The sequence below is a fragment of the Salmo salar genome, chromosome 28 (genome assembly GCF_965601325.2).
Source record: "Salmo salar chromosome 28, fSalSal1, whole genome shotgun sequence".
Lineage (NCBI taxonomy): Eukaryota > Metazoa > Chordata > Actinopteri > Salmoniformes > Salmonidae > Salmo > Salmo salar.
In genome coordinates this window covers 15,660,440-15,948,797 of record NC_138318.1, presented here as the reverse complement: position 1 = coordinate 15,948,797, position 288,358 = coordinate 15,660,440, and the positions used below count along the sequence as shown (strand labels likewise).

At 44.2% G+C, this 288,358-nt stretch overlaps 7 protein-coding genes across 12 annotated transcripts in view; 5 read left to right on the top strand and 2 right to left on the bottom strand.

Annotated features, from left to right (window-relative positions):
- LOC106589519 (uncharacterized) overlaps positions 1-3,347 on the bottom strand; it is a 5,504-nt gene extending 2,157 nt beyond the window's left edge. Inside the window, exons 1-7 of the mRNA XM_014179604.3 lie at positions 3,022-3,347; positions 2,230-2,432; positions 2,012-2,113; positions 1,807-1,896; positions 1,490-1,600; positions 1,249-1,372; positions 1-1,136 (exon numbers count right to left, since the gene is read on the bottom strand). The exon at positions 1-1,136 is cut by the window's left edge and continues 2,157 nt beyond it. Coding sequence (XP_014035079.1) covers positions 1-1,136; positions 1,249-1,372; positions 1,490-1,600; positions 1,807-1,896; positions 2,012-2,113; positions 2,230-2,432; positions 3,022-3,049 — 1,794 coding nt within the window. The 5' untranslated portion in view covers positions 3,050-3,347. The remainder of the gene's footprint in view (positions 1,137-1,248; positions 1,373-1,489; positions 1,601-1,806; positions 1,897-2,011; positions 2,114-2,229; positions 2,433-3,021) is intronic.
- Positions 3,348-32,872: 29,525 nt separating this feature from the next.
- On the top strand, positions 32,873-41,070 carry LOC106589518 (ER lumen protein-retaining receptor 2). The gene is made up of 5 exons (XM_014179603.3): positions 32,873-33,192; positions 35,653-35,753; positions 36,130-36,288; positions 36,744-36,996; positions 39,766-41,070. The coding sequence occupies exons 1-5, from the start codon at positions 33,102-33,104 to the stop codon at positions 39,798-39,800; spliced, it is 639 nt and encodes a 212-aa protein (XP_014035078.1). The 5' UTR covers positions 32,873-33,101; the 3' UTR covers positions 39,801-41,070.
- A 33-nt stretch (positions 41,071-41,103) lies between these two features.
- Positions 41,104-56,536, bottom strand: LOC106589517 (uncharacterized). 3 transcript variants are annotated; one of them, XM_014179601.3, is made up of 7 exons: positions 56,350-56,536; positions 47,068-47,270; positions 46,856-46,957; positions 46,219-46,314; positions 45,973-46,083; positions 44,150-44,273; positions 41,104-44,030 (listed from the first exon to the last, which is right to left on the bottom strand). In XM_014179601.3, exons 1-7 carry the CDS (start codon positions 56,375-56,377, stop codon positions 41,311-41,313), a joined length of 3,384 nt encoding a protein of 1,127 aa, XP_014035076.3. In that variant the 5' UTR covers positions 56,378-56,536; the 3' UTR covers positions 41,104-41,310. The 3 variants fall into 3 exon arrangements, with proteins under 3 accessions (XP_014035076.3, XP_014035077.3, XP_082826620.1); XM_014179602.3 differs by lacking the exons at positions 47,068-47,270; positions 56,350-56,536 and having other exon boundaries at positions 46,215-46,314; positions 46,856-46,872; XM_082970494.1 differs by lacking the exons at positions 46,856-46,957; positions 47,068-47,270; positions 56,350-56,536 and having other exon boundaries at positions 44,150-46,083; positions 46,215-46,314.
- Positions 56,537-78,075: 21,539 nt separating this feature from the next.
- Positions 78,076-107,118, top strand: LOC106589515 (uncharacterized). The gene is made up of 7 exons (XM_014179598.3): positions 78,076-78,249; positions 99,813-100,015; positions 100,122-100,223; positions 100,382-100,477; positions 103,114-103,224; positions 103,330-103,453; positions 103,559-107,118. Exons 1-7 carry the CDS (start codon positions 78,222-78,224, stop codon positions 106,039-106,041), a joined length of 3,147 nt encoding a protein of 1,048 aa, XP_014035073.1. The 5' UTR covers positions 78,076-78,221; the 3' UTR covers positions 106,042-107,118.
- Positions 107,119-115,299: 8,181 nt separating this feature from the next.
- On the top strand, positions 115,300-128,553 carry LOC100286527 (diacylglycerol lipase-beta). The gene is made up of 15 exons (XM_014179600.3): positions 115,300-116,246; positions 116,737-116,888; positions 117,131-117,305; positions 124,348-124,615; positions 124,713-124,835; positions 124,935-125,062; positions 125,264-125,390; positions 125,500-125,583; positions 125,669-125,746; positions 125,853-125,933; positions 126,015-126,142; positions 126,257-126,325; positions 126,799-126,871; positions 126,990-127,237; positions 127,371-128,553. Exons 1-15 carry the CDS (start codon positions 116,152-116,154, stop codon positions 127,564-127,566), a joined length of 2,025 nt encoding a protein of 674 aa, XP_014035075.1. The 5' UTR covers positions 115,300-116,151; the 3' UTR covers positions 127,567-128,553.
- Positions 128,554-130,316: 1,763 nt separating this feature from the next.
- LOC106589513 (C-Jun-amino-terminal kinase-interacting protein 4-like) lies at positions 130,317-188,249 on the top strand. 4 transcript variants are annotated; one of them, XM_082970491.1, is made up of 29 exons: positions 130,317-130,930; positions 144,104-144,224; positions 152,617-152,687; positions 154,600-154,697; positions 165,384-165,528; positions 170,803-170,871; positions 171,656-172,187; positions 172,396-172,483; positions 172,743-172,879; positions 173,226-173,283; positions 173,499-173,651; positions 173,773-173,833; positions 175,479-175,609; positions 175,870-175,926; positions 177,528-177,707; positions 177,896-178,028; positions 178,138-178,233; positions 179,785-179,952; positions 180,105-180,276; positions 180,393-180,602; positions 183,189-183,357; positions 183,435-183,563; positions 183,647-183,795; positions 183,939-184,087; positions 184,207-184,378; positions 184,602-184,715; positions 184,896-185,069; positions 185,144-185,281; positions 185,570-188,249. In XM_082970491.1, exons 1-29 carry the CDS (start codon positions 130,631-130,633, stop codon positions 185,680-185,682), a joined length of 4,287 nt encoding a protein of 1,428 aa, XP_082826617.1. In that variant the 5' UTR covers positions 130,317-130,630; the 3' UTR covers positions 185,683-188,249. The 4 variants fall into 4 exon arrangements, with proteins under 4 accessions (XP_082826617.1, XP_082826616.1, XP_082826618.1 ...); XM_082970490.1 differs by having other exon boundaries at positions 172,393-172,483; XM_082970492.1 differs by lacking the exon at positions 170,803-170,871 and having other exon boundaries at positions 172,393-172,483.
- A 78,411-nt stretch (positions 188,250-266,660) lies between these two features.
- Positions 266,661-270,280, top strand: LOC106589512 (protein Tob1). The gene is made up of 2 exons (XM_014179588.3): positions 266,661-266,922; positions 268,173-270,280. The coding sequence occupies exon 2, from the start codon at positions 268,342-268,344 to the stop codon at positions 269,332-269,334; it is 993 nt and encodes a 330-aa protein (XP_014035063.1). The 5' UTR covers positions 266,661-266,922; positions 268,173-268,341; the 3' UTR covers positions 269,335-270,280.
- Positions 270,281-288,358: the final 18,078 nt, after the last annotated feature.

Below are 288,358 nucleotides of genomic sequence, written 5' to 3'. Positions count from 1 at the left end.
TGGGTCCTGGGGAGTACTGGTGCAGGATGAGTCACTGTCCTCAGGTGTTGCCACAAGAGGAACACCACTGGACGGCTCCGTGTCTCCTCCCTCAGGTTTCTGGACTGTGTCCTTCTCATCACTAGCTGGAGATCTGCTACGCCTTTTCTTGGAGTCTTTTTCACATTTTAGTCTCGGTTTCTCCAAGCTTTGCGGGTCCTTGTAACTCTTATCACACATATTCAACCTGCCTTTGAGCTGCTTGGATGTTTCACCTTTAGGTTCTGACACAACTACTTTACACACATTTTGCCGATGTCTCCTCAGATCAAAATGGTACAGGAAGCGTTTCTTACACTGGAGACACTGAAATGGGCGCTCACCTGTGTGGATTTTCTGGTGCCGCTTCATGTCTGCACCTCGACTGAAAGTCTTCCCACAAATTGGGCATTTTTTTAACGCATTTTCTTCTGAAAGTTCTGTTTTGGTTTGTTGCCGTTCTCGTGCTAGCAATGTCTTCATCTTACGCCCCCTGTTTTGTCTAACTGGTCTAGATGGCAATATCAGGTTAGTAGTGTCAATTCTTTGTAGCTCCACTGAAGGCTTGTGAAGCATGGAGGATATGATCTTATCAGATACGTCTATGCTTTTCATTTGCTCTCCATGACTTCCACTGTCTTTATGAGTCTTTATTTTGGGATTTCTGATGCTTAAATCTTCATAAGGCTGTGCCACCCCATCTTCCCCAATAACCATCACTGTTCCGTACCTGGGGTCCACTTCTTCAACAATACCTTCAGTCTCATCTTGTACTTGTCCAATCCCCAGAACATTCTCTTCTTCATTACCGTCATGAACCTCCATGTCCTCATGTTCCACAGGGTCAGCAAACTCTATAGATTGTTTGTTGTTTTTCTCACATTCCACCCTCTTCTCTCTTTTTATTACATCCATACTTGTCCCGGGTTCCATCTCTGTGTACTCTGTCAGTGTTGCTGAGTCCACCTCCAACTCTTTGGTGAATGTATCCATGAAGACATTCAAGGATAATGTCTGTGTTTCTGACTCTGTCTGTTCAGTTGCAATCACCACCCTTTCTACTGGAGGGAGACAGAGAGCTGAGAGAATGCAGTCCCCATCGGAAGAAGACAGAGTATCTAGAAAGGGAAGCGAGAAATTAAAAAGACAATGGTTAAATAGTGAATAAATGTCAACGTCCCCTACAGAAGATTGGCCAATATCTACATGGGTCCTGTGATAGATGTCTACCATGGTTGTCCAGCTGGCTGAGGTCTCTGTGGTACTGAAGCAGGGTTTTCAGCTGCTGAGGGTGAGACACAGACTGAACACATTCCTCCAAAACAGAGGGGACATCGCTGAGCAGGGACGCAGCCTGACACGGAAGGAAAATAGATACGATTTAGGGGTGATTCAAAATATACTCTGAATGAACCTTTGTGAATAGTGATCCTTCACTGAATTGATGAAGGTACTATTCTAATTTCAGTACCTGTTGAAAGTTTGATACTGGAAGTAGCTTCTCAAGTCTTGAAAGAAACTGACACATGAGTTTCTCTATTGCTGCATCATACTTGGGACCAAATTCCACAGGAAAAACATCCTGAGAATAAGAAATTAGTATAAAATAAATCATATCTGATATAAGAACATTTGGCACCTGCAACTCACATGGACACCTACAGCTGTAATCAGAATAAAAGGAGGCCTTAAAAAAAAAAGTCAACATTGTTTAGAAATATGAAGGATTGCGAGTGTGCACTTCTGGGTCGTAGTATACCTACATAGCTATTCCAAAGCCACACTGACCTGGAAGAAGTGTTCCATCTCATTTGGGTCATTCAGCACGGTTTGAATCAGGCCCAGAAAGTTAGATTCAGATAAATCTCCATCATCAGTCTGCAAGAAAGAAAACACTTTCGTTATAATGATCATTATCAAATCAGTTGTGTGGGACTGACTGACTGGCTGGCTGATGTAAACCTTTGCTGAGCCTCTGACCTTAAGAGCTCACCTGTGTCCCCCAGAGAGGTGTGAGGGTCTGTATCCTGTCCAAGTGTGGCTGAATGGTCTGGAGGTCAGCGATTGGCTTGGAGCGACACAACTCCAGGACCAGCTGAAATCAGAGCAAACCAGTCAGGAGACTTAGTTGAGACCATAAACATGACTAATTATGATCATCTCTCATATTTCCCCCCTTAATGATGAGCACTAGCTCCACCCCTCTCTCACCCGTGCTCGAAGACCCAGAATAAGTTGGGCCCTCTGTCTGAGGTTCAGAAGCTCTGGAACCATCTCTGTGACCATGGTAACAAACTCCTCCAGCATCCCATAATCCATCACGTGTCTCTGCTGGACCGTTTGCCAGATGGCTGCTGAGACCAGCCGCAGTGGTGGGACCATGAGGCGCAGAGAGGGGAGAGGAAGAGGGGGACCTGAAACAGAGAATTTGACTTAGGTTGTTCACAAATGAAGCACCCATTATTGCATGGCACATCAAACTTTAGCGTGTGGAACTACTATGTGTGTCATTGTCAAGATTCTTGTGTGAGTGATAAGACCTTGTCCTTGTCCATCCAGAAACAACCCCTAGCCCTTCCCTTGGAGTCACGGAGTCTTCCTTTTGATTAGCTTAGGGGAGTTGATCAAAGCGTGGATCTAAAATAATGGGGACAGGTCGTAGGGCTGTTTCTGGAAGGGCCTAGAGAAGCAGTGAAATGACTGCAAAGCAGCAAATAAATTAGCTTGTTAGCTAGCAAGCTAAAACGTCAAGGAAGTTTAATTATTCTACTACATTATTCAATAAAAGGACGGGCATGAAATCAGAGAGGTTTAGAAATGCTGCACAACTTCAATAATTCAAAATAAGAGACCCGCAAAACATATTATAGACGTTCTGGAACGAGTCCAGTTCCCGCACAAAACAGTAGGAAGTTAGCCATACTTAGCTAGCTAGCTAAGTATGGCTAACTATGCCCTATCTAGCTCTAGTATCTTATACATAGCTAGCTATACATATGTTACCTTTCCCCCCAGACATTTGTTTTTGCATGTCTCTCCACTGCAGTCACACTAGACACACGAAAATGCCAATCGTTTTCGCCAATGTGTGCCACCCAATGACTGCATATAAGAAGGCGTCACCAGCGAGGAAGAGGCGAAGCGAGAGGATTTACGCCGCCCAAAATCAGTCCACGAAAAAAAGGCCAGGAAGTGAGGCACTTTTGTACGGAGGTCAATTTGGATAACAAAATGTTGTATTGCTAATTTGATGCGTCAGGCTTATTTGATTGAATAGACGTTTCGTAATGGTTAGGTTGTTACGAATAAACCGATATAAGGCAACGCACGCGGCATTTCGGAAACTTTGATAACAATGACTTTATATCGGAGTAGTGTATGCTGTTCACACGCGTATCTGCCTTCTCATTGGCTAGAATGGTCCCGCCTGATCTCGCCTCCTCCCACCTGCCGTCCATTTTTGAGGATATGCAGTTCCACTGTTGGAGTGGTCACTTGATAATCTTGTCAATATAGGAAATAATCTTCGGTGCCACTGTGTGTGCGTACTGCGGGGACCTATTTAAATGTAACACATGAGGTGCCGGTAAACGTGTAAACGGGCTTGTTTGACATTGCAGCCGATTGACTGATCTACAAACCATCATAAATAACAACTCGTTATTATTTGTAGATCAGTCAGTCACCATTTACCCACAATGCATCATGGATTTCGAACACCACCATTTATAACTAAAGCACCTTCTGTGGGTGCAATCATTCCAAACACTTAAAAGACACACCCTATCCCCTCAACCCTCAAATTAAGTGGACACTTCTGATGACATGTAATGACGTCTGACGAGTATACACTTGCAGGGCAGGGGAGGAAGGATTTTTTAAACATTTTATTTACATTTTATTTATTTATTCTTTTTTTTTTTAGGGAAATTCACAGGACTTGTTTTATTGGAGAATTCCAGAACATCAGAGGACAGACAAGTCAGAGAACCGCTCCATCAAGATGGAGAGCTGCCACACACTACTGCTGTGGTCGCCTAGGGGAGACACGCATGTCACTGTTACAGGGTCGCCTAGGAGACAAGCATGTCACTGTTACAGGGTCGCCTAGGAGACAAGCATGTCACTGTTACAGGGTCACCTAGGAGACACGCATGTCACTGTTACAGGGTCGCCTAGGAGACACACGCATGTCACTCTGTCCAGAATGTTTCTCATGATCCTCTTTCTTATTGGACAACACACTTTCAACACGCTTAGAACATGTTTCATGTAAAAACAGGAACATTTAGACAAAGCAAGGGAACGTCATGGAGAACCGTTAATAAACCAGGACTAAGGTAGAACCCTAGGAGAACCAACTTTGGAGGAGGGGGGCACAGGAACACACAACTCACTATGCTTCCTACACAATCATGAAATGCTGTTTAATTAAAAAAGATTTTAGTGTGTTCATCTTGCCTGCAGACACTTTGTTGATATGACCACTGCAGATCTGCATCATATTACTCAGCTTTGCTTTGTGCTAAAAATCTGTACGGACAGTAGATAGTATACTTATAAAATCACTGATAAAAATATTCCTCTGGAGGGGGACCACGAACACTGGGGCAGGCTGGGGGGAAGGGTTGGGGTCAGAGGTTAGGGGTCAGGGGTCGGCAGTGTTGCTGCTCAGACTTGGCTTCCTTGTTCTCCGCCTCGGGAGCCTTCTCCATCTGGTTGGTCTTGGCGCCTCCGTTCTCAGAGTGGTTCTCCTCAGCGGCCTCTGCGTTCTCCTTCCCTGCTGCCTTCTTAGTTTTCTTCTCCTCCTTGTCATTCACAGCCTTCTCTTTCTTTGCTGGTTTCTCCTTCTTGGCCTTGGGTTCAGTCTTGGCTGGGGCTGGTTTCGCTGATAACCGGGCGGATCTCTTCTGGGGCTCCTCCTGTTGGATTCTTGCTGATTCTCTTTCAGATGGAACTATAAAGTGTTTAGCTAGCTAACTGTTGTGAATTGGGTGCATGTGAAGCCAAGTGTCTGCTGCTGCCTGGACCGTCGGAAGGAATTATTTTTAAATGGACAGCCTATGCCCGGAAATTTGTCAGTCGTTCATCCCGCGAGGTTTGTGTTTTCAGCCACCGGTAGCTTGTGGGTGTTTATATGTGCTACAGTCAATAATGATTGCATGTCTACTTATATTAACTATATAATTATTAATATACGCCTATTGTATGATAGCTAGCAAATGAATTAGCTAACTAATGTTAGCCTGTAGGCCGTCATTTTTTAATAAGAATTTGTTCTTAACTGACTTGCCTAGTTAAATAAAGGTTCAATAAAAAAATGAAGGAAAATGTTTTATTTCTACAATTTCCAAAAGCTAACCAAACAAAAACATAATTACTTTTACGAGACGTGTTTGTGCCGTCATGTGCATTAGTAGCACAATTTCTAACCTTTTTACATTAGTTTTTACTTACATTTGTTTGTTGACATATCCATATTGACGTTGAGGTTTTAAGTTTCGGCTGACTTTTCTTAGCGGATGTACAATCATCACGAATTGAATTATGGGGCGTTTCAGGCCCCGAAGTGAACAAAGTTGTACACCTACAAACTCGATCAAAAAACGAGGGCTGAGGGGCTTACGTTGCAAACTTCCCTTGTTTGGCTAATCGTTTGGACCGACGTCCAAGATGGGGATGGGGATTCCCCCAAGGGCATAAGGCAAGGATATGTGGACGAGGGTGTGTCTTTTATGAGTTTGAAACGCAGCCTTGGTGTTGTCGTAGAAATATTTGCTCAGATAATATTTCTCAGATACCGGAACTTGTGAATTCAAATAGACTTTATTACAAAGTAACAAGCTGAGCTGGTCCATGGATCAACTGACTTTCCAGCCTCGGCACACACTCTTTATTCAGTTGTCATCCTTATGTCACACACACTCTTTATGTTAATTATTCATCCCCTTGGGTATTTAGCCACCATTATCTTTTTTCCTTGCACTTATTTCTGCTTGGTTTACATTTTCTTATTAGCACAGACCTTAGGGCATAAATTCTATTGATGGCGTAACCATAGCGATGATACAAAAATAAACAGACATGCACACTCCTAATTACATTTACATTTAAGTCATTTAGCAGACGCTCTTATCCAGAGCGACTTACAAAATGGTGCATTCACCTTATGATATCCAGTGGAACAACCACTTTACAATAGTGCATCTAAATCTTTTAAGGGGGGGGGGGGTTAGAAGGATTACTTTATCCTATCCTAGGTATTCCTTAAAGAGGTGGGGTTTCAGGTGTCTCCGGAAGGTGGTGATTGACTCCGCTGTCCTGGCGTCGTGAGGGAGCTTGTTCCACCATTGGGGTGCCAGAGCAGCGAACAGTTTTGACTGGGCTGAGCGGGAACTGTGCTTCCTCAGAGGTAGGGGGGCCAGCAGGCCAGTGGTGGATGAACGCAGTGCCCTTGTTTGGGTGTAGGGCCTGATCAGAGCCTGAAGGTATGGAGGTGCCGTTCCCTTCACAGCTCCGTAGGCAATCACCATGGTCTTGTAGCGGATGCGAGCTTCAACTGGAAGCCAGTGGAGAGAGCGGAGGAGCGGGGTGACGTGAGAGAACTTGGGAAGGTTGAACACCAGACGGGCTGCGGCGTTCTGGATGAGTTGTAGGGGTTTAATGGCACAGGCAGGGAGCCCAGCCAACAGCGAGTTGCAGTAATCCAGACGGGAGATGACAAGTGCCTGGATTAGGACCTGCGCCGCTTCCTGTGTGAGGCAGGGTCGTACTCTGCGAATGTTGTAGAGCATGAACCTACAGGATCGGGTCACCGCCTTGATGTTAGTGGAGAACGACAGGGTGTTGTCCAGGATCACGCCAAGGTTCTTAGCACTCTGGGAGGAGGACACAAGGGAGTTGTCAACCGTGATGGCGAGATCATGGAACGGGCAGTCCTTCCCCGGGAGGAAGAGCAGCTCCGTCTTGCCGAGGTTCAGCTTGAGCTGGTGATCCGTCATCCACACTGATATGTCTGACAGACATGCAGAGATGCGATTCGCCGCCTGGTTATCAGAAGGGGGAAAGGAGAAGATTAATTGTGTGTCGTCTGCATAGCAATGATAGTAGAGACCATGTGAGGATATGACAGAGCCAAGTGACTTGGTGTATAGCGAGAATAGGAGAGGGCCTAGAACAGAGCCCTGGGGGACACCAGTGGTGAGAGCGCATGGTGCGGAGACAGATTCTCGCCACGCCACCTGGTAGGAGCGACCTGTCAGGTAGGACGCAATCCATCTAATGTAGGTGCATGTCTAATGGTGCTTTTAGTAATACAACCCTATGCTCCTAATGCACGTCCAATGAACCTCATGGGACTAGGTAATGGCTTCCCTTAACCTAACAACCTATTGATTAATGGTTTCCCTTAGCCTAATGACCCAGACACATATGGCTTCCCTTAACCTAATGACCTATTGATTAATGGTTTCCCTTAGCCTAATGACCCAGACACATATGGCTTTCCTTAACCTAATGACCTATTGATTAAGGGCTTCAGAGGGCACGTCTAATGGCCCAGACACATATGGCTTGTATTGATTCTGCTTACTACTCTAGATGTAATGTGCACATATGTACTGGAAAATTCCCCCAAAATCCCTCCTCTGGGACTTACTAAGTCCCAAATCTTAAAGTTTGTTCCAGTACAAGTGAGAAGGGAAGCACCTTCTATGTAGCTTTCACCTTATCAACCATTGCTTCACTTTCTCATTCATACTGGGGAGTCAGGACCAAACATCTCCTTTCACATATAGCTAGAAAAAAGTAAAAGATCCATCCTCAAGTCAATTGTCATTTAACATACAGTGTAAAAGCATGTGCAGGCATTTCTTTGCCTTGCCCGAGGTCATCTCAGTTATGTAGAATACAAGAAAAATGATTAAAACATTAAAAACAATAAACTAGAACCTTATAAATCCTTATAACATCATTCTCAATATGCCACCTAAACACATGGCCCTCCCTCACAGACACCTCTCTAACAATTGTTTTGTCATAAGTGAAAAACCTGTTAGATGATTAAGGGCATGGTGCGTGGACACTTGTAACCGGAACACCCTATGTTATGTCTAGGCGAACAAATATTCAGAAGGTCTAATATCATTTATCCTTTAGCAACTGTTATATTGAGTACATGGTTATATACTTTTAGCATTGATTACATGGTTATATACTTTTAACACTGTGTACATGATTATATTATTTTATACTATGTGTATCCTTTAAACACATTCCTTATCCCAACATAAGGGGCAGTCACCCCTTTGACACATAGCATAGAAAATTGGGTCAGCATGATGAAAATGTCCAAGTCTCTGATTATCTAGTTTACACTATTTGCACAACCCTCTTTTTGGGCATGGTTTGTGCACATGAGGAGGTACATCATCACCACCATAGTCCGGGACTGGGTATAGGTCAGGAAGATCCCTGTCCAGTCCATTTCCAAGCAACCTTTGTTGATCCTGATAGTCATGGCAAGCCCATCCCCCTCCTGGTCTTACTCCATATAGATATTCTGGGTTTCCAAAAGGACAGTCCAATGGTCCTCCTTTAGCATTGCATGGTTTTCCATATCTATCCGTATATTGTCCAGGAGCATCAGGCACAGGATTCACTACATAAACATCCGTTCCCACAGCTATTTGTTTTACTGCAGTTTATACCAGGAGAAACTTTATCAATGGTAAGACACAACAAAAAATGATTCCCATGACCACCAGTGCAACACCTATCATGATAGCAATTTTTGTAAACACTCTACAAACACTCTTCCCAAAGTTAAATCCAACCATTCCCAAGCGTGGGTATCAAATCCAGCATTGTCATTTACTTCTTGCCGTTATCCTTTCAGTTTGGTCATAGCTTCCCTAAATGATCCATCTGGGAACGTGTTGTTGGGAATGAAGGTGCAACGTTCTTCTCCGAACATTATACAAACTCCACCTTTCTCTGCTAAGAGCCAATTCAAAGCCTGCCTGTTCTGCCATGTCCTTTTGCTAGTGGCCTGTACTTGTTCTCCCGAAGCTGTCAATGCAGAGTCGGTATAGTTAATTAATCTTTGTTGGTTATAATAAATGTAAATCCATTCGAGGTTTTTGTTTGGTGATATCCAAAGAAATATTGATTAAAATCCTGACTTAACCTCATCTCTTGCTTTGTATTGGGGATTCCTCTAGGTTGTCCTATTGCATCTAAATAGACCTTGGGGACTTATATTCTGTCCTTACTCTGTTTTGTAGTTTGTTGCTTAGTATCACTAGGATTCCATTCAGTAAGTTATCTGTTGAATCAACCTAACTCTTGCACAAAGGCCTGGCCATCCTTTTGGTAATGTTGCCCTTAATCTTTTCCCTCCACATATCCAGAATAAATCTGCCACTACCACAGTCTGTTCTTCATATGGTGCAATTTATGTTAGTGCTAGAGTTTGATTTGGACAACTATCGTGAGTAATTACTTTTCCCACCCAACTCCCAGCTGCTTGATACGTAGCCCTTTTTGGTGTGTCTGCATTCCAATTGGTGTCATTAGTTAAGTGCCATGTGGTCTCACATGTGCCTCTAAACTTCCCCATCTCATGCTGTCCTTCTGTGCTGTTAAAACATTCATATGGGCCTTCTGGGTGGCGCAGTGGTCTAAGGCTAGCTGTGCCACTAGAGATTCTGGGTTCAAGTCCAGGCTCTGTCGCAGCTGACCACGACCAGGAGGCCCATGGGGCGGTGCACAATTGGTCCAGTGTCATCCGGGTTAGGGAGGGTTTGGCCAGCAGGGATATCCTTGTCTCATCGCGCACTAGCGACTCCTGTGGCAGGCCGGGGGCAGTGCACGCTGACCAGGTCGCCAGGTGTATGGTGTTTCCTCTGACACATTGGTGCGGCTGGCTTCCGGGTTGGATAGGCATTGTGTCAAGAAGCAGTGTGGCTTGGTTGAGTTGTGTTTTGGAGGATGCATGGCTCTCGACCTTCGCCTCTCCCGAGTCTGTACGTGAGTTGCAGCGATGAGACAAGACTTTAACTACTACCGTGAAATTGGGGAGAAAAAAGGGGTAAAAAAACATTCATATGGTTGGTTATAATCTATTAGATATTTATATGGGGTCTCTAACTTATGCTTCCACCCATACATCCAATTCATGACACCATTTTCCCCAGCCAGTTTGGTTGTAATATCTTTGATAGTGTGGATTATCCAAATATGACAAACATTCAGCTGGACAATAAGGCCTTTCTGATCTTCTCAAATAACAAACGTTTTTATTAAAGTCAGCACAGGCCCTATAATCATAAGGATTAGGTACCACCACTAATTATTTCAGTGGAAAGGGCACACACAATAAGCAATTTGTCAGTGTAAATTTGGATGCTGTATATTGAGCCCATTCATACCATTCATTTTTTTGCTGCTTTCTTCAAAGATATGTCCTTGTATAGTTCTGGGGTTGAATCACCAATTGGGGTTACAGTCTCCTTTTCTTGACTTAAACTACTGGAATTGGTTAGAAGGTTCCAAATGTTTTGGAGGAACCCAACTGATTCTGATGTTTCTGGCTTTTTTATAATGGCAGTGGACGGTAGCTGGGTTGTTACTGCTGTTGTTTTTTCTGCAGCCATTACTGCTGTTGTTTTTTCTGCAGCCATTACTGCTGTTGTTTTTTCTGCAGCCATTACTGGTGTTGTTTTTTCTGCAGCCATTACTGCTGTTGTTTTTTCTGTAGCTGTTACTGGTGTTGTTTTTTCTGCAGCCGTTACTGGTGTTGTTTTTTCTGCAGCCATTACTGCTGTTGTTTTTTCTGCAGCCGTTACTGGTGTTGTTTTTTCTGTAGCCGTTACTGCTGTTGTTTTTTCTGTAGCCATTACTGGTGTTGTTTTTTCTGCAGCCGTTACTGGTGTTGTTTTGTCTGCAGCCATTACTGCTGTTGTTTTTTCTGCAGCCGTTACTGGTGTTGTTTTTTCTGTAGCCGTTACTGCTGTTGTTTTTTCTGCAGCCATTACTGGTGTTGTTTTTTCTGCAGCCATTACTGGTGTTGTTTTTTCTGCAGCCATTACGGCTGTTGTTTTTTCTGCAGCCGTTACTGGTGTTGTTTTTTCTGTAGCCGTTACTGCTGTTGTTTTTTCTGTAGCCATTACTGGTGTTGTTTTTTCTGCAGCCGTTACTGCTGTTGTTTTTTCTGCAGTCTTTACTGCTGTTGTTTTTCTGCAGCCGTTACTGCTGTTGTTTTTTCTGCAGTCTTTACTGCTGTTGTTTTTCTGCAGCCGTTACTGCTGTTGTTTTTCTGCAGTCTTTACTGCTGTTGTTTTTTCTGCAGTCGTATCCCTTCTCTGTCTTGTCAGAGACTCTAGGGTGGGGTCAATCTGGATGATAATCACACTATTCCCTTCAGACCATTTAGTGCTATCTATTTTTATTATATATTCTTCACCTTCCTTTTGGTCACGCTTTTCCATGGTAATCAGCCAATTAGCTTCTCCTTTGTTTATTCTTAGGTTACATCCTTTTAAGTCCCAGATGGCTTCTCCCCTCGTCTGATGATGGGTCCATCCACAGAGTCGTATTTCTGGTAGAGGTCTGGTTCTCCTAATTGAGAGGGACCTCTGAACTTCTGCTTTCGTTATTGTTTGGGATGGAATGGGGATGCTAATCCTATTTTTTTCTAATGGAGATTTAGTAGAAACTTGTTTTCTTATCCTACTTTTGGCATACTTTATGGTTGTAAGTGGGTTTGTTACCATGTTTCCTAGGTTTGCTGCTGTTGCTGTCAAGGCCATTTCACCACTCTTCAGTTGTTTTGGTTTCCCCTGTCTGTCAGGGAGACCATGTGAGGGCAGAGAAGTCGATGGTAGGGAAGTCTCTTTCCCATTCTCCTGTCGTTGTTTCTCCGTCCCCTTGGACAGCGCCTCCGTCAGGGGTATCTGCCAGAGTAGGTATGTCATCAGGAGCAACAGGCATGTAACTCCTCCCCATCCCTGGACTCTCTGGATCTTCAGGCGAATGTATCTGTTGACTATTGGGGATTGCGCCTTAGTCCTCTTCTCCTTCTGTTTCCTCCAGGCTCATGCCGGGTGTATTAGCATCCTCTCCTTCCATTCCCTCCGGACTCCTGCCTGGAGTATCAGCATCCTCTCCTTCCATTCCCTCTGGGCTCAATGGTCGCTCGATCGCCGTCAGAGCTTTGGTGCAGTGGTTTAGATGGTACCACGTGGCGCTTCCTTCCACCTGGATGGCTGTTTGTGTCGCTCAGACCACCTCATAGGGACCCTCTCACCTTGGCTCGTTGCACTTCCTCCGGAACACTCGGATGTAGACCCGATCTCCTGGTATCACCGGGCGGGGAACCTCTGATCCTGGTTCAGGTTCTTGCCCTTTTTCCTGAAGATAGATAATTTTATGTATGGCAGTTAGTTGTCTCATATATGCTTTTAACTCCATTTCTAATTGTTCTAATGGGGGACCTTTATAGAGCCGTCTTAGATCTGGCACTGGCATGGGTTGACCCGTAAGCATTTCATGCGGTGTTAGATGCATATTTCTGTTAGTTTGCATGTGGTACCTCATTAGAGCAAGCGGTAGTGCATCCACCCAATTAAGCCTTGCATGAGCCAAAATTTTATTTAACTTAGTCTTAAGAGTTCCAATTATTCTTTCTACCATTCCTTGTGACTGGGGATGATAAATGCATCCTAGTCTTTGTTTAACCTGTTAGGGCTAGGGGGCAGTATTTACACCGCCGGATAAAAAACGTACCCAATTTAATCTGGTTACCACTCCTACCCAGTAACTAGAATATGCATATACTTATTACATATGGATAGAAAACACCCTAAAGTTTCTAAAACTGTTTGAATGGTGTCTGTGAGTATAACAGAACTCATTTGGCAGGCAAAAAACTGAGAAGGTTTCATGCAGGAAGTGGCCTGTCTGACAAGGTGTCGTTCTTCTTGTCTCTGTTTATTGAAGAGTGAGGAACTTAGCTGTCCCGTGACACTTCCTACGGCTGCCATAGGGTCTCAGAAGGTGGTAAAAAGCTGAATCGTGGCTTTGCAGGCTCTGGCTGAAAAAAAGTAGCGCGTTTGGGTAGTGGCTGGTTACAGTACTGTGAGACTCAGGCTCGTGCCCGCGTCGACCGAAAGCTTTGTTTACTTTCCTCTGTTTAGCTAAATGGACATTCCCGGTCGGAATATTATCACTTTTTTACGAGAAAAATGGCATAAGAATGGATTTTAAACAGCGGTTGACATGCTTCGAAGTACGGTAATGGAATATTTCGATTTTTTTTGTCACGAATTGCGCCATGCGCGCGACCCTGATTTACCATTTCAGATAGTGTCTGGGACGCACGAACAAAACGCCGCTATTCGGATATAACGATGGATTATTTTGGACCAAACCAATATTTGTTATTGAAGTAGCAGTCCTGGGAGTGCATTCTGATGAAGACAACAAAAGGTAATCAAACTTTTATAATAGTAAACCTGATATTGGTGAGTGCTAAACTTGCCGGGTGTCTAAATAGCTAGCCCGTGATGCCTGGGCTATGTACTTAGAATATTGCAAAATGTGCTTTCACCAAAAAGCTATTTTAAAATCGGACATATCGAGTGCATAGAGGAGTTCTGTATCTATAATTCTTAAAATAATTGTTATGCTTTTTGTGAACGTTTATTGTGAGTAATTTAGTAAATTGTTAGTGAATTCGCCGGAAGTTTGCGGGGGGTATGCTAGTTCTGAACGTCACATGCTAATGTGAAAAGCTGTTTTTTGATATAAATATGAACTTGATTGAACAAAACATGCATGTATTGTATAACATAATGTCCTAGGGTTGTCATCTGATGAAGATCATCAAAGGTTAGTGCTGCATTTAGCTGTCTTCTGGGTTTTTGTGACATTATATGCTAGCTTGAAAAATGGGTGTCTGATTATTTCTGGCTTGGTACTCTGCTGACATAATCTAATGTTTTGCTTTCGTTGTAAAGCCTTTTTGAAATCGGACAGTGTGGTTAGATTAACGAGAGTCTTGTCTTTAAATAGCTGTAAAATAGTCATATGTTTGAGAAATTGAAGTAATAGCATTTCAAAGGTTTTGAAAATCGCGCCACAGGATTCAACTGGCTGTTACGTAGGTGGGACGAATTCGTCCCGCCTAGCCCAGAGAGGTTAATCCTTAGCTGCTGTATTACCTGTTTTACTGTCTTTTGAATAAATGCTGATCCATTGTCTGAACTAATTTCTGTTGGTATTCCAAACCTAGGTATTACTTCTCTGTTTAAGAATTGTATCACTGTTCCCGATCCCTGATCTGCTGAGGGTACTGCTTCTACCCATCTGCTGAATCTGTCTATGATAACCAGCATGTATCTCTTGCCATTTACTGGTTTTATCATATCCACATAGTCCATAACTAGGTGTCGGAATGGTCCTTCTGGGACTGGTATGTGGCCTATGGGTGTGGTTATCCCTTTTCATACATTGTTTTGAGCACATATCTCACATTTTGCTAATGCCTCATCCACCATTGTCTGTAGGTATGGTGACCAGTAGCCTTGTTTTTTAATCTTTCTTATCACTTCCCCCCTAGCGCTATGGTCCAAACCATGGGCATCAGCAATAACCAAATTAAGTAATGTAGTAGGTGCCACTATGGTCCCTTCATGAGATCTCCAACATCCCCTATCATCTTTGGTTGCCCCCCTTTGGTGCCACATGGATTTCTCATAAGGTCTGGCTCGTTCCTGCATCCTAATGATATCATCTGGCTGAGGTATGGGTTCAAGGATAACCATTGGGGCTGTTAAAATTGGAATGGTGCATTTAGATGCCTTTTTTGATGCCTTATCAGCCGCATTGTTTCCTTTAACAACGAAGTAATATCCTTTAGTTCGTTAAATTTGGAGAGACCTACTTGGTGTCTCTATTGCTGAGGCAGGCTCTCGAAACGAATCACACAAACTTTAACTATAAGTAAGAACTTAGCTTACCTCTTTCGTAGGCAGCCACCTGTCTGTGCAATTCGTCCAGAAAGACCTGTCTGCAGTCACAGAGACTTCCACCATTTACTGGTCCATTGTAGCCACTCCTGGCAAGCTCGCCATTTATGTCGTGGAAATATTTGCTCAATAATATTTCTCAGATACCGGAACTTGTGAATTCAAATAGACTTTATTACAAAGTAACAAGCTGAGCTGGTCCATGGATCAACTGACTTTCCAGCAATGGCACACACTCTTTATTTAGTTGTCATCCTTATGTCACACACACTCTTTATGTTAATTATTCATCACCTTGGGTATTTAGCCACCATTATCTTTTTGCCTTGCACTTTTTTCTGCTTGGTTTACATTTTCTTATTGGCACAGACCTTAGGGCATAAATTCTATTGATGGCGTAACCATAGCGATGATACAAAAATAAACAGACACACACACTCCTAATGTAGGTGCATGTCTAATGGTGCTTTTAGTAATACAACCCTATGCTCCTAATGCACGTCCAATGAACCTCATGGGACTAGGTAATGGCTTCCCTTAGCCTAATGACCTATCAATTAATGGTTTCCCTTAGCCTAATGACCCAGACACATATGGCTTTCCTTAACCTAATGACCTATTGATTAATGGCTTCAGAGGGCGCGTCTAATGGCCCAGACACATATGGCTTGTATTGATTCTACTTACTACTCCAGATATATAATGTGCACATATGTACTGGAAAATTCCCAATAGTGTCTATCCACATATACAGTGGCAAGAAAAAGTATGTGAACCCTTTGGAATTATCTGGATTTCTGCATAAATTGGTCATCAAATTTGATCTGATCTTCATATAAGTCACAACAATAGACAAACATAGTGTGCTTAAACTAATAACACACAAATTATTGTATTTGTCTTGTCTATATTGAATACATAATTTGAACATTCACAGTGTAGGTTGGAAAAAGTATGTGAACCACTAGGTTAATGACTTCTCCTAAAGCTAACCTGGAGTCCAATCAATGAGATGAGATTGGAGATGCTGGTTAGAGCTGCCTTGCCCTATAAAAAACACTCACAAAATTTGAGTTTGCTATTCACAAGAAGATTTGCCTGATGTGAACCATGCATCAAACCAAAGAGATATCAGAGGCCTAAGATTAAGAATTGTTGACTTGCATAAAGCTGGAAAGGGTTACAAAAGTATCTCTAAAAGCCTTGATGTTCATCAGTCCACGGTAAGACAAATTGTCTTACCGTGGACGGCCACTCCCAAGGAGAAGAATGGTGTTCATGGGAGGACACCACGAAAGCCACTGCTGTCCAAAAAAAACATTGCTGCACATCTGAAGTTTGCAAAAGTGTGCCTGGATGTTCCACAGCGCTACTGGCAAATATTCTGTGGACAGATGAAACTACAGTTGAGCTGTTTGCAGCTGGACCTGTATCTGGGGACAGTCTACCCGGCTCCTTCGGGACGTGAGAGGGTGTCCGCCCTCGTCTCGTGCCTCTCGGGGAAAGCCCTGGAGTGGGCTAACGCCGTGTGGGTAGAAGGAGATGCGGCGCTGGACCACTTCGAGGAGTTCACCCGCCGCTTCCGGGCAGTCTTTGACCACCCACCCTGTGGGTAGAGTGGCGGGTGAACGTCTCTTCCACCTGAGGCAGGGGACGAGGAGCGCCCAGGAGTTCGCCCTGGACTTCCGGACCCTGGCCGCCGGAGCGGGATGGAAGGACAGGGCCCTGATCGACCACTATCGCTGCAGCTTGCGCGAGGATGTCCGTCGGGAGTTGGCCTGCAGCGACACCACCCTCACCTTTGACCAGCTGGTGGACCTGTCGATCCGGCTGGATAACCTACTGGTCACCCGCGGACGTTCAGATGCGGCTCTGTCGGTTCCATCTCCCAGCACCACCGCTCCGGTGCCTATGGAGCTGGGGGGGTGCTGCGTTCAGGGAGGCCGGAGGGGGGGCCTTCACGTGCACCATGTGTGGCCGCAGAGGTCACACTGCCGGTCGGTGTTGGGTTGGTTCCTCTGGGGGTCGAGGCAGCAGGCAGAGCGCTCTGGCGTCATCCCAGGTGAGCTTGCACCATTCTCACCCTCTGTTGCCCACCTGTTTTTGCAAGCCAACTTTCATGAGTTTTCCCCGCATTCCCAGCATAAGGCGCTCGTCGATTCAGGCGCGGCTGGGACTTTTATCGACAGAGCATTCGCCCATAGTTTAGGGATCCCCATTCATCCAGTGGTTAAGCCCTTTCCAGTTCACGCGTTGGACAGTCGTCCATTAGGGTCCGGCTTTATCAGGGAGGCCACCACTCCTTTGGTTATGGTGATGCAGGGGGGTCACAGGGAGAGAATCAGTCTCTTCCTCATTGACTCTCCTGCGTTTCCCGTGGTGCTAGAGTAAACCCCCACTGCCATCTATTCTATTGGCCAACGTGCAATCATTGGAAAATAAAATGGATGACCTATGATCAAGATTATACTACCAACGGGACATTAAAAACTGTAATATCTTATGTTTCACAGAGTCGTGGCTTCTTCATCTTCTTCTTTTCTTCTTCTATGAGGTTTAACGGCGGTTGGCATCCAATTTGTTGCATTACCGCCACCTACTAGACTGGAGTACAACTCCCTTATACTTTACTTGAAAAAGAAAAATGTACTACATAAATACACTACCATCTAACACTATACTCACTAATTTCAAAATGATATAAATTAAAATTAACATCCCCCCCTACTCCACTAATTAAATAGATTTATTCCTACCTCATGCCATCACCCTGAAGGATGGGACATCACCACCTAACACATCCTGTAACTCTTCTGCTGTCAAGTCTCGCACACCCAAATACCTCTCTGCAGCTGCCACCACAACCTCAATTTTCTGAGACTTCCGATCCATCCCTGCAGTACAATTAATAACCATTGCTATAAATACTAAAAATCCAATCTTACTGAACTTATTTCACTTTTTGGCCTTTCCCTCTGTACTGGTATATCTCCACTACTCTCACCACTCTTCCCCTTAACCCATCTTCCTCTATTTTCTTCACTGCCTCAGCATATGACAACTTCTGCTCTACTCTAACCCTGGAATCCATTACATTACATTACATTTAAGTCATTTAGCAGACGCTCTTATCCAGAGCGACTTACAAAATGGTGCATTCACCTTATGATATCCAGTGGAACAACCACTTTACAATAGTGCATCTAAATCTTTTAAGGGGGGGGGGTTAGAAGGATTACTTTATCCTATCCTAGGTATTCCTTAAAGAATCCTCAACCTGCATCTCTCGCACGGGACATTTCTGATCCCCAGCTCCATGGGCACCCCTACAATTAACATATTACACTACTTTCCCCAATACTACACATTCCTTTGTCTCATGCCCTTCTGCACATCTCTCACACCTTGGACCCTCCCTCCTACACACTGCTGCCACATGCCCATAAGCTTGACACCTGTAACAACGTAATGTATTTGGCACATACGCTCGTACAGGATAACTTATATATCCTAACTTCACTTTGTCAGGCAAAGACTCAACTTCAAAACTCAAAAGAACAGATAATGACTCTTCTGTTTCCCCACTCTCGCTACCCTGTCAGCGTCGCATCAAACGACGAGCATCACACACACCGGGAATCTTTGCCCTCAGCTGGTCAACGTTTATATCTACTGCTACCCCAGTTATCACTCCTTTCATTGGTGCCCTTTTCTTGAGAACGAAACAATTCACTTTTCCATTAGTTTTACTTCGAGCGCATTCTTCCTCTGCCCAACAGAAACACAAACAATTATCACTAGACCACTTCTAGTCACCCTCACCAATTCCACATGACCCAACTCTTTTTTCACCCACCGTGAAACCACAAATGGATCAGCCAAAAGGCAAGAGTCCACTTTTTCCATAAACTTCACTCCAACTGTCAGACTCTTCTTCATCCTGATCCTTGGTGCATACCTCGGTCTCTGATAACTTTACCACACCTACCACCTCCGATACTTCACCCTCATTCACTTCCATTTCTCCTCCTGTCTTCAGCTCCCTCTGCTTACACTTCCTACCATTCTTCTTTGACAAACCATCTCCCATTTTTCTACCATTTTTATCCGACTCAAGCTCACCCTCTTCTTCCCTCACTCTCTTAGACCTCTTCTCCATCTTTTTTTCCCTCCATTCCTTCTCCATTTTCCAGGTACACGTCTCCTTATGATAATACTGCCGCTCCATCCATGACACCCATCTTGTACTTGCTTTCTTTAGGGACTCCATTTTCCCCTTCCGGAGTTCTCCACCTTCCACTCATGTCCAACGACTAGATAGAGAAGCTAAGTCTGGTAAGACGAGGGGCGGGGGTGTGTGTCTATTTGCCAAAAACAGATGGTGCGCGATGTCTAATATTAAAGAAGTCTTGAGGTATTGCTCGCCTGAGGTAGAGTACCTTATGATAAGCTGTAGACCACACTATCTACCAAGAGAGTTCTCATCTATATTATTCGTAGCCGTCTATTTACCACCACATACCGATGATGGCACTAAAACCGCACTCAACCAGCTGTATAAGAAAATGCTCATCCAGAAGCGGTGCTGCTAGTGGCCGGGGACATTAATGCAGGCAAACTTAAATCCATTTGACCTAATTTCTACCATCATGTCACATGTGCAACCAGAGGGAAAGAAACTCTAGACCACCTTTACTCCACACACAGAGATGCATACATTTCTCCCCCACCCTCAATTGGTTAAATCTAACCATAATTCTATCCTCCTGATTCCTGTTTACAAGCAAAAACTAAAGCAGGAAGTACCAGTAACTAGCTGAATACGGAAGTTGTCAGATGACACGGATGCTACGCAACAGGACTGTTTTGCTAGCACAGACTGGAATATGTTCCAGGATTCATCAAATGGCATTGAGGAGTATACCACCTCAGTCATCAGCTTCATCAATAAGTGCATCGACAACGTCGTCCCCACAGTGACCGTACGTGCATATCCCAACCAGAAGCCAGGGATTACAGGCAACATCCGCAATGAGCTAAAGGCTAGAGCTGCCGCTTTCAAGGAGTGGGACACTAATCCGGACGCTTATAAGAAATCCCGCTAGGCCCTCAGACAAACCGTCAAACAAGCAAAAAGATTGAATCCTACAACACCGGCTCTGACGCTCGTCGGATGTGGCAGGGCTTGCAAACTATTACGGACCACAAAGGGAAACCCAGCCGCGAGCTACCCAGTGATGCGAGCCTAACAGATGACCTAAATGTTTTTATGCTTGCTTCGAGGCAAGCAACACTGAAGCATGCATGAGAACACCGGCTGTTCTGGATGACTGTGTGATAACGCTCCCAATAGCCAATGGGAGCAAGACCTTTAAAGAGGTCAACATTCACAAAGCTGTGGGGCCAGATGAATTACCAGGATGTGTACTCAAAGCATGCCCGGACCAACTGGCAAGTGTCTTCACTCACATTTTCAACCTCTCCCTGGCCGAGTCTGTAATACCTACAGTTGAAGTCAGAAGTTTACATACACTTAGGTTGGAGTCATTAAAACTTGTTTTTCAACCACTCCACAAATTTCTTGTTAAAAAACTATAGTTTTGGCAAGTCTAGAACAACAGCAAAGGACCTTGTGAAGATGCTGGAGGAAACAGGTACAAAAGTATCTATATCCACAGTAAAACGAGTCCTATATCGACATAACCTGAAAGGCCGCTCTGCAAGGAAGAAGCCACTGCTCTAAAACCGCCATAAAAAAGCCAGACTACGGTTTGCAACTGCACATGGGGACAAAGATCATACTTTTTGGAGAAATGTCCTCTGGTCTGATGAAACAAAAATAGAACTGTTTGGTCATAATGACCATCGCTATGTTTGGAGGAAAAAGGGGGAGGCTTGCAAGCCAAAGAACATCATACCAACCGTGAAGCACAGGGGTGGCAGCATCATGTTGTGGCACTGCTTTGCTGCAGGAGGGACTGGTGCACTTCACAAAATAAATGGAATCATGAAGGAAAATTACGTGGATATATTGAAGCAACATCTCCAGACAACAGTCAGGAAGTTAAAGCTTGGTCGCAAATGGGTCTTCCAAATGGACAATGACCCCAAGCATACTTCCAAAGTTGTGGCAAAATGGCTTAAGGACAACAAAGTCAAGGTATTGGAGTGGCCATCACAAAGCCCTGACCTCAATCCTATAGAAAATATGTGGGCAGAACTGAAAAAGTGTGTGTGAGCAAGGAGGCCTACAAACCTGACTCAGTTACACCAGCTCTGTCAGGAGGAATGGGCCAAAATTCACCCAATTTATTGTGGGAAGCTTGTGGAAGGCTACCCGAAACGTTTGATCCAAGTTAAACAATTTAAAGGCAATGTTACCAAATACTAATTGAGTGTATGCAAACTTCTGACCCACTGGGAATGTGATGAAAGAAATAAAGGCTGAAATAAATAATTCTCTCTACTATTATTCTGACATTTCACATTCTTAAAATAAAGTGGTGATCCTAACTGACCTAAGACAGGGAATTTTTACTAGGATTAAATGTCAGGAATTGTGAAAAACTGAGTTTAAATGTATTTGGCTAAGGTGTATGTAAACTTCTGACTTCAATTGTACATGTTTCAAACAGACCACAATAGTCCCTGTGCCCAAGGAAGCGAAGGTAACCTGCCTAAATGATTACCACTCACATCGGTAGCCATGAAGTGCTTTGAAAGGCTGGTCATGGCTCACATCAACAGCATCCTCCTGGATACCCTAGACCAGGGGTCTCCAACCCTGTTAATGGAGATTAACCATCCTGTACGTTTTCACTCCAACCCTATTCTAGCACACCTAATTCTAATAATTAGCTGGTTGATAAGCTGAACCAGGTTAGTTACAACTGTGGTTGGAGTGAAAACATACAGGAAGGTAGCTATCCAGGAACAGGGTTGTACACCCCTGCCCTAGACCCACTCAAATTCGCATACCGCCCCAACAGATCCACAGATGACGCAATCTCAATCACACTCAACACTTCCCTTTCCCACCTAGAGAAAAGGAACACCTATGTGAGAATGCTGTTCATTGACTACAGTTCAGCGTTCAACACCATAGTGCCCACAAAGCTCATCGCTATGCTAAGGACCCTGGGACTAAACACCTCCCTTTGCAACTGGATCCTGGACTTCCTGATGGGCCGCCCCCAGGTGGTAAGGGTAGGCAACAACACCTCTGCCATGCTGATCCTCAACACAGGGGCCCGTCAGGGGTGTGTGCTTAGTCCCCTCCTATACTCCCTGTTCAACCACGACTGCGTGGCCAAACAGAGATGGGAGTGGAAGAGGGGGACCTAAAACACAGAAGTTGACTTTGTTGAACAAAAAACTATTCATAAGCACCTACAATGGCATGGCTTATTAGACCAAAGGCCGGCAGATGGCGATATTGAGTCGTTTCATCTTGCTGGTTATTAAATTGTGATAGAAAGATTTAGCTAATATGTCTGAAGTTCATACTTCATGTTTGACTTCATGTCATACGGTCCTATCGTAATCTATGCATTACACTGCCGTACAATCAGACCGAGTCCAATGTACTACGAGCTACATGATGACAGTTGAGTTCCCTCACAATGCAGCAGGAAGTTAGGCATAGTCAGAGGCATATATATATATTCAGATATACACCAAGTTTATTAGGTACGCTACCCTGTTCACAAAAATTGATCGCTCCTACAGACAATGAGTCACGTGGCCATGGCTTTCTAAATAAAGCAGGCAGACAGGCATCCAGTTACTGTTTGACAGCTAATTGATGAGAGAGGTCGAAGGAGAATGGCAAGAATCGTGCAAGCTAACAGGTGGGCCACAAACAGACGAATAACGGTGTAGACCAACAGTGGTTTGCAGAATGGCATCTCGGAACGCACAACTCGTCATTCCTTGTCACCAATGGGCTATTGCAGCAGACGACCACACAGGGTTCTACTCCTATCAGCTAAAAACAAGAACAAGAAGCAGCTCCAGTGGGCATGCCATCACCAACACTGGACAATTGAGGAGTGGAAAAACATTGCCTGTTCCGACGAATCCCAGTTCTGTTGCGTCATGCTGATGGCAGAGTTAGGAGTTGGCGAAAGCAGCATGTGTCCATGGACCCATCCTGCCTGGTGTCAACGGTACAGGCTGGTGCCGGTGGTGTACTGGTGTGGGGAATGTTTTCCTGGTACACATTAGGTCCCTTGATACCAATTGAGCAACGATTGAACACCATGCCCCTAAAAATTCAGGCTGTTCTGGAGGCAGGGGGCTCCGACCCGGTAATAGATGGGTGTACCGTAAATTCCGGACTATAAGCCGCAACTTTTTTCCCACGCTTTGAACCCCGCGGCTTTCAATTTTTTCTCTCCAAAAAAACACATTCTGTGACATGCTCAGTTTTTTGGCGGCACGAAGCTTTCATTAGACCAATGAAACTGCCGAACGGGTTAAGGTCAAACAACTTTTTTGTTTACTGTTTAGATTACATTTTACATTTAGATTAAATCGAGCGCTCTCAAACTTCCCATCATTCTGATTACGGTAGTCATTTTGTCACCCTCATCATGGCAAAGACACAGAGAAATGCATATGATGCAGCTTTCAAGTTGAAGGCGATTGATCTGGCTGTTGGAAAAGGAAATAGAGCTGCTGCACGGGAGCTTGGTTTTAATGAGTCGATGATAAGACGTTGGAAACAGCAGCGTGAGGAATTGACTCAGTGCAAAAAGACAACTAAAGCTTACTGCAAATTTTTTATTTTTTGTTACAAGCCGTGTTTCGTTAAAGCCTATTTATTTTTGTTACAAGCCGTGTTTCGTTAAAGCCTATTTATTTTTGTTACAAGCCGTGTTTCGTTAAAGCCTGTGTAAAGTTCATTTGTTTCAATGTACCGGTAGGCATCTGCGGCTTATAGACATGTGCGGCTTATTTATGTTAAAAAAAAAAATAATAATAATAAATTCAGTGGGTGCGGCTTATATTCAGGTGCGCTTAATAGTCCGGAAATTACGGTACCTAATAAACGGAGTATATATTTGCACAACGGATTGAGATGTCGAATAAATAACATATGGACTCCAAAAGCTCACCACGCCCTTAGGTTGGTGTGAATGTTATGTTTGGACCTAAAGGTATTCACTTCGTGTGATATCACAATTGGAGACTCTCTGGCTAGCTGGATAGCTAATATTACATCTAAATATTACATCTGTTTAACAACTTGAATATCTAGTGGCCAGTCAATCAACAACCAGGCTGCCACAAGCACTTTATTATAGCTGCCAATTCTGTTGCGTTATTGTCGCTATGTGACATCTGCAGCTGAGCACATTGCTTTATGTGGCGTGGGTGTTGGGCTACATTGCCTTGCTGCTTCGTACTAGAAAGATGTGAACGGGGAAATACGTGCGCAGTCAACTTGCCCGTTCACTTTCATGAACATGGGTGAGCTAAAGCAAAGAAGCCGGACAAGAAACCCAGAAGGTAATTAGTTAGTTACAGAGTTACCTTTTAAATAAATAAAGAACTCTAGCTATTTACTGTCAGAGGATATCACACTTCTCACTGACATGATTTTTGCTGAAGTGAGTATTTAAAGGCAAGAGTGTGCAATCAGCAAGAACAAGAGACCGTATTCCCTTGGTTGCCAGGTGGAATAGAAGTCATAATTCGTTCTGACTCATATTCAATACATTTTAATTTGATGTCCTTGTTTATGAAGAGATTGATACAAAGAACCTGATAAACCAGTGTTGTCATCATTGTAACTCTCGCTCTCGATTCTCTCCCTCTTTCTCTCTAATCTCCCTTCCCCTCTCCCCATCTCTTGCGCTATCCTCTTTGCTCTCTCCCCCCCACTCACACACTCCCCCCTCGCTCAGACCCTCCCCCCATCAGTGGTATAGGTGCTCTGCAGACCTGTTAGAAAATCAAATAAAATGTTATTTGTCACATACACATGGTTAGCAGATGTTAATGCGAGGGTAGCGAAATGCTTGTGTTTCCAGTTCTGGCAGTGCAGTAATATCTAACAAGTAATCAAACAATCCCCAACAACTACCTAATATACACAAATCTAAAGGGGTGAATGAGAATATGTACATGTAAGTATATGGATGAGCGATGGCCGAGAGGCATAAGCAAGGTACAATAGATGGTATAAAATATAGTATATACATTAATCTTACTGGTAGGTGCTTTTAGCAATGCGGGTGTATTTACATACTTGCTTTCAATTGTATTGGGTTGCACAAAAACAGTCCGCAGGAAGCCAGAAGTTAAATACAATCCAATTTGAACATACTGTGCCGGGGGGCAAGATGGTTGGTCATTATGACGGAGACATTTTAGACAAAATATCTAAAGGATTATATTATTAAAAGTCTGATATTTTGTCTCAAATTCCTCCCGTCATAATGACCAACCGTCCTGTCTGCCAGTTGAAATGGAATCGTATTTAACTTCTGGCTTCCTGCAGACTGTTTTTGTGCAACCCAATATAATTGAAAGCAACTCTAATGTAAATACACCCGTGTTGCTAAAAGCACCTACCTGAATGGGTGCTGGATTTTTATTTAACTGGTGGAGCTGAAGCAAGATATTTTCTTAAACTGTAATTATCTTTTTATATCCTGGTTTGAAACTCGGGTAGCTCCACTGTTTACCAATCAGCATGTGTCATACCTCTACATTCTAAGCAAAGAAACACACAAAATGGATGTTTGCCATTGAATATAAAAACACGTAATAAATCTGTAAATGAGAGATAGGGAGGATGTCATATACTATTAGTATTTATTATGGATCCCCATTACCTGCTACTCTTCATGGGTTCCAGCAAAATTAAGTCTGTTATACAATTTTAAAACATTACAACACATTCACAATAGATTTCGCAACACACCAAGTGTGTGCCCTCAGGCACCCACTCCACTACCACATAACTACAACACAAAATCCATGTGTACGTGTGTGTGTATGGTGCATATGTTATCGTGTGTGTATGCATGTGTCTGTGCCTGTGTTTGTTCCTTCACAGTCCCTGCATTTCCATAAGGTGTATTTTTATCAGTTTTTTAAATCTAATTTTACTGGTTGCATGAGTTACTTGATGTGTAATAGAGTTCCATGTAGTCGTGGCTCTATGTAGTACTGTGCACCTTCCATAGTCTGTTCTGGACCTGGGGACTGTGAAGAGACTTCTGTTGGCATGTCTTGTGGGGTATGCATTGGTGTCCGAGCTGTGTGCCAGTAGTTCAAACAGACAGCTTGGTGCATTCAACATGTCAATAGGGCCCACAAATACAAGTAGTGATGAAGTCAATTTCTCCTCATTGATCCAGGAGAGATTGACATGCATATTATTAACATTAGCTCTCTGTGTACATCCAAAGGCCAGCTGTGCTGCCCTGTTCTGAACCAATTGCAATTCCCTCTTTGTGGCACCTGACCACACGACTGAACAGTAGTCCAGGTGCGACAAAACAAGGGCTTGTAAGACCTGCCTTGTTGATAGTGTGGCTAAAAAGGCAGAGCAATGCTTTATTATGAACAGATTTCTCCCCATCTTAACTACTGTTGTATCAATACGTTTTGACCATGACAGTTTATAATCCAGGGTTACTCCAAGCAGTTTAGTCACCTCAACTTGCTCAATTACCACATTATTCGTTACAAGATTTAGTTGAGGTTTAGTAAATGATTAGTCTTAAATACAATGCTTTTAGTTTATGAAATATTTAGGACTAATTTATTCCTTGCCACTCATTCTGAAACTCACTGCAGCTCTTTGTTAAGTGTTGCAGTCGTTTCAGTCACTGTAGTAGCTGACGTGTATAGTGTTGAGTCATCCGCATACATAGACACACTGGCTTTAAAGATTGAAAAAAGCTGCCCTGGGGAATTCCTGATTCTACCTGGATTATGTTGGAGAGGCTTCCATTAAAGAACAACCTCTTTGTTATGTTAGACAGGTAACTCTTTATCCACAATATAGCAGGTGGTGTAAAACCCTAAAACATACATTTGTTCTAGTAGCAGACTATGATCGATAATGTCAAAAGCCGCACTGAAGTCTAACAAAACAGCCCCCACAATATTTGTATCATCAATTTCTCTCAGCCAATCATCAGCCAATTATGTAAGCGCTGTGCTTGTTGTATGTCCTTCCCTATAAGCATGCTGAAAGTAGCATTGTATCTGTTCAACAAACAAAAAAATCCCCAAAGTTTACTAAGGATTGTAACAGGCTGATTGGTTGGCTATTTGAGCCAGTAAAGGGGCATTACTACTCTTAGGTAGAGGGATAACTTTTGCTTCCCTCCAAGCCTGAGGGCAGGCTTGGAGGCTTAAATTGTAGGCTTAAATTGAAGATACGGCAAATAGGAGTGGCAATATCGTCTGCTATTATCCTCAGTAATTTTCCATATCACTGTGCAAATTTGTCTGTGTCTGTTCTTTGTTGAAGTATATTGCTTTAAATGTATTGTCTTATTCTGGGTTGATACTTAATTTCTCCAGCAATAACACATTGTGAAACTGTACATATAAATAGTTGGATCTCCATTGATTCAGTCAAGCACTTTCTACCTGTTGTATTTTCAACTGGGCAGTATCGTTCTGTTACGACACTGGTATCTGGATTGATTATTGATAGCAATACGAGGCCTTATCAGTGAATACCTCCCATCTGAAGTGTTATGGGCAGCAAAACTTGTTAACTTTAAATAATGTAACACTCACTGTGTATTTTACTTGAAAAATAATATCCCCTCAACAACAAATACATGTTTTTTTTTTCTGCGACATGTCATTCTTGATCTTCATATTCAATAGTAAACTTTTGTATCTTTTAGAAAGCGCAATAGACGTTTGAGATGACGTGTAAATGCAGTATCATATTAGGATGTCATTTGAATGAAGGATATTTGATGTGCTGTCTTGTTTTGCACGCTTTGTACAAAATAATAAAATGCAGTACTACAGGATATTTATTAACGTAGCTCTTTATTAGCTACAACTTGCATGTTCACGCATCTCCAACCATGATCAACTGACCATGACCTAACCATCTGGGTGGTCTTAACCAATCATAGCACAGTATGATACGGCGGTAAAATGCATCCAATTAAAATTCAGTATGTTTACACATATGAATATTACATCCCCCTTCTTTTAAAACAAAATAAAAAACATTACATATTTTAAGCATTTCTTTTTAATACATGGTCTGTAGTTTGAACTCAATGTAAGTAACCATTTATATTGCATACTACACCAACTGAATCAACATAGACTCTGAAACAATGATCCAACATACTGTTACTTTTCGAACAAGGGATTCTCAGTAACTCAGCTTTCACTGTAGAAATTACATTTTAACATTTCAAACAAATACAATACCAAAGCATTTCAAGTGAACTTTCAATAACAAGTTTACAGTCTGGAACTCTTTTAGGGCAGCGATCCGCCTACACCCTTTGACATTTCACAGGTCTAGGACAACTCTGGGCTTGACCTCTCTTCCTGACCCTGTGCGATATGATGCTGAGCATGCTTCTGTGTCAGTCAACGGTTCTTGTGGTGTTGCAGGTAAGTGTGGTGTATGTTGTGCTGTGTGTGTGTTTAGTCCATCACGTTCTCTTTCAGGGGAATAGTTCATCTCATCAGTGTGTTGTTTTGTGTTCAGTAGGCGACGACGATTGCGGCGGTACACCGCTCCTTCTGCGGTGCGGACGTGATATGAGTGTTCAGTGTCAGCTGGCTGGATGACGACTGCTGGCTTCCAGAGGCCATGCTCCTGGATTCTAACTGACTCTCCGTCGATCAGTGGTGGCAGAGGTCTAGCTGACCTGTCGTAGTATCGCTTTTGTTGTTGTTGTCTCTGTGCACGTTTTTCATGCATTTCCTTGTAGCTGACGACCTCAGGTTGCAGCTGCTGGTTGGTGCTGGGAAGGATTAAGCGAAGTCGCGGGTCATCAACAGCTGGGCTGGTGATTTGAAGTTGTCAACTGGAGTGTTGCGGTATTCAAGGAGACTGAGGTAGGGGTCTCGTCTGCTTTTGCTTTGTCCATGAGTGATTTAGCAATCTGCACAGATTTTTCAGCAAGGCCATTACTTTGAGGGTAATGTGGGCTTGTGGTGACATGTGTAAACTCCCATGCTTTTGTGAAGGATTCAAACTCATTTGATTTGTAACAGGGCCCATTGTCAGATATGAAAGTATCTACAATGCCATGCCTGACAAAGGCTGCTTTCAGCTTGTGTATCACAGCTGCAGATGTGGTGCTGTGAAGCTTGTCGAGTTCGAAGTATCTGCTGTAGTAGTCCACTGTTATGATGTAGTCCACATTGTTCCAGGTGAACAGATCGGTTGCCATGACCTGCCAGGGTCGGTCTGGGATACAGTGAGGTAACATTGGCTCTTTGGTGTTTGAGGGGCGTCGTTCAAGACAGATGGCGCATTTACCAACAATGTCCTCTATTTGTTTGCACATTCCGGGCCAAAACAAAATGTCCCGTGCTCTGTTTGCACTTTTCCATGCCCATGTGTCCAGCATGGATCTTTGTCAAAATCTCTTCTCTGAGACTCGTAGGAATAATGATTTTCTCTCCTTTGAAAATTATTCTGTTGATCTGTAATAGTTCATCACGATGGTTCCAGAATTCTGAGACGCTCTGAGGGCCTTTTCTCCTCTCCTCAGGCCATCCGTTCTGTATGACTTTCCTCAGCTGTGTGAGTTGTGAGTCCTTGTCTGTTTCTGCTTGCATCTCCATCAGTTTTGTGTCACTAACTGGTAAGTGGCTGTACACAGTGTGCACTTGCATGTCCATGCCTTCACTGAGGCTGCTGTCCTTGTAGGTCAGAAACTTCCTGGAGAGTGTGTCTGCGACAGGGATGTCTTCGCCTGGACGATGAGTGATTGTGAAGTCGTATTTTTGTAGTTGAAGGATCATTCTCTGTAGCCTTGGCGGGGCTGCAGCTAGTGGTTTCCTCATGATTGACTCAAGGGGCTTGTGGTCGGATTCCACAATGACTTGTCGTCCATATACGTACTGATGGAAACGTTTACATCCGAACAAAATGGCATAGAGCTCCTTTTCGATTTGAGCGTAGTTGATTTCACTGTCTGTGAGAGATTTGGAAGCGTAGCCGATGGGCTTTCCTTCTTGCAGTAGCACTACACCTAGTCCATATTTCGACGCGTCCACTTGGGAGTCTGAGCTTTTTGTTGGGGTCGTAGTAGGCAAGGATTGGTCCTGGTTCTCTCATGATCAAGTCTTTCACATTCTGGAAAGCAATATCGTGTTGCTTGTCCCAGAGAGACTCACTGGACTGCTTTAGCAGTTGACGCAGGGGTGCATTAGCATTGGAGAGGCTGGGTGCGAACTTGGCTAAGTAGTTGACCATGCCAAGCACAGTTTCCAGCTCTGCACGGTTCTTTGGTGGCTCCATTTCTTTTATGGCTGAGATCTTCTGTGGATCTGGCTTGATTCCATTCGCTGTGAGAAGATGTCCGAAGTAGCTGACCTCTGAAGCGCCGACTGTGCTCTTGTCGGGGTTGAGCCGGACTCCTCTCTCGCGGGACCTTTGCAGCATCGCGCAGAGGTTTCGGTTGTGCTCCTCTTTGGTTCGACCATAAACAAGGATGTCGTCCACAATTGCCACAACTCCGTCGAGGCCTTCGTACACTTCGTCGATCTTTCGCTGAAACTCGTCTTGGGCTGAGATAATCCTAAAAGGCAGGCGACAGAACCTGTAGCGTCCAAACGGTGTGCTGAATGTTGTGAGCTTAGATGACTCTTCTGTGAGCTTGATAGCCCAGTAGCCTGATCTAGCGTCCATGACACTGAAGTAGTGTGCCCCCGCTAGCTTGTGTGTGATGCCATCTAGCGTCGGTAAAGGGTAATGGGGGCGTTTGATAGCCTTGTTCAAGTCTCTTGGGTCGAGACATACTCGGAGCTTGCCTGTGCGTGGTTTCTGTCGGGTCGCGTCAATTCGAATCTGGTATCAGAACAAAAATAGTCAGCACAGAGTAACTTCTGATTTCTTTGTACTTTAATTAATGCAAACACTTGAATGGTAAATATGATGTTCGTATATACGGTCCCGTATCACCACGCAGGGCAGACAAAGAAGAGAACGACACATCCTTTGTTCTTCCTTAAATACTCTGACAGAGATAGTTCCCGCTCACTGCTGGCCTGTCAGAGGGAGGATGAGCATGGTTTAAACTTACTCATCCTATCGTTGGCGTGCAGGCTGGTCCCAGCCTCGTGACGCACTTCCTGTTGCCGGGTGTAGTTATTGTCTTTAGCAGTTGACTTATCTATAGTTTATATACTTAATATTGTAGCATAGCTTCTCTGTTATATTATATAGGTTAAGCAAACAAATAGCCAGTTCAATGTCAGCAAAGACTTGTTCTGTCTCTGATATTTGACTTTTCTGTGTCACTGAATCAATAAACAGTTCATCGTTTGACATTTCATCTTCACTCACTGCGTGTAGTGTTTTTCCACGGTAAGCTCTGCACACTTTTGCAAAGTGATTCCATTTACCACATTTAGTACACCGTTTGCCTTTAGCTGGGCAATTTCCTTGTTCGCCATGCACTTTGTATCCACAATATCCACTTGTTTTGGGGCGTTCTGAGTCTGTGTCGCTCTGTTTTGGAGTTATGTCTCTCTCCGTTCTAAAATGCGCTCTCTGGGCACCGGAGGTGTGCTTTGATGTCTGCTTGTTCACGTGATGCCGCGCGAAATGGTTTTCATCTGAGCTAGCTCGTGAGATATGGCTATGTCGATAGCTTTGTCCAGCGTTAGCTCAGACCCAACATTCAAAAGTTTCTCTCTCACTCGCGGTGAGTGTATTCCAAATACAATACGGTCCCTGACCATATCATCCTTGTTTGCATAATCAGTCTTTCACAAGCAGACGCAGTTCAGTCACAAACTGTTCAAAAGACTCGCTAGCTCCCTGTACTTTCTCATGGAATTTGTACCTAGGGAAAATCGTATTGGTCTTCGGCACAACATATGCTTCAAAACGATCGTAGTATGTTTTCAGTACCTTTGATTCAGCCTCGGTAAGTGTCCATGTTTTGTAAATATCTCTCCCTTTTTCACCGATCCAGAGGAGCAGGTAGCTGCACTTTTCCTCTTCTCCTCTGTCCTTCAGAGGACCCGTGAACATTAGATCCACATGCTGTTTGTACTTACGCCATGCTTCGGGTAAGTTTTGTTTTGTTGATCATTGTTTTAGAGTCTGTTGTTTCAGTTGGTGTAGTATGCAATATAAATGTTTTACATATTCTAAGCGTTTCTTTTGAATACATGCTCTGTAGTTTGAACTCAAGGTAAGTAGCCATTTATATTGCATACTACACCAACTGAATCAACATATAATAAAATGCAGTACTACATGATATTTCATAACGTAGCTCTTTATTAGCTACAACTTCCATTTTCACGTATCTCCAACCATGATCAACTGACCATGACCTAACCATCTGGGTGGTCTTAACCAATCATAGCACGGCGGTAAAATGCATCCAATTATAATTCAGTATGTTAATACATGAATATTACATGTGTGTCATGTATTATGTGCATTTGACTGACTGGTGATTATTTCACTTTCATATGAATATCTTCTGCAAAGTTGTTGCTTATTCCACTGTCAAATTCTCAAATGAGTCTGGGTTAGTTTTTATAAATATAGTAATTGAAAATATAAAATACATTTCCGTGATCACGGGCGTGTCCAACCTCTCATTAGGCGAACGTCAATTTTTTCCCAGCTTGCATTGGGCGCGACTATCCTTGGCCACGTCTCCGGTCCACGTCGCGCATTACTCGCCATTTTCCCATTCAGACCGAGGAAAACGTCGATTTAGGTGCCTGACAGACCCTCTTGTAAGGTTTTAAACCTGCAAGTAACGGAGGCTTGAAGGTCGTATTTGATTTGACCCGCATAGGTTCGTTCTAGCGAAGGCACAGCCGCCTGCAGCACCCAGCAGAATCATGAACATTTTCAGACTCACTGGTGATCTCTCCCATTTAGCAGCCATCATCATCCTACTGCTAAAAATATGGAAAACCAGGTCCTGTGCCGGTGAGTAAGATTCCCATTTGGACTATTTGCAAACTGCATACATCTCCGATTGCCATCTCAATTCCAGTACAATGTACCTAACTATTAAACTAGCAACGTTTCCTTGCAGTGGATTATTGTTGACAAGCTAACTGCTACTAGGCAACTAACGTTAGTTTGAGGCTTCATCAAATCAGATTGTTAGCATTGATGCTAGCACGGCCTAGTAAACAGGACAATGTTGGAAAAGGACAAAGTCCAGCAAATCAAATAGACCCAAATGAAAAGCATGCAATGTCCGTTGCTAAGTAACGTTAGTTGACTTGTGTTGAGTACCCCACTCATTTATTAGCTAGCTAGCGATATCAGGTCAACATCTGCGCACGTCAGTTTACAGGGCCCACTAAACGCTTTTCAGTGTGTGGTATGTCATGCCTCATCATCCCTGTTGTAGTACAGAAACCTTTGAGCTTAGTCTGCTAATTCCCCCCCCCCCCCCCCGACGTCGCTACCCAGGTCTGTCCTTTGACGTGGTAGCGCTGTCACTTAACGCTGATAATATGGTTAAAACAATCTAATTGTTGTCAAATGCACAGCTCATACAGGACTTTGTTACTTTAACTTATACAGAATTAAAGTAGTCAATTTCCAATGTCCCCTGGGAATACAAGGCTTGTTGCAGTCTGTTGTGTAAGGCCATAAGACTTCTAAACAAGACTGCTAACAAGCTAATCAAATGACTACCTGCATTGACCTTTTTTTGCACTGACTCTTGCACTGGCTCTACCCACACACTGACATACTTACACTGACACCCCAACACACATGCATACAAACACACTTTCACACTCACCACATATGCTGCTGCTACTGTCTTATCTATCCTGTTGCCTAGTCACTTTACCCCTACATATATGTATCGTACCTCAATTAACTCGTACCCCTCCCTGCACATGAACTCGGTACTGGTACTCCCTGTATATAGCCATGTTATTTTTATTTGTTATTCACTTTGTATTTATTCCTTGTGTCATTACTTAAATGTATTAAATCTTTAACTCTGCATTGTTGGAAATAGACCTGTAAGTAAGCATTTCATTGTTAGTCTACACCTGTTGTCTATGAACCATGTGAAAACATTTTTTTGATTTCAAACTGGTTTGGGTTGAAGGTTAGGTTTAAGATGATCTGAGTTGTCAAAGGAGGCACTGATACCTGTCACGATCAACAACTTCAGTAGGCAGGTAGCTCCTCACACAAGAGATTGGATTTGTGACACATTTCAGTCAGGCAAAAATTAGTTTGTGCTCGGTTACTGGGCCAACATAATCACATCACTGCAAGCACTGAAGTTGAATTCAGTCTTTAATATACTCTAGTCTAGCAATGTTATTAATGTATTGTGAGCTTCTTGACTACAAGTGGGTGCTACCACTTGCCAGTGTTTGCAGGTTGGCCTTCTGAGGCGGAGCAGCTGTAAGTCTATCTATGCCTGTGTTTAGATCACCTGTAATAATAAAAACCTTTGGATTTTTATCACAGTTGTCACTACCTGGCCATGCTAGAGAGGAAAGAAGCTCTCAAAACATAACTGAGATTGTAGCCACTGACCGTAGCCATACAATATCTTTGTGTATTGTTCAGGCATAGGAAAGTTTGAGGGATGGATCTTCTTTCAGCACAATCTGAAAGAGTAGGTTTTTGCCATGGCAAGCCCAGGATTGTACATCAGGTGGTCTAAGCATTTGTATGTGATAATGCTGTACTAAGCCTACTTCATATCAGACACTCAGTTGGTTGTGTCTTTGCAATTCTCCTGTATGGAGTCCGACTAGCTTTTACCTCATCACAGATGCTAAGTGGATTTGATCTGTCAGGTTTTCATTCCTGCAGTTAGAATCAGAAATTAATGTACGCAAGCATTACAAAGGTCATCTTATATTAATTTTATGTTGCTGCTTGTGGAATAAGTCACAGCCATAATGCCGGTAATGTCAGGAATTGCCATAGCAGTACCTTGAAGTTGATGACATTGACAAGTGTAAGATGGAACACAAAACATTGTGTAGTTATGAGTCTGCAGGTCCTAACTGGGTTAGCCAGTGAAATGGGACAAAATTAGCTTTCCAGGTTTAGATTTCTACCAAGGGGCCACCAAAGTCCCTGTTCAAAAACACTTCTTTCCTTTCTGTCTCCCTGAGAAGTAACACTGATCTGACCTGACTGCATAGGTGAAAGCAAGGATTCAACTTCATAGCCTCACACCAACCCTGTCCAGTCAGATCAGTGGTTACTCTAAGGAAGGATGCAAGGCTAACATCTCAATTCTTTCACATTTCAGATGAAGGAAATGAGACCGAAGGAGAGGAAGCCACTTAGGGCTTTTGAGATGTACTCATGGTGGACTGTTGTGAGTTTGGAAGAGAAGAGCGACATCTCACGTCTCATACACCTGTTGTTTTTTTTTTGTCTCTCTGACAGGTATCTCTGGGAAGAGTCAGATCCTGTTCGCCTTGGTGTTCACCAGTCGCTACCTGGACCTGCTCACCTCCTTCATCTCCCTCTACAACACCACCATGAAGGTGAGACGCACACGCACAAACGATGGATCTCGTGAGGGTGACAGGCTAATCCTCTTAGAGATCTTTGTTCAAGCAACACACCCTGCCCATTCTCTATAGTAGAGAGATCTACTCACGAGTCAATATTGAAGTACTGTTAAGTTGACACACCCTTGTATACCCAAGGTTCATTTGTGTATGAGTGGGTGCATCAAGAGTGTGTACCTCTAATTATGGAAACTGCTAGTACGTTGAAAACACAAGCAGCTAATTTGCTCACTTTTCTCATCGGTTTCTGAGGTTGCCGTGGGCTTAACCTAATTGGACGTATACACACATCTTCCAAGTTACAGTGAAGGGATCAAGTTAGTGATTGGTGTATTGTATTATGTTTCAGGTAATCTACATTGGCTGTGCGTACGCCACCGTGTACCTGATCTACGCTAAGTTCAAGGCCACCTATGACGGTAACCATGACACCTTCAGAGTGGAGTTCCTGGTCGTCCCCGTAGGAGGGCTGGCGTTCCTCGTCAACCACGACTTCTCTCCCCTCGAGGTAAGGACACACACCTACTTGTCTCTCATTAAGATGAATGCATACTGCATCAGCGTATTATACAGCAACCGATATAGAGCCATTTTTTTGGTTTAAAAGCAAATGTCACATTCGAGTGATGCGTGCGCATTCTCGCAACAAAACGCCCTGTAGCAGATGGCATACACTGATGTCGGGACCTTCGAACTTAGCAGTGAGTGATGACTATGAAAACACACAGGACTGATGACTATAGCTATGCTCAACAAGTAAATTGTTCTTCTAGCTCCATTTGTGATATTTTACCTTGCTTCGCTGGCTTGCTAGGTAATCAATGCTCTGACATTTGTGATGTTGTCAAGACGATAAGTCGGATGTGATCGTATTTACTTTCATGTAAACAAACCGCTTTCGGATTCGGAACTGCGCACGACACAGCCACAGACTCCACCTCTCACTATCTCCTCTCCCTCTAGATCCTGTGGACGTTCTCAATCTACCTGGAGTCGGTGGCCATCTTGCCCCAGCTCTTCATGATCAGTAAGACGGGCGAGGCGGAGACCATCACCACCCACTACCTGTTCTTCCTGGGCCTGTACCGGGCGCTCTACCTCATCAACTGGATCTGGCGCTTCTACTTCGAGGGATTCTTCGACATGATCGCCATCGTGGCCGGTGTTGTTCAGACAATCCTCTATTGCGACTTCTTCTATCTGTATGTGACAAAAGGTGAGTCGAGCTGCAGTCTTCTGACTTATTTACTAAGTAAGTTTGGTGCAGCGTTTCCGCAGCAGTCATTTAACTGTTGCGCTGCGCCACGGCAAAATTGCCACCACTCCAAAAAAAACATATTTTGGTCGAGGCACATTTTGAAGATGTTAGAAAGGTCTCCATTTACTTTTCCTCTGCAAACAAAACAAGTAATGAATAGAAAAATCAGTCAACCTCGTAGTAGAATCTTTCTACCTAGTTGGCTTGTGTTCTATGCAAGATAAATATTCCTCTAGAGGCGCATTCAAGTTACGAGAGCCATAGGAAGGAAACATGTATTCTGACAAGCAGTCAATGCACAACAATTCTTGCAATCGCAAGGAAAACAGCAGCTTTAATGGCCTTTGTTAAGAGGGCGATCCCAGCTTTCCATTCCAACTTTATTTGTTTCTCAACTCACAAATGTGTGAACTTCACCATTTTTAAACCGAGTTTTTAGCAGGGTCATGGTTAAGCATGCTCTGCAATTCACTGATAGTGGGGCTAAATCTAACACTGGTCAATTGTAGGGTAACTAGGGGTAAAATGTCACCCTACACCATTTTTTTTGAGTGACTTAAAATAAGTTGCGTAAGAAGTGGCAACCAGGGAAAGTGTTGGGGGAATAGTGACATGAAGTGGTTTCTGTGGGAGGTACGGACATGGTCATGTTAAGCTGGGTGGCAGGTTACCCCTCTGCCAATAACGGCACATTTTCAGTTTTCCCCTCCCCACTGACCATAACCAGACAGTCAGAGCAAAATTCCTGCTTGAGAAATTGCCCTTCGTGAAGATATTTGTTTGTTTTTTTGACCATTTTAATTGAAAACAATCCCAGTAAGGTACTTGTTATCCCAAAATGGTTTAATATTGAGATAAAAATGGCTGCATTGGACCTTTTAAACTCCAGTATATACAGTTTCCTTGTTACTGTAAACACTCAAGAAAAAAGATGAAGGCGGCCAGTATGTTGCAATAAACTTTTAGTGAACTCTTTAACAGAAAATATTTACAAAATGGCTACATATAGGAGCAGATCATCATTGTACATGAGGATGCACAACTGCAACGCATTTTGAATTATTGTGCACGATGCTCATATGTATTCTTATGTCAGTATTTTCTGTTAACCTCTTGGGGCTAGGTGGGACGCTAGCGTGCCACCCGTGGTGCACTCCATCAACAGCAGGTGCATTTCAAGAGCGGCAAATTTGAATCCAAATAAATGTCAAAATTCAAATTTTTCAAAAATACAACTATGTTACACCATTTGAAAGATAAACATCTCCTTAATCTAACCACGTTTTACGATTTCAAAAAGGTTTTACGGCGAAAGCATAAATTTAGAGTATGTTAGGACAGTACATTTACAAGAGTTGTGTGTAATGTTTTGTCAAGTCAAAGACAGGGTCACCAAAACCATAAAACCAGCTAAAATGATGCACTAACCTTTTACAATCTCCATCAGATGACACTCCTAGGACATTATGTTAGACAATGCATGCATTTTTAGTTCTATCAAGTTGATATTTATATACAAAAACAGCGTTTTACTATGGCATTGATGTTGAGGAAATCGTTTCCCTCCAATAACCGGCAGTCAAGTCAGCGTCACAAATTAAATAATTAAAATTAGAAAACATTGGTAAAATATTATATTGTCATTTAAAGAATTATAGATTTACATCTTTTGAACGCAATCAACTTGCCAGATTTAAAAAGAACCTTACTGGGAAATCACACTTTGCAATAATCTGAGCACTGTGCCCAGAAAAATACGCGTTGCGATACAGACTAGACGTCATGTTGGGGAGATCTAAAATCGAAAATACTATGTAAATAATCCATTACCTTTGATTCTCTTCATCAGATGTCACTTCCAGGTATCACAGGTCCATAACGAATGTAGTTTTGTTCAAAAAAGCTCATCATTTATGTCCAAAAATCTCAGTCTCGTTAGCACATGATGTAAGCCAGCCGGACTTCTCGTCATGAACGAGGGGAAAAAATATATTTCCGTTCGTTCAAACATGTCAAACGTTGTATAGCATAAATCATTAGGGCCTTTTTTAACCAGAACATGAATAATATTCAAGGTGGACGAATGCATAGTCTTTTATAACGTATTGGAACGAGGGTACCCAACATGAAGTAGCGCGCCAGGTGTCTAATGGGACATCACCGTTCCATGGCTCTTGTTCGGTCAGATCTCCCTCCAGAAGACTCAAAACACTTTGTAAAGGCTGGTGACATCTAGTGGAAGCAATAGGAAGTGCCAAAATATTCCTAAACCCCTGTGTTTTTCAATGGGATAGGTTTAAAGTCAATACAACACATCAGGTATCCACTTCCTGTCAGAAAATGTCTCAGGGTTTTGCCTGCCAAATGAGTTCTGTTATACTCACAGACACCATTCAAACAGTTTTGGAAACTTTAGAGTGTTTTCTATCCATATATAATAAGTATATGCATATTCTAGTTACTGGGTAGGATTAGTAACCAGATTAAATCGGGTACATTTTTTTTATCCAGACGTGCAAATGCTGCCCCCTAGACCCAACAGGTTAATAGTTCACTAAAGTTTATTGCAACGTACTGGCCGCCTACTCGTCTTAAGTTCATTCTTGAATTACCTGCCCTCATCTTCACTGTAAACACTCACCAGGAACCTCTGGTATTTGTCACAAAATGTGCTAAGGTCATCTGTTAACAGGTGCGGTGAACCTAAAAATCTCTCCTCTGTTTCAGTACTGAAAGGAAAGAAGCTGAGTCTGCCAGCCTAAGTGCCAAAGATCACCGATTTGGCAGACTCGCTGGGGGGGTGGCACATGACACAGTTGCCCCCCCATCCCCCCCCCTCTACTCCCCCCGCCAGTGTAAGATGCCTGAGACAGAGAGCGAGCCGCTTAGTTTGTCCTGTTTTTTGACCACTATCAGCAACACCTGTTTAGGAGGGAGCAAATGTCAGAGCGCTCAGATAGAAATGTATTGTATAGAGCTAGGGAATTGTCAGCTCTATTAATTATATTTCTATCTGCAATGCTTTTAACTCCACCTTGCTGAATGCAACCCAGAACAAACCCGAAAAGGCCATCCTGAAGCCTTCGGACTTCTGTTTGATGCATCTTGCCTGACCTTTTTTTATTACTCTGTATAAAGGAAGAAAACAGTTTTCTAAATAAAAATGTGTACTCTGTATGATGATTCGACACATTAGTGAATGAGCTGAAAAGATACATTGCCTGGGATTTGGCACTGTAAAATATTGGAGCGGACTTCTTGTGGTGGGATAGTATTGACTAAAACCGTTTAAGAGTATTTGCAATCTCAAATGTACTTTTTTTTCTCTTCCTGAATCCAGAAAGAGGGGAAGTGTAATGGAGTGTTATCCCCTTGGCTTTGGCTGGCAAACCTTTTTTTGTTTCGCTTTCTGGCCCAGTGTACATTCCTGTATAAAGACAGCCAGTTACTGTTCATTCATGCCCTGGTCAATATTTAATATCCTCCAAAAAGATTAAACAAATCTAATCAATTTAAAGTTTGAATTGACCTGTAACTGTCACCAGCTATTTGAAATCTCACTTACACCCCCAAAGAAATACAATATTGATAAACTGCCTTATCTTCATTGCTGTAAATGGCTTTCTTCATATAAATTTACACCATCAAATGAGTATCACCTGTATCTATATTTTACTACCTGAGTGTCATTTCAAAATGAGTCTATTCAATGGCAATATACTGTAGGCTACCAACGCAGACATCAGCTCCTGAAACCAATCATGTTTTATGCAGATTCATATGTAGTGTTTCTTAATGTCCATAGATTAGTCTACATGATGTGCATATTGTTGAGCTCACTTTAGAAGAGATCTGTTGATCTTTGTGACACATGATTCTATGGGCATTGTTGAATTGGAACCAGATATTGTTTTCAGACATCTGCCTTTACTTATTTGGCCTCACATGCAGATCATTCCTTTTTTTTTTTTTATTTTTTAACTGAGTTCTTTTGCATGCTGTTGCCACCACAAATAAAGATTTTACGGAAAACACTTGACTCTGACTTGACTGAGAAGTAAGAGGTGGGTGTTGAAGGTACTTTAATCCCAGAAGGAGAAAGCCATTACAGCCATAGCAAAAAAGAAATATGCAAAACATGCATGGTAGGGTTGCTAGGGCATGGTGAGTTTAGGCTGTCATTTGTTACTGGCTACATAAGCAGTTAATTTACAATTGCAAAACACAATCAGCATTTATAGAACATTGAGAACAAAAGGATCTTAACTTCAACTAAAAAGATGGATGGCATTTATCTTGATGAGTCCGCAAACGGTCTCTACGATTGAAAGCTTTCCCGCAATCCGTACATTGGTAAGGCTTCTCCCCTGTGTGAGTTTTCATGTGTCTGCTCAACTGATGGGAGGTGCTGAAGGACTTGTTGCAGGTGAGACACGAATACGGTTTCTCCCCAGTATGACTTCGCCGGTGTATGGTAAGATAATGGGCTTGAACAAAACCCTTCCCACAGTCCTTGCACTTGAATGGCCGGTCTCCAGTATGGTATCTCATGTGTATCCTCAGTTCAGATGCAGATTTGAAAACTCTGGTACATTCCTTATATGTGCAGGAATAAGGATTCTCCCCTGTGTGAATCAATACGTGTCTCACCAATGGGGCAGGGCTATAGAATCCCTTACCACAGTAGGAGCACGGGTAACGCACCCCTTTGTGATATACATTCTCATGCATCTTCATTTGACCTTTGTCCCTGAAAGCTTTGTTACACTGGGAACAAGAGAAACGTTTCACCTGAGGAGTGTGAACACGATTCATGTGTGTTTTCAGAATCCCCTTGGATTGGAAGCTCTTTCCACACTCCCAGCAAAGGCACGGTTTCTCTCCTGTGTGCTTTCTCTGGTGTGTCACAAGAGCAGTTTCAAAATGGAACTTCTTGGGACAGTGGGAGCACTTATATGGAAGATCCCCGGTGTGTGTCCTCTCGTGTCGGATGAAGACAGATAACTCGGCATAGCTTCTCTCGCAGTAGGTGCAGCGGAACGGCCCGCTGAACTGATGGTCGTCCACGTAGTGTCTGGAGAGGTATCTTATCACATTGAAGCTCTTCTCACACATGGTGCATTGAACCGGTTTGTGCTCTACCTTGTGTATTGCAAGCGTTTCTTGGTCTGGGAACATCCTTCGGCAATAGGCGCAGCGGAGCGGGTTGTGGATGCGTTTGTGTGCCGTCAGTGTGGATTTTAGCCCAAATTCCTTCCCACATTCATTACACTTGTGGATTTTCTTTTCCCCTAATTCAACAGGTTCCCCCTTCCTCACCTTGCAGAACAGTCTCATGTGCCTCCTCAATACAAAGTCGAACTTGTATTTCGACCCACAACGAGGGCAAGCGTGTGGGTGCTCATCTGAGTGAGAGAGAATGTGATATCTCAGGTATCCCGATATAAACTTATGGCAAATAGGACACCTTGCACAGCGTTTGGATGATCCTATAGGTGCGTTTGGTTCCGGGGTGGAAGATGGCTGTTTGGTTGCATTGGTGGAGGACGACTCACTGTCCTCAGGTGTTTCCTCAATAGGAAAGACACATCTTTCAATATGTTCCTGGAAGCTTCTCAAGGTCTTGTAAATCTTCTTACAGGTGGGACATTGATAGGGCCAGTCACCAGTGTGGGTCACCATGTGTTTCCTCAGAACTGCAGGACGCTGTACAACCTTACCGCACACCTTGCATGTCCTACGCTCCAGGGACTTTTTTGCTCTCGCTGATGACCCCTCCACAGAATGCATGTAGGTGAAGGCAGAATTCTGTTTGCTCAGTGTTGCAGAGAGTTGTATGATTCCTGCTTCACATGTCATGCTCTGCTGGTGTGTACTGCCTGATGGCCCTGGGTCTGTCTGCCCCATAGCTGGAGGACCACAGCTCTCACCAAGCTCCCCTTGTTGACGACTCAGAAAAAGACAAGCCTCTTCATGAGCCTTCACACTGTAATCGTGCTTGAAGGTCCTCTCACAGTTACTACATTGGATTCCTTTCTTCGGATGGGACTCCATGTGGATCTTCAGCTCGGAAGAGTTAGGGAAGATGTGTTCGCACACTCTGCACTTTTTGGGCTCAGTGTGGATAACCTGATGCCGCTTCATGCTCGAACCTGTGGCAAAAGTCTTCCCACAAACAGGACATGTCTTGCAGACAATGCGTTTTAGTTCTTTTTCATTTTGTCCTGGCGGACGTGGTAAAGTTTTCTTCAACATCAGACCCTTGTATTGCATCACTGATATGGATGACTCACTGTCCTCAGGTGTTTCCTCAATAGGAAAGACACATCTTTCAGTATGTTCCTGGAAGCTTCCCAAGGCCTTGTAAATCTTCTTACAGGTAGGACATTGATAGGACCAGTCACCAGTGTGAGTCAACATGTGTTTCCTCAAGACTGCAGGACGCTGTACGACCTTACCGCACAACTTGCATGTTCTACGCTCCAAGGACCTTTTGGCTCTTGAGACCTGTTGATTTGATTTGGGGGTCTGTGTCATGTTAGCGATGACAATCCCTTGTAGGTCCACCGAGGGCTTTTGTATCATGGGGGATCTGATTTCTTTAGACATACCTATGCTTCTCTTTTGTCCAGGTTTGGACTTTTTTCTGAATTTTTCATAATGGGTTTCTTCTTGCTTTTTGATTAGTTTTAAAGGCTTCTCTGTACCATCTTCCCCTATACCCATCACTGTTCCGTACTCTGGTTCCACCTTATCTGTCCCTGGGTCAGCAAACTCTGCATCATCCTCTGCCTCCTCATCATCATCATCATCACTAACAGAGGATGTTTTGTTTTTCTCACATTCCCCTGATCTGCTATCCACCCCTTCTCTTTCTTTTACATCCATACGTGTTCCTTCTTTTTTCACCTCTGTTGTAATTACCACCCTTTCCACAGGAGGAAGACAGAGAGCTGAGAGAATGCAGTCCTCATCGGTGGAAGATGGAGAGTCTGAAAAAGAAGGAAAAAGGGAACCAAAACACAACACACAGATTTAAATTTGCAATGGGATGCCCAAAACAAATCCATGATATAGCATGAAAATGATGGGTCCTGTGGGAGATGCCTACCATGGTTGTCCAGCTGGCAGAGATCTCTGTGGTACTGAAGCAGGGTTTTCAGCTGCTGAGGGTGAGATATGGACTCAACACATTCCTCCAGAACAGAGGGAATGTCACTGAGCAGCAAGGCAGCCTGACACAATAAGGAATACAGAGTTAGAAGGAATATACAGTACCAGTCAAAGGTTTTGTAACACCTACACATTCAAGGGTTTTTCTTTATTTGTACTATTTTCTACATTGTAGAACAATAGTGAAGACATCAAAACTATGAAATAACACATATGGAATCATGTAGTAACCAAACAAATCTAAATATATTTTATATTTCAGATTATTCAAAGTAGCCACCCTTTGCCTTGACAGCTTCGCACACTCTTGGCATTCTCTCAACCAGCTTCATGAGGTTGTCACCTGGAATCCATTTCAATTAACTGTTGTGCCTTTTTAAAAGTTCATTTGTGGAATTTCTTTCCTTCTTAATGCATTTGAGCCAGTCTGTTGTGACAAGGTAGTGGTGGTATACAGAAGTCCAGATCCTCTCTGGCTGGGCCACTCAAGGACATTGAGACTTGTCCCGAAGCCACTCCTGCATAGTCTTTGATGTGTGCTTAGGGTTGTTGTCCTGTTGGAAGGTGAACCGTCACCCCAGTCTGAGGTCCTGAGTGCTCTGGAGCAGGTTTTCATCAATCGCTGTACTCTGCTCCGTTCATCCTTCCCTCGATCCTGACTTGTCTCCCAGTCCCTGCAGCTGTAAAACATCCCCACAGCATGATGCTGCCACCACCATGCTTCACCGTAGGGATGGTGCCAGGTTTCTTCCAGACGTGACACTTGGCATTCAGGCCAGAGTTCAATCTTGTTTCTCATGGTCAGAGTCTTTAGGTGCCTTTTGGCATTCTCCAAGCGGGCTATCATGTGCCTTTTACTGAGGAGTAGCTTCCGTCTGGCCGCGCTACCACAAAGGCCTGATTGGTGGAGTGCTGCAGAGATGGTTGTCCTTCTGGAAGGTTCTCCCATCTCGACAGACAAACTCTAGAGCTCTGTCAGACTGACCATCGGGTTCTTGGTGGCCAGCTCTAGGAAGAGTCTTGGTGGTTCCAAACTTCTTCCATTTAAGAATGATGGAGTTTTGGGGATTCTGCAGCATTGAAGGTTTTTGGGGACCTTCAATGCTGCAGAATCGTTTTGGTACCCTTCCTCAGATCTGTGCCTTGACACAATCCTGTCTCTGAGCTCTACAGACAATTCCTTCAACCTCATGGCTTGGTTTTTGCTCTGACAACTGTGGGACCTTATATAGACAGGTGTGTGCCTTTCCAAATCATGTCCAATCAATTGAATTTACCACAGGTGGACTCCAATCAAGTTGCGGGGGACCAAGTAGGGCAGCTGTGCTAGAGGCGTCACTACTGACCAGGGTTCAATCTTAACCAGCCGTGATCAGGAGTCCCATAGGACGTACAATTGGCCCAGAGTCGTCGAGGGTAGAGGAGGGTTTGGCCGGGGTAGGCCGTCATTGTAAATAAGAATTTGTTCTTAACTGACTTGCCTAGTTAGAGGTTGTAGAAACATCTCAAGGATGATCAATAGAAACAGGATGCACCTGAGCTCAATTTGAGTCTCATAGCAAAAAGGGTCTGAATACCTTTGTAAATAAGGTATCGTTTTTTTTTTTTTAATACATTTGCAAAAAAAAAATATCTAAAAACCTGTTTTTCGCTTTGTCATTATGGGGTATTGTGTGTAGATTACTAAGGAAAATATTGAAAAAGTCAAGGGGTCTGAATACTTTCCGAAGGTACTGTATTTAATTGTATTTCTACTAGTACCTGTTGGAAGTTTGACACAGGAAGTAGCTTCTCCAGTCTCGAAAGAAATTGCCACATGAGTTTCTGTATACCTACGTCATAACTGGGACCAAATTCTACAGGAAAAACATCCTAAAACAGAGTAAAGGAAAATAAGCTATGAAAACATCTTAGAAGAGAATTATTGAATTTCTGGAAATACACAGCAGTGGAAATACACATAATGGAAATGACCCACAACTTTTCCATAGCCAAATACTTACTGACCTGGAAGAAATGTTCCCTCTCGTCTGGGTCTTTCAGAAGGGTTTGAACCAGCCTAGGGAAATTGGATTCAGATAATCCTACCTCTGCATCAGTCACCTTAAACACAGAATATTATTATTTTTGGTTTTTAAACAACTAATTGACCAACCTCGGTTCAATTATTTGAATTAATTTTGTTCTCATGTACTTCGAAAAATAGTGATTTTGTCAGTCAGCAGCTCTATAGGGATGAAATGACTTGGAATGAAACAATAGTCATCAAATAAAACAAATGTAGCCTAATATACACAAAAACTGAGATATTTTATTGAAGTAAAGTAATGTGAATAAACTATGGTTAATAAGTGATAAGCGTTAATGGGCAATCACTACCATCATGGGACTTTATTAATTGTTTTATTCTGCGTTGTTACAGCATTCAACCCACATAATGTAAAAAAATATATATACTCAAAACTGAAAACCGTGATTATTTTGCAATAATCTAACAAACTACATAAAAACAGCAATCGCTCAGCACTACATTTAGTCTGCATATGTTTTTTTCCATAATATATCATTATCATATCAGAAATACATGAATGTTTATCACTGACCGATTTAGACATTAGCTGAGGCTCTGCCTTAAGGAGCTCACCTGTGTCCCCCAGAGAGGTGTAAGGGTCTGTATCCTGTCCAGGTGTGGCTGAATGGTCTGGAGGTCTGTGATCGGCTTCGAGCGACACAACTCCAGGACCAGCTGAAAGCAGAGCAAACCAGTCCAGGACATGTACGTGAGACAAACACTAAATATGATCATATCCCATCTTTCCCATCATAATGAGCACTAGCTCCACCCCTCTCTCTCACCCGTGCTCGAAGACCCAGAATAAGTTGGGCCCTCTGACTGTCATTCAGAAGCTCTGGAACCACATCTGTGACCATGGTAACAAACTCCTCCAGCATCCCATAATCCATCACGTGTCTCTGCTGGATCGTTTGCCAGATGGCTGCTGAGACCAGCCGCAGTGGTGGAATCATTAGCCGCAGAGAGGGGAGAGGAAGAGAGGGACCTGAAACACAGAAATTTACCAAACGATAAAACGGTAATAAAGAAGTTTGAATGATGAGCAACAAGTAGTGAATTAATGAGTACTGACTAGTGAGCAATGAGTTAAACACACACTACCAGTCAAAGGTTTTAGAACATCTACTCATTCAAGGGTTTTTCTTTATTTGTACTATTTTCTACATTGTAGAATAATAGTGAAGACATCAAAACTATGAAATAACACATATGGAATCATGTAGTAACCAAACAAATCAAAATATATTTTATATTTCAGATTCTTCAAATAGACATCCTTTATCTTGACAGCTTTGCACACTCTTGGCATTCTCTCAACCAACTTCATGAGGTAGTCACCTGGAATGTATTTCAATTAACAGGTGTGCCTTCTTAAAAGTTATTTTGTGGAATTTCTTTCCTTCTTAATGCGTTTGAGCCAATCAGTTGTGTTGTGACAAGGTAGGGGGGTATACAGAAGATAGCCCTATTTGGTAGAAGACCAAGTCCATATTATGGCAAGAACAGCTCAAATAAGCAAAGAGAAACGACAGTCCATCATTACTTTAAGAGATGAAGGTCAGTCAATACAAAAAATGTATAACTTTGAATGTTTCTTCAAGTGCAGTCGTAAAAACCATCAAGCTCTATGATGAAACTGGCTCTCATGAGCACTGCCACAGGGATGGAAGACCCAGAGTTACCTCTGCTGCAGAGGATAAGTTTATTAGAGAGTTACCAGCCTCAGAAATTGCAGCCCAAATAAATGCTTCAGAGTTCAGGTAACAGACATCTCAACTAGAGGTCGACCGATTATGATTTGTCAACGCCGATACCGATTATTGGAGGACCCAAAAAAAGCCGGTACCGATTAAATCGGCCGATTTAAAATAAAAAAAATGTATTTGTAATAATGACAATTACAACAATACTGAATGAACACTTAATTGACTTAATATAATACATCAATAAAATCTATTTAGCCTCAAATAAATAATGAAACATGTTCAATTTGGTTTAAATAATGCAAAAACAAAGTGTTGGAGAAGAAAGTAAAAGTGCAATATGTGCCATGTAAAAAAGCTAACGTTTAAGTTCCTTGCTCAGAACATGAGAACATATGAAAGCTGGTGGTTCCTTTTAACATGAGTCTTCAATATTCCCAGGTAAGAAGTTTTAGGTTGTAGTTATTATAGGAATTATAGGACTATTTCTCTCTATACCATTTGTATTTCATATACCTTTGACTATTGGATGTTCTTATAGGCACTTTAGTATTGCCAGTGTAACAGTATAGCTTCCGTCCCTCTCCTCGCCCCTACCTTGGCTCGAACCAGGAACACATCGACAACAGCCATCCTCGAAGCAGCATTACCCATCGCTCCACAAAAGCCGCGGCCCTTGCAGAGCAAGGGGAACAACTACTCCAAGTCTCAGAGCGAGTGACGTCACCGATTGAAACGCTATTAGCGCGCATCCCTCTAACTAGCTAGCCATTTCACTTCGGTTACACCAGCCTAATTTCGGGAGTTGATAGGCTTCAAGTCATAAACAGCTCAATGCTTGAAGTACAGCGAAGAGCTGCTGGCAAACGCACAAAGGTACTGTTTGAATGAATGCTTACGAGCCTGCTGCTGCCTACCACCGCTCAGTCAGACTGCTCTATCAAATCATAGACTTAATTATAACATAATAACACACAGAAATATGAGCCTTTGGTCATTAATATGGTCGAATCCGGAAACTATCATTTCGAAAACAAAACGTTTATTCTTTCAGTGAAATATGGAACCGTTCCGTATTTTATCTAACGGGTGGCATCCGTAAGTCTAAATATTGCTGTTACATTGTACAACCTTCAATGTTGTCATAATTATGTACAATTCTGGCAAATTAATTACGGTATTTGTTACGAATAAATGGACTTTACACATTATCAAACGCATTTGAGCCAGGCAGCCCAAACTGCTGCATATACCCTGACTGCTTGCACAGAACGCAAGAGAAGTGACACAATTTCCCTAATTATAAGAAATTCATGTTAGCAGGCAATATGAACTAAATATGCAGGTTTAAAAATATATACTTGTGTATTGATTTTAAAGAAAGCCATTGATATTTATGGTTAGGTACACATTGGTGCAACGACAGTGCTTTTTTTCGCAAATGCGCTTGTTAAATCATCACCCGTTTGGCGAAGTAGGCTGTGATTCGATTAGAAATTAACAGGCACCGCATCGATTATATGCAACGCAGGACACGCTAGATAAACTAGTAATATCATCAACCATGTGTAGTTAACTAGTGATTATGTTAAGATTGATTGTTTTTTTATAAAGATAAGTTTAACGCTAGCTAGCAACTTACCTTGGCTTCTTGCTGCCCTCGCATAACAGGTAGTCAGCCTGCCATGCAGGCTCCTCGTGGAGTGCAATGTAAGGCAGGTGGCTAGAGCATTGGACTAGTAACCGGAAGGTTGCAAAAACGAATCCTCGAGCTGACAAAGTCAAAATCTGTCATTCTGCCCCTGAACAAGGCCGTTAACCCACCCGTTCCTAGGCTGTCATTGAAAATAAGAATGTGTTCTTAACTGACTTGCGTTGTTAAATAAAGGTGTAAAAATAATAATAATAAAAAAATAAAACATAAATCTGCCACAATCGGTGTCCAAAAATAATGATTTCCGATTGTTATGAAAACTTGAAATCGGCCCTAATTAAATCGGCCATTCCGATTAATCGGTCGACCTCTAATCTCATCATCAACTGTTAAGAGGACACTGTGTGAATCAGGCCTTTATGGTTGAATTGCTGCAAAGAAACAACTACTAAAGGACACCAATAATAAGAAGAGGCTCGCTTGGGCCAAGAAACACAAGACATTAGACCGGTGGAAATTTGTCCCTTGGTCTGGAGTCCAAATTGTAGATTTTTGGTTCCAACCGCCGTGTCTTTGGGAGACGCTGTGTGGGTGAACGGATGATCTCCGCATGTGTATTTCCCACTGTAAAGCATGGAGGAGGAGGTGTTATGGTGTGGGGGTGCTTTGCTGGTAACACTGTGATTTATTTAGAATTCAAGGCAGACTTATACAGCATGGCTACCACAGCATTCTGCAGCAATACGCCATCCCATCTGGTTTAGGCTTAGTAGGACTATCATTTGTTTTTCAACAGGACAATGACCCAACACACCTCCAAGCTGAGTTAGGGCTATCATGGCAAAGAGTGGCTATTTGAAGAACCTCAAATATAATATATTTTGATTTGTTTAGCACTTTTTTGGTTACTACATGATTCCTTATGTGTTATTTAAAAGTTTAGATGTCTTCACTATTATTCTACAATGAAGAAAATAGTAAAAATAAAAGAAAAACCATTGAATGAGTAGGTGTTCTAAAACTTTTGACCATACATCAATTAGTTAAAAATCATGTAATCATATGGGCAATGATAACATCAAATAGGTTAAAAAACGCTAGTGAAAATTATATAAAGAGATATTAGCTTGCTAGCTAGCTAGGTCTAACAACGTTATCTGGAAAAAGAAAGAGGCCATTGTTGTTTAGTAATTACCTTATTGCTACAGAATTGGTCACGATCAGACTTCACTTTTTTTTTGTTATCATCGATTAGGGCGATTCCACGTCAGTGTGGCACGAAAATATACTGCTCAAAAAAATAAAGGGAACACTAAAATAAAACATCCTAGATCTGAATGAATGAAATAATCTCATTAAATACTTTTTTCTTTACATAGTTTAATGTGCTGACAACAAAATCACACAAAAATAATCAATGGAAATCCAATTTATCAACCCATGGAGGTCTGGATTTGGAGTCACACTCAAAATTAAAGTGGAAAACCACACTACAGGCTGATCCAACTTTGATGTAATGTCCTTAAAACGAGTCAAAATGAGGCTCAGTAGTGTGTGTGGCCTCCACGTGCCTGTATGACCTCCCTACAATGCCTGGGCATGCTCCTGATGAGGTGGCGGATGGTCTCCTGAGGGATCTCCTCCCAGACCTGGACTAAAGCATCCACCAACTCCTGGACAGTCTGTGGTGCAACGTGGCGTTGGTGGATGGAGTGAGACATGATGTCCCAGATCTGCTCAATTGGATTCAGGTCTGGGGAACGGGCGGGCCAGTCCATAGCATCAATGCCTTCCTCTTGCAGGAACTGCTGACACACTCCAGCCACATGAGGTCTAGCATTGTTTGCATTAGGAGGAACCCAGGGCCAACCGCACCAGCATATGGTCTCACAAGGGGTCTGAGGATCTCATCTCGGTACCTAATGGCAGTCAGGCTACCTCTGGCGAGCACATGGAGGGCTGTGCGGCCCCCCCAAAGAAATGCCACCCCACACCATGACTGACCCACCGCCAAACCAGTCATGCTGGAGGATGTTGCAGGCAGCAGAACGTTCTCCATGGCGTCTCCAGACTCTGTCACGTCTGTCACGTGCTCAGTGTGAACCTGCTTCATCTGTGAAGAGCACAGGGCGCCAGTGGCAAATTTGCCAATCTTGGAGTTCTCTGGCAAATGCCAAACGTCCTGCAGGGTGTTGGGCTGTAAGCACAACCCCCACCTGTGGACGTCGGGCCCTCATACCACCCTCATGGAGTCTGTTTCTGACCGTTTGAGCAGACACATGCACATTTGTGGCCTGCTGGAGGTCATTTTTCAGGGCTCTGGCAGTGCTCCTCCTGCTCCTCCTTGCACAAAGGCGGAGGTAGCGGTCCTGCTGCTGGATTGTTGCCCTCCTACGGCCTCCTCCATGTCTCCTGATGTACTGGCCTGTCTCCTGGTACCGCCTCCATGCTCTGGACACTACGCTGACAGACACAGCAAACCTTCTTGCCACAGCTCGCATTGATGTGCCATCCTGGATGAGCTGCACTACCTGAGCCACTTGTGTGGGTTGCAGACTCCGTCTCATGCTACCACTAGAGTGAAAGCACCGCCAGCATTCAAAAGTGACCAAAACATCAGCCAGGAAGCATAAGAAATGAGAAGTGGTCTGTGGTCACCACCTGCCAAACCACTCCTTTATTGGGGGTGTCTTGCTAATTGCCTATAATTTCCACCTGTTGTCTATTCCATTTGCACAACAGCATGTGAAATTTATTGTCAATTAGTGTTGCTTCCTAAGTGGACAGTTTGATTTCACAGAAGTGTGATTGACTTGGAGTTACATTGTGTTGTTTAAGTGTTCCCTTAATTTTTTTGAGCAGTATATTTTGGGTCTCTTACGATTGCCAAAACAATTCTCACATAGAAGCTTAAATTGGAAAGAATGTTTCATATGCTTGTTTCATATGCTTTTTACATTTGTATCACAAACATTTTTTTTGAAAAATCATGATGTAAGTGGCCATTTTAAGATCCTTTTAGTCCCGACACTGGGGTTAAAGCAACAAAAAAAATCCAATGACAAACTTACGTCGATCTCAGATCGTTAGTCTGGGGCCAAGTTAACCTCCCCTTTCATGTAAAAAAGTTTGACCAATTCCAGTCCCCTTGCTGAGGGGATCCGGGGAGAATTTTTATAGAATTTGTATGTTGGAGTGAGAGGCTCAGTTCTGGTGACTTTTAAAAGGACATTCTACTCCAAAATCAATGAAAAAGATTATGCTGACACCATCTCAAATAGAATTTCCACCTCTAAAAGGAGCCCAATAACATACTGGTAAAAATGTTCTACGTATTTTAACATACTGGATGATGCATATAATCTATGCGTGGTCTATATGATAAGATGTGCAATAAGTATTATTTATCACCTGTTGCCCAACTGATGAAGCATAATGCCTATAAAATTGAGATTTGTATTTATTAGGGATCCCCATTAGCTGCTGCCAAGGCAGCTGCTACTCTTCCTGGGGTCCAAACACATTAAGGCATTTACATCACACATAAAACAAAAGATAAAACAGTACATAATGTAACATTATTACACCACGACATACAGTTGAAGTCGGACGTTTACATACACTTAGGTTGGAGTCATTAAAACTCGTTTTTCAACCACTCCACAAATTTCTTGTTAACAAACTATAGTTTTGACATGTCGGTTAAGACATCTACTTTGTGCATGACACAAGTCATTTTTCCAACAATTGTTTTCAGACAGATTATTTCACTTATAATTCACTGTATCACAATTCCAGTGGGTCAGAGGTTTACATACACTAAGTTGACTGTGCCTTTAAACAGCTTGGAAAATTCCAGAAATTGATGTCATGGCTTTAGAAGCTTCTGATAAGGTAATTGGCATCATTTGAGTCAATTGGGGGTGTTCCTGTGGATGTATTTCAAGGCATACCTTCAAACTTAGTGCCGCTTTGCTTGACATCGGAAAATCAAAAGAAATCAGCCAAGACCTCAGAAACAAAATTGTAGACCTCCACAAGTCTGGTTCATCCTTGGAAGCAATTTCCAAACACCTGAAGGTACCACATTCATCTGTACAAATAATAGTACACAAGTATAAACACCATGGGACCACGCAGCCGTCATACCGCTCAGGAAGGAGATGTGTTCTGTCTCCTAGAGATGAGCGTACTGGTGCGAAAAGTGCAAATCAATCCCAGAATAACAGCAAAGGACCTTGTGAAGATGCTGGAGAAAACGTATCTATATCCACAGTAAATCGAGTCCTATATTGACATAACCTGAAAGGCCGCTTAGCAAGGAAGAAGCCACTGCTCCAAAACTGCCATAAAAAAACAGACTACAGTTTGCAACTGCACATGGGGACAAAGATCGTACTTTTTGGAGGGATGTCCTCTGGTCTGATGAAACAAAAATAGAACTGTTTGGCCATAATGACCATCGTTATGTTCGGAGGAAAAAGAGGGAGGCCTGCAAGCCAAAGAACACCATCCCAACCGTGAAGCAAGGGGGTGGCAGCATCATGTTGTGGGGGTGCTTTGCTGCAGGAGGGACTGGTCACTTCACAAAATAGATGGCATCATGAAAAGGAAAATTATGTGGATATATTGAAGCAACATCAGTCAGGAAGTTAAAGCTTGGTCGTAAATGGATCTTCCAAATCGACAATGACCCCAAGCATACTTCCAAAGTTGTGGCAAAATGGCTTAAGGACAACAAAGTCAACGTATTGGAGTGTCCATCACAAAGCCCTGACCTCAATCCTATAGAAAATTTGTGGGCAGAACTGAAAAAGCATGTGCGAGTAAGGAGGCCTACAAACCTGACTCAGTTACACCAGCTCTGTCAGGAGGAATGGGCCAAAATTCACCCAACTTATTGTGGGAAGCTTGTGGAAGGCTACCCAAAACATTTGACCCAAGTTAAACAATTTAAAGGCAATGCTACCAAATACTAATTGAGTGCATGTAAACTTCTGACACACTGGGAATGTGATGAAAGAAATAAAAGCTGAAAGAAATAATTCTCTCTACTATTATTTCACATTCTTAAAATAAAGTGGTAATCCTAACTGACCTAAAACAGGACATTTTTACTAGGATTAAATGTCAGGAATTGTGAAAAACTGAGTTTAAATGCATTTGGCTAACGTGTATGTAAACTATCGACTTCAACTACATTTGCCAAAACTGCTTTCAAACGTTTTTTCCCGCGATTGCACTAAGAATTTCTGTGCATTTGACGGCTTGTCAGAATACGTTTCCCTCCTATGGCTCTCGCAACTAGAATGCGCCTCGAGAGGAATATTTATCTCTCATAGAACACACAACAAGCCAACTAGGTAAAACTATTCCACTATGGGGTTGTCCGATTTTGTTTTAATAACAACATTACATGGCAAAAATCGCAGCACTGGAAAGTTACATCCTGAGTGAAAATATATTGGCTTTGAATTACTTTGCCAGCAGTTGAGCAGTGCATTATAGACTATTTATTTCCCTACATTTTAACATCAGCGTTTCATCAACAATCATGCATGTCAGTTCAGTGCACAGAGCAGTTATTTTTTGGGGAGAAAACATTTATTTGGGAATATATTTCGTAGAACAGACATGCTTCTGTCTGTATTAGGCTATGTAATCTCCAAACCAGCGCCCCTGGAGATTTTTATTGCGGATCTTCACGGATCACAAAAACGACCTCTCTAGAATCCATATGATGGAAATCCGTTGCAGTGACGGAGAACATTAGCCTCTGCCTATACATGCCACCTGTAAAACCCTACGATCTGTTAAACGTACATGATACAGACATCTTGCTGTCATTAAACTCCTTATAGTGTGCTCTAAAATATGTATGTCTACATTCTGAAATATACATTTGTGAAAATTTGTTCAACATACAAAATATCAAAAGTACCTTTTTGATTTGGTTCATTTTTAGACATACTGTTTAAAACACTACACTCTATAAGTAGATAACATTTCCAGAGTGAGCTCACTGCTACGTTTTATTAAGTAATGATCAATCAATTATATGTGCAACGCCAACACAGTGAATGGGGAAAATGGATTCAAGTATAAAGTGGGATTTAAGTATAAAATGGGTAATCTTTTCAAAAGTACCAGATAGCACACTTTGGAAATTTGACGAGTATGTTGTACTTTTGAGATATATTAATATGTTGAATAAGTTCTTAGTAAACAATTATTTCACAATCTAGACTCATAGTGTGGTCCCAAATATGGGGTGAGTATAATGATACCAAAATGTCTGTATCATGTAGCTACTGTTCACGGATCATAGGATCTTACAGGAGGCATGTATAGGTCTAAAATGGCCTATAATGTCCAATTTCTTAACAATTTGCAAGGACAAATTGTGTGCTACAAATGTAAAAATAATCTAAAACATTCTTCCACCCTATTGAAGTCTGTGACAACTGCCTGAACAATCTGAACAATATTTTCAAGCCACGATGGGGGGGAATCGTCTATTACAACATCTTCCTCGGAATAGAACCTACCTTGTGACAAAGTTGGTTTATAAGAATTTTTTGTTCATGTTCATCAACATTCGGTTTCAGGAAGTTAGCCACTTAGCTAGCTAGCTCGCCATGTTGCTGGTTACTACAGCGGTCTATTCACTATAGCTATATACCTTCCTTAGATAAGTATGTTTTTACCTTTTGCCCCACGGATGCGTCTTTCCATCTTGAGTGTTCCTTGCAGTTACATCCGAAAACGTTTGGTATGATAATGAGTTAATAATATCCAAGTTTGCAAAATACGAAATGTCTCGCTTTTACATCCGTGTGGAAGCTATTTCGACAGTGTAATAGTTCCGACACAAGTTCGCTGGAGCGGGTAATTTGAGCAGCGCAATCAATTCCATACGGAATAATTTTAGAGTAGGACTGCCGACCAGCACTTTCATTTCTAATAATACGGTTAGTGCTACCCGGAATCCTTGGGACGTCCCTACCCTTTTTTTTGTTCTTTTTTTTTCACCTTTATTTAAATAGGCCATGGTGGCAAAGTAATTACAATATAGCAATTAAACACTGGAATGGTAGGATATGCAGAAGATTAATGTGCAAGTTGAGATACTGGGGTGCATAGGAGCAAGATAAATAAATAAATAAATAAATAAATACAGTATGGGGAGGAGGTAGATTGGATGGGCTATTTACAGATGAGCTATGAACAGGTGCAGTGATCTGTGAGCTGCTCTGACAGCTGGTGCCTAAAGCTAGTGAGGGAGGTAAGATTCTCCAGCTTCAGAGATTTTTGCAGTTCGTTCCAGTCATTGGCAACAGAGTACTGGAAGGAGAGGCGGCCAAAGGAAGAATTGGCTTTGGGGGTGACCAGTGAGATATACCTGCTGGAGCGCGTGCTACGGGTGGGTGCTGCTATGGTGACCAGTGAGCTGAGATAAAGCGGGGCTTTACCTAGAAGAGACTTGTAGATGACCTGGAGCCAGTGGGTTTGGCGACGAGTATGAAGCGAGGGCCAGCCAACGAGATCATACAGGTCGCAGTGGTGGGTAGTATATGGGGCTTTGGTGACAAAACGGATGGCGTTGTGATAGACTGCATCCAATTTGTTGAGTAGAGTGTTGCAGGCTATTTTGTAAATGACATCGCCGAAGTCGAGGATCGGTAGGATCGTCAGGTTTACGAAGGTATATTTGGCAGCATGAGTGAAGGATGCTTTGTTGTGAAATAGGAAGCCGATTCTAGATTTAATTTTGGATTGGAGATGTTTAATGTGAGTCTGGAAGGAGAGTTTACAGTCTAACCAGACACCTAGGTATTTGTAGTTATCCACATCAGAACCGTCCAGAGTAGTGATGCTGGACGGGCGGGCAGGTGCGGGCAGCGATCGGTTGAAGAGCATGCATTTAGTTTTACTTGCATTTAAGAGCAGTTGGAGGCCACGGAAGGAGAGTTGTATGGCATTGAAGCTCATCTGGAGGTTAGTTAACACAGTGTCCAATGAAGGGCCAGAGGTATACAGAATGGTGTCGTCTGCGTAGAGGTGGATCAGAGAATCATCAGCAGCGAGAGCGACATCATTGATGTGTACAGAGAAGAGAGTCGGCCCGAGAATTGAACCCTGTGGCACCCCCATAGAGACTGCCAGAGGTCCGGACAACAGGGCCTCCGATTTGACTTACTGAACTCTATCAGAGAAGTAGTTGGTGAACCAAGCGAGGCAAACATTTGAGAAACCAAGGCTGTTGAGTCTGCCAATAAGAATGTTGTGATTGACAGAGTCGAAAGCCTTAGCCAGGTCGATGAATACGGCTGCACAGTAATGTCTTTTATCGATGGCGGTTATGATATCTTTTAGGACCTTGAGCGTGGCTGAGGTGCACCCATGACCAGCTCTGAAACCAGATTGCATAGCAGAGAAGGTATGGTGAGATTCGAAATGGTTGGTAATTTGTTTGTTAACTTGGCTTTCAAAGACCTTAGAAAGGCAGGGTAGAATAGATATAGGTCTGTAGCAGTTTGGGTCTAGAGTGTCGCCCCCTTTGAAGAGGGGGATGACCGCGGCAGCTTTCCAATCTATGGGAATCTCAGACGATATGAAAGAGAGGTTGAACAGGCTAGGAATAGGAGTTGCAATAATTTCGGCAGATAATTTTAGAAAGAGAGGGTCCAGATTGTCTAGCCCGGCTGATATGTAGGGGTCCAGATTTTGCAGCTCTTTCAGAACATCAGCTATCTGGATTTGGGTGAAGGAGAAGTGGGGGAGGTTTGGGCGAGTTGCTGTGGGGAGCGCAGGGCTGTTGACTGGGGTAGGGGTAGCCAGGTGGAAAGCATGGCCAGCCGTAGAAAAATGCTTATTGAAATTCTCAATTATTGTGGATTTATCGGTAGTGACAGTGTTTCCTAGCCTCAGTGCAGTGGGAAGCTGGGAGGAGGTGCTCTTATTCTCCATAGACTTTACAGTGTCCCAGAACTTTTTTGAGTTTGTACTACGGATGCAAATTTCTGTTTGAAAAAGCTAGCCTTAGCTTTCCTAACTGCCTGTGTATATTGGTTCCTAACTTCCCTAAAAAGTTGTATATCACGGGGGCTATTCGATGCTAATGCAGAACGCCACAGGATGTTTTTGTGCTGGTCAAGGGCAGACAGGTCTGGAGTGAACCAAGTGCTATATCTATTCCTAGTTCAATTTTTCTTTGAATGGAGCATGCTTATTTAAGATGGTGAGGAAGGCACTTTTAAAGAATAACCAGGCATCCTCTACTGACGGGATGAGGTCAATGTCATTCTAGGTTACCCTGACCAGGTCAATTACAAAGGCCTGTTCGCAGAAGTGTTTTAGGGAGCGTTTGACCGCAGACCCATTACGGATGCAGGCAATGAGGCAGTGATCGCTGAGATCTTGGTTGAAAACAGCAGAGGTGTATTTGGAGGGCGAGTTAGTTAGGACGATATCTATGAGGGTGCCCGTGTTTACGGATTTGGGGTTGTACCATGTAGGTTCCCTAAACCCTAACCTTAAAAGCCAATTTATGCTTGATATGAAAATGTGTTCGGAGGCTCCGTATGGATACAGATGCCAAATTGAGCTCCGTACCGCATCACTGTGCGTCTCACAAATGTTGTAGGAATGTGGAGGGCTCCGCATCGACATGATTGAATGACGATACTATCGTTGATAGGTGGCGGCGGGAGGTCCTGTATAAACACCAACTCACTTCCTTGAAAACAGCTCTGCTCAACAGCTCTGCGCTGCAGTGGTGACCTGTTTGGGAAGGGCCCCACATGTTCTGAGTCCCACCCATTTAGCTAAAAAAAATAAAAATAAAAAATGTGGCATTAATACGTGTCACATATCATGGGGCGGCAGGTAGCCTAGTGGTTAGAGCGTTGGGCCAGTAACCGAAAGGTTGCTAGATCGTATCCCCGAGCTGACAAGGTAAACATCTCACGTTCTGCCCCTGAACAAGGCAGTTAACCCACAAATTCAATAATTTGTTCTTAACTGACTTGTTTAGTTAAAAGAATAAATATCAGTTTGCAGACAATGTAAAAAAAAATATATATATAATTGAATTAATAAAGCCCCAAACATGTGCTCTTTCTTGAGTAAGGCAGCTCCAAAATGCAGGTGTTTCAGCCTAGCTCAGTGCTTTCTGTCGCAGCCAGCGGAAAATACGGAGCATAGGGGTTGCTAATGTTCTCTAGTGTCTCAGTGTTCTTTCACTCATTGGGACACTACATCACAGGGAGAGCTCGAAAATTCAAGCCATAGATTTCCATTAGAAGTGCCCATCAAGGTAATTTGCCACAGATAAAATGATGTCAAATTGCTTTGATTGGACTGATCGTGTCAACATTATACTTTCAAAATATTAGCTAGCAAGCAAGACAAGCAGTCATCCTCAGGAATCAAGTCGACAATCTACTGGCAAATCCTTGGACATAAATATTACGCAACAATTTGTACATCGCAAATTCAACAATGAGTGGTTTGGAAAGAATCATTGGCTAACTGCAAGCGTTGCAAAGCAAGTCAGTGGAGTGGGTGCGTGGTCCAAGTCTGGGTTTATGGATCTCTTTTCCAAGCTTAAAAGGATAAACATTCACATGCCATGGGCCAGAAAAGTTTGACAGCCATGCTGTCAATCCAGCATGACTTCTGCCGAGTTCAAAACAACTAGAAACTCTGAACTGGGAAACCTCAGACTAAAGTGAGTTCAAGACAACTGGGAACTCTGGGGAAAAAAAACTAGCTCTGACTGTTATAATACTGTTATAACATGTTTTGAACGATCATCCAACTCGGAATTCCAAGTCGGAAACTCTGGCCTCTTTCTAGAGCTCCAACCGGAGATCACTGACGTCATGAGGCAACCTTGTTTTTTTCTGAGTTCCCAGTTAATCAATAGAATGCCAGACTTTGATGAAAAAGTTTGCCCACAAATTTGCCCACAAGAAGGACCGCCGCGCCACCTTCCTGTTCAAGTGAGCACAGCACAAGAAGTATTGTATGCTGCTACATGCTACATAAATGATGTAATATGCCAGGGAGATATGTATAGTGTAGCTAAGAAAGTAACACTAACTGTATGTTGTGAGGTAAGCTGTTAGTAGCCCATGTGCCTCACCCTAATAATTTAGTCCCTTTCCCCCCTCATAACTTAGCATACTGTTCTGACTTGGTGGTGCACATGTAGCCTATAGCCTGTTTTAGAGAAATGCCATCATCGAATATTGTAAGAGCTTTGATTGTCTGCTTATATTCCCCCTTTATTTATCCTACGGTTCTGACTTGGTTTACAGGGAGAATACTGTAAGAACGGCCCATGTTCTGAATTCTGTCGCTGTACATTTCAAAAGTGCTGAACAAATAGTTATATTGACTAGCTCGCTCATTAATTTCTTAATCGAAATTACGGATTCCCTCTTATCCGCTCGCCGTTCCCTTATGCCATATTTTGTACATCTCAATTGTCAGTAGAAACCACATTTGTTTAAACAAGTCAGCCATATCAGCTATGTTTTTTTTAAAGACAGTAAATGAGGCTGAGTGAACTGTTTCGCTGCCAGACAAGGCTCCGCTGATAGCCAGGTGTAGCGGTGGTAACGATCCACTCCATGGCGCTGAAAAGAAAGCTCTGCTGTTGGGACAGCTTCATGTAGGTCCTAACAGTTTGTGGGCACCGTTTGGCACCGTTATAGTGCAATTAATGTATTGTTTAGTGTTGTGTTGTATAGTGGCTTTGCTGGCATGCATCCTCAAAATATGTTGGGAGTTTTCCTCACCAAGATTTACATGCTGAAATTGCCACTGCTGCAATGTTCCGCGAAGCAGAAGTATGAATGCCCTGACTTCTGCAGAGGCCGTATCACCATCAATGCTGCACAGCCAATGCAGAGGACAAAAGGTAATATTAATATATAGCTCAATGAGCGCTACCAGGGCGTTGGCTAGACGGGATACAGTTTATGTCAAAGTGACATCACACTCTCGCTCTGAACTCAGGGGTTTTCTCGCTTGGGCAAAAATCCATAATCTATTATCTCCCCTGGTTCTGACTAGGAGGAATACAGCTACGATCGAAAGTGACATTTTCGTAGTAGGTTAGGAGAACTTACTCAGCAGGTTAGGATAATTAATGTGACAGGTTATGAGACTTAGGTTAATGTTAGGAAAAGGGTTAGGGTTAGCTAAAATGCTCTCCTAATCTGCTACGAAAAGTCACTTCCCGTCATAGCTGTACTCCTCAGCTGTATTCCCTCAATCGTATGACTAAACTGAAAAAAAGAAGAACAGGACATTGAAAACTACCTGCTGAGGTTTGAGCGAATGGCCAAGACGTGGCGGTGGCCAGAGGTAGAGAGGGCCTGCAGGCTTGTCCCATTGCTCACGGGCAAGGCCTTAGAGGCTTACACAGCAATGGATGAGGGGTTGTCCAACATCTACAAGGACCTGAAGGAAACGCTGCTGGTGAAGTTCGACATCTCCCTGGAGACCTATCGTCAATGCTTCATAGCTGCATCGACACCATCGGGTGAGTCGCCGAAGGAGACGTACCACAGCCTCAGGGGCCTCTACCGACAATGGGTTTGACCGGAGGAGAAGACACTGGACGAGATTGGTGAGGTTGTCATCCTCGAGCGACTTCTACAAGTTCTCCCACTTGACACTCAAACCTTTGTCCGAGAGCACAAGCCCAAGGACGGGCTTATGGCGGACAAGCTGGCACTGCAGTACCTTAATGCATGTGAAGGGGGCCCACCATGAGCTGCAGCACCCGCTCCAAGGAGTTTCAGAGACACAAGGGACATCAGAGATGGTGGAGGTAACTCTGGGGGGTATGTGTCTGGGAGGAGGGAGGTAAGGGATCATGCAGTTTGCTCTGATGGGAGGGGCCTAACCTGTTTTTACTGTCAGCAGCAAGGGCACAAAGCTTCAATGTGTCTACTTTGTAAATCCAAACTCTCGGGTTACTGTTATGTGCCCAGAGAGGGGGATGTTGTTCAGGATAGGCAGAGTGGGGAAGGGTCGGTCTTGGTACCTGTAAAAGTTAATGGTAAAAGTCTTACTGCAATGATTGACACCGCAGTTCCCTGTCTTTGATCAGAAAATGCCATGTGTCTGGTAATGGCATTGATTACGGTCACCAGACACTGATCCAGTGTGTCCACGGTGACCAATCGCAGCAGCCCACAGCTGAGCTCATAGGGCCAGAAGTACCTCCTCAAAGTTGGGGTAATGGAGAAGCTACCCTTTGAGATGATTTTGGGGAGGGATGTGCCTGTATGGAAATATGGGGGGTCAGTTATATGAGCAGTCAGTTTGCCAGTCTGATGTTCATGTGTCATGCTCAGTTGTCTCTCGTGTCCAGGCCAAAGCTGGTTTACAACCTCTGCTTGACTTGTGTGATAGTCTGTGCGAGGGGGGAACCAAAGGGCCGAGAAAGTAACGCCGCCAGCGGCGTCTTGAGAAGTATGTGGGGACTCCTGTGCCTGTCAGTGATGTGTCTGGGTTAGAGGTGCAATGAAATGTTCCACAAAATTTTGCTACACTTCAGAAGTCTGATGCAACCTTAAAACGTTTGTTTGACAAGGCCTTAGCTGGGGACAGCCAATCTTCATGTGGGGGGGATTTACACAGTAGGCAACCACATACTCTACCTTGGATCAGAAGCAGATAGCAGGAGGTTAGTGGTGCCGTCTAGTTGCACATACAGTTCCATGGGCAGGCCATCTAAGGCAACAAAGACCTACTTCAGGCTCCCATTTCTTTTGACCTTCCATGTATACTGATGTGCAGACATACTGCAAAACATGCCCCACATGCCAGAAAACCAGTGCTGTCCGTAGGTCTGACCGGGCTCCTCTCTGTTCACTGCCAGTGATCTCCACCCCATTCAAGAGAATTGCAATGGACACTGTTGGACCCTTGGAGAAGAGTAGCGTAGGTTACATGTACATACTGATGATCTGTGACTATGCCACCCGGTTTCCGGAAGCCTTTCCACTCCGTTCCATAACCACTCCAAAAATAATCAGTGCTCTTGTTCAGCTCTTCTCTCATGTAGGATTCCCAGATGAAATCCTGACAGACCAGCAGACAAACTTCACCTCGTGACTGATGGTTCAACTCCACCCACAGCTGGGCATTAAAGGTTTGAGGAACACTCCCTACTATCCCCAAACGGATGGGATCGTAGAGAGATTCAATCAAACACTCAACAACATACTGAGGAAGTTTGTGGCCGACACGGGCAAAGACTGGGATAAGTGGTTACCCTTTCTGCTTTTTGCTTACAGGGAGGTGCCTCAGACGTTGACAGGTTTCTCGCCATTCTAACTCTTTTATGGGTGGCCAGTGCAGGGACCACTGGACCTGCTGAAGAAGTGCTGGAAGGGTTCCCCGGCAGCTACTTCGGGACAGGGGATTGTCCAGTATGTCCTCCAGATGTTTGACAGGCTGGAGAGGTACAGAGAGGAAGCCAGGGTGAACCTTCAGCAAGCCCAGAAGGCCCAGAAGAGAGGGTATGACCAGCACGCTCTCCACAGAGTGTTCGAGCCATGACAGAAAGTCATTCTCCTCCTTCCTTCATCTACCAGCAAGCTCCTCATGCAGTGGCAAGGGCCATACCTAATTGGAAGGAAGATGGGCCCATTGACATACAAGGTGCTGTACCCGGAGGTGAAGCAAACCTACCATGTGAACCTTCTCAAGGCCTGGGAAGAGAGGAAAGGAACTCTCCAAGGGGACGTCCTTCCTGGTCCGCAGAGTAGAAGAAGAGGATGATTCGGAGGGGGTAACAGAGGCATGCAAGGGCCGAGCAGAGGTCATACTGGCTCACCTGGAAAAAGGCAAACAAGATGAGCTGAAGCAGCTGTTTGGCGAGTATCCAGAGGCCAGGAAGAACCAAGGTCCTGGAACATGTCATCCGTTTGAAGCCTGACCAGAACCCTGTGCGCCAGCATCCTTACCGCAACACTTAACAAAGAGCTGCAGTCAGTTTCAGAATGGGTGGCAAGAAATAAGTTAGCCCTAAATATTAAAAAAACATTGTATTTGGGACCAATCATTCACAAAACCATAAACCTCAACTGAATCTTGTAATGTATAATTGTCACGACTTCCGTCGAAGTTGGTGCCTCTCCTTGTTCGGCGGCGGTCGGGGGGGGGTACTGTCATGACTTCCGCTGAAGTTGATGCTTTTCCTTGTTCGGGCGGCGTTCGGCGGTCGTCGTCACCGGCTTTCTAGCTGCCACCGATCCACGTTTCTTTTTCCATTTGTTATGTCTTGATTGTTCACACCTGGTTCCCATTATGTTATGATTATTTCCCTATTTAACCCTCTGGTTCTCATTATGTCTTGTGCGTGATTGTTTCTTGTTTTGTGTTAGTCAGTTGTGTTAGTGTTATTATCCCTGTGTGGAGTTTTGGTATATTCTTGTTTCAGAGTAAATTACATTATTTTTACTCAGTTCTGTGTCCTGCGCCTGACTCCATCCTCACCTCCACACAACTGACTTGTGACAGAATCACGCACCAATTTTTATGGAGTCAGCAGGTGCACCCAGTCCACCGCACGCGATGATGCTTCAACATCTTGGCACAGCCATGGATCGTGTGCTGCTCACTATGGAGCGATGGGAAAAAGGGGTTTTTCCCACCACTCCATCAACCTCACTCCAACCCACACTACAGCCCACACCGCTGTCCACCCCTCCGTCACCTGGACCCAGTGGGATTCGGCTCTTGCTCCCGAGGGCTTATGATGGGACGGCTGCCGGGTGCCAGGGGTTCCTGCTGCAGATGTAGCTCCACCTGGCAACCGTTCACCTGGCTCCGCCCTCATCTCCTGTCTGTCTGGGAAGGCGCTTGAGTAGGCCAACGCGAAATGGGGGAGTATTGACGCCACGTTGGTCCGCTATGAAGATTTCACCCGCCGCTTCCGGGCGGTCTTCGATCATCCACCTGAAGGGAGAGCAGCGGGGGAACGCTTGTTCCATCTCAGACAGGGGATGAGAAGCTAGGCTGCTAGAATCCTGACTAGAACCAAAAAATTTGATCATATTACTCCAGTGCTAGCCTCCCTACACTGGCTTCCTGTTAAGGCAAGGGCTGATTTCAAGGTTTTACTGCTAACCTACAAAGCATTACATGGGCTTGCTCCTACCTATCTTTCCGATTTGGTCCTGCCGTACATACCTACACGTACGCTACGGTCACAAGACGCAGGCCTCCTAATTGTCCCTAGAATTTCTAAGCAAACGGCTGGAGGTAGGGCTTTCTCCTATAGAGCTCCATTTTTATGGAATGGTCTGCCTACCAATGTGAGAGACACAGACTCAGTCTCAACCTTTAAGTCTTTACTGAAGACTTATCTCTTCAGTAGGTCCTATGATTAAGTATAGTCTGGCCCAGGACTGTCTCTGCCTTGCCGGTTCCCCTCTTTCCACTGGGATTCTCTGCCTCTAACCCTTTTACAGGGGCTGAGTCACAGGCTTACTGGTGTTCTTCCATGCCGTCCATGGGAGGGGTGCGTCACTTGACTGGGTTGAGTCACTGACGTGGTCTTCCTGTCTGGGTTGGCGCCCCCCCTTGGGTTGTGCCATGGCGGAGATCGTTGTGGGCTATACTCGGCCTTGTCTTAGAACGGTAAGTTGGTGGTTGGAGACATCCCTCTAGTGGTGTAGGGGCTGTGCTTTGGCAAAGTGGGTGGGGTTATATCCTGCCTGTTTGGCCCTGTCCGGGGGTATCATCGGATGGGGCCACAGTGTCGTCTGATCCCTCCTGTCTCAGCCTCCAGTATTTATGCTGCAGTAGTTTATGTCGGGGGGCTAGGGTCAGTCTGTTACATCTGGAGTATTTCTCTTGTCTTATCCGGTGTCCTGTGTGAATTTAAATATGCTCTCTCTAATTCTCTCTTTCTGTCTTTCTCTCGGAGGACCTGAGCCCTAGGACCATGCCTCAGGACTACCTGGTATGAGGACTCCTTGCTGTCCCCAGTCCACCTGGCCGTGCTGCTGCTCCAGTTTCAACTGTTCTGCCTGCGGCTATGGAACCCTGACCTGTTCACCGGACGTGCTTGTTGCACCCTCGACAACTACTATGATTATTATTATTTGACCATGCTGGTCATTTATGAACATTTTAACATCTTGACCATGTTCTGTTATAATATCCACCCTGCACAGCCAGAAGAGGACTGGCCACCCCTCATAGCCTGGTTCCTCTCTAGGTTTCTTCCTAGGTTTTTGGCCTTTCTAGGGAGTTTTTCCTAGGGAGTTTTTCCTAGCCACCGTGCTTCTTTCACATGCATTGCTTGCTGTTTGGGGTTTTAGGCTGGGTTTCTGTACAGCACTTTGAGATATCAGCTGATGTACGAAGGGCTATATAAATAAATTTGATTTGATTTGAATTCGCACTGGACTCCAGGACCCTGGCTGCCAGCGTGGGATGGAATGAGAGGGCCCTGATCGACCACTACCGATGTAGTCTATGCGAGGACGTCCATCAGGAGCTGGCATGCAGGGACACCACCCTTACCCTCGACCAGCTGGTGGATTTATCCATCTGGCTGGATAACCTGTTGGCCACCCGCAGACGTTCGGATCAGGGTCTGTCCATTCCGTTCCCCAGCACCTCCGATTCTACAGCTATGGAGGTCGGAGGTGCTGCTCTAAGGGTGACCGGAAGGGGGACTGTTTTTATTTTATTTATTTTATTTCACCTTTATTTAACCAGGTAGGCAAGTTGAGAACAAGTTGTCATTTACAATTGCGACCTGGCCAAGATAAAGCAAAGCAGTTCGACACATACAACAACACAGAGTTACACATGGAGTAAAACAAACATACGGTCAATAATACAGTAGAAAAATACGTTTATATACACTGCTCAAAAAAATAAAGGGAACACTTAAACAACACAATGTAACTCCAAGTCAATCACACTTTTGTGAAATCAAACTGTCCACTTAGGAAGCAACTCTGATTGACAATACATTTCACATGCTGTTGTGCAAATGGAATACACAACAGGTGGAAATTATAGGCAATTAGCAAGACACCCCCAATAAAGGAGTGGTTCTGCAGGTGTGGACCACAGACCACTTCTCAGTTCCTATGCTTCCTGGCTGATGTTTTGGTCACTTTTGAATGCTGGCGGTGCTTTCACTCTAGTGGTAGCATGAGACGGAGTCTACAACCCACACAAGTGGCTCAGGTAGTGCAGCTCATCCAGGATGGGACTTCAATGCGACCTGTGGCAAGAAGGTTTGCTGTGTCTGTCAGCGTAGTGTCCAGAGCATGGAGGCGCTACCAGGAGATAGGCCAGTACATCAGGAGACATGGAGGAGGCCGTAGGAGGGCAACAACCCAGCAGCAGGACCGCTACCTCCGCCTTTGTGCAAGGAGGAGCAGGAGGAGCACTGCCAGAGCCCTGCAAAATTACCTCCAGCAGGCCACAAATGTGCATGTGTCTGCTCAAACGGTCAGAAACAGACTCCATGAGGGTGGTATGAGGGCCCGACGTCCACAGGTGGGGGTTGTGCTCACAGCCCAACACCGTGCAGGACGTTTGGCATTTGCCAGAGAACACCAAGATTGGCAAATTCGCCACTGGCGCCCTGTGCTCTTCACAGATGAAAGCAGGTTCACACTGAGCACGTGACAGACGTGACAGAGTCTGGAGACGCCGTGGAGAACGTTCTGCTGCCTGCAACATCCTCCAGCATGACCGGTTTGGCGGTGGGTCAGTCATGGTGTAGGGTGGCATTTTTTGGGGGGCTGCACAGCCCTCCATGTGCTCGCCAGAGGTAGCCTGACTGCCATTAGGTACCGAGATGAGATCCTCAGACCCCTTGTGAGACCATATGCTGGTGCGGTTGGCCCTGGGTTCCTCCTAATGCAAGACAATGCTAGACCTCATGTGGCTGGAGTGTGTCAGCAGTTCCTGCAAGAGGAAGGCATTGATGCTATGGACTGGCCCGCCCGTTCCCCAGACCTGAATCCAATTGAGCACATCTGGGACATCATGTCTCGCTCCATCCACCAACACCACGTTGCACCACAGACTGTCCAGGAGTTGGCGGATGCTTTAGTCCAGGTCTGGGAGGAGATCCCTCAGGAGACCATCCGCCACCTCATCAGGAGCATGCCCAGGCGTTATAGGGAGGTCATACAGGCACGTGGAGGCCACACACACTACTGAGCCTCATTTTGACTTGTTTTAAGGACATTACATCAAAGTTGGATCAGCCTGTAGTGTGGTTTTCCACTTTAATTTTGAGTGTGACTCCAAATCCAGACCTCCATGGGTTGATAAATTGGATTTCCATTGATTATTTTTGTGTGATTTTGTTGTCAGCACATTCAACTATGTAAAGAAAAAAGTATTTAATAAGATTATTTCATTCATTCAGATCTAGGATGTGTTATTTTTGTGTTCCCTTTATTTTTTTGAGCAGTATACAATGTGAGCAAATGAGGTGAGATAAGGGAGGTAAAGGCAAAAAAGGCCATGGTGGCAAAGTAAATACAATATAGCAAGTAAAGCACTGGAATGGTAGATTTGCAGTGGAAGAAAGTGCAAAGTAGAAATAGAAATAATGGGATGCAAAGGAGCAAAATAAATAAATAAATACAGTAGGGGTACAGTACTGTTACCTGCACTACCTGTGGCCGCAGAGGACACACTGCTGGTCGGTGCTGGAGAGGTTCCCCAGGAAGTCGAGGCAACAGGCAGGGCACTGGTGGATCATCCCAGGTGAGTTTGCACCCAACTCACCCAGAGCTTCCTGTTGCGCACATGTGTATATATCTATAGCATTTCCTGAGTTTCCCCTGCATTCCCAGCATAAGGCGCTAGTAGATTCAGGCGCAGCTGGGAACTTTATTGATCGTTCGTTTGCTCGTAGATTAGGGATTCCTATTGTTCCTGTTAATGTGCCCTTCCCTGTACATTCCTTAGATAGTCGTCCTTTAGGGTCGGGTCTGATTAGGGAGGTCACAGCTCCACTATGTATGAGAACGCAGGAGGGTCATGAGGAGAGAATTAGTCTATTCCTGATAGATTCTCCTGCGTTTCCTGTGGTGTTGGGGTTTCCCTGGTTGGCCCATCATGACTCCACTATTTCGTGGCAACAGAGGGCTCTCAAGGGATGGTCACGTCAGTGTTCAGGGAGGTGTATAGGTGTTTCCATAGGTGCAACTACGGTGGAGAGTCCAAACCAGGTCTCCACCATGCACATCCCCTCTGAATATGCCGATTCTGTAAAAAGGTGACTCAACTACCACTCCATCGACGGGGGGATTGTGCGATAAATCTCCTGGTAGACGCAGCACTTCCCAGGAGTCACGTGTATCCTCTGTCACAGGAGGAGACGGCGGCTATGGAAACATATGTCACCGAATCTCTGGGACAGGGATACATTCGGCCTTCCACTTCACCTGCCTCCTCGAGTTTCTTTTTTGTGAAGAAGGATGGAGGTTTACGCCCGTGCATTGACTGTAGAGGTTTAAATCAGATCACAGTGAAGTATAGTTACCCTCTGCCTCTCATAGCCAGTGTGACTGAGTCATTGCATGGGGTGCGCTTTTTCACCAAATTGGATCTCAGGAGTGCTTAGAACTTGGTGCGTATTCGGGAGGGGGATGAATGGAAGACGGCATTTAGTACCACCTCTGGGCACTATGAGTACCTCGTCATGCCGTACGGGTTGATGAATGCTCCATCCGTCTTCCAATCCTTTGTTGATGAGATTTTCAGGGACCTGCATGGCAGGGTGTAGCGGTGTATATAGATGACATTCTAATCAACTCCGCTACACGCGCCGAGCATGTGTCTGGTGAGCAAGGTGCTTGGTCGACTGTTGGACCATGACCTATACGTTAAGGCTGAGAAATGTCTGTTCTTCCAACAGTCCGTCTCCTTCCTAGGGTATCACCTATCCGAGTCGGGTGGAGATGGAGAATAACCGCATTTTAGCCGTGCGTAATTGGCCGACTCCAACCACGGTTAAGGAGGTGCAGTGGTTTTTAGGGTTTGCCAACTACTACCGGAGCTTTATCCGGGGCTTTGGTCAGGTGGCGGCTCCCATTACCTCACTGCTGAAGGGGGGACCGGTTCGACTGCAGTGGTCAGCTGGGGTGGACAGGGCTTTTGATCACCTGAAGGCTCTGTTTACCTTGGCTCCTGTGTTGGCTCATCCTGATCCCTCCTTGGCGTTCATAGTAGAGGTGGACACGTCCGAGGCTGGGATTGGCGCTGTGCTGTCTCAGTGCTCCGGTACGCCACCTAAACTCCGCCCCTGTATGTTCTTTCCAAAGAAGCTCAGCCCGGTGGAGCGAAACTATTATGTGGGGGACCAGGAGTTGTTGGCTGTTGTCGGGGCTCTGAAGGTGTGGAGGCATTGGCTTGAGGGGGCTAAACACCCTTTTCTCATTTGGACTGACCACCGCAATCTGGAGTACATCCGGGCGGCTAGGAGAATGAATCCCCGCCAGGCAAGGTGGGCCATGTTTTTCACTTGTTTTGTGTTCACTCTATCCTACGACCAGGTTCCCACAACGCTAAGGCAGACGCACTGTCTCGAATGTATGACACAGAGGAGCGGTCCAAGGATCCTACTCCCATAATTCCGGCTTCTTGCCTGGTGGCACCAGTGGTATGGGAGGTTGACGCGGACATCGAGCGGGCGTTACGTACGGAGCCTACTCCCACCCAGTGTCCAGTTGGACGTAAGTATGTTCCGTCTGATGTTCATGATCGATTGATCTGTTGGGCTCATACGTCACCTTCCTCTGCTCATCCTGGTATCGGTCGGACAGTGCGCTGTCTTAGTGGGAAGTACTGGTGGCCCACTTTAGCTAAGGACGTGAGGGTGTATGTTTTCTCCTGCTCGGTGTGCGCCCAGTGCAAGGCACCTAGACACCTGCTGAGAGGGAAATTACAACCCCTACCCATTCCACAACGGCTGTGGTCACATCTATCGGTGGATTTCTTGACGGATCTTCCTCCTTCACAAGAAAATACCACAATTCTGGTTGTTGTGGATCGGTTTTCTAAGTCCTGCCGTCTCATTCCTTTGCCCTGTCTCCCACGGCCCTACCGACTGCGTAGGCCCTGTTTACACACGTCTTCCGGCACTACGGGGTGTCTGAGGATATAGTGTCTGACCAGGGTCCCCAGTTCATATCAAGGGTCTGGAGGGCGTTCATGGAGCGTCTGGGGGTCTCGGTCAGCCTGACCTCAGGGTTTCACCCCGAAAGTAATGGGCAGGTGGAAAGAGTTAACCAGGATGTGGGTAGGTTTCTGCGGTCTTATTGCCAGGACAGGCCGGGGAAGTGGTCGGCTTTCATCCCCTGGGCAGAGATGGGCCAAAATTCCCTCCGCCACTCCTCCACTTGCCTGACCCCGTTTCACTGTGTACTAGGTTATCAGCCGGTTCTGGCACCGTGGAATCAGAGCTAGATCGAGGCACCTGCGGTGGAGAAATAGTTTCGGCGCTCGGAGGAAACCTGGGACGCTGCCCATGTTCGCCTGCAACGGGCCATCAGGCGACAGAAGGCGAGTGCCGACCGCCACCGTAGTGAGGCCCCGGTATATGCACCGGGTGACCGGGTCTGGCTCTCGACCCGAAACTTGCTCCTTCGCCAGCCCTGCCAGAAGCTGGGTCCGTGGTTTGTGGGGCCATTTAAAGTCCTGAGGAGACTATGTTATAGGTTACAGCTTCCCCCTGATTATCGTATTAACCCCCCCCGTTCCATATGTCTCTCCTCAGGCCGGTGGTGGCTGGTCCGCTCCAGCAATCTGAGGTGCGGGAGGTTCCTCTGCCCCCTCTGGACATCGAGGGGGCCCCGGCGTGTACTGTGCGAGCCATCATGGACTCAAGGTGTCGGGCGAGGGGCCTTCAGTATCTCGTGGAGTAGGACGGGTACGGTCTGGAGGAGAGATGCTGGGTGCCGGTGGAGGACATACTGGACCCTTCCTGTTGCAGGAATTTCACCGTCTCCACCCAGATCGCCCTGCGCCTCGTCCTACGGGTCGTCCCCGAGGCCGGTGTCGTCGCGCTGCTGGAGCTGCGAGTCGGGGGGGGGTACTGTCATGACTTCCGCTGAAGTTGATGCTTTTTCTTGTTCGGGCGGCGTTCGGCGGTTGTCGTCACCGGCTTTCTAGCTGCCACCGATCCACGTTTCTTTTTCCATTTGTTATGTCTTGATTGTTCACACCTGGTTCCCATTATGTTATGATTATTTCCCTATTTAACCCTCTGGTTCTCATTATGTCTTGTGCGTGATTGTTTCTTGTTTTGTGTTAGTCGGTTGTGTTAGTGTTATTACCCCTGCGTGGATTTTTGGTATATTCTTGTTTCAGAGTAAATTACGTTATTTTTACTCAGTTCTGTGTCCTGCGCCTAACTCCATCCTCACCTCCACACAACTGACTTGTGACAATAATGTGGAAATTGAGCAAGTTGAGGAGACTAAACTGCTTGGAGTAACACTGTCTCACAGCCTGATCTGTTTCACCTGTCTTGTGCTTGTCTCCATCCCCCTCCAGGTGTCGCTCATTTTCCCCATTATCCCCTGTGCATCTATACCTGTGTTTTCTGTTTGTCTGTTGCCAGTTCGTCTTGTCTCATCAAGCCTACCAGCATGTTTTCCCGTTACTCCTGTTTCTCTCTAGCCCCGGTTTTGACCACTCTGCCTGCCCTGACCCTGAGCCTGCCTGCCATTCTGTACCTGTCAGACACTGCCCTGGATTACTGACCTCTGCCTGCCCTGACCCTGAGCCTGCCTGTCGTTCTGTACCTTTCTGACTCTGCTCTGGATTACTGACCTTTGCCTGCCCTTGAACTGTCGTCTGCCCGCCCCCTGTTTTGTTAATACACATCTGTGATTCGAACTGTCTGTATCTGGGTCTTATCCTGAGGTCTGATACCTTGGATTGTAAACTGTCATGTTTAAAACATATTGATGCAACAGTAGCTAACAGGGGGAGAGGTCTATCCATAGTAAAGCACTGCTCTGCATTCTTTTTTCACCTTTATTTAACCAGGTAGGCAAATTGAGAACAAGTTCTCATTCTTAACAACGCTATCAACAAAGCAGGTCCTACAGGCCCAAGTTTTGTTGCATCTGGACTACTGTCCAGTTGTGTGGTCAGGTGCCACAAAGAGGAACTTAGGAAAATTACAATTTGCCCAGAACAGGGCAGCATGGCTGGCCCTTAAATGTACACGAATAACTAACATTAAGCAGATGCTAAACTACTGGACTGCTTTATTAGCACAGACTGGAATATGTTCTGGGATTCTTCCGATGGCATTGTAGAGTACACCACATCAGTCACTGGCTTTATCAATAAGTGCATCGAGGACGTCGTCCCCACAGTGACTGTACGTACATACCCCAACAAGAAGCCATTGATTAAAGGCAAAATTTGCACTGAGCTAAAGGGAAGAGCTGCCGCTTTCAAGGAGTGGGACTCTAACCTGGAAGCTTATAAGAAATCCTGCTACACCCTCCGACGAACCATCAAACAGGTAAAGCATCAATACAGGACTAAGATCGAATCGTACTACACCGGCTCCGACACTCGTCAGATGTGGCATGGCTTGCAAACTATTACAGATTACAAAGGGAAGCACAGCCGGGAGCTGCCCAGTGACACGAGCCTACCAGACGGGCTAAATAACTTCTATGCTCGCTTCGAGGCAAGTAACACTGAAACATGCATGAGAGAATCAGCTGTTCCGAACGACTGTGTGATCACGCTCTCCGCAGCAGATGTGAGTAAGACCTTCAAACAGGTCAACATTCACAAGGCCGCAGGGCCAGACGGATTACCAGGACGTGTACTCCGAGCATGCGCTGACCAACTGGCAAGTGTCTTCACTGACATTTTCAACATCTTCCTGTCTGAGTCTGTAATACCAACATGTTTCAAGCAGACCACCATAATCCCTGTGCCCAAGAACACTAAGGTAACCTGCCTAAATGACTACCGACCCGTAGCACTCACGTCTGTAGCCATGAAATGCTTTGAAAGACTGGTCATGGCTCACATCAACACCATTATCCCAGAAACCCTAGACCCACTCAATTTGCATACCCTACCAACAGATCCACAGATGGTGCAATCTAAATTGCACTCCACACTGCCCTTTCACACCTGGACAAAAGGAACACCTATGTGAGAATGCTATTCATTGATTACAGCTCAGCGTTCAACACCATAGTGCCGTCAAAGCTCATCACTAAGCTAAGGACCCTGGGACTAAACACCTCCCTCTGCAACTGGATCCTGTACTTCCTGATGGGCCGCCCCCATGTGGTAAGGGTAGGTAACAACACATCTGCCATGCTGATCCTCAACACGGGGGCCCCTCAGGGGTGCGTGCTCAGCTCCCTACTGTACTCCCTGTTCACTCATGACTCTACAGACAGGCACGACTCCAACACCATCATTAAGTTTTCTGAACAGTGGTAGGCCTGATCACTGACAACGACGAGACAGCCTATAGGGAGGAGGTCAGAGACCTGACCGTGTGGTGCAAGGACAACAACCTCTCCCTCAACGTGATCAAGACAAAGGAGATGATTGGGGACTACAGGAAAAGGAGCACTGAGTACGCCCCCATTCTCATCAACGGGGCAATAGTGGAGCAGGTTGAGAGCCTCAAGTTCCTTGGCGTCCACATCACCAACAAACTAACATGGTCCAAGCACACCAAGACAGTCGTGAAGAGGGCACGACAACCTATTCCCCCTCAGGAGACTGAAAAGTTTTGGCATGGGTCCTCAGACCCTCAAAAGGTTTTACAGCTGCACCATCGAGAGCATCCTGACGGGTTTCATCACTGCCTGGTATGGCAACTGCTCGGCATCTGACCGCAAGGCAATACACAGGGTAGTGCGTACGGCCCAGTACATCACTGGGGCCAAGCTTCCTGCCATCTAGGACCTCTATACCAGGCGGTATCAGAGGAAGGCCCTAAAAATTGTCAAATACTCCAGCCACCCTAGTCATAGACTGTTCTCTCTGCTACCGCATGGCAAGCGGTACCGGAGTGGCAAGTCCAGGTCCAAGAGGCTCCTAAATAGCTTCTACCCCAGACTCTTGAACAGATAATCAAATGGCTACCCAGACTCTACCTACATGTACATATTACATCAATTACCTCGACACTGGTTCCCCCGCACATTGACAATGACTCTGTACCGGTACCTCCTGTATATAGCGCCGCAATTGTTATTTACTGCTGCTCTTTAATGATTTTTTATTCTAATCTCTTACTTTTTTTTTTTTTTAGGTATTTTCTTAAAACTGCATTGTTGGTTAAGGGCTTGTAAGTAAGCATTTCACTGTAAGGTCTACACCTGTTTTATTTGGTGCATGTGACAAATAAACTTTGATTTGATTTATGTAACATGCATGTCAATCTCTTCTGGCTCAAAGTAGAGGAGAGATTTCGAGGTGAGCAAGACTATTTTGAGATGAAGTTACATCAGGATGCAACCGGGCCGCAAGCAAAGTCGGGAGAAGAGGAGTATTGGGACAGGGACAAAGAAAGGTGGATTTCTGAGGAAGAATGGAAGGGAAAAGAGGTCGAATAGAATGAGGAAAGCAGAGGTTGGATTTGAATTTGAGGAAGATAGTGCTAAAAATGGAGATGGACTGTTGAAGAAAATTGGTGTCAAGTGCAAACAGAGTGAGCCGTGCACCAGACCGAGTTCTGGAGGTGAAATGGAAGTGAATGAAGGCGAGTTAAGTGAAGGTGTGGTGAAGAGCTCAGAACCTGAGCCTGGCATCAATGGCCATGATATAGAATAATTTGGTCCAGTAGGAGTGACATTTTTGGACAAAGCGTATCCTTGCCTTTTGGCAGATCCATTTGTGGTTTCAGGGTGAGTGGGAAAGGACTTGGGTGCAGTTGAATCAGTGAAGGTAACCTGTTGTGATACTGTATTTATTTTGTGTTTCTTCTGACCAGAGGGAGCAGGTGCTCTGTGTTACGCAACTTGGGTTAATATCTATTTCTTGCTTTGCTCTTAGTAACAGTGCGCCATTAAATTGAGTGATTTCTGGGGTAGTGTTATGTGTGGAGGTGGAGCAATTGAAGTTGAAGATTCCTGGTGTTTGTGATGCCTGCCGTTTGGTGCGACGCAGACCAGGCGTTGAGCGTGGTGAAACAGAGGAGTCACTAACAGTTCTTTTGAGTCAGTCTTTACCAGACAGTCATGTTAGGATATATCATCCTGTTAGAGCTTTTGTGCCGAATCCACTGTGCTGTTTCAGGTGCAACGTTTATGGCCATGCGGCAGCAGTTTGTAGGAGGGAGATTCCAAGATGTGGGAAGTCTTCTGAAGATGCATGGGATAGAGGATTGTGTAGTTTCAGTGGATAAAGTTGTGTGTGTCAACTCTAGGGGTGTCCATGTTGATGGGGATTGTGTGTCAGCACAGAGGGATAGGCCAACGAGTGATATATGCTTCAGTAAGGTTGGCTTCTTAGCATTCATAGCAATGGTTATCAACTGGTAGCAAGGCTACCCACTGTGGAGCCAGGCTCAGGCAATCAGAATGAGTTTTTCCCCACAAAAGGGTTTTATTACTGACAGAAATATACGCAGTCTGCGGTTGTGAGGCCAGTTGGACGTACTGCCAAATTCTCTAAAACGACGTTGGTGGCAGCTTATCGTAGAGAAATTAACATTCAATGATCTGGCAACAGCTCTGGTGGACAATCCTGCAGTCAGCATGCCAATTGCACACTCCCTCAAAACTTGAGACATCTTTATTTATTGATTTTATTTAACCTTTATTTCACTAGGCAAGTCAGTTAAGAACAAATTCTTATTTACAATGATGGCCTACCAAAAGGTAAAAGGCCTCCTGCGGGGATGGGGGCTGGGATTAAAAATACAAATAAATGAAATAAAAATATAGACAAAACATACAACAGTACATAATGAGAGACCTAAGACAACAACATAGCATGGTAGCAACACAAAACAGGGTACAAACATTATTGGGCACGGACATCTGTGGCATTGTGTTGCACATTTTTATAGTGGCCTTATATTGTCCCAAGCGCAAGGTGTACCTGTGTAATGATCATGCTGTTGAAATCAGCTTCTTGATTTCCCACACCTGTCAGGTGGATGGATTATTTTGGCAAAGGAGAAATGCTCACTAGCAGAGATGTAAACACATTTGTGCATAGAATTTGAGAGAAAATAAGCTTTTTGTGCATATGGAAAATGTCTGGGATATTCTATTTCGGCTCATGAAACCAACACTTTACATGTTACGTTTGTATTTTTTTTCAGGATAAGGAATTATTCTGAATATTTCGAAGTCCCAATTTTTGCAGGCAAGTTTCAAACTCTCGCGGGAATTTGACATCACGTCGACATAAATTGTATCCCTTCTAGCAATGACCCGCTTCCAGGAAGGAAGAGGAAAATATTTGGCGCTTCACATTCAAGAACTTTCATAAACCTTACAACGTCACCCCAGTTCTTAAGTATAGACGTGACTGCAGCTTGGATCGCACGATGAGAGGACACATTTCAGTAAAAAATGGTAAAATGCAGTACAATTTGTAATCATTCTGATCCTAGCTAGTTAGTACAGACAAGCTAGCTATAGTAGCTAACGTTATCAGTGAAGTTCCTTTTCTATTTGCTAAGTTTAGGGAATAGCTTTTTTTAATTTATTAGCTTATTCTCTTACCAAATAAATACAGCTACCTAGTCATGTATTGGCAATATTATACTATTGGCTGAACCAGACTGTTCCGACCTGATTTAGGCAGCAAATACATCTGAACCTCAGAGTTAGGCCGCGAACCTTTGCCCGGCGTTGCGGACGCATGCCAGATCGTACAACGCCCGTAATGGTATTTTACTTGTCAGCTAACCATTGTTAAAGCAATCTGTTGCCTGACTGCGCAGTTGATGATGTAGCATGCAACCATTGGTTGACGCATGTAATGCCTGAGCAGGGAAACGCACCTTTAATTGTATTTATTTAACTTTAAACCTGCGTTCATAACCAAGTGAAGTGGGAAGGAGGTATTTAATAACACAAACAGGGAAAAATCCACCTGAACGCCCCTCCAGCTGGTAATTACTACTAATTATCATTCCTGAGCTCTGACTTCTCCCACATGGTGACCTTTGACTTCACCTATTAAGGAAATTACCTGAACAGCATTTTCCGCAGTTAAATGCAACAACAAAACATTATTTTTAAAAATCTATGTATTAATATGGATTTTGAACACTAATTTGTTTACAGGAGTGATAGCTGTACTTTTAGTTTATGGTTGACGCAGCTTGTTGGCCATTAGCCAATCAGTGAGTTCCAAGCACTTGCATTTATTTAACTATGTAAGTCAGTAAAGGACAAATTCTTATTTTCAATGACTGCCTTCCCCGGCCAAACCCTCACCCGGACGACACTGGGCCAATTGTGCGCCACCCTATGGAACTCCCAATCGCTGCCTGTTGTGATACAGCCTGGAATTGAACCAGGGTCTGTAGTGAAGCCTCTCGCACTGAGATGCAGTGCCTTAGACCGCTGCGCCACTCGGGAGCCCTGTAACCGACTGGTATTTAGGACTTCCCACTTGGTTATGAACAGCAGTATTAATCTTTATTTTTTTAAAATGTATTTCCCTTTAGAAATGCATATAATAGGCCTCTGATTAGGTTTGCAGAACAATTTTCTGGAAATGTTTGGGCTTTAACGGTAGAAATAATGTGTGTTAAGAACCTGAAATTCTATTCTATGTTTTCCATCACATGTAAATGCTTTGGATCCATTTTCATGTGATTTTAACATGAAAATGGATCCAAAGCATTTACATGTGATGGAAAACATTAATGGTATTTAAATCTGAAATTAAGTCACATTTGGTCTGATAGCCAAATTGATCAACTTGACCAATCCCAATTTTTGTATTCAAGAATGTTTTTCAAATGAGAAACTAATGTGTATTTTGCAATCAAAAACATTTTTTGAAAGGATCAACTATTTTGTGAATTTTCTATGTATGGAGGACACCTATCTTACATCTAGTAATATTTGGGTTGTCTTTTCTGGCTTAATTTGGAGAGAACCTCCAATCTTACTACTTCACCATGAAAGTGGTGAAGTTAGGTTGTCAATGGCAGTACTCTGAGCTCATAAGCCACTCATTTTGTTTAAAAAAATATATACAAATGTTATTTTGATGTGTATGTAGTGGGGGCATCAATGTTGCTGTACGTTTTTGCTTGTCCACATTTGCAGAATTTGGAAGTGAAACAATCTAACCTGCCTATCCAATATATGAATGTGGCCCTGTCTGTTTTACATCCCTTTAATACCAATGTTGCCTTTTTGCAACACTTACAAAACTACCTCTAGCTCAATGTTTGTTCTTCAATTTATATTTTTCTATATAAATCATTACGTCTTCAAGAAGACAGGAAACATATTTAACATGTACATGGCATGGATTTTCTACAACCTATGCTTGTATAGGGGACCAGGGATGTCAGACGAGTGGTAGGGATTAGAGGTTGACCGATTAATCGGAATAGCCGATTTAATTAGGGCCGATTTCAAGTTTTCATAACAATCGGCATTTTTGGACACCGATCATGGCCGATTACATTGCACTCCACGAGGAGACTGCGTGGCAGGCTGACTACCTGTTTTGCGAGTGCAGCAAGGAGCCAAGGTAAGGTGCTAGCTAGAATTAAATGTATCTTATAAAAAACAATAAATCTTAACATAATCACTAGTTAACTACACATGGTTAATGATATTACTAGTTTATCTAGCTTGTCCTGCGTTGCATATAGTCGATGCGGTGCCTGTTAATTTATCATTGAATCAAAGCCTACTTCACCAAACGGGTGATTTAACAAAAGCGCATTTGCGAAATAAGCACAATCGTTGCACGAATGTACCTAACCATAAACATCAATGCTTTTCTTAAAATTAATACACAGAAGTATATTTTTTTAAACCTGCATATTTAGTTAAAAGAAATTCATGTTAGCAGGCAATATTAAACTAGGGAAAATGTGTCACTTCTCTTGCGTTCGTTGCACGCAGAGTCAGGGTATATGCAACAGTTTGGGCTGCCTGGCTCGTTGCGAACTAATTTGCCAGAATTTTACGTAATTATGACATAACATTGAAGGTTGCGGAACGGTTCCGTGTTTCACTGAAAGAATAAAAGTTTTGTTGTCGTAATGATAGTTTCCGGATTTGACCATATTAATGACCTAAGGCTCGTATTTCTGTGTGTTATTATATTATAATTAAGTCTATGATTTGATAGAGCAGTCTGACTGAGCGGTGGTAGGCAGCAGCAGGCTCGTAAGCATTCATTCAAACAGCACTTTACTTCGTTTGCCAGCAGCTCTTCGCAATGCTTCAAGCATTGCGCTGTTTATGACTTCTAGCCTATCAACTCCCGAGATTAGGCTGGCAATACTAAAGTACCTATTAGAACATCCAATAGTCAAAGGTATATGAAATACAAATGGTATAGAGAGAAATAATCCTATAATAACTACAACCTAAAACTTCTTAACTGGGAATATTGAAGACTCATGTTAAAAGGAACCACCAGCTTTCATATGTTCCCATGTTCTGAGCAAGGCACTTAAACGTTAGCTTTTTTACATGGCACATATTGCACTTTCACTTTCTTCTCCAACACTTTGTTTTTGCATTTTTTAAACCAAATTGAACATGTTTTATTATTTATTTGAGAATTAATTGTTTTTATTGATGTATTATATTAATTTAAAATAAGTGTTCATTGTTAATTCAGTTGGCTGTACTGCCAAATTCTGTAAAACAATGTCAGAGGCGTCTTATGGTAGAGAAATTTAACATTACATTTTCTGGCAATATCTCTGGTGGACATTCCTGCAGTCAGCATGCCAATTGCACACTCCCTCAAAACATAAGACATCTGTGGCATTGTGTTGTGTGACAAAACGGCACATTTTAGTGGCCTTTTATTGCCCCCCCAGCACAAGGTGCACCTGTGTAATGATCATGCTGTTTAATCAGCTTTATATGGCACATCTGTCAGGTGGATGGATTATCTTGGCAAAGGAGAAATGTTTACTAACAGGGATGTAAACAAATGTGTGCACTACATTTGAGAAATAACCTTTGTGCATGGAAAATGTCTGGGCTATTTTATTTCGGCTCATGAAACATGGGACCAATGCTTGGTACCATGCGTTTTTATATTTTTGTTCAGTGTACATTTTGACTGGAACAGGAGTGGAGTGTTCTTTCAGCATCTTGAGCGAATGCGAATTAGCAGTCGGCACCTCTACCGACGGTCCCTGTCTTTATCAGCGTCATAGAAGTTTAACTTAAATATTAAATATCAGCTTATCATATTATCAACTTAAATATTATCAGAAACATGATGGGTCATTTTCACAGATTTCTATTTCCTTACAACGGGTCAAACAGATGTCAATTTGGAAATGTTGCACAATTATTTTATTTAAAAACAAAATAAATATTGCGTTCTCACGTCAACTAGATTGACACATTCGTTCTATTGCTTTTAAGACATTATTCCTGGTGAGCAAGGATTCATTTAGTCTTCTAGGACAACCTGTAATGACAGAAGCGAAGCTGCATTTATCTAATTATAGACAGTTGACCAACATTGAGAGCTTGGAACAAAGGTTCTATCTGCAAAAAGATGATTGAGATAATTGGCTTTCATGTTCCGAACTCTGATTGGTTTCAGCAATTTGTCTTATTTTTTTTCAACGTATTAACATGAATTGGCGGTAGCCTTGTTTTGTTCAATGGTCTCTGTCAATAACTCAATTGTTGAAATTATAATCAGAAATGTATCTAAATTAGGTAAAAGAAAAATCACTGATCGTTCCATCTCTGACTGTAGCGTACAGCGCATTTTCTATATTTGTGGGTTAGGGTCTGGTGGGGGCCTCAGTTTTTCACTTACTTATATAGATGGGCTTTTAGCAATTGGGTGCGGGTTAACAAAAAGCTGATTAGTGCATCGAACCGCATCGAGTCGTTCTCTAACATTTGTTGCATGAACACATTCATTTTCCATTTATAGTTTTACAATCTGCTACTGCTGGAGCTCATGAGCTGGTCCTCTGAGCTGGATCTGTCTGACCTTGACTTTGTGTAGGGCTGGGTGATTTATATATATATATATATTTTTTTTAAATTAGATAACGATAATTATCATGATATTAATCAAATGTGTTAAAGGTAAACCCTTACAAGTCATGAGAAAGAAATAAAAATAGTGCAAGTCAATATGCATTAAAACTGTTAGCCTAATGGCACATCAGTTTGTTGGGGTAGTTGTTGTCTTACAAGCAAGAAAGACAAGTCTGTCTACTGTCTCTAGCTTTAATGATAATTTCACAATTTTAATCAAATGTTTAAAAGGGTAATTTCTGCTAAAGACGCCTGCCTCAACAAACCGAAGGCTTTCATGTTTCTTATTCATTGTCAGAAGTAGAACTCACAAATAACATTAACTCCACTTTTTTTTTTTAAAGCCATAAACCCTTACAAGTTATGAACAACAAATAATAAAAATAATAAAAAATAATAGTGCAAGTCAATATGTATTATAACTGTTAGACTAATGGCACATCACAGTTGAAGTTGGGGTAGTTGTCTTGCAAGGTACAAGCTTGAAAGACAAGTCTGTTTATGGTCTCTGGCTTTAAAGCTGCCCTATGGAAGGTCACTATGTTGCCACCTGTGATTAAAACCTGCTCTGAAGGGGGAGCTGGTCGCAGGAATGCACAGGTAGCACTTTGCCAGGTGGCTGACATAGGGAAAAGATTTTTTTGGAGAGACTTGCACCAGTCCAGTGGATTGGTTTCACTGTCAGCATCAGGAGACTGAAGGTAGCAGCTGAGTTCCTTTTCTACCAGCTGGATTTCAGTAAGACCTATGGTGGTGGAGCATGGCTTTTTGAAAAAGCTGCCCGGTGACTCTCTTTTTAGCTGGCAGTTGAGGTGAAGCAGCAGCAACGTCTCCCTTTGCTGGGTTTGGGTTTTCATGTCCCTCATTGACCATCTCTGACAGCATTTGCTTTAATGTGGCCCACCTTTGATGTAATGTGTTTTAAACCGAGGGTCGACCAACGAGGCTTTGTCCAGGAGGTCATCTGTGGCTAGGTCATCATATTTCTCATTCAGATAGTCCATCACCAACGTTTTGATGGGTTTGGGTGAGCTCTGTTTCACCATCAGGTTTGACTTAGTCCCCAGGAGGTGAGGGCGTCAATGAGCCCCTCTGCTATAGCTTCACCCGTGTGGTTGTCGGGAAAGTATGATGTTTGAAGGCATTTATTTCGAAGATTCCACTCTTTGTCAATATAGCGCATAGTGAGGCTAATATAAGGCTCTGACGTGCCACTAGACCACAGATCGGTAGTAGTAGCAAAATACGTAATCTGTCTTGTGCTGTTCCTCAACTTTTTCCCTACACTTGGCGTAGAGTTTAGGCAGTGTGAGAGGAATGTTTGCGGCCAGGGAGCACGTACCTGGGGTCAATTAAATTGATAAGCCTCTTGAAACCTTTGACTGCTAATTGGTAGCATGTCCTTAGCAATGCAATGTATAATAGCATTTGTGATGTCTTTTCGATGTTTGCTCGTAGGGCATAAACGCTGTCAGTGTTGACTGCTTCGGGCAAACATCCCTAGATTGGCTGGTGCTTGAGGGACGTTTATCAATACCGTGGTTCAAGCTTTCTGCATGTTCCAAAGAGTGATTTTGCTTCACACTTGGTAGCCACCTGTCTACGGCACAATTTGCACCGAACATTGCTCTGCTCTTTGTCGGACTTCAAAAAGCCAAACCGCTTCCAAATAACTGAAACAGTTTAACCCTTTTTTAAAATCAATTTCTTTGTTGGAAGCTGCTCCTTCTCCATGGCTCACTGCCACTGTTTTTGCCTACATCACACATTTTTCGGGCTTAAGTGGCGACTCCATCACTCGAGGTGCTAAGTGGTTTTTAAGTGGTCGTATACCTCTCCACGTGCATATTGTCACTTCTCCGCACGTTCCTGCTGCGTCAGAGGTGAAATGGACTGCTGTACATAATTATTCTATATCGACATCAAATTAATATTGTTTTTATATTGTTATTGAGGAAATAATTCCCTCTATTGATTTATCGCCCAGCCCTACTTCTGTGTGTAAATGGTGTACGCTCAGTGGCAAGTTTCCAAAAGTTTTTTAACATTTTTATTTTTTTTACCTTCTAGGTACACCTCCCCGTTCAAGAAAATGGTTAGTTCCGACAGACAGCGAGTCATTTATAAAGCAGACAGACAGAGGCATTCAGTTACTGTTTGGTGGAATGTTAGAATGGGCAAAATGAATGACCTAGGCGTATACTATGTAGGCACCTTATCAGAGCCGTAAGGGAGACTAGGCATCAACCACTGTCAGATTAGGGGGGGCAATGTAGACTTTTTTGTCCCCCTCACTTTGATTCTGAAATCACCATCACCCACTAATTAACTTGTCATTTTTGCAGCTATTTATCATTTACAAAATAGCTATGATATAGCTAATGAATATACAAACATTAGAGACACCATCCTAATATTGAGTTGCACCCCCTTTTGCCCACAGAACAGCCTCAATTGGGGGCTTCAGGTAGCTTAGTGGTTAGAGCGTTGGGCCAGTAACCGAAAGGTTGCTAGAACGAATCCCCAAGCTGACAAGGTAAAAATCTCTCGTTCTGCCCCTGTTCCTAGGCCGTCATTGTAAATAAGAATTTGTTCTTAACGGACTTGCCTAGTTAAATAAAATAAAAATTGTTGGCATGGACTCTACAAGGTGTCAAGTGTTACACAGGGATGCTAGTACCTGTTGTCTATATGCTTTCCACAGTTGTCAAGTTGGCTGGATGCCCTTTGGGTGGTGGACCGTACTTCATACCCAGGAAACTGTTGTGTGGAAAAACCCAGCAGCATTGCAGTTCTTGACGCACACAAACCGGTGCACCTGGCACCTACTAACATACTTTGTTTGAAGGCACTTAAATACTTTCAAGCGCATTCACCCTCTGAATGGCACACATGCACAATCCATGTCTCAATTGTCTTGAGGCTTAAAAATCTTTCTTTAACCTGTGTGCTCCCCTTCATATACACTGATTTGAAGTGGATCATAGCTTTCACCTGGTTAGTCTGCCATGGAAGGAGCGGACTGAACACAGCGGTGCAGATCGCTTCCAGATAAAAACGTAATATTCAAACTCTGACTAAATATTAGCACTTCACTCCACATACTCGTGTAATAACCTTCAATCTGGATAACAAATAAAGCTAGAGAATTGTATCTTCCAAAATAAACCAACCAAACATGACCGAGAAACATGGAGAACCAATCCCCAAAAGAACATGTGGCGACTCAACGGACACAGACAATTTATGCTTTTTCACCACCCGGAATGCTAAGGGTGGAAACCGATCTGATGATAAACTGGGCATAGTTGAATTAGTCAGTAAATCTATAAAGAAGTTGAAGGCGAGCCTCAAGATGAGTGACACAAAAGCTGCGACAATGAAGGAAACAAACAAGCTTAAAGGTACAGTCAATAAGATGGAAACATGTTAAGGAACTTCAAAAAGGAGAACCTCTTTCTGAGAGAAGCCTTACTTCACATACAGACAAGATCTATGAGACAGAATCTGATACTTACTGGTATCAAAGAAAAAGGCAAATCGTGGTGAAAGAATTCTTTCTTACAGTGCTGCAGATCCCAGACGATGTTATAGACAAAATCCAACTCTGAACGTGTACACCGTTTAGGACCAGGATATGAGCACCCAATCGTTGCCAAATGTGCATTCTTTAAAGATGAAAATAAATGGTTAAAAGCCTGGGTAAAAGACTCACTGGCATGAGGAGGCATGAATGATCAGTTCCTGAAAGAAGTTGCAGAACGGTGTAAAGTTCTGCATCCACTCTTCAAGGAGAATAGATTAATAGGGAAACGTTTAGCTCTCATAGTCGATAAACTGTATATTGATAACCAAATGTTCAGACACCCATACTACTCCATGTCTATTCTAAATATTAAAGTTCCCATGGAGTCGAACAATGGAACACCCAATACTATCCATGGAAGGGATTGTAATAAAAAAATATGGGGAAAACTAAACAATTGATAAAGAAATAAACTACAACTAGACTATACCATTCAAGGAATGTTGTAACATAAGTTGAATACTAATTATTTAGATGGATAATTAAGTAATATATCAAGTATAAGGAACTGGAACACAAAAGTACTCAATCAACATGGTAGGGATAAGAACACTGCAAACAGGACATAAAAAGCACAGTATGTGCAGGTGAATTGTGATGGAAGGTAGGGGGTGTGTTTTAGCATTTTAAGTGAGTGAAAATGGTTGCGAATACCAGAGCTTATGTGTCTGCGAGCAGGGCTTTTGAGAGCTCTTAACATTTTGTGCAGATATGGGATATACATTTTAAAATGTAGTTTAGTTATTGTCCTATCATGATGGAACGGTCCCCAACCCCTATACCCTAGACACCCACGTGAGCAACCCATACACTAAGGAGAAGTCCTTATCTGTTTTATGGTCCTACTGTAAGTAGCATATACAAAGCCAAAACAAAGAAATTCAGAGACCCACTAAAGCACTGCCCCGTCAAGATTGAGTCTGCCTGGCAGTGTTGGGCCTACAAAGCCAAAGGGTGTGAAACTCCCTTACGGACTCGGGAGAGGCGAAGGTCAAGAGCAATGCATCCTCTGAAACACAACCAAACTGCTTCTTGACACAATGCCCACTTAACCCGGAAGCCAGCCGCACCAATGTGTCAGAAGAAACACCAGCATGCACTGCGCCCGGCCCGCCACTAGAGTCGCTAGTGCGTGATGGTTAAAGGACATCCCTGCCGGCCAAACCCGGATGATGCTGGGCCATTTGTGCGCCGCACCATGGGTCTCCCAGTCGCGACCAGCTGCGACAGAGCCTGGACTCGAACCCAGAATCTCTAGTGGCACAGCTAGCACTACGATGCAGTGCCTTGCGCCACTCGAGAGGCCCGACCCCAATGCAATTCTAAAGTATAATACATCCTGTGTGATTTCAACAGATTTGTTAAATTAGCATTTGTCTTTTGTTGATTTTATGTAACATTCCAACCTAGTTTAGCATGATCTATTAAATGATGGCGTTCTACTATTTGTATTAATTTGCATCACTGTCAATGACATACTTATTTTGAAGGCTAACTGCAAAGTCCACCATTATGGTTAGCTTCACAGATGGGTCCGACCACCATTAATCAAATAAGAACTGTCTTATGAATTAGGGTTGTTTTAGATGACACCTAGCTATATAGTTAGCTAGCTAACTATAGCTACTGAAACGTGTCGTTTTGCTATGTTTTTGGGGAAGAACATTGTTTGCATCCATGAGCTAGCTAGCTTTTTTTTTATGACCAGCACTGTAGGTGCGTGCACAAGAACACTTTACCAGCATCATAGCATACGTATCAATGAATCGTTGTGACATATGAAATACGAGTGATTGTGTAATAACTACGTACATTTATGAACGCGTTCAATTGTGACATGCAGTCATTCAGGTCCTGATTGGGAAACAAGCTTATTTGACATGCAAAGACCCAAACAGCGTTCCATAGAAATCCTGATTTGAGAATGAAACGACTGAACAATTGAACAATGAAACAGCACAGCAAATAAGTGAAAGAAATAGGTTTTGATTATGTTTTACTGGTAATGGGGACATGCGTACAGTAAATGATAACAAAAAAACTTTTTGGTGTGTGTGCCCTTTATTTACAGTTGAAGTCGGAAGTTTACATACATTTATGTTGCAGTCATTAAAACTCGTTTTTCAACCACTCCACATTTCTTGTTAACTATAGTTTTGGCAAGTCGGTTAGGACATCTACTTTGTGCATGACACAAGTCATTTTTCCAGCAATTGTTTACAGACAGATTATTTCACTTATAATTCACTGTATCACAATTCCAGTGGGTCAGAAGTTTACATACACTAAATTGACTGTGCATTTAAACAGCTTGGAAAATTCCAGAAAATGATGTCATGGTGTTAGAAGCTTCTGATTAATTAATTAATTTGAGTCAATTGGAGGTGTACCTGTGGATGTATTTCAAGGCCTACCTTCAAACGCAGTGCCTCTGCTTGACATCATCGGAAAATCAAAAGAAATCAGCCAAGACCTCAGGAAAAGAATTGTTGACCTCCAAGTCTGGTTCATCCTTGGGAGCAATTTCCAAATGCCTGATGGTACCGCGTTCATCTGTACAAACAATAGTACGCAAGTATAAACACCATGGGACCACGCAGCCGTCATGCTGCTCAGGAAGGAGATGCATTCTGTCTCCTAGAGTTGAACGTACTTTGGTGCGAAAAGTGCAAATCAATCCCCGAACAACAGCAAAGGACCTTATGAAGTTGATGGAGGAAATGGGTACAAAAGTATCTATATCCACAGTAAAACAAGTCTTATATCGACAACTTGAAAGGCCGCTCAGCAAGGAAGAAGCCACTGATTCAAAACCGCCATAAAAAACCAGACTACAGTTTGCAACTGCACATGGAGACAAAGATCGTACTTTTTTGAGAAATGTCCTCTGGTCTGATGGAACTGTTTGTCCATAATGACCATCGTTATGTTTGGAGGAAAAAGGGGGATGCTTGCAAGCCGAAGAACACCATCCCAACCGTGAAGCACGGGGGTGGCAGCATCATGTTGTGGGGGTGCTTTGCTGCAGGAGGGACTGGTGCACTTCACAAAATAGATGGCATCATGAGGCAGAAAATTGTGGATATATTGAAGCAACATCTCAAGACATCAGTCAGGAAGTTAAAGCTTGGTTGCAAATGGGTCTTCCAAATGGACAATGACCCCAAGCATTCTTCCAAAGTTGTGGTAAAATGGCTTAAGGGCAACAAATTCAAGGTATTGGAGTGGCCGTCAAAGCCCTGACCTCAATCCCATGAATTTGTGGGCAGAACTGAAAAGGCGTGTGTGAGCAAGGAGGCCTACAAACCTGACTCAGTTACACCAGCTCTGTCAGGAGGAATGGACCAAAATTCACCGACCGTATTGTGGGAAGCTTGTGGAAGGCTACCCAAATGTTTGACCCTAGTTAAACAATTTAAAGGCAATGCTACCAAATACTAATTGAGTATGTAAACTTCTGACCCACTGGGAATGTGATGAAAGAAATAAAAGCTGAAATAAATCATTATCTCTACTATTATTCTGACATTTCACATTCTTCAAATAAATGATTCAATTTCAGGAATTGTGAGACTGAGTTTAAATGTATTTGGCTAAGGTGTATGTGAACTTATGACTTCAACTGTATCTTGGCAAGTCCGTTAAGAACGAATTCTTATTTACAATGATTGCCAAACCTGGACAACGCTGTGTCAATTGTGCTCCACCCTATGGGACTCCCAATCACGGCCGGATGTGATACAGCCTGGATTTGAACCAAGGACTGCAGTGATGCCTCTTGCACTGAGATGCAGTGCCTTAGACCGCTCTGTTGTGTGTGTGTGTGTGTGTGTGGGAACTACTTAACTGTACTAGAATGCTTAAATAGCTGCAATTTTTAATTTTTATCAGTATCGCTTTATTTGCAAGGAAAGTATCGGCCAAAAATCTATTATCGGTGCATCACTAATATATAATAGAAATTGCTGTGAGGGCGTTGGAAATGCTTTTGGCGGCACTGTGCTCTTTTCAAAGGATGTGTCCCGGTCTCTCGGGGGCCCTGGGATCCGGAGGGACACTGGAATGTCAACCTAACTTGGGTTTTTACCTCGCTAAAAGACAAGTAATATGTATGTTTACAGGAAACTCATTCAACAATTTTAGATGAAGTTGTGTGGGGAAAAGGACTGGGGGAGGTGCGAAATATACTTCTCCCATGGGCAAAAAAATTCTAAAGGAGTGACTTAATTAGCGATTTTGATCCGAGTGTGCAAATTGTCCAAACAGATCTGCAAGGTAGATGGATGATTTTAAGTATGTTATTGAACCATGAACAGATATGGCTCATTAATAGTGGACGATATTGCCACTCCTATTTGCCTTATGTTCAATCAACGCCTACAAGAAAGTGTGTGCCCTCAGGCCTGGGGGGAAGCTAAAGTCATTCCGCTACCCAAGAATAGTAAAGCCCCCTTTACTGACTCGAATAGCTGACCAATCAGCCTGTTACCAACCCTTAGTAAACTTTTCGAAAAAATGGTGTTTGACCAGATACAATGCTATTTCATAGTAAACAAATTAACAGACTTTCGGCACGCATATAGGGAAGGACACTCAACAAGCACAGCACTTACAAAAATGACTGATTGGCTGAGAGAAATTAATAAAATGATTGGGGGGGGGCTGTCTTGTTAGACTTCAGTGCCGCTTTTGACGTTATTGATCATAGTCTGCTGCTGAAAAAATGTATGTGTTATGGCTTTACACCCCCTGCTATAAAGAGTTACTTGTCTAACAGAACACAGAGGATGCTCTTTAATGGAGGCCTCTACAACATAATCCAGGTAGAATCAGGAATTCCCCAGGGTAGCTGTTTAGGCCCTTGCTTTTTTTTTAAATTTTTACTAACGACATGCCACTGGCAAGTGTGTCTATGTATGTGGATGACTCAACACTATACACGTCAGCTACTACACCGACTGAAATGACTGCAACACTTAACAAAGAGCTGCAGTTATTTTCGGAATTTGTTGCAAGGAATAACTTAGTCCTAAATATTTCCAAAACTAATAGCATTGTATTTGGGACAAATCATTCACTAAACCTCAACTACGTCTCGTAATGAATAATGTGGAAATTGAGCAAGTTGAGATGACTAAACTGCTTGGAGTGATCCTGGTTTGTGTCAATATATTTTGACCAGGAGTTTACAACAATAGCTAAAATGGGGAGAAGTCTGTCCATAATAAAGCTCTGCTATGCCTTCTTAACAACACTATCAACAAGGCAGGTCCTCCAGGCCCTGGTTTTGTTGCACCTAGACTACTGTTCAGTCGTGTGGTCAGGTGCCACAAAGAGGGACTTGGGAAAGTTGCAGTTGGCTCAGCACAGGGCAGCACAGCTGGCCCTTAAAAGTATACGGAGAGCTAACATTAAGGACATGCATGCCAATCTCTTAATGGCTCAAAGTGGAAAAGATTGACTTCATTACTTGTTTTCGTAAGAGGTGTTGACATGCTGAATATACCAAGCTGTCTGTTTTTTTTAAAGTACTGGCACACAGCTCGGACATCCATGCATACCCCACAAGACATGCCACCAGAGGTCTCTTTACAGTCCCCAAGTCCAGAACAGACTATGGGAGGCGCACAGTACAACAGAGCCATGACTACATGGAACTCTATTCCACATCAGATAACTGATGCAAGCAGTAGAATCAGATTTAAAAAGCAGGAAAAAATGCACCTTATGGAACAACGGGGACTGTGAAGAGACACGTTGTATGGTGGTGGTGTGAATATGTGGTGGTGTAGGGATGTTATATGATGTACTGTTATCTTTAGCTCATTCAGGACAAACACAGGTCACTGTGTTTTGTTTTATATGTAATGTGGGTGCTTGGGTGTGTTTGGACCCCTTGGCAGCAGCTAACGGGAACCCTAATAAATATATCTATACGGTCCAAATAATGATGAAAGGGAAAGGAGGATACCTAGTCAGTTGTACAACTGAAATCCATGCTTCTTTGAAAATATATATACTGCTCAACACATCCTAGATCTGAATGAAAGAAATAATCTTATTAAATAGTTTTTTCTTTACATAGTTGAATGTGCTTACAACAAAATCACACAAAAATAATCAATGGAAATCCAATTTATAAACCCATGGAGGTCTGGATTTGGAGTCGCACTCAAAATTAAAGTGGAAAACCACACTACAGGCTGATCCAACTTTGATGTAATGTCCTTAAAACAAGTCAAAATAAGGCTCAGTAGTGTGTGTGGGCCTCCACGTGCCTGTATGACCTCCCAACAACGCCTGGGCATGTTCCTGATGAGGTGGCGGATGGTCTCCTGAGGGATCTCCTCCCAGACCTGGACTAAAGCATCCGCCAACTCCTGGACAGTCTGTGGTGCAACGTGGCGTTGGTGGATGGAGCGAGACATGATGTCCCAGATGTGCTCAATTGGATTCAGGTCTGGGGAACGGGCGGGCCAGTCCATAGCATCAATGCCTTCCTCTTGCAGGAACTGCTGACACTCCAGCCACATGAGGTCTAGCATCGTCTTGCATTAGGAGGAACCCAGGGCCAACCGCACCAGCATATTGTCTCACAAGGGGTATGAGGATCTCATCTCGGTACCTAATGGCAGTCAGGCTACCTCTGGCGAGCACATGGAGGGCTGTGCGGCCCCCCAAAGAAATGCCACCCCACACCATGACTGACCCACTGCCAAACCGGTCATGCTGGAGGATGTTGCAGGCAGCAGAACGTTCTCCAAGGCGTCTCCAGACTCTGTCACGTCTGTCACGTGCTCAGTGTGAACCTGCTTTCATCTGTGAAGAGCACAGGGCGCCAGTGGCGAATTTGCCAATCTTGGTGTTCTCTGGCAAATGCCAAACGTCCTGCACGGTGTTGGGCTGTAAGCACAACCCACACCTGTGGACGTCGGGCCCTCATTCCACCCTCATGGAGTCCTGTTTCTGACCGTTTGAGCAGACACATGCACATTTGTGGCATGCTGGAGGTCATTTTGCAGGGCTCTGGCAGTGCTCCTCCTGCTCCTCCTTGCACAAAGGCGGAGGTAGCGGTCCTGCTGCTGGGTTGTTGCCCTCCTACGGCCTCCTCCACGTCTCCTGATGTACTGGCCTGTCTCCTGGTAGCGCCTCCATGCTCTGGACACTACGCTGACAGACACAGCAAACCTTCTTGCCACAGCTCGCATTGATGTGCCATCCTGGATGAGCTGCACTACCTGAGCCACTTGTGTGGGTTGTAGACTCCGTCTCATGCTACCACTAGAGTGAAAGCACCGCCAGCATTCAAAAGTGACCAAAACATCAGCCAGGAAGCATAGGAACTGAGAAGTGGTCTGTGGTCCCCACCTGCAGAACCACTCCTTTATTGGGGGTGTCTTGCTAATTGCCTATAATTTCCACCTGTTGTCTATTCCATTTGCACAACAGCATGTGACATTTATTGTCAATCAGTGCTGCTTCCTAAGTGGACAGTTTGATTTCACAGAAGTGTGATTGACTTGGAGTTACGTTGTTGTTTAAGTGTTACCTTTATTTTTTTGAGCAGTGTATCTCTCTCTCAAACCTACAATCAATACAAGACTATTATGGTGGGAGATTATAATACGGTTTTAAATGCCTCAATGGACCGTAAAGGAAATCACTCTACAAACTATCACCCTCATGCACTTAAGGAAATCACGAATGTCATGAATATATTGGAACTAGTAGATATATGGAGGCTTAAATATCCTGACCTAGTGAGATTGTGTGTGTATACATACATACATGCATGCATGCATGCATGGTAGAGGCTCAATCAAGCTAGTAATCTTGATTTACTTTGACATTCTCGCTGCCACCAAAAGTAAAAAGTGTTGATGGGGGACAGAATGTGGTCAGACCATCAAAAAATTGGCATATATATTACTCTTACAGAATTTCCACGTGGGCGAGGATATTGGAAATGTAATCATCAAAGCCTATTGGATGATTAAAAACAAGTTCATTAGGAAATAATTTATAACTGACTTTTTCAGACATGGGTACAGCAGATCACCTTATTGTATAGGACACTTTTTAAATGTCTTTGGAGGCTATGCAATTCAGTACTTATCTAAAACAAAAGCAATTCAGGTAGAAAAAGTCCATATTTTAAAAAGGAAATGGAAGGACTCATGGTACAGATAGCAATAAACTGTACCATAGAGGCACAGTAAGTTGGAGGAAAAATAAATGGAGACCTATTCAAGAAAGATCACGTGTTATTTATTTATTTATTTATATATATATATATATATATATATATAATCAAAATAAAGCAAACTCGATGGAATGTGGGGGAAAATGCATTAAATAATTTTTTCATCAACCTAGAAATACTACCAGAAAGAATTTACTGAAACTTGTTACAAATGGAGTCACCCATGGTTCACCAAATATATTTTGAGAGGCAAAGTACTTTTAAGCACATTTTTTGTATGTCCTTATCTCCACTAACTGAGGATAATTGTAAATATAAAGATCTAGTCCATTGAAAAAATTGGAGGCCTCTTACAAATTTGATCCTTCCCTATATGCGTGCCAATGTTTGTTGCTTCACAGTCACCTCAGTCATTTGTGTAAGTGCTGTGCTTGTTGAGTGTCCTTCCCTATAAGCATGCTGAAATTCTGTGGTCAATGTGTTGACTGAAAAATAGCATTGTATCTGGTCAAACACAATTCCCCCCCCCCCCCCCCCCCCAGAAGTTTACTACGGGTTGGTAACCGGTTGATTGGTTGGCTATTTGAGCCAGTAAAGGGGGCTTTACTATTCTTGGGTAGCGGAATGACTTTAGCTTCCCTCCAGGCCTGAGGGCACACACACTCTAGTAGGCATAAATTGAAGATGTGGCAAATAGGAGTGGCAATATCATCTGCTATTATCCTCAGTAATTTTCCATCTAGATTGTCATTCTTGATAGACAACAAATGTTTTCGCCTCTTCCACACTGACTTTACGGAATTCAAAAGTACAATTCTTGTCTTTCATAATTTGGTCTGATATACTTGGATGTGTAGTGTCAGCGTTTTGTTGCTGGCATGTCATCCCTATGTTTTCTTATCTTGCCAATGAAAAAGTCATTAAAGTAGTTTGCAATATCATTGGGCTTTGTGATGAATGAGCCATCTGATTCAATAAACTGGGGTGGAAGAAAAAGTAGGTGGGCGTGGGTTCCCCAGTAGCTTATGTAGGTTTGCTACTTGCTTGCTAAGAGTAGCTACTTCGCTCCTGTAGTCCACCGCAAGCAGTTGCTACATTGAAAGTCAACGCGGTCCACATTGTCTCGGAACAAAACAAAGTAAACGCAGCTCCTGCAACGTTGCCTTCTTTTAAATCCACAATTTGGATCCCTCCACAACTCTCTAATAGAGGATCTAGATACTTTTTACAACCAAATTATGATATTATGTATTGGACCACTAAAAAATAACATTTTTACATTACTGTGTAGTTAACTACATGAGTCAGACCATTTTATTGGTATTCTACATATCCCGAAAGAAATGATCTTACTACAATAAATGATCTTACGACAAAAATAGGTAAGATGAAAAGGAAAATACCTGTATTTGTGGAAAAATCACCCTGATTAACTCTATAGTCATATCCCAATTTACCTATTTGCTTATGGTCTTACCTACACATAGCGACTTGTTTTTAAAATTATTTTATGAGCAAAGAATATTCACTTATTTGGAACGGCAGGCCAGACAATTAAACGGGCCATTTTTATATAATTAATGTGAATTCGGGGGGTAGAAATGATGAAATATTAAAGCATTAGACCTCACTGACGGTTTCAGTCATACAAAAGTTATTCTTCAATCTAAACTGGTTCTCTAGCAAATTTAGTAAGAATGTCTCACCCCATGTTCAAGAATGGCCTTTTTCCCTTTATTCAGATTACAACCTCTCACTTTCAGTTATTTGAAAAGGAAATAATCTCCCAAAATATCTCTTTTTAAAACAAACCATAGAAAGTTGGTTACAAATTCAGTTTAATCCACCAGAAAAGACAGAACAAATAATACTACAACATATTGTGGTTAAACTCAAATATACAAATTTATATTAGGTTTTTCACAAAAAGAAGTGTAATCTTTGTAAGGGATATCATAAATAGGACTGGTGGCATTGTCACACATGCAGCTAACAAAAAATATATGGACATGTTTACCAAAATTACAACCAACTAATTGCAGCATTCCTGCAAAAATGGAAGCGGCAAGTAGAAGGGGGAGGAAGTAAAGAACTTGTCTGTCGGTCCTGCATTAAAGACCAAAACCGGTTTTAAAAAAAATTGTGATTTTATAAAGTATACCAGCTTCATTTAAGGACCAAAAAATTGACAGCTGTGCCATATGAATTCCAAAATAGGAAAGGAAGACCCAGAGTTACTTCTGCAGAGGATAAGTTCATTAGAGTTACCAGCCTCAGAAATTGCAGCCCAAATAAAATGCTTCAGTTCAATTAACAGGCATATTTCAACATCAACTGTTCAAAGGAGACTGTGTGAATCAGGCCTTCATGGTCGAATTGCTGCAAAGGAACCACTACTAAAGGACAAAAATAAGAAGAGACTTGCTTGGGCCAAGAAACATGAGCAATGGACTTAGGACCAGTGGAATTTTGTCCTTTTGGTCTGATGAGTCCAAATTTGAGATTTTTGGTTCCAACCACCATGTGTTTGTGTGACGCAGACTAGGTTAACGGATGATTTCTGCATGTGTGGTTCCCACCGTGAAGCATGGAGGAGGTGGTGTTATGGTGTGGGGACGCTTTGCCGGTGACGCTGTCTGTGATTTATTTAGATTTCAAGGCACACTTAACCAGCATGGCTACTACAGTATTCTGCAGCGATACGCCATCCCATCTGGTTTAGGCTTAGTGGGACTATCATTTGTTTTTCAATGGGACAATGACCCAAAACACACCTTCAGCTGTGTAAGGGCTATTTGACCAAGAAGTAGAGTGATGGAGTGCTGCATCAGATGACCTGGCCTCCACAATCACCCGACCTCAACCCAACTAAGATGGTTTGGGATAAGTTGGACCGAAGAGTGACGGAAAAGCAGCCAGCAAGTGCTCAGCATATGTGGGAACTCGTATGTGGAAACTGTTGGAAAAGCATTCCAGGTGAAGCTGGTTGAGAGAATGCCAAGAGTGGGCAAAGATGTCAAGGCAAAGGGTGGCTACTTTGAAGAATCTCAAATATAAGATTTTTATTTGTGTAACACTGTTTTGGTTACTACATGATTCCTTATGTGTTATCTCATAGTTTTGATGTCTTCACTATTTTTTTCTACAATGTAGAAAATTGTAATAAAAAAAAAAGGAAAACCCTAGAATGAGTAGGTGTGTCCAAACTTACGACTGGTATTGTGTGTGTATATTATAACAAAATATATTGGGGATTGGAAATGATGGAATTACATTGATGGAAGCTACAATCTATGTGTGCTATTAAAGTTGATCTACACCCCCCAAAATTTGTTTAGTACAACTTTGGATTTCACCTCCCCATCTTGAAATCAAATGGTTTTGACCGTTTGGAAGTTGAGTTTCTTTTCACCTCCCGCTTTGGCCATGCAGTGCACCTTGAAAAAGTGATTCCTCATCATGAAATTATCAACTTTACCCTGTTTAACTAAAAATGACCGTATACACTTTTGTATAAAGCAAAACTTGTCGATGGTGAACCTGAACAGTCGAAATCAAATCTATTGTAAGCTCCTTTTCAGCAGGTAGGCTATAGCCAGATGAGAATGGTCTCTGGTAGCTGACTTTTATTCTGGTAAAACACAATTTAACAGCACCAAGATAACAATTGCAGCGTTCAAAACAACTGGAACTCTGAAGGGAAAAATTGCTCCGACTGGGGAAAAATCGCCGGTCATTCGACTCGGAATTCCAAGTCAACTCTGGTATATTTCTAGAGATCAGACTTTCTGACCTGAAGATTACTAACATCATGATTTGACCTTGTATTTTTCCCCGAGTTCCCATTTGTCTTGAAAGCACCCCAAAATCTAGAAAATGACATAGGTCAGTCAACTAATAAAACCTAATATAATGCAAGCCATTGTAGCATTTGAGTGCTGAAGGTGCCATGCAGATGATCAGGCTGTCTGCATTTTGTTGGGCATAGTGCGCAGTTTGACTGTTACTGATATTCCCTAGGGTTGTTCGGCATGCAAAATGATATGTAGATCACTGACTATCAACACCGTTATATGTTTAGTTTGACACTGAAGGAAAGGGTGCATGAGTTGTCGCAAAATATGTAGTATTTTTGTAAGGTAGGTGGGAAACTTATGTCAGCAAAACCTTTTAGTGAATCGTAACGCTTGAATACATTTTTCTGACTGATGCATGCTAAATTTGGATCGGTTGTGGGGTCCGTGGACCGACGCAGTACTCTCAAACATTTGCATTGGGGACCGATGTGTATTGGCGAATCGTTACAGCTCTAACGAGTGGACATGTTTCTAATGTTTGAGGCTATTGATGCCACAAATATATTGACACATCAAATACTACTAATGGATACATCTGGGTCTAAGGAGCTGCACTATGTAATGTTTGACTTTTAGTTGTTGTTTTGTTTAGGACCTATACAGGATGCAATTTAGGAAACTTGTTTTTCCAATGTTGGGTCTCAGTTGGGTCTCAGGGTTAAGGTGGACAGTGCAGGGTGGGATATTGCTGGGAAAACTTACCTCAATCCAGAGATGGAAGATGTCGCTGTCCTCCTAATTATCCTAAATTGAAGATTGAAATACTGCTAGTTTGTAATTAAACTGCCTTTTTCATCCTCATGCTAGGTAGCAGAAGCCACATATAACGTGGTGCTGAACAACAAAGGAGCCTGATTGTCTGACTATCCTTTGTTGCTCAACGCAACGTGTCATTCCAAAATAGCTGCCGTGGCTTCTGTTTAAATAAAAACTAGCAGTATTTCAATCTTCTTGATATATCATTTTGGGTAATAGGATAATTAGGAGGTCAGCGACATCTTTCATCTCCGGATGAGGTACGTTTTCTCAGCCATATCCCGCGCCGGCTCCACACTTCCCTCATTTAGGCAGCCGAGCGTTCCGACCTGAAAGTTTGTATTTACTGCCTGAATCTCAGGTCAGAACGATCTGGCTAGTATTGGCTCAAATATATTTTCTTTTTACCACTAGCACCCATTTTTGCATTGTTCAACCCTGAACGTAACTGAATCAGTTGTAACAAAAGGCATTGCTGTCCTCATCAAAACCAAATTCTCTATTTCAGTTCCACCTCTTCCTCTCCCTGCTCTGCGCCTCATGGTCCCACCACTGCGGCTGGTCTCAGCAGCCATCTGGCAAACGATCCAGCAGAGACGCGTGATGGATTATGGGATGCTGGAGGAGTTTGTTACCATGGTCACAGATGTGGTTCCAGAGCTTCTGAATGACAGTCAGAGGGCCCAACTTATTCTGGGTCTTCGAGCACGGGTGAGAGGGAGGGACGGAACTAGTGCTCATGTGGGGAAAGATGAGATGAACAGTTTTAGTCATGTCTTCCCTTCTACATTTTCTGACTGGTTTGGTCTGCTTTCAGCTGGTCCTGGAGTTGTGTCTCTCGAAGCCGTTCACAGACCTCCAGACCATTCAGCCACACCTGGACAGGATACAGACCCTTACACCCCTCTGGGGGACACAAGTGAGCTCCTCACGGGCAGAGAATCTGCTAATGTCTGTCAGTCATAAATATTTCTAATATGACTGATCCATTATGTCAAAAACATATGCAGCCTAAATGAAAAGCTATCATTTAGGATGTCCTGATTTTAAGGCAACATTTTATATTCTGTGTTTAAGGCGACTGATGCAGAGGTGGGATTATCTGAATCCAACTTCCTGGGGCTGGTTCAAACCCTTCTGAAAGACCCAAATGAGAGGGAACATTTCTTCCAGGTCAGTGGGTATGGAATAGTTGTGGGTCATTTCCATGTGACTGCTGTGTTTCCACAAATGAAAAATCTCAGGAGATTATTTAATAGATAGCTCATATTCCTTTACTCATGAGTAAAGATATCATCCTGACCAACCTGCCCTCTAAATACACCTCTGCTGTCTTCAACCAGGATCTCAGCGATCACTGAGGGTCCGCAGTCAAACGACCTTCCCTCATCACTGTCAAACGCTCCCTAAAACACTTCAGCGAGAAGGCCTTTCTAATCGACCTGGCCCGGGTATCCTGGAAGGATATTGACCTCATTCCATCAGTAGAGGATGCCTGGTTATTCTTTAAAAGTGCTTTCCTCACCATCTTAAATAAGCATGCCCCATTCAAAAAATGTAGAACTAAGAACAGATATAGCCCTTGGTTCACTCCAGACTTGACTGCTCTTGACCAGCACAAAAACATCCTGTGGCGTACTGCATTAGCTTCGAATAGCCTCCGCGATATGTAACTTTTCAGGGAAGTTAGGAACCAATATACACAGTCAGTTAGGAAAGCAAAGGCTAGCTTTTTCAAATGGAAATTTGCATCCTGTAGCACAAACTCCAAAAAGTTCTCAGACACTGTAAAGTCCATTGAGAATAAGAGCACCTCCTCCCAGCTGCCCACTGCACTGAGGCTAGGAAACACAGCCACCACTGATAAATCTACGATAATCGAGAATTTCAATAAGCATTTTTCTACGGCTGGCCATGCTTTCCCCCTGCCTCCCCCATTTCACCTACACCCAAATCCAGAAAGCTGATGTTCTGAAAGAGCTGCAAAATCTGTACCCCTATAAATCAGCTGGGCTAGACAATCTGGACCTTCTCTTTCTAAAAGTATCCGCCGCAATTGTTGCAACCCCTATTACTAGCCTGTTCAACCTCTTTTGTATCATCGGAGATCCCTAAAGATTGGAAAGCTGCCGCGGTCATCCCCCCTCTTCAAAGGGGGAGACTCTCTAGACCCAAATTGTTAGACCTATATCCATCCTGCCCTGCATTAAGTCTTTGAAAGACAAGTTAACAAACAGATCACTGACCATTTCGAATCCCACCGTACCTTCGCCGCTATGCAATCTGGTTACCGAACTGGTCATGGGTGCACCTTAACCACACTCAAGTCCTAAACGATATCATAACCGCCATCGACAAAAGACAATACTGTGCAGCCGTATTCATCGACCTGACCAAGGCTTTCGACTCTGTCAATCACTGCATTCTTATCGGCAGACTCAACAGCCTTGGTTTCTCAAATGACTGCCTCGCCTGGTTCACCAACTACTTCTCAGAGTTCAGTGTGTCAAATTGGAGGGCCTGTTGTCCGGACCTCTTGCAGTCTCTATGGGGGTGCCACAGGGTTCAATTCTCGGGCCGACTCTTTTCTCTGTATACATCAGTGATGTCGCTCTTACTGCTGGTGATTCTCTGAACTACCTCTACGCAGACGACACCATTCTGTATACTTCTGGCCCTTCTTTGGACACTGTGTTAACAAACCTCCAGACGAGCTTGAATGCCATACAACGCTCCTTCTGTAGCTTCCAACTGCTTTTAAATGCAAGTAAAACTAAATGCATGCTCTTCAACCGATCGCTACTCGCCCGTCTAGCATCACTACTCTGGACGGTTCTGACTTAGAATATGTGGACAACTACAAATACCTAGGTGTCTGGTTAAACTGCAAACTCTCCTTCTAGACACATTAAGCATCTCCAATCCAAAATTAAATCTAGAATTGACTTCCTATATCGCAACAAAGCATCTTTCACTCATGCTGCCAAACATACCCTCATAAAACTGACTATCCTACCGATCCTTGACTTTGGTGACGTCATTTACAAAATAGCCTCCAACTCTCTACTCAGACTATCCAATTTTCTATCACAGTGCCATCCGTTTCGTCACCAAAGCCCCATATACTACCCACCACTGCGACTTGTATGCTCTCGTTGGCTGGCCCTCGCTTCATATTCGTCGCCAAACCCTCTGGCTCCAGGTTATCTATAAGTCTTTGCACGGTAAAGCCCTGCCTTATCTCAGCTCACTGGTCACCATAGCAGCACACGCTCCAGCAGGTTTATTTCACTGGTCATCCCCAAAGCCAACTCCTTTGGCCGCCTTTCTTTCCAGTTCTCTGCTGCCAATGACTGGAACGAATTGCAAAAATCTCTGACGCTGGAGACTCATATCTCCCTCACTAACTTTAAGCATCAGCTGTCAGAGCAGCTTACCGATCATTGCACCTGTACACAGCCCATCTGCAAATAGCCCACCCAACTACCTCATCCCCATGTTATTTATTTTTTGCTCCTTTGCACCCCATTATCTCTACTTGCACATCTATCACTCGTGTTTAATTGCTAAATTGTAATTATTTCGCCACTATGGCCTATTATTGCCATACCTCCCTAATCTTACTACATTTGCACACACTGTATATATACTTTTCTATTGTGTTATTGACTGTACGTTTGTTTATCCCATGTGTAACTCTGTTGTTTTTTGTCGCACTGCGTTGCTTTATCTTGACCAGGTCACAATTGTAAATGATGAGAACTTAAATAAAGGTGAAATAATACACATTTTTAAAAACTATTTTTTAGGATGTTTTTCCTGTGGAATTTGGTCCCAGTTATGATGCAGCCATACAGAAACTCATGTGGCAATTCCTTTCGAGACTGGAGAAGCTACTTCCTGTGTCAAACTTCCAACAGGTACTAGTAGAAATACAATTACATAGAGGAACCATGGACTTGACACTTACGCAATTGTGAATTCTACCTGTATTACTTCAAACTCTGTATTCCTCATTGTGTCAGGTTGCCTTGCTGCTCAGCGACTCCCCCTCTCTTCTTGAGGAATGTGTTGAGTCAGTGTCTCACCCTCAGCAGCTGAAAACCCTGCTTCAGTACCACAGAGACCTCGGCCAGCTGGACAACCATGGTAGGCAATTTCACAGGACCCGTGTATATGTTGGCTTTTCTTCTGTAGGGACAAAAACATTTTCACTATACAAAGTTTATTTCATTTATCCTCTTCCCTTTCTAGATACTCTGTCTTCTTCCGATGGGGACTGCATTCTCTCAGCTCTCTGTCTCCCTCCAGTAGAAAGGGTGGTGATTGCAACCGAACAGACAGATTCAGAAACGCACGTATCATCCTTGAATGTCTTTATTGATACATTCACCAAAGAGTTGGAGGTGGACTCTGCAACACTGGTAAAGTTCACAGAGATGGAACCCGGGACAAGTATGGATGTAATAGAAGAGGAGAGGGTGGAATGTAAGAGAAAGGAAAAAGCATCCTCAGTTATTAATGATGAGGAAGAGGATAATTCAGAGTTTGCTGAGACTGAAGAGTTAGAACCAGTGTATGAAACGGTGTTGGTTTTAGGGGAAGATGGGAAGATGGCGCCGTTAGTCAAAACCAATAAACTCAAAGGGCTCAAAAGAGACAGTAATGAGGCCAGTGGCATGCCTGATGGAGAAAAACACCGAACACCTAGCCCTCCACAAATGAAAAGCATAGACGTATCTGATACGATCATATCCTCCATGCTTCACAAGCCCTCAGTGGAGCTACAAAGGATTGACACCGCTAACCTGACATTGCCCTTAAAACCAGTGAGAAGAAACAGGGGGCGCAAGATGAAGACATTGCTAGCACGAGAATTGAAGCAAACCAAAACTGAATTTTCAGAACAGAAAAAACGTGCCTGCAAGAGAGTTAAAACACCCCAAAACCCCAATATGTGCACAGTGTGTGGACGTGTCTTATCCCGCTTTTCAGACATGAAAAAGCACATGCAAACCCATAAGAACGGTCGCACCTATCAGTGTCGCAATTGTCAGAAGACTTTCAAGCACTTGTACACTTTGCAAACTCACAGAAAGTCATGTCTGTTTGGAACTGGGCAACAAGAGGAGGTTCCCTGTGGAGAGGGCACTAGTGCTCCGTTTACTATGTGTGAGGCAGAATTCGCACAATCCTCAATAGACCGTAGAACGTGCAAGGTGTGCGGCAAGATTGTGCATCGCATTGGATACTTGAGTACCCACATGAAGATTCACTCTGCGAATCGTCACTATTCACTCGGAGAAGAGAAAGCAGTCCAGAAAGCGTCACCTGAGGGAGAAGACACAGAGCCGTCCAGTGGTGTTACTCTTGAGGCAACACTTGAGGACAGTGACTCATCCTCCACCGGTACTCCCCAGGACCCATCTTACGACCCAGAACTCAGCCAGATCAAAATACCAAAGTGCTCCAGCACAGCAAAGAAGTCAAACCGAAAAACCTTCCAAAAACCAAAACATATGTGCCGTATTTGTGGTAAATACGTGACTGCTGGAGCCTTTGAGTATCACATGAGAACTCACTCAGGTGAGCGCCCTTTCTCCTGCCCTCATCCTCAGTGTGGGATGAAGTTCATACACAGCGGAGGTTTGAGGGTCCATCTCAGACGCTATTGCAAGGTTCGGACAGTTGACGCTGCTGAGCTCGACAGCTTCAACATACGTTTTGAGTGTGACAAATGTGAGAAGACATTCACGATCCAATCAAAACTGAGGAAACACAAACTTATCCACGGCCCGCTCTACTGCACAGGGTGCAGGAAGGTATTGCCTGACTTAGAAACTTTAACCAGACACAAGCTTTGGCACAGGCCCGTTCAGTGCAGCATGTGTGAGGAGAGCTTCATGCTCACAAACCTCAGAACACACTATCTGGATGTCCATAAGTTCAGCGGACCGTTCGTCTGCACCCACTGTCCGAAAAGCTACAAGAAGTTCCATTCCCTCATCAAACACGAGATGGTTCATACCGGGAACCTCCCCTTACAGTGCTCCCAGTGTCCAAAGAGATTCATCTACAATTATGACCTAGTCGAACACGAGAAAAGGCACTCTGACGACAGGCCTTGTCTCTGCTGGGAGTGTGGCAAGGCCTTCTGTACCAACATTGACCTGAAACAACACATGCAGAATAGCCATGGTGAAAAATCCACAGAGTGTCGTTTCCCGTGTCGCCATTGTGGGAAACCCTTCAGGCTTAGTAATTCCCGTGCGAACCACGAGAAGACTAAGCATGGCGGGGTGCGTTACCCGTGTACGTACTGTGGCAAGCAGTTTGTTTGTGCAAATGCATTGAAAAGGCATGATCTGATTCACACGGGGGAGAGACCTTTTAAATGCAATCATAAGAGTTGTGATAAGGCTTTTAGGTCGAGAGCTGAACTGAGGATACACATGAGATACCATACTGGAGAGCGGCCGTTCAAGTGCAACGTCTGTGGAAAGGGCTTTGTTCAAGCCAATTATCTCACTACACACTACCGGACTCATACAGGGGAAAAGCCGTATTCATGTTCCCTCTGTGACAAAAGCTTTAACTACCATGACTCCCTGAAGAGACACATGTCTACACACTCAAACGAGAAGCCTTATAAATGCTTGGACTGTGGAAAAGCTTTCGAACGTAAAACTCTGTTGAATGTACATAAAAGATCATGTACATCATTATTGAAATGTTAATCCCTCTTGTGCTTTAATGTGATAAGATTGTGGCCTGAGTGCATTTCCCACTTTATTTTTGTAATTTTTTGTTGTGGCCAGTCAATAAAATGTTTCCCATTTTCATATAACTACAAATGAGAGAAAAGTATAAGTGAAACGTAGAATAAAATACTTGGTTATGGCTTTGTGTATGAATAACACTGTTCTTTCAGTCCCTCTCCTTGTCTCAACCTGGTTACCCATTTCACATCAGCTACTGTTGCCGAAAGGCTGGCAAATGGCGATTTTTGAGTTGTTTCATCTTACCGTCCAAAAGGAATCTATGCAGCCGGCTCTACACCTATCCCCACGGACTGGTTCGTATGTAAAACATTCTCCATTCTGGCTGCAAAGGTGTAGATTTCCTTAACTCGATTTAATGGTGAAAATATGGAGACTTTCTTGATTAAACACCATTTTCCAAGACCATGCTAGAGTGGCTAAATGCTAGTCCCAGATGTTGTGTATCACATTCAGCCAATCAGGTTGCAGCACTCTGTTTACACAATGTCAGGAAATGGCATTAGCAGGTGGGAAATTGAGTTTCGTAATGAAAGTAGGCCTATATTCTATTTTTTCACCTTCTCGCCATTAGATCGAGTAAATGAGGAAATCCATACCTTTGCAGCCTGAATGGAGAATGTTTTATGTACAAACCAGTCCACGGGATATGAGTGTACTGGTTGCATAAATTCCCTTTGGATGATAAGTCGCTATAAAAATCGCTATCTGCCAGCCTTTGGGCTATAGATTGTTTTTGTGACGATGTTAGCTAAACCATGTGGGTGCTTCCATGGGGCAGAAGTCAACGTGTTGTGATTCTGGATGGCTAGATTCCTAGCAAGAATGACAAACTGCCATGTGGGGTATTGTAAGTGACTCGTTTCATCTTGTTATTGATACCATGTCTTGTTTTGACTGATTTCATATCAATGCTAAAATTAGCTAGCTAGCTAATCAACAATTGTAGTGATATGAGAGAAGTGCTTATTGTGCAAATGCTTTCAATAAACATTGGAGATGTAATCTACATTTCATGTCAACATTCTAAGCCAACCCTGTCTGTTTTGCCCCATATTGCGCACATCCCTGTCTAGGTCTGTAGTAATCACATTTATGGTGTCAAATCCAATTCAAAAGTTGAACATGCACAAAATGGCGTGTGAGCAAGATGAAACATCATTGCCTGACCATCGACAGAGAATAAATATGATCAAGCGAGCAGAGGTGTCCTGCGAGTGCGCAAGCCAGCTGAGAGTGCAAATTAAACTTGAGAGCTTGCAAGTGTGACTGAGCGAGCAGAACATTGTCACAGATCAACAACAAAAAAATGTTAAATTCCACCTAAAACAATGACATGAGCACTGTCCCAATTAATCTCTGCTCAACTCCTCACTACTCGCATCTCCTCAAAACTCTTTGGAGGGGGTCTGAGGCGAGGAACCTAGGGTCGTCTCCAATGGGGTTTTAGAAGGAAACGCAATGGTCAGTCCTTGTATCCATAGCTCTCTATGAATTTGAGTGGTTACATTTCTCCAGCCCCATCCCTCAGATCCAGTGAAGATCTCCAGGTTCTTCAAGTGGGGCATCCACATAATCTATAGAGGGCAGAACAATACAGGAGATGGAATTAGATTTAATATGGAGTTGAAATCCAAATTTAAGAGTCCTTGTACAATCCATAGATATTGGTCAAAAGGTCAACAAAAGGAGGGCACTGGAGTTTGAGGAAGGTGGAGCAATACATACAGTATGTACTGAGTTGTGTAAGGCCTAAGATGAGTTGGTGACTCACTGGTCCAAACTTGGTGTTCTCTGCCTCATTGGTGTTTTGGTCCAGGGCGATGAAGTAGAAGCCTGACTCCACCTGGTCAAACATTGTTCTCTCAACACAATGACTGGTCTCCTGAAAACAACTGGAGTGAGCGGGATGAAAACAAGATGTCAGGAAATGTCACAGACACTTCAATTGGAGTTGACATGTTTTAACATCTTAATGTTGCATTCAAGGTAACAGTCCAAGACTGCTATGGCTGTATCAAGAGGCAACTATGGATAATAATTTAGCCAAATAAATGATAACACGTGGGACTGGATTTAGCCGAGCTGTAGGGCAATTCCACGATAACAGATGCTGAAGCTCAGATTTTTTTTTCTTTAAAATCTGTCAAACAACCCCCCCCCCCCCCTCACCACCCCACTCCCCTGTATCTCTCACAGAAATACTTTCCATGATCTCTCTCTGCTCTGATACAAAGTAAAACAACAGAGGGAGAGGCTTTTGGCACGAATGCATCGGCCATCACCGGAGAGCGAGCTGCACATTGAGTCAGTGAAACAAAAGCATTTTTAGGATTATAATTTCCTCATTGTATCCTACAATACGTGTCGCCACACAGCAAAGGCTATTGATGGATTCAAGTCAAGGTCGTTTTTAATTGAGCTCAGATTCTGTGTCAAAGTAGCCTGTGAGGTACTGCACTGACACAAATGACAGACTGGTTGAAAAATGTATAATAAAAAGATTGTGGGAGCTCTACTGTTAGATTTCAGTGCACCCTTTAATATTATTGACCATAACCTGTTGTTGAGAAAACGTATACTACCGTTGAAAAGTTTGGGGTCACTGAGAAATGTCCTTGTTTTTGAAAGAAAATGTTAAAAAATGGTACATTAAAATAACATAAAATTGATCAGAAATACAGTGTAGACATTGTTAATGTTGTAAATGACTATTGTAGCTGGAAATGGCTGATTTTTGTAAATTTTTTTTAATGAAATATCTACGTAGGCGTACAGATGCCCATTATCAGCAACCATCACTCCTGTTTTCCAATGGCGTGTTGTTAGCTAATCCAAGTTTATCATTTTTAAAAGGCTAATTGATCATTAGAAAACCCTTTTGTAATTATGTTAGCACAGCTAAAAACTGTTGTACTGATTTTAAAGAAGCAATTCAACTGGCCTTTAGACTAGTTGAGTAACTGTAGCATCAGCATTTGGGGGTTCGATTACAGGCTCAAAATGGCCAGAAAGAAAGACCTTTCTTCTGAAACTCATCAATCTATTCTTGTTCTGAGAAATGAAGGCTATTCCATGTGAGAAATTGCCAAGAAACTGAAGATCTCGTACAACGCTGTGTACTACTCCCTTCAGAACAGCGCAAACTGTGTCTAACCAGAATAGAAAGAGGAGTGTCTAGTGTGAGGAACAGAAGCTTCACAAGTCCTCAACTGGCAGCTTCATTAAATAGTACCCGCAAAACACCAGTCTCAACGTCAACAGTTTAGAAGCGACTCTGAGATGCTGGCCTTCATCCCCGTCATTCACAGGAGAAAAAGATGGAGATATCAAGGACAAAGGTCAGGATGCCTTGTAAGGATCTGGCAGCGTGTGGATAATTTGCCTTTACCATTGGTCCTAATTGTCACACCCTGATCTGTTTCACCTGTCTTGTGCATGTCTCTTCCCCCCCACCAGGTGTCTCCCATTTGTTCCTGTTATTCCCTGTGTATTTATACCGGTGTCCTCTGTTGCCAGTTCGTTTTGTCAAGTCAACCAGCGTATTTTTCTGTGCTCCTGGTTTTCCCTAGTCTCTGTTTTTCTAGTCCTCCTGGTTCTGACCCTTTGCCTGTCCTGACACTGTACCCGCCTGCCTGACTATTCAGCCTGCCCTGATCTCGAGCCTGCCTGCCACCCTGTAACTTCTGGACTCTGACCTGGTTTATGAACTTCTGCCTGTCCTCAACTTGCCTCTTGCCCGCCCCTAGTTTTTCAATAAATAGCAGAGGCTCGAACCATCTGCCTCCGGTGTCTGCATCTGTCTCTTGCTCTGCGTCGTTATACTATTAGCCAACGTACAATAATTGGATAATAAAATAGACGAACTACAAGCACGTATATCCTACCAACGAGACATTAACTGTTGTATCTTATGTTTCACCGAGTCATGGCTGAACGATGACATGCATAACATACAGCTGGCGGGTTATACACTGTATCGGAAGGATAGAACAGTAGCCTCTGATAAGACAAGGAGTGTCGGTCTATGTATATTTGTAAACAACAGCTGGTGCACGATATCTAAAGAAGTCTTGAGGTTTTGCTCGCCTGAGGTAGAGTATCTCATGATAAGCTGTAGACCACACTATTTACCACGAGTTTTCATTTATATTCTTCGTAGCTGTCTATTTACCACCACAAATCGATGCTGCTATTAAGACCACACTCAATGACCTGTGTACGGCCGTAAGCAAACAGGAAAATGCTCATCCAGAGGCGTTTTACCTAATTTCTACCAGCATGTTAAATGTGCAACCAGAGGGGGTAAAAAAACTCGAAACCACCTTTACTCTACACACAGAGACGCATACAAAGCTCTCCCTCACCCTCCATTTTGGCAAATCTGACCATAATTCTATCCTCATTATTCCTGCTTACAAGCAAAAACTAAAGCAGGAAGCACTAGTGACTCGGTCAATAAAAAAGTGGTCAGATGAAGCTGATGCTAAGCTACAGGACTGTCTTGCTAGCACAGACTGGAATATGTTCCGGGATTCTTCCAATGGCATTGAGTACACCACATCAGTCACTGGCTTCATCAATAAGTGCATCGATGACATTGTCCCACAGTGACCGTACGTACATACCTCAACCAGAAGCCATGGATTACAGGCAACATCCGCACTGAGCTAAAGGCTAGAGCTGTCGCTTTCAAGGAGCGGGACTCTAACCTGGAGGCTTATAAGAAATCTCGCTATTCCCTCCGGCGAACCATCAAACAGGCAAAGCGTCAATACAGGACTAAGATCAAATTGTATTACACCGACTCTGACGCTCGTTGGATGTGACAGGGCTTGCAAACTATTATAGACCACAAATGGAAGCACAGCCGTGAGCTGCCTGGTGACCCGAGCCTACCAGACGAGCTAAATTACTTTTATGCTTGCTTTGAGGCAAGTAACACTGAAAAATGCATGAGTATCACCTGTTCCGGACGACTGTGTGGTCACGCTCTCCGCAGCCGATGTAAGACCTTCAAACAGGTCAACATTCACAAGGCCACAAGGCCAGACGGATTACTAGGACGTGTACTCTGAGCATGCGCTGGCCAACTGGCAAGTGTCTTCACTGACATTTTCAACCTCTCCTTGTCCCAGTCTGTAATACCAACATGTTTCAAACAGACCACCATAGTGTTCTTGGGCACAGGGACTAAGGTATCCTGCCTAAATGGCTACTGACCCGTAGCACTCACTTCTGTAGCCATGAAGTGCTTTGAAAGGCTGGTCATGGTCCACAGCAACACCATTATCCCAGAAACCCTAGACCCACTCCAATTTGCATACTGCCCCAACAGATCCACAGATGGTACAATCTCTATTGCACTCCACACTGCCCTTTCCCACCTGGACAAAAGGAACACCTAATGTGAGAATGCTATTCATTGACTACAACTCAGTGTTCGACACCATATTGCCCCCCCAAAGCTCATCACTAAGCTAAGGACCTTGGGACAAAACACCTCCCTCTGCAACTGGATCCTGGACTTCCTGATGGCCGCCCCGAGGTGGTAAAGTAGGTAACACATCCGCCATGCTAATCCTCAACACGAGGGCACCTCAGGGGTGCGTGCTCAGTCCCCTCCTGTACTCCCTGTTCACTCATGACTGCACGGCCAGGCATGACTCCAACACCATCATTAAATTTGCCGATGACACAACAGTGGTCAGCCTGATCATCGACAACGATGAAACAGCCTATAGGGAGGACCGAGAGCTGGCTGTGTGGTGCCAGGACAACAACCTCTCCCTCAATGTGATCAAGACAAAGGAGATGATTGTGGACTACAGGAAAAGGAGGGCCGAGCATGCCCCCATTATCATCGGTGGGGCTGTAGTGGAGCAGGTCGAGAGCTTCAAGTTCCTCATGGGCCCTCAGATCCTCAAAGTTCTACAGCTGCACCATCGAGAGCATCCTGACTGGATGCATCACTGCCTGGTATGGCAACTGCTTGGCCTCCGACCGCAAGGCACTACAGAGGGTAGTGCGTACGGCCGAGTACGTCAGTAGGGCCAAGCTTCCTGCCATCCAGGACCTCTATACCAGGCGGTGTCAGAGGAAGGCCCTAAAAATTGTCAAGACTCCAGCCACCCTAGTCATAGAAAATCACTGACCCCCCCTTTCCTGTCTGTTCTCACCCTCTTCTGCCACTCAGTCATGCTGGTCTTCAAAGTCCTCCTCCTTTACTAAACCCTGGCATCCTTGACTTCACTACAATGTTCTTAGTTAAACCAGAGACGGTATAGAAAACAAAACCACATTAGCTAGTTAGCCATTCTTTGTCAGCCATTGTTCACCTTTCACCGTACTCTTTCATCTCTCTGGTCAAAAATCTGGTTAGAGAGCAGTGAAGCTGTGATTGGTCCAAAAACCTAACCAATTGTGTTATAGTAGACTGCTACAGGCAATGTTCTTTGGCTAGAATTTAGCCCTATTATAAAATTAGAGTAAGCGGTTGCGAGAGCAAATGGATTTTGGAGACCAAATTGGTTAATTGGTGTGAGAGGGAGAAAAGACATCAGTGTGTGGACATGGAGTATTTAAATGTGCAGTCATTTCTGAGTCTTGACATGTAAGTATTTCTTTAGGCAAACAAAAATCTCTGCTTTCATTAATTTACTGCGTGTGGCAATGCAGTTCTGCTCACTCAAAGTCACACAGATTCTCTCCCTGTGCATTGGCTCCAACAATAAGTACCTTTTATCTTGTCTTGATTTAGCTGGAGGAAGTTATGAGCAATCCAAGTATTTAAATCACTAATACAGTCTTATTTATACGTGGAGATAAAATCCTCTGGTGACACAGAAATGTAAAGTTGTGTATTGTCTGTGTAGCAGTGAAAATCAATGTTGTGTTTTCTGATAGCGCTGCCAAGGGGTAACATATATAAACTGAACAGTACCGGATCCAAAATCTAACCTGTGATATGCATTTTGTTTGAGTTGTGTTCACCAAGGTTTACAAAATCTCAACTGGTTAAATATACTGCTCAAAAAAATAAAGGGAACACTTTACAACACAATGTAACTCCAAGTCAATCACACTTCTGTGAAATCAAACTGTCCACTTAGGAAGCAACACTGATTGACAATAAATTTCACATGCTGTTGTGCAAATGGAATAGACAACAGGTGGAAATTATAGGCAATTAGTAAGACACCCCCAATAAAGGAGTGGTTGTGCAGGTGGTGACCACAGACCACTTCTCAGTTCCTATGCTTCCTGGCTGATGTTTTGGTCACTTTTGAATGCTGGCGGTGCTTTCACTCTAGTGGTAGCATGAGACGGAGTCTACAACCCACACAAGTGGCTCAGGTAGTGCAGCTCATCCAGGATGGCACATCAATGCGAGCTGTGGCAAGAAGGTTTGCTGTGTCTGTCAGCGTAGTGTCCAGAGCATGGAGGCGATACCAGGAGACAGGCCAGTGCATCAGGAGACGTGGAGGAGGCCGTAGGAGGGCAACAACCCAGCAGCAGGACCGCTACCTCCGCCTTTGTGCAAGGAGGAGCAGGAGGAGCACTGCCAGAGCCCTGCAAAAGGACCTCCAGCAGGCCACAAATGTGCATGTGTCTGCTCAAACGGTCAGAAACAGACTCCATGAGGGTGGTATGAGGGCCCGACGTCCACAGGTGGGGGTTGTGCTTACAGCCCATCACCGTGCAGGACGTTTGGCATTTGCCAGAGATCACCAAGATTGGCAAATTCGCCACTGGCGCCCTGTGCTCTTCACAGATGAAAGCAGGTTCACACTGAGTACATGTGACAGACATGACAGAGTCTGGAGACGCCTTGGAGAACGTTCTGCTGCCTGCAACATCCTCCAGCATGACCGGTTTGGCGGTGGGTCAGTCATGGTGTGGGGTGGCATTTCTTTGGGGGGCCGCACAGCCCTCCATGTGCTCGCCAGAGATAGCCTGACTGCCATTAGGTACCGAGATGAGATCCTCAGACCCCCTGTGAGACCATATGCTGGTGCGGTTGGCCCTGGGTTCCTCCTAATGCAAGACAATGCTAGACCTCATGTGGCTGGAGTGTGTCAGCAGTTCCTGCAAGAGGAAGGCATTGATGCTATGGACTGGCCCACCCGTTCCCCAGACCTGAATCCAATTGAGCTCATCTGGGATATCATGTCTTGCTCCATCCACCAACGCCACATTGCACCTCAGACTGTCCAGGAGTTGGCGGATGCTTTAGTCCAGGTCTGGGAAGAGATCCCTCAGGAGACCATCCGCCACCTCATCAGGAGCATGCCCAGGCGTTGTAGGGAGGTCATACAGGCACGTGGAGGCCGCACACACTACTGAGCCTCATTTTGACTTGTTTTAAGGACATTACATCAAAATTGGATCAGCCTGTAGTGTGGTTTTCCACTTTAATTTTGAGTGTGACTCCAAATCCAGACCTCCATGGGTTGATAAATAGGATTTCCATTGATTATTTTTGTGTGATTTTGTTGTCAGCACATTCAACTATGTAAAGAAAAAAGTATTTAATAAGATTATTTCATTCATTCAGATCTAGGATGTGTTATTTTAGTGTTCCCTTTATTTTTTTGAGCAGTGTAGTTCCTAAACCAATTTAGAACTGGACTGGAGAGGCCACCTCTCCAATCTGTCCAGAAGGACATCATGGTCAACGGTGTCGAATACAGCACTTAAAGACGAGTACAAGGACAGAGAGCTGTTTGGCATCTGCATTGGCTCTAAAATCATTTACCACATTTTGTTGTTTACCACTCATAGTCAGGGGTGCAACTTTGGTTTTAGAAGTGGGGGGGCATACATTATTATATATTTTTATTCCATCAGATAAACACTCCAAACAGCCTACCTGACCACTTGGAGGCGTCCGCATGGTCCTAAAGCACATCGGTGGCCTCGTTTTGTTTCACATTCAAATGATACAACTGGGGGGAACAAAAATGCAATTTCATTATGTGGGGGGGACATGTTCCCAGTGAAAGTTGCACCCCTACTCATAGTAATATATTCAGTGCGATTAAAAAGGTCTGGTTATCATAACATAATAACAACCCTCTTATCCACAATGTATTTAAAGAGTTTTACATCGTCTACATGTAACGCATCTCTGATTGTCTTCGTTTCCTCAGGGACCATCAATATCCGGGCCCAGCGCTCCATCCCGGTGCTGGTGTATGTGCAGGCGAAAAAACAGATTGGAGTTTTTCCACATACAGATGTTCATGGGATTAATCAACATATTCAATGATCTGATTCTATATTATTATGGCTTTTTAATAATTAAAACAATATTAATGTTACAATCAAGTTTTTTTTTTTTTTATTGTCTTGGCCTAGACCACAAAACAGTGGAAGCAACTGATGACGAACGAGAAGCGGAACTTTATTTTCACAGCACATCGTTTGATAGTTTTTTTTTTTTAAATAGACACAATCACTAGAAGAAAACAAAACATTTCGAGCAGCTTTGTTTGCTTCTGTACTGTACTGGCAGCCTGCTACCGATATTCATTATATTGGGGAGTTTTTATTTTCCTCAGATAAATATGTAAATATGTAAACCTATGTTGTTGACGATGGCTTCCAGGAATTAAATGACCGGTGTAGATGGTGCGCAATAGCAAAGGTATCGTTAGCCCACTCCTTGCTAGCTAACGTAGCTAATCGAATTCAAGGAAGCAAAATAATCGAGCTTTTTTTTTTTACGAATCCGTGACATTACAATTTGATTGTGAACAAGTGTGCGGTCATTTAGCTATACACGGGCTCTTATTGAGGGGACATGCTAGTTAGCCAAGAGGTTCAAGCTAATAGCTAGCAAAGCGCGTTAGCCTAAATACGACGAAAGCAAATGGCAACAAAGTGACGACCTTCCCTTTTACGTCAATAACAGTAATTTCACGATCGAAGGTGTTGCGAAATGGCCATCTTAAAAAAGTAGTATTGCTTCTCCGAAAGATAACAAATCAGAACGTTGTCAAGTTAGCTAGCTAGGTAACGTTATTTCTCTCGTTACTGACAGTGATTGTAGTGTAGCTATTTGTCATGCCTGGAATGATAGCGTTTGGTCGGCGATGGGGCATCGCAAGCGACGATCTGGTCTTCTCCGGCTCTTTTGAGCTGTTCGTCAGGGTTCTATGGTAAGTGAGCTCAACATTTAATGGAACGATATTCAAAGCAAAGGGAGGGATGATGCATAACTGTTGTCATGTCATACCACGTGCAGTAAATGACAGCTGTAAACGTAGCTGTCAGTAGTCGTAGCTACATCGATCCCACTCAGAAGCACCTTGTTGTATTCTCTCATTGTTTGTATTTCACTTTTATTTATTATACAAGCATGAAAAACACAACGTTATCCTCCCTGCTGTGCCCAACCCACAACCTGGTAAAGGTTGCTGCACTGACCTCTATTGGGGTGTATTCATTATGCCGAATATGTTGCAAAACGTTAAACAAAAGCAAAAGGAGAGAAACGGGAGGGTCTCAACGGAATTTGTCCAATATAAACTCTTGTTCTGTTTTGCAAGTGTTTGGACTAATGATTACACCCCTGGTATTGCTTTGATGTGTTTTAATGATCTAAAAAAAATCGAATCAATCATGCTGTATCTCTTCACTGCCTTACAGGTGGATCGGGACGCTGGCTCTGTACACTCTCCATAAGGGGAAGTTTGACTGTTCTGGTGGGAGAGTTCTGCACAGCTACCTGGTGGTTTTACTGGTCCTGTTGGCTTTCATCATCCTGTCTTTATGTGCCATTGTCTACGTCAGCGCTCAAGGTGAACCTTGCACACTTTTACTGTTATGACATGATGAAAGGAATTTACATTAATTTACTGTATTATTCACTGGGTTTAGAATTGGTGTGATATATTTTAGGTATTTTTTTTGTTTACCACTTATAGTAATATATTCAGTGCAATAAACAGGTCTGGTTATCATAACATATGACATAATCCTCCTCTTCACCATGAAACCAGTTTTACATTGTCAACATCTCTGATGGTCTTTGTTTCCCCAGGGACCATCACTAACCCGGGCCCGCGACGCTCCATCCCGGTGCTGGTGTATGTGCGGGCGACGCTGTACGTCCCTGAGCTGATCTGGGCCATCCTGGGGGCCATCTGGGTGTCTGATGACAGCCGGGGTTGTGAGCCTGCTGAGGTGGGGGCTGTCATTGCTGCAGTGGTCGCCAGGTGGGTGGGAAGAATGTTTTTTCCTGTACTTATACTGTGGTATGATTTTGGGGATTTTCATGACATTTTATCCATAGAAGGAACCTTTTTTGACTCCATAATGTTTCATCTGTATGTGCTACAAAGGAAAGTTGGTGTCATATGAAGCTTTACCACTTTCTCTGTATTATGAGTAATATTTTGATTTCAATAACAATGTCCTTACATTTAATATATGGATATTGAAAAATGTAAACATAAATATTGAAAATATACCATTTTTGATTAGGAACATATTTCATATTGTTGAACATAATATACTCTACGAGCATATCAAAGTGCGATTTCTGCTAGTTTTTATGGCCCATTTTATACAGAGACATTTGTATAGTAGGCAATCACAGCCCTCCTTTTACATGTATCAAATCATATTTTCATTGGTCACCAACACATGGTTAGCAGATGTTATTACGAGTGTCACGAAATGCTTGTGCTTCTAGTTCCAACAGTGAAGCAATATCTAACAAGTAATCTAACAATTCCACAACAACTACCTAATACACACAAATCTAAAGAATGGAATAAGAATATATACATAAACTTAGCAAAAAAAGAAACGCCCCATTTTCAGGACCCTGTCTTTCAAAGATAATTAGTAAAAATCCAAATAACTTCACAGATCTTCATTGTAAAGGGTTTAAACACTGTTTCCCATGCTTGTTCAATGAACCATAAGCAATTAATGAACATGCACCTGTGGAACGGTCGTTAAGACACTAACAGCTTACAGACGCTAGGCAATTAAGGTCACAGTTATGAAAACTTAGGACACTAAAGAGGCCTTTCTACTGACTCTGGAAAAACACCAAAAGAAAGATGCCCAGGGTCCCTGCTCATCTGCGTGAACGTGCCTTAGGCATGCTGCAAGGAGGCATGAGGACTGCAGATATAGCCAGGGCAATACATTTCAATGTCCATACTGTGAGACGCCTAAGACAGCACTACAGGGAGACAGGACGGACAGGTGATCGTCCTCGCAGTGGCAGACCACGTGTAACAACACCTGCACAGGATCGGTACATTCAAACATCACACCTGCGGGACAGGTACAGGATGGCAACAACAACTGCCTGAGTTACACCAGGAATGCACAATCCCTCATCAGTCCTCAGACTGTCCGCAATAGGCTGAGAGAGGCTGGACTGAGGGCTTGCAGGTCTGTTGTAAGGCAGGTCCTCACCAGACATCACCGGCAACAACATCGCCTATGCGTACAAACCCACCGTCACTGGACCAGACAGGACTGGCAAAAAGTGCTCTTCACTGACGAGTCGCGGTTTTGTCTCACCAGTGTTGATCGTCGTATTCGCTTTTATTGTCGAAGGAATGAGCATTACACCGAGGCCTGTACTCTGGAGCAGGATCGATTTTTAAGGGGGGAGGATCCGTCATGGTCTGGGGCGGTGTGTCACAGCATCATCGGGCTGAGCTTGTTGTCATTGCAGGCAATCTCAACGCTGTGCGTTACAGGGAAGACATCATCCTCCCTCATGTGGTACCCTTCCTGCAGGCTCATCCTGACCAGACCCTCCAGCATGACAATGCCATCAGCCATACTGCTCGTTCTGTGCGTGATTTCAGTGAATGTCAGTGTTGTGTCATGGCCAGCAAAGAGCCGGATCTCAGGTCTGGGACCTGTTGGATCGGAGATTGAGGGCTAGGGCCATTCCCCCCAGAAATGTTGGTGGAAGAGTGGGGTAACATCTCACAGCAAGAACTGGCAAATCTGGTGCAGTCCATGAGGAGGAGATGCACTGCAATACTTAATGCAGCTGGTGGCCAAACCAAATACTCACTGTTACTTTTGATTTTGACCCCCCCCCCCCTTTGATCAGGGACACATTATTCCATTTCTGTTAGTCACATGTCTGTGGAACTTGTTCAGTTTGTCTCAGTTGTTGAATCTTGTTATGTTCATACAAATATTTAAACATGTTAAGTTTGCTGAAAATAAACGCAGTTGACAGAGGACGTTAGTTTTTTTGCTGAGTTTATGAATGTATGGATGAGCAATGACCGAGCAGCATAGGCAAGATGCAGTAGATGGTATAAAATACAGTATATACATATGAGATGAGTAATGCAAGATACAGTTGAAGTCGGAAGTTTACTTACACTTAGGTTGGAGTCATTAAAACTCGTTTTTCAACCACTCCACAAATTTGTTGTTAACAAACTATAGTTTTGGCAAGTCGGTTAGGACATCTACTTTATGAATGACACCAGTAATTTTTCCAACAATTGTTTACAGACATTATTTCACTTATAATTCACTGTATCACAATTCCATTGGGTCAGAAGTTTACATACACTAAGTTGACTGTGCCTTTAAACAGCTTGGAAAATTCCAGAAAATTATGTCATGGCTTTAGAAGCTTCTGATAGGCTAATTGACATAATTTGAGTCAATTGGAGGTGTAACTGTGGATGTATTTCAAGGCCTACCTTCAAACTCAGTGCCTCTTTGCTTGATATCATGGGAAAATCAAAAGAAGTCAGCCAAGACCTCAGGAAAAAAATTGTAGACTTCCAAGTCTTGTACATCCTTGGGAGCCATTTCCAAACGCCTGAAGGTACTACGTTCATCTGTACAAACAATAGTACGCAAGTATAAACTCCATGGGACCACGCAATCGTCATACCGCTCAGGAAGGAGACACATTGTCTCCTAGAGATGAACGTACTTTGGTGCGAAAAGTGCAAATCGATTCCAGAACAACAGCAAAGCCCCTTGTGAAGATGCTGGAGGAAATGGGTACAAAAGTATCTATATCCACAGTAAAACGAGTCCTATATCGACATAACCTGAAAGGCCGCTCTGCAAGGAAGAAGCCACTGCTCCAAAACCGGCATATAAAAGCCAGACTACGGTTTGCAAATGCACAGGGGACAAAGATCGTACTTTTTGGAGAAATGTCCTCTGGTCTGATGAAACAAAAATAGAACTGTTTGGCCGTAATGACCGTCGTTATGTTTGGAGGAAAAAGGGGGAGGCTTGCAAGCCAAAGAACAACATCCCAACCGTGAAGCACGGGGGTGGCAGCATCATGTTGTGGGGGTGCTTTGCTGCAGGGGGGACTGGTCACTTCACAAAATAGATGTCAACATGAGGAAGGAAAACTATGTGGATATATTGAAGCAATCAAGCCTACCACTGTAGTGTCATCTGCAATCTTGATGATTGAGTTGGAGGCGTGCATGGCCACGCAGTCATTGGTGAACAGGGAGACACGGAGGGGGCTGAGCATGCACCCTTGTGGGGCCCCAGTGTTGAGGATCAGCGAAGTGGAGATGTTTCCTACCTTCACCACCTGGGGGCGACCTTGAGGGTTAACACGTTTAAATGTCTTACTCACGTCGGCCACGGAGTAGGAGAGCCCACAGTCCTTGGTAGCGGGCTGCGTCGGTGGCACTATATTATCCTCAAAGCGGGCAAAGAAGGTGCTTAGTTTGTCTGGAAGCAAGACGTCGGTGTCCGTGACGTGGGTGGTTTTCTTTTTGTAGTCCGTGATTGTCTGTAGACCCTGCCACATACGTCTTGTGTCTGAGCCGTTGAATTGCGACTCTACTTTGCCTCCTATACTGACATTTCACTTGTTTGATTACCATGTTTTGGGAATAACTACGCTGTTTTGTATTCGCCATATTCCCAGTCACCTTTCCATGGTTAAATGCGGTGGTTCGAGCTTTCAATTTTGCGCGTACGCTGCCATCTATCCACGATTTCTGGTTAGGGTAGGTTGTAATAGTCAGTGGGTACAACATCTCCTGTGCACTTCCTTATAAACTCACCCACCGAATTGGCGAATACGTCAATATTATTCTCTGAGGCTAGTCCTCATGTGCCAGTCCGCGTGATCAAAACAATCTTGAAGCGTGGATTCCGATTGGTCAGACCAGCGTTGAATAGTCCTTATCCCGGGTACATCCTGTTTGAATTTCTGCCTATAGGAAGGCAGGAGCAAAAGGGAGTCTGGTATTTTGTGGGTACAATTTAATGAAGCTGCCAGTTGAGGACTTGTGAGGCGTCTGTTTCTCAAACTAGACACACTAATGTACTTGTCCTCTTGCTCAGTTGTGCACCGGGGCCTCCCACTCTTTCTATTCTGGTTAGAGCCAGTTTGCGCTGTTCTGTGAAGGGAGTAGTACACAGCGTTGTACTTGATCTTCAGTTTCTTGGCAATTTCTCACATGGAATAGCCATCATTTCTCAGAACAAGAATAGACTGACAAGTTTCAAAAGAAAGTTATTTGTTTCTGGCCATTTTGAGCCTGTAATCGAACCCAGAAATGCTGACGCTCCAGTTACTCAACTAGTCTAAAGGCGGCCAGTTTTATTGCTTCTTTAATCAGGACAACAGTTTTCAGCTGTGCGAACATAATTGCAAAAGGGTTTTCTAATGATCAATTAGCCTTTTTTTAAATGATAAACTTGGATTAGCTAACTCAACGTGCCATTGGAACACAGGAGTGATGATTGCTGATAATGGGCCACTGTACCCATGTAGATATTCCATTAAAAATCAGCCGTTTCCAGTTACAATAGTCATTTACAACATTAACAATGTCTACACTGTATTTCGGATTAATTTGATGTTATTTTAATGGACAAAAAATGCCTGTTCTTTCAAAACAAGGACATTTCTAAGTGTACGGTAGTGTATATATTTACCCAAAAAAATATATGGGGGATTGGAATTGATGCAGACAATTACATTGATACAACAATCTATCCTCAATATTAAAGCTGATCCACCCCCTAAATTATTATTTTAAAAAAAGTACTTAAAAAAAAAAAAAAAACGCCAACAGAGGGCGAAAAGGGAACAAACCACTTCTGTTTAACTTCAACGAATCACGACCCGCCATAGGATATCAACAGTGACAACTGTTGGCTGTTATTTTAAGGGATAGTTGGACTGTTAAATATGTTTATTGGTGTGTGTGACCAGCAGATTTTGTAAAGAGAGCGCCCTGAGTTATTCGTGCCATTTGAGAAAGAAATTGATATCTGCGTTCTATATCCTGCGACCCCCAGTGCATATGACAAAATCAACAGTACAAAACCAAAAATATTGATCTGTTTTAAGCAATCGATCTTGTGTCACCATGTTGACTATAACCTTTTACACTAACATCACCAATCTGCAGGTAAAAGGAATGTGTAATTCGCTCCAATTCGATGTGGTCAAAACGTCAGCCTGTGTACACTGAACAAAAATATAAACACATCATGTAAAATGTTGGTCCCATGTTTCATGAGCTGAAATAAAATATCCCTGACATTTTCCATACAAACAAAAAGTGTATTTCTCTCAAATATTGTGCACACATTTGTTTACATCCCTGTTAGTGAGCATTTCTCCTTTGCCAAGATAATCCATCCACCTGACAGGTGTGGCATATCAATGAGTTGATTAAACAGCATGAACATTACACAGGTGCACCTACTGCTGGGGACAATAAAAGATCACTTTAAAATATGCAGTTTTTTCACACAACACAATGCCATAATGTCTCCAGTTTTGATTGATCATGCAATTGGCATGCTGACTGCAGGAGTGTAATGTTCGTTTCTCTACCATAAACTGCCTCCAATGTTGTTTTTGAGAATTTGGCAGTACGTCCAACCGACCTCACAACCGCAGACCACATGTATTGTGTCGTGTGGGGGCGACCACTTTGCTGATGTCAAGGATGTGAACAGAGTGACCCATGGTGGCGATGGGGTTATGGTATGGGCAGGCATAAGCTATGTACAACGAACACAATTGCATTTTATCGATGGCAATTTGAATGCACAGTGATACCGTGACGAGACCCATTGTCGTGCCATTTATCCGCCGCCATCACCTCATGTTTCAGCATGATAATGCACGGGCCCCATGTCGGAAGGATCTGTACACACTTCCTGGAAGCTGAAAAAGTCTGTTCTTCTGGCCTGCATACTCACCAGACATGTCACTCATTGAGCATGTGTGGGATGCTCTGGATTGACGTATGACGGCGTGTTCCAGTTTCCACAAATAACCAGCAACTTCTCTCAGCCGTTGAAGAGGAGTGGAACAACAGGCCACAATCAACAGCCTGATAAACTCTAAGCGAAGGAAATGTTGAGCTGCATGAGGCAAATGGTGGTCACACCAGATACTGACTGGTTTTCTGATACACGCCCCTATCTTTTTTTAAAGTTAACTGTGGCCAACAGATGCATGTCTGTATTCCCAGTCATGTTCAATCCATAGATTAGGACGTAATGATTTTATTTCACTTGACTGATTTCCTTATATGAACTGTAACTCAGTAAAATATTTCAAATTGTTGCGTTTATAATTTTTGTTCACTATAGTAGCACATCATGGAAAGTAACGTTCTATACATGAATTAGATATGGCAAGATAATTCAAATGAAAACTCACAGATTTGTTCAATAATCACAGATTTCTTACTAGTTTTAACCATTTAAAGATTTAAAAAAGTATCTTATGCACAACTTAACCTGGCGCTCTAGAAAGAGCTCCCATAGTGACTGTGCAGCAGCCCATTCATTTGACTTCTCTAAATATTTGTATTTATTTAATTAGGCAAGTCAGTTAAGAACAAATTCTTATTTTAGAATGACGGCCTACCCCGGCCAAACGTTCATCTAGACCGGACGACGCTGAGCCAATTGCGCGCCGCTCTAATACACTTCCTAATATTTAGTTGCACGGCCTTTTGCCCTCCAGAACAGTCTCAATTCGTCAAGGCATGGACTACAAGCATAGCTTTCACCTGGATTCACCTGGTCAGTCTTTGTCATGGAAAGAACTCTGTGTATGTCAACAATCCTTCCTCCAAAGGACCCTTCTCTAGATTACATTTAGTGAAAATCCAAAACATCACGGTCCTGTTTTGTTCTAGTTTCGTGAGGAATCGCCCATATAGGCCTACATGCTACCTGAATATACAGTACATTGGCAGTTTACATTGTGTGAAACATTGTCATCTCCCTCCATGGCAGTTGGATCCTGCTGCTGTCCACAGGGGTGGGAGTGCTGTTTGTGTTCGACCCGCTGGGCAGCCGCCTTCCTGGGCCTCCGTTCCAGGAGCAGCTAGGGGTAAGGGACCTGGAGAGCAGTGAGGGTTCCCAGCTCCTGTCCACCGCCCGCTCCGTGGCTGTCAGGGTGTGGGAGAGCAGGCTGAGGCTCCTCTGCTGCTGCCTGCCTCAGGATGAGAGCCACAGAGCTGCCTTCTCCAGCATAGCTCAGCTAGTCAGCGGATTCTTCTCGGTGAGTAAGGGAAACCGAGTGTGTCTGTGTACATCTTGTCGGTCAGTGTGAGACAATGATTTTTTTTTTAACTAATCATGTTTTCATTGTGTGTTAGGATACAGACCTGGTTCCCAGTGACATCGCAGTGGGTCTGGCTCTGCTACATCAGGAGCAGGATAAGAAGGAGCAGTGTAGAGATCCAGACGAAGTCCTGCCTCACAGCCCCTCATCACCTATCGTAAGTACTGGAGTCAGTCTAAAAGTCTGTCAATCCGTCCAAAAATAATCAGTGCGTCCATTAAATGAATCAATTACAATTTGTGTGTGTGCTCTGCAGGCGGAGGATCTTGAGGCAGAGCTGGAGAAGGCAGCCCACTGTATGCAATTTGCTATAGCAGCGTATGGCTGGCCCATGTATGTCTACTCCAACCCACTCACTGGAGCCTGCAAACTCAGCGGGGACTGGTAAGACTGTTACACCTCTAATATAACGTGCTCATCCTTCTCGATTTTTGAGCCGGGATGTGAAACTAATTTGGCCTCTCTTTGTTAACAGCAATATCTAGAGGAGTGGACACCAGTGTATTAAATAACTACATAAACAAAAACACAAGCATACCTACATATGCACTGTAAATACTTGTATGCCCGTCTACTGTGTTTCAGCTGTAAGACCCAGTCTGCTGAGTATGACATTGTCGGAGGAGACAACATGGGCTGCCATTTCTCCTCCATCCTCCACAGCACCGGCCTACAGTACAGAGACTTCATCTACGTTAGCTTTCACAACCAGGTATTTCGACTCAGGGGAAATCGCAAGTGAGATCCTATTCCCCATTAGTTTGCTACCTTTGGCCAGTACTGAATTCTCTACTGATGAAATGTAACCCTGTGTGTTCCAGATCTATGAAATTCCATTCTTTGTGGCTCTGGACCATAAGAGAGAGGCAGTACTGGTGGCTATCAGAGGAACACTGTCACTCCGGGTGAGACTCCTCCATCACTCCGTTCCACCTATCTATCTATTGCTCTCTATCTCTCACTCACTTGTTCATGTACATTTCTGTGCAGGATTTGCTGACTGACCTGTCTGCAGACTGTGAGAACCTCCCAGTAGAGGGAGTGTCAGGAACATGCTATGCTCACAAGGTGGATAGAATAGTCACATGACTTCATCTATTGAATTTACATTTCTATGAATTTCTCAGAACATTCTTTATTTGTAGATAGGAGCTGTAACCTCTGTGTTTCACAGGGCATGTCTCAGGCAGCCGGCTACATCTATAAGAAACTCCTCAACGATGGCATTCTGAACCAGGCTTTCACCATCGCACCTGTAAGTCTTCTTACCTGTCCTCTCTCTGAAAAAGTACATTCGTTGTAACCTTAGAAGCGCTAACTGTGTGTGTGTTTTCAGGAGTACAAGCTAGTCATCACAGGCCACAGTCTTGGAGGGGGTACAGCCTCTCTCCTGGCCATTCTATTACGTAGCTCCTTCCCCACCTTACAGTGTTACGCCTTCTCTCCACCAGGGGGACTCATGAGGTACCAACACACATTCAAATAATTCATGCTTAGCATTACATCAAAGGAGGATTTAAGTTTGTGTAATGTACATAGTATTATTCAGATTAATTTTCCTTTGTGCTCCCTCTGCAGTAAAGCCCTGGCGGAATATTCCAAAGACTTTGTGGTGTCTGTGGTGTTGGGGAAGGACTTGGTGCCAAGGTGAGGAGAGGAGCCACTTTAGACTGAGATGCCCCCCTCCTGTCATGTGCTCTGTACTCCCATGTTTATCTCAGACAAATGGTTCCCCTGAAACAAACTGTGTTCTATTAATGTTTCTCAGTATTACACATTATTATACTAGTACACACAGTGGACCAGGATAGGGATTCGGAAACTCTTGTTGTATTCATGTGTCAGTGTGTCAACTCAAGTGGAAAGTCCTGCTTTCTGAGTCTGAATATGAAAGTGCTGTGGTGTAGAGGCTATTCCTGACTCTGAACGATGGAGACGCTATATTTAGGATCTGCCCCCTTATTACAGGCACACAGAAAATGAGAGCAACTCTCCCGCCCTCTCAATCTTTTCTCTCACCCTCTCCTCTCTGAGTTAGAGTTCAAGTGCTTGTTCTGTGTTTTGTTGAAAGCACAGATTTCATAAATTTTTCCTCTCTCCTCCACTTCCATCTCTCTCAGGTTGAGTTATCCCAACATGGAGGACTTGAAAAGGAGAATATTAAAAATGGTTTCCAATTGCAATAAGCCTAAGGTGAGAAAATTCTAATTCAAATCCAAAATTGAGTTTATGAATCAAATAAGTTGGGCACAATCCTAACTTTTGAGAGGGACCCTTATGATTTCTGATGACTTCTGTTTCTCTCCCTCAGTACCGTATCCTACTCCAGGGCTGTTGGTATGAGTTGTTTGGGGGAGATCCTGATGACTTCCCTACTGAGATGGACAGACGGGAGGAGGAACTTAGCCAGCCGCTCCTGGGGGAGGAGACACTGCTGATTCGTGGCTCCTCATCCTATCATAGCCTGGCTTCCGAGGACTCGCCAGTACACTGCGCCCACCTGCCACTTTATTTACCAGGACGTATACTGCACATTACAGAGGATGGTCCATCACGGAGGTGTGTATGGCACACACACACACACACCCACACACACAAAATACATTACACCCATATCTGCCTTTGTCATTGACCAAAGTTTTTGTCTTCCACTTTTTCTTTCCCTTCCTTCCCTCCTTCATCGCTTCTCCAGGTCCTGTTTTTCCCAGGTGCGTTACCGGGCGGAGTGGTCCAGTGAGACAGCGTTCCGGAGTGTTCTCATCAGTCCTAGGATGATCGCCGACCACATGCCTGATGCTGTACTCCGATCTCTCCACAGTATCACACAGGACAGGCCCTTTAACCTCTGCCCCTCATCGCTTAGCAACAGCCACCTCAACGTCATCTGAGTCACACTGCTACACACATACACACACCTGAACAGGGCGAGCCTGACTGTCTGTTGCAAGGCTGTCCCCAGTCCTTTGGTTCCAGTTTCATCTCTTCCCGCCCCGTCTCAAGTCCCCCCCCCCCCCCAGTTTCTGTCCCTGTTTTGTCCCTACTCCATGACCAGGATACTCAACAGCGAAGACAAAGGGACAAGACAATTGGACTCCTCGATTAAAGGACTGTGCAGGACTGTCTTTCTCATTAGGCCTTTGGAAAGGGGGTTGTCATTTGATTATTTATTTATGTAGTAAACATTTGTTGCCATTTCATTGGTTATTGCTATCTTCTTTTGAGTAATTCCATGAACTGTCATTGTGTCCTTATCATCCATTGTGCTCTGTGTACATACTTAGATAGCATTGCAGGGTTACTGTAATTCCAAAAGTGTACATTCAGATTTTATTTTATTTTTTTATTTTTTTTAGGCTGCTGGTTTTGAGAATTTTTTGATTATGTAACTATGCTTTGTCTTGTGTTGAATGTCTAAGACTTAGAAAATTGCTTGAGGTAGAAGTTGTCCTGGACCACAGATCTAAGATCAGATGATCCTCCCCCCACTCCTTACCCTAACCATAAGGGTGAAGAGCAATATCTGACCTTGTATCAGTGTTAAGGGGACATTTCTACCTACTCAAAAATCAGGGCCCTATTGGCCTATGCATCGCAGATCAACAAGTCTCACTAATACTCCCAATGCTTGACCAGTTTGTTTTGCCCCATATATGCAACATGAGTAGTGTATGAAACAAATGAGTTAACTGGCATGAAAACAACTTCTAGGTGATATGAGGTAGCCTAAATGACTCCATGTTCTGTTAACATGCCATATACATACTTTAGGTAATTAAACATTGAAAAACGAAAGTCAAAGTAATGGTTTACACCTTGAATCGTGTATTTGTGATGACAGACTCATCCTACAAATAAACTTGTCATTAGTCACTGCAGTTATTTTTGTATTTGGAGGCTGGTTTACTTACGTTTGTACACACCTACTCATTCAAGGGTTTTTCTTTATTTTTACTATTTTCTACATTGTAGAATAATAGTGAAGACAACTATGAAATAACACATGAAATCATGTTGTAACCAAAAAGTGTTAAACAAATCAAAATATTTTATATTTCAGATTCTTCAAATAGCCACCCTTTGCCTTGATGACAGCTTTGCACACTCTTGGCATTCTCTCAACCAGCTTCACCTGGAATGCTTTTCCAACAGTCTTGAAGGAGTTCCCACATATGCTGAGCAGTTGTTGGTGCTTTTCCTTCACTCTGCGGTCCAACTCATTCCAAACCATCTCAATTTGGTTGAGGTTGGAGGATTGTGGAGGCCAGGTCATCTGATGCAGCACACCATCGCTCTCATTGGTCAAATAGCCCTTACACAGCCTAGAGGTGTGTTGGGTCATTGTCCTGTTGAAAAACAAATGATAGTCCCACTAAACCCAAACCAGATGGGATGGCGTATCGCTGCAGAATGCTGTGGTAGCCATGCTGACAGTATCACCAGCAAAGCACCCCCACACCATAACACCTCCTCCATGCTTTACAGTGGGAAATACACATGCGTAGATCATCTTCACCCACACTAAAAATCTCAAATTTGGACTCATCAGACCAAAGGACAAATTTCCATCGGTCTAATGTCCATTGCTCATGTTTCTTGGTCCAAGCAAGTCTCTTCTTATTGGTGTCCTTTTAGTAGTGGTTTCTTTGCAATAATTTGACCATGAAGGCCTGATTCACACAGTCTCCTCTGAACAGTTGATGTTGAGATGTGTCTGTTACTTGAACTCTGTGAAGCATTTATTTGGGCTGCAATTTCTGAGGCTGGTAACTCTAATGAACTTATGTTCTGCAGCAGAGGTAACTCTGGGTCTTCCATTCCTGTGCCGGTCCTCATGAGAGCCAGTTTCATCATTGTGGTTGATGGTTTTTGCGACTGCACTTGAAGAAACTTTCAAAGTTCTTGAAATTTTCTGTATTGATTGACCATGTCTTAAAGTTATGGACTGTCGTTTCTTGTTGCTTATTTGAGTTGTTCTTGCCATAATATGGACTTGGTCTTTTACCAAATAGCCCTATCTTCTGTATACCCACCCCCCACCTTGTCACAATACAACTGATTTGCTCAAACACATTAAGAAGGAAAGAAATTCCACAAATTAGCTTTTAAGAAGGCACACCTGTTAATTGAATTGCATTCCAGGCGACTACCTCATGAAGCTGGTTAAGAATGCGCAAAGCTGTCATCAAGGCAAAGGGTGGCTATTTGAAAAATCTCAAATATAAAATATATTTTGATTTGTTTAACACTTTTGGTTACTACATGATTCCATATATGTTATTTCATAGTTTAAATGTCTTCACTATTATTCTACAATATAGAAAATGGTAAAAAAAAATGGAAAAACCCTTGAATGAGTAGGTGTCCTAAAAATGTTGATTGGTAGTGTACATTATTTACTAAACATTTGCAAAGTCCCCAAGCAATTTTTAGAGACTACCTGTTGAGTTAAAGCAACAGTCCAGTGATGAGGCACATTGAATAAAGTTGGCAAATTAGAGATATGAACAATATTGATGTGGACAGTGATATTGAATGAAACACTTAAAACGGATTACCGGTACATTTCCTCCCCTAGATCCCGCCCAGCCCTTTTATAGCGTGTGACGTCAGCGTGACTGGCCAGTCATCGACAAGAACACAGAAGCTCATCTGTTGGGAAGTCGGGAGGAGAACGAACTGTAAAAACCGGAGCCAAGTAGAGACTGCTATTAAGCCCCCTTATAAGTCAACCGTCCATAGGAGAAAGGGACCGCAACTTGTTTAACGTCATTTCTTTTTCTCTTTAAAAAGAAGTAGCTAACGGTAGCTCAGTTAGCTATATTTAAGGGACACTATTTGGTCTCGCTTCACAAATAAGGATAAGACAGGTTGCTGCTGGCTGGCTTTCTCAAGTAGCTTTTCCCTCGGCTAACCTGCTAACGTTAGTTTGCGAGAAGAAAAGGAGGCAAGAAAATGGAGTTGGACGATGGAGTTCTCTACCAGGACGACTCTGGTAGTTCGGCGATGATGTCCGAACGGGTGTCGGGTCTGGCGAGTTCCATTTACCGGGAGTTTGAACGGTTGATCGGTCAGTACGACGAGGACGTTGTGAAAGAACTCATGCCGCTCGTCGTCGCGGTGTTGGAGAACTTGGACGCGGTGTTCGCGGAGAACCAGGAGCACGAAGTCGAGTTGGAGCTCCTAAAAGAAGACAACGAACAACTTGTTACCCAGTATGAACGGGAGAAATCGCTCAGAAAATCTGCAGAAGAGGTGGGTTTGAGTCTTCGACTGTCAAAGAAAGGGGGAGAGAAAGACAACTTTCGCAGACAGACCACGAAACTGATCGAAAAACTGCTTGCTACTGCTAGGCCACTCAAGCTAGCTTTGACAGTTCAAGCGCAAGTAATGTTCAACAACAAGCACAGACTGTACCCAATACTGTAGCTACTATTCCCATGAGGTCAATTTGCACATAGCAGGGCCTGTTGCCTGTGAGAACTTGCAAACAGTTATGTATGGACTAGATTGCTTGCTAGCTTTAAACCCCGAAAGTCAATGTTGGTAAGAACGCTATAAAGCTACAGCGTTCTGAAGCTAGCAGGATATGTCATCTGGTTGCAACAGCTGATGACAAGGTTACATATTACTCATTTGACACTGTTGCTAATATTGTGGCTGGTGACACTAAAGTAATTTGCTTCATGGGTGGATTTGTATGCACTTTTTTGTTGTTGTAGACTAACTTGCTTAATTTCATGCCCGTTGTCCAAACTGGATGCCAACTCCTGCAGCCATGCATTAATCAGCATACAAATGGAGCTACACCCAAAGGGAATTATGCTGACAGTATATTCCAAACCTGTCAGTGTTTCTCAAATAATGGGTCAGGACCCAGTGGTGGGTCGCGGCTGACTCCTTTTAGGTCACTGCTCTAGATAGTTTGAACCTTTGCCATACAGCTTTCTGGCTAAAAACATTTGTCTGGTTGACTTGGTAGAGTCAGATCGACCATAAGAGCAGTTGCCAAATGAGATTTGGCCATCCCATCCAAACCCCAAATCCAAAACAGGAGTGTCATTGGAAGTTTGAGCGCCACCTTGTCTCTTTTCTCTCTCTCCTGTTTGTTTGTTCTGCCACCACACACTGCGGTCACTCCAGACAATGAGACTACTCTCTTTCTGTCCCTCTTTCATTCCCTCTCTCTCGCTCCCCCATCCCCCTGCCTTTCACCCACTAGGCCAGGGGTACTCAACTATTTGAGAAGGTCCAGTGACATAATTTTCCTAGGTGGCAAAAGTCCGGATGGATTTCATCCGTTATTGGCGCTGTGTTACGACGTAGTAACAAACAGTCATCTACGACTTAGCAAACATGTTGTTATATAAAATGTACATAAATGAGACTAAGTATTTGAATTAATTACTTTATTTTGAATGTAAACACGTGCAACATTGCTGAAGAACAAAGGTCGATGCATAATTGTCTATGCAAAAAGTGCAATGGTTCACAGTGGACATGGGCATTGAATAAAAAAATATATAAATTAAATAAAGTGCATGTTTTCTGGAGAACAAAGGAGAGAAAATAGTAATCTGAATGCACAGAATGTCACTGTGGGCCATGCAATATTCATGTGTGTCACTCTGGGCCTTGCCCTTGCATCAATGAGAGAAATTACACTTTGTCTCCTGCCAATACTTTGAACTTTGCCACAAATGGTGTGAAAGCAACTCTGAGACACTGGTGCAGGTGTTCATTGGTGAGCCTGGTGCGGTATTTGTTTTTAAAAAAAAGTTAGGCACAGCGGTCTAAGGCCCTGCATCTCAGTGCTAGAGGTGTCACTACAGACCCTGGTTTGATTCCAGGCTGTATCACAACTGGCCGTGATTGGGAGTTCCATAGGGCAGCGCACAATTGGCCCTGCGTCGTTAGGGCTTGGCCGGGTTAGGCCGTCATTCTAAATAAGAATTTGTTCTTAACTGACTTGCGTAGTTAAATCAAAACAATTGTGGAGAAGGCTGATTCACAGCTGTATGTGGAGCCAAACATGGTCAGGATGTATAGTGCCAGTTTCTTGAGAACAGGGATATCGGCTGCAGGCACCATCATTTCCCAGAAAGTGACAGGGTCACAATCACCAGCCTACTCCTTCAAAGACACATTTTCTTGCAGCTTTATCAACTCCATTTGCGGTGATGCAGCATCTACCCATCTGAAGATCTGTTTTTGTTTCTTCTGACAACTTTGTCACATTTGTGACCGATAAAGGGTTCTGGGGATGAGCAGCAGCAGCAGCTCTCATCCAACAGTGATGTCATCAAAGCGAGCCATCAGCTTCTGGATGAAATCAACATGGTTGGGAACGTCTTTGTCTCCCTGCATTTATACGAGAAGATTGGGAAGTGAACAAATTTTCCCTAGAGATCATTCTTGAAAAGCTCAAACTTCTTCTGGAAAGCCCGGACTGCTGTTATCATATCACACACGGTGTTGTCCCGTCCCTGCAGCTTAACATTCATTTGATTAAGGTGTGATGTAATGTCTGTCAAAAATGCAACTGTTTTCGTCTTCTCCTCATCTCCCAAAAACTGAGTTGCCTTGTCACTCTTTTGCTCTGATGAGAAAGCTTTGAGTCCCTCCCGAATGGCCCAAAAGCATTCCAAAACCCTGCCTTTGCTGAGCCATTTGACATTGTTGTGCAGTAGTAAGTCATCAACTGGCATTGGCCTCTCAGAATGCCTCGTACCAGGCAGTTTGGTAGGGATGCTGTTGCTCTCAAAAAGTTGATCAGTTTCATCATCGTTGTTATGACTTCAGAATACTCTTTTTCCCAGACTGGCACACAGGACAGATTGATGGATAATACACTGTTATATCAGGTCAGGGTGGTCGTCTTTCAAACGTGCAACCAGTCCTCTTCCTATCATGGCTGGAGCTCCATCTGTGGTGATGGATACTACTGACTTCAGATCTATCCCCCTTTTTTTGTCAGCATCCCTTTGATGGCCTCATGGATATCCTCTCCCCATGTGTGTGCTTCTAGATTTGTTAAGCCCAACAGCTCCTCACAGAATTCCTTCTTTGTTTTGTTATAACATCTGACAAACACCAGAAGCTGGTTATTGTCAGTGTTATCTGTTCGTCCACAGCTAATGAAATGCATGCTGAATTTCTCAATGGCCTGAAAGTTGTGAAGTTAAATCTTCAGCTAATATTTCACTTCTCCTCATTGCTGTGGGATCTGTTTGCTCTTTTCCCAGAGCTCATCTTTTTGTTTACCTTCAAGCAAGGTGTCAGCACCTTCACAAATGAATTCTTTTACCATCTCAGCGTCTGAAAATGTTTTCCCAAAACCCAAGCTATCCTCAGTGAACACTCATTGCACATTGTTGGGCTGTCAGGGAATTGACAAGGACTTTGGTGGACCTCTCATATTGGAATTTGAGTAGGTTATTCTTGTTTGTTCTCACCTCCGTGTTCAGGGGATACGTCTGATCCAAATGACTATGCCTGCTGTCATAATGGTGCTTATTAACATTGGCACTTTTCATGAGGGCTGCGGACTCAGTCAAATCTTTGTTTCTTTCTGCTTGCTTTTCCCAAGCTTCTACAGAGGATATTTGGATTGATGTGATTGGGTAAGACGTGGCCTCTTGTATTTGCATATAACCACACGTTTGGTTTAGACGTGGCACTAGTAAAGGTGGGCGTTGCTTCGAGAGAGAGAGAGAGGTTGCCGAGTTAGAGGCCGCAGCGCCCGGTTGATTTAAAAAGAAAAAATATTTTTATTTATTTTTATAAAGCTGTCCAAAAATAATTTCTATACTTTTTTTATATAACAAAATGGGATGTCCGGTCTGTATTGACCCGTGTTCCGCCCGTGCAGTTTGGCTGCACTAGGTTATCTGCATGTCTGTCTCTCTCTCTCTGTCTCATCACACTGTTCTAGTGCTGTTGTGATTCACCCCCCCCCCCCCCCATCCCATGTCGTTACTCCCATAACTGCCAAAGTGAAAGCTCCTATCCTCTCCTGAAGATGGGTTAACAGGTCAAGTGATCCTTTGTTAGCAGCAGCAGTGCTGTAGGCTTGTCCTGCATCTGTGTTTTTAAGCTGTACTTGAGCCATGTTTAGCTTTCTCTCAGCCTGCCGGAGAGTTCTGTATATGAACACGGCTTAGGAGACCTCTGTTGTAGTGTTGGTTATGGCTTGTGTATGTGTGTGTCAGGTTCTCTGCCCTTTCAACTTCCTTCACATCAGCGAGGTGTGCATTTAAAAAAAAAATGTATTCGTGTTAACTAGGACATTATAACACCACTTAGACAACAATTGAAGGTCACAGTGGTAATGTTACGAATCTGTGACTGATCCTTCACTTTGTCCTGTCAAAGGGCATTGCTAGCGCTAACTGCTTTCCTTGCCACCAAAATGAGAGCTTATGTAGTACATTGAGTACAAGGCCTAGTTTTGATTCAACATGTCATGATTTGAAAAGTAGGGTGGGGCTGGGTGGGGACTGATTTAACGGGTTTGTGTCTCCCTGAAGTAATTTGCTTTACACTGCTCAGGCTTGACTTTCTCCTCAGAGCTGCAGTTCAGTGGAGTGTGGAAAGACGAGCTCAGAGTCTGGTCATAAAGCTTCATAAGTAGTTAAAGCTGCAATATGTAACTTTTTGAACGACCTGACAAAATTCACATAGAAATGTGTTATAGATCTGTCATTCTCATTGAAAACAAGTCTAAGAAGCGGTAGATCTGTTCTATGCACTATTTCTATGCTTCCCGTTATTACGTTTTTTTTTTTTGTTCACTTTTTTTTTGTACACCAGCTTCAAACAGCTGAAAATACTAGATTTTTGATTATGGAAAATATATTTCACAGCGGTTTAGATTGTGCAATGATTTTCTACAGTTCAAAAGAGTTGAGAAACCAGTCGTCCTGTGTTAGATTCTTCACCAGTGTTAGGCCTAGGTGTTTACTTTGAGGTTGAAATACAATGTATGGTTAATTGGCTTTACCCACGCCTGGCTAACTCAATGACATCAGTCATGTTGGTCATTAGGCTCTAGAAAACCATCCAATCTACATTCTCATGGCTGTAAAAACCCAAACACCTGCCTACTAGACTATAAAGAAAGACATGATGGTTCTCAGCCTGTAAACAACACTGCAGACAGGCGCCCCAAGTACTTCTTGGGATAACCCATTAAATGCTGTTGGGACTCAACTGCCAGACACAAACAGTCCTAGTAAGTCCAGTGTAACACTGGTCTCTCCCAGAGCTGAGCCCAGTGGAACTCTTCCTAGACGGACTGTGACTCTACACTATAGACAGGAAGAGGGCAGGGCCAGGCAGGAAGTTGCTGGGAAAACAAGACTTAGTGAGTTCCTCTCTGTGGCCAGGATGCTCCTCACACCCATTCCTCCTGACCCCTGACATCATAGGGTCACGGTTCAGAATGATAATGTCACAGGGTGATGTCAGAACTTAGAAGGCGACGTCAGAGAGTCGTGTCATACCTGCCAACGTCAGTCAGGCTCTAACCAAAAAGCCCCTGTTTCTTGTGCCAGGTATCTGTTATCAAACAGCATTTATCAGGAGCAATTTAAAAGCGTAAAAGCATGTCATTAAATTGGGGCTGGAAAATGGAGGTCGGGGGCGTTTATCTAAAGTGCACGGTTCAAGAGTCAACTGGAATAGGCTACATCCCCAGTTCTTGTCCCAGAAAACAAAACGCGAAGCGGATGTTGATTTATTTCACAAGTTATAGCACACAATATTTTACATACAGCAGGTTTTTAAAGGAACAAAGAGTACGGTCTGCTTCGTGTTTTCATTTTTGCCAAGGAAAAAATATTGCGATACTGGTATAGTCACAGCCCCCTATTGAACCTGGTTCATTATTTTAAATCAAGACCGAACCTGTTAGCCCCACAATTGTTAGCCCCACAATTAGAGGCCTTTTAAGCATAGTTGACACACACACACTGACCAAAAAGTTATTTTGTTGGCATTTATGTATGTCCCCATTACCAGTAAAACATAATCAAAACCTGTTTCTTTCACTTACTTGCTGTGCTGTTTCATTGTTCAGTCGTTTCATTCTCAACCAGGTTTTCATCATACATGTCGAGCAGTGACGTTTCCGCTCTGTCTCGCCTTTTCTGTCGTGGGTCCTCTTTCTCGCTGTGCACTGTCGCAGTGTCCGTTTCCATCTTGTCCAGCTGTGTCTGTGACATTTCATGTGAACCCCGTTTCTTGTCTGCATCGAAGTAGCGGTCCTTGTACCTAGCATCGAGCATGGTGGCGACACAGTAAAGAGGCTCAGAGGGAATGCCGCTGAATCGCTTGTTCACAGCCTCTAGTAGAGTACTTTTGCAAGTTTTAACCCCACGGTCTGTCTGCAGTTTTGTTGATCAGGCGTTTCAATGCCATGACAGAGGGTATCACGTCTGCTGCAGGCACAGTTGATGAGCTTATTTCTACAGTCAGTTGTTCAAACGGAGCTAGGAATATGTGCTCATGTTTTCAGTGAGAGTCCACTGATTTGTAGTGATTGTTGCAGGTAACTCGTCGGTTGCGTACATGCCAAGCACTCGTTTTTGTTCCAGCAGGCTCTCCATCATGTAAAAAAGTACTGTTCCATCTGGTGGAAACATCTAGCCTTTTCATTTTCACTCCAAGCTGCTCCTGTATTGCTTGAAAGTGGCTGTATGCTAGCTGTGAGTTTCAAATGACCCACTATCTTTCTACCTGTTGCCACTGTGTCAGATATGCTGCGTTGGGTCAAAACACCTTAGTTCACAGCCAGTTGCAGCGTGTGTGCCATGCATGGCAAACTGGCGACTCCGCATTCTTCCAAAGCCTTTGTCATGTTCCGTGGATTATCACGTAGCACAGCGTGTACTTTGTTCTTGGGGATTTTCCAAGTTTCAAACATGTTCTCAAATGCCATTGAAGTGGCAGCAGGCGGTATGACAACCAGCACATTCTTGAGCATGCAATACATCTTTCCTCAGTACGAAATCCTCGTCGACCCACTGTGTTGTCAGACTCAGCATGCTCATGGGGCTGACATCGCTGGTCCTAATGTCAGTCGTGAAGCTAATAGCAGTGACGCCCATCGCAAGTAGCTCATGGATGTGCGTTTCAACAATACTGTGTAACTCCGGTAGGGCAACATCTGAAAAATAGCACCTACTCGGTAGTGTGTGCCGGGGCTCGAGGTGCTCGACCAGTCGGCAAAAGCCAACAACATCCACGACAGAGAATGGTTGATTGTCAAGGGCCATGAATTCCATTACCTTGGCGTTAATGGATTTTGCCTTTTGAGTTGTCTCGCTGAAATGGTCTTACTCTTTCAAATGACTGCTCGACTTGAACTTGTTTAGTTGTTGGAAGTGTGAGCTTAGTTTTAGTCGCTGAACGTCTGGGGGTGATGAACTTTCAAATGAGTAATTAGGTTTGTGGTATTGAAAGATTTCACTTTCTCCCCTCTGGAAATAATAGCAGCACAAACGTTGCATATGGCCTTTTTTGTTATCTTCCTTTGAAACATCAAAATAGATCCACACAGCAGACATTGTGGGCCATATTTTTAGCTAATATCATCTGATTCCGATATATCGTGCATCCCTAATAAACAGTAACAGCAGCGTATGTGATGAGTCAAAAGACTTTGTGCATTGACCCTTTTTGCACTTAGTCCGGGTAGCTGGTAGTTAACTGTTTAACTAACTATTTAGCAGTCTTATGGCTTGGGGGTAGAAGCTGTTCAGGATCCTGTTGGTTCCAGACTTCAGGCTTGTTGCACTGGTACCGCTTGCCCTGCAGTAGCAGAGCGAACAGTCTGATTTGGGTGGCTCAAGTCTTTGACGATTTTTAGGGCCTTCCTCTGACACCACCTGGCACAGAGGTCCTGGATGGCACAGAGATCGGCCCCAGTGACGTACTGGGCTGCACGTATTAATGTCTGCAGCGCCTTGCAGTTGGCTGCCAAGCATTTGCCATACCAAGCGGTGATGCAGGCAGTCAACATGCTCTCAATGGTGCAGCTGTAGAACTTTTTGAGGATCTGCGGGCCATTGGAAAATCTTTTCAGCCTCCTGAGTGAGAAGAGGCATTGTCGTACCCTCTTCACGATTGTGTTTGTGTGTGTGGACTATGATAATTCCTTAGTGATGTGGATACTGAGGAACTTGAAGCTCTCGACCCGCTCCACTACAGCCCTGTTGATGGGGGTGTGCTCGGCCCTCCATTTCCTGTAGTCCAGGATCAGCTCCTTTGTCTTGTGGACGTTAAGGGAGAGGTTGTTGTCCTGGCACTACACTCCCAGGTCTCTGACCTCCTCCCTATAGGCTGTCTCATCGTTGTCTGTGATCAGGCCTACCACCTTTGTGTCATCTGCAAACATAATGATAGTGTTGGAGTCGTGCACAGCCATGCAGTCGTGAGTGAACAGGGATTTGTGATTTGAAGAGACACACAAACTTTTCTGCCTTTCTCTGGTTGAATACCCCCCCATTGTTTTTACACTGCTGCTACTTTCTGTTTTATCTATGCATAGTCACTTTACCAATTACCTTGATTAACCTGTACCCCCGCACATTCACTTGGTACTGGTACCCCCTGTATATAGCCTCGTAAATGTATTGTTACTTTTTGATTGATTACATTTTTTAAAACTTTAGTTGTATTTATTTATTGAACCGCATTGTTGGTTAAGGGCTTGTAAGTAAGCTTTTCACGGTAAAGTCTACATCTGTTGTATTCGGCCCGTGACAAATAACATTTGATTTGAAATCTAACCCTGACTGACAACCTTACAATCTTGCTTACCACACATGCATGGCCCTTTTTAGTGACCAGTATGTGATATCTGATCTTGGCCAATCAATCTCCTACCCTTTTTGTCAGAACCATCTTGCTATCCCAGCTGCCCAGTTATACCCAGGCGAGACCCAAAGAAGACGCAGTGCACTTAATAAAACTCCCTGTCAATAGAATGTTCATACACTGGGGCACTGTGTCTGTGTGAAGGGACAAAGGGAGCATTATGCGTGTTCAGGAGGAGAGGAGAGAGGGAAGAGAAGAGGCAGATAGCACACCAGAGAAAGAGTTCTACGCGTTATCATATGAACACCCAACTATGGGTCATATGATCATCAGCACGGAGAAAGTGTGTGTGTGTGTGTGTGTCAATAGAAGGCAGTTAGGTTCTAGGTAGGGATGTTAGGCAGCATGCTTTTATGATAGTCATTTCTGTGTGTGATTTGCAGCCTTGTGTTTAGTGCTGTTGACAGATGAAGTCCCAATACCCCCTTCCTCCTCTCCCAGCCCCCTTGTTCAGTCCAGGCTTCATGTAGCTTAATGCTCTTATTAGATTTACTGTGAAGTCTGTGCCTTTACTGCCTTTCAGACCCTTTCTCATACCTTCCCACGTTCCCTCATAGTTTTTTTTTATCCCTCTCTCTCTCTCTCGCTCGCTAGGCTTATGCTTTCATAACCATTTCAACAGGGCCTTGACTACGCCTACAGCCAAAACGTTTAGCTTTATATCAGTGTAGGCAATTAAGCAAGTCACACAGACATTCTCCGAGCGCCTTTGGCCTAGCTTACATCTGCTCTTTGACACACAGAAAGTGGCGTTCATGTAGAGAAGAGCCTATTCGTTCCAGTAGGCCTCCGGCGGAGCAAGGGTCTCGGGTGATAGTCTCCACCAGCAGATGACTGCTCATCCCAGCCGACGGGCTGGCTGAGCGCCATGATCACAAGACTCACGACTGTTTTACGTGTGTCGGGCTAATGAGCGCAAACTTTAGTTCCAGCCTAGTGTTATAACACAAGATTCAACTCAGTCTAGTGTCAGGTGTGTTAGTGCCGGGCTAGGATGAAAGCCTGCAACACTGCTCTAACAGGTCTCTATTAACAGTCACCGGCTGGTTCAGCTCTTACTGTATGTTTCTAATAAGCTAGGTGATGTGTGTTTCTCTCTCATTCCCATGGAAAATTGTTGTGAGTTTTGATCTGAAAGAAGTTACTGAGATCTAACGGACAACAATAAGACTCGCTGCCTGACACTGATATGTCGGTACAACGCATAAACACACTCAAAAGCTGTGGGTGTGTGCACATGTGCGCCAAGGGGTTAGCGCTCCGCACCTGTTGTCTGACACCCAGTGAATGAAACTGAAGACGGACTTACTCGTCATGATGATCTCAGATCTGATACACACGCTCAATGGAGCTGCAGAAAGCCACACAGGCAGACGGGTGGGTTTTGTCCCATTGATCTCAGTCCATATTTATGAGTTAGCAAGACCTTAGAGCTGTCCCTAGAGTCTCTCCCCATTAATCTCTTCTCTCGCTCTTTCACTGTGTAGTAGTGAGTGACACTAAGGATCACAGGAAGTGGTGACAGGAGGAATCTCACATGAACATCATGCATACAGCTCACCCTCCTGTCTGTTGGCTAGAGGTCAATGATCTTTCTTACAAGTACTTAAAGGTCCAATGCAGCTCTTTTAATCTCGATATCAAATCATTTCTGGGTAACAAGTACCTTACTGTGACCATTTTCAATTAAAATGGTCAAAAATCAAGCAAGAATTTTTCTAGGACTGTCAGTGGTGAGGTGAAAACTAGCTCGTATTGGGAGAGATGTTTGGAACGCTTTCTTATTGGTCTATTAACTAATTTACCACCTGGTGATGTCACCAGGCAGACCGAAACACCATCCTACCAAAACAGGCTGAAATTTCAGGCGGTATTTTCAAACAAGTTCTTACACGAAAAGGACATTATCATAATTTTACAATTTCACAGTATTATTCCAACCTCATGGTGTGGAAATATACAAGTAACTGCCTAAATAAAGACAAGAGCAACATAATGTACTACGTAAAAAAGTTTGGGGTTACTTTGAAATGTCCTTGTTTTTGAAAGAAAAGCAAAAAAAATTCGTCCATTAAAATAACATCAAATTGATCAGAAAGTGTAGACATTGATACTGTTGTAAATGACTATTGTAGCTGGAAACGGCATATTTTTTTATGGAATATCTACATAGGCGTACAGAGGCCCATTATCAGCAACCATCACTCCTGTGTTCCAATGGCACGTTGTGTTAGCTATCCAAGTTTATCATTTTAAAAGGCTAATTGATCATTAGAAAACCCTTTTTCAATTATGTTAACACAGCTGAAAACTGTTCTGATTTAAAGAAGCAATAAAACTGGCCTTCTTTAGACTGGTTGAGTATCTGGAGCATCAGCATTTGGGGGTTTGATTACAGGTTCAAAATGACCAGAAACAAAGACCTTTCTTCTGAAACTCGTCAGTCTATTCTTGTTCTGAGAAATGAAGGCTATTCCATGCGAGAAATTGCAAGAAACTGAAGATCTCGTACAACGCCGTGTACTACTCCCTTCACAGAACAGCGCAAACTGGCTCTAACCAGAATAGAAAGAGGAGTGGGAGGCCCCGGTGCACAACTGAGCAAGAGGACAAGTACATTAGTGTGTCTAGTTTGAGAAACAGATGCCTCACAAGTCCTCAAATGGCAGCTTCATTAAATAGTACCCGCAAAACACCAGTTTCAACATCAACAGTGAAGAGGCAACTCCGGGATGCTGGCCTTCTAGGCAGAGTTACTCTGTCTCGTGTCTGTGTTCTTTAATTTTTATTGGCCATTCTGAGATATGGCTTTTTCTTTTCAACTCTGCCTAGAAGGCCAGCATCCCGGCGTTTGTCACAGTCCAAAGTTTGGACACCTACTCATTCCAGGGTTTTTCTTTATTTTTACAATTTTTTACATTGTAGAATAATATTTAAGACACACACTATGAAATAGCATATGGAATCATGTAGTATCCAAAAAAAGTGTTAAACAAATATATTTAATATATTTAATATTTCTGATTCTTCAAAGTAGCCACCTTTTTGCCTTGACAGCTTTGCACACTCTTGGCATTCTCTAAACCAGCTTCATGAGGAATGCTTTTGCAACAGTCTTGAAGGAGTTCCCACATATGCTCAGCACTTGTTGGCTGCTTATCCTTCACTCTGCCGTCCAACTCATCCCAAACCATCTCAATTGGGTTGAGGTTGGGTGATTGTGGAGGCCAGGTCATCTGATGCAGCACTCCATCACTCTACTTCTTGGTCAAATAGCACTTACACAGCCTGGAGGTGTGTTTTGGGTCATTGTCCTGTTGAAAAACAGATGGTGGTCCCGCTAAACCCAAACCAGATGGGATGGCGTAAGCAGAGCGAAACTACAGTCCATCATTACTTAGACATGAAGGTCAGTCAATACGGAAAATTTCAAGAACTTTGAAAGTTTCTTCAAGTGCAGTCGCTAAAACCATCATGTGCTATGATGAAACTCTCATGAGGACCGCCACAGGAAAGAAAGACCCAGACTTACCACTGTTGCAGAGGATAATTTAATTACTTACCAGCCTCAGAAATCAGCAATTAACTGCACCTCAGATTGTACCTCACAGAGTTCAAGTAACAGACACATCTCAACATCAACTGTTCAGAGGAGACTGCGTGAATCAGGCCTTCATGTTCAAATTTCTGCAAAGAAACCACTACTAAAGGACACCAATAAGAAGACACTTGCTTGGGCCAAGAAACACGAGCAATGGACATTAGACCAGTGGAAATCTGTCTTTTGATCTGTTGAGTCCAAATTTCCGATATTTTTTTTTTTTTTTTTTTTTTTTTGGTTCTAACCGCCGTGTCTTTGTGAGATGCAGAGTAGGTGAACGGATGATCTCTGCATGTGTGGTTCCCACCGTGAAGCATGGAGGAGGAGGTGTGACGGTGTAGGGGTGCTTTGCTGGTGACACTGTCAGTGATTTATTTAGAATTCAAGGCACACTTAACCAGCATGGTTACCACCGCATTCTGCAGCGACACGCCATCCCATCTGGGTTGCGCTTAGTGGGACTATCATCTGGTTTTGTTGATGGTTGTGGAAAATGTTGTCTCAGGAGCCGTTCCAGAATCTCCCATAAGTGTTGAATTGGGTTGAGATCTGGTGACTGAGACGGCCATGCCATATGGTTTACACCGTTTTCATTCTCATCAAACCATTCAGTGTCCACTTGTGCCCTGTGGATGGTGGGGCATTGTCATCTCATGGGGCCATGGTAGACAAAATAATGGCCTGCCCAGTATTTTTATATATGACCCTACGCATGATGGGATGTGATTTGCTTAATTAGCTAAGGAACCACACCTGTGTGGAAGCACCTGCTTTCAATATACTTTGTATCCCTCATTTACTCAAGTGTTTCCATTTATTTTGGCAGTTACCTGTACATGAAACACAGGATAATCACGTTTTTTGACAGCACTGGGCCTTTAACGCACACAGAGACATGCCGTTGTGTTATTCAGTGTTTTAATATCTTTCTGTTTCTGTCTCCGTAGAGGTACATGGTGTTTGAGGACAGTCAGGAGACGGAGAAGAAGGACCTTCAGAGTCGACTGGTCATGCTGGAGTCACAAACACGTCAAATGGAGCTCAAGACCAGGAACTACTCGGACCAGAGTGAGTCAGTCATTATGGCTTCTAGGACTGGAGGGGTGAACCCTAGTGGAAGGAATACTGAGAAAGGCATTACAAGTGAAGGGCTCAGGAAGGTGCGCATCACTTGGGGCTGGAAGACCAATATATTTACTGGGTTATACTGGTATCTGCAGGCCATAGAAACAAACAACCCACACGATGCTACCAAACACACCCTCACGAACCGTGGGAAGGTCATTACATAAGGAATAAACTCAAAAGGTGACCGTTTGGAGGTGTCTATGTAAGTGCAGTCTAAGGGAGTCTTGAATGGAGATTAAAATTTTGCAATCCTTGCATCACACCTCAAACTCAGTTTATTCTGATCTGCTGAGTTGGTGTTTGACTGTGAACCATCAGGACTCTGATTGGTTTAAGTAGCTACTTTATGAGTGTCTGCCAGCCGACCCTGACTGAGTACACGCATCCATCACCTGACTTGATATTCACTAGTGCTCACAGCCAAGTCCACAGTTCTTGTTCTTTCCTATTCAGTTTTTCTCTCTTCCACTGTCACTACATCTTTTTTTTTCAGTTCTTTCCTGCTTGAACAGTTTTCACTCTCGGTCTTCTCTCTCCTTAAACTAGATAGGGAGAGGCAGAGCAGTAATGCCCTTGTTGAGTCATTTAGATGTGAAATCTAGGCTAGCTCATAGTCCAGATTGCTCAGCAGGTGTGTGTAGACTGTAGCTGATGAACTGAACAGTTATAATAGACTGCAAGCCGTAAACATACAGTACTTACCAATACACACGTTTTACTATCCTTGTGGGGACCTAAAATTGATTTCCATTCACAATCCTATTTTCCCTAAGCTAAAAATAACATTTGTCCTCATGAGGACCGGGGAAGTGTCCCCGAGGGAGATTTTTTATTTTTTTAGCATAGTACCCATGAGGATAGTAATAAAAGCCCACACAAACACCAGGTGGTTTCCTAAAGGGTTATTTCAGTCTGTACATTCTCTAGTTGGTTCCTCATTGTTTACTGATTAGTCATTAGTTATGGTAACAAATAGCCAGCTGAGCTAATTCCTAGGCATTCTCTAAACCACCTACGACGGTCTGAGTTAAAAGCCTGACCTAACAAGTCTCTTTTCTGTTGTTCTGAATCAAATCCCTGTCGTATGTCTCATTCTACTAAAAGCCAAATCCAAAAATCCAATGACAACAGTCTGGTGTTGTTAGCCAGGCTACCATGGAGATATGTGGAGGTAGCAGATTATATTAGATAACTGTGTTGGCAGTTAGTGACATTAACTCCTGATGCTGTGTTGGGAGGGTCATTGTCAATGAGCAGATGGTATGCCTGCTTGGGTTAGTGTCTCAGTCTCTCACACACTGCCTTTGTGAGAGGATATTGTTAGGCTGGGCAATCATCTGCGCGTACATACAGAATGTTGTCAGGGTGTTTTCACTAGGAACAGTCCATGCCAGCCAAGTTGCCAACAAAGTGGAATAAGTAACAAGGCTCAAGACCTATCCTTTACTCAAATAGAGTGGATCCTAAAGTCTGTTTCTAGTGTGTTTGGGTTCCTGCTTGTGCTTTTTAATCTTAAAGTTTAAACATGGCTTCCGTGTGTGTGTGTGTGTGTGTGTGTGTGTGTGTGTGTGTGTGTGTGTGTGTGTGTGTGTGTGTGTGTGTGTGTGTGTGTGTGTGTGTGTGTGTGTGTGTGTGTGTGTGTGTGTGTGTGTGATGACTGGACAAAATGGCTTAGAATTCCTAATGTTTTCCATAGGATTATGGTTACTCAGTGACCCAAAATATTTGAGTGTTTGAGCCAGCCAGTGTATTTTACTAGTGTGCTAATGACACCTGGTGGTCATGCGTTGCTACTACAACTGACAGCAGTTTAAAACCGTACCTGGTTTCTCATCTGATGCCTCGGCCATGTGCAGTTCGAAAACGTTGAATGTTGTGGATAGAAATACCATGACTAGAGGTTTTTTTTTTTTTTTTTTTTTTGTTTTTTTTGAACCTTTATTTAACCAGGAAGTGCTCATTGAGATTTTAAGTCTCTTTTTTTAAGAGCGTCCTGGCCAAGATGGGCAGCACCAAGTTGTTACACAATTTCAGACAGACAACATGAAAAACTACAAGTAATCTAGTAAAAACCATAGAATTCACAAGAGTATAACAAAATCATAAAACGGCAAATTAAAAACATTGACAGGTCAGGGAATCAGCTTCAAAATCCTTCATCAGTGATTTAAAAACACCAACCGGGACAAGTTCTTCCAGTTTACAAGTATTTTGTAAGGCGTTCCAAGCCGATGGCGCAGAGTACATAAAAGCCCTTTTACCAAACTCAGTTCGGACATTTGGAACAGTTAGCAGGATGAAGTCCTGCGAACGAAGAGAGTACCCACCACATTTCTGAACAATAAAAATGCCCAAATTAAATGGTAGTAAACCCAAAATGGCTTTGTAAATAAAAGTGTACCAGTGACTGAGCCTATGAGAGACTAGAGAAGACCAGCCAACCCTGGTATATAAAAGTGCAGTGGTGCGTGAGGGTTTTGCAGTTTAAAATAAATCTCAATGCGCCATGGTAAAGGGTGTCAATTGATCTCAAATACTGAGCGGAAGCATTCATATATAAAATATCCCCATAGTCTAGTAAAGGCATAAATGTAGCTGATACTAGTCTCCTTCTGGCTTCAAAAGAAAAACAGGCCTTATTCCTAAAATAAAATCCCAACTTCAGCTTAAATTTTTTTGTAAGTTCTTGAGTATGCAATTTAAGACGCAGTCGTCAATTAAAATTCCAAGATTTTTATGAGGTTACAGTCTCAATCTCATTACCCTGACAGGTAGTAATAGGTGAAAGGTTCAAAGGTCTTTCTTGCTTTAGAAAACACCATTAGTTTAGTTGTCAGTGTTGAGGATAAGCTTCAATTGACAAGGTATGTTGAACATAGCAGTTTGCAAGTTTTGGAAAGCTTTTTTGAGAGACGAGGTACAACAATAAATAACAGTATCATCAGCATAAAAGTGAAGTTGCATATTTTTGTCAACATTTTTTATATTAAGATGGGACCAAGTACAGAGCCCTGGGGTATACCATTAGACAGACAATTTAACAGACATGAGCTCATCAAATTGAGTGCTCTGAGTTCTATCAGACAGTTAGTTAGCAAACCATGCAGCTGCATGCTCCGAAGGACCTACACTCGACAATCTCTGCCTCCAGTATAGCATGATCAACTGTATCAAAAGCCTTAGCGAGATCAATAAAAAGTGAGACACAGTGCTGTTTTTTGTCAAGGGCTTCAGTGATATCATTTAAAACCTTCATGGCTGCTGTAGTTGTGGTACGCTTCTTCCTGAAGCCCGATTTAGTACATTGATAAAATAGAGTTAGTAAATAAAAACTCTTTTAGCTGTTCACTCACAAGGGTTTCAAGTATTTTCACCAGGGGTGACAGCTTTGGGATGGACTTATAATTATTTAGGAGTTGGATCTCCCCCTTTTTAAAAGTGGTAAGACAAATACTGATTTCTAGATCTTTGGAATTTCATTACATTCCAGGGTTAGATTGAACAGATATGTACAGTGGGGGGGAAAGTATTTGATCCCCTGCTGATTTTGTACGTTTGCCCACTGACAAAGAAAGGATCAGTCTATAATTTTAATGGTAGGTTTATTTGAACAGTGAGACAATAACAACAAAAATATCCAGAAAAACGCATGTCAAAATGTTATAAATTGATTTGCATTTTAATGAGGGAAATAAGTATTTGACCCCCTCTCAATCAGAAAGATTTCTGGCTCCCAGGTGTCTTTTATACAGGTAACGAGCTGAGTTTAGTAGCACACTCTTAAAGGGAGTGCTCCTAACCCCAGCTTGTTACCTGTAAAAAAGACACCTGTCCACAGAATCAATCAGATTCCAAGCTCTCCACCATGGCCAAGACCAAAGAGCTCTCCAAGGATGTCAGGGACAAGATTGTAGACCTACACAAGGCTGGAATGGGCTACAAGACCATCGCCAAGCAGCTTGGTGAGAAGGTGACAACAGTTGGTGCGATTATTCGCAAATGGAAGAAACACAAAAGAACTGTCAATATCCCTCGGCCTGGGGCTCCATGCAAGATCTCACCTTGTGGAGTTGCAATGATCATGAGAAGGGTGAGGAATCAGCCCAGAACTACACGGGAGGATCTTGTCAATGATCTCAAGGCAGCTGGGACCATAGTCACCAAGAAAACAAATGGTAACACACTACGCCGTGAAGGACTGAAATCCTGCAGCGCCCGCAAGGTCCCCCTGCTCAAGAATACATATACAGGCCCGTCTGAAGTCTGCCAATGAACATCTGAATGATTCAGAGGACAACTGGGTGAAAGTGTTGTGGTCAGATGAGACCAAAATGGAGCTCTTTGACATCAACTCAACTCGTCGTGTTTGGAGGAGGAGGAATGCTGCCTATGACCCCAAGAACACCATCTCCACCGTCAAACATGGAGGTGGAAACATTATGCTTTGGGGGTGTTTTTCTGCTAAGGGGACAGGACAACTTCACCGCTTCAAAGGGATGATGGACGGGGACATGTACCGTCAAATCTTGGGTGAGAACCTCCTTCCCTCAGCCAGGGCATTGAAAATGGGTCGTGGATGGGTATTCCAGCATGACAATGACCCAAAACACATGGCCAAGGCAACAAAGGAGTGGCTCAAGAAGAAGCACATTAAGGTCCTGGAGTGGCCTAGCCAGTCTCCTGACCTTAATCCCATAGAAAATCTGTGGAGGGAGCTGAAGGTTCGAGTTGCCAAACATCAGCCTCGAAACCTTAATGACTTGGAGAAGATCTGCAAAGAGGAGTGGGACAAAATCCCTCCTGAGATTTGTGCAAACCTGGTGGCCAACTACAAGAAACGTCTGACCTCTGCGATTGCCAACAAGGGTTTTGCCACCACGTACTAAGTCATGTTTTGCAGAGGGGTCAAATACTTATTTCTCTCATTAAAATGCAAATCATTTTAACATTGTTGACATGTGTTTTTCTGGATTTTTTTGTTATTCTGTCTCTCTGTTCAAATAATCCTACTATTAAAATTATGGACTGATCATTTCTTTGTAAGTGGGCAAACGTACAAAATCAGCAGGGGATCAAATACTTTTTTCCCTCACTGTAAGTGGTTCAGCTCTGAAATCAGCTGCCAGATATAAAAAGCAGGGATCAAGAAAATCAGGACCTGCAGGCTTTCTCTGATCTAAGGATTTCAGGGCTTTATGCATCTCCTTCTCTGAGAATGGCAAAAAGCTAAACGTTTGACCAACTCTCACTGGTTCATCCACACAGGATTGTACAGAGATAGAGGACTCTGAATCAAACAGCCTACCAGATGATACAAAGTGCTCATTGAAACAATTCAGCATTTCAGTTTTGTCATATACAGTCCTTCAATACAGATGACGGTAATTCATTAACATTACGGTTTCCAGACATAACCTGAATGACCCTAGAATGTTTTAGAAGGATATTAAAGTTTATCAGTGGTAACAGACATAAAATATTCAGACTTGGCCTTCCTGAGAAGAATAGAACTAACTGCCTAAAAATAAGCTAATCAGCATCAGAACATGATTTCCTTGCTTTATCCCAGGCTAGATTACGTTTGTGAATAATACAAGACAGCTCAGAAGAAAACCATGGATTATCCCGCCCTTTAACCCCGAACCTGCAGAATGGGGCATGTTTGTTTACTATTTGGAAAAAAACATCATGAATGAATTTCCAGGTAGTTTCCACATCAGGAATGAGCTCAATCTTGCTCCAGTCAAAATTAAACAAATCATGGAAGAGAGCCTGCTCATAAAAACTCTTCAAATGTCTCTTATGAGTAAAGCGTCGGTTTGTCTTAGTATTTCTAACAGCAACAACAACACAATGGTCACTTAAATATTCTACGGATGTTGTTTTTTTGTAATGATTTATGTGGACATTTGTGAATATCAAATCGGAGTAGATTTCTCTGGACATTTGAGATTTGGGCGAGTGGGTGAGTTAATCAACTGGGTAAGATTCATAGAATTACAAAACATTTTTAAATCATCAGACACCGGCTTTAACCAACACCAGTTGAGATCACCAATCAAGATCATTGCACTGTAAATAAGTTTAGACGTAAGGTGCATCAGAGAAGACAATGCATCACCAAGAGCAGAGGGGGGTCTATAACAGCCAATCGCAGTTATAGAGGGACCCTTTGAAACCTCAATATACAAAGCAAGAAATTCCAACTGTTAAAACTAGAGCTGACGTGATTCCTTATTCCAAATACCAAAGAGGTATGTCGGTTCTACATCATACATTTCTATCTGAACGGTGGCCAATGTTGTGTCCTGCTATGGCCCTGGTTTGGGACAGATATTACTGATTGGTATCAGTAATTGGACCGTGCTCCCACCCATCCAGGACATCTATTTGAAACAGCATCAAGGACCCCACACACCCCAGCCATGAGCTGTTCGCTCCCTTACCGTTGGGCAGATAGTATCAGACTGCTGAACAGTTGACCTGGACTGACCACCTGCTCTGATTCTTTACACACACACACACACACACACACACACACACACACACACACACACACACACATTCATGCTACACCCACCACAACTGCTGCTACCAGACTCCTATTATACTGCTCAGTTTATACGCTGCCCCCCCCCCCCCCCCCCCCAATACACTTGTAAATAAATATTGGCCTATAAATTGTGCCATCCTGTGTTAGGATGTCTCTGCATCCGGGGGGGGGGGTTCTACTAAGCTATATGTAATTGTTTTAAGAAGGTCATACCAAGGATCATGTTGCTATTTGATTTGGAGTTTTAAGACTCTTGAAGTAGAAAAAATATATATTTGGCCTTACTGCTATTAGCCCATACAAACACATTGAATAACACATTCACTACATGGAACAATAGTCTGTTTGTTCTGAAGTTTCTATCCTATATTTGAGATACTCATTTTTTTTGTTTTACTTGTATTAAACACCTTATTTTTGTCACTTAACAGTCTCCATATACATACTTCCATAAAACAAATTGACTGGGGACCTTCAGACGAGTCTTGTAAGGCCTGTGAGCATTCCTAGAGCAAAACAACCGACATGTTCGTGAGAGTCTCACCTTTACACAGAAGGCTACAGACAGAAGTTGGCAGATCTGCTGCACCGACTTCAGACGAATCCCAATACACATGTGGGAGTCGGAGAACACCAGCGTGTTCGTGAGTCTCATCTTTCCATAGAGCGGTCATCATAGTTTGAAGGCCAAACCGTTCAGACGCTAAAGACGATTTTGTGAGAAGACTGCTTGTCGGGATGTCTCATGGTCTGACAAACACCGCTCTAGCTTTGTTACCTTTCACCGCAGATGCGGAAGTGTTGCATAGGCGGATGCGGTGGATTGAGATGCCTCCAATGGAAAAAATAAAATAAAATCACTCTTAAACCTACTTTTTAAAAAAAAATGTATGCAGATTTTTTAAAATGATGCTAATTAGATCGACCATAGAGGGTTTTAACTGCTAGGCTACCTGCCTCCACTTTCTGAAGGCACTGTATGTATGAAAAGTGTTTGTTCAAATCAAAAGGGGTGCGGTCAAAAAGTGGTTGAAATAAAATGGAATGACTAGGGTTGCAAAAGGAGGGTATATTACTGGAAATTTTACCAGTAAACTACCCAAATTTGGGTACTTAAGATTATCACAGGTGTCTGCAATTCTCTGGCCCTCTGTGGCGTTACCACATTTAAAATATCTGAAATCATTAAATAAGATTATTTAAAAATAGAAACGTTTGAATGACAAAGCTGTAAAACATTATCCTAAATATAAACCATAACCCTAGTAAATACCAATTTGTGTTTTAATGAGGGTTTAAGCATGAAATATCAAATTTCCCCCACCAAAAATTACAATTTATTTACTATCTCTATGTAATTGTTGTCGATGTTTTGGCATCAAACGGGTGGCAGTTGTGGAAACAAAATTCAATAGTTGGATGAGTTGAGGTGATTGAAAATAATGCCATTGTTGATTTAGATGCTTTTTTCATTAATTTTCTCTTGAACCATATAGTCTTATCTACTAGAAACTTGTGCACATAGATCTTTTTTTAATTTTTTTTATATACATTTTTTCAAAGTTATTCAAAGTATAAATTACCTAAATTACAATAGATTGCCATAGATTTTCTGTTTATTACCCAAATTACTGAAGATTCCTGTGACTTCCGCAAATTACCGGTTGCTTTGCAACCCTTGGAATGACCCTATAACCGTTTTTTTTTTTAGGGATCTTTCCCCTCATTAACCATGTTCTGTTTGACTGAGATCACACATCTGACTGTTTTCTCTTTCAGTTGGCAGATTGGAGGAACGAGAAGCCGAGCTGAAGAAAGAGTACAATGCCCTCCACCAGAGACACACAGAGGTATGGGGGGAAGAGAGAGAGTGTTTTTTTTGTATTTAAGTGCGTGTTGGGACTGTTCCTTTGTAGGCCTACTGGGCAAACTATACTAAACAAAAATATAAACGCAACATGTAAAGTGTTGGTTTCATGAGCTGGAAAAGAAAATCCCAGAAACTTTCCAAAAGCTTATTTCTATCAAATTTTGGGCACAAATTTGTTTACATTCCTGTTAGTGATCATCTCTCCTTTACAAAGATAATCCATCCACCTGACAGGTGTGGCATATCAAGAAGCTAATTAAACAGCATGATCATTACACAGGTGTAACTTGTGCTGGGGACAATAAAAGGCCACTCTAAAATGTGCTGTGTTGTCACACAACACAACGCCACAGATGTTTTGAGGGAGAGTGCAATTGGCATGCTAACTGCATCAATGCCACCACAGCTGTTGACAGAGAATTTAATGTTAATTTCTCTACCGTAAGCCGCCTCCAACGTTGTTTTAGAGAATTTGACAGTACGTCCAACTGCCCTCACAACCGCAGACCACGTGTAACAACGCCAGCCCAGGACCTCCACATCCAGCTTCTGCACCTGTGCCCCTGCCCAGTCATGTGAAATCCATAGATTAGGCCCTAATGAATTTATTTCAATTGACTGATTTTAAATGTACTGTAACTCAGTAAAATTGTTTCATGTTGCATTTATATTTTTGTTCAGTAGAAATCAAGTAAAACTCAGGGCTTCCCGAGTGGCACAGCGGTCTAAGGCACTGCATCGCAGTGCTTGAGGCGTCACTACAGACCCGGGTTGGATCCCAGGCTGTGTCATAACCGGCCGTGACCAGGAGTCCCATAGGGGGGCGCACAATTGGCCAAGCGTCATCCGGGATAGGGAAGGGTTTGGCCTGGGGGGCTTTACTGGCTCCTTGTGGCGGACCGGGCACCTGCAGGCTGACTTTGATCGTTAGTTGAACGGTGTTTCCTCCAATACATTGGTGCAGCTGGGTTAAGTGGGCGGGTGTTAAGAAGCTCGGTTTGGCGAGTCATGTTTCAGATGCATGACTCGACCTTCGCCTCCCGAGCCCGTTGGGGAGTTGCAGCGATGAGACAAGATCGCAATTGAATATCACAAAATTGGAGGTAAAAAAAAGACAAACTCTGGTATTGGTAAGTGTTTGACATTTGTCAAACAGAATGATGCTGTTGGAGTCATGCGCTGCCACGCATTCGTGGGTGAACAGGGATTTGAAGACACACACACACACACACACACACACACGCACCTGGATGGCAGGTTGCCTGGGCAGCAGGTAGCCTAGCGGTTAAGAGGGTTGGGTCTGCTAAATGGCTACTATGTATGTATGTATGTATGCATGTATGTTTTAGACATAGGTCGGCAGACTAGTGGATCCCATTGATGTTTGACCGACAGTGAACCAAGACAAGATGCTATTTCCAGCTTACATTCAGGGAATTCACACTACTACGGAGGGAGGGAGGGAGGGATGGAGAATGCAAGATGCGGGAAGGAGAAAGAGGGAGTTAGAATTGGGTCAGCTTAAGGAGATTGGAGCAATTTTCCCAATATTAAGTATGTTGTCAAGTTGCCTCAACTCAGTCTGCCTAAAGTCTGTTCTCTAATCTATTACTAACACATTGGCCCAGACGCCAAAACAAACAAGCCTGCGTAGAGACCATGACATTTTAAATATGGACGGAAATGGGATTTTAGAAGCTCACACAAACGCACGGTGACAGCTGAATATCCCACAGGCCGGGAGGCTGTCTGTTCCAGCTGTACATCGACACAAAAAACCTCATCTAAGAAACAGCAGGCATCATGGCCATGTTCAAATAATTATTTGAATAGGACCACTCCCTGTCCACGCTAACCCCCCCCCATCTCCCTGTGTGGTATGTCCCATGCAGATGATCCACAGCTACATGGAGCACTTGGAACGTACCAAACACCAGCAGCACGCGGCGGTGCAGGAGGTGCCTACAGACACAAGCACAGGCAGATCCCGGTAAGATCATACAACTATTCAAGTCCCATACGGAGATCACTGCGTGGAGAGTATCTGAAGTTGTACACAAACACTCTCATATAACAGTGCTTCCTTAATGGTGTATTAATAGTGTCTCGTGGCCAGTTCATCCTGGGTACTGTGTAGGTGTTTTTGTATTTTATTATACAGTATGGCACGCTAACATTCGTCCACTTAGTTGGCTCCTCACCCTGGCTCAGTGTGTTTGTGAGCGAGTACGTTGATTTGAAGTGCTTCTGCGCCACTCCTGCGCTCTCTGCTCTCCATAGGCACGATTTCCTTTTAGCTCAGAAACCTGACAGAAGATGAGAGATGTGAGGTAGGCATGAGGGGCTGGGCAGAGGCAAGGGAAAGGGGGGAGGAGAGGAGGCGAAAGGGATGGAAAAAAGAGGACGGTGGTAGGAGGAGGGGAGGAACTTTTAGGGGATATGAGTTGAAGTGGGGGGAGGAGATTGGGATAGATATTGAGTGGGATTATGCCATGGGATCAGCTGTATATAAATCAGAGGTTTGGCAGCAGTCAGTGGTCAGCTGCAGTAATCCCACAGTGTGATGGAGATGAGTGATTCAGCGCTGTAGTGTTTTACTGATCAGATTAGTGAGTGAAACAGCAGTAAAAAGAGATCATGGTCCTGCTAGGCAAACCTTCATTTTGAACAGTCCAGAGAGTGCTGTTAGTTTCACTAGTACATCAGATCAAAGCAGTTTGTGTAGCTTTTTAGATTTAAACAGCATTTGCGTTTGTGTTCACTAGGAACTCATTTGTGATTTCTGTGTTTTTTCCTAACAGAAGTGTGGTACATTTATTAGCTTTGTGTGTGTATCAGCAGCCCTCTACAGTCACTCAGTAGCAGCAGACACTGTCAGTTCCCACAGGGTTTTCCTCCTCCCAGTCTCTCCATGGCTCAGCCAATCAGCATCGAGCTGAGGGGAGGCATATGTTACCAGCTCTGATGCTGCCTCAGCATCCGATAGGGGGAGGGGAGAGAAAGGGAGGGTGAGAGTGACGGCGACAATTCTAGACTGCTCAGCGACATCAGTGTCGCAGTTTAGGAAAGAAAGAGCATCGTCTGCCAGAAAGAGGATACAATACATCAAGCAAAGTGAGGCGAGGAGAAGGCTGCTGCAAGGCCAGTGTCCACCCTCTCTCTCTCTCTCTCTCTCTCTCTCTCTCTCCGGATGATGTCACAGCAGTATTGAACTGAAGCCGGCATCACTCTACAGTAGCAGCTGCTGCTCTGTCTCTCTCTGCCACCTCTGCTGCTGCTCATGGGATTACTGCTGTTGTTGTTTCTGTGGCAGTCGCTCGTTGGTCCGCTGGTCTGAACACACACCACGCCACACACTACTCTCCAGCCTGAGTTCCAGATCTCCTGTACCTGAGCATTCTTCTCTTCAACACACGGCAACAGAGTGTGTATGTGAGGAGTACTTTGTCGACAGAGGGAGGAGTATACTCTAGTTCGCGTCGTCATCCAAGGGACAGTTTGTAAAAGCCCCAGAGGCGTGTGTTTTAACCACCTGGCGGTCGCCCCCCTCCCCTGGCCCCGGCAGTGAGAGGCGCTGGGCCATGTTCAGGGGGGGTCATGAGCCCGAGGTGTATGCTGCTGTTTGTCTTTGGCTTTGTTGGGGGCGCCGTTGTTATTAACTCTGCCGTGCTGGTCTCTCTGTCTGTCCTGCTGCTGGTGCACTACTCTGTCTCCACTGGCCTCCCTGCCCTGCCCACCCTGCCACGACCCAGCAGGTAGTGTGTGTGTGTGTGGAGAATGAATCACAGCCTACTGTAAGTCACCCCCACTCCTGCAGGTAACTCTCTGTGAAAGGGATGGGTGTGTTTGTTTACCTCCTTTCTCTCTTCTACATGTCCTCTTCTCCAGTCTCTTCTTTCTCTCTCCTCCTACATCTCTCATTTCCTCCTTTCTTCACTCTTTCCAATCTCTGCTTCAATCACTTGTTATTTTATATGGTTGCTTACCCCTCCGATTGACTCTGTCTCATCCCTCTTCCCCTTGCTTGTTTACTTGCTGTGGGGTAAAGCCCAGTTGCCATGCTTTTAACATGTGGTTACCATGCTGTTGCTGTGTTGGAGACAGACAGCCAGGCAGTATGGTTCTGCAGGTTGAAAGCAGGTTAGGAGAAAGAGCCTTCTCAGCCAGTAAATCACAGCAATACTCATATCCATGATAACATGACATCTTATTTGCTTTCATTTATCCTTTATTTATGCTGTTGTTCCCATTGAGGGGGAAAAATATCCTATACCAGAGGGACCTGTCAATGCTTTATGCTATTTTTGGTTATTTAAAAAAAATAGTTGATTTTAGTTCAGCTATCATCCAATTTATGTCAAAATGGCAGGCATTGACAGTGAACATTGTTGCCCTAAGTTTGACCTCTGAGGCCTCTCCCTGTCTCTCTCTGTCCCTCTTGTGCAGTCTGTGCTCGGTCCGTCCGTCTGTCGCTCGCTCGGTCCGTCCGTCTGTCGCTCGCTCGGTCCGTCCGTCTGTCGCTCGCTCGGTCCGTCCGTCTGTCGCTCGCTCGGTCCGTCCGTCTGTCGCTCGCTCCGTCCGTCCGTCCGTCCGTTTGTCGCTCGCTCGCTCCGTCCGTTTGTCGCTCGCTCGCTCCGTCCGTCTGTCGCTCGCTCGCGTCCGTCTGTCGCTCGCTCCGTCCGTCTGTCGCTCGCTCGCTCCGTCCGTCTGTCGCTCGCTCGCTCCGTCCGTCTGTCGCTCGCTCGCTCCGTCCGTCGCTCGGTCCGTCCGTCTGTCGCTCGCTCGCTCCGTCCGTCTGTCGCTCGCTCGGTCCGTCCGTCTGTTTGTCGCTCGCTCCGTCTGTCGCTCGCTCCGTCTGTCGCTCGCTCGCTCCGTCCGTCTGTCGCTCGCTCGCTCCGTCTGTCGCTCGCTCCGTCCGTCTGTCGCTCGCTCGCTCCGTCCGTCTGTCGCTCCGTCCGTCCGTCCGTCGCTCGCTCGGTCCGTCCGTCGCTCCGTCTGTCGCTCGCTCCGTCCGTCTGTCGCTCGCTCGCTCCGTCCGTCTGTCGCTCCGTCCGTCCGTCGCTCGCTCGGTCCGTCCGTCGCTCCGTCCGTCTGTCGCTCGGTCCGTCCGTCTGTCGCTCGGTCCGTCCGTCTGTCGCTCGGTCCGTCCGTCTGTCGCTCGGTCCGTCCGTCTGTCGCTCGGTCCGTCCGTCTGTCGCTCGGTCCGTCTGTCGCTCGGTCCGTCTGTCGCTCGGTCCGTCTGTCGCTCGGTCCGTCTGTCGCTCGCTCGCTCGGTCCGTCTGTCGCTCGCTCGCTCGGTCCGTCTGTCGCTCGCTCGCTCGGTCCGTCTGTCGCTCGCTCGGTCCGTCTGTCGCTCGCTCGGTCCGTCTGTCGCTCGCTCGCTCGGTCCGTCTGTCGCTCGCTCGCTCGGTCCGTCCGTCCGTCGCTCGGTCCGTCCGTCTGTCGCTCGCTCGCTCCGTCCGTCTGTCGCTCGCTCGGTCCGTCCGTCTGTTTGTCGCTCGCTCCGTCTGTCGCTCGCTCCGTCTGTCGCTCGCTCGCTCCGTCCGTCTGTCGCTCGCTCCGTCCGTCTGTCGCTCGCTCGCTCCGTCCGTCTGTCGCTCCGTCCGTCCGTCCGTCGCTCGCTCGGTCCGTCCGTCGCTCCGTCTGTCGCTCGCTCCGTCCGTCTGTCGCTCGCTCGCTCCGTCCGTCTGTCGCTCCGTCCGTCCGTCGCTCGCTCGGTCCGTCCGTCGCTCCGTCCGTCTGTCGCTCGGTCCGTCCGTCTGTCGCTCGGTCCGTCCGTCTGTCGCTCGGTCCGTCCGTCCGTCTGTCGCTCGGTCCGTCCGTCTGTCGCTCGGTCCGTCCGTCTGTCGCTCGGTCCGTCTGTCGCTCGGTCCGTCTGTCGCTCGGTCCGTCTGTCGCTCGGTCCGTCTGTCGCTCGGTCCGTCTGTCGCTCGGTCCGTCTGTCGCTCGGTCCGTCTGTCGCTCGGTCCGTCTGTCGCTCGGTCCGTCTGTCGCTCGCTCGCTCGGTCCGTCTGTCGCTCGCTCGCTCGGTCCGTCTGTCGCTCGCTCGGTCCGTCTGTCGCTCGCTCGGTCCGTCTGTCGCTCGCTCGCTCGGTCCGTCTGTCGCTCGCTCGCTCGGTCCGTCTGTCGCTCGCTCGCTCGGTCCGTCTGTCGCTCGCTCGCTCCGTCTGTCGCTCGCTCGGTCCGTCTGTCGCTCGCTCGCTCGGTCCGTCTGTCGCTCGCTCGCTCGGTCCGTCTGTCGCTCGCTCGGTCCGTCTGTCGCTCGCTCGCTCGGTCCGTCTGTCGCTCGCTCGGTCCGTCTGTCGCTCGCTCGGTCCGTCTGTCGCTCGCTCGCTCGGTCCGTCTGTCGCTCGCTCGGTCCGTCTGTCGCTCGCTCGGTCCGTCTGTCGCTCGCTCGGTCCGTCTGTCGCTCGCTCGGTCCGTCTGTCGCTCGCTCGGTCCGTCTGTCGCTCGCTCGCTCGGTCCGTCTGTCGCTCGCTCGCTCGGTCCGTCTGTCGCTCGCTCGCTCGGTCCGTCGCTCGCTCGCTCGGTCCGTCGCTCGCTCGCTCGCTCGGTCCGTCGCTCGCTCGCTCGCTCGGTCCGTCCGTCGCTCGCTCGGTCCGTCCGTCGCTCGCTCGGTCCGTCCGTCTGTCGCTCGGTCCGTCTGTCGCTCGGTCCGTCTGTCGCTCGGTCCGTCTGTCGCTCGCTCGCTCCGTCCGTCTGTCGCTCGCTCGCTCCGTCTGTCGCTCGCTCCGTCTGTCGCTCGCTCCGTCCGTCTGTTGCTCGCTCGCTCCGTCCGTCTGTCGCTCCGTCCGTCCGTCCGTCGCTCGCTCGGTCCGTCCGTCGCTCCGTCCGTCTGTCGCTCGGTCCGTCCGTCTGTCGCTCGGTCCGTCCGTCTGTCGCTCGGTCCGTCTGTCGCTCGCTCGCTCGGTCCGTCTGTCGCTCGCTCGCTCGGTCCGTCTGTCGCTCGCTCGGTCCGTCTGTCGCTCGCTCGGTCCGTCTGTCGCTCGCTCGGTCCGTCTGTCGCTCGCTCGGTCCGTCTGTCGCTCGCTCGCTCGGTCCGTCGCTCGGTCGGTCCGTCTGTCGCTCGGTCCGTCTGTCGCTCGCTCGCTCGGTCCGTCTGTCGCTCGCTCGCTCGGTCCGTCTGTCGCTCGCTCGCTCGGTCCGTCTGTCGCTCGCTCGCTCGGTCCGTCTGTCGCTCGCTCGCTCGGTCCGTCTGTCGCTCGCTCGCTCGGTCCGTCTGTCGCTCGCTCGCTCGGTCCGTCTGTCGCTCGCTCGCTCGGTCCGTCTGTCGCTCGCTCGCTCGGTCCGTCTGTCGCTCGCTCGCTCGGTCCGTCTGTCGCTCGCTCGCTCGGTCCGTCTGTCGCTCGCTCGCTCGGTCCGTCTGTCGCTCGCTCGCTCGGTCCGTCTGTCGCTCGCTCGCTCGGTCCGTCGCTCGGTCGGTCCGTCTGTCGCTCGCTCGCTCGGTCCGTCTGTCGCTCGCTCGCTCGGTCCGTCTGTCGCTCGCTCGCTCGGTCCGTCTGTCGCTCGCTCGGTCCGTCTGTCGCTCGCTCGGTCCGTCTGTCGCTCGCTCGGTCCGTCTGTCGCTCGCTCGCTCGGTCCGTCTGTCGCTCGCTCGCTCGGTCCGTCTGTCGCTCGCTCGGTCCGTCTGTCGCTCGCTCGCTCGGTCCGTCTGTCGCTCGCTCGCTCGGTCCGTCTGTCGCTCGCTCGGTCCGTCTGTCGCTCGCTCGGTCCGTCTGTCGCTCGCTCGGTCCGTCTGTCGCTCGCTCGGTCCGTCTGTCGCTCGCTCGCTCGGTCCGTCTGTCGCTCGCTCGGTCCGTCTGTCGCTCGGTCCGTCCGTCCGTCTGTCGCTCGGTCCGTCCGTCGCTCGCTCGGTCCGTCCGTCTGTCGCTCGGTCCGTCTGTCGCTCGCTCGGTCCGTCTGTCGCTCGCTCGGTCCGTCTGTCGCTCGCTCGCTCGGTCCGTCGCTCGGTCGGTCCGTCTTTCGCTCGCTCGCTCGGTCCGTCTGTCGCTCGCTCGCTCGGTCCGTCTGTCGCTCGCTCGGTCCGTCTGTCGCTCGCTCGCTCGGTCCGTCTGTCGCTCGCTCGGTCCGTCTGTCGCTCGCTCGGTCCGTCTGTCGCTCGCTCGGTCCGTCTGTCGCTCGCTCGCTCGGTCCGTCTGTCGCTCGCTCGGTCCGTCTGTCGCTCGCTCGCTCGGTCCGTCCGTCCGTCTGTCGCTCGGTCCGTCCGTCCGTCTGTCGCTCGGTCCGTCCGTCCGTCTGTCGCTCGGTCCGTCCGTCTGTCGCTCGGTCCGTCTGTCGCTCGGTCCGTCTGTCGCTCGGTCCGTCTGTCGCTCGGTCCGTCTGTCGCTCGGTCCGTCTGTCGCTCGGTCCGTCTGTCGCTCGGTCCGTCTGTCGCTCGGTCCGTCTGTCGCTCGCTCGCTCGGTCCGTCTGTCGCTCGGTCCGTCCGTCTGTCGCTCGCTCGCTCGGTCCGTCTGTCGCTCGCTCGGTCCGTCTGTCGCTCGCTCGCTCGGTCCGTCTGTCGCTCGCTCGCTCGGTCCGTCTGTCGCTCGCTCGGTCCGTCTGTCGCTCGCTCGCTCGGTCGGTCGGTCTGTCGCTCGGTCCGTCTGTCGCTCGCTCGGTCCGTCTGTCGCTCGCTCGGTCCGTCTGTCGCTCGCTCGCTCGCTCGGTCCGTCTGTCGCTCGGTCCGTCTGTCGCTCGCTCGCTCGGTCCGTCTGTCGCTCGCTCGGTCCGTCTGTCGCTCGCTCGCTCGGTCCGTCTGTCGCTCGCTCGCTCGGTCCGTCTGTCGCTCGCTCGGTCCGTCTGTCGCTCGCTCGCTCGGTCCGTCTGTCGCTCGCTCGCTCGGTCCGTCTGTCGCTCGCTCGCTCGGTCCGTCTGTCGCTCGCTCGCTCGGTCCGTCTGTCGCTCGCTCGCTCGGTCCGTCTGTCGCTCGCTCGCTCGGTCCGTCTGTCGCTCGCTCGGTCCGTCTGTCGCTCGCTCGCTCGGTCCGTCTGTCGCTCGCTCGGTCCGTCTGTCGCTCGCTCGCTCGGTCCGTCGCTCGCTCGGTCCGTCCGTCTGTCGCTCGGTCCGTCTGTCGCTCGGTCCGTCCGTCTGTCGCTCGCTCGCTCCGTCCGTCTGTCGCTTGGTCCGTCCGTCTGTCGCTCGCTCGGTCCGTCCATCCGTCTGTCGCTTGCTCGGTCCGTCTGTCTGTCGCTCGGTCCGTCCGGCCGTCTGTCGCTCCGTCCGTCTGTCGCTCGGTCCGTCCGTCTGTCGCTCGGTCTGTCGCTCGGTCTGTCGCTCGGTCTGTCGCTCGGTCTGTCGCTCGGTCCGTCGCTCGGTCCGTCGCTCGGTCCGTCGCTCGGTCCGTCGCTCGGTCCGTCGCTCGGTCCGTCGCTCGGTCCGTCGCTCTGTCGCTCGGTCCGTCGGTCGCTCGGTCGCTCGGTCCGTCTCTCGCTCGGTCCGTCTCTCGCTCGGTCGCTCGGTCCGTCGGTCGCTCGGTCCGTCTCTCGCTCGGTCGCTCGGTCCGTCTGTCGCTCGGTCCGTCTGTCGCTCGGTCCCTCGGTCTGTCTGTCCGTCGCTCGCTCGGTCCCTCGGTCTGTCTGTCTGTCCGTCTGTCTGTCCGTCGCTCGCTCGGTCCCTCTCTGTCTGTCTGTCTGTCCGTCGCTCGCTCGGTCCCTCGGTCTGTCTGGCTGTCCGTCGCTCGCTCGGTCCTTCTGTCCGTCGCTCGCTCGGTCCCTCGGTCTGTCTGTCTGTCCATCGCTCGCTCGGTCCCTCGGTCTGTCGCTCGCTCGGTCCCTCGGTCTGTCTGTCCTTCTGTCTGTCCGTCCGTCGCTCGCTCGGTCCCTCGGTCGGTCGGTCTGTCTGTCGCTCGCTCGCTCGGTCCGTCTGTCGCTCGCTCGGTCCGTCTGTCGCTCGGTCCGTCTGTCGCTCGCTCGCTCGGTCCGTCTGTCGCTCGCTCGCTCGGTCCGTCTGTCGCTCGCTCGCTCGGTCCGTCTGTCGCTCGCTCGCTCGGTCGGTCGGTCTGTCGCTCGCTCGCTCGGTCGGTCCGTCGCTCGCTCGGTCCGTCTGTCGCTCGCTCGCTCGCTCGGTCCGTCTGTCGCTCGGTCCGTCTGTCGCTCGCTCGCTCGCTCGGTCCGTCTGTCGCTCGCTCGGTCCGTCTGTCGCTCGCTCGCTCGGTCCGTCTGTCGCTCGCTCGCTCGGTCCGTCTGTCGCTTGCTCGGTCCGTCTGTCGCTCGCTCGCTCGGTCCGTCTGTCGCTCGCTCGGTCCGTCTGTCGCTCGCTCGGTCCGTCTGTCGCTCGCTCGCTCGGTCCGTCTGTCGCTCGCTCGGTCCTTCGCTCGCTCGGTCCGTCCGTCTGTCGCTCGGTCCGTCCGTCTGTCGCTCGCTCGGTCCGTCTGTTGCTCGGTCCGTCCGTCTGTCGCTCGCTCGGTCCGTCTGTCGCTCGGTCCGTCTGTCGCTCGGTCCGTCTGTCGCTCGGTCCGTCTGTCGCTCGGTCCGTCCGTCGCTCGGTCCGTCCGTCGCTCGGTCCGTCCGTCGCTCGCTCGGTCCGTCCGTCGCTCGGTCCGTCCCTCTGTCGCTCGCTCGGTCCGTCCGTCTGTCGCTCGGTCCGTCTGTCGCTCGGTCCGTCCGTCTGTCGCTCGCTCGCTCCGTCCGTCTGTCGCTCGGTCCGTCCGTCTGTCGCTCGCTCGGTCCGTCCGTCCGTCTGTCGCTTGCTCGGTCCGTCTGTCTGTCGCTCGGTCCGTCCGGCCGTCTGTCGCTCCGTCCGTCTGTCGCTCGGTCCGTCCGTCTGTCGCTCGGTCTGTCGCTCGGTCCGTCGCTCGGTCCGTCGCTCGGTCCGTCGCTCGGTCCGTCGCTCGGTCCGTCGCTCGGTCCGTCGCTCGGTCCGTCGGTCGCTCGGTCGCTCGGTCCGTCGCTCGGTCTGTCGGTCGCTCGGTCGCGTCGGTCTCGCTCGGGTCGCTCGGTCCGTCGGTCGCTCGGTCCGTCTCTCGCTCGGTCGCTCGGTCCGTCTGTCGCTCGGTCCGTCTGTCGCTCGGTCCCTCGGTCTGTCTGTCCGTCGCTCGCTCGGTCCCTCGGTCTGTCTGTCTGTCCGTCTGTCTGTCCGTCGCTCGCTCGGTCCCTCTCTGTCTGTCTGTCTGTCCGTCGCTCGCTCGGTCCCTCGGTCTGTCTGGCTGTCCGTCGCTCGCTCGGTCCTTCTGTCCGTCGCTCGCTCGGTCCCTCGGTCTGTCTGTCTGTCCATCGCTCGCTCGGTCCCTCGGTCTGTCGCTCGCTCGGTCCCTCGGTCTGTCTGTCCTTCTGTCTGTCCGTCCGTCGCTCGCTCGGTCCCTCGGTCGGTCGGTCTGTCCGTCCATCGCTCGCTCGGTCCCTCTGTCTGTCTGTCGCATGCTCGGTCCCTCCGTCCGTCCGTCGCTCGGTCCGACCGTCCGTCGCTCGGTCCGTCCCTCGGTCTGTCCGTCGCTCGCTCGGTCCCTCGGTCCGTCCGTCGCTCGGTCCCTCGGTCTGTCCGTCGCTCGCTCGGTCCCTCGGTCTGTCCGTCGCTCGCTCGGTCCCTCGGTCTGTCCGTCGCTCGCTCGGTCCCTCGGTCTGTCCGTCGCTCGCTCGGTCCCTCGGTCTGTCTGTCTGTCCGTCGCCCCTCTGTCTGTCGCTCGGTCCCTTGGTCTGTCTGTCGCTCGGTCCCTTGGTCTCTCGGTCTGTTTCTGTCGCTTGCGCTCTGTCTCGCGTTCTCTGTCCCGCTCGATCTCGCTCGCTGTCTGTCCCTCTCTCGCTCTCTGTCTGTCCCACAATTTCAATTTAAGGGCTTTATTGGCATGGGAAACATATGCCAAAGCAAGTGAAGTAGATAATAAACAAAAGTGAAATAAACAAATGTTATTCTCTCTTTCTCTCAGTTCAATTTAAGGGGCTTTATTGTCATGGGAAACTCTGTGTTTTCTATGGACTGCTACCATTCCATACATCCTGCTCTTTTCAACATGGAAGCCTTTGTTTCTGCCTACTGTACCTTTTTGATAGCTCCTCATTGATGTGGGTGGGTTGATATTGTGCTCCACTTCCATTGATCTTCAGAGGCTGATAATGTTTGATGCTTAAAGCAAGGGAATATTTGTTAACTTCAGAGACCTATAGGGTCTATGGAACTTTGAAAATCCTTGAAAGTGTGTGATGTATTGGGTCATCAGAGAACTGTGGGTGCTGAGGGAGAGCATGGAAGTGTGGAAGCTAGCAGGTGAGTGTGTACGCTGTGCATGAAGGATTCGTTTTGTCATTAGAGGGGAAGCTAGAGAAAGGACGCAATGTGTGGAAAAGAAGAACCACCACTGTGGGAATCTACCAGTTCTTCAGTCACTGGCCTGATATAGAGACGCAGAGGTTACTGAGAGACCAGAGTGATGTCACCCCTCGTACTAAAGCACCAAATAGAAACTGCTGTAGTGCCTCCTTGCAAAGTTTCAAATGATTCATGTCTTGTTTTTTTGTTGCCATGTTTTGGGTGTGAAATTTCTTCATGATGTTCGCTAGCTTTCATGCCTGCAGCAGGAGTATTGACTTGCGTTTTTAATCACAACATACTGACCAGCCTCTGTAAGGCTTATAAATCAGCTCAGTGACTCCATTATGAAATCCTTTGTTACAGGGTACACCTCACACTCTTACACTATCCAACACTGTCACACATTTCTCTGTGAATTTCACCTCACCCTCCTTTTTATCTTTCTGAATCCAGGAAGGAGCGTCCCATCTCAATGGGGTTATTCCCATTACCAGGATATGATTTGACCAGTGACTCGCAGAGGGAAGCTGTTGAAACGCCGTCTGAAGCCTGGAGATGTAAGGACTTGAGCCACGCTCGCTCCAACACCAGCCTCAAGGTATCAATATACTCCTCACCTGCCAGTCACTTTTAAACTGATGCAGAAGTTATACTAACATTCGCTGACTGTTTTGGACATACTTTTCAGGAATTCACTGTGGGAGTACAAAGTGAACTTGGTGGTTTGAATCTGGACCAGCATTCTGAGATGAATAACCGTACCCTCAGATCTTTTTTTTAATTACATTTTTTTCACCTTTATTTAACCAGGTAGGCTAGTTGAGAACAAGTTCTCATTTACAACTGCGACCTGGCCAAGATAAAGCGTAGCAGTTTGACACATACAACAACATGGAATAAACAAAACATACAGTCAATAATACAGTAGAACAAAAGAAAACAAAAAGTCTATATACAGTGAGTGCAAATGAGGTAAGATAAGGTAATAAATAGGCTATGGTGGCGAAGTAATTACAATATAGCAATTAAACACTGGAATGGTAGGATGTGCAGAAGATGAATGTGCAAGTAGAGATACTGGGGTGCAAAGGAGCAAGATAAATAAATAAATAAATACAGTATGGGGATGAGGTAGGTAGATAGATGGGCTGTTTACAGATGGGCTATGTGCAGTGATCTGTGAGCTGCTCTGACAGCTGGTACTTAAAGCTAGTGAGGGAGATATGAGTCTCCAGTTTCAGAGATTTTTGCAGTTCGTTCCAGTCATTGGCAGCAGAGAACTGGAAGGAAAGACGACCAAAGGAGGAATTGGCTTTGGGGGTGACCAGTGAGATATACCTGCTGGAGCGCGTGCTTCTATGGTGACCAGTGAGCTGAGATAAGGCGGGGCTTTACCTAGCAGAGACTTGTAGATAACCTGTAGCCAGTGGGTTTGGCGACGAGTATGAAGCGAGGGCCAGCCAACGAGAGCGTACAGGTCGCAATGGTGGGTAGTATATGGGGCTTTGGTGACAAAACTAATAGCACTGTGATAGACTGCATCCAGTTTGTTGAGTAGATTGTTGGAGGCTATTTTATAGATGACATCACTGAAGTCGAGGATCGGTAGGATGGTCAGTTTTACGAGGGTGTGTTTGGCAGCATGAGTGAAGGATGCTTTGTTGCGATATAGGAAGCCGATTCTAGATTTAATTTTGGATTGGAGATGCTTAATGTGAGTCTGGAAGGAGAGTTTACAGTCTAACCAGACACCCAGGTATTTGTAGTGGTCCACGTATTCTAAGTCAGAGCCGTCCAGAGTAGTGATGCTGGACGGGCGAGCAGGTGCGGGCAATGATCGATTGAATAGCATGCATGCATTTAGTTCTATCTGCGTTTAAGAGCAGTTGGAGGCCGCGGAAGGAGAGTTGTATGGCATTGAAGCTCGTATGGAGGTTAGTTAACACAGTGTCCAAAGAGGGGCCAGAAGTATACAGAATGGTGTCGTCTGCGTAGAAGTGGATCAGAGAATCACCAGCAGCAAGAGCGACATCATTGATGTATATAGAGAAGAGAGTCGGCCCGAGAATTGAGCCCTGTGGCACATCCATAGAGACTGCCAGAGGTCCGGACAACAGGCCCTCCGATTTGACACACTGAACTCTATCAGAGAAGTAGTTGGTAAACCAGGCAAGGCAATCATTTGAGAAACCAAGGCTGTCAAGTCTGCCAATAAGAATGTGGTGATTGACAGAGTCGAAAGCCTTGGCCAGGTCGATGAATACGGCTGCACAGTAATGTCTCTTATCGATGGCGGTTATGATGTCGTTTAGGACCTTGAGCGTGGCTGAGGTGCACCCATGACCAGCTCTGAAACCAGATTGCATAGCAGAGAAGGTACGGTGGGATTCGAAATGGTCGGTAATTTGTTTGTTAACTTGGCTTTCGAAGACCTTTGAAAGACTGGGTAGGATAGATATAGGTCTGTAGCAGTTTGGGTCTAGAGTGTCACCCCCTTTGAAGAGGGGGATGACTGCGGCAGCTTTCCAATCTTTGGGAATCTCAGACGATACGAAAGAGAGGTTGAACAGGCTATTAATAGGGGTTGCAACAATTTCAGCAGATAATTTTAGAAAGAGAGGGTCCAGATTGTCTAGCCCGGCTGATTTGTATGGGTCCAGATTTTGCAGCTCTTTCAGAACATCAGCTATTTGGGTGACGGAGAAATGGTGGGGGCTTTGGCGGGTTGCTGTGTAGGGTGCCGGGCAGTTGACCGGGGTAGGGGTAGCCAGGTGGAAAGCATGGCCAGCGGTAGAGAAATGCTTATTGAAATTCTCAATTATAGTGGATTTATCGGTGGTAAGTGTTTCCTAGCCTCAGAGCAGTGGGCAGCTGGGAGGAGGTGCCCTTATTCTCCATGGACTTTACAGTGTCCCAGAACTTTTTTGAGTTAGTACTACAGGATGCACATTTCTGTTTGAAAAAGCTAGCCTTAGCTTTTCTAACTGCCTGTGTATATTTGTTCCTAACTTCCCTGAAAGTTGCATATCACGGGGGCTATTCGATGCTAATGCAGAACGCCACAGGATGTTTTTGTGCTGATCAAGGGCAGACAGGTCTGGAGTGAACCAAGGACTATATCTATTCCTAGTTCTAAATTTTTTGAGTAGGGCATGCTTATTTAAGATTGTGAGGAAGGCACTTTTAAAGAATAGCCAGGCATCATCTACTGATGGGATGAGGTCAATGTCATTCCAGGATACCCCGGCCAGGTCGATTCGAAAGGCCTGCTCGCAGAAGTGTTTTAGGGAGTGTTTGACAGTGATGAGGGGTGGTCGTTTGGTCGCAGACCCATTACGGATGCAGGCAATGAGGCAGTGATCGCTGAGATCTTGATTGAAAACAGCAGAGGTGTATTTGGAGGGCGAGTTTGTTAGGATGACATCTATGAGGGTGCCCGTGTTTACGGATTTGGAGTTGTACCTGGTAGATTCATTGATAATTTGTGTGAGATTGAGGGCATCAAGCTTAGATTGTAGGATGGCCGGGGTGTTAAGCATGTCCCAGTTTAGGTCATCTAGTAGCACGAGCTCAGAAGATAGATGGGGGGCAATCAATTCACATATGGTATCGAGGGCACAGCTGGGGGCAGAGGGAGGTCTATAGCAAGCGGCAACAGTGAGAGACTTGTTTCTGGAAAGGTGCATTTTTAGAAGTAGAAGCTCGAATTGTTTGGATAGTAATACAGAACTCTGCAGGCTATCTTTGCAGTAGATTGCAACAGCGCCCCCTTTGGCAGTTCTATCTTGGCGGAAAATGTTGTAGTTAGCGATGGAGATTTCAGGGTTTTTGGTTGTTTTCCTAAACCAGGATTCAGACACGGCTAAGACATCCGGGTTGGCAGAGTGTGCTAAAGCAGTGAGTAAAACAAACTTAGGGAGTAGGCTTCTAATGTTAACATGCAATGAAACCAAGGCTTTTACGGTTACAGAAGTCAACAAATGAGAGCACCTGGGAGTGGAGCTAGGCACTGCAGGACCTGGATTAACCTCCACATCACCAGAGGAACAGAGGAGAAGTAGGATAAGGGTACTGCTAAAGGCTATACGAACTGGCCGTCTAGCACGTTTGGAACAGAGAGTAAAAGGAGCAGGTTTCTGGGCACGATAGCATAGATTCAAGGCATAGTGTACAGACCAAGGTAAGGTAGGATGTGAGTACATTGGAGGTAAACCTAGGCATTGAGTAATGATGAGAGAGATATAGTCTCTAGAGACGTTTAAACCAGGTGATGTCATCGCATATGTAGGAGGTGGAACAACATGGTTGGTTAAGGCATATTGAGCAGGGCTAACCCACCATGCCTCCTCTTAGCGTTTCTCAGGAATCTGAAGGGTGACATAAGACGGGTAATTTGGCCCGGAGTAGATGGTCTGTGTGGAAACATACACTTTCAACCGTTCACTCTGTCAGCAGACGGGAAGGCTTATTGAAAAGGACGTTTGATTCAGTGTGTCTGTGGTACCAAAGCACGATTGAGAGGTAAACTTGGATCAGTGTGCCTGGAATGCTTAAGAAGGCATTGAGGGAGGGCAGGGGGGCTGTGTGTGTCTGAGGGCCCATGGAAGTGGTACCATTCGGGGCCGGGAGCAGGGGAAGAGGGGAACAAAGGAGAGAACAGAGGAACAGGACAGTGTCTGAGCAGACCAAAGGGACGCTTTCAGCTGGGGCCACACGAGAACCTCACCATGGTTGCCGCAAGCAAGGTTCCGTCATGAATATTAATGAATGCTCGGATGATTAAATATTCATTTGTTTTGATATTTTACTCCTCGTTGCCAGATAGAAATGATTCAGATACCAGGAAGAGGGGGCTTCATATCAGAAGTTCCAAGACAACATTTGACATAAGATATGAGACCAGTAGATGAAACTCAACTGCCGATGTTTCAGCTCAGCCCTGGCTGCTACTAAGTCATCTTTCTACTTAATCCTCCTCTCCATCAAACCTCTCTTTTCTTTCTCTATCCCTGATCCCACTAAACTATCCCTTTCTCACTTTCACGGTGGATCTCTCAAGCTGACTTTTTAACACACACACACACACACACACACACACACACACACACACACACACACACACACACACACACACACACACACACACACAGCCCCAGTTCAGACTCACAGGGACGCCTTTGTGTTACAGCCTCTGACTCGACATTTCCCAAAGATTTATAGTTTTCGGTTACAGTCCCCCCTCCCACTTTCTCTCTCTCTCTCTTTCTCTCACCCCCGCCAATTATATCTCTCTCTGTCTCAGGTTTGTACACAGACACACAGTGTCAGCAGAGCTTAGAGTTTTTTGTCATGGAAAGCATCAGCTTTATCAGTCTGATGGACAGAAGAGAAGCTAGGCTCTGATAGGCTGACAGGTGATACTATGGCAACGGCAGAGAGGATGACGCCAGTGAGGGAAAGTGGGGGAGTACTCCCAAGGGTAGAAGGGAAAATAAAGGCGGGGAGAGTGAAGGACAGAACATGAGAAACTCTGGTGTAGTGGATGTCAGCCAGTGTTTTGCCAATGGTCTTTTCTGAGGCTATTCTAAAAAGCCATATGAAGTATGTAACGCAGTCAGTTTAATGGTTGACTGCAGTAGAAAGCCTGGGTAGACTACCTCTGGAAGTGGCTGCTCATCAGAACGTCTAACCCATTTGTCACCGTCAGTCCAACACGTCTGACTCCACCGGCCCTTTCACTTGATCCACTGTCTTTATACTTAATTCATGATTTGCAATAATCTTTTTTCAACATAAACCTGCTGTTCCCCCCCTCTCCAGTTGTGATCACGGCTCTAAAACAGACCTTCACTGTCATTTTTCTCTTAACCAGTTGGGGGCGCCAGACTCCCAGAGCAGAGGGCAGAGGCTTTCGGCCAATCAGCAGGCTGAACAGAACCAGGTCCAAACTACCGCGTTGTTGTTGTTGTTGTTGTTATGGCCTGTAGTTGCTGTGTTGTTGACCATGTCGTCTCCATAAAAGCTTCATCTAGCCTTTGTGCCACCATTAGAACACAGTTCACTGCCAGCTGTATGCCACCCAAGCTGCTTAGTCACCTGGATGCCAATGGTTTGACTGTGGGGCGGAATCTAAAATGATCCCTATTCCCTATGTAGTGCATTACCTTCGGCCCTGTGGGGCTCTGACCTAAAGTAGTGCACTATATAGGGAGTAGGGTGCCATTTCAGATGCAACCCAGACTTTCAGGGTTAGTCGGCTTGCTAGGATTACTAATGCATAGACCGTTCCCTCTACTTCGACCTAATCAACTAGCCTTAGCTGTAGAATTGACTAAAACATATTTGTTGATTTAGTTGTGTGCTCTAACAACTTTGATGTGAATTGAGGTGGTTTTTCCGGTTGGTTTTCACTTTGTCTTTTGTTTCAGTGGAAGATGTTGTATTTACTGGGTTTGGGGGGACTTTGTGTTTTTAATTGGTTTTGTTTTATGCACTTTATACCATTTCCTTGTGAATGTTTGAGTGTTCAGGGATGATTTTGACTGGGTATTTAATGGTTGTGTTGGATTGGCTAACCTTTTTTCAAACATCCTTATTCCTTTTTGAGGGAAAGAAGCTAAGACTATTAGAATATAGCCCTTGTGTCCTTGACCATCTGTCAGGATCTCATTTATATTCCTCCTTTTATTCCTCCTCTTCCTCCTCCTCTTCTTTCTCTTCCGTAGGATGAGATGTCTAATGCGAACAGTGGAGACTCCAAGTCCAACACGCCCATGTCTCGTAAAGGGGGCTCCAAGTCAGGGACCTCCATGTCTAGCCATGGTGGAGGCTCCAACTCGGGGACCCCATTTGGGGCTCCCACTCAAGGAGGAGGTTCCAAAATGTCCTCACAACAAGGTGGCTCTAAATCAGGCACCCCCATGTCTTCTCAAGGAGGGGACTCAAAGTCGGTTACCCCAATGTCCACGCAAAACGGGGGCTCTAATTTGGTCATTCCGCTGGCTTCTCAAGGGGGTGGGTCTATGTCGGCCAGTCCCATGTCTACTTCCGAGTCTGACGTTTCCATGGCATCGGTGAGCACGCCACTCCAGGAAGAGTTTGAGGAAGTGGGCAAGGGTCTGAACAGGAACCTGGACAGAAGCAACAGGAAGCCAGAGAACATCAGCAGTAAGAACACCACAGTACCAGAGGGTCAGGAGGGTCCAGAAAGACAGAACTTAGAACTGAGAGGAGGGTCCGGACCTCTCATGGGCACAGGTCAGTACTGCAACTCCAGGGCATAAACTGGGATAACATGGAGATTGGCTATGTTGGGGACTTGGATTTGTTGTATTGTAAAACCTAACAAAAAATGTGTTTGGCATCACATTGACCTCGCTAATGTATTCACCATGTCCAACGTGCCGTATGTCCCACAAGAACAGTAATCTAACATGTTATTCTCTTTCCTCTCCACACGCAGCAGATGATAACAGTGAGTCATTGGAGGTGCAGGCCATCATAGAGTCCACTCCTGAACTGGACATGGACCTTAGCGGCTACAGAGACGCCAGGTAGAGTCAACAGGAAGTAGTGTTTCTATCTCAATGTCTGCATCTCTGTCCTGAACACTCAATCTCCATTTATGTGTCAAACTGTACAGAAAATCCCTTCCAGCTTGGTCCTTTTGAGCCGGCTATATAAAACAAATCTATAGAAATTGTATTTTATGATGGAGTGTATTGTAGCTGTGGTCACTCAGATGACCTCTCTCCCTCCCCCCATCCATCTCTTCCCCCCCATCCCTTTCTCCCTCCTCACATCCCTCTCCAGTACTCCTACTAAAGGAGTAGGTATAGAAAACATGGCGTTCGACAGGAACACTGAGTCTCTGTTTGCGGAGCTGTCCTCGGCAGGACCCGACACGGAAATAGACATAGCAGACATGGACGAGGGGGCCGACTTACTGGGTAAGACACTCCCACCCTCCCTCTAGTTCTCCCCTTTTAGCTCCCAAACTCCCAAATTATGTCTAAAATATATACAGTGGGATCTCCCTCTTCATAAGGTTGTAGGTTCAGTGTTCTTTAGGCTGCGTTTTGACCTGTTGGAGTCCCCGTAGAATCATGTGCTGTTAGGTGATCGTCAAGATAATCTGTTTTGTTTTCCACGTCACATTGCCAGCATGGGTCTCAGACCTTAACTTCCTGGGTAAGACTGAAGGAGTGTGTGTGTGTGTCATGCGGTTTATATCATTCCATTTTAGACGGGAGGAATTTCCATTTCTTCTCTTTTTTTTCCTTTTCACCTCCTAAGGTATGGGTCGTGAAGTGGAGCATCTCATCCATGAGAACACTCAGCTGCTGGAGACCAAGTAAGTTGTTTTCAAATCACCTGCGTCCATGCTCCTGAAATCAACGGAACATGAATTAATCAAGCGCAACAATGTTCCATGTTGTGCAGTAGACGGCACACTACTGCCACCTGTTGTTCACGGAGGGATTTAGCTTTCATCAGAGAGTTCTGATGAGGAAGTATGTGTAGGGTCTAATGATAATGCCGTTTAAACTTTGTCCTCCGTCTTGTCAGAAATGCATTGAACCTGGTGAAGAATGACCTGATGGCGCGTGTGGATGAGCTGTCGTGTGAGAAGGAGGTGCTCCAGGGAGAGCTGGAGGCTGTGACTCAGGCCAAGACCAGACTGGAGGAGAAGAGCAAGGAACTGGAGGAGGAACTCAAGAAGTCAGTCTCTACTCTACCCTACCTTTCTCTGTCTGTTTTCTTTCCCTGTTTAGATGAATATAGGATCCCCAGGCATCTCCAGTGTGTGTTCATCTCTAGTGTGTGTGTGTTTCTCTCGTAGGGTTCGGGCTGAGGCGGAGGAGGCCAAAACAAAGACGAAGAGTGAGAACAATGAGGAAGATGTGAGTTCTGTGCGTGTGTGCATGTGTTTGCTGAGATATACTGTTGAATTCGGAAGTTTACATACACTTAGGTTGGAGTAATAAACTCATTTTTCAACCACTCCACAAATTTCTTGTTAACAAACTAGTTTTGGCAAGTCGGTTAGGACATCTACTTTGTGCATGACACAAGTAATTTTTCCAACAATTGTTTACAGACAGATTATTTCACTTATAATTCATTGTATCACAATTCCAGTGGGTCAGAAGTTTACATACACTAAGTCGACTGTGCCTTTTAAACAGCTTGGAAAATTCCAGGAAATGATGTCTTGGCTTACCTTTCAAACTCAGTGACTCTTTGCTTGACATCATGGGAAAATCAAAAGAAATCATCCAAGACCTCAGCAAAAAAATTGTAGACCTCCAAGTCTGGTTCATCCTTGGGAGCAATTTCCAAACGCCTGAAGGTACCACATTCATCTGTACAAACAATAGTATGCAAGTATAAACACCATGGGACCAAGCAGCCATCATACCGCTCAGGAAGGAGACGCGTTCTGTCTCCTAGAGATGAACGTACTTTGGTGCGAAAAGTGCAAATCAATCCCAGAACAACAGCAAAGGACCTTGTGAAGATGCTGGAGGAAACGGGTACAAAAGTATCTATATCCACAGTAAAACGAGTCCTATATCGACATAACCTGAAAGGCCGTTCAGCAAGGAAGAAGCCACTGCTCCAAAACCATCATAAAAAAGCCAGACTATGGTTTGCAACTGCACATGGGGTCAAAGATCATACTTTTTGGAGAAATGTCCTCTGGTCTGATGAAACAAAAATAGAACTGTTTGGCCATAATGACCATCGTTATGTTTGGAGGGAAAAGAGGGAGGCTTGCAAGCCAAAGAACACCATCCCAACTGTGAAGCACGGGGGTGGAAGTATCATGTTGTGGGGGTGCTTTGCTGCAGGAGGGACTGGTGCACTTCACAAAATAGATGTCAACATGAGGAAGGAAAACTATGTGGATATATTGAAGCAACATCTCAAGACATCAATCAGGAAGTTAAAGCTTGGTCGCAAATGGGTCTTCCAAATGGACAATGACCCCAAGCATACTTACAAAGTTGTGGCAGAATGGCTTAAGGACAACAAAGTCAAGGTTTTGGAGTGGCCATCACAAAGCCCTGACCTCAATCCCATAGAATATTTGTGGGCAGAACTGAAAAGGCGTGTGTGAGCAAGGAGGCCTACAAACCTGACTCAGTTACACCAGCTCTGTCAGGAGGAATGGGCCACAATTCACCCAACTTATTGTGGGAAGCTTGTGGAAGGCTACCCAAAATGTTTGACCCAAGTTAAACAATTTAAAGGCAATGCTACGAAATACTAATTGAGTGTATGCAAACTTCTGACCCACTGGGAATGTGCTGAAATAAATCATTTTCTCTACTATTATTCTGACATTTCACATTCTTAAAATAGTGGTGATCCTAACTGACCTAAAACGGGGAATTTTTACTAGGATTAAATGTCAGGAATTGTGAAACTGAGTTGAAATGTATATGGCTAAGGTGTATGTGAACTTCCGACTTCAACTGTATGTAGGTGTGTGTGTTTTGCTGAGGTGTGTGTGTCTGAGTTTGTTGATACCACTTCTTGCAGGCGGATGTTCCCACGGCCCAGAGGAAGAGGTTCACCAGGGTAGAGATGGCCAGAGTCCTGATGGAGAGGAACCAGTACAAGGAGAGACTGATGGAGCTACAGGAAGCTGTACGATGGACAGAGATGATACGGTAGGGAGGGGGGGGAGAGGAGGGAGGAGAGGAATCATAAGACAAGCTGAGCTAGTCCAAATCCAAATTATGCATATTGAAGAGTTTTTGTCTTTTTGTATTCCAACCACACAATGTGCTTACTGATAAACATGCACCCCTTCTAGTTTGTGTTTTTGTATTTTCTCTCCTGGGCGATTCTAGCTAGTTGAGTAACAAGATCGTTTTTGTCTCAGCTGAATAGTGATAAGTCATTAAATGTGTTGTAATCTTCCCCTCAGAGCATCGAGAGAGAATCCAGCCACCGCAGACAAGAAGAAATCCAGCATCTGGCAGTTGTAAGCTTCACTCCTTTCCTACCGTCTCTCCTTTCCTACCGTCTCTCCTTTCCTACCGTCTCTCCTTTCCTACCGTCTCTCCTTTTATCACTCCTTTTCTTCACTCCTTCAATGTAATCCTTCCCATTTACCACAAATCTCTCCTTTTTTGCGTGCTCTCCTTTTCTCTTTACACTCCACATCTAGGAGCTGTCATACCATACTTGTAGCTAAAACCACTGTAAGATTGTTGATGATCATTTAATCTGATTTCCCTTTTTTTCTTTCTTTTCACGTTTTGATCTCCAGTGTGTAGGTAAACCTTTGACAGGCTAATGGGTCTTTCTGATTTTGGTTCTTAACAAACAAATCAACAAACCAGGGAGTGCCTGCCTGATCAGGGAATGGCTTTTTAGTTGAAGTGTCATTTTGTTTTTGTTGTAAGTCGGAGTGAGTTCAAATTGAGCGAAAATCTCCCAAGGGAAACCAACACTTTTCATCTGCTTTAAAACTATTCACCTACAAATGGAAGACTGTGTGTGCCTCAGCTTAGTACAAATATTACATATATTTTACTGAAATGTCTTATAAATCGCCATTTCCTGATCTAGGCTCCCCTGTTGGGTTTCAGCAGGAATGGTTATGGTGTGTAATGCATCTGACTAATGGTGAATTTGTATTTGGGGCAGGGGGTAAAGCATTTAGCTGTTGGAGAGGGGTTGCGTGTATTGAATGCATGTTTATTTATGAAGAAATCCCCTGTCTCTCCTGTTGCCCTCTGCTCCTTTGGTCCCTCTCTCTGTTGTATCCTGCCTGATGTTGTTGTTGTTGTTGTCCTATCTGTATGCAGGAGGTGTGTTGGGAGTGGTTGGGATGGGTGATGGAGAAAGAGGGTATAAGTAGTGGAATGGATAGTTGTATTCTAGAGTCAGATACTGTAATCAGAATGTCATCTGTGGTTGGACAGATTTCTAAACTGTTTCACTGAGTTTACGCTTGAGGCTTCTTTCTGCTAGATGGAGAGGGTCATACAGTCATCTATGTTTTGACCTGATGGACTGTAGCTATTTAATCTTCAACCGAAAGAATCCTGATATTTATGGACCTAGTCTTTTCATCACTCTGTTACTAAACAAGCATCGTCTCTAGAGCTGGAATAAGCAGAAATAGTTTGTAACTGTGTTGTGTGTTGAATTACTAACTGCCTGGTTTGTATTACAGTACTAACCAATGCATTCCCTGCTCTCCCATCCCCTGTGAAATCACAAAGTGGACACTCACTCGCTGCTTTAGGTCGGTGTAGTCTGATCCAACCAATCTGATTGAGAAAGGTCTCTTTGCATCATGGCACTGGAACAACAAACATTGTTCTGACCTTTTTGACAGTTTGCCAAGCTCTGTATGGTTCTGATTTTGGCTGTGATTTGGGAACTCAAATGGGTGCGATTTGGGGGGGGGGGGGGGAGGAGAGAGATAATCAAACCTTGATTTCATTATTTATCCCTTAAACCCTGCTGCTGCTGCTTTGTCTGCCCCTCTATATGTGTCTGTGTGTTCTTTCTTTCCACCTCCTCCTTCCTTCTCCCTCCATCCCTCTCTCCATCCCTCCCTCCGTCCTCCAGTTTCAGTCGGTTGTTCAGTTCGAGTGGAGGAGCTGCTAAGAAGCCTGCGGAGGCTGCGCCAGTGAATGTGAAGTACAACGCCCCCTCCTCCCAGGTCCAGCCCTCTGTGAAGAAGAGGAGCGCAGCTCTGCAACAGCTACCCAGCGACAAGAGCAAGGCTTTTGACTTCCTCAATGAGGAGTGAGTGTTGGAGGCGTCTACCCATCTGTCCATTTCACTCATGATCCAGCCAGTCTTTCACGCATCAAGGATTCAATCATCCTTTGGCCCCACCTCCATGCCACCATCCATTCTTCACTTCATTTACCCATCTACACTGGATAGTATGTCCAGAATAGATTGGATTTTTATTTTTTTTCCCAATTCAGGTCTGAGTCAGGCAACATGGTGTCTCGCAGGGAGCAGAAGAGAGCCCAGTACAGACAGGTGAAAGCCCACGTTCAGAAGGAGGACGACGGCAGGGTACAGGCCTACGGGTGGAGCCTGCCGCAGAAATTCAAGGTAGGACAAGTGTCTCTGTGCATTACTTCATATTAGACCTTTTCTGGACGAGGGCTGCACGTTAAGGTTCATTGACTCCAGGTATGCTGACCACTGTGTTATATTACAGGTGGCCAACGGTGGTCAGACGTTAGAGAACAAGATGAAGAATCTACCTGTACCGGTCTACCTCCGACCACTGGATGAGAAAGATGCTACCATGAAGGTGTGTGTATGTGTGCGTGCGCCTTTCCTTACCTTGTATTTCTCTCCATACAGTTCATTCGGAAAGTATTCAGACCCCTTGACGTATATAAAACCGATACCTTATTTACATAAGTATTCAGACCCTTTGCTATGAGACTCAAAATTGAGCTCAGGTGCATCCTGTTTCCATTGATCATCTTTGATGTTTCTACAACTTCATTGGAGTCCACCTGTGGTAAATTCAATTGATTGGACATGATTTGGAAAGGCACACACCTGTCTATATAAGGTCCCACAGTTGACAGTGCATGTCAGAGCAAAAACCAAGCCATGAGGTCGAAGGAATTGCCGTAGAGCTCCGAGACAGTATTGTGTCGAGGCACAGACCTGGGGAAGGGTACCAAAACATTTCTGCAGCATTGAAGGTCCCCAAGAACACAGTGCCTAAATCATTCTTAAATGGAAGAAGTTTGGAACCACCAAGAGTCTTCCTAGAGCTGGCCGCCTGGCCAAACTGAGCAATCGGCGGGAGAAGGGCCTTTGTCAGGAAGGTGACCAAGAACCCGATGGTCACTCTGACAGAGCTCCAGAGTTCCTCTGTGGAGATGGGAGACCTTCCAGAAGGACAACAATTCTGCAGCATTCCACCAATCAGGCCTTTATGGTAGAGTGGCCAGACAGAAGCCACTCCTCAGTAAAATGCAAGACAGCCCACTTGGAGTTTGCCAAAAGGCACCTAAAGGACTCTCAGACCATGACAAACAAGATTCTCTGGTCTGATGAAACCAAGCTTTAACTCTTTTGCCTGAATGTCAAGCGTAACGTCTGGAGGAAACCTGGCACCATCCCTACAGTGAAGCATGGTGGTGGCAGCATCATGCTGTGGGGATGTTTTTCAGCGGCAATGACTGGGAGACTAGTCAGGTTCGAGGGAAAGATGAATGGAGCAAAGTACAGAGAGATCCTTGATTAAAAACCTGCTCCAGAGCATCCAGAACCTCAGACTGGGGCGAAGGTTCACCTTCCAACAAGACAACGACCCTAAGCACACATCCAAGACAACGCAGCAGTGGCTTCGGGACAAGTCTCTGAATGTCCCAGCCAGAGCCCGGACTTGAACCAGATCTAACATCTCTGGAGAGACCTGAAAATAGCTGTGCAGCGACGTTCCCCATCCAACCTGACATGGCTTGAGAGGATCTGCAGAAAATAATGGGAGAAACTCCCCAAATACAGGTGTGCCAAGCTTGTAGCGTCATACCCAAGAAGGTTCAAGGCTGTAATCGCTGCCGAAGGTGCTTCAACAAAGTACTGAGTAGAGGGTCTGAATACATATGTACATTTTGATATTTCATTTTATTTTTTATAAATTAGCCAACATTTCTAAACCTGTTTTTGCTTTGTCATTATAGGGTATTGTGTGTAGATTGAGGGGAAAAAAACAAATGTAATCAATTTTAGAATAAGGTTGTAACGTAACAAAATGTGGAAAAAGTCAAGGGGTCTGACTACTTTCTGAATGCACTGTATATGTTACGTATTGCTAAATGTGTGTGTTTATCTCCTGTAGTTGTGGTGTGCTGCGGGTGTGAACCTATCGGGGGGTAAGACTCGTGACGGCGGGTCTATAGTAGGAGCCAGTGTGTTCTACAATGACCTCACCAGCCCTGGTCCTGAGAGCCCTCTCAGGAAGACAGGATCACAGAGCAGTCTGGACAAACTGGACCAGGACCTAAAGGTACATATACATCACACACAGTCACATGGTCATACAGCACACACATGCTTGCACTCATACAATAGACAGACAGAGGCTCATAAGACACACGTGTCTACGTACAGTAAAGACACACACTCATCCACCCTTTCCCGTTGATTGTGTGTGTGTAGGAGCAGGGGAAGGAGCTGCTCCACCAGGAGGAGCTGTCCTCTCTGGTGTGGATCTGTACCAGTACTCAGGCCACCACTAAGGTCATCGTCATCGATGCCAACCAGCCTGGGAACGTCCTGGAGAACTTCTTTGTCTGCAACTCCCATGTCCTCTGCATCGCCAGTGTGCCAGGTCTGCGTGTGTTCGTTTGGGTGACATAAACTGAAGACGAGGCAAAATACGTTTTTGTTTTGATTGTAGCTAATCATACCATGTTTGTTTATACATGTTTATATATGGTGTGTCAGGTGCCAGAGAGACAGACTATCCGGCAGGGGAGGAGGTGCCCCATGACGCGGGGTCGGGTGCTGAGGGCGGGACTCTGCAAGCCAGCACAACCAGTAGTTGCTCAATGGGCGAAGCTGGAGTGCTGGCAGGGATCAATGTGGTTGGCTGCTCTACAGAGGGGGCAGTGGCTACCCCCCAGACAGCAGGAGCAGAGAATGACACCGACACAGGTAAGATTAGTACACGCACGCAGGCATACAGTTGAAGTCGGAAGTTTACATACACTTAGGTTGGAGTCATTAAAACTCATTTTTCAACCACTCCACAAATTTCTTGTTAACAAACTATAGTTTTGGCAAGTCGGTTAAGACATCTACTTTGTGCATGACACAAGTAATTTTTCCAACAATTGTTTATAGACAGATTATTTCACTTATAATTCACTATATCACAATTCCAGTGGGTCAGAAGTTTACATACACTAAGTTGACTGTGCCTTTTAAACAGCTTGGAAAATTCCAGAAAATGATGTCATGGCTTTAGAAGCTTCTGATGGGCTAATTGACATCGTTTGAGTCAGTTGGAGGTGTACCTGTGGATGTATTTCAAGGCCTACCTTCAAACTCAGTGACTCTTTGCTTGTCATCCATGGGATCAAAAGACATCAGCCAAGACCTCAGAAAACAAATGTAGACCTCCACAAGTCTGGCTCATCCTTGGGAGCAATTTCCAAACGCCTGAAGGTACCACGTTCATCTGTACAAACAATAGTATGCAAGTATAAACACCATGGGACCACGCAGCCGTCATACCGCTCAGGAAGGAGACGCGTTCTGTCTCCTAGAGATGAACGTACTTTGGTGCAAAAAGTGCAAATCAATCCCAGAACAGCAGCAAAGGACCTTGTGAAGATTCTGGAGGAAACAGGTACAAAAGTATCTAAATCCACAGTAAAACAAGTCCTGTATCGACATAACCTGAAAGGCCGCTCTGCAAGGAAGAAGCCACTGCTCCAAAACCGCCATAAAAAAGCCAGACTATGTTTCGCAACTGCACATGGGGACAAAGATGATACTTTTTGGAGAAATGTCCTCTGGTCTGATGAAACAAAAATAGAACTGTTTGTCCATAATGACCATCGTTATGTTTGGAGGAAAAAGGGGGAGGCTTGCAAGCCGAAGAACACCATCCCAACCGTGAAGCACGGGGGTGGCAGCATCATGTTGTGGGGGTGCTTTGCTGCAGGAGGGACTGATGCACTTCACAAAATAGATTGCATCATGAGGTAGGAAAATTATGTGGATATATTGAAGCAACATCTCAAGACATCAGTCAGGAAGTTAAAGCTTGGACGCAAATGGGTCTTCCAAATGGACAATGACCCCAAGCATTCTTCCAAAGTTGTTGCAAAATGGCTTAAGGACAACAAAGTCAAGGTATTGGAGTGGCCATCACAAAGCCCTGACCTCAATCCTATAGAACATTTGTGGGCAGAACTGAAAAAGCGTGTGCGAGCAAGGAGGCCTACAAACCTGACTCAGTTACACCAGCTCTGTCAGGAGGAATGGGCCAGAATTCACCCAACTTATTGTGGGAAGCTTGTGGAAGGCTACCTGAAACGATTGACCCAAGTTAAACTATTTAAAGGCAATGCTACCAAATACTAATTGAGTATGGTAACTTCTGACCCATTGAGAATGTGATGAAAGAAATAAAAGCTGAAATAAATCATTCTCTCTATTGTTCTGACATTTCACATTCTTAAAATAAAGTGGTGATCCTAACTGACCTAAGACAGGGAATTTTTACTTGGATGAAATGTCGGGAATTGTGAAACTGAGTTTAAATGTATTTGGCTAAAGTGTATGTAAACTTCTGACTTCAACTGTACATATGGATGGATGGATGGATGGATGGATGGATGGATGGATGGATGGATGGATGGATGGATGGATGGATGTGGGTTTGTCTTTTTGGTCTCGTGTCCTTCGCTCCAGACACCAAGCCCCAGCCACTCACCACAACAATGAGGAAAGATCGTCTCCCTCTTACAACAAGCAGTCAACTCATATGGAAACACATTGAGACATTATTTTACCGTAATAGAGGAGAACGTAACCTTTAACGATGCCCTTTTATGTCTCAACTCCCAAAATGTAGAACAGAGCAGATCCTACTAAGACAGGGGTATCCATTAAAGTGATAGTGGAAAATGAATGCTCAGTTTCTGTCATGCGCGGCACCATGTATAGCTAACAGCATATTATCCAGACTGTATGCTAGCTGTCTAGCCTGAGTATTTATAAATGTGCAAAGAGCATAAAAATACGCATTTAAATACGGAATTGACAACTCGTTCTCGTTCTGAGAAATAAGCATCTTCTTATCCAGGTAGGCCACTGGATTTCAACATCCTAAACTAAGTGAACAGGCCGTGTTGTTCAAACAGTTGGAGACGGACAGGAGGGTGTATTCATAACAGCTCAACTGTTCTACCTTGTTAGCAATGAAATGGATCCATGTAAAGCTAGATTTTAAATATAAAGATTAGCTGGCTACTCACTAGCAGGTGGGCCTGTGCTTGAGAGATTGTTAACGCCTGCTACCAGAAGTTAGTCATTATTAGTGAATGTGCATTTTGCATGGTTCTGGTTAAATGTGTAACAAAAAGGGTGTTTTCATACACCAGATCAGTGATTTATGGCAAAAAAAGCAATAATATTAGCTTCTCCTGTCCTTCCCTAAGTCAAACGTGATTATCTATTGAATACTCTGCTCTTACACCTACAGTATCTCCTTCTCTCCTCTCTGTGTAGACGCCAAGGCAGCAGAGGAGGCTACTGAAGCTACAGAGGCCAGTGCGGGTCCTGCAGGTCCGGAGCATGACTTAAGTCAGAGGGGAGTCTACACTGAACATGTCTTCACTGACCCTCTGGGAGTACAGAGCACTAGTCCTGGGGAGACGCCAGCCAACTACACACAGAGGTATGGGATACAGGGATGCACACACCACACACACACACGCACACACACACACACTAACATCCTGTTTCTGTTCTCAGGGAGTCTGATCTGGTAAAGGATGGTGTTAGCTCCAACCCTAACCCAGAGGAACAGGACCTGATGAGAGAAGAAGCCCAGAAGATGAGCAGTGTTTTACCCACCATGTGGCTTGGGGCACAGAACGGATGGTGAGACGCCGTTCGATTTAATCAATCAATCAGATCAGTTTATCAATCTCATATTGATCTCATCAGTCAAATGTGTGTTCCAGTGTGTACGTGCACTCGTCAGTGGCCCAGTGGAGGAAGTGTCTACACTCTATAAAGCTGAAGGACTCTATCCTGGGCATTGTCCATGTGAAGGGTAGAGTGTTGGTGGCTCTGGCTGATGGAACACTGGCTATTTTCCACAGAGGAGTGGGTAAGGCTGATGTGTTTTCATATGTTTTCTTACACGTTTGTGTGACTTTTAATTTGTTTTCTTAGTTTCTTATGTGACTGTGTCCATTTTAAAGGATTCCTACATTGGTGCTTACACACCGCTCTTACTCTCCCTCTCTCCAGATGGTCAGTGGGACCTGACTAACTACCACCTGTTAGACCTGGGCAGACCCCACCACTCTGTCCGCTGTATGACCGTGGTGCACGACAAGGTCTGGTGTGGCTACAGGAACAAGATCTATGTGGTCCAGCCCAAAGCCATGAAGATAGAGGTACGTCTGACCCGTTCATGGACGCACGCACGCACAAGAACCCACACACACACGGACTCATGTCCACAGATTATAGTTGTAACCCTCCTCTCCTTTTCCATCCCTCTCCTCCACTGTAGAAGTCGTTTGATGCCCACCCCCGTAAGGAGAGCCAGGTGAGACAGCTGGCGGGGGAAGGAGATGGTATCTGGGTGTCTATCCGACTGGACTCTACTCTGAGACTGTTCCATTCCCACACACACCAACACCTGCAGGATGTTGACATAGAGCCCTACGTCAGCAAGATGCTGGGTGAGGAACCAAGGCCATTTACACCTGTTGTAGTTATTGTGTGTTCTACGTTCTATGCTTCTAACGCAACTTGATTGTGGTGTTTGTGTCCTTGTTGTTAGCTAGTTTTGACTGATATGGGACAGGGGTTCACAGCATTAGCAAGCCCAAGTGGCATACAGGAAAAACAGACCCATACTTCATTATTCCTCTTTTCTTAATGTGTCATGTTGGTCTCCCTCAGGTACGGGGAAGCTGGGCTTCTCCTTTGTCAGGATCACAGCTCTCACGGTGTCCTGTAACCGTCTTTGGGTCGGCACTGGCAATGGAGTCATCATCTCTATACCTCTCACTGACAGTAAGGGGAAGTAATGTCTCTCTCCCACTCTCCATCCCCCTCTCTATGCCCAATCTCTATTTAATGATGCATCTCTCTCCATCCTTCTCTTTCCCCTCCCAATCTCTATTTAATGAAAAATCTCTCTCCATCCTTCCATCTATCCACCCTCTCTATTTAACTATTCATCTCTCTCTCCAGCCAATAAGGTGATGGCAGGGCCAGGTAAACCTGGCGGAGTGATCCGTGTGTATGGTGATGAGAACAGTGACAAGGTGACGGCTGGAACCTTCGTACCCTTCTGCTCCATGGCGCACGCTCAGCTCTGTTTCCATGGTCACCGAGACGCAGTCAAGTTCTTCACCGCTGTCCCAGGTAACTTCACTTCTCTTCCCTCTCTTCTTCTTCTCCTCCTCGTCCTGCCTTTTAACTGATGAAGGTCCCCCCAGGTCAGGTGATCCCGTCAGGTGTAGGCGGAGCAGCGGAGGCGGGGGGAGACAACGGGGCAGAGGAGCACCCTCAAAAGCAGTTGGGCAAGTCTGTTCTGGTGATGAGTGGAGGAGAGGGATACATCGACTTCAGGATGGGTGAGTTGGCATGGACCATCACATCAGACTGACAAGTACAGTCAGTATATGGCAGGGCATGAAAACATTGATATTAGTATGAGTTGAAGTGGCTTAGTGTGTGTGCGCGTCTTTGTGTGCGCGTGTCTTTGTGTGCGCGTGTCTTTGTGTGCGCGTGTCTTTGTGTGCGCGTGTCTTTGTGTGCGCGTGTCTTTGTGTGCGCGTGTCTTTGTGTGCGCGTGTCTTTGTGTGTGTGCGCGTCTTTGTGTGCGCGTCTTTGTGTGTGTCTTTGTGTGTGTGCGTGTGTAGGTGACGACACTGAAGAGCCACTGGACGAACCCACTCTGAAGCTGCAGCCGTTCCTGGCCAAAGCTGAGAGGAGTCACCTGATCGTCTGGCAGGTCATGGACAGCCAGGACTGAACTTTAACCCCTGACCTCTGACCATGCCACGGTGATGAGGAGCCTATTTAAAGCAGGAACAAGCTGTCCAATCAGATTCACTCTTCTGCATGTTTATTTTTGTTTATTTATTTTCTTCTAATTTTGGTTTTGTATCTTTTTGTTTTTATAAAAAAAAATGTATTAAATGTTTTATTTTACTGATTGTATTGTATTTTAAATCTGATACAAGCCTGTCGCGATTCTATTATTATTATTATTATTATTATTATTACAAGAATGATGATTTTTAGTGAAAACCAAAAAAAATGGTAATTTAATTTTCTTAGATCATATTTTGCACCTGGTTTTCTATTGGAAGCTTAGAGTCCAACCCCTCTGTCCAGATACTGTGTGGTGATTGGAATATTTTTTTTTTTTTACCTTTGATTTAACTAGGCAAGTCAGTTAAGAACACATTTTTATTTTCAATGACGGCCTAGGAACAGTGGGTTAACTGCCTTGTTCAGGGGCAGAATGACAGATTTATACCTTGTCAGCTCGGGGATTCGATCTTGCAACCTTTACGGTTACTAGTCCAACACTCTAACCACTAGGCTACGCTGCCGCCCCATGCAGGGGCAGGGTGTGTCTTTGGCTTTCTCCGCTGTGCTTTCTTTCAGATAGACAGAGAGGAGACAATACTGTATAAGAGACCTGCTCACAGGAGAATAATGATGGTTTATTGGTTATGATGTGTTTTGAAATGCAAAACCAAATCAACCCCATTGATGTCTCACATCGTCCAATATGAAAGAAGGGATTACAGGACAATCCAGAAAGTGAGCCAATCCTGTGTGTCCTGAATGACACAGGTGTGCTCTTCTTGCGTGATAGATTTTATTTTGTGAGAACACGGCTCTTGATTGTATGGAAGACAGTTCATGACTGGGCTTATGCTTAGGCTAACCTAACAGATCTCTGATCAATCATGTCCGTAGCTGCTGGGGCAGAGAATCGCCTTGTTTCAATTCTTTCCAAATGCACCTTTTCTTTCTAGGGGTAATGATTGACAGGATTTAAAGAGGATAGATTAATAATTTATTACCTCACGGAAGGAAGGCAGTGTTGCATTGCAACAGTGTTGGAACAGGGCCTCCGTCTTTAGTTTCTGGGCCGCTGCTCTCCCGCCTTCCCTCCCTCCCTCCCACCAGCTAGAGCTTGCAGACACTTTACGAAAATCAACGGCTGCCTTATGTTTGAAAGTTGAGAAAAAATATATTGAAAACTACATTATGGACTTTAAGTGTGACAGATTTATTTATTCCTATGTGAAAGAATGTTACATGGCCGGTTACCAAATAAAGTAAATGTGTAATGTGTGGCCTTGTAGCAGCATGTTCAGCCCCGTCTCTCTGTAAATACAACAACATTTTGCCAGATAGTCTTTGTTCAAAGGATCATGGTGTATAGAATAGAGATATATTTTTAAGCTGTCATCTCTGCAAATGAACTAAGAGCACTCTCCGAGAGCAGCGATGTTGGTGTATAATAGCCGGCTTCTCTGCTTCTGGAATCTTTTGTACGCTGAGAGTAGATGTTACCCGTAGGCACAGATTTAGGATCAGTTTATCTTCTCTAAATCCCAACATGAACCATTAAGGGGAACAACTCAACACTGACCTTAGATCAGCATCTAGGAACAACTTCTTTCTTCTACCTTTTGTACACTAGAGGGCAGGGTGGCTGTGTTCTCTGACCAGACAGGCTCCTCCCATAGGTTGCTATGATACTGAAGTTTTCAGAGTCTAAGCCTATTTTTATAAACTTTTTGTACATTTTGTCTTTTAGACTCTGGTTGCATCTAAAATGACACATTGATTCCCCATCTAGTACACTATTTTGGCCAGGCTTGTTAAAAGAAGTGCACTAGAAAGGGGCTAAGGTTTCAATTCACATATGCGGCATGTGTCTCTGGTCTGCGCATCAACAGATGCAGCTGGTGTCTGTCCTGAGGGGTGAAAGTGTGTGTTTTTCTCTCCAGGAGAAGACCCCTCATATTGCAGTTTAGCCATTTCAGTATTTATTTCTATGAAAGAGCTTTTGCAGTTCAGAATGTAACTTTGTACAATATGAAATATCACAATATATGTGAGCAACCGACTTGATTCGGTCTTAGGTAGCAAAATTTGAAATAGTGTTTTTTTACATTGGATATTATTTTGACGATGATTGTTATTGAAATGATTGGAATGGTGAATACATGAGTGGTTGAATTAGAGAGAAACTACTGAGCTATGCACTACATCCACAGGGGAAGGTTGAGTGCTCTGGGTAGAAGTTGTCATTGGGCAGAGATCTAGGAACAGCTTATCCTTACAAAATGCTTCATTACGGCTAAGGTGAAATGTGTAAAACAGATCAGCGCCTAAGATCAGCTTCTTCCTTCTCTACCCTGGAGGTTGATGAACAGGTCACAGTCGTGTGTCGTCGTCGTCGTCCCCCCCCCCCCCCCAAAAAAATGTTGCTGTGATGCATCACCTTTGTACTGATACAGCGTCTCAGCCTTATTCTTTTAGCGTTCAATTAAACTGACTTTTTTGGGGAAACTCTTGTGTCCTCTCGTTATTTGGCTTTTTCCAACTTATTGAAATCATTCCTAGGTGCTCTTTGACTTTACCAGACATGGATCTTTCCAATACATGAGGTGCGCTTAAAATTAACCTCTTTAAAAGGTAAGAGCATACATCAAATCAAATGTATTTATATAGCCCTTCTTACATCAGCTGATATCTCAAAGTGCTGTACAGAAACCCAGCCTAAAACCCCAAACAGCAAGCAATGCAGGTGTAGAAGCACGGTGGCTAGGAAAAACTCCCTAGAAAGGCCAAAACCTACGAAGAAACCTAGAGAGGAACCAGGCTATGAGAGGTGGCCAGTCCTCTTCTGGCTGTGCGGGGTGGAGATTATAACAGCACATGGCCAAGATGTTCAAATGTTCATAAATGACCAGCATGGTCAAATAATAATAATCATAGTAGTTGTCGAGGGTGCAACAAGTCAGTAACACAAGAGTAAGTGTCAGTTGGCTTTTTCATAACCGATCTTTGAGAGTATCTCTACCTCTCCTGCTGTTGAAAACAGCAGGTCTGGGACAGGTAGCACGTCCGGTGAACAGGTCAGGGTTCCATAGCCGCAGGCAGAACAGTTGGAACTGAAGCAGCAGCACGGCCAGGTGGACTGGGGACAGCAAGGAGTCATCAAGCCAGGTAGTCCTGAGGCATGGTCCTAGGGCTCAGGTCCTCCGAGAGAGAGAAAGGGAGCATATTTAAATTCACACAGGACACCGGAAAAGACAAGAGAAGTACTACAGATGTGACATACTGACACTAGCCCCCTGACACATAAACTACTGCAGCATAAATACTGGAGGCTGAGACAGGAGGGGTCAGGAGAAACTGTGGCCCCATCCGATGAAACCCCCGGCCCATGCCAAACAGGTAGGATATAACCCCACCCACTTTGCCAAAGCACAGCCCCCACACCAGTGGAGGGATATCTCCAACCACCAACTTACCATCCCGAGACAAGGCCGAGTATAGCCCACAAAGATCTCCGCCACGGCACAACCCAGGGGGGGGGGGCCAACCCAGACAGGAAGACCACGTCAGTGACTCAACCCACTCAAGTAACGCACCCCTCCCAGGGACGGCATGGAAGAACACCAGTAAGCCAGTGACTCAGCGGTAGAGGCAGAGAATCCCAGTGGAGAGAGGGGAACCGGCCAGGCAGAGACAGCAAGGGCGGTTCGTTGCTCCAGCCTTTCCGTTCACCTTCACGCCCCTGGGCCAGACTACACTTAATCATAGGACCTACTGAAGAGATGGGTCTTCAGTAAAGACTTAAAGGTTGAGACTGAGTCTGCGTCTCTCACATGGGTAGGCAGACTATTCCATAAAAATGGAGATCTATAGGAGAAAGCCCTGCCTCCAGCTGTTTGCTTAGAAATTCTAAGGACAATTAGGAGGCCCGTGTCTTGTGACCGTAGCGCACGGGTAGGTATGTACGGCAGGACCAAATCGGAAATATAGGTAGGAGCAAGCCCATGTAATGCTTTGTAGGTTAGCAGTAAAACCTTGAAATCAGCCCTTAACAGGAAGCCAGTGTAGGGAGGCCAGCACTGGAGTAATATGATCAATTTTTTTTGGTTCTAATCAGGATTCTAGCAGCCGTATTTAGCACTAACTGAAGTTTATTTAGTGCTTTATCCGGGTAGCCGGAAAGTAGAGCATTGCAGTAGTCCAACCTAGAAGTAACAAAGGCATGGATTAATTTTTCCGCGTAATTTTTGAACAGGAAGTTTCTGATTTTTGCAATGTTACGTAGATGGAAAAAGCTGTCCTTGAAACAGTCTTGATATGTTCTTCAAAAGAGAGATCAGGGTCCAGAGTAATGCCGAGGTCCTTCACAGTTTTATTTGAGACGACTGTACAACCATCCAGATTAATTGTCAGATTCAACAGAAGATCTCTTTGTTTCTTGGGACCTAGAACAAGCATCTCTATTTTGTCCGAGTTTAAAAGTAGAAAGTTTGCAGCCATCCACTTCCTTATGTCTGAGACACAGGCTTCTAGCGAGGGCAATTTTGGGGCTTCACCATGTTTCATTGAAATGTACAGCTGTGTGTCATCCGCATAGCAGTGAAATTTAACATTATGTTTTCGAATGACATCCCCAAGAGGTAAAATATATAGTGAAAACAATAGTGGTCCTAAAACGGAACCTTGAGGAACACCGAAATTTACAGTTGATTTGTCAGAGGACAAACCATTCACAGAGACAAACTGATATCTTTCCGACAGATAAGATCTAAACCAGGCCAGGACTTGTCCATGTAGACCAATTTGGGTTTCCAATCTCTCCAAAAGAATGTGGTGATCGATGGTATCAAAAGCAGCACTAAGATCTAGGAGCACGAGGACAGATGCAGAGCCTCGGTCTGACATCATTAAAAGGTCATTTACCACCTTCACAAGTGCAGTCTCAGTGCTATGATGGGGTCTAAAACCAGACTGAAGCGTTTTGTATACATTGTCCATGTTCAGCAGTAGCAAGGACCCTGGAGAATGACTGACCAGAGGTTAACTCTACAGGGAGATGGAGGGTTGGTTTTCTTTTATGGCTGTGGAGCGCTGCCTGGTGAAGGTCAAGGAATACCTCTGGAAACACCCTCTCGTTCTCTCTCTCCCTCTTTATTTCGCTCTCTCTTCTCTCATGCTCTGCCACAGTATCGATTGCTTTAGGATAGGCAGAAACCAATATTTAGCACAACTCTGTCTCATGTTGCCCTGAAATAGTATCTTTCTGCTGTATGTGTGTCTACATTAACTGGATAGATGATAACCTTGCAAGGCCAGACAGAGCGCCTGTAATCAATGAAACACCTTGATTTCAATGCAGTGTTTAAGTATTGACTTTTTACATATAGCATCATACCATAATATCACCCCTGTAGCCTAGCCTAATGCAATAGAAGGGTGGCAGGTAGCCTAGTGGTTAGAGCGTTGGACTAGTAACCAAAAGGTTGCAAGATTGAATTTCTGAGCTGACAAGGTAAAAATCTGTCGTTCTGAGATTATACCCTTTCCATAAAATAGAAAGAGTGATCCCCACAGTGTTATTGGTTGGACCGTAGACAGAGAGGCCTGAACAAGGTAGTTAACCCACTGTTCCTAGGCCGTCATTGAAAATAAGAATTTGTTCTTAACTGACTTGCCTAGTTAAATAAAGGTAAAATAAATAAAAAATAGCACAGGCTCTATCTGAACTTCTGAAAAGAGATCATCCTTCGCTGAAGAAAACACATTCACTTTTCTTCCTTGCCACCAGGTGTCAGTGTTGCCCCACAGTCTGGTGGCGTCTGGATGGGGGCATTGCTAGAAGCCAATAGAAACACCTCTCCCTTTGCTCTAATTGGCTTTTAACTGTTCTATTCATGGATTTAATGTTCCATTCCATCCCAATAATGTGCTAAATCTGCGATGGCACTATAGCCATGTGTGAAATGTGGTGCCTCTATCGCAAAAGCCACAATTGTTTCACTTTGCCGCTAGACAATAAGGATGTCATAACATTTCTGTTAGTGCATATTAGGGTGTGAGGATGGATGGTGACTTTGGACAGGACACATGGAGGGGGTGATAGTAATGGTCACGCATGCCTGGCCTGCTGCCCTGCCCCCCTGGCCCACACATTTACACCACCCATATCAGTAGAACATACACACCTCCCTCTCCCTGCTCCCCTGTGTCTCTAGGGGAGGTTGGCTTGGCCTTGGCCCCATGACGCTTGCAACACCAGGGTTGTGGGTTCGATTCCCACGGGGGACCAGTACGAAAATGAATGTACTCACTACCGTAAGTCGCTCTGGATAAGCGTGTCTGCTAAATGACTAGAATGTCTCGGTACACACCATCACCCGCTGCCCAGGCCTCTCTGTCTACGGTCCAACCAATAACACTGTGGGGATCACTCTTTCTATTTTATGGAAAGGGTATAATCTCAGGTGCCTGAAACAATCCTTCTGCATTGGCTGCAGTGCATGCATGCATGTCTGTGTTGGCAGCCCATATGTTTCATTGCAGGGCCAGATGGGTGCAATGAGGTGAGTGCTGAGTCTGTTGAATGGTGCATTTCTACCACAAGGTATAACTCATTGTCATTATCATACAGAAAATACTCCACATTACCCTCTCATAAACATTACACTGGTCGGAGTAAGAGAAAGACTTGGTTTCTTACCCTATAATATAGGGCCCATATCAATTCATCATTAGCTATGTCCCTCTGCTGAGTGCAGTTTGTGTCTGGGTGTCACAGTCATCATCGGGTCTTTCAGATCATAGGTGTCACTGGACCCAAACACACAGCTGCAGTCTCTCTCTCTTTCTTATTCTCTCCATCTCTCTGTGTTTATCTTCCTCCTCTGTGATGTCTGAGTGTTCCTTCCCCAGCTCTGTCACCAAAGGGGATTTGCTAGTGTGTGTGTGTGTGTGTGTGTGTGTGTGTGTGTGTGTGTGTGTGTGTGTGTGTGTGTGTGTGTGTGTGTGTGTGTGTGTGTGCGCACGCTGACACAGCACATCAAAGGGCCTGCTAGAGATGGTGTCTGGGAGAATGAGCTTCAGAATGCAGGCTGCTCGCCCTTGGCCTAGACACACGCACACACTCAGACTTAGACATAGTCTGGCAGAGAACAAAACCGATTTTTATAACAGACAATAATAAAATAGATTCAACAACACAGACATTTCAGAATAGAATACACAGGGCATTTTGAAAGGAGAGGTCAGGTGATGGAATCCATTGTCCAAAACATCCTTCCTCTGCCGTAGTGGAGAATCAGCAATTGCTGACCAACTCCTAAATTTGGACCTGAAAATGGATGCCATAGACAGATGAAATTCAGGTTTGGTTTGCCTGCCATTTGCTTCTGCTGGCTTTGTGAAATAGAATACCCTCTCTTCCATACACTCAGATATTTGTGAAAGAGGCTCCTAAAGCCACTCAAAGCTGCACAGTGGTTTGAGATAATGCTAACATCTGAAGTCAGTATCCAATTTCAGCTGTCATGTCCTTATTTCAAGGTCTTTTACGCTGCCCTGCCCTTGAGCAAATAAGTTTAAAACTCTAAAAATAGATGTTTTCCCTGATACAGTAGCTGAGAAGATAGCCACGAGGTTGGAGGTGTAATTTCAGACCCTGTAACTATGCAGAAGGCTGTAACAGTCAAATATGCTGTCTTTGATTAATCACTTCAAAGATGTTCCAAGGGATTTGTAAAAAAGGTATCATGGAAAGAATTTGCTTAGATCTCTAGGTACCACAAGGACCATTGAATGAGACTAGAAGCTAGATACTATTCATAATAGAACTTTAGGTATGTTTGTTTTTGTGTTTTTCATGCGTGCAGCTACTATTTTCAGTAGCATATAACTAGGGGAAATTAGCATGAAAACATAATCTGCATAAATTCAATGATCAGATAAGGAAGCTTGAAGATAAATTGCTTCGATTTCATGTAATTTAATCCATGCAAACAATTACGCTTGAGGAGAAAATGTTCCAGAACAGCTCTTTCAAAAGTTGAGAATAAATGTTCAGAATGCTTTGCCACTTGTGCTGCTGAGTCACAATGACCCAATATATGTATATTTTGGTATTCCTCCATAGTAAACAATAAATAAATAAATAAGATTTTGGTAGCTATATAATTGAATTTATTAATGTCTACATTCGTTTTTGACAAGTATATCCTATTACCACTAAATGCTTACTTTTAAATTATATAATGTGAACTGAACATCAACAAATATATAAAACATATTCCTTAAAGTATTTTTGTAGAGTACCAATGCTACTGCCCCACTAAAACAAATACATACTTAAATACATGTAATTTTGTCATTGAAACATTTTATTGAAATAATGTAATATTCCATTCATTACTATGGAGTACTGCTCCTTCTGAGGAGTACCAATATGGCAGCCGGTGGCTTCAAAGCCTCTCATTGACCATTAGATAGCAAATCTAGGGTTTGCAATGACCTCACGATTACAGAGAAACACACCTCCGTCACTCGGTAGCGTCATGCCGTTGTTATGAACGTTCTCCAGCTGCCCTCTGCCATTGTGGTGCCCAAAAGTCGTGATAACCACAGAGAATGTATGTAGCCTCTTTAATGTTACTTTATTGTGTCACTTTTTATCATTTTTTTTAACTTTCGTTAATTTGATAATTATTTTCTTAACTCTTTCTTGAACTGCACTGTTTGTAAGTAAGGGCTTGTAAGTAAGCATTTCATGGTAAGGTCTACACTTGTTGTATTCGGCGCATGCGACAAAGTTGGATTTGATTTGATTTGAATGATAGAGGCCTCTTGGCAGTTTTAGCATGGGCAGCACCATTGAGGGCTCCCACTATGCTTCTGTCATTTTAAAGTAATCAAAGACGTCAACTGGGTGGGGATTCCTATGGATTGTAGCCTCAGTGGTGATGCCTGTGCTGTCACAGATGCTATAACGGCACTGATATAAAGATGAGTCCTCTATCTCTATGTGATAAACCCAGTCATTCTGTGAAGGCAGGCTAATGACTGTTTCGTCTGATTTACACTATAGTGGACTGGAATAACCATGACATTGCTAAAGTAGGCAAATATTTAGTAAGAAACAACTTTGCCATCATTATCATGTGGTCAAATTTACGTTAGACAAATGGCAATGTTGACATTAGCTAGCAAAGTTAATCAAAAATAGTTAACCATGCTAAATCCAGTGGTCTCCTCTCAATCTTAGCCAGCTAGCTAACGTTATACTGCATCTAATGTCAATCTGGCGACATCAAAATGATGACAAAAGGTTTTTCTTACTAATTATTAGCCTCCTTTTGAAATGTCCAAGCCACTGTGTTGCACTTTTTATGAAATCTTCATCAGTGCTCATTGAGAAGGCATTGAGTAGAATGCTCAGTCCTAAAACTAATGTTCAAAACAATATTGTGAGGAAACATGCAACCCATAGTGAGTTAGAACAACATATTAAGCCTATTAACACAACAAGGTTTACCGAAAGTGAACCAAGACTCCTTGAAACTTTCTTCATGGGATTTCCCCAGACAGTGTTGTGAAAGTTGTTTACTTCCTAAAATGAACCAGTGAGCACAGATAGCGAGGCATTTAGCACACTCATGGTGATATGTAGTAGAATTTCAAACTACGTTTACTGCTGGGGGTAATGGTTCATAACAGAATACAAACCATCCAAAAAATACCATCGAAACCCTAAAAGTAGCCAGATGGTCACCGTTTGATAATGATACCCATGTGTGAATAAGATGCTTTTGATCAACCAACCACCATCAACCAACAACTGTATATTCAACCACATCGGAGTAGGTAGGCATGGTTAGGAGCAACACTGACAGTGATGGCTGTTTCCGAGTCAAAGGCTGCTAGTCCCTCTAACAGGCCTGAGGTCCTGACCCCCACAAGTAGGCAGAGTAAGGAATAGTGAGGAGTAACTCTCTCTCTCCTGATCAGGTTCTCCCTAAGCCACTTCTGTCTGCTCTTCACCTTTCCCAGAGAGAGAAAGAGTGATGAAGGTAGGAGAGGAGGGGTAGAGGAATCGAAGGAAGGAGGGAGGGAGGTTGTGGAGAGATTGAGGAAGTGATTAGGCCTATAGGAATACAGGGGGCCAGAGAGAAGAGAGTCATTGAAGGATGAGGTTAGAACTGACTATAGGTGCTGCCACATTCCTGCGTTGGTAAGAATCCAGAGGAGTCTTCTGATGCTGCAGAGATCACTGGAGAGAGAGAGAGAGAGAGAGAGAGAGAGAGAGAGAGAAAAAGAGAGAGATGGAGTGGGAGAAGGGGCTAGAGAAACGTGATCCTGGAGTTTGACCCACTCCTGTTTGACCCACCCACTCCTGAGGAAACCTACTGGACAAATACTTAAAAAGCAAGAGGTTCGTATGAACCTTGCTGTCTGCCTCTCCAACCTAAGTGACAAGGTTGCAATTTAGAAATGCAATCTCCAAGAAATGCAATAAGACACCTCAGGGTTTTTTGGTATATGGCCAATATACCACGGCTAAGGGCTGTAGTCAGGCACTCTGCTTCGCGTCGTGCATAAAAACAGCCCTTAGCCGTGGTATATTGGCCATATGGATTTGCAGCAAGAGGAAAATATTGGCTGCTGTATTAATAGTTGTACTAATGTGCCAGACATTACTGAAAATAGACGCACGCACAAATTTACACACTGTTAGAGTGTTCACTGACCCATCGGCCCAGAGCAGGAGGATTGGGGTCAGTTTAGGTGTGTGTGTGTGTGTGTGTGTGTGTGTGTGTGTGTGTGTGTGTGTGTGTGTGTGTGTGTGTGTGTGTGGGTGTGTGTGTGTGTGGTGTGTGTGTGTGTGTGTGTGTGTGTAACAGAGAGAACATCTTAGAAAGAAGATTAGCTACTAGGCTAAGACTGGTCTATATCTGCCATTGATATAGGTGCATGTGTGCGTGTGTGTGTGTGTGTGTGTGTGTGTGTGTGTGTGTGTGTGTGTGTGTGTGTGTGTGTGTGTGGTGTGTGTGTGTGTGGGGGGGGGGGGAGCAGATTTATTCTCTGTGTATGCATGTGTGTGTGCCTGTTGCAGCGAGGACATCTTAGAAAGTTAGCCGATTAGCCGTGTTAGACTCTGTGCTAAGACTGGCCTATATATGCCATTGATCCTCAATGGGACCATATGTTCCCATACAGAAAGGGAAGCCTCTACACTAACAAGCTTATGTCACTGTATGTTATGTATGTCTTCCGCTCTCTCTCTCGCTGATCAGACCCATTAACACAACTGATTTATAGCCTCACCAGCCGATATTTACAGAAATACCGGTCTTCATCAGCAACTAGGGTTGCGAAGGGAGTGTATACAGTGAGGGGAAAAGTATTTGATCCCCTGCTGATTTTGTACGTTTGCCCACTGATAAAGAATTGATCAGTCTATAATTTTAATGGTAGGTTTATTTGAACAGTGAGAGACAGAATAACAACAAAAAAATCCAGAAAAACGCATGTCAAAAATGTTATAAAATGATTTGCATTTTAATGAGGGAAATAAGTATTTGACCCCTCTGCAAAACATGACTTAGTACTTGGTGGCAAAACCCTAGTTGGCAATCACAGAGGTCAGACGTTTCTTGTAGTTGGCCACCAGGTTTGCACACATCTCAGGAGGGATTTTGTCCCACTCCTCTTTGCAGATCTTCTCCAAGTCATTAAGGTTTCGAGGCTGACGTTTGGCAACTCGAACCTTCAGCTCCCTCCACAGATTTTCTATGTGATTAAGGTCTGGAAACTGGCTAGGCCACTCCAGGACCTTAATGTGCTTCTTCTTGAGCCACTCCTTTGTTGCCTTGGCCGTGTGTTTTGGGTCATTGTCATGCTGGAATACTCATCCACGACCCATTTTCAATGCCCTGGCTGAGGGAAGGAGGTTCTCACCCAAGATTTGATGGCACATGGCCCAGTCCATCGTCCCTTTGATGCGGGGAAGTTGTCCTGTCCCCTTAGCAGAAAAACACCCCCAAAGAATAATGTTTCCACCTCCATGTTTGACGGTTGGGATGGTGTTCTTGGGGTCATAGGCAGCATTCCTCCTCCTCCAAACACGGCGAGTTGAGTTGATGCCAAAGAGCTCCATTTTGGTCTCATCTGACCACAACACTTTCACCCAGTTGTCCTCTGAATCATTCAGATGTTCATTGGCAAACTTCAGACGGGCATGTATATGTGCTTTCTTGAGCAGGGGGACCTTGCGGGCGCTGCAGGATTTCAGTCCTTCACGGCGTAGTGTGTTACCAATTGTTTTCTTGGTGACTATGGTCCCAGCTACCTTGAGATCATTGACAAGATCCTCCCGTGTAGTTCTGGGCTGATTCCTCACCGTTCTCATGATCATTGCAACTCTACGAGGTGAGATCTTGCATGGAGCCCCAGGCCGAGGGAGATTGACAGTTCTTTTGTGTTTCTTCCATTTGCGAATAATCGCACCAAATGTTGTCACCTTCTCACCAAGCTGCTTGGCGATGGTCTTGTAGCCCATTCCAGCCTTGTGTAGGTCTACAATCTTGTCCCTGACATCCTTGGAGAGCTCTTTGGTCTTGGCCATGGTGAAGAGTTTGTAATCTGATTGATTGATTGCTTCTGTGGACAGGTGTCTTTTATACAGGTAACAAACTGAGATTAGGAGCACTCCCTTTAAGAGTGTGCTCCTAATCCTAGCTCGTTACCTGTATAAAACACATTTGGGAGCCAGAAATCTTTCTGATTCTGATTAGGTACTGTGTGGCTCAATTGGTAGAGCATGGCGTTTGCAACGCCAGGGTTGTAGGTTCAATTCCCACGGGGGACCAGTACAGAAAAAAAATAATTATGAAATGTATGCATTCACTACTCTAAGTCACTCTGGATAAGAGTGTCTGCTAAATGACTAAAATGTAAATGATTGAGAGGGGGTCAAATACTTATTTCCCTCATTAAAATGCAAATCAATTTATAACATTTTTGACATGCGTTTTTCTGGATTTTTTTGTTGTTATTCTGTCTCTCACTGTTCAAATAAACCTACCATTAAAATTGTAGACTGATCATTTCTTTGTCAGTGGGCAAACGTACAAAATCAGCAGGGGATCAAATACTTTTTTCCCTCACTGTATTACTTGAATCTTTCACATTTTATCAGTAAACTACCAGAATTTTGGTAATTATCAAGGATTTGATGTAATACATCACAATGCATTTTAGTGGCCCTTTTGGGTACTTCTGATGATCACAGGTGTCTGTAATTATCTCTGGCCCTCTGTGTGGCATAATCACATGTAAAATATATGAACTAATAAAATAAGATGATTTAAAAAATAAATAGAATGCCAAAGCTGTAAAACATCTTAAATATAAACCAGAAATTTAGTGAATACTATTGGTGTTTAATATGAATGTTTCAGCAGCATGAAATATCCTTTATATATATTTACATACTTTTATTTATTTTACTGTCAATATGTCTTTTTTGTCAATGTTTTGTCAATCATTGGAAGAGTTGCAGAGTTAATTGAAAAGAATGTCATTGTTAATTAGATATAAGGACACAAGGCAAGACCAAGATGCAGACACGGGAGGCAGGTGGTTTGAGCTCTGATATTTATTATAATCCAAGGAGTAGGAAAAAGGCAAGTCGGGGACAGGCAAGAGTTCAGTTCATAACCAGGTCAGAGTCCAAAACGGTAGAGGGCAGCAGGCAGGTTCGAGGTCAGAGGCAGGCAGAATGGTCAGGCAGGTGGGCTCAGAGTCAGGACAGGCAAGGGTCAGAACCAGGAGGAAGAGAAAACCAGACACTTGGAAAAAACAGGCGCTAAGAGAAAAAACGCTGGTTGACTTGGCAAATAAGATGAACTGGCACAGACAGACAGAAAACACAGGTATAAATACACAGGGGATAATGGCGAAGATGGGCAACACCTGGAGGGGGGTGGAGACAAGCACAAGGACAGGTGAAACAGATCAGGGTGTGACATTAGATGTTTTTTTCATTAATTTGGCTATTTTCTCTTAAACTATCTCTAGAAACGAATGGACAATATGGACACAGATATAACAAATGGTAATTGTATACATTTGTTATATCTGTGTCCATATTGTCCATTAGTGCATTCGGAAAGTATTCAGACCTCTTCCATTTTTTCCACATTTTGTTACATTATCCTTGATGAAAACCTGCTCCAGAGTGCTTAGGACCTCAGACTGGGGTGAAGGTTCACCTTCCAACAGGACAACAACCCTAAGCACACAGCCAAGACAACGCAGGAGTGGCTTCGGGGCAAGTCTCTGAATATCCTTGAGTGGCCCAGTCAGAGCCCGGACTTGAGTCCGATCTAACATATCTGGAGAGACCTGAAAATAGCTGTGCAGCGACGCTCCCCTTCCAACCTGACACAGCTTGAGAGGATCTGCAGAAAATAATGTGAGAAACTCCCCAAATACAGGTGTGCCAAGCTTGTAGCGTCATACCCAAGAAGACTCGAGGCTGTAATCGCTGCCAAAGGTGCTTCAACAAAGTACTGAGTAAAGGGTCTGAATACTTAAGGAGATGTGATATTTCTGTAGTTTTTTTAAATAAATGTGCAAAAAAAGAATAGGATTTCTGGAAAAAACTGGGAATTTATTGAAAGTTTCCAGAATGTTGCAACCCTAGTGACTTCTACCTGCAGATACTGCCATCTCTCCTTCACATTATTTCCCAATTTTAAAAGTAGGACCTGCACCCTCAGATGTTACCGATCACTTTTTCAAACTTGGGTTGCACAACTCAAGACTCCCTAGGCATTAGCTCAAGAAGCTAACACAAGTCAGTCTTCAGATCTCAGACAAGGTTCATGCGAGCGTAGTCTTTTCCTATCATATGGTCCTATCATTATAAAATGTTACAGCCACGGATTGAAGTGAGCGGAGGAACATGGAATCATGTTGAGAGGTCACTGCCCCTGTCACCGCATCCTCCACGGTGTTGTGTGCCTTTCTGCACACTGAGAAATGTTGTCCATACAGGGCACTGTGACACCAGAGTGACACCATGGTTGCACAACAACAAGGGCACTAAGCTGACACACACACACAAACACACACACACACGCATCATGTTCTACCATAGTTCAATCACCCCCACAGTCCAGTCTCATGGAAAAACACAGTTGTAATTAAGATTTGAAATAAATATGTGTTACATTACCTCCTGTTTTTGGCTCTGCACCCTTTGCTCTGATCTTGGAGAGAGAGGAGTGGAGAGGTTCAGGAGAGATCGTGTGCTTGTTTATGACACACAGCTGTTGGGGGGAGTGGTCAGAGGGTGGGGGTTGGGCTGGGTGTTGCACAGTTCGGGACATCTCTCTAAACTTTGCCCTTTGATGGAGGCCCCCACCTGACCCCCCTCACCTTCTCCTACTCCTCTTCTCTTCTCTCCTCCGCTTTCGTCACCTCTTCTCCCCTGCCCCTGCCAATCTCAGCTGCCTCAGGAAAACCTGTAAGCATTTCCCCTCTCAGTGTGTGTGTGTTGCGTGCGTGCGAGTGTGTGTGTGCGTGCCTCTCCCTCATTCTCTGGGTAGATCTGTGACTTAGCTCCCAGTGTGAAGACACCTCATCTGTTTGTGTGTTTGTGTGTGTCTCTGTGTGTGTGTGTGTGTAAGAGGCTCAGCGCATTACCACCCTAGTGATATAGTGGTAGAGCCTCTCTGGCCCTGGTCTAAGGTACTGTTAGGCCAGGATTCAATCAAATTAGTGCTAACACGATAGTCGATAAAAACGCAGAGCTTTTCATTGCTTTTGTTTAGGCTGTGTCAGAGGTATAACTGTGTTAGAGCTGCCAAATCCACAAGCGGCTCCTGGGGCCTCATTAATAAACTGTGCTTACTTACAAATATAGCCCAAAATGTGTAAGCGCCAGTTTTCATGCAAAAGTTAGCATTTATAAAAAATGTACTTGAAGTGAGAATGTGCTCACCTCCCAGCAAACTTCAGACCATGCGGACACACATCTGCTAGTTGCTAGATATTGTATTGCAAGCTGTCAAGTAAGTATTTTGTGCAAATGGGGATGTGATGAAAAGCTTATTCATAAAAAAACGAAAAACATATTAACAAGAAAGAAACGATTTGCCATTAGTGAGAAGAGAGAAAATCTGTGTTTTATTTTTTTAAAATCTAAAACAATTAGACATAGGAATCTTATAATTAGACATAGGTACATTTTATACATTAAATACATTATTTTATTTTTCCTGTTTTACTTTCATAACCATTGCAGAATATATTCCTCACCTTTTCTGGCCATTATGGGTTCATATTCACGAAGGAGCCATACAACAAATTCCATGCGCATCTCTCATTTAATTAGACCTAGTAGCCTAGTAGGCCCAAATAGATAGCCTACAGGCTATGTATTTCAAGTATTGCAATATCATAGGTAACGTGGATTATAATACCAGTATACACTGAGTATACCAAACACTAGGAACACATTCCTAATATTGAGTTGCACCCCACCATTTTGCCCTCAGAACAACCACAATTAATCGGGATCGTGGATTCTACAGGTCAACTTACACACAGCTCTGACATACACACTTACCCCACCAGACATACCACCAGGGGTCTTTTCACAGTCCCCAAATCCAGAATAAATTCAAGAATGCGTACAGTATTATATAGAGCCATTATTGCATTGAACTCACTTCCATCGCAAACGCTCAAATTAACAGCAGACCTGGTTTCAAAAAAGAGATAAGGCAACGTCTCACGGCACAACACCTCTCCCTTATTGGACCTACATATTTTGTGTGTATGTACTGATATGTTGACTATATGTGCTGTTTTTAAATGTATGTAGTTCTGTCCTTGAGCTGTTCTTGTAATGTTCTGTATTATGTCATGTCATATGTTTTGTGTGGACCCCAGGAAAAGTAGCTGCTGCTTTAGCAACAGTTAATGGGGATCCTAATCAAATACCAAAAAATACAAGGGTTCAAAAGCGTTCCACAGGGATACTGGCCCGTGTTGACTCCAATGCTTCCCACTGTTGTGTCAAGTTAGCTGGATGTCCTTTGGGTGGTGGACCATTCTTGATACACACGCGAACCTGTTGAGCATGAAAAACCCAGCAGCGGTGCAGTTCTTGACACCGGTGCGCCTGGCACCTACTACCATACCCCGTTCAAAGGCACTTAAATATTTGTCTTTCCCATTCACCATTCACATACACAATCCATCTCTCAATTGTCTCAAGGCTTAAAAATCATTATTTAACCTGTCTCCTCCCCTTCATCTACACTGATTGAAGTGGATTTAACAAGTGACATAAATAAGGGATCATAGCTTTCACATGGTCAGTCTATGTCATGGAAAGAGCAGGTGTCCTTAATGTTTTGTATACTCAGTGTACAGTCGAATTTAACAGCTGATCTTTTACGTTGAAGTAGGTCTATGTATCATGTTTCAATTTGATTTTGTCACTTGCACAAGTAGGCCTACAGTGAAATGCTTTTCTTGCTTGCTCTTTCCCAACAATGCAGTAATGAATATCAGTAGTACTATAATATATATATTTTTTAAGTTGAGTAGAACAAAAACACACAAGAAATATAACTGTAACAACTGTATTGCAATTGCTTTTTTTTGTAGCCTACCCTACAATGTTTCAGAATTCGCAGGCCATTTTCTTGTCGAGTCACAGTAAATATCCCATGCAGCCGCATTACAAGTTCAAACCCTGGAATGTGATGTAATTTACACCTCGATTAGGGTGATATAAAGCACTATTATTTTGTTTATGATAAAACAATTAATTGGTCATAATTTCAATATAGCCTAGACTTTCCTGTTCTGAACTTCTCACCCCAGTGGGATAAAAGGAGGGGTGTTATTTCGTGACAATAACCACAATAGCAGCCGCTCGCAGCCTAAACAAAAGCAATGAAAATCTATGCATTATGTTGGCCAATGCGGGTTACTGCTGATCTGATTGAATCCTGGCCTTAAGAGTGGTTGAAGCTTTGCTGTCCTTGGCTTACCTTTCTATGCCCTTTGGTCCACCTGCTGTCCCTCTGAATGACGGACTGTGTGTGTCTGAGTGTGTCTGTGTGTTTCTATATCTCTTACACAACCCTTGGGCAATGTTTTCTTGCCAGAGGATTACGATAACACTACTCTCTCTGCTCCAAGCCCTAACAGCAGTACTTTAATCTTACATCTAGATGTTCCGCTAGCGGAACACCTGCTCCAATATCCAATGATGGGCGTGGCGCGAAATACAAAGTCCTCGAAAATCCGAAAACTTCCATTTTTCAAACATATGACTATTTTACACCATTTTAAAGACAAGACTCTCCTTTATCTAACCACACTGTCCGATTTCAAAAAGGCTTTACAGCGAAAGCAAAACATTAGATTATGTCAGCAGAGTACCCAGACAGAAATAATCAGACACCCATTTTTCAAGCTAGCATATAATGTCACAAAAAACAAAACCACAGCTAAATGCAGCACTAACCTTTGATGATCTTCATCAGATGACACTCCTAGGACATTATGTTATACAATACATGCATGTTTTGTTCAATCAAGTTCATATTTATATCAAAAACCAGCTTTTTACATTAGCATGTGACGTTTAGAACTAGCATTCCCACCGAACACTTCCGGTGAATTTACTAAATTACTCACGATAAACGTTCACAAAAAACATAACAATTATTTTAAGAATTATAGATACAGAACTCCTTTATGCAATCGCGGTGTCTGATTTTAAAATAGCTTTTCGGTGAAAGCACATTTTGCAATATTCTGAGTAGATAGCCCGGCATCACGGGCTAGCTATTTTAACACCCACCAAGTTTGGCCCTCACCAAACTCAGATTTACTATAAGAAAAATTGGATTACCTTTGCTGTTCTTCGTCAGAATGCACTCCCAGGACTTCTACTTCAATAACAAATGTTGGTTTGGTTCCAAATAATCCATAGTTATATCCAAATAGCGGCGTTTTGTTCGTGCGTTCAAGACACTATCCGAAGGGTAAAGAAGGGTGACGCGCCCGGCGCGTTTCGTGACAAACAATTTCAAAATATTCCATTACCGTACTTCGAAGCATGTCAAACGCTGTTTAAAATCAATTTTTATGAGATTTTTCTCGTAAAAAGCGATAATATTCCGACCGGGAAACCCTGTTTTCGTTCAAAGACGAAAAAATAAAAACATGGAGTCTTCTCGTGCACGCGCCCCCAGTCTCATTGTTCTCAGATCGACCACTATCCAAATGCGCTACTGTTTTTCAGCCATGGCCTGCAAAGTCATCATTCAACGTTCTGGCGCCTTCTGAGAGCCTATGGGAGCGTTAGAAAATGTCACGTTACAGCAGAGATCCCCTGTTTTGGATAGAGATGATCAAGAAGGCCAAGAAATAGTCAGAGAGGGCGCTTCCTGTTTGGAATCTTCTCAGGTTTTGGCCTGCCAAATGAGTTCTGTTATACTCACAGACACCATTCAAACAGTTTTAGAAACTTTGGAGTGTTTTCTATCCAAAGCTAATAATTATATGCATATTCTAGTTTATGGGCAGGAGTAATAATCAGATTTAATCGGGTACGTTTTTTATCCGGCCGTGAAAATACTGCCCCCTATCCATAACAAGTTAATTCCTGTAGTTTGGATACTTACACTGAACAAAAATATAAACGTAACATGTAAAGTGTTAGTTCCATGTTACATGAGCTGAAATAAAAGATCCCAGAAATGTTCTATACGCACAAAAAGCTTATTTCTTTCAAATCGTGTGCACAAATTAGTTTCTGTCCCTGTTAGTGAGCATTTCTCCTTCGCCAAGATAATCCATCCACCTGACAGATGTGCCATATAAAGCTGATTAAACAGCATGATCATTACACAGGTGCACCTTGTGCTGGGGGCAATGAAAGGCCACTCTAAAATGTCTAGTTTTGTCACACAACACAATGCCACAGATGTCTCAAGTTTTGAGGGAGCGTCCAATTGGCATGATGACTGCAGGAATGTCCACCAGAGCTGTTGCCAAAGAATTGAATGTTAATTTCTCTACCATAAGCCACCTCCAACGTTGTTTTAGAGAATTTGGCAGTATGTCCAACCGACCTCACAACCACAGACCACGTGTAACCATGCCAGACCAGGACCTCCACATCCAGCTTCTTCACCTGCGGGATCGTATGAGACCAGCCACCCGGACAGCTGATGAAACTGTGGGTTTGCACAACCGAAGAATTTCTGCACAAACTGTCAGAAACGTCTGCTCATCTGCATGCTCATTGTCCTCTCTAGGGTCCTGACCTGACTGCAGATCAGCGTTGTAACTGACTTCAGTGGGCAAATGCTCCTCTTTGACTTGCCACTGGCACGCTGGAGAAGTGTCCTCTTCATGGATGAATCCTGGTTTCAACTGTACCGGGCAGATTTGCTGATGTCAACGTTGTGAACAGTGCCCCGTGGTGGCAGTGGGGTTATGGTATGGGCAGGCATAACTGCCCATTGTTGTGCCATTCATCCGTCGCCATCACCTCATGTTTCAGCATGATAATTTACGGCCCCATGTTGCAAGGATCTGTACACAATTCCTGGATGCTGAAAATGTCCCAGTTCTTCCATGACCTGCATACTCACCAGACATGTCGACCATTGAGCATGTTTTGGATGCTCTGGATCGACTTGTAAGACAGCGTGTTCCAGTTTCCTCCAATATCCAGCAACTTCGTACAGCCATTGAAGAGTAGGACAACATTCCACAGCCTGATCAAATCTATGTGAAGGAGATGTGTCGCACTGCTTGAAGCAAAATTGGTGGTCACCCGACCCAGATACTGATTGGTTTTCTGATCCATGCCTCTACTTTTTTTTTGAAGGTGTCTGTGACAGAGAGATGCATATCTGTATTCCCAGTCGTGAAATTCATAGATTGGGGCCTAATGAATGTATTTAAATTGACTGATTTCCTTATATGAACTGTAACTCAGTCAAATGTTTGAAATTGTTGCATGATGCGTTTATATTTTTGTTCAGTGTCCATACTGTACAGACTTGTCCAACTCTCAGGCTTGTCTCTCTTCCTTCCCTCTTTCTCTCTTTTAGAATACTGCAGACTTGGAGGTCAATACTAATGCCCTCTCTCTCTCTCTCTCTCTCTCTCTTTCTCCCACCCTCTCCCTCTCTCTGTTTTCCATCAGGCAATCTAAGGAGTCATCAGTAGCAGAGATAGATTTTAATACAGTATAGTATCTCAGCCACCATAATCGTATTGCTATGACCACTGGCCATGCTAAGTTGCTGATGGTGAGATTCAGAGGATAATTCTGTTTACAGGCCGTATATCTCACAGATGATTAATGTTCGCATTTACCTCGCTCCCCTGCCTCTCTCTTTTCTCTCTTCCTCACTCTCTTTCTCTACTGTAACTCTCTCTTTTCTCTCACCATCTCTTTCTCTCCGTCCCTCTCTCTCCACCCTCTTTCTCTCCTGCTCTCTCTTCTCTCTCCCTCTCTCTCTTCTTCCTTAGAGGAAGGTTAGTTCAATTACAGTGCACTTGTTATACTAATGACGAGAAAAAAAAGAAAAACTAAGTCAAATCTCTCACATTTACACACACACACACACACACACACACACACACACACACACACACACACACACACACACACACACACACACACACACACACACACACACACACACACACACACACACACACCTGTGATGCACGTCTCTGGTCTTTAATTGAGACGTACACTTCTCTAGTGGACCAGGAATAGCAGTCGCTCCCTTTCTTCATCCACATCCTTTCATCCTTTTATCTCACACACAGAGAGAAAAAGAGATGGAGATATTGAGAGGTCCTTCAGCTCACGGATGTAAGAGAAAAGAAAAGAGGAAAATGGTTGAAAGCACAATGGTGCATTAATTAATCTCTTATGGTTTCAATTCATATGATAATGTAAGTCTTTTATAGTTCATATAATGCCTCCTTGATGATGTGGGTGTTTACGAATACAGGTGTGGGTATGTTTGTGCCTATAAGGCAGGGGTGGCAACAGGGATCGGTAACAGGACCGCAAGTGATTTGTTTTGACCCAACCCCACCCTCCCCCCTTCCCTTCCAAATTAAATAAAAAATCTACATTTTAATTTTTTGTTGGGGTAAAAAAAGACTGTAAAATCACCAGGAATTCAGCTAAGAATGTGTTTAATTTAGGACATATATTCGCTAGAAACATATGTGTTCGTGTGATTCAAGGTCTGAAATGATTGTTCTTTTCAAATACAATCTATTTTTGGCCTTAGTTGTGATTCATTTCCAGTGTACAAATTATTATAATTATGTTCCGGACCCCCCCGACCGGACCCCCCCGACCATCCGCTTCGACAAAAATCAGCCCGCGGCTGAATCTCCTTGCCTACCCCTGCTGTAAGGTGCCTCTTAATTGCAAATTATTTTTGCTTGTCCGAAAGAGCTTGTTTGGAAACGGCTGCTGACAGCTCAATTAACAGCACAGAGTTGTTTTGTAAACAAACAAACTCACGCATTCACACACACATGTATGCACAAGCTGACTGTTTAACCATTTTTTTATATGTAGGTCAGACATATAGAGGTTTCTCAATAGGTGACTGTCATGTCACGGGGTTAGGGGTCATTCAGGAGGTTCAGGGTCTGAAGGTGGATCATCTGTTGGCCTCAAAATTACTCTGACCTACTTCTAAAGCCAAGCAGTGTCAGCAAGGTGGGGGACATCTGGGTCAGGGGGGCACTGGCCACTGAGTCACATCACACTGCCGACTACGCCATCTACAGCCTGATCTGTAGGCTGGATCATATGTCCGACATCTTTGCGATCTAATCCTCAATGTGTCTTTTGTGAAATAATCTCTGGAACTGCATTCGTTCTTTCTAGCATAGCAGCATTTGAAGGACAAGTTGCAAAAAAAGCAAGCGAAAGAGAGACAGGTTGGCATTTCATTTCTCATTCTGAAAGTCCTAACATGGTCCTGTCACATTTCTGACTCCACTCGTTGTTGATCAATATTTGACAGAGCAGATTGGTCGGTTGGTGGCTCCTTAATTGGGGAGAACGGGCTTGTGGTAATGGTGGGAGTGGAATAAGTGGAATTGTATCAAATACATCAAAAACATGGTTTCTATGTGTTTTATGCCATTCTATTCGCTCCGTTCCAGCCATTATCATGAGCCGTCCTCCTCTCAGCAGCCTCCATTGGTCTGTAACTGCCTTGGCAACAGCATTGTTGTTTACCAACAGTTAGTTCTGACAATATCCTAGATAGTCTACATTCCACGCCTTACTGAGCTTACCAGTACAATACTTTTTGGGTATCAAAAGAACAGGCAAGGGTGAGAAGGCTGTAAACGGTATAATGTTTACTATATTTTAAACCACATAGTACAGCGGCTTTATGCTCTGTGAGTCATGTTACATTATATTTATCTCAAAAACATCCCTGGTGTTAACAGAGTTTGAAAAGGCAGCGGGACACATGTAAGAGAAACATGCTGTCGGGGTCTATGTATGATGACAAAGCATAGTCACTGTGTCTCACTAACCTGACAGAGGAAATGATATCTCTATATTACATCCTGTAAACCAGTGTCTGTCTCCCTTTTTTTTTATCTCTCTAACACTTGTACATGGACCCACACATGCACATCCACATACACTCTCCCACTATCTCCTTGAATTGTACATCTCTTGAAGCAAATATGATACCAGCTGAAGGTTAAAGAGATTCTCCAGCTGCCGCCAAATTGGGAAGTATTTATCTTTATGGTAAAAGTGTGCCTGCCTAATATCAGAACAGCTAAGTGGAGCAACAGAAGGACTGTAAGCCTTAGAGCTCTGGGATGGTAGGCCTGTACTCTGCTGCATGATGCTCTGCAATGTGTCAGGTTTCTATGATGGGAAAAACACACAAATAAGTGACACTCAAACAACAATTTAAAACAACCAATGTGTGAATTCAGATTTTTCCTTAGTGTTGGGATGTGTTGAAGGTATCTGTTGGTGGATTGGTAAGATAGCAACACGTTTCCCATCAAATCATTGGATGTGGAGAGCTTTGTAGTGGTATTGATCACAGCAAGATCATAGGGCCTTGTGCATGGCTGATATTCAGAATGTTATTACCTCGCTCTCACAATTGGGCTCCCTATCACTTCTATAACTCACACACACACACGCACAAACTCACACACACACAATAACTCGAAGGGACTGAAAGGATTAAGTTCCAAACACAAATTATTAATCCATTTCAATTACTTTTCCAGTGATCAATCATATTCTCATTATTGTCTGGAGCATTCATCACTATACTGTACAGACTGTTTCTCCAGCAAGGAATCGTACTCTCACTCAGGGTTCATACTCAGTTGTTGTGTAAATAAGAAACACAAAGGCATACTTTGTTCTTTGTCTCACTCAAATGTCACAGGCAATCAATTGTGATGAAATAGTGAGGAAATATTGACTCAGACAGAAATGTTGAAGAGATACAGTAAGGTGTTCCTGGGCCATTCGATAAATGGTTCTGGATGAAAGGAATGTTCTCTGGAAAATTGTCGGAAAAATCAAACATTGGTGATGATTGTTATCATTTAAGTTCGTATGATTCTGTGTACAGGGCTTGCTAAAAATGGGCTCCTGCCTCCTGCAGGATCGGTTGAGTTTGTTGATGTTCACCAGCTTTTTATCATGTCACTAGACGTCTATTGTCGGTTAAAGAGACCAGGTTCAGCAAGTAGACCGCTGCTGAGGCCAGGATTCTCCAGACCACCTGCCTATAAAAAGACTGAGGTCTGAAAAACACTAATAGGAAAAACACTGCAATAGAAGATCCCTTTGCAAAATAACAACGGTCAATAGTTGTCATCTAAAATAAGAATTGTGTTATTATTCATGTTTATTATACAGCTTAGGGAGTAATACCAGAGACAGTAGAGAAAGCGAGACATCTGACAGGCACCTTTATTTTCTGGTCTGGGTGGGGCAAGGGGGAAGGTCAACTATTAAAGGTAGTGAAAAATTACGAGAAATAGAACCATTAAATACAGTACGTTTGCAGTAACCCCACTCTCTGAGGGGGAGTGGGATATGTAAAATCACTACACTGTACAGGTTACATACAAATATAAGCACCCCCTATTTTACTTTTTTTTACATTCACAAGGAGGGAGCAATGAACTTAAGCTCTTCACGGATCCATCTGTACTAGAATACCGAGACCTGATCTGTATCCAAGCGGGTCCAGATCCAGAATTCTAAATAATGTCATGGGACTGGGATGGATCTGATAGGATTGTTTCGAGTATGTGTAATTTTAACTGACTAGTCCGAAAGGAGCTGTACAGATCTGAATATGACTGCTGCAGTAGAGAGAGAGAGATATAAATGGTATGTGTGATGTGGTAAGGTTGGACCCAGGTGCAGAGAAGAGACCAGACGAGGAATCCGTGGGTAAGGATAAACATAATACTTTACTAAGATACGAAAAACCAGGATCACAGTACACTTGAAAAAACAACAAACACTAACAATTCACCGTAAACACCATAAACAATTCACGCTTCTGCAAAGGACCACAGAAAACACACCTCTTTTAACAGGGACACAATCATTAAATAATAAAAAGTCTCTAGGGCAGTCTCTGCCGCCCTCTGGGGCCAGGAGGAACCATGACAGCCACTCCCCCCTTGGAGCGGCTCCAGCCAACCACCACGTTGTTGTTTGAAGTCTCTAACAAGACCCGGATCCAGGATGTCCCGGGCAGGCACCCGCTCCTCGGGACTGTAGCCCTCCCAGTCCACCTGGTACTGCTGGGTTCCTTGGACATGACAAGCCTCCGACAGACCATCCACAAGTCGAGGGGGCGGAGGAGCAGGTGTGGGGGGAGAAAATGGACCAGCTTGAGATGGGAGACATGAAAGGACAAACAGACCCTCATGGACCTGGGAAGCTGGAGATGATAGGTGACCGGGTTGATGCGACTCAGGATCTTGAATGGTCCTATGTAGCGAGGAGTGAGCTTCCACGAGTCCACCTTTAAGGGAAGATCACGGGTGGACAGCCACACCCATTGACCTGGTAGGAGGAGTTGAAGAGCTCTTCGGTGCCGGTTTGCCTAATGTTGGTGTCGGGCAGAGGAGCAGAGCAAGGACTTCCTGGGGAAGTTTGTGTAGTCGAAAGACATGGATAATCATTAGATCAGCGGTCTCCTTCGCTGAAGAAAACTTGGGTAAGGCTATGAAATGGGCTGCCTTGGAGAACCGATCGACGACCACCAGGATAGTGGTAAGCCCTTAAGATGGAGTTAACCCTGTGATAAAGTCTACAGACAGATGAGACCAGGGCCGGCTGGGGATGGGCAGAGGTTGGAGCAACCCAGCCGGTCGCTGACGTGAAGACTTGCTTTGGGCACAGATGGAACAGGCCACAACAAAGGATCTCACATCCTCCATCATGTTGGACCACCAGAATTTCCACCTGGACGCCCAGTTAATTTAGAGGAGTGTCCTCATTGTAGTACTCAGGGTCAGGTTCTCGGGTCTGTGATTGTCGGGTCGTAGTCTCAATACTCCATATCACAGTGGCCACCAAGTTCTCACGGGCCGCCCAGATCATGAAAGGATGAGGTGCCCCCTCCAACCAGTGTCTCCACCCCTCAACAGCCCACTTAACTGACAAGAGCTCCAGGTTGCCTACATCGTAGTTGCATTCCGCTGGCGAGAACCGCTTGGAGAGAAAGGCGCACGGGCGCAGTTTCTTGTCCTCCTCATTCTGCTGTGAAAGGACTGCCCCTGCTCCGGTGTCCGAGGCATCCACGAGGCGTCCACCTCCCTCACAAAGGGATGAGTTGGATCAGGATGAACGAGGATGGGTCCAGAAGTGAAACATCCCTTGAGCTCCATGAATGCCCTTTCAGCCTCGGGGGTCCAGCAAAAACAGGTTTGGGACTTGCAGGTTAGGACCATGAGAGGTGCTGACACTGCACAAAAGTTGCTTATTAAACGCCTGTAAAAATGGGCAAACCCGAGGAACTGCTGGACCTGCTTGCTTTAGGTGGGACGGGGTCAGTCAGCGATCGCATCTTTACGGGGTCCATCTGGATGCCTGTGGTAGAGGTAATGCGACCCAGGAAGGAAACCTGGGATACGTGGAACTCACACTTCTCTATCTTGACTCTGCAGGAGGCATCTCAGGACTTGGCGGATGTGCAGTATGTGCTCCAGAAGGGTCTTGGAGAAGATCAAGATGTCGTTGAGGTAAACAAAGATGAACCGATTCAATATATCCCTGTAGTCGATGCAGGGACGCAGGCCTCCATCCTTCTTACCCACAACAGAAGAAGCCTGCACCAGCAGGGGATGTAGAGGGGTGAATGAACCCTGCCTCCAGCCTCTTACTGAAGGCCTCCCGGAGGTCGAAGTCTTCGGGAGGGAGAGCAGAAAAGTCTTGGTCTTCAAGGGATGAAGGAGGACATGGCGAGGCTCTTGGTGGGGGTCTCAGACATTTAGGCTGGCAGTCCTTACCCCAGTCTAGTAGGTGTCCCATGGACCAGGAAACTAGTGGGTTATGTAGCGCTAGCCAGGGGTACCCTAGGATAAGAAAACTATCAACTGAAAACTAAGTCTCTGAGTGGTTCAGCCCAGCCTGCAGTAGAATGGGCTTGGTCGGATATTCCACCTGACCGGAGCCAATGGAGCATCCATCGAGGGCTTGAATCTGTAGCGGGATGGGACATTTCAAGCAAGGGGATCTGTAACTCTCCTGCGAAGTATTGATCAATGAAATTATCTGCAGCCCCGGAGTCCACAATGGCTTGAATCTCATGCTGACGGTTGTCCCAGTGGAGGGTTGCTGGTAGTAAGAGATGGTGACTGGGTAGCCAGGAGGTAACTGCACAGCTCGTCAGAGTCTCCTTCTGTCCTGGCGAGCCCTGGCGTTTCCCGTCAGGTAGCAAGCAGATGGCCGAGACCTCCGCCATAGAGGCAGCAGCCTTCGCTCATTTGCCTGGCACGCTCCTGTGGGCTCAGACGTGTGCAACGCAGCTGCATGGGATCCTCCATGCTGGGCTCGGTGGGCTTGGGGTGCTCAGGAAACCAGAATGCTGGAGTGGTGTCAAAAGGGCACTGTCTCATCCGTTCCCAGATGCGGTTGTCCAACCTGATTGCCAGCATTATCAGGGACTCGAGGTCCTCTCCCAGTTTCTGTGTGGTCAGTTCATCTTTGATGGAGTTAGACAGACCATGGTGGAAAGTAGTAACCAGTGCCTCCGTATTCCACCCACTCTTGGATGGCGAGGGTGCGGAAATCAATGGCTAAGTCAGGCACTGGTCTGGCCCCTTGGTGGAGGTTGAACAATTGGCTGGCTGCTTCTCGTCCGCCGACTGGGTGGTCGAAGACTCGCCGCAGCTCGTCAGTGAAGGCTACTATGGATCTGCAAGATGGTGGCTGCTGTTCCAACACTGCCATTGCCCACGCCGGGGCCTTGCCCGAGAGTAGAGAGAGGATGTAGGCGATCATGGCCGATCGGTGTGGAACGAGGAGGACTGTAGCTCGAACACCAGAGAACACTGAGTGAGGAACCCCTTGCATCCTCCCGGGTGGCCGTCATACCGCTCGGGGGCTGGGATCTTGGGTTCCCGGTACAGGTTCCCTTGAGGGACCACGGCAACATCTGTAGCACTGGGCGATGAGACCTGGGCGTTGGCTCCTCCTGGGGCGTGTCGTGGTTGGAGGAACTTGGTAAGTGCCCGACGGGTCCCGGAGATTTGGGAGAGCTGCTGTTGCTGCCATCCTAACATTGCTCCTTGGTGGGCTACCACATTCCGGATCTGGGTGATCTCTGCTGGGTCCATGTTGTGGCAGAAGCTTGCTGTGATGTGGTAAGGTTGGACCCAGGTTCAGAGAAGAGACCAGACGTGGAATCAGTGGTTAAGAATAAACAAAATACTTCACTAAGATACGGTAGCCGCAGCACCACAGTACACTTGAAAAAACGAAGCACACAGTAAACAATTCAAGTTTCTGCAAAGGACCACAGAAAACACACCTCTTTTAACAGGGACACAACCATGAAATAATAAGACACATACAGTCCAATAAAAGTCTCTAGGACTTTTATTGCCGTCCTCTTGTGCCAGGAGGAACCACGACAGTATGATGCTTCTGCTCTTGCTTTTCACGAGAGTGGCGTGTGTAGCTTATTTTTGGCCAATCATATGTCATCATTGTAAATGAGAATTTGTTCTGACTTGCCTAGTTAAATAAAGGTTAAATAAATCAAATAAAAAATGTCATCAAACGGCAATAGATTGTTATCAATAAAACGTCACAATAAGGTGCAAAGAGTTTGATTTGCCTGCTGGGGGGCAAGGAGACCCCTAGCTCCGCTAAAACCATTGACAACTGCATACCGCTTTCAAGGGATTGTTAAATAAATATATATTTGGTTGTGATATCATCAGTTCTTGAAGAGCATATTGTCATGCCTACTCCCACACTCGCTCCAGCGTTCAACGTCACCGGTCTACTAACCACCAGTCCAGGCAACCATCATTACACACACCTGCTCCCCATCGTTACGTACACCTCAACTTCATCATCACCTTTATTACTCTCCCTTTATTTAGCCCTCAGTAGCCTCAGTCATCAGGCAGTATTGGTTTTGGTCACGTTCAGTACACAAAACATTCTACTGTTTAGTTAATCTGCCTTGTTCTTAAACTCACCTTCTGTACCTGCTTCTCAGTGTATACATTTTTATTTTTTTATTAACTAGGCTTAAGAACAAATTCTTATTTATAATGACGGCCTAGGAATAGTGGGTTAACTGCCTTGTTCAGGGGCAGAACAACTGATTTTCACCTTTTCAGATTGGGGATTCGATCAAGCAACCTTTCGGTTACTGGCCCAATGCTCTAACCTCTAGGCTACCTGCCACCCCATTACACATAGTCAGAACTACAAATGCCCAATTATTCCATGAAAAACAATTTTGCACATTTAGCTCTACCATCAGAGTTATACAGCACGTAACTGCATGATTTTCATGATCGGTAAACATCAATTGAGGATATAATTTCAGATACGTGATGGTAGCCTCTCGATATTGCTCAATATTAACCACCATTAATTGCATATTTGAGTGATATTTACATTTAGTAATTTAGCAGACACACTTATCCAGAGCAATTTACACTTAGTACATTAATCTTAAGGCAGGGTAGCCTAGTGGTTAGAGCGTTGGGCTAACAACCAAAAGGTTGCAAGTTTGAATCCCTGAGCTGACAAGATACAAATCTGTTGTGCGTCCCTGAACAAGGTTAACCCACTGTTCCTAGGCTGTCATTGAAAATAAGAATTTGTTCTTAACTGACTTGCCTAGTTAAATAAAGGTAATAAAAACAATCACATGTCATAGTAAGTACAATTTTCCTCAATAAAGTAGCTATCAGTAAAGTCAGAGCTAGTAAGGGGGTAATAAGAGTCATATATGAGTGTTCAGTTCACAAAAGGCAATTTTTTTTTTGGGGGGGGGGGGGTGCTGTGGGATTATTTACGATTCTCTTTGAAAGGGTAGGCTTTCAGATGTTTTCAGAACATAGGCAAGGACTATGCTGTTCTAGTTTCAGGGGGAAGCTGGTTCCACCATTGGGGTGCCAGGACAGAAAAGAGCTTGGACTGGGCTAAGAGACCAGAGGTTGAAGTGTAGGATTGAGCATAGCCTAAAAGTAGGGAGGGACAGTTCCTCTTGCTGCACCGTAGGCATGTAACATAGTCTTGTAGTGGATGTGAGCTTTGACTGGAAGCCAGTGGAGCGGGGTGACGTGGGAGAACTTGGGAAGGTTGAACACTAGGTGGGCTGCAGCGTTCTGGATAACTTGCAGGGGTTTGATTGCACACGCGGGGATACCAGCCAACAGTGAGTTGCAATAGTCTAGACTGGAGATGACAAGTGCCTGGATTAGGACATGCGCCACTTCCTTTGTGGGGTAGGGTTGTACTTTACGGTTGTTGTGTAGAACATGAACCTGCAGAAGCGAGTCACTTCTTTGTTGTTTGCAGAAAACTACGGGGTGATGTCCAGCGTCACACCAAGGTTCTTAGCACTCTGGGAGAGGGACACCATGGAGATGTCAACCGTGATGGAGAGGTCTTGAAGCGGGAAGGCCCTCCCCGGGAGGAAGAACAGCTCCATCTTGTTGACGTTGAGCTTGAGGGTAGACATCCAAGCTGGGATATCTGCCAGGCACTTAGAGATGCATGTTGCCACCTGGGTGTCAGAAGAGGGGAAGGAGAAAGTGTCAACCGCAAAGCAATGATAGGAGAAACCATGTGAGGATATGACGGAGCCGAGTGACTTGGTGAATATGGAGAAGAGGAGAGTACCTATGACTGTGCCCTGGGGGACACCAGTAGTGAGAGTACGTGATGCAGACACAGATCCTCTCCACGTCACCTGGTAGGAGCGGCCTGCCAGGTAGGATGCAATCCAAGAATGTGCAGAGCATGAGACACCCAGCCGTGAGAGGGTGGAGAGGGGAATCTGATAGTTCACGGTGTCGAAGGCAGCGAATAGATCTCAGAGAATGAGAGCAGAGGAGAGAGAATCAGCTTTTGCTGTGCGGAGAGACTCTGTGACAGAGAAGAGCAGTCTCGGTTGGGTGACCCGCTGTGAAGCCGGACTGGTTAGGGTCAAGAGAGAGAGAGCGAGATAGTTGGTCAGGTGTTTTGGAAAGAAAATAAAAAAGGGATACTGGTCTGTAATTTCTGACGTCAGAGGGGTTGAGTGTTTTTTTTAGGAGGCGAGCAACTCGGACCATTTGAAATAAAATAAAAGTTAACTATACCTGACAAATAAAAAAAAAATATATATATATATATATATACACTGCTCAAAACAATAAAGGGAATACTAAAATAACACATCCTAGATCTGAATGAATGAAATAATCTTATTAAATACTTTTTTCTTTACATAGTTGAATGTGCTGACAACAAAATCACACAAAAATAATCAATGGAAATCCAATTTATCAACCCATGGAGGTCTGGATTTAGAGTCACACTCAAAATTAAAGTGGAAAACCACACTACAGGCTGATCCAACTTTGATGTAATGTCCTTAAAACAAGTCAAAATGAGGCTCAGTAGTGTGTGTGGCCTCAACGTGCCTGTATGACCTCCCTACAACGCCTGGGCATGCTCCTAATGAGGTGGCGGATGGTGTCCTGAGGTATCTCCTCCCAGACCTGGACTAAAGCATCCGCCAACTCCTGGACAGTCTGTGGTGCAACGTGGCGTTGGTGGATGGAGCAAGACATGATGTCCCAGATGTGCTCAATTGGATTCAGGTCTGGGGAATGGGCGGGCCAGTCCATAGCATCAATGCCTTCCTCTTGCAGGAACTGCTGACACACTCCAGCCACATGAGGTCTAGCATTGTCTTGCATTAGGAGGAACCCAGGGCCAACCGCACCAGCATATGGTCTCACAAGGGGTCTGAGGATCTCATCTCGGTACCTAATGGCAGTCAGGCTACCTCTGGCGAGCACATGGAGGGCTGTGCGGCCCCCCAAAGAAATGCCACCCCACACCATGACTGACCCACCGCCAAACCGGTCATGCTGGAGGATGTTGCAGGCAGCAGAACGTTCTCCACGGCGTCTCCAGACTCTGTCACGTCTGTCACATGTGCTCAGTGTGAACCTGCTTTCATCTGTGAAGAGTACAGGGCGCCAGTGGCGAATTTGCCAATCTTGGTGTTCTCTGGCAAATGCCAAACGTCCTGCACGGTGTTGGGCTGTAAGCACAACCCCCACCTGTGGACGTCGGGCCCTCATACCACCCTCATGGAGTCTGTTTCTGACCGTTTGAGTAGACACATGCACATTTGTGGCCTGCTGGAGGTCATTTTGCAGGGCTCTGGCAGTGCTCCTCCTGCTCCTCCTTGCACAAAGGCGGAGGTAGCGGTCCTGCTGCTGGGTTGTTGCCTTCCTACGGCCTCCTCCACGTCTCCTGATGTACTGGCCTGTCTCCTGGTAGCGCCTCCATGCTCTGGACACTACGCTGACAGACACAGCAAACCTTCTTGCCACAGCTCGCATTGATGTGCCATCCTGGATGAGCTGCACTACCTGAGCCACTTGTGTGGGTTGTAGACTCCGTCTCATGCTACCACTAGAGTGAAAGCACCGCCAGCATTCAAAAGTGACCAAAACATCAGCCAGGAAGCATAGGAACTGAAAAGTGGTCTGTGGTTGCCACCTGCAGAACCACTCCTTTATTGGGGGTGTCTTGCTAATTGCCTATAATTTCCACCTGTTGTCTATTCCATTTGCACAACAGCATGTGAAATTTATTGTCAATCAGTGGACAGTTTGATTTCACAGAAGTGTGATTGACTTGGAGTTACATTGTGTTGTTTAAGTGTTCCCTTTATTTTTTTGAGCAGTATATATACAAAAATAACTATAGTGGTTTAGGTTAACTTCCCCCCTTTTTTCGGCTCTGCCAGTCAAGCAGCAGAAGGGCGCATTTGCCGATAGAAACTTTGTACAGTTGGCTAAACATAGTGGTAAGTAGACCTAATGTAGTTTTTTTCTCCAACCAGCGTAGGCCTACCTAGTGAAGTTACTGTAGCTAACATTATCCCCTTTTCAAATTTTTTTTTAAAGACTGTTTTATCACGATTGCTGCTGACAGACTACCCCATTCATAGATGCTAACTGCTTTAGCGCCTATTGACGATAGTATCTTTTTTAAGGGGGGCTTTTTGAAGTTCGGTCTGAACATTAACACGCATCGCTTGCGGTACTGTTTTGGAAACATAAGGAGCTTATATTTTATATCAGCGTGAAATCATTTTTCAAAAATCAAAAAACAAAAAGTAAAATTGATACACACATTGATAGGTTTAGTATTCCCACATGGCCATATCTCCATGTTACAAGAGGCGACCACCTATGCTAATTAGCTATCTAGCATGCTCCAAACACCTGTGTGTAAGCGTAACTTGGGAAGTGTAACGTAAATGTAGTTTTGTCAGATGGAAGCACCCATAACATAGTTGTATGGATCTGTTCAAAACTGCTACAGTAAGTGTATGTTTTTTATTTTAAGGATTCTTTCTCACTGATGAAAGATAAGCTGTATCACAAGTGATGGTTATTGAGGTTTCTAAACTTTAAAAGACAGCGTCAGGATTGTTTAAAGCACAGCGTCAGGATTGTAGTTCACACGAGGTAGTTGTGGGCTAAGCTAATGGCCGAAAGCTGAAGGGAGAAGGCAGAATGCCGACCTAGAGAGTTCGAGAGCTACTGGCAGACATGATAGGCTACATGGATTGATTGACCACGTCTTCTTCTTTTTCTTTTTCTTCTTTGGTATCATGATGTTGGCACATTTTGTTTGTGCATGCTGCCACCTAATGTGCAGGAGTGTGTGGTCGATCACGTTACATTTTGTAATATAAAAGTCAAAAAGAAGGTGGAAAGGAAAGAATTGCACCAACTAACACCACACCTACAGTGCATTCGGAAAGTATTCAGACCCCTTGGATTTTTCCACATCAATCTACATCTTATTTACGTAAGTATTCAGACTCTTTGCTGTGAGACTCGAATTTGAGCTCAGGTGCATCCTGTTTCCATTGATCATCCTTGAGATGTTTCTACAACTTGATTGGAGTCCACCTGTGGTAAATTCAATTGATTGGACATGATTTGGAAAGGCACACACCTGTCTATATTCGACAGTGCATGTCAGAGCAAAAACCAAGCCATGAGGTCGAAGGAATTGTCCGTTGAGCCCCGAGACAGGATTGTGTCGAGACACTGCTTGGTTGGTTGCTGTCTCACGCCTCTCCCTCCTCCCTGCTCCCTATGTCACTCGTTCACACTCACACACAGCCTACACACACAGCACGGCCCCTGCCAGAGAGTCACCTCTCTACCTCCTCTCCCTCGTGCTTTAAAAATTGCGGTTAGCTCTGATCTGCCCGGGTCTTGATCTGACCAGCTCTATACGTAACGAGTCTAGTTTTCCTCGGGTCCGTTCGGAACTGGTCGCTAAATTTAAAACAATCCTTTATTGGGTCTGGGTGGGAAAGCCCTAGATCCATTTCAGAACGGGTCTAACTTTTTGGACCCGTGAAGGCCTCTACAAGGAACAGGAGAGGGGCATGGCAGGACATTGGCAGCCAGATAGGGTGTCTGATGAGTAGGTAGGCTGACGGAAGAAGAGAGAGCCAGAGAGCCTAAATCCTAACCCGGTCCAACACTTTCAAATCCACCCCACAACCTCTGTCAGCATCACCGGTCTGGAGATGAACACCTCCTGGACCATAGCCCAGAGAAGAACGTCCGAATCCAGGTGGAAAGCCAAACTCAAGACCTTAGCTCCACTTGGCTTGAATGGGAAATAAGAATGTCTAACCTTGACCTGTAGGGGTCGGTCAGGGACAAATTACGAGATCCAGAGGGGCCACCAACACCAGGAGTAAGTTCAGGAAAAAATTATGTATTTATTTGCCCTGCCTTGTTTTGTCTCTAGTTTTTGCAACAACTCGCTAGGTATGGCTGGTAGGAAGGCATCGAGGAGGAACAATGACAGAAGTCCAACACACAGGGGCACAGCTTAAACCAGGCTTGGCTGGCATAATTATTCAAAATAAAAAGTTCACAAAGCTGGTTCTCAAACATTAACTGAAAACAAAACCCTCTCCCACTCTACTTAACCTAACCTAGAGTTAGCCTTAACTTTAAACAACATTTGCTGGACTGCTACCCAGCTTACGTTGAGGTCCAGTCCCTTCTTCCTGTGAAGAACACAATGTCCAGGGCTTTAAACAAATGTCTGTAGCGGTCAGCCTCTGGCGTCCAGCCAGGAGCTCCCCTGTACTGAACTAAAGCAGCTCCTTAGATTTCCACAGGTGCGTTGCAGCCTAACAAGGCCATGTGGCCTCAGGTGTGGGTGTAGCCCTGCAGCCTAGCTTGCTGCAGCCTACAATGCTGGTTGTGGGGCGTGACTGATGCTCCAAACAGTGGTTTTCCACATTTTGTCTTTTAAATTTTTTTATTTATTATATTAAGCACTTGTTTTTGCAGCACTTAATTCCTTAATCCCTTAATTTGAATATAGTTTTACTATATTATTTACTTATTCAATTATTTATCTATGAATTTACTGTTCCAGCTTGCATGCTTTATTATTATAATTTGTTCTACTTGTTTACCCTCAGCACTTAATCAACCCTTGTCTTTCTCTCATTGAACCATCGCAGGTGACCACTCTGAGCTCTCGGCCTCCATTGATCCCTCAGGCAAACAACCAGCCCATGTTCCCCCACCCTCTCCAGACCAGACTGACCTGCCATATACATATACAGACATAGCAGGAAGTTGCAATAGGCCCATACAACCCAAGGTTTGATACAAACAGAAACCCTCTTAAACCTAAACCTAACCCTAGCTTCATGTCCACATCCTGGTTCAACCCTAACCCTAACACACACCCTGGCATCTGGGTCAGGTGAGAGAAGCCAGGTCAGAGATGGACACACACCGACAGGTCATACAACCACAAATATGACCTTATTTTTACCTCTCTTTATTATATTCCACTTTAGAACCACTGTTGTTAGGTTTGGAATAGAATAGAATAGTGTAGAGAAACCTAATTGAACACTCAATATGCAAATGTCCCTTGCTTTTCACTTGACAGAGATATATCATCCTAATGATGAGACCAATGTAAAGATGAGCTAAGGTCGTGTCCTGGTGTATCCAATAACAGATGGTGCAATTTAAAATGGATTTGAGGCTCATTGAGAAGTACCGCAGGTTTCAAGCGCTTCACCCCTGAGAGCAGTAACAAGTACTGCTACAAGTTATCTCTCTGACCGCTGATGCCCTTCAAGCCATGCGCACACACGCACGCACGCACGCACACCAACACACACACACCTACACACGCACGCACACACACACACACACACACACACACACACACACACACACACACACACACACACACACACACACACACACACACACACACACACACACACACACACACACACACACACACACACACACACACACACACACACACAGAGCAGTCATTAGGACCTGTGTGTGCCTGTGTTGTGCTGGTACTGCAGTGAAGGCTATTACGCTCCCCAGCTCAGCTCTGTCTTAATAATGCATGATTAATTAGGCAGCTTTGAAAAAGGCAGAAACTGAGCAGAGACTGGAAACTGGAGAAGGACCCAGCAGGCACACTATCCTATGGTACACTCAGACGGTATGCACCTATGCACACACGCACACACACTCGCACACACACACACACACACACATATACACATGCATTAGCATTCGCACACAAACACACGCACATTTGAAAACATATTTTTATAGGAAGTAACAATTATGTCTCTTTTCCGAGACAACTGGTCTGGTGGAAGGCAGGTCCGTTGAAATCAACAACAGCTCCAGTGACTCAACCCAATTAAAATTCTGGGTTCACATTCACTGATGCAGCTATACAAACACACGATTGAATAGTGAATAAGCAGTTTATAATCACAGGCTGTAGAAGCTGGAGACCCACTTGCATAATAAAACATCATCACCCAGTTCAGTGGGGAAATACTCAGACTGGAAGACAATGACGACGCTGTCTGTCTTTCATGGTATAACACCCTATAATAATAGATTGCTCCGGTCAAAAGCAGTGCATAGTATAGGGAATAGGGTGCCATTTCAGATCTAGCCATGCTTTTAAGAGAGATGAGACACATTTCCATCTCTCAGCGGAGGCAGACTCATGTCTGTCGGAGGTGTTTTTTAAACAGCTTGACAGTGACGTTGGTGCATTAGTATCTGTTCTTCACATTAACGGCAGCAATCTGTCTCAGTCAGTGGCACAGACGCAGGTCTGCCCCCTTGATTAGTTAGTATACATCTGAGAGTTTTATAGCGATCAGAACACAGGAGTGTGTGCATAGATCTTCCTCTATTTTAATGCCAAGAGACAATAATATCAAAGCCATATTCATTTCATTATGCCACCTTTACTTCAACAGATATACTGTATGTTGACTGACAACAGATATTTTAGCAGGGACACGCTTGAGGGGGTTGAGCATTTGGTGTTGGGGTGATCTAAACTAATCTCACCAAATGTTGGAGTTACTTGGATTTATCTTCAATATGAACACTACCAGACAATGATCTAATAGTTGTATTTATGAATGTGGAAAAAGCACATTCATTTTGAGTTGCCATATAAACCAAGCAGTGTAATTTATCAGGAGGGAGCATATTGATGCAACACTTCAGTAATGAGCTTCATAGACAGTTCATTTCTTTGAAGCTAAATTCTTCTGTTTTAAACGGGAATCGTTCCTGACCGGAGTCTTAGCCTGTCCCATTGAACACTTTCTCTTGTTTGTTTTTCCTCCTTCCTCAGGGGCAAATGAAATATGAATTCTCTCTATCTATCTATCTCACACACACACACACACACACACACTCACACACGCACGCACGCACGCACGCACGCACACACACAGGACATTTTGGAAATTTGGGTGCATTTAGTTACTTCCTATTGCACAGGAAAGCCTACAAAAATAGATGATTTGGGGTATAAAAAATTGATAGATGGATAGAAAGATTATTTGAATGTAGGAAAATATACACATACAGTGCATTTGGAAAGTATTCAGACCCCTTTACTTTTTCCACCTTTTTTATGTTAAAGCCTTATTCTAAGATTGATTAATAAAAACAATTTCTCATCAATCTAGACACAATAATGACAAAGTGAAAACAGGTTTTAAGATAATTTTTTTAAAACATTTATTAAAGATTAAAAAACTGAAATACCTTATTTACATGCAGTACCAGTCAAAGGTTTGGACACATCTACTCATTCAGGGGTTTTTCTTTATTTTTACTATTTCCTACATTGTAGAATAATAGTGAACTATGAAATAACACATATGAAATCAGATAGTAACCAAAAAAGTGTTAAACAAATCAAAATATATTTTAGATTTTAGATTCTTCAAAGTAGCCACCCTTTGCCTTGATGACAGCTTTGCACACTCTTGGCATTCTGTCAGAATTCCGTCAGAGCAGCTCACAGATCACTGCACCTGTACATAGCTCATCTGTAATTAGCCCATACAATCTACTTCATCCCAATACTGTATTTATTTATTTATCTTGCTCCTTTGCACCCCAGTATCTCTACTTGCACATTCATCTTCTGTACATCCTACCATTCTGGTGTTTAATTGCTATATTGTAATTACTTTGCCACCATGGCCTATTTATTGCCTTACCTCTCTTATCCTACCTCATTTGCACATGCTGTATATAGATTTTTCTACTGTATTTTTGATTTTATGTTTGTTTATTCCATGTGTAACTCTGTGTTGTTGTATGTGTCGAACTGCTTTGCTTTATCTTGGCCAGGTTGCAGTTGTAAATGAGAACTTGTTCTCAACTAGCCTACCTGGTTAAATAAAGGTGAAATATTTGTTTTCTCTCAACCAGCTTCATGAGGAATGCTTTTCCAATAGTCTTGAAGGAGATCCCACAAATGCTGAGCACTTGTTGGCTGCTTTTCCTTCCCTCTGCGGTCCAACTGATCCCAAACCATCTCAATTGGGTTGAGGTCAAGAGATTGGGGATGTTTTTCAGCTGCAGGGACTGGGAGACTAGTCAGGATCGAGGAAAAGATGAACGGAGCAAAGTACAGAGAGATCCTTGATGAAAACCTGCTCCAGAACGCTCAGGACCTCAGACTGGGGCGAAGGTTCACCTTCCAACAGGACAACGACCTTAAGCACACAGCCAAGACAACGCAGGAGTGGCTTCGGGACAAGTCTCTGAATGTCCTTGAGTGGCCCAGCCAGAGCCCGGACTTGAACCCAATCGAACATCTCTGGAGAGACCTGAAAATAGCTGTGAAGCGACGGTCCCCATTCAACCTGACAAAGCTTAAGAGGATCTGCAGAGAAGAATGGGAGAAACTCCCCAAATACAGGTGTGCCAAGCTTGTAGTGTCATACCCCAAAATACTCAAGGCTGTAATCGCTGCCCAAGGTTCTTCAACAAAGTACTGAGTAAAGGGTCTGAATACTTATGTAAATGTGATATTTACATTTTTTTATTTATAATAAGTTCTAAAAATAAAAAAATTCAAAAAAAATGTTTTTGCTTTGTCATTATGGGGTATTGTGTGTAGATTGATGATGGAAAAAAACAATTTAATCCATTTTATAATAAGGCTGTAACGTAACAAAATGTGGAAAAAGTCAAGGGATCTGAATATTTCCAAATGAGCTGTACATGAGCATTCAAAATACGGCACAGCCTTAATAATCTGCAAAATAGATCTGAATTAGAAATCATCATTTAAAACTTCAGGATACATGGTATTTCATTTATCAATCCAAAACATCTCTCGCTGTAGGAACATTTTAGGGATTTACCACCTCTAATAGGTGTGATCTGTTCCAGGCCCACAAAGCGCAAAGAGGACAGTGTTTGGTTTCTAAGTAATGTTTTGCCTTAGCATATTTAATATTGCCAGTCCGGATCGCTGTTATATGTTCAGATATTATTTTTAAACATATTTTTCTTTGGCCCACAATGGCTTTACCACACGGGCATGTGAGCATATACACAACGTTGGTAGAGTTACAAGTGATGAACTTTCTCTGGTAGAACTGTTTACCATGTTGTTACATTGAGCACATCTTCCACACTTATAGTTAGTTCCCTTGTAGAGATTGAAGGACATGTTTGGAAAACAGAATCCATTTTTGTATGGTGAAACACAAACATTACTTCACAAGTATACTGTACACTGAGTGTACAAATCCTTATGAACACAATCCTAATATTGAGTTGCACCCTGTTTTTTCAGAATAGCCTAAATTCGTTGGGGATGGAATGAAACCATTCAACAGGGATGCTGGCCCATGTTGACTCCAATGCTTCCCACAGTTGTGTTAAGTTGGATCGATGTGCTTTGGGTGGTGGACCATAATTGATACACACAGGAAACTGTTGAGTGTGAAAATCCCAGCAGCGTTGCAGTTCTTGACACATTCAAACCGGTGCCTGGCACGTACCACCCTCTGAATGGCAGACATACACAATTTATGTCTCAAGGCTTAAAAATCCTTCTTTAACCTGTCTCCTCCCCTTCATCTACACTGATTGAAAGTGGATTTTACAGGTGACATCAATAACATAATAATAATAGCTTTCACCTGGATTCACCTGGTCAGTCTATGTCATGGAAAGAGCAGGTGTTTCTAATGTTTTGTACACTCAGTGTAGTCTTCCAAAGAATAGTCCTTGCTGCAAGACCCAAACGGAAAGAACAGCCAGACATTAGGGTATTGTGCATGACTGACAGACCTTGCCTTGTTTGAGTAGACAGAAAGGATGTACGTGCTGACCCTATGGCACAGTGTCCTGGATATGGTCATCTGAGTGAACACGCACACACACACACACAGAGCCCAGGGGAAAGCAGGTTTGCTCAAGCTGTTTTTACTGGCTGAGCTCCAGACACACTATGAATGAGGGGTAAGATGGAGGGAGGGAGGGAGATAGAGAGAGAGAGAGAGGTGGAGGGATTTGGAGAAGCGAGAAGAGGTGAAAGATTAAGAAAGAAGGAGAGAGAAATTGAGCTGGCTCTGTGTCCACTCTTTGACCTCTTCTCAGTCTGGGAGAATGTAAAATTTGTTCTGATGGATGTCTTTTCACACTGACAAGGGATCAGTCTCCACTTCCCTGTGACATTCTTCTCAGCTTGCTACCCTGGCCAAAGCTGGCCCTGGATCAGCCCTAAGGGACACCCTCAGCACACCAAGGCCAGACAGTAAACACAGCACTAAACAAACTCAAGGCAGCCAGCGATTTCAAAGGAGATTGTAGGCTACAGTAGGAGCCTGAGAATATTAGCTGGGGGAATGAGTTGGAAGAAACCATTACAGGCTTGGCAACACATTTCAGAACAAGTTCATAAGTATGCCCAATTTGGCAAGTACATTTTTCTTCAATAAAAGAGGAAGGAAGTACTATTGTAATAGTCAATATTCAACTGGTGTGACCCTAGACTGGTCTCATAGTCATTGGATGTGGGTTCTTGGTAATGGAATTTCAAGGCACAAGGCAATTAATCAATCAAATTTATTTACAAAGCCCTTTTTACATCAGCAGATGTCACAAAGTGCTTATACAGAAACCCAGCCTAAAACCCCAAAGAGCAAGCAATGCAGATGTAGAAGCATGGTGGCTAGGAAAAACTCCCCAGAAAGGCAGGAACCTAGGAGGAAACAAGGCTCTGAGGGGTGGCCAGTCCTCTTCTGGCTGTGCCCAGTGGAGATTATAAGTACATGGCCATTAAGGCCAGATTGTTCTTGAAGATGTACAAACGTTCACAGATGACCAGCAGTGTCAAATAATAATCACAGTGTTTATAGAGGGTGCAACAGGTCAGCACCTCAGGAGTAAATGTCACTTGACTTTTCATAGCCATGTATTCAGAGGTTGAGACAGCAGGTGCAGTAGAGAGAGAGAGAGAGAGAGAGAGAGAGAGAGAGAGAGAGAGAGAGAGAGAGAGAGAGAGAGAGAGAGAGAGAGAGAGAGAGAGAGAGAGAGAGAGAGAGAGAGAGAGAGAGAGAGAGAGAGAGAGAGAGAGAGAGAGAGAGAGAAAGAGGGAGAGATAGGGTCGAAACAGCAGGTCCGGGACAAGGTAGCACATCCGGTGAACAGGTGAGGGTTCCATAGCCACAGGCAGAACAGCAGAAACTGTAGCGGCAGAATGACATTTACATTTACATCATTTAGCAGACGCTCTTATCCAGAGCGACTTACAAATTGGTGCATTCACCATATGATATCCAGTGGAACAACCACTTTACAATAGTACATCTATATCTTTTTTGGGGGGGAGGGTAGGGGGGGAGGGTTAGAAGGATTACTTAATCCTATCCCAGGTATTCCTTAAAGAGGTTTGGTTTCAGGTGTCTCCGGAAGGTGGTGATTGACTCCGCTGTCCTGGCGTCGTGAGGGAGCTTGTTCCACCATTGGGGTGCCAGAGCAGCAAACAGTTTTGACTGGGCTGAGCGGGAACTCTGCTTCCGCAGAGGTAGGAAGGCGAGCAGGCCAGAGGTGGATGAACGCAGTGCCCTTCTTTGGGTGTAGGGACTGATCAGAGCCTGAAGGTACGGAGGTGCCGTTCCCCTCACAGCTCCATAGGCTAGCACCATGGTCTTGTAGCAGATGCGAGCTTCAACTGGAAGCCAGTGGAGTGTGCGGAGGAGCGGGGTGACGTGAGAGAACTTGGGAAGGTTGAACACCAGACGGGCTGCAGCGTTCTGGATGAGTTGTAGGGGTTTAATGGCACAGGCAGGGAGCCCCGCCAACAGCGAGTTGCAGTAATCCAGACGGGAGATGACAAGTGCCTGGATTAGGACCTGCGCCGCTTCCTGTGTGAGGCAGGGTCGTACTCTGAGAATGTTGTAGAGCATGTACCTACAGGATCGGGTCACCGCCTTGATGTTAGCGGAGAACAACAGGGTGTTGTCCAGGGTCACGCCAAGGCTCTTAGCACTCTGGGAGGAGGACACAATGGAGTTGTTAACCGTGATGGCGAGATCATGGAATGGGCAGTCCTTCCCCGGGAGGAAGAGCAGCTCCGTCTTGCCGAGGTTCAGCTTGAGGTGGTGATCCGTCATCCACACTGATATGTCTGCCAGACATGCAGAGATGCGATTCGCCACCTGGTTATCAGAAGGGGGAAAGGAGAAGATTAATTGTGTGTCGTCTGCGTAGCAATGATAGGAGAGACCATGTGAGGATATGACAGAGCCAAGTGACTTGGTGTATAGCGAGAATAGGAGAGGGCCTAGAACTGAGCCCTGGGGGACACCAGTGGTGAGAGCACGTGGTGCGGAGACGGATTCTCGTCATGCCACCTGGTAGGAGCGACCTGTCAGGTAGGACGCAATCGAAGAGTGAGCCGCGCCAGAGATGCCCAACTCGGAGAGGGTGGAGAGGAGGATCTGATGGTTCACAGTATCAAAGGCAGCAGATAGGTCTAGAAGGATGAGAGCAGAGGAGAGAGAGTTAGCTTTAGCAGTGGGGATGGGGACAGCCAGGAGTTGTCAGGCCAGGTAGTCCTGAGACATGGTCCTAGGGTTCAGGTCCTCCGGGAGGGAAGAAAGAGAGCGAGAGAGAGAGAGAGAGATGGGAGAATTAGAGGGAGTATACTTAAGATCACATAGGACACCAGATAAGACAGGAGAATTACACCAGACTGGACAGACTTACATTAGCCCCCCGGCACATAGACTATTGCAGCATAGATAGGGGGAGTGGCCCTGTGGCCCTGTCCAGACAGGGCTAACCAGTCAGGATGTACTGTAACCCCACCCACTTTGCCAAAGCACAGCCCCCACACCATCAGAGGGATAGCAACAGACCACCAACTTACTACCCTGAGACAGGGCAGAGTATAGCCCATGAAGATCTCCCCCCCACCGCACGAGCCTGAGGGGGACGCAAAACCAAACAGCAAGATCACATCAGTGACTCAACCACTCAAGTCGAGTATAGCGGGGGAAAAAGCCTGGAACTACGTGATGCACCCCTCCTAGGAACGGCATGGGCAGCAGTAGCAAGCCAGTGACTCAGCCCCCGTAATAGGGACAGAGGCAGAGAATCCCAGTGGAGAGAGGGGAGCCGGCCAGGCAGAGACAGCAAAGGTGGTTCGTCACTCCAGTGCCTTGCCGTTCACCTTTGCACCCCTTGGCCAGACTACACTCAATCATAGGACCTACTGAAGAAGTGAGTCTTCAGTATAGACTTAAAGGTCAAGACGGAGTCTGCGTCTCCCACATGGATCGGCAGACCATTCCATAAAAATGTAGCTTTATAGGAGCCTCAAGCTGTTTGCTTAGAGATTCTAGGAATAATAAGGATGTTGTGACCGTAGCGTATGTGTAAGTATGTATGGCAGCACCAAATCAGAGCGATAGGGAGGAGCAAGTCCATGTAATGCGTTGTAGGTTAGCAGTAAGACCTTGAAATCCGCCCTAGCCTTAACAGGAAGCCAGTGTAGGTTATTACTGGACTAATATGATCAAATGTTTTGGTTCTAGTCAAGATTCTAGCAACCGTATTCAGCACTAGCTGAAGTTTATTGAATGCTTTATCTGGGTAGCTGGAGAGTAGTGCTTTGTAGTAGTCTAATCTTTAAGTGACAAAAGCATGGATCAGCTTTCTGCTTAATTTTTGGACAAAAAGTTTCAGATTTTTGCTTACGAAGATGGAAAAAACATGATCTTTAAATATTTTGGATATGTCTGGATTTATCAAAATAGAGATCAGGGTTCAGAGTAACACTGAGGTCCTTCATAGTTTTATTTGAGATGACTGTACAACCATTGAGATTAATTGTCAGATCAAACAGCAGATCGCTTTGTTTTTTAAGACCTAAAACTAGCTTCTCTATTTTGTCTCAGTTCAAAAGTGAAAAAAAATGCCACCATCCACTTCCTTATGTTTGAAACACAGGCTTCAAGGGTGGGCATTTTTGGGGCTTAACTATGTTTTATTGAAATGTACAGCTGTGTGTCGTCTGCATAGCAGTGAAAGTTGACATTGTGTTTCCAAATGACATCCCCAAGAGGTAGAATATATAGTGAAGACAATAGTGGTCCTAAAACGGAACCTTGAGGAACACCGAGGAGAAACCATCCACAGAAACGACAGTTAAGTTAAGATCTAAACCAAGCAAGAACTTGTCTGTGTAGACCAATTAGGGTTTCCAATCTTTCCAAAAGAATGTGGTGATTGATGGTGTCAAAAGCGGCACTAAGATCTAGGAGCATGAGGACAGACACAGAGCTTTGGTACGACACCATTAAAAGGTAATTTACCACCTTCATGAGTGTGGTCTCAATATTATGATGGGGTCTAAAACCAGACTGGAGCGTTTTGTATACACTATTTGTCTTCAGGAAGGCAGTGAGTTGCTGAGCAACAGCTTTTTCAAACATTTTGGAGAGTAATTAGAGATTCTATATAAGCCTATAGTTTTTGAAAATGTTCCGGGTCAAGGTTTGGCTTTTTCAGGAGAGGCTTTATTAATGCCACTTTTAGTTTGGTTCAGCTCCTGAAGATAGGGAGACATTTATTATGTTCAACATAGGAGGGCTAAGCACAGGAAGCAGCTTTCAGTAGTTTAGTTGGAATAGGGTCCAGTAGACAGCTGTAAGGTTTAGAGGACATGAATGTGAATGTGTTGAGAAATACAGGATTAAAAAACTTGAGTGTCTCCATTGATCCGAGGTCCTGGCAGTTCTGTGCAGACTTAGGACAACTGAGTTTTGGAGAAATATGCATATTCAAAGAGAAGTCCGTCATTTGATTTCTAATGATCATCTTTTCATTAAAGAGGTTCATGAATTCATTACTACTGAAGTGAAGGTCATCCTCACTTGGGGAATGTTGCTTTTTAGTTAGCTTTGCGGCAGTATTAAAAATACATTTGGGATTGTTTTTAATTCTCCTCAATCAGGTTGGAAAAGTAGGCTGATCGAGCAGCAGTGAGGGCTTTTCCGATATTACATGGCACTGTCTTTCCGAACTAGTCGGAAGACTTTCAATTTGGTGGAGTGCAATTTCCATTCCAATTTTCTGGATGCTTGCTTCAGGCCTCTGGTATTTTTTGTATACCAGAGAGCTAGTTTCTTGTGACAAATGTTTTTTTGTTTATAGCAGTGCGACTGCATCTAGGGTATTACGCAAGGTTATGTTTAGATCCTCGATTAGGTGGTTAACTGATTTCTGTACTCTGGCGTCCTTTGGTAGGTGGACAGAGTCTGGAAGGGAATCTATGAATCTTTGGGTTGTCTGAGAATTTATGCGCGGCTTTTGATAATCCTTGTTTGGGGTCTGAGCTAATTATTTGTTGCAATTGCAAACGTAATAAGATGGTGGTCCGATAGTCCAGGATTATGAGGAAGAACATTTAGATCCACAATATTTCACAGGACAAAACTAGATCCAGGGTATGATTGTGGCAATGTGTAAGTCCCGAGACGTTGGAGAAAACTCACTGAGTTGATGATGGCTCTGAAAACCTTTTGGAGTGGGTCTGTGGACTTCTCCATGCGAATATTATCTGCCATGACTACAAGGTCCGATAGGAATTCAGGGAACTCAGTGAGGAATGCTGTATATGGCCCAGGAGGCCTGTAAACAGTAGATATAAAAAGTGATTGAATAGGCTGCATAGACTTCATGACTAGAAGCTCAAAAGAGAAAAATGCAGACTTGTTTTTAGTACATTTAAATTTGCTGTCATAAATGTTAGCAACACCTCCACCTTTGTGGGATGCGCGGGGGTTATGGTCACTAGTGTAACCAGGGGGAGAGGCGTCATTTTACGCAATAAATTCATCAGGCTTGAGCCATGTTTCAGTCAGGCCAATCACATCTAATTTACGATCAAAAACAGGTATCTTTTGGTTATCAACAGCTCCATGAACAATAAACACAATATTTACATCTTACAGTTAAATGAGAAAATGAGGAAAAGGAATAAACCTCAATGTTTCTTAAATTTACAGAAGGCAGAACATTTTCTGCTAAACTAAATATAAGTGTTGATATCAGTTGGCAGGGGTCTACTTCAACATTGTGTTTGGATGTATTTCTAATACCTTTCAGGACTTTTTCAGGTAGATGTTTGAACAATATATTCCTTCAGGAAGTATTCATACCGCTTGACTTAATCCACATTTTGTTGTGTTTCAGCCTGAATTTAAAATTGATTCAATTGTTATTTTTCTCACCCATCTACATATAATACCCCATAGTGCCGAAGTGAAAACATGTTTTTAGAAATCTTTGACAATTTATTGATAATGAAATACAGAAATATGAAATTTACATAGACGTAGTCACACCCCTGAGTCAATACTTTGTAGAAGCACCTTTGGCTGTGATTACAGCTTTGAGTCATCTTGGGTATGTCTGTATCAGCTCTGCACATCTGGATTTGGGGATTTTCTCAAGCGCTGTTAAGTTCGATGGGGTGTGGCGGTGAACAGCAATCTTCATGTCTTTCCACAGATTTTCAATGGGATTCAAGGCTTGGCTTTGGCTGGGAAACTCAAGGACTTTCACATTCTTGTTTTGAAGCCATTCCAGCATTGTTTTGGCTGTATGCTTGGGGTCATTGTCCTGTTGGAATCTTTGCCCCAGTCTAAGGTTGTTTGCACTCTGAAGCAGGTTCTAATCAAGGATTTGCCTGTATTTGGATCCATTCATTGTTCCCTCTATCCTTACCAGTCTTCCAGTCCCTCCCGCTGAAAAGCATCCCTATAGCATGATGCTGCCACCACCATGCTTCATGGTAGGGATGGTGTTAGATGGGTGATGAGCTGTGCCTGGTTTTCTCCAGCCATAGCGCTTGGCATTCATTAACGTTTTGTCTCAACAGACCTCAGAATCTTTTGCCTTATGCTCTGAGTCTTTCATGTGCCTTTTTGACAACGCCAGGTGTGCTGTCATGTGCCTTTTTCTCAGGATTGGCTTCCATCTGGCCACTCTCCCATAAAGCCCAGATTGCTGAAGTGCTGTAGAGACTGTTGTCCTTCTGGCTTCCATCTCAGCCAAGGAACTCTGTAGTTCTGTCAGAGGGATCATTGGTTTGTTGGTCACCTCCCTGACCAAGGTCCTTCTTGCCTGGTTACTCAGTTTGGTCAGACAGCCAGCTCTAGGCAGAGTGTGGGTAGTTCCATATTTTTTCCATTTCCCAATGATGGAGACCACTGTGCTCTTGGAAACTTTCAACACTCAATAAATAGTTTTATACCCTTCCCGAGATATATGCATCATCAAAATTACATCTCAGAGATCTACGGACAGTTCCTTGGACTTTATGGTATAGTTTCTGCTCTGACATGCACTGTCAACTGTGGGACCTTATATGGACAGGTGTGTTTCTTTCTAAATCATGTCCAAACATTGGCCACAGGTGGACTCCGATCAAGTTGTAGTGACATCTCAATGATGATTAAAGGAAATTGGATGCAACTGAGCTCAATTTGAAGTGTAATAGCAAAGGGGTGTGAACACTTACAGTGAGGGATAAAAAGTATTTTATCCCCTGCTGATTCTGTACATTTGCCCACTGACAAAGAAATTATCCCTCTATAATTTCAATGGTAGGTTTATTTGAACAGTGAGAGACAGAATAACAACAAAAAAATCCAGAAACGAGGAGCACACTCTTAAAGGGAGTGCTCCTAATCTCAGCTTGTTACCTGTATAAAAGACACTTGTCCACAGAAGCAATCAATCAATCAGATTCCAAACTCTCCCCCATGGCCAAGACCAAAGAGCTTTCCAAGGATGTCAGGGACAAGACTGTACACCTACACAAGGCTGGAATGGGCTACAAGACCATCGCCAAGCAGCTTGGTGAGAAGGTGACAACAGTTGGTGTGATTATTCGCAAATGGAAGAAACACAAAAGAACTGTCAGTCTCCCTCGGCCTGGGGCTCCATGCAAGATCTCACCTCGTGGAGTTGCAATGATCATGAGAACAGTGAGGAATCAGCCCAGAACTACACGGGAGGATCTTGTCAATGATCTCAAGGCAGTTGGGACCATAGTCACCAAGAAAACAATTGGTAACACACTACGCTGTGAATGACTGAAATCCTGCAGCGCCCACAAGGTCCCCCTGCTCAAGAAAGCACATATACATGCCCGTCTGAAGTTTGCCAATGAACATCTGAATGATTCAGAGGACAACTGGGTGAAAGTGTTGTGGTCAGATGAGACCAAAATGGAGCTCTTTGGCATCAACTCAACTCGCCGTGTTTGGAGGAGGAGGAATGCTGCCTATGACCCCAAGAACACCATCCACACCGTCAAACATGGAGGTGGAAACATTATGCTTTGTGGGTGTTTTTCTGCTAAGGGGACAGGACAACTTCACCACATCAAAGGGACGACGGACAGGGCCATGTACCGTCAAATCTTGGGTGAGAACCTCCTTCCCTCAGCCAGGGCATTGAAAATGGGTCGTGGATGGGTATTCCAGCATGACAATGACCCAAAACACACGGCCATGGCAACAAAGGAGTGGCTCAAGAAGAAGCACATTCAGGTCCTGGAGTGGCCTAGCTAGTCTCCAGACCTTAATCCCATAGAGAATCCATGGAGGGAGCTGAAGGTTCGAGTTGCCAAACATCAGCCTCGAAACCTTAATGACTTGGAGAATATCTGCAAAGAGGAGTGGGACAAAATCCCTCCTGAGATATGTGCAAACCTGGTGGCCAACTACAAGAAACGTCTGACCTCTGATTGCCAACAAGGGTTTTGCCACCAAGTACTAAGTCATGTTTTGCAGAGGGGTCAAATACTTATTTTCCTCATTAAAATGCAAATCAATTCATAAGATTTTTAACATGCGTTTTTCTGGATTTTTTTGTTGTTATTCTGTCTCTCACTGTTCAAATAAACCTACCATTAAAATTATAGACTGATCATTTCTTTGTCAGTGGGCAAACGTACAAAATCAGCAGGGGATCAAATACTTTTTTCCCTCACTGTACATGTATGTAAATTTGAATTTTCTGTATTTAATTTTCAATAAATTAGCAAAAATTTCGAGAAACATGTTTTCACTTTGTCATTACAGGGTATAGATGGGAGAAAAAAAAATCTATTTAATCCATTTTGAATTCAGGCTGTACACAGCAAAATGCGGAATAAGTCAAGGGGTATGAATATTTTCTGAAGTCACTGTATGCCTTAATTTCCCAAAAATATAGATTCTTTTGACACCCAATTTGACATGCTCCAATGAACTTCACAATGGTCCTCACAGGGTCCTTTTACATGGAAATGACCACCCATATTGTTTGCTCACAACATTTTTAAACTATATTATTTTATACTATTAAAATTGCTCAGAGATAGAGATTTTGCGTAACAAGTAAAAAAGCACATTCATTTTGAGCTGCCATATAAACCAAGCAGTGTAATTTATCAGGAGGGAGCATATTGATGCAACACTTTAGTAGTAAGCTTCATAGACATTCAATTTTGACTGGAGTCCTGGAGTCTCTTTGAACACTTTCTCTTTGTTTTTCTCCCTCCTCAGGGGCAAATGAAATATTCATTCTCTCTCTCTCTATCTCTCTCTTGCACACGCACGCACGCACGCGCGCGCGCACACACACACACACACACACACATACACACACAGACACGCATTGGTTTCGAAATTGCATTGGTATTCAGTGCAAGGTTGTAGTTCCCACACTGTCAGTCCTGATTAGCCAATGGGCTTTCATGATTTTGCAGGAATATCATATTATTAGTTCAGCACAAGACAAACCACCTTGCCTCTCCCGCCAAATTTAAAACCAAGGCGGCACTGAAGATGAGAGATTCGTTTTCGCAGCTAGGAAGCCTTCCATTGTTATTTAAAAAAGTTCAGGGTGTAAAATGTCATCAGCAAAGAAAAATAAGGCAGATGTCCTCTCATTTACTGCCTCTTGGACAAAGGAATATGGAAGGGCCGGGCTGTTTGCCCTCTATGTTGTAAAACTGTTGTTTGTTGGACATCAAGTGTACAGTGTCATTTTGAAATGAGACATGAGAAAAAGTTCAAGGATGAGGCGGACAAGGCTTAAGGAATCAAGAGGGACATGTCCAGGTGTGAAAAGCAAAGCACTGTGTTGATAAATCTACATGCAGTCAAAAATCCAGCTCCAGAGTGGAGCTACAAATTTGCGCAGTGCATTGCTAACATTCAAAACCATTTACTGATGGGGAATATATCAAGGAGGCTTTCCTCAGTAGTTCGCAGGCTTGATTGCCTAACAAAGACACAATCATCTCAAAGATAAAAGACATGCCTTCGTCTGCCAGAACTGTTAAAAGGAGCAGCAAACTGTAGAATTGAAAGATGCACTTGTGTTTAGTGTGGCTCTTGATGAGAGTGTGGATGTGAATGATATTCCATGTCTGGCAGTTGTTGCAAGATACTGTGACTCAGAGCGGGTACGTGAGGAGCTGCTTTGTCTATAACCCATGCATGGTACTACTAAAGGAGAAGATGTAGCAAAAGCCTTCACAGATCATTTTGAGGAGGGAGGTGTCGATATTAAAAACATACAACTGACGGTGCCCCCGCTATGGTGAGGAAACACAAAGGATTTGCAAAAAGATTGGCCACTCTGTAGTTCAATTTCACTGTATCATTCACCAAGAGAATCTGTTCCAAGATTGCAAATTCTGATTTACAGTAAGTACTATGATGGCTGAATGTCCTTGTTGCTCGCTCATCTTAGACAAACAGTTTCGGTCACTGCTGGAAGAGATGGAACAAATACACAAAAACTTGCCTCTTCACTGCAGTGTCAGGTGAATAAGTGGAGGGAAGGTTCTGGAACGGTTTGTGGAGTGTTTGGATACGATTAAAGCCTTTCTGGCTGAAAAGGGCCAAAACTACACAGAGCTTGAGGATGAGGATTGGCTTGTAAAACTCATGTTTCTTACTGACATATCAAATCAAATTTCAAATCAAATGTATTTATAAAGCCCTTCTTATCAGTGGATATCTCAAAGTGCTGTACAGAAACCCAGCCTAAAACCCCAAACAGCAAGCAATGCAGGTTTAGAAGCACGGTGGCTAGGAAAAACTCCCTAGAAAGGCCAGAACCTAGGAAGAAACCTAGAGAGGAACCAGGCTATCAGGGGTGGCCAGTCCTCTTCTGGCTTTGCCGGGTGGAGATCATAACAGAACATGGCCAAGATGTTCAAATGTTCATAGATGACCAGCAGGGTCAAATAATAATAATCACAGTGGTTGTCGAGGGTGCAACAGGTCAGCACCTGAGGAGTAAATGTCAGTTGGCTTTTCATAGCCGATCATTCAGAGTATCTCTACCGCTCCTGCTGTCTCTAGAGAGTTGAAAACAGCAGGTCTGGGACAGGTAGCGCATCCGGTGAACAGGTCAGGGTTCCATAGCCGCAGGCAGAACAGTTGAAACTGGAGCAGCAGTTAAAACTGGAGCATACTTAAATTCACACAGGACACCGGATAAGACAGGATAAATACTCCAGGTATAACAGACTGACCCTAGCCCCCCGACACATAAACTACTGCAGCATAAATACTGGAGGCTGAGACAGGAGCGGTTGGGTTTAACCTGTGCCTGCAGGGTTCAGACCAAACAGTGCTGGATCTGTTGGATGCATGGAAGGCATTCGTTGCCAAGCCAGAAGTCTACTCGCGGGATATTCAAAGTGCAACTTTCCGCTACTTCAAGCAACTCGGGTCTGTCAACCCGACACACTGTCGGTACTGACGTCATCGGGGAGATGAAGTCCAAGTTCTCTGTCAGATTTCAAGACTTCAAGCAACATGGCCCAATGTTTTCTTTTTTTATGTGTTTCAGTGGATGGGGATGGGGATCGAGCTCAGGGAATCATCCCTTTCGTCATCAAAATTCATGGAGATGCGCAAAGAACTGGAAGGGATTGAGAGAGATCAGGGGGCCTCCATTATCCACTGTTGGGAGAGCCTGTCAATGAAATTTGAGTCTGAAGAAAGTTGCATGTGCAATGCTTTCAGCATTTGGATCCCCATTCAGTATCTGTGTGAACAGATCTTTTCACACATGAAGTCAATCCTGAGCCTCTCATGCAGCCGGCTGACCACTGACCACTCAGAGGCCTGTGTGCAGCTCAAGGTCTCCAAATATGGCCAAGATATTATGCGGCTCAGCGATGGAAAGCAGGGATCACACTAAATCGGTAAGATGTGATTTTAAATACAAAATTATATCATCTTGTAATGTTCATGACAGTAAATTTCAGGAAGTAGTAATGTAAATGTGTGTGTGTTTGTGTTTATACACATTATTATTATTATTTTAGACTAAGATGTATAAATCATATTTCCAAGTTTTCTAATGAAATTTACATGTATAAACAATCGAAATGTCTGATAAATGCAATTGAAAACGGCATAGAAGCGTCGTATCACAACAAAATTTTGGTTCTATCTTAATAAAACACATCATAGGAATACGGTCCATAAATCAAAACCATAAATAAAACCAGCATTTAAACATCTTTTACGAAACAAAATATACATATTAAAGCCACTATGCCTAAATACAGGCCATCAAGTCACTATAAGGCCGACCTCAAATGCCGACATCAAAATTAAAATGACCATCGCATTAAAACTGCTGACCACAACGGCATATTTTATTGGTCACATACACATGGTTAGCAGATGTTAATGCGAGTGTAGCGAAATGCTTGTGCTTCTAGATCCGACAATACAGTAATATCTAACAAGTAATCTAACAAATTCACAACAACTACCTTATACACACACATGTGAAGGGATGAATAGGAATATGTACATATAAATATATGGATGAGCAATGGCCGTGCGGCATAGGCAAGATGCAGTAGATGGTATAGAATACAGTATATACGTAGATATGAGATGAGTAATGTATGTAAACATTATTAAAGTGCCTTTATTTAAAGTAACTAGTGATACCATTATTAAGTCCATTTATTAAAGTGGCCAGAGATTTGAGTCAGTATGTTGGCAGCAGCCTCTCGATGTTAGTGATGGCTGTTTAACAGTCTGATGGCCTTGCGATAGAAGCTGTTTTTCAGTCTCTCGGTCCCAGCTTTGATGCACTTGTACTGACCAGGCCTTCTGGATGATAGCGGGGTGAACAGGCAGTGGCTCGGTTGGTTGTTGTCCTTGATGATCTTTTTGGCCTTCCTGTGACATCGGTTGCTGTAGTTGTACTGGAGGGCAGGTAGTTTGCCCCCGGTGATGCGTTGTGCAGACCGCACTACCCTCTGGAGAGCCTTCCGGTTGAGGGCGGTGCAGTTGCCGTACCAGGCGGTGATGCAGCCCGACAGGATGCTCTTGACTGTGCATCTGTAAAGGTTTGTGAGGGTTTTAGGTGACAAGCCACATTTCTTCAGCCTCCTGAGGTTGAAGAGGCACTGTTGCGCCTTCTTCACCCCGCTGTATGTGTGGGTGGACCATTTCAGTTTGTCCATGACGTGTACGCCGAGGAACTTAAAACTTTCCACCTTCTCCACTACTGTCCCGTTAATGTGGATGGGGTGGTGCTGCTTCCTGAAGTCCACAATAATCTCCTTTGTTTTTTGACGTTGAGTGAGAAGATATTTTCCTGACACCACACTCCAAGGGCCCTCACCTTCTCCCCTGAAGGCCGTCTCGTCATTGTTGGTAATCAAGCCTACCACTGTAGTGTCGTCTGCAAACTTGATGATTGAGTTGGAAGCGTGCATGGCCTCACAGTCATGGGTGAACAGGGAGTACAGGAGAGGGCTGAGAACAAACCCTTGTGGGGCCCCAGTGTTGAGGATCAGCGGGGTGGAGATGTTGTTTCCTACCTTCACCACCTGGGGGCGGCCCGTCAGAAAGTCCAGGACCCAGTTGCACAAGGCGGGGTCGAGACCCAGGGTCTTGAGCTTAATGACGAGTTTGGAGGGTACTATGGTGTTAAATGCTGAGCTGTAGTCAATGAACAGCATTCTTACATAGGTATTCCTCTTGTCCAGATGGGATAGGGCAGTGTTCAGTGTGATGGCGATTACATCGTCAGTGGAACTGCTGGGGCGGATTGGAGTGGGTCTAGGGTATCAGGTAGGGTGGAGGTGATATGATCCTTGACTAGTCTCTCAAAGCACTTCATGATGACAGAAGTGAGAGCAACGGGGCGATAGTCATTTAGTTCAGTTACCTTAGCTTTCTTGGGAACAGGAACAATGGTGGCCATCTTGAAGCATGTGGGGACAGCAGACTGGGATAGGGATTGATTGAATATGTCCGTAAACACACCAGCCAGCTGGGCTGCGAAAGCTCTGAGGACGCGGCTAGGGATGCCGTCTGGGCCGGCAGCCTTGCGAGGGTTAACACGTTTAAATGTTTTACTCACGTTGGCCACGGAGAAGGAGAGCCCACAGGCTTTGGTAGCGGGCCGTGTCAGTGGCATTGTATTGTCTTCAAAGCGAGCAAAGAAGTTGTTTAATTTGTCTGGGAGCAAGACATCGATGTCCGCGACGGGGCTGGTTTTCTTTTTGTAATCCGTGATTGACTGAAGACCCTGCCACATACGTCTTGTGTTTGAGCCCTTGAATTGCGACACTACTTTGTCTCTATACTGACGCTTTGCTTGCTTGATTGCCTTGCAAACGGAATAGCTGTTTGTATTCGGTCATGTTTCCAGTCACCTTGCCATAATTAAAGTGTTTCGCGCTTTCAGTTTTGCGCGAATGCTGCCATCCATCCACAGTTTCCGGTTAGGAAAGATTTTAATAGTCACAGTGGGTACAACATTTTCGATGCACTTACTAATAATCTCGCTCACCGAGTCAGCGTATACATCAACGTTATTGTCTGAGGCTATCCGGATCATATCCGAGTCCACGGGATTGAATCAATCTTGAAGGGTGGAATCCAATTGGTCAGATCAGTGTTGGATGGACCTGAACACGGGCGTTTCCTGTTTTAGTTTCTGTCTATAGGCTGGGAGCAACAAAATGGAGTCATGGTCAGATTTGCCGAAGGCAGGGTGGGGGAGAGCTTTGCATACACTGCGGAAGTTAGAGTAGCAATGATCCAGAATCATACCAGCTCTTGTCACACATTCGATATGCTGATAGAATTTAGGAAGTCTCGTTCTCAGGGTAGCTTTGTTAAAATCCCTGGCTACAATAAATGCAGCTTCAGGATGTATGGTTTCCAGTTTACATAGAGTCCAGTGAAGTTCTTTCAGAGCCAACGAGGTATCTGCTTGGGGGGGGGGGGGGGGGGGGATATCCACGGCTGTGATTATAATCAAAGAGAATTCTCTTGGAAGATAATGCGGTCAGCATTTGATTGTAAGGAATTCTAGGTCAGGTGAACAAAAAGGCTTGAGTTCCTGTATGTTGTTTACAACATGGGTCGTTAATCATAAGGCATACACCCCCCGCCCTTCTTCTTACCAGAGAGATGTTTGTTTCTGTCGGCACGATGCATGAAGAAACCGGGTGGCTGTACCGACTCTGACAACATGTCCTGAGTGAACCATGTTTCCGTGAAACAGAGAATGTTACAATCTCTGATGTCTCTCTGGAATGCAACTCGTGCCCTAATTTTGTCCACCTTGTTATCTAGAGATTGGTTATTGGCGAGTAATATGCTCGGAAGCGTTGATGGTGTGCTCGCCTTCTGAGTCTGACCAGTAGGCCGCTCCGTCTGCCTCTCCTGCGGCGACTGCGTTGTTTTGGGTCGACCTCTGGGATAAGATCCCATGTCCAGGGTGGTGGTCCAAACAAAGGATCCGCTTTGGGAAAGACTATTTCCTGGTCATAATGTTGGTAAGTTGTCATCGCTTTTATATCCAATAGTTCTTCCTGGCTGTATGTAATAACACTTAAGATTTCCTGGGCTAACAATGTAAGAAATAATACATAAAAAACTAATAACTGCATAGTTTCCTAAGGACCTGAAGTGAGGCGACCATCTCTGTCGGCTCCATCTTTCATACACATAATGCAATTGAACAAGAGGCATAACATCGAAAGAATAACTTACAATCATCAAGGATGCATGCCAAACAAACTCAACCATACAATGGCAAAAATCACAAAGTACAATACAAAGATCTATAGATGTGTTTTAAAAGGAGCAAAAACAAGCTGGATTCAACACCTTGGACAGCGCCTTGGTGCGGCTTCGCTCATCTGATGCAGGTAGCTAGGCCTATAGTTGAGCTCCGTGGTGCTAATGGACAGGCCTCTGTTAATCCAGCTATGGAATTCTTCCGTTTGTGGACAATTAGACATTCAATCGACACAATTAGTTGCAATGAACATAAAGCAGATCGTTAGAAACGGTAAGATAAATTGTAAATTGGCACTCAACACAAAAAAAGGTTGCCGACACCTGGTCTAGGCTAATGTTAGCACAGTGTATTGCTAGCAGAGGCAAGTACATAGTCAAGCTAGCTAAGAGAGAGAGTTAGCATCATCATGGATAGCAGAAAAGGATTCTAAATGGGTGTCGGAGCGAGAAAACAACATGATTAAAAAGGGAGGAAAATACATTTATTTAACTGACGAACTTTGGAATTAAAAACTGCTAAACGAGTGAACTTGAGGATAAAATGTCAGTGAGTAAAGTGACTGAAAATGTGAGTGTGACAGGAAAATATTGCCTTGGTTGAGGACAATATTTAAGTGAGTGACAATCAGGAGCCTATTGAGAAACATAACATTTAGAAACAATGTGACAGTTTGATGAGGGTGTTGTGCAGTGGAGCTCATATATATTTTATTATTGTAAATTACATTGATGAGGACAAAATTGTTCCTAAATGTTTTTGGTGTTATGGGGCCAGACATTTAATTTACTATGCAGCCTGCTACACCCAGACAGGCCAGGTAATAAGACACATGGGGATATTGTAGAATTACTGAAAGGACACTTTTCACCAAAGCCACTAGTTATTGGTGAAATGTTTAGGTTCCACAGAAGAAATCAGGAAGAGGGAGAATCAGTCACAATGTTTGCTGCTGCATTAAATAAATTCTTAGCGCACTGTGAGTTGAATTATGTTCTAACTGAAACCATTAGAGACAGACTAGTATGTAGGCTACTGACTGAAGCTACACAAAAGAGACTATTGACTGAAAGTAATCTGAACTTGGCAAAGGCAATTGAAGTAAGTGTGTCCATGGAATTAGCTGCTAAAGAGGCTCAGCAGTTGAGTTCGTCAGGAAAAGGAAAAGTTGCAACTGAAAACCACACCGACTCGTTAGCGACAACGGACCGCAGCTAGTGTCCCAAGAAAGGGCCACGTTCCTACAGGTGAATGGCCTACAGCACATCAGGTCCACACAGTATCATTCATCAACCAGTGGCTGGCGAGGAGGTTCGTACAGACCATGAAACATGCCTTAAAAGTGCCTCAGGGTAAAGGGACACTGCACCAAAGCTTGGACAGCTTCCCACTATCCTACAGGAACACGCATCACACAACCACCAAGGCTTTGTCTGTGTCGCTACTCATGAAGAGAGAGCAAAGCACAACCTCCGACCTACTCAAACCACCAAATGCAAAGGGGACAGTGTGAAGTCAACAGGAGAGTCAAGTCAAACGTCCTGAACTGAGAGCAAAGGACAGAGGATTCAATCCTGGACAGGGACAGCTTAATGCAGGGGCTTACCAGGGCCCAGGCCCGTGGGAGGCCCAAGAGGCAGCAAAAGAAAAAGGTTAAAGAAAAGTACAAAATAATCATATTAAGGAAATATATACTGTGTATTTTATCTATACAGTATATATTTTGTATTTTTTCAATGCAACCGCCAACCCCAGGAAGACTCAGAAGCCAATGAATGTAGACAGCCTGCTGCTGCTCTGCTAATCACCAGATGGAGGCGGTGAGGAGGTATGGGCCCACGTGGGTAACTGGGGAGCCCTGCCTTGGTAACGGATTAATACAACATTTTGATAAACTGCATAATAAATAAATGTGAATGGCCAATTGTGTGAGTCAGGGGGTGGGCTCAAGCCTGTAGAGGACCCAATAGGCGAAAAAATATAATAATTACAAAATTACATACACATTTTTTTATTTATTATAATTTTTTATCCAACCACAGGAGCCCTCTTTCAATGTTCAAAATACACCAGAGAGCATAATTTAGCCACAGAGGATCAATAGTTTATTAAAAAAAACGTGGACTAAGTTTTATCACAAGCACATACAGGTATCTGCCAAAAAGAAGGAAACACCAACATTCAGTGTCTTTAAAAGGTTTTGCGCCACCACGAGCAGCCAGAACACTATCAATAAAATCAAACTTTAATGCGCAAACTTTAAATCAAATGCGCCGAATTCAAGTATAGACCGTATCGTGAAATGCTTACTTACAAGCCCTTAACCAACAGTGCAGTTCAAGAAGAGTTAAGAAAATATTTACCAAATAAACTAAAGTAAAAAATGTGCTGGGGTACAGGTTAGAGGTAATTTGTACATGTAGGTAGGGGTGAAGTGACTATGCATAGATAATAAACTGCGAGTAGCAGCAGTGTACAAAACAAATGGGGGGGGATCAATGTAATAGTTCAGAGGCCATTTGATTAATTGTTCAGCAGTCTTATGGCTAGGGGGTAAAAGCTGTTAAGGAGCTTTTTGGTCCTAGACTTGACGCTCCGTTACCGATTGCCGTGTGGTAGCAGAGAAAACAGTCTATGACTTGGGTGACTGGAGTCTCTGACAACTTTATGGGCTTTCCTCTGACACCGCATATTATATAGGTGCTGGATTGCAGGGAGCTTGGTCCCAGTGATGTACTCACTACCCTCTGTAGCACCTTACGGTCAGATGCCGAGCAGTTGCCATACCAGGCAGTGATGCAACCGGTCAGGATGCGCTTGATGGTGTAGCTGTAGAACTTTTTGAGGATTTGGGAACACATGCCAAATCTTTTCAGTCTCCTGAGGGGGAAAAGGTTTTGTTGTTCCCTCTTCACAACTATCTTGGTATGTTTGGAACATGATAGATCGTTGGTGATGTGGACACCAAGGAACTTGAAATTCTCGACCCGCTCCACTACAGCCCCGTTGATGTTAATGGGGGCCTGTTTGGCCCGCCTTTTCCTGTAGTCCACAATCATCTCCTTTGTCTTGCTCACATTGAGGGAGAGGTTGTTGTCCTGGCACCACACTGCCAATTCTCTGACCTCCTCCCTATAGGATGTCTCATCGTTGTCGGTGATCAGGCCTACCACTGTTGTGTCATCAGCAAACTTAATGATGGTGTTGGAGTCGTGTTTGGCCACACAGTTGTGGGTGAACAGGGAGTACAGGAGGGGACTAAGTACATACCACTGAGGGGCCATCGTGTTGGGGATCAGCGTAGCAGACGTGTTGTTGCCTACCCTTACCACCTGGGGGAGGCCCGTCAGGAAGTCCAGGATCCAGTTGCAGAGGGAGGTATTTAGTCCCAGGGTCCTTAGCTTCGTGATGAGCTTCGTGGGCACTATGGTGTTGAATGCTGAGTTGTAGTCAATGAACAGCATTCTCACATAGGTGTTCCTTTTGTCCAGGTGGAAAAGGGCAGTGTGGAGTGCGATTGAGATTGCGTCATCTGTGGATCTTTTGGGGTGGTATGCAAATTGGAGTGGGTCTAGGGTATCCGGGAAGATGCTGTTGATGTGAGCCATGACAAACCATTCAAATCACTTCATGGCTGCCAACGTGAGTGCTACGGGTCGGTAGTCATTTAGGCAGGTTACCTTCGTTTCCTTGGGCACAGGGACTATGTCGGTCTGCTTGAAACATGTAAGTATTACAGACTCAGTCAGGGAGAGGAGGAAAATGTCAGTGATGACACTTGCCTGTTGGTCATCGCATACTTTGTGTACACGTCCTGATAATCCATCTGGCCCCGCGGCTTTGTGAATGTTGACCTGTTTAAAGGTCTTATTCACATCGGCTACCGAAACCGTTATCACACAGTCATCCAGAACAAATGGTGCTCTCGTGCATGCTTCAGTGTTGCTTGCCTCGAAGCGAGCATAAAAGGCCTTTAGCTTGTCTGGTAGGCTCGCGTCACTGGGCAGCTCGCTTCTGGGTTTCCCTTTGTAGTCCGTAATAGTTTTCAAGCCCTGCCACATCCGACGAGCGTCAGAGCCGGTGTAGTAGGATTCAATCTTAATCCTGTATTGACACTTTGCTTGTTTGATGGTTCGTCTGAGGGCATAGCGGGATTTCTTATAGGCGTCTGGATTAGTGTCCCACTCTTTGAAAGCGGCAGCTCTAGCCTTTAGCTCGATGCGGATGTTGCCTGTAATCCCTGGCTTCTGGTTGGGATATGTACGTACGGTCACTGTGGGGACGATGTCATCGATGCACTTATTGATGAAGCCGATGACTGAGGTGGTGTGTTCCTCAATGCCGTTGGATGAATCCCGGAACATATTCCAGTCTGTGCTAGCAAAACAGTCCTGTAGCGTAGCATCCGTGTCATCTGACCACTTCCGTATTGAGCAAGTCACTGGTACTTTCTGCTTAAATTTTTGCTTGTAAGCAGGAATCAGGAGGATAGAATTATGATCAGATTTGTCAAATGGAGGGGGGAGAGGGGGGAGCTTTGTATGCATCTCTGTGTGTGGAGTAAAGTCAGTTTTTTTCCTCTGGTTGCACATGTGAAATGCTGGTAAACATTTGGTAAAACTGATTTAAGTTTGCCTGCATTAAAGTCTTGTTTGCTTATGGCCTTATAGAGTTGGTTGAGTGTGGTCTTAGTGCCAGCATCGGTCTGTGGTGGTAAATAGATGGCTACGAATAATATAGATGAGAACTCTCTTGGTAGATAGTGTGGTCTACATCTTATCATAAGGTACTCTACCTCAGGCGAGCAATACCTCGACTTCTTTAATATTAGACATTGCACACCAGTTGTTATTGACAAATAGACACACAACCCCACCCCTCGTCTTACCAGACGTATCTTCTCTGTTCTGCCAGTGCATTGAAAATCCCTCCAGCTCTATATTATCTGTGTCTTCGTTCAGCCACGACTCGGTGAAACATAAGATTTCACCGAGTCGTGAAAGTTCTTAATGTCCAGTTGGTAGGATAATCGTAATCGTAGGTCATCAATTTTATTTTCCATGTTATTTTATTCATTTCATGTTAGCAAGTAGAATTGATGTCAGTGGGAGTTTACTCGCTCGCCTACGGATTCTCAAAAGGCAGCCCGATCTGCATCCTCTTTTCCTCTGTCTTTTCTTCACACAAATGACGGGATCTGGGCCTGTTTCCAGGAGAGCAATATATATTTCTCGTCGGACTTGTTTAAAGGAATAATATTTTTCCAGTTTGTGGTGAGTAATCCCAGTTCTGATGTCCAGAAGTTATTTTCGGTCATAAGAGATGGTAGCAGCAACATTATGTACAAAATAAGTTAAAAAATAAGTTACAAACAGCTCAAAAAAACTAACAAAATAGCACAATTGGTTACGGGCATGTAAAACGTCAGCCATCCTCTTCGGCGCCATCTTCCTTGGCATAGATTCTACAAGTGAACCTAAACCATGCCAGGAAAATGCACACCATAACATATACAGCACTTTGTATGCCTTGTTTACTTAAGTGTTTTCTTTATTTTGGCAGTTACCTCTATGCCTACAGTTGGGAAGGCCACAGTTTGGGGCAGCATGCACACCAAATACTGTGTAGGCTACATCTTCTTGCGTTGTGGCCATAGACATATAATCCATAGAAGGATTTTGTAACCTCTTATCCTGGCAATTTGACTGTTAAACTCATGGGTACACTAGCAATGGCTGCCAGTCCTGACTTGAATGGGAACTGCCATCTATGAATTAAAGATCATATGGTTGGTTGAGGCTGTTGGTTTCCATTTGCATATTTCAAAATACAATCGTGGGAAAAACGTACAGTTTGGAAAGCAAATGCCTACTGCTGAAAAGAGAAGACTAATCTGTCTGTTGAATCAATAGAAACACATTTTTCTCAACATCTTCCAATTTGTAGCTAACAGCAGCTCTGTTTTTCGAAATAGAGATGAGCTCATCGTCCATCAAGGTGAGTAGCCTATGGCTTCATTTTCATCATGAGGTGAGTCAGTGTGCCACTGAAAATTGTATTTAGTAGACTACTGTAGCCTATGATATATATACACTGTATAAATATTACCTCCTAATATTGTACAATCTGTGTCATTTCATTGGCCTGGGCTATTGTTTGTTTGAATTCAAGACAAGATTGATCTCAGTTTGTCAGTGTCAGAGTAGCCACTCATTTGGGTCATTTGTGTGGTATTAAAAAAGATTCAGCTAATGTCTTCTGCCAAGTAAATTATGTAGAAATGTATGAAATGCGTTTTTAAAAGCCTCAACTGTAGCCTATGTCACATGGCAAACGTGGGATTATTAAAAGGGGTATTTTTCTTCAACAGTAAATTTACCACTCATCGGGAACTACCTCAAAGGACCAAAGTGGATTCCTGCTACAGTCATTGCTTCTGTGTCCTACACTGTTCATACTGCAGAGGATGTCATCTGGAACTGGAAAAGGCACACAGATCAGTTACTGTTGAGTAAAGCAACACAGACAAAACCACCAGTCGTGAGTGGTCCAGAACTATTACTGGGTGACATCTTGACCCAGCAGTCGTCACCTAGGAACTCACAGTCACGTTCTCAGGTCACTGACTCAGCCGTACCCACACAAGTCTGTGACAAGACTGTGACACAGGCTACTCATGCCTACACCTGTGTCAACACCAGTCTAAAGACATTGTTATTGAGTCACGTTGACGCTTGGACTTGTAAGGTTGTTCATAATGGGGTCAATTGAAGTAGGTGCGGCAGGGTAGCCTAGTGGTTAGAGCGTTAGACTAGTACCTGAAAGGTTGCTAGTTCAAATCCCTGAGCTGACAAGGGTACAAATCTGTCGTTCTGCCCCTGAACAGGCAATTAACCCACTGTTCCTAGGCTGTCATTGAAAATAAGAATTTGTTCTTAACTGACTTGCCTAGTAAAATAAAAAGGTGGGGAGAAGATGTTGTGTATTGGGGTTGTACTGCAGAGCATCATGGGTATTCTATGTGTTGAGATGTGACATTCTCTATAAATAGTTAAACTGATCCTGTCTCATCATTATTGAATTGTTATAAAGACCTGGTTATGAAACCAACGAGACATAACACTTGCTGCAAGACCCAAAGGAAAAGAACAGCCAGACATGACAGTACCCAGCTAGAACATTTGGTTCCTTCCCACTGGGCACAGACGTCAGCTCAATGACTAGTTTTGATTTTCATTTTGTTGATTTGTCAACTAACGTGAATTCAAGATGAAATTAAAAATTTAAGTTAAAAGTTCGGTGAAATTGCCCTCAACTTGATTACTTTTTTCAAATCCAAACAGTTTTCCACTTCAACCAGTTTGTGCCAGTGGGTTGGAAGTTGTGGGAATGTATGTTTCTGGTTTCACATTGGTTGTGGAAAAGAAGCCATGCGTTTCCTGACCAGTAAAACAGAACTTTTTTTATTTATTCTGAGAACAGAAGTGAACATTTCGCCTGCTTTGAAACGTAGATTTTTAGGGAGGTTCTGAAAACATTTTACTCTGGTTCCTTGAAAGTTTTCCTGGGAGGTTTCATTAACGCTCTGAGAACAGAAATGATAGGTTATTCTGAGGTTTTTGAATAACTTTCTGAATGTTTCAATAAGACTTTTTTAATAACACTGCTAGCTTATTTGGGGTTAACTTTCTAGAACTTCAAGCACAGACAGGACACATGGAAATTAATCTCCTTAGGCATTAATAACGCAAACACATTTCTTTTTTTTTTATTGTGACACGGCATCATTGGGATTCAAACCTATACTCTTCTGTTCTCTATCCACGGAATTAGTCCACTGCACCACCAGGTTGAAGCTAGCATGCCATGTTTTTGTACGCATACAAAGCTGTTCATTTGAGTATATTCAAACGGACCTAATTTCAAAGAAAACAAGCACTCATCAAGATTAGCGGGCGCAGCCATCACACCTGAACACACTTAACAAGATAGAGGATAGAGATGGTTTTGTTGATGCTGAGAACGGAACGTATATGTTTTTAAAGAACATGCTTAGAATGTTCTCTGAATGTTACAAAAGTTTTCTTGGGTTTTTTGTGGAAAGTTTTGCTGCCGTTCTCTGAAAAATGTGAGAACATTTCTTTAAATAGAACCACGATGAAACCTGTTGGAGACATTATGCTGAAGGACTGAAATATGGTCATGTGAGTGGACACACATACACACACACTGCCTGAGCTCCAGACACACTATGAATGAGGGCTAAAATGGAGAGAGAGAGAGAGAGAGAGAGAGAGAGAGGAGAGAGAGAGAGAGAGAGAGAGAGAGAGAGAGAGAGAGAGAGAGAGAGAGAGAGAGAGAGAGAGAGAGAGAGAGAGAGAGAGAGAGAGAGAGAGAGAGAGAGAGAGAGAGAGAGAGAGAGAGAGAGAGAGAGAGAGAGAGAGAGAGAGAGAGAGAGAGAGGCATTTAGAGAAGCAATAGAAAGCGGGGAAAGATTAAGAAAAGGGGGGAGAGAAATTGAGCTGGCTCTGTGTCCACACTCTGACCTCTTGTTTCAGTCTGGGAGAATGTAATGTGTGTTCTGATGGATGTTTTTTCACACTGACGTGGGATCAGTCTCCACTTCCCTGTGACATTCTTCTCAGCTTGCTACCCTTACCAGAGCTGGTCCTGGATCAGCCCTAAGGGACATCCACAGCACAGCAAGGCCAGAGAGTAAACACTGCACTGAACAAACCCAATGCAGCCAGCAAAGGAGATTGTAGGCTACAGTAGGAGCCTGAGAATATTAGCTGGGGGGAATGAGTGGGGAGAAACCACGACAGGCTTGGCAACACATTTTAGAACAAGTTCATAATTATGCCTAATTTGCCCATTCATACTGCAAGTACATTTTTCTTAAATAAAAGAGGAAGGAAGTACTATTGTAATAGTCATTAGTCAACTGGTGTGACCCAAGACTGGTCTCATTGGATGCAGGTCAGAGCAAACTGACATAGTGTAGAGTAGACAAAACATCCTCCCTGTGTGTTTAGTGTATGTACATGCGTTTATATGAATGTGTTTTGGCATCAGTACCCTGGCACCATAGATCTTGTATCACAGAAGCCATGGAGTAAAAACGTACATAAGGTTTTCAGATCACAAAAACAAACCTACTGGTTCAGCCTGTCATTTCCTCTATCCACTCCACTCTGCCTGTAGACACCGATCAATGACGATCTTACAGGAAAAGTACAGAATCCTCTTAAGTTATCAAAAAGAATAGCATCTCCCTGTAACAGAATTCCTCTTTATAATTATTGTAATGAGCAAAGGGAAGCCTGGTCTCTCAGTACACTTTTAAGTGCAGTGCAGTGTGTGCTGCATTATTACTGCTAATCATATTACATCAATATCCACACAGTAGGAATTTCCCTTTCTCTGTGAGTGTGTTTGTGTGTGTGCTCCTTGACTGAGGCACACATACACACAGCATATTTCTCAACACTGGAGCTCTCCAGGATTGACCCAGCAGGGCATTAGTGTGGCCTGGTGTGGCCTTTTGAATTGTGTTCACAGGAGGTGGCATAATGACGACGTAACAAAGGGGGACACATGACGTTGTTGTTGGAGGGATTAGTTTGTGTGTGTGTGCGTGTGTATTGTGTGATACAGAGATTCAGTGATTACATGCGTTACAGCATTATACTCAGTAGTATAAACATTACTATTACGTAAAAGAAATTCATTCATTACAGTTTTTCTCAATTGCGTGCATTTTTTTGTAACAATGTTGTCAATTTTCAAAACAAGAGTCCACATGACACAGAACTCTGTGGACTTTTTCTGGATTTGACCCTCAACCTGTCCCGTCTTTAATTTCTTTCATCACAATCCCAGTGGGTCAGAAGTTTACAAAACACTCAATTAGTATTTGGTAGCATTGCCTTTAAATTGTATAACTTGGGTCAAACATTTCGCGTAGCCTTCCACAAGCTTCACACAATAAGTTGGGTTAATTTTGGCCCATTCCTCCTGACAGAGCTGGTGTAACCGAGTTAGGTTTGTAGGCCTCCTTGCTCGCACACGCTTTTTCAGTTCTGCCCACAAGATTTCTATAGAATTGACGTCAGAGCTTTGTCATGGCCACTCCAATACCTTGACTTTGTTGTCCTTAAGCCATTTTGACACAACTTTGGAAGTATGCTTGGGGTCATTGTCCATTTGGAAGACCCATTTGCGACCAAGCTTTAACTTCCTGACTGATGTCTTGAGATATTGCGTCAATATATCCACATCATTTTCTTTCCTCATGATGCCATCTATTTTGTGAAGTGCACCAGTCCCTCCTGCAGCAAAGCACCCCACAACATGATGCTGCCACCCCCACGCTTAACGGTTGGGATGGTGTTCTTCGGCTTGCAAGACTCCCACTTTTTCCTCCAAACATAACGATGGTCATTATGGCCGAACAATTCTATTTTTGTTTCATCAGACCAGAGAACATATCTCCAAAAAGTACGATCTTTGTCCTCATGTGAGGATGGAAACCGTAGTCTGGCTTTTTTGTGGCGGTTTTGGAGCAGTGGCTTCTTCCTTGCTATAGGTGCCTTTCAGGTTAGGAGTCGTTTTACTGTGGATATAGATATGTTTGTACCTGTTTCCTCCAGCATCTTCACAAGGTCCTTTGCTGTTGTTCTGGGATTGATTTGCACTTTTCGCACCAAAGTACGTTCATCTCTAGGAGACAGAATGTGTCTCCTTCCTGAGCGGTATGACGGCTGCGTGGTCCCATTGTGTTTATACTTGCGTATTATTGTTTGTACAGAAGAACGTGGTACCTTCAAACATTTGGAAATTGCTCCCAAGGATGAACCAGACTTGTGGAGGTCTGCAATTTTCTTTCTGAGGTCTTGGCTGATTTATTTTGATTTTCCAATGGATGTCAAGCAAAGAGGCACTGAGTTTGAAAGTAGGCCTTGAAATACATCCACATGTACACCTCCAATTGACTCAAACTATGTCAATTAGCCTATCAGAAGCTTCTAAAGCCAAGACATAATTTTCTGGAATTTTCCAAGCTGTTTCAAGGCACAGTCAACTTTGTGTAAGTAAACTTCTGACACACTGGAATTGTGATACAGTGAATTATAAGTGAAATAATCTGTATGTAAACAATTGTTGGAAAAATGACTTGTGTCATGCACAAAGTAGATATCCTAACCGACTTGCCAAAACTATAGTTTGTTAACAAGAAATTTGTGGAGTGGTTGAAAAACAAGTTTTAATGACTCCAACCTAAGTGTATGTAAACTTCCGACATCATCTGTATATGTAGGTAGAGATATTAAAGTGACTATACATAGATGACAACAGAGAGTAGCAGTGGTGTAAAGAGGGGGGTGGCACTGCAAATAGTCTGGGTAGCCATTTGACTAGATGTTCAGGAGTCTTATGGCTTGGGGATAGAAGCTGTTTAGAACCCTCTTGGACCTAGACTTGGCACTCTGGTACCGCTTGCCGTGCGGTACAGAGAGAACAGTCTATGACTAGGTGGCTTGAGTCTTGAAGCTCTCAACCTGCTCCACTGCAACCCCGTCGATGAGAATGGGGGCGTAATCGGTCCTCTTTTTCCTGCAGTCCACAGTCATCTCCTTTGTCTTGATCACATTGAGGGAGAGGTTGTTGTCCTGGCACCACACGGCCAGGTCTCTGACCTCCTCCCTATAGGCTGTCTCATTGTTCTCGGTGATGAGGCCTACCACTGTTGTGTCATCAGCAAATGTAATGATGGTGTTGGAGTCATGCCTGGCCGTGCAGTCATGAGTGAACAGGGAGTACAGGATGGACAGAGCACGCAGCCCTGAGGGGCCCCTGTTTTGAGGATCAGCGTGGCGGATGTGTTGTTACCAACCCTTACCACCTGGGGGCGGCCTGTCAGGAAGTCCAGGATCCAGTTGCAGAGGGAGGTTTTTAGTCCCAGGTTTCTTAGCTTAGTGATGAGCTTTGAGGGCACTATGGTGTTGAACGCTGAGCTGTAGTCAATGAATAGCATTCTCACATAGGTGTTTCTTTTATTCAGGTGGGAAAGGGCAGTGTGGAGTGCAATGGAGATTGCATCATCTGTGGATCTGTTGGGGCGGTATGCAAATTGGAGTGGGTCTAGGGTTTCTGGGATAATGGTGTTGATGTGAGACATGACCAGCCTTTCAAGGCACTTCATGGCTACAGACGTGAGTGCTATGGGTCGGTAGTCGTTTAGGCAGGTTACCTTAGTGTTATTGGGCACAGGGACTATGGTGGTCTGCTTAAAACATGTTGGTATTACAGACTCGGAAAGGGAGAGGTTGAAAATGTCAGTGAAGACACTTGTCAGTTGGCATAGCTGTAAGGAGTGACGCCGGACAGGAGAAGCAGGTACGGGGAGTCAAACATTTAATAGGGAACAGACATAGAACAAGACAAGAACAGCGTCAGAACACAGATAACACAGACATATGACAATCAAACCTGAAGCAGGGTACAGAGCTTGGGAACAGACAGATATAGGGAAGGTAGTGACACAAGTAATTGAGTCCACGTGAGTCCAATGATCGCTGATGCCCGTGACGGGGGGAAGGCAGGTGTGCGTACTGAGGGTGGCTTGAGTGCGTAATGCTGGGGAGTCTGGCACCCTCGAGCACCAGAGGGAGGAAGAGCGGGAGCAGGCGTAACAATAGCGGGATTTCTTATAAGCTTCTGCTCCTTGAAAGCGGCAGCTCTAGCCTTTAGCTCAGTGCGGATGCTGCCTGTAATCCATGGCTTCTGGTTGGGGTATGTACGTATGGTCACTATGGGGACGACGTCATCGATGCACTTATTGATGAAGCCAATTGGAGTTTTTAGGGAATTTTTCCTAGCCACCATGCTTCTACACCTGCATTGCTTGCTGTTTGGGGTTTTAGGCTGGGTTTCTGTACAGCACTTTGTGACATCAGCTGATGTAAGAACGGCTTTATAAATACATTTGATTGATTGATTGATTGATTGATTGATTGATTGATTGATTGATTGATTGATTGATTGATTGATTGATTGATTGATTGATTGATTGATTGATTGAATGACTGATGTGGTGTACTCGTCAATGCCATTGGAGGAATCCCGGAACATATTCCAGTCTGTGCTAGCAAAATAATCCTGTAGCTTAGCATCTGCTTCACTTCCGCGTAACTCATTGATTTTATTGTCCAAAGATTGTACGTTTGCTAGCAGAATGGAGGGAAGTGGGGGTTTATTCGATCGCCTGCGAATTCTCAGAAGGCAGCCGGACCTTCGGCCCCTCTTTCTCTGCCTCCTCTTCACGCAGATCACGGGGATCGGGGCCTGTTCCCGAGGAAGCAGCGTATCCGTCGCGTCGGGCTCATCAGAGTCGTGAAAGGAAAAAGAGGATTCTGCCAGTCCGTGGTGAGTAATCGCAGACCTGATGTCTAGAAGTTATTTGTGGTCATAAGAGATGGTAGCGGCAACATTATGTACAAAATAAGTCAAAAAAACAAGTTACAAACAACGCAAATAAGTGAACAAAATAACACAATCGGCTGGGAGCGTGTAAAACGTCTGCCATCTTCTCCGGCAACCTTTATTCCTCCTTACATCTGTATTTAAAGTTTTGCAAAAGGTGTTCTAAGATATGCAAGCCAGTTACTACGAAAATGTATTCACTCACAAAGAGTGTATGCTAAATTACTTAACTTTAAACTGCAGCAAGAAAATTATCAGAAGTTCTGTAAATGTATCTGAGCATATGATCACTGTTGTTCTTCTATCCATACATTTCAACACAGATCCCTCCCCAAAAATGTACACGATCGAGAAAAACTGTAACTCTTTCATTAATTCACTGGGTAATTCATTATTATTATCGACTCAGGCTTGGCTGAAAGTACCAACTTTGTCAGAAAATAGAATTTTGTTCCCAGGCAAAGTGCAATGTCACTTCTACCCTCCCCCATCCCCCACCACCATTCTCTATTCTCTCTCTTTCAATCATCCCCTAGAGATTCAAATAGAGACTTGCTGATGCTGATAATGTACAGTAGACCAAAAACATTTTTATTTGCTCCATGGTTTGTTTTTCTGCTCTCACACTCCTGGCCAGCCTATCACCTTTCCCCAGGGCTGTAGAAGGATACCATCAGCGAAATCTGGCTCCTGCTCCTCTCCTTACACTAACACCACTGTATCAGCCCTTTGATCCAGTGAAATCTCATTGTGGGAACACAACATTATACTTTTCTTTTACAATCCATTATCAAGCAGTAATATTCAACCTGGAAGAGAACAAGAGGATGAGAAAAATAGAAGACTATCTCAGACGAACTAACTCTTTTCCTATAATAGTCTACCTCTATCACCATCTCCTTGCGTTCAAAGTGCCTTTTTTTACACCAATTGTAGAAAACAGCTCATTGCCATTAAAGCAATGGGATCTGACATTTGGCCTGGGGAGAAAATGGCACTTGAGTGCTACTCTCACTGCCAAAGAGTAATCTGTAAGAAGAGTTGCCATGACTACCTTCACATCATTTCTGGCAAACAAAAGAGATTGAAGGCTTCTCAAATGAAGGGTTTGTGCACGCTCCACGCTTGAGTAGCAGTCGGAAAGCTTAACGAAACACTAGTCTAGATGTGAAGCGATCCTTCTATTTTTCTCTGTTTGTATGCAGTGCACTTGTGTTGTGTATCAAATTCAAATATGTGGTCTTAATATATGAAGCTGAGAAAGCTGAGAAACCATTCATTCCCCAGCTCTCAATTAGTTAAGACTCTTTTTGAGAGCTCAATGCCGTCTTCTCCTGTCACAGAAATCGATTTGATACCCAAGGAGAGGAGAGGAGACAGAAAATCTGTAGATGAAGGACTTCAGAACATGAGTGTGTAAGCGATGGAAGGTCAGAATCTAAATGTATGAGAGAGGAGCAAGGGAGCATGGGAGAAAAGAGAGGAGGATAAAAATACAAATCACCGTGACAGGGAGTCAGAGCTGTATCAGACTCCATTTACTATTCATGGCAACGTGACACATCGTCCCTGCTAAGCGCAATGGATGGCCCTCACTCCAAAACCCATTCCATCCACAACCACTAGCTGTTCAATGCTGAGTGGAATTGAATTTCTCAAAGTCGACCTGACTACAAAAGATCAGCTTTATATCACGTGTACTTTCTGTGTCTGCAGCAGGAAAACACACACAAGCACGCACGCACGTACGCACAGACAGATACAGACACACACACACACACACACATAAACTATGTCCATGTCGTATTATTTGAGACCTAGCCAAGATCTGTGTGTGTTTTCGATGTGGCTCTGGGCTATATGGCTATATGTGCACTACATAAGGAATAGGGTGTGATTTTAGAAGTGTCTCTGTGTCCTGTTGATGTCATGAAGCTGACTGTCTGGTGGTGTTCTGTTGGATGAATCATGATAGTGCAGCTCAGCCTGCTGAACATAATCCCTGACATGAAACCCAGTGCTGGAACAGAATGGTATTTAAATGGAGGAGCAGAGGTGATCCCACTGATACTTAATAGACATTGTGCAACCCACATATTGTACATAGTCAAAATCAAATGGGCTCAGCTTTTAAAGCATTAAAGACATTAAAAGATATTCAGACATTGACCTTGCTTATATTGGGCATTATATAAGGCTCAGTACTGAAGACATTACTTTAAATTCATGATAACGATAACTACGAGATTATACTGTCCAAATTCATTTGGTTCACAGTCCCATCTTCCATGCCTATACTGAATATCAAGGTTTTAGTGTAAGCCTCAGCTTATTTAGCCTGAAAGCTATTTCCAACTCTTTTCCCTGAGCCCACTGCTCAAACCTCTTCAAAGCATGCATGTATTCAACAGAGACCCACACATACCCACACACACAAGAGTGTGTATGTAGAATCGAGCTGGGCAGGTATTAACAGTGCTTACATTAATGACATTCTTAGCGGAGGTGTGTGACTAGTGAGTACACACACACGCACATGCACACACACACACACACACACACACACACACACACACACACACACACACACACACACACACACACACACACACACACACACACACACACACACACACACACACACACACACACACACACACACACACACACGTATGCATGCAAGCACACAAACTCCCCGCGCCCTGCCTCTCTCAGCCACAGAGTTTGTAAACAACTGGACAGGTAGAAGTTTATACCCTCAGCTGATGTACCTGATGTATGACGGTGACGGGTACATTTCATTTGCCACATTTACTCTATTAGTCTCTCACATTTTAAAGTTCCATGGCTATCGCAAATGAAGAAACACTTTATAGATACAGGTAACTGCCAACATAATAGGGCGTTAGGCCACCACGAGCCAGAACAGCTTCAATGCACTTTGGTATAGATTCTACAAGTGTCTGGAACTCTATTGGAGGGATGCGACACCAATTATTCCATGAGAAATTCCCTAATTTGGTGTTTAGTGGATGGTGGTGGAAAATGCTGCCTCAGGAGCCGTTCCAATTGTTGAATTGGGTTGAGGTCTGGTGACTGAGACGGCCATGCCATATGGTTTATATTGTTTTCATAATCATCAAACCATTCAGTGACCACTCGTGCCCTGTGGATGGGGGCATTGTCATAGCCATGGTAGCCAAAATAATGGGCAAAATAATGGTCTGCCCAGCATTTTTATACATGACCCTAAGCATGACGGGATGTTAATTGCTTAATTAACTCAGGAACCACACCTTTGTGGAAGCACCTGCTTTCAATATACTTTGTATTTCTCATTTACTCAACTGTTTCCATTATTTTGGCAGTTACCTGTAAAAAATCTCGACGGTATGCTGACTTGCACAAAACTTGACAATATTCTGCCTCACCATGACAAGTTTGAAATCATTGGGGGATGAGTATTGACATGCCAAACTAACTTCACAGACCTATAAAATGTCAGCGAGAGCAGGTGTTGTGCTGAAGTGTGAAAACCAGTAAATTCCCGTGAGCCATGTAATCTCAGATTCTTATCATCAAAGACCATATCTGAATAATAATTATTCTAGAAAGTCCTTGCCCCTCCTAGGTATAAAGCATGAGTCAGAGAGCTTTTGGCTGTGTGAAACGGAACATATCACCAAAACTAGTAGTATTGGCTGATATGTTCCCAGGGTGTATCTTCCATAACAAAGCCACAAAGTCAGCCCATGGCAAACAGGTACACAACAGCAACCGAGATTCCGAAGAAAGGAGAAGAGAAGACAAGAGAAGTGTGGAGAAGAGAAGAAAGGGTTCACAGCTATGTGAAAAGGAGAAAGAAATGTCATGTGTGCTGACTATGTGTCTTTAGACATCTACATGAAGCATGTGCTGTTTACCTTCAGGCAGAATTCACAACTAGGAAAACCTCACCACCTGAATGTCACAATGTTGTGAAAAATAACCACCAAGTAACAACTAAATAAACAGCCATTGTTTGGTGCACTATGTAGTGGTTCTTCGATGCTTTGATAAAGAAAGGCATTTTAGAGTATTTGGCCATCTCACTGCCTGAATGCTGCATTGTTGTGGGAATAAAACCAAATAACAACCAAATAAGACAGTCATTTGTGGTATGTACTAATATACAGACTGTCCTTTTTTACTGTGGTCTTGTGTGGCCACCCTTGGCAGAGCCTGACGCTTGCAACGCCAAGGGTCGTGGGTTTGATTCCCGCTGTGGCCACCCATATGGAAAATGTATGCACACGTGTCTGCTACATGGCTTATGTCATACACTATACGTACACATGTCATACACTATACGTATGTGGACACTCCTTTAAATGAGTGGATTCAGCTATTTCAGCCACACCCGTTGCTGACAGGTGTATAAAATCAAGCACACAGCCATGCAATCTCAATAGACAAACATTGGCAGTAGAATGACCTTACTGACTTTCAATGTGGCACTGTCATATGATGCCACCTTTCCAACAAGTCAGTTTATCAAATTTCTGCCCTGCTAGAGCTGCCCGGTTAACTGTAATTGCTGTTATTGTGAAGTGGAAAAGTCTAGGAGCAACAACAGTTCAGCCGCGAAGTGGTGGGCCACACAAGCTCACAGAACGGGACCGCCAAGTGCGGAAGCGTGTAGCACGTAAAAATTGCGTGTCCTCGGTTGCAACACTCACTACCGAGTTCCAAACTTCCTCTAGAAGCAATGTCAGCACAAAAACTGTTCTTTGGGAGCTTCATGAAATGCGTTTCCATGGCCGAGAAGTCGCATACAAGCCTAAGATCACCATGTGCAATGCCAAGCGTCGGCTGGAGTGGTGTAAAGCTCGCCGTCATTGGACTCCGGAGCAGTGGAAACACATTCTCTGGAGTGATGAATCACGCTTCACCATCTGGCAGTCCGACTGACAAATCTGGGTTTGGCGGATGCCAGGTAAACGCTACCTGCCCGAATGCATAGTGCCAACTGTAAAATTTGGTGGAGGAGGAATAATGGTGTGGGGCTGTTTTTCATGGTTTGGGCTGGGCCCCTTAGTCAAGTAAAAGGGAAATCTTAACGCTATAGCATACAATGACATGCTAGACAATTCTGTGCTTCCAACATTGTGGCAACAGTTTGGGGAAGGCCCTTTCCTGTTTCAGCAAGACAATGCATCCGTGCACAAAGCGAGGTCCATACAGAAATGGTTTGTCGAGATAGGTGTGGAAGAACTTGACTGGCCTGCACAAGGCCCTGGCCTAAACCCTATCAAACACCTTTGGAATGAATTGGAACGCCGACTGTGAGCCAGGCCTAATCGCCCAACATCAGTGCCCGACCTCACTAATGCTCTTGTGGCTGAATGGAAGCAAGTCCCCGTAGCAATGTTCCAACATCTAGTGGAAAGCCTTCCCAGAAGAGTGGAGGATGTTATAGAAGCAAAGGGGGGACCAACTCCATATTTATGCCCATGATGTTGGAACGAGATGTTCGACGAGCAAGTGTCCACATACTTTTGTTTTTTTTGTAGTGTATATACTTTATACTGTAATTTGTAGCATACAGATAGCCTTGATTCAGTATTTGGTCAACTCACAACCTGAATGCAGCCATGTTGTGGGCAAACAAGAACAACAACAGTATTGGCCTTGGTCTGTGTCCAACGGCTCTTGCAGTGTCTCTTCGTGGCTTCATCACACAGGATCCTCCCTGGTGGGACTCATCTCTCACCCCTACAGAGACCCAATCTGGAGAGAGAGGGGCAGATAGGGGGAGGGAGAGCGAGAGAGAGATGGATAGAGAGAGACTGAAAAAACATCAAAACGTTTCCCTTTTCATCTACCCGAGTCCTTATACTCAAATTGTTAGTTTTTTTGCCTGAGGCAGCAGAAAAACATGTTGCTGAAAAAACAGACACTCTACTATAAATTAATGTCAATCATATTATAATCAATTCTAATACTGTATTGAATCGACAGCATGCTGCTTTTCCCAGACTACTGTCTGCACTGCATTAACGTCCATCCCCTGAGTTGGACAGGCTGAACAAATCAAGCATTTCTGAAACATTCTGTCCCCTTTTGTCTGGGTATTTGGGGCAGGATATACTATTCAGTCTCAAATCTGTTCCCCTCTAAAACACACCCTCCCTCCCCTGAACCTCCCTTTCCCCAACTGTATAATTCATTCATGCGGTGTTGTGTTTATTGTGCAAACCTAGAGCTCTGGAGTCCATGTTAGGTAAGAGTGGGCTGTGACGTCAAACACCTTAGGTCTAGCAGAGAGAGAGAGAAATAGCTTAAGCTCGACACAGCTGCTTTGTAAGAGCACAAAGCCACAGATAGACAGACAGACATAACTGGGCCATTGTGCAACAAAACCACTCACACAGTCCCACAGACCATGACCTTAAAGCTAAGTTTCATCATAGGAAACGCTATAGCTGGTAGCCTAAGGAACTTTAGCCTACTGTTTAACAGTGAAAGGTTACACTCACACATAATATCCTATTTGCTAAGCAAGGACCCAATCTGCATCTTTTGCTCTAATGTCCATTCATTTCACAATATCCATTCCTCTCTTGCACTCCTAAGGCTTAGGAAAGAGAGTTCAGTATAACCCTGTAACTTCAGATAGGGGCGTATACAGTTCAGAGCGTGCTTCCCAATCAGTAGTCACAACAAGCCAAGGCATATCAAAATGTCATTGGAAAGCTCTACAGCCTGTACAGCCAATGATCCAAGTACATAAGTGAACCTTAGCCACCCGAGCCACGGATTGTTCACCTCGCTACCATCTAGAAGGCGGAAACAGTACAGGTGCATCACAGCTGGGACAGAGAGATTGAAAAACAGCTTCTATCTCCAGGCCATCAGACTGTTAAATAGTCATAACTAGCCGGCCTCAGCCCAGTACCCTGCCCTGAACTTAGTCACTGTTACTAGCCGGCTACCACCCGGTACTCTACCCTGCACCTTACAGATTGCTGCCCTCCGTGCATTCAGTATTCACACCCCTTGACTATTTAAAGTGGATAAAATAAAACATTTGTGTCACTGGTCTACACACAATATCCCATAAAGTCAAAGTGGATTTACGTTTTTTGACATTTTTACAAATTAATAAAAAAATCAAAAGCTGAAAAGTCGTGAGTCAATGAGTATTCAAACCCTTTGTTATAGCAAGCCTTGATAAGTTCAGGAGTAAAAATGAGCATAACAAGTCACATAATAAGTTGCATGGACTAACTCTATGTGCAATAATGATTACCTCAACTCTATACCCCACACATACAATTATCTGTAAGGTCCCTCAGTCGAGCAGTGAATTTCAAAAACAGATTCCACCACAAAGACCAGGGAGGTTTTTACAATGCCTCGCAAAGAAGGGCACCTATTGGTAGATGGGTAAAAATCTAAATAAATCTGACATTGAATATCCCTTTGAGCATGGGGAATTTATTAATTACACTTTGGATGGTGTATCAATACACCCAGTCACTCCAAAGATACAAGCATCCTTCCTAACTTAGTTGTCGGTGTGGAAGGAAACCGCTCAGGGATTTCACCATGAGGTCAATGGTGACTTTAAAACAGTTACAGAGTTGAATGGCTGCGATAGGAGAAAACTGAGGATGGATCAACAACATTGTAGTTACTCCACAATAGTAACCTAAATGACAGAGTGAAAAGAAGGTAGCCTGTACAGAATAAAAATATTCCAAAAACATGCATCCTGTTTGCAACAAGGCACTAAAATAAAACTGCAAAAATGTGGCAAAGAAATGAACTTTATGTCCTGAATACAAAGTGTTATCTTTGAGGCAAATCCAACACATCACATCACTGAGTACCACTCTTCGTATTTTCAAGCATGGTGGTGGCTGCATCATGATATGGGTATGCTTGTCATCGGAAAGGACTAGGGGGTTTTTAGGATAAAAAGAAGCGGAACAGAGATATGCACAGGCAAAATCCTAGAGGAAAATCCTGGTTCAGTCTGCTTTCCAATTGACACTGGGAGACAAATTCACCTTTCAGCAGGACAATAACCTAAAACACAAGGCCAAATATACACTGGAGTTGCTTACCAAGATACCATTGACTGTTCCAGAGTGGCCTAGTTACAGTTTTCACTTAAATCGGCTTGAAAATCTATGGCAAGACTTGAAAATGGCTGTCTAGCAATGATCAACAACCAACTTGACAGAGCCTATATTATTCTGAAAAGAATAATGTGCAAATAGTGTACAATCCAGGTGTGCAAAACTCTTAGACTTACCCAGAACGACTCAAAGCTGTAATCACTGCCAAAGATGATTCTAACATGCATTGACTCAGGTGTGTGAATACTTATGTAAAGGAGATATTTCTGTATTTCATTTATAATACATTTGCAAAAATGTCTAAAACTATGATTTTAGAAGTAACACAACAAAATGTAGAATAAGTCAAGGTGTATGAATACTTTCTGAAGACACTGCACATAGTCATTGAACACTGGTCACTTTAAATATGTTTACATACTGTTTTACCCACTTCATATGTGTGTGTGTATATATATATATATATATATATATATATATATATATATATATATATATATATATATATATATAATTTTTTTATTTAACCTTTATTTAACTAGGCAGGTCAGTTAAGAACATATTGTTATTTACAATACTGCACAGGAGGTTGGCGCCACCTTAACTGGGGAGGACAGACTAGTGGTACTGGCTGGAGCAGTATGAGTGGAATGGTATCAAATACATCAAACACATGGTTCCCACCTATCTGATGCCATTCCAATCGCACAGTTCTGGCCATTATTATGAGTGATCCTCCCCTTAGCAGCCTCCTGTGATATACTGTATTCTAGTCAAGGTTCATCCTATATAACTACTGCTGTACACACATTTTGCATTGTTAGGTATTACTTCACTGTCGGAGCTAGAAACATGAGCGTTTCGCAGCACCTGCGATAACATCTGCAAAATATGCGGCCGCGACCAAAACAACTTGATTTGAACAGAGCAAATTCCTACACGGTGACATATGTCCTTCCGCCAAACTGTCTGTGCACTACTTCTCCCTTTCTACATACTTTTTGGCACAACGTCTCACAACGCTTATTGAATTTCCGAAATAATCATACACGCGTAATCTTTGGCCATAATTAGAGCAACTACAACAAATCATTGTCTCTGATATTTGAGTCAATATATCTAACCCGTCTCAGTGTCAGTTGGTTTGCTATACAAATTAGTTTTCTTCAATTTACTACTTTCATTGTACATAAAGCACCAAATAAGTTATTTATGTTCAGTATCTCAACAATCTTCATTCAACATTATGACAACAATATGTAGTCCCAATGAACATGAAAAGCTTACCACTACCGTAACAGACCATTACTATTGACTGACTTGCAGAACCTACAATTGGAACGTAAGATGAAGTAGTTCACGAATGACGAAAGACGAGTTTGGCCAATAGAATAGCGCTATTTGGTGTTGACCTCTGAGAGCCATATCACCGCCTACTTTATGTCCGTGGCGGAGTACAACCTATATAAACAAGACAGTCCGCAATTTAAAGGGCAGAGTTGTAAAAACTCCCAGGCAGTAGGGAGTTAGCCATATCTCAGAGATAACAGATATATTCAAAAGCTCCAATTGACCTCCACATAACTCTACTGGAATAATCATTTCCATTTATAGTTACAGCAGTAGAAGATTTTGTAGAAGAAGGAAGTAACCGTCTCCCTATTTTGTTACGTTAGCAAGTCATTCAATCGGTCTTCAGACAGTGCAAGGACCTGATGTGAATTTGTTTAACTCTAAATGTAAGTATAATCCTCTTCATCAGTACAATATAAGTCGTTAGTAAGGCAGTAATTAAGCATTAGCTTGTCAAATCTCTGGAGACAAGCTAACGTTAGACCGCATTCTCTGTCTTGTTTTGGTTGGGTAGCTAACGTTAGGTTGGTTAACGTGATAGCTACTAGCTAACGCGTTAACTTCTATAACTAACGACAGTGTGATATCTAGACGGCTAACTAGAAACCCATAAATCAGTCTAATTTATGCTAAAAACCAGAACCAGCGTTTTAGCTACCTTGGTGGTAATTGAACAACCGTAAAGGATATTAGGGGCACATTTGGGGCAAGCCAACACACCTTATCCGATGAGCGTGAATCCCCTGCACTGTATTTATCAGGCTAAAACCTCCGGTATGCCAGCTGCAGTTTAGCCTACATCCCCTTCACATCCTGGTTGCGTAGCTTGCTAACCATTTCGTTAAAGCTATCTAGCGACGTTATTGGTTGGATTCAAGTGATGATAAGGATTTGGATTGGACGTTTTGACTATTCGTATAATCTCAGATAGATATAGCTAGTATTACCAGTCATTTCTAATATAGGCATCTAGCTAGCTATGGTCGTGATTAGAAATTCAATGAGGATTACGTAACAAGGCTCTCTGCGATTGCAGCTAGTTCAGATCACCAGCTGCTCGCTTACATTCTTGCCAATGTTTGTCCCCGGTTTGTCCTGTTACCATCACTAACCAATATTATTCTTCCATCTCATCATATCAAATGAATTGGGGACGTGAGTGTACAGATTGTTGCTCAAATAGATTATATCGGGTGAGGATACAATGTCTCGGATCATTGGCTAAATTGCGTTAAAAGGGGCCATGAGCCACCATTGTCCAGAGGTCAACTATGCTTGCCTTTAGTTGTCACTAATGCTAGAAAACCGCTGGGGAACACAGCCCTATTTATAACTGCTTATGTTGTACAGCCTTCCTAGACACAGCAATGCAGTGTACAGGGAAGTGAATGGCTGAACTGTAAATGCAATCAGGCTTATAAGGCCAACAGCTTTCCAACTGAGCTAAAATAATATATGCCATTTAGCAAACCATATCCAAAGTAACTTATTCATGCGCGCATACATTTATTTATTTTTTGTATGGGTGGACTCCTACATATTACTTGAATGAATATGCAGTTATACTACTGGACAGTACATTTAGCTGTATAGCATATTTTTTTAAGTGTTTAATGTCGCTTCCCTCTTATTCCAGGTTTAGGAACCCTACCCTGTGAAAGGAAGGATATCTTTTTCAGCAACCAGCACTTAATCAGTGTCCCTGTTTAGCCCAAACTGATTACCACTGCCTTGGAGGTTTTTGCAACACTCAGGAATACCAACTCAATAACGAAAAAACAACCTGCCGCAACCGTGAAGCAGCTATGCAGCTTGAAATCCAAGTAGCCCTCAACTTTATTATTTCCTATTTGTACAACAAACTCCCCAGAAGGCGTGTGAACATCTTTGGTGAGGAGCTCGAGAGGCAGCTGAAGAAGAAGTATGAAGGCCACTGGTACACTGATAAGCCATATAAGGGCTCTGGGTACAGGTGCATCCACGTAGGGGAGAAGGTGGACCCTGTGGTGGAGCAGGCAGCCAAGGAGAGTGGCCTAGACATTGACGATGTCCGGAATAACCTCCCTCAGGACCTTAGTGTGTGGATTGACCCCTTCGAGGTGTCCTACCAGATTGGGGAGAAGGGACCGGTCAAGGTATTGTACGTGGACGATAACAATGAGAACAACGGGTCCGAGCTGGACAAGGAGATCAAGAACAGCTTCAACCCAGAGGCCCAGGTCTTCATGCCCATCAGTGACCCTATTGGGGCCTGTTCTGAGTCCAGCTCTCCCTCACCACCCTTTGGGCAGTCTGCGGCTGTCAGCCCCTCCTTCATGCCACGCTCCACCCAGCCTATAACCTTCACCACCGCCACCTTTGCTGCCACCAAGTTCGGCTCCACCAAGATGAAGAGCTCCGGCCGCAACAACGGTAATGGCGGCAACGGAGGAAACTGCAACAAGGTGGCCCGCACCTCCCCCACCAACAACCTCGGGCTGAATGTGAACACCCTGCTGAAGCAAAAAGCCATGTCCACCTCCATGCTCTCTCTGTACGGCCTGGGCCAGCAGCAGAAGGCCTCGGCACTCTCTCCTAATGCTAAGGAGTTTGTGTTTCCAAGCCTCCAGGGTCAGGGGAGCCCCAGTGGAGTGTTCCCCAGCGAGGGGGCACTCAGCCCGCTGCAGTACAACAATGCCTTTGACGTGTTCGCGGCCTACGGCGGACTCAATGACAAGTCCCTCATGGATGGGCTGAACTTCAGTCTCGGCAACATGCAGTATTCGAACCAGCAATTCCAGCCGGTGATGGCTAACTAAACCTGAAACGACGACGTGATGTTATTTATGAATGACAACGGTGGCTCGAAGAGAAGGAAAAACACACACATTAAGAAGAACTGGACTTTCAAGGAAATCATGACAAGGGTCCTCTGAGGAGCTCTGTCTAGTCAGTGAAGCAGCATGTGCCCAAGGGTGTCTTTTTATTTTTTTCTTCTACCCCCTTGAGTTTTTTGCTTAAAGCTTGTTGTACAAATGCGTCCAAGCTTGGTTACTTAAATTCAACATGCATTGTGTTTCTCTTTTCCTTTTTGCCAACCAAGCACAATTTTTTTACTATGTTGGGAAAAACAAAAAATGCTCCATAACATGAGAAAAAACAAAAAAAAATTACAAATACAATCTTCAAGTTCAGGCCTCACAGTATTTTACAGGTGGTAAGACATGGCTGATTTTTATGAATTGGCACTACTACATGGGGTTACTTGGTCTTTTTCTAACTGTATAATTTAGTACAGAGTTTGTAAGATATCAGAGTATATTGTTTCTATGACATGGTATTGCATTTATATCTTTTTACTACTCCAGTGATCTGTGATGGCTGCAGCAGCTTTTCGTTATGTTTGTTTTTTTAAAGATAAAGAAATCATCTTTAAAATGCATCAAATATTCTAAAGATTGTGTACATAGTATTCCTTAGTGTTGGAATTCAAAGTGTACGAGTTGTATTTTCTGTTAAGAGTTGAACAATTTTGCTATATTATGGACAAATGTAATCGTATAAATTAATTTTGTACCAACATTGTGCAATACTTGATAAAAATACAGTATAAAAAAAGTATTTTGAGTCAGTGTCTTACATGTGAAGAGGGACTGAGAGTTTATATTAAGTTTGTATTAAAAATGCTTAAATTATATGCTTGTCTTTATTTTTTTTTAATTTCATATTTGCACCCTGGTCTTTTTAATAAAATAAACTAGTCAATGTGATTTGTGGACATTGGATTTATTGATAAGGACAGGAAGCACGCTTGCATTTAGACTCAAAAGCTCATTGGTCATCTTGCTACAAATAACTTATTACATGGGGGTTTTATTTAGGCTCAATCAGGGCAAGGTCTGACTCCTCACTATGCCAGGGATGGTGTTGGTGTGTTCCATTCTAGTAGTCCATCAGTAAGGCTGATCATTTCACATCCACCTTCTGAATGAACAACCTTGGCTGTTGGGCAAGCCTTGGCCCTGGACAGATAAAGAAGGCTAATGATAGCCATGGTAGTGTAGAACCATGTCTCATGCACAATGGCCGTTTAAGATCAAACATGCACGAAGCCAATGGACAGAATGAATTGCCAGTTTATCTCTAAAACCATACCCAGAATCTATCCTTCATACGGCCACTACTCCCAATGTTGTGCATGTGAACTCGCAGTTATGATTATGGAATACCAGTTCCTTCAGAGGACCCAAAGTCCATCCCCATCACTGGGTAGCTTAGCATGTGATTTGTGACAAACAGCTTGAGGGGCAATTTGTGTCACTTGTCAAATCAAGATTTGATTTCTCTCTCTCCCATCCAATCTAAGTTTCCAAGGTTTGTTTTGGGGCTCTTGTGTTACTTGGATTTTTAAGGGGGAAGCCTATCTACCGATATGTTTACAAGTTCAGTGGAGGGAAGACGAGCTTTAAGCCCTGCACTATAAGCGTGTAGACAAGGCTACACAGTAACACAACACCTGCCTGTGTGTTGGCCTGAGATCTCATTAGAGACTATGGGGAGTGTCACGTAAAGTGAATTGGAGCTCATTTAAGGCTAGAACAGGCCAAACATTCACCATGGTTTAGTGCTTCAACAGCTTAACTCGCCAAACAGATAATCACATTTGCAATTCTGTATGTGGAAAACGTAGCAGCAGGGGAATATCTTGTGTTAATGCTTCAAAGACCACCTACTCCTCTCCCTGTGAAGGGTCTTATGGTCTATTAGGCATGTGGACAGGCCTGTAATCATATGGCTTGGGTATTTCAACTCCCAAAGTGTGCTTTGTTAATGCAGCTTAAGTGTAAAGCCCACTTGTGAGAGGGCTCTGTGGAGGATTGAGATTACATTTGGTGGCATTCACTGAGCATGTTTGTGTGAGTTTGATGTGTGTGCGTGTGTGCCTGTGTCCACGTTTGCAAAACTAGTACAGAACTGTATGAACGTGACACACACACACGCACACATTTGAGTAAATAGAGCCACAGATGGTCCTGTGTCCCACCAGCTGGTCGTCTCCCAGGGTGTGTGATGTTGCCTTGCTGGGGCCCCATCTAGTCCAGGCCACAGTGTATTTTCAAGAAAGATACCTCTCTTATTTAATATACAGTGCATTCCGAAAGTATTTAGACCCCTTGACTTTTTCCACATTTTGTTACGTTACAGCCTTACTCTAAAATAGATTAAATCGTTTTTTTCCCTCATCGATCTACACACAATACCCCATGATGACACAGCAAAAACAAAAAACTGAAATATCACATCCACATAAGTATTCAGACCCTTTATTCAGTACTTTTTGGAAGCACCTTTGGCAGTGATTACAGCCTCGAGTCTTCTTGGGTATGACGCTACAAGCTTGGCACACCTGTATTTGGTGAGTTTATACCATTCTTCTCAGTCAGGTTGGATGGGGAGCGTCGCTGCACAGCTATTTTCAGGTCTCTCCAGAGATGTTCGATCGGGTTCAAGTCCGGGCTCTGGTTGGGCCACTCAAGGACATTCAGAGACTTGTCCTGAAGCCACTCCTGCGTTTCCTTGGCTGTGTGCTTAGGGTCATTGTCCTGTTGGAAGGTGAACCTTCATCCCAGTCTGAGATCCTGAGCACTCTGGAGCAGGTTTTCATCAAGGATCTCTCTGTACTTTGCTCCGTTCATCTTTCCCTCGATCCTGAATAGTCTCCCAGTCCCTGCCGCTGAAAAACATCCCCACAGCATGATGCTGCCACCACCATGCTTCACCGTAGGAATGGTGACAGGTTTCCTCCAGACGTGACGCTTGGCATTCAGTCCAAAGAGTTGAAATCTTGGATTCATCAGACCAGAGAATCTTGTTTCTCATGGTTTGAGAGTCCTTTCTAAAAACCTGTTTGCGCTTCGTCATTATGGGATTTTGTGTGTAGATTGATGAGGAACATTTTTTATTTGCTCCTTTTTAGAAATAAGGCTCTAACCTAACAAAATGTGGAAAAAGTCAAGGGGTCTCAATACTTTCCAAATGCACTGTAGATGTAATATAAGTGTTCCACGATGCATAAAATGCAACCTGTTCCTCAACCTCTTGTGGACTAGTGTTGGGTTATTGACAATGGCAGAGATAGCACTGTTGATTCTATTTTTGTATATATCTCCTGCTTCTCAACCTTGATAGATGATAGTAGAGACAGTTCCATGGACTAGAATGTAATTGAATCACAGACCATAGAGAGAACACAGTATTCTGTATCTGGCCTTTGTTATGACTGTGTTGGCTTGACTTTGTGAATGAGAAGAGCAAGATGCAAGTTCCTTGTTATTACGTTTGGCCACTGCAGTGTGACCATTGACCAATTACATGTAAAGTGGCTTACAGTCCAAAGATACCATATGGCACATGCGTGCCATCACCAAACATCTTTCATTAAACATTACACAGTTTATTGGAAAAAGAAAGATGAGAGAGAGAAAAATACTCCAGTGTTATTGAATGTTAAATAAATCCATAGCCGAGGCTCTTAATAAAATAGTAATAACTACAGCCTGTGTTGTTTGGCTGAGATTGAACCTCACTCCATTTTCTGCTTTCAAGTGTTGCCAAGTCATTTCACTGCAGATCATCCTCTCAGAACCTGTTCTTATTCCACACCAGACAGTCATTCAACTTTTAAAAGCATCACAGCCCAGCAAAATTGAACAATAATCCATATTTCACGATGACTCAAGCTCAAGAAGAGCTGAGTTGAACACTAAATATGTTCTACCACTGCAGACTGTAGTCTCCCTCTCTTTCTCTCTGTCTCTCTGACTCTCTCTCTCTCTATCCCATTCTCTCTCTTTCTTTCTTTATTTTGTTCTCTGTCTCTCTCATCCTCCGTCTCCCCCCTCTCTCTATCTCTCCCTCTCTGTGTTTGTTTAGGTTTGCGTACTGTACATAGTTGAAGGTTATGGTAACGAATGGGTGTCTTTGCACACATCAATAGGTTTAAATATAGAATGTACAGGCTCTTCTGCGTCACCATCAGAGGAGAATCCTTTCTCTCCCTCATTCCATCCCTCTCTCACCCTCTCTCTCCCTCTGTGCATCCCTCTCTCTTTGCTCTCCTTCCTTCCCTCCCTCCCTCCCTTGTGAGGGACTATCTGTATGCAAATACTGTAGCTAGGAAACATTCTCCATGCACTTGCATATCACTCAGGACCAGATTTTACTTAACACCTCATCACAAATGGATGTCTATTGAGGTACGACATGACTGGAGACTGCCTCCAAGATGGACGCCCGTTTTCAACGTAATCTACTCAGGTTCGTATACGCTGTTTCGTGGTCACTGCCTTCTCTTTTACAGAGCCGATAACGCCTGTGAACTGGAGCAAGCACGATCAGCGACGACGTCATCAAGTCATCCAGAAGCATGGCAGACATTGGGTGAATATAACATTTTAATAGCTTTGGCTGTGAGTGATCAGAAAAAGATTGGCCTCGAATACAATTACTGGAAAAATTCTATGGCTATCTTTAGTATCCTAGCACTACACAGCTGATTCAAATAATCAAAGCTTGATGATGAGTAGCAACCCAAAGGTTGTGTGTTTGAATCTCATCACGGACAACTTTAGCAACTACTTACTACTTTTTAGGTAATCTTAACCCTAACATTAACCCATAACTCTAACCCCTAGCCTAGCTAACGTTAGCCACCTACAGTAGCTAACATTAACATTAGCCACCAAGCCACCTAGCTAACGTTAGCCACAGCAAATAGGAATTCGTAACATATCATACTTTTTTCAAATTCATATCATATGAATTGTAATACGTGACGTACAGTATCAATGAAATGGATGATGGATATCCACAAATGAATACATACCACACGAAACGTCTACCCCTGACTCCAGGTTGACAAAGGTGAGAATGAAAGGGCCTTTTTAGGAATTTTAAAATTTGAGTTCTCTATGAGAATTGTCCTTTTTGTCTCACCTTCAGCTAAACTACAGTACTGAAAGTGTCCTCTGAGCACAGTGGAAAGCGTGCTTCCAGACCGGAACCCTGACCCCTGTGAGTGTCCATTCTGAGGCCTTGGGTGGGTCTGCTATGTAAGTGTTTCCCAAACTTGGTCCTGCTTACCTCAATTACCTCAACTACCTCGTACCCCTGCATATTGACTCGGTACAGGTAGTCCTTGTATTTGGGCTTGTTATTGTTTTTATTGTATTTTTTTATTTAGCAAATATTTGTCTTTTTAGCTCAACACTGTTGGGATTGGGCTGTTGGGAGTAAGCATTTCACTGTAAAGTCTACGCCTGTCTTATTCTGCGCATGTGACCAATACAATTTTATTTTATTTGATGTGTGGAATAGAGGGAGAGAGGGAGAGAGGGAGAAAGGGAGGAGGGAGAGGGGATATTGAAAGGGGTTTGTTTACAGTTTTCAGTCTGCTGTAGTCCCCTCTTCATCTCTCCACAGTCTATTTAGAGGACTATGCCTCTGCTCATCCTCTTCCCCACCACTCTCTCTCCCTCTGCCATTCTCTCTTTCCATACCAGAGTCTATCCCTCTCCCCAGGCATCTGAAACTTTCTCTTGTATTTGATGTTCTTAGTCTGCTGTGTAATTTAATCTGAGTGATTCCCTGCAGCCGCAGTATCTCTCTCCCTCCCTACCTCTCCTCTCTCTCTCTCCCTCTCTCTCTTTCCAACCATTCAGCCTCAGCTCTAATAATAGGATACCCAGGCAGTCTCCCCTCAAATCTCCTTGCCAGTGTATGTGTATGCGTGTGTTTCTCCTTGCCTCTGCATTAAGGCTTTGTTTGTTTTGGCCACTCAAAGCGCAGGCTAACTTCCACTCTGCTAATTGTAATAGTTCAGTGATGTACAGTATAGGGAGACAGATATAAGAGGAACCAGACCCCTTACACATTTTATGTTTAGTGTTACTTTAACACATTATATGGTCTATACTTGGCATGTAGGTTTGTCACTTATGGGTGGCACAAATTGGGATATGGGGGAGGGGAATGGGCAGGGTATATGCAAATTAAATACTGTCGTATTTACTATAGTTAAAAAGTGTTTTTGCGGACTGTAGTGGTTTTGCAGACATTAGTGCAGCATTTACTACAGTGCTTTTTTGGGGGTGGGGGGATAATACTGTAGTATTTACAATAGTATACTACAGTATTCAACAGGCTTTTCCGTTGTGCCGTCGCCAAAGATCCATCTGCTGGCCAGGGCCCGCTAACTTTCTGAATCTCCGTGTCTCCAGCTCGCCTAGCGCAGTAGCGACTACCAAACGGCCCCCTGACTCACCTATTGCTGCTCATTGGACCCTATGATCACTCGGTTACTCATGCCTCTCCCTAATGTCAATATGCCTTGTCTACTGCTGTTTAGGTTAGCTATTATTGTTTTATTTCACTATAGAGTCCCCAGCCCCGCCCTAAATGCCTTAGATAGTTCTTTTGTCGCACCCTCCACACATGCGGAGACCTCACCTGGCTTAACTGGTGCCTCCAGAGACGCAACCTCTCTCATCATCACTCAACGCCTAGGTTTACCTCCACTGTACTCACATCCTACCATTCCCTTGTCTGTACATTATGCCCTGAATCTATTCTACCACGCCCAGAAATCTGCTACTTTTATTCTCTGTCCCTAACACACCAGACGACCAGTTCTTATAGCCTTTAGCCGTACCCTTATCCTACTCCTCCTCTGTTCCTCTGGTGATGTAGAGGTTAACCCAGGCCCTGTTGCCCCCAGCACCACACCTATTCCCAAGGTACTCTCATTTGTTGACTTCTGTAACCGTAAAAGCCTTGATTTCATGCATGTTAACATCAGAAGCCTCCTCCCTAAGTTTGTTTTATTCACTGCTTTAGCACACTCCTCCAACCCTAATGTCCTAGCCGTGTCTGTATCCTGGCTTAGGAAGGCCACCAAAAATTCAAAAATGTCCATCCCCAACTACAACATTTTTTGACAAGATAGAGTTGCAATCTACTGCAGAGATAGTTCTGTCATACTATCCAGGTCCATGCCCCAAAAATTTGAGCTTCCACTGTTAAAAATCCACCTTTACAGAAATAAGTCTCTTACCGTTGCCGCTTGTTATAGACCACCCTCAGCCCCCAGCTGTGCCCTGGACACCATATGTGAATTGATTGCCCCCCATCTATCTTCAGAGTTCGAACTGTTAGGTGACCTAAACTGGGATATGCTTAACACCCCGGCCGTCCTACAATCTAAGCTAGATGCCCTCAATCTCACACAAACTATCAAGGAACCTACCAGGTACAACCCTAAAACCATAACCATGGGCAACCTCATAGATATCATCCTGACCAACTTGCCCTCTAAATACACCTCTGCTGTCTTCAACCAGGATCTCAGCGATCACTGCCTCATTGCCTGCGTCCGTAATGGGTCTGCGGTCAAACGACCACCCCTCATCACTGTCAAACGCTCCCTAAAACACTTCTGCGAGCAGGCCTTTCTAATCGACCTGGCCTGGATATCCTGGAAGGATATTGACCTCATCTCGTCAGTAGAGGATGCCTGGATGCTCTTTAAAAGTGCTTTCCTCACCATCTTAAATAAGCATGCCCCATTCAAAAAATGTAGAACTAAGAAAAAATACAAATCAGCTGGGCTAGACAATCTGGACCCTCTCTTTCTAAAATGATCCGCCGAAATTGTTGCAACCCCTATTACTAGCCTGTTCAACCTCGCTTTCGTATCGTCTGAGATCCCCAAAGATTGGTCATCCCCTTCTTCAAAGGGAGAGACAATCTAGACCCAAACTGTTATAGACCCATATCCATCCTGCCCTGCCTTTCTAAAATCTTCAAAAGCCAAGTTAACAAACAGATCACCGACCATTTCGAATCCCACCGTACCTTCTCCACTATGCAATCTGGTTTCCGAGCTGGTCATGGGTGCACCTCAGCCACGCTCAAGGTCCTAAATGATATCATAACCGCCATCGATAAAAGACAGTACTGTGCAGCCATCTTCATCGACCTGGCCAAGGCTTTCGACTCGGTCAATCACCGCATTCTTATCGGCAGACACAACAGCCTTGGTTTCTCAAATGACTGCCCCGCCTTGTTCACCAACTACTTCTCAGATAGAGTTCAGTGTGTCAAATCAGAGGGCCTGTTGTCCGGACCTCTGGCAGTCTCTATTGGGGTGCCACAGTGTTCAATTCTTGGGCCAACTCTTTTCTCTGTATATATCAATGATGTTGCTCTTGCTGCGGGTGATTCTCTGATCCACCTCTACGCAGACAACACCATTTTGTATACATCTGGCCATTCTTTGGATACAGGTGTTAACAAACCTCCCAACGAGCTTCACTGCCATACAACACTTCCTCCGTGGCCTCCAACTGCTTTCAAATGCTATTAAAACTAAATGCATGCTCTTCAACCAATTGCTGCCCGCACACACCTGCCCAACTAGCATCACTAATCTGGATGGTTCTGACTTAGAATATGTGAACAACTACAAATACCTAGGTGTCTGGTTAGACTGTAAACTCTCCTTCCAGACTCACATTAAGCATCTCCAATCAAAAATTTAATTTAGAATTGGCTTCATATTTCACAACAAAGCCTCCTTCACTCATGCTGCTAAATATACCCCCGTAAAACTGACTATCCTACCGATCCTTGACTTCGGCGATGTCATTTACAAAATAGCCTCCAACACTCTACTCAGCAAATTGGATGTAGTCTATCACAGTGCCATCCGTTTTGTCACCAAAGCCCCATATACTACTCACCACTGCAACCTGTATGCTCTCGTTGGCTGGCCCTCGCTACATATTCGTCGCCAAACCCACTGGCTCTAGGTCATCTACAAGTCTTTGCTAGGTAAAGCCCCGCCTTATCTCAGCTCACTGGTCACCATAGCAACACCCACCCATAGCATGCGCTCCAGCAGGTATATTTCACTGGTGATCCCCAAAGCCAACACCAACTGGCCGCCTTTCCTTCCAGTTCTCTGCTGCCAATGACTGGAACAAATTGCAAAAATCACTGAAGCTAGAGACTTATATCTCCCTCTCTAACTTTAAGCATCAGCTGTCAGAGCAGCTTACCGATCACTGTACCTGTACACAGCTCATCTATAAATAGCACACCGAACTACCTCATCCCCATATTGTTATATATTTTTTTTTGCTCTTTTGCACCCCCGTATCTCTACTTGCACATCATCATCTGCATATCCATCACTCCAGTGTTATTGCTAAATTGTAATTATTTCGCCTCTATGGCCTATTTATTGCCTTACCTCCCTAATCTTACTACATTTGCACACACTGTACATAGACTTTTTATATTGTGTTATTGACTGTACATTTGTTTATTCCATGTGTAACTCTGTGTTGTTTTTGTCGCACTGCTTTGCTTTATCTTGGCCAGGTCGCAGTTGTAAATGAGAACTTGTTCTCAACTGGCCTATCTGGTAAAATAAACAATAAATAACATACTACACAATTCTACAGTAAGTATTACACAAGATTGAGGGATGCTATAGTGTGTAATATAGTAGGTAGAAGAGGTTGAATTTGCCCCAACCTCTGGTCAAGTGTCAGATCGTATATATCACCCCTTAATAGTTAAGGTACCAACTTAGTGGCCTTGTGGTTAGAGTGTCCGCCCTAAGGTTGGGGGTTTAATGCCCGGCCAAGTTATACCAAAGGCTCTCAGCATTAAGGAGATGGATTGGGGGTAAGGCCCTGCGACAAATTAGAGTTGTGTCTAGGGGGGGCGCTTGTACATCAAGCTGACTCACTCTAAAGAAACAGGAGATAGGCTCCTGCCCTATGGACTGTTCTGGCTCAAACAAAGCTTACTTGTCCAAGGCGTACTTTATTACTGGTTAAGGTTAGGATTGGTACTGGGGCTATCCTACCACCTGATCCTAGATCCTACCTCGAGCTCTGAGAATTAGGTGTTTGAAGCATGAAAATACGTACTATTTTTGTCAGTGTCAAAGCAGTGTTGTTTCCCCATAGCCATGTTTCATTTATGGCTCAGATCAAAATAGAAACGGTGAGATGGTGAGTGCTGAGCTGAACTGTCATCCATCAACCTGCTGTGGCTGTGTGACTGTGTGCTGCTGCTGTTGTATTGTGTTCAGAGAAGGAAGAGAGGAAGAAGGGGGGAATCAGTGGCGCTGCAGCACTTAGAGCAGCGTTGGTTTCGCCTGCATTTAAATATTTCAGCAGCACAGAGAGTAAATGGCAGTCTGATGTGCTGCTATACCATATTTACTAAAAGGTCAAGGTGGATGGAAAAATCCAACATCTGGGCTCGTTACCCACAGCTCTAGGAGGAGAATCTGTCTATCTGCTGGATGGAATTAAGCCAGCCTCACATGACTTTCAACTGTTAGTCCACAATAGTGGATCTTCTATTCCCAAACGTTTTGTCGCCATTCATAGCAAGTAGCTCTCTCTGATACTCACATGTAGGCCTAGTACTGTATTTATAATGGGTGGTTCCTTAAAGATAACAAAGGAAAACAAACGTAGATGTCATCTATGGAATGTTGAAACTCCTAGCCTTAGCAAACATGACCAAATTGTTCTCTTTGTGACACCCTCATCTATTACCTTTTATCGCGTTACAGGCATGCCTCTGGGACTATTTGTTCAGTGCCGAGGCACACCTATATTCTTCAGATTCCTTCTAGGGCCAGCAACATTATCTTCCATCTGATGGCGTCATTTTAACATGAAACGCGCTGCCAGGTCAGTGCAGATGGCCATCGTGCTGTCTGACGTAAGGCAATGGGGCCAGCAATAGAGAATACAATATGGCTCTGGTTTCGACACAGTCCTTGAAAGATGGATGTTTTTGGTTGCCATGGCTGCTGTTGTATTCTTAAACAGCATGTAAGTAATAATCAACATCATTCCGTGATCAGAATCAAGGTATTCCAATGCTAATCAGTTATAATGATCAAATTGTCCAGGACTAATATCATGTTTGATATGAAGAGTACATTAACTTTCCAGCATTGATCCAACACATAACTTATAACCCAGTCGTGCAGACCCACAGTCTGTAGAGCATTGATGTGAAACTTCAGGAGGATTTGGTCCTCATAGCTCTCTGCTGTCAAAATTAGCTCAATATGGAGTATGAATCTGAGATTGAGTTGGTAGTGATGACCTAGAATGGCGAGCTCCTCTTAGACAAACAGATGTGTGGAATTTCAGATGGACCTGAGAAGGCACGGAACGGCTGAAATGTTTGGAACTGTAGTTGGCTCTTCTTCTCTGTCTCTCTCTCTCTTTTTTCTGTCGTTCTCTCTCTCATTACTCTCTCTCTCTCTCTGCTCTCTCTTTCTCCCTCTCACCTCTCGGTGCTTCAAGGATGTACACTGTACACACACTAAATATAAACTGAGTTATGTGACAGAAATGTCACCCCATTTAATGAGCGTTCAAATTCAATGTTTATCACTTACAAGCTCAATGTAACATCCGTGTGAGTTGTTTGCTTCTATAAAAAAAATATATATATGTGCTGGAGAAGCCTGCATGCAATACAGCCGCAACAACACTGAGTAACAGTCTGAAATTGCACGTTTAAATTGCACGTTTAAAATCAGCCCTAATGCAGCAGCGGAATTCCAAAACAGACCAGATCAGAAACGCAACTGTAAAGTCACTCTTCCAAAGCGTGTGAATTTGTCTGTCCTTCCAGCCTGTGTGCGTGTCCTTCAGCTCTGTGTCTGTGTGTGTGTGTATGCGTGTGTGCTCTTAATCGTTCCCCAGCGTTAAGATTCTCATTAGAGCACCAAGTCTTTCAGCCCAGGGTTCAAATCACCGCCCAGACAGATAGACCCATCGACGGGGGGTGGAGAGGAGGAAACTGATGTCAGATGTCTCTCTCTCTCTCTCTGAGAATGTTTATCAGTGCACTGTTATTTTTTGTCTCCTGTCCGCATGCCTCATGTGCGTTGGCCTTTTCTCCAGCAGGTTATTTGCTCTGTGTAATGGAGGATAGTTCATGCTTTGAAATCAATACACCTTGTTGGCCACTGCATGGCTGCTAATGGTGTGTGTGCATATGTGTGTGTACTCCTACTCTGGACCTTGTCCTGAGCCAGAGGATTTGGGCTCTGCTCTCACCCATAGAATTAGGATTCTTCTCTTTCAACCTCTCTCCAGCTTCATCATTGTCATCTTTCTTTGTGACATGTGCAGGGGGAGTCAGGAGGTGTCACATTCAATTTGGTTCCAGGTAGAACCCCTTTTGGTTCCAAGTAGAACTATTTGGGGTTCCATGTAGAACCCTCTGTGTAAAAGGTTCTACATGGAACTCAAAAGGGTTCTACCTGGAACCAAAAAGGGTTCTTCAAAGGGTTATCCTATGGGGACAGCCGAAGAACCCTTTTAGGTTCTAGATAGCATCTTGTAGGACGATTTCCTCAACCTTTATTATCAAGAACAAAGAGGTCATTGAAACAGGATACAGAGACCTAGACCTAGAAACATGACCTCTCTCTCTCTGACCAGGAACTGTGTTCCATTACTTTGTTTCCTACCCTAGGATTTGATCACAGGGAGAGCAATGTCTTTTAAAGGTTATCAAAAATCCCTCTCTTTCTTGTCTGACTGGTCTGGCATTACGTTATTGGTTTGTTTTGGTAACTACGGTTACGCAGTTCAGTCAATATATTTGTGTGACCATCTGGGTTTCAAACCTGGGTCTCCTGCACGCCACAAGTCTGTGTTATCGAACTGAACTAAAGCCTAGGCCTTGGCATGGGTGCTAAAACAAGTTTTCAGGTCTCATTTGTCATCACAGATTTCCATATACAGTAAGACAATGTACACATGCAATGTGCACTCAACGGACCTTAGTTAAGCAGAGTGCATTTGCACCACCCAAGTCCACAATCCCTTTACATTATGTTGATTAACTGTTGTGTTTGTTTATGTGTGCTGGTTTTTATTGCACCGGTCTCGGTATAAAGTGACCTTGTTAGTTTATTGATGTAATGCTCTTCACGCTTTTATGGAGTGTAAAATGAATGAGCTGTCAGCTGCGTGTGTGTGTGTGTGTGTGTGTGTGTGTGTGTGTGTGTGTGTGTGTGTGTGTGTGTGTGTGTGTGTGTGTGTGTGTGTGTGTGTGTGTGTGTGTGTGGTGTGTGTGTGTGTGTGTGTGTGTGTGTGTGTGTTTCATGCGTGGGGGCCGTTGAGTGCGCTGCCCTGCATTCTAAAGTGATGTCACATGCTGTGCAGACCAGCATGCATTGGGCTCATGGAGTGGCTTGACGCCACAGATGGCATGACTAGCTGGGATCACCGTTTGGTAAAAACTCAAAAGACACAACACTGCCAAAGGTTTACAAGGTTTAGATTAATAATGATTTATAAAATTCATATTCAGCAATATTATTCAACATCACTCAATTTTATATGCATAATGTTAGTATTCAACAAAGTACATTTCATATGTTATATGGAAAAGTAAGAACTACATTATACTGATTTAAATGATTAACTCTGCTAGTTTACTGCTTGAGGAAATACCAAAATAAAATCATAAAAACATGATGTAATTGCAATTACAATAATTGCTGCCACAATGAAACTATGTCTTAAAGGCAAAACAATAAAATGCTGAATAGATTACGTACTCTGTAGAAAACCATGTTTAATGCAGGAGATTTGGTACCCGTATGAATTAAACATTAGTGCACCTTGTTTATTCCCATCCTTCAACCACAACTCACTTTTTACATAATTTAATTCAGTTCCATCGCAGGCAGTGCATCTCAAAGCTTTTTAAATGAAGCCTTTTAAATTAAGGTTCTGGTGCATCTATAAAACAAAAGCAATTTTGGTCAAAAGAATCAAATTACAGAGGAGGAACCTCTTGATGCAATTAAAGCCTTTACGTCCGGGAAAACTCCAGGGCTGGATGGCATACCAGTGGAAGTATACCAAACTTTTTTATATATACTCAGAGGACCATTATTAGCATGTTTTAACCACTCATATATAAACGGTAGATTATCGGACACACAACAAGAAGGTCTGATTTCATTATTACTTAAACAGGATCCAAGTAGTTTAAATAAAGATCCAGTCCTTTAAAAAAATTGGAGGTCTCCTACACTTCAGTGTTGTAATGCAAAAATTCTAGCTAAATGCTTGGCGCATAGAATTAAAAAGGTTTTGTCAGATATTATTCATCCTAATCAGACAGTTTTTTTACATGGATGATACATTGGAGATAATATAAGACAAGTACTGGAAACAATAGAATACTATGAAATATCGAGGAAACCATGCCTGGTTTTCATAGCTGACTTTGAAAAGGCTTTTGATAAAGTACGACTGGAGTTTATATATTAATGCCTGGAATATTTACATTTTGGATAATCTCTTATAAAATGAGTTAAAGTTATGTATAGTAACCCTAGGTGTAAAATAGTAAATAATGACTACATCTCAGAACATTTTAAACTGTCAAGAGGAGTAAAACAAGGTTGTCCACTATCGGCATATCTATTTATTATTGCCATCAAAATGTTAGCTGTTAAAATTTGATCCAACAATAATATTAACCTCTTGAGGACCCCTTCGAGATACAACCCCGCTAAAGGGATTGGTTGGACAACAACCAGTGAGATAGCACAGCGCGAAATTCAAAAGAAAATAATCTCAAAATTAAAATTCAAGTATTATACGTCATTTTAAAGATACTCTACTCGTTAATCCAATCACATTGTCCGATTTCAAAAAGGCTTTACGGTGAAAGCAAAACATTAGATTATTTTAGCATAGCACCTTAGCAACAAAAAAAAAGCAATTTTCCAAGCACGGATAGCCATCACAAAACCTGATATACAGCTAAAATTAAGCACTCTTCATCAGATGACACTCCTAGGACATCATGTTAGACAATACATGCATTTTTTGTTCGATTAAGTTTATATTTATATCCAAAAACCCAATTTTTACATTGGCGCGTGACGTTCAGAAAATGTTTTCTCCCCATAACCGCCGGTGAATAGGCACATTTAATTTACAGGAGAACTCATAAACGTTGATAAAATTTATAACAATTATTTAAAGAATTAGAGATAATCTACTCCTTTATGCAACCACTTTGTCAGATTTCAAAATAACGTTACAGAAAAAGCACATTGTTCAATATTCTGAGTACAGAACTTAGCCTTCAATGCTAAGCTATACAGTTAGCCTACAACCACGGTGTCGACAAATCTCTAACAATATGTTCGAAATATTTACTTACCTTTGCTGATCTTCGGCGGAATGCACTCGGATGGGCACCCACTTCCACAATAAATGTTCATTTGTTCTGCAAAGTCCATCATTTATGTCCAAATACGTCTGTGTTGTTGACCCATCCAGAACACTTTACAATGCCATGTGGCGTGGACGCAAATCCATAGACGAAATGTTCAAAGTTCCATTACCGTTTGTAGAAACATGTCAAACGATGTTTACAATCAATCCTTTAGGGTATTTTTTTACGTAAAATTGCGATAATTTTACAACCGGGCAATAGGTATTCATCCCAGAAGAAAAATAAAAAAACAACGAAGTCACGTGCACGCGCGTCATAAGACACCTCTCCTCAGACTGGCCAGTGATTGACTGAGCCATAATTATCTGCCCGGTAACAGGTGACGGTTGAAACCAGTTCCTAAAGATTGTTGATAGCCAATGGAAGAGTTAGGAGGTGCAACGTAAATCCTATGTCACTGTAGTTTTTCAAGGGATTCAAAACAAAAACTACATTTCTAATTTCTCCCACTTCCTGATTCAATTTTTCTCAGGTTTTTTGCCTGCCATATGAGTTCTGTTATACTCACAGACACCATTCAAACAGTTTTAGAAACTTCAGAGTGTTTTCTATCCAAATCTACTAATAATATGCATATTCTATTTTCTGGGCCAGAGTAGTAACCTGTTTAAATTGGGTACGTTTTTCATCCGGCCGTCAAAATACTGCCCCCTAGCCCCAACATGTTTGGGATTAGAAATCCATGGCTTAAAAAAAGGTGTCATTGTGCACTCCTGATTCATGTTTTCTTTTCAAACCACAATCTAGATACTTTTTCTAACCACTGGATTAAAACCAAATTATGATAACCAATATTACGTATTGGATCACTAAAAAATGCAACTTTTACGTTACGTGTAGTTTACCAATAAAATGGTCTGACGGGATGTGGACATGCTCGGTATACATATCCCAAAAGAAAGAAATGATCTCACTCCAATAAATGTTTTTAGAAAGTTAGCAAAAATAGATAAGATCTCACTACCATGGAAAGGAAAATACCTGTCTATTTGTGGAAAAATCACCCTGATTAACTCTTTAGTCATATCACAGTTTACCTATTTGCTTATGGTTTTGTCTACACCTAGTGACCTGCTTTTAAAATTATATGAACACAAAACATTCAATTTCATTTGGAATGGCAAGCCAGACAAAATGAAAAGGGCCTATTTATGTAATGAATATGAATTCGGAGGGCAGAAATGATTAAATATTAAAGCATTAGACCTCTCACTAAAGGCATCAGTCATACAAAAGTTATACTTAAACCCAAAATGGTTCTCTAGTAAATTAGTAAGTATGTCTCACTCCATGTTCAAGAATGGCCTTTTTCCCTTTATTCAAATTTCAAATCAAATCAAATTTATTTTTATATAGCCCTTCGTACATCAGCTGATATTCTCAAAGTGCTGTACAGAAACCCAGCCTAAAACCCCAAACAGCAAGCAAAGCATGTGAAAGAAGCACGGTGGCTAGGAAAAACTCCCTAGGAAAAACTCCCTAGAAAGGCCAAAAACCTAGGAAGAAACCTAGAGAGGAACCAGGCTATGAGGGGTGGCCAGTCCTCTTCTGGCTGTGCAGGGTGGATATTATAACAGAACATGGTCAAAATGTTAAAATGTTCATAAATGACCAGCATGGTCAAATAATAATAATCATAGTAGTTGTCGAGGGTGCAACAAGCACGTCCGGTGAACAGGTCAGGGTTCCATAGCCGCAGGCAGAACAGTTGAAACTGGAGCAGCAGCACGGCCAGGTGGACTGGGGACAGCAAGGAGTCATCATACCAGGTAGTCCTGAGGCATGGTCCTAGGGCTCAGGTCCTCCGAGAGAAAGACAGAAAGAGAGAAAGAGAGAATTAGAGAGAGCATATTTAAATACACACAGGACACCGGATAAGACAAGAGAAATACTCCAGATGTAACAGACTGACCCTAGCCCCCCGACACATAAACTACTGCAGCATAAATACTGGAGGCTGAGACAGGAGGGATCAGAAGACACTGTGGCCCCATCCGATGATACCCCCGGACAGGGCCAAACAGGCAGGATATAACCCCACCCACTTTGCCAAAGCACAGCCCCCACACCACTAGAGGCACTTTATTGAAATTACAACTGCTCACTTTCGGTTATTTGAAAATTAAATCATCTCCAAAATATCATATATTTTTTTAACAAGCCTTAGGAAGTTGGTTGCAATTTCAGTTTAATCCACCTGAAAATACAGAACAAATAATACAACAAATATTGTGGTTAAACTCAAATATACTAATTGATAAAAAAAAAAAAATCTATAAAATGTTTTAAAAAGGTATAATCTTTGTAAATTATATCATAAATAGGACTGGTGGAGTTATGTCACAATTGCAGCTACACAGACATATGGAAATGTCTGCTCTACCCAAAATTACAATCAACTAATTGCAGCATTACCACAAAAATGGAAGCGGCAAGTGGACGGGGGAAAAAGTAAGGAACTTGTCTGTCAGCCCTGCATTAAGAACCAAAGAATTGACAGCTGTGCCATATATATTGCAAAATAGTTGGGAAGAGATTTTCGATATACCGATTCTATGGCACATAGTTTATGAATTACACCCAAAATGACACCGGATTCAAAACTTTAAATCTTTCAATTGAAATTATACAAAATTCTTCCAACCAATAGAATGTTATATACAATCTTCCCAGCTCTGCAGATTCTGCTGCGAGGAGTCATTGGATCATTTATTTTGGTACTGTCCATATGTAGCTAATTTTTTGGTCACAGGTCCAGGAATGGCTGAAGAATTGCAACATTATCTAGAACTAACGTCATTGTCAATCGATCAATAATGTCATAATTATTTTAGAAAAAAATGATAATCTTTAATTTACAATCTATAGAAACTATGAGAATAGAAAGGTTCACTACTTTTGTGAAGCAACACAGCACATTTGAAAAATATATGGCAAATAAAAATCCAAAATGGATGTTGTTAAGAGATAGATGGGATGGGTTGAATGGAGCTGAAGGGTGGGACTAATAACAACAAGATAGCAAATGTAAAACATACGGGGTCTGAAATTGTATCACAATTCCAGTGGGTCAGAAGTTTACATACACTAAGTTGACTATGCCTTTAAACAGTTTGGAAATTTCCAGAAAATGATGTCATGGCTTTAGAAGCTTCTGATAGGCTAATTGACATCATTTGAGTCAATTGGAGGTTTACCTGTGGATGTATTTCAAGGCCGACCTTCAAACTCAGTGCCTCTTTGCTTGACATCATGGGAAAATAAAAAGAAATCAGCCAAGACCTCAGAAAAAATTATAGACCTCCCCAAGTCTGGTCCATCCTTGGGAGCAATTTCCAAACAGATGACGGTACCACGTTCATCTGTACAAACAATAGTACGCAAGTATAAACACCATGGGACCACGCAGTCGTCATACCGCTCAGGAAGGAGATGCGTTCTGTCTCCTAGAGATGAACGTATTTT

What these genes read in the sequence shown, in the direction of transcription:
- LOC106589518 (XM_014179603.3), top strand. Translation starts at nt 33,102, where the DNA reads ATGAACATTTTCAGACTCACTGGTGATCTCTCCCATTTAGCAGCCATC. An exon ending in TCTACAACACCACCATGAAG is followed by an intron (nt 35,754 to 36,129) that starts GTGAGACGCACA and finishes ATTATGTTTCAG; the next exon opens with GTAATCTACATTGGCTGTGC. An exon ending in CTATCTGTATGTGACAAAAG is followed by an intron (nt 36,997 to 39,765) that starts GTGAGTCGAGCT and finishes CCTCTGTTTCAG; the next exon opens with TACTGAAAGGAAAGAAGCTG.
- LOC106589517 (XM_014179601.3), bottom strand. Translation starts at nt 56,377, where the DNA reads ATGGAAAGACGCATCCGTGGGGCAAAAG. An exon ending in ACGCATCCGTGGGGCAAAAG is followed by an intron (nt 47,271 to 56,349) that starts GTAAAAACATAC and finishes TCTGTGTTTCAG; the next exon opens with GTCCCTCTCTTCCTCTCCCC. An exon ending in AGAGGGAACATTTCTTCCAG is followed by an intron (nt 46,084 to 46,218) that starts GTCAGTAAGTAT and finishes ACTCTGTTTTAG; the next exon opens with GATGTTTTTCCTGTAGAATT.
- LOC106589515 (XM_014179598.3), top strand. Translation starts at nt 78,222, where the DNA reads ATGAGAGGACACATTTCAGTAAAAAATG. An exon ending in ACACATTTCAGTAAAAAATG is followed by an intron (nt 78,250 to 99,812) that starts GTAAAATGCAGT and finishes TCTCTATTTCAG; the next exon opens with TTCCACCTCTTCCTCTCCCT. An exon ending in TTCTGGGTCTTCGAGCACGG is followed by an intron (nt 100,016 to 100,121) that starts GTGAGAGGGAGG and finishes GTCTGCTTTCAG; the next exon opens with CTGGTCCTGGAGTTGTGTCT.
- LOC100286527 (XM_014179600.3), top strand. Translation starts at nt 116,152, where the DNA reads ATGCCTGGAATGATAGCGTTTGGTCGGCGATGGGGCATCGCAAGCGAC. An exon ending in ATTGCTGCAGTGGTCGCCAG is followed by an intron (nt 117,306 to 124,347) that starts GTGGGTGGGAAG and finishes CCTCCATGGCAG; the next exon opens with TTGGATCCTGCTGCTGTCCA. An exon ending in GAGGATGGTCCATCACGGAG is followed by an intron (nt 127,238 to 127,370) that starts GTGTGTATGGCA and finishes TCGCTTCTCCAG; the next exon opens with GTCCTGTTTTTCCCAGGTGC.
- LOC106589513 (XM_082970490.1), top strand. Translation starts at nt 130,631, where the DNA reads ATGGAGTTGGACGATGGAGTTCTCTACCAGGACGACTCTGGTAGTTCG. An exon ending in TTTGACTTCCTCAATGAGGA is followed by an intron (nt 177,708 to 177,895) that starts GTGAGTGTTGGA and finishes TTCCCAATTCAG; the next exon opens with GTCTGAGTCAGGCAACATGG. An exon ending in TATTTTCCACAGAGGAGTGG is followed by an intron (nt 183,796 to 183,938) that starts GTAAGGCTGATG and finishes CCCTCTCTCCAG; the next exon opens with ATGGTCAGTGGGACCTGACT.
- LOC106589512 (XM_014179588.3), top strand. Translation starts at nt 268,342, where the DNA reads ATGCAGCTTGAAATCCAAGTAGCCCTCAACTTTATTATTTCCTATTTG.